Source organism: Cynocephalus volans, chromosome 8, assembly GCF_027409185.1.
Source record: "Cynocephalus volans isolate mCynVol1 chromosome 8, mCynVol1.pri, whole genome shotgun sequence".
Lineage (NCBI taxonomy): Eukaryota > Metazoa > Chordata > Mammalia > Dermoptera > Cynocephalidae > Cynocephalus > Cynocephalus volans.
The window spans coordinates 20071158-20356450 of record NC_084467.1 but is presented as its reverse complement, the minus strand read 5'-3'; the positions used below and the strand labels follow the sequence as shown (position 1 = coordinate 20356450).

General features: G+C 48.8%; 7 protein-coding genes and 2 pseudogenes across 12 annotated transcripts in view; 3 read left to right on the top strand and 6 right to left on the bottom strand.

The window, feature by feature from the left end:
• Positions 1–6674: 6674 nt before the first annotated feature.
• LOC134384086 (uncharacterized) lies at positions 6675–8853 on the bottom strand. Its single transcript, XM_063105723.1, has 2 exons — positions 8243–8853; positions 6675–7050 (listed from the first exon to the last, which is right to left on the bottom strand). The coding sequence occupies exons 1-2, from the start codon at positions 8851–8853 to the stop codon at positions 6675–6677; spliced, it is 987 nt and encodes a 328-aa protein (XP_062961793.1).
• Positions 8616–22583, top strand: PAQR7 (progestin and adipoQ receptor family member 7). Of its 2 annotated transcripts, XM_063106430.1 has the most exons (4): positions 8616–8649; positions 16388–16470; positions 19098–19187; positions 20500–22583. In XM_063106430.1, exons 3-4 carry the CDS (start codon positions 19101–19103, stop codon positions 21601–21603), a joined length of 1191 nt encoding a protein of 396 aa, XP_062962500.1. In that variant the 5' UTR covers positions 8616–8649; positions 16388–16470; positions 19098–19100; the 3' UTR covers positions 21604–22583. The 2 variants fall into 2 exon arrangements, with proteins under 2 accessions (XP_062962500.1, XP_062962502.1); XM_063106432.1 differs by lacking the exons at positions 8616–8649; positions 16388–16470 and having other exon boundaries at positions 19105–19187; positions 20535–22583.
• On the bottom strand, positions 12292–12633 carry LOC134383033 (small integral membrane protein 15-like; annotated as a pseudogene).
• A 1447-nt stretch (positions 22584–24030) lies between the features above and the next one.
• Positions 24031–40935, top strand: AUNIP (aurora kinase A and ninein interacting protein). Its single transcript, XM_063104934.1, has 3 exons — positions 24031–24105; positions 38473–38614; positions 40094–40935. The coding sequence occupies exons 1-3, from the start codon at positions 24031–24033 to the stop codon at positions 40933–40935; spliced, it is 1059 nt and encodes a 352-aa protein (XP_062961004.1).
• A 1117-nt stretch (positions 40936–42052) lies between these two features.
• On the bottom strand, positions 42053–53706 carry MTFR1L (mitochondrial fission regulator 1 like). 2 transcript variants are annotated; one of them, XM_063104936.1, is made up of 7 exons: positions 53628–53706; positions 50728–50862; positions 50115–50219; positions 47437–47546; positions 46991–47202; positions 45373–45694; positions 42053–43062 (listed from the first exon to the last, which is right to left on the bottom strand). In XM_063104936.1, the coding sequence occupies exons 2-7, from the start codon at positions 50740–50742 to the stop codon at positions 42957–42959; spliced, it is 870 nt and encodes a 289-aa protein (XP_062961006.1). In that variant the 5' UTR covers positions 50743–50862; positions 53628–53706; the 3' UTR covers positions 42053–42956. The 2 variants fall into 2 exon arrangements, with proteins under 2 accessions (XP_062961006.1, XP_062961005.1); XM_063104935.1 differs by lacking the exon at positions 53628–53706 and adding an exon at positions 53436–53609.
• A 3438-nt stretch (positions 53707–57144) lies between these two features.
• Positions 57145–72691, bottom strand: SELENON (selenoprotein N). The gene is made up of 12 exons (XM_063104744.1): positions 72506–72691; positions 71652–71769; positions 69008–69138; positions 66266–66475; positions 65896–66020; positions 65256–65393; positions 63513–63594; positions 62943–63131; positions 62413–62518; positions 61180–61292; positions 60984–61085; positions 57145–59469 (listed from the first exon to the last, which is right to left on the bottom strand). Exons 1-12 carry the CDS (start codon positions 72689–72691, stop codon positions 59299–59301), a joined length of 1671 nt encoding a protein of 556 aa, XP_062960814.1. The 3' UTR covers positions 57145–59298.
• A 16276-nt stretch (positions 72692–88967) lies between these two features.
• MAN1C1 (mannosidase alpha class 1C member 1) lies at positions 88968–230365 on the bottom strand. Its single transcript, XM_063104987.1, has 12 exons — positions 229826–230365; positions 169814–169910; positions 121782–121897; positions 119277–119357; positions 114128–114222; positions 108725–108842; positions 104984–105077; positions 99898–100013; positions 94021–94240; positions 91318–91490; positions 90642–90757; positions 88968–89641 (listed from the first exon to the last, which is right to left on the bottom strand). The coding sequence occupies exons 1-12, from the start codon at positions 230363–230365 to the stop codon at positions 89515–89517; spliced, it is 1893 nt and encodes a 630-aa protein (XP_062961057.1). The 3' UTR covers positions 88968–89514.
• On the top strand, positions 215343–216096 carry LOC134383683 (small ribosomal subunit protein eS6-like; annotated as a pseudogene).
• A 36841-nt stretch (positions 230366–267206) lies between the features above and the next one.
• The window catches only part of LDLRAP1 (low density lipoprotein receptor adaptor protein 1), a 23221-nt gene continuing 5134 nt past the window's right edge, over positions 267207–285293 (bottom strand). Inside the window, exons 2-10 of one of the 4 annotated variants that reach the window (XM_063105429.1) lie at positions 280807–280949; positions 279882–279994; positions 277671–277785; positions 272244–272316; positions 271815–271898; positions 271133–271275; positions 269684–269718; positions 269423–269526; positions 267989–268064 (exon numbers count right to left, since the gene is read on the bottom strand). In XM_063105429.1, the coding sequence (XP_062961499.1) occupies positions 269469–269526; positions 269684–269718; positions 271133–271275; positions 271815–271898; positions 272244–272316; positions 277671–277785; positions 279882–279994; positions 280807–280949 (764 nt within the window). In that variant the 3' untranslated portion in view covers positions 267989–268064; positions 269423–269468. Of the gene's footprint in view, positions 268065–269422; positions 269562–269683; positions 269719–271132; positions 271276–271814; positions 271899–272243; positions 272317–277670; positions 277786–279881; positions 279995–280806; positions 280950–285293 lie in introns of those variants that run through there. The other 3 variants (XM_063105427.1, XM_063105428.1, XM_063105430.1) reach the window with 3 other exon arrangements.

Below are 285293 nucleotides of genomic sequence, written 5' to 3'. Positions count from 1 at the left end.
CTGGGCTGCACTAGAGGGGCTGAGAGGAAATTTCCACGGCCATAATCCATGTCTGGCAGCGTGAGTGCAGTGGCCAGGGAGTCCAGGGAGGGGCCAGGACTGCTCACGAGCATCTGCACCCTCTGCCGAAACTCAGAGTGTAGTAGCATTGTTTACAGGTCTGCAAATCAGATCCTCCATCTGGGCTTATCTCACTTACACTAAGGGGTCCAGCATGCCCAGGCCTGGGGCCTCCTAGAACCCTGAGCCAGAAGGGTCTTTAGCCATCAACCAAGTCAATCTCCTCCTTTTCCGGATGTAGAAACTCAGGCCCAGAGAGAGGAAGCAGTTTTTCCAGTGTCACACAGAAAGTTAGTGACAGAGAGCAGACTCAAACTCACTGCACTGCCTGGGGTTTGGGCTCTCTTTTTTTTCTCTTCCATTAGCTTCCACTCTTCCCCTCTTTCCTCCCACTGTCCTCCAACTGATATCTTCCAAGTGCTTACTTTGGGCCAGCCCAATACCCTGAGGTTCCTGCCCTTGAACCTCAGGCTCCCCGAGGCTGTGTCATTGCCACCTCCTCCTATCAGACTTCCATAGCTGCCTGCCCTCATCCCCACCCCCCTGACCTTGTTGCAAACTTTGCTATACTTTTAAAAATCCCGATGCCCAAGTTACTCCCCATACCAATTAGATGCGAATGTCTGGGGGTAGAGGTGCAGCATCAGTATTTTTTAAAGATCTCTGGGTGGTTCCATTGGCCACAAAATTTGGGAACCTTTGTTTTAGCCTTGATTAATGGCACCTCCACCTGCTGTATCCCTTGGCCCCTGGGCTGCAGATGACCTGGTCATTTTTTTTTTCCTGCTTTACTTTCTGGACTCATGGGCCTGGGCCCCAGGACAGATGTCGCCTGAGCAATCCTATCTCCCTTCTGCTCCTGCCCTTTGCCCAGCCCTGGGTCTCCAATCTGCCTAAATTACCTCATCTGACCTGTTTACCATCACTAGGAACTTACTAAATATTTGCTGTTGATGATGGCCATGACCTTGAGATTGATGAACAGTCTGACCAAGAGGATCTTTGACATGGAAGAAAGAAGAGGGCTCTGGGGTCAGGCAGACTTGGATTCTAACACTAGCCAGTTCTATTTGCTGTGTCTGGGCCTCAGTTTACTCATTTATGAAGAGGGGAGCAGGGAATGAAAATGCCTATCTTGTAGTCTGCTGTAAGGATCAGAGATACTACCTAATATATAAGTAAAGGCCCAGCAGCTCACAGACCAGTTGCTGTGGGAGCAGACAGCTCTTGCCCTGATGGTGGGAATGGAGACTGTTTTTGTGGGTGGCAAGTGGAACCTTAAGAAGAAAGATGTCTGTGGGCCTTCTGAGAAGGACCTTGACCAAGGGGGTTGCCTCCCAGGGCAGGTGAATAGGGGGTGCAGAAGCCGAGGGGGTGGGTCATAGGGATCAGTCAGAGAGTGCCACCACCCTGCCTGGGAATGCAGGGCGAGGTCCCTGGCAGGGAGTTTTCTAGGAATCTACAGAAGCGCCTCACGGGGACAGAACCAGCTTTGGGTACTTGCCGTACCCAGAGGCAGCAATTCCCAATGACGACCACTCCAGACAAAGAAGACCTTTTTTTTTTTTTTTTTTTTTTTTTGTCGTTTTTTCGTGACCGGCACTCAGCCAGTGAGTGCACCGGTCAGTCCTATATAGGATCCGAACCCGCGGCGGGAGCGTCGCCGCGCTGCCAGCGCAGCACTCTACCAAGTGCGCCACAGGCTCGGCCCAAAGAAGACCTTTTCTACACTTATTTCTTCTTCTTCTATGGCTCCAGCCCCAGCATGGGGAGAGCAAGGTGGGGAAATAATGAGGGAGCTGATCACAACCTCCCTCTCCCACCAGTGATTCCAGAGAGAAGCAGGTGAATCTTCATACTGAATAGGAGACGAAGACTGTGATAGCAAACAGGACCGGACTTTGTAACACCTAGAAGATGAGACTGTGCTTGTACACCCAAGACAAAAAAGCTACAGGAGCATGTCAAACGGGCAGAAGGAGTCTCCAGAGGAGTTGAAGGGACTCTGGCAAGAAAGAATCAAGGGACCACCTGTGCCATGCTGAGTCCAGCTCATTCAATAACTGCTTCCTCTGATGTTTGCATTATGAAGCCAGTCTGATCTGGGCATTAATAGAATTGCTGCCAAATGCCTGTTTGGCCTTGGCAAGGCCTTTGTTTCTCTGGGCCTCAGTTTCTCTAGCTGCTAAATGCCTCTGTTCTCAAAGGGCCCTACCAAACTTTGCCAGTCTGTAAAAAGATCTGAGTGTCTCACTTCCAAGCAGGAAAACTGAATGTATCCTGAGATCAGAGCCTGAAACAAACTCTGGTAGGGGCCTTAGGAAGTCAAGTCTGAAACCAGGCAGCAAATGTTAAAAGTGATCTCCTCTGGGGCCGGCCCGTGGCTCACTCGGGAGAGTGCGGTGCCGATAACACCAAGGCCCCGGGTTCGGATCCCATATACGGATGGCTGGTTCGCTCACTGGCTGAGCGTGGTGCTGCCAACACCAAGTCAAGGGTTAAGATCCCCTTACCGGTCATCTTTTTAAAAAAAAAAAAAAAAAAGTGATCTCCTGTGTATAGTGAGGAAATAAAAATTTAAAAACTTGTTGTTTAAAGATGTTAATTCCAATGTTATTTTTTAACAGCTTTATTGAAGCATAATGCACACAATAAAATTCATCTCTTTTGGAAGTGTGCAACACAATGACTTTCAGTAAATTTACAGAATTCTGCAATTTTTACCACAATCTAATTTTAGGACATTCAACCATCCCATAGAGATACCTCATGCCATTCCCACCCCCAGCTCCAAGCAGCCACTATTTACTTTCTGTCTTACAGATTTTCTTTTTCCGGATATTTCACGTAAATGGAATCATACAATATGTGGGTTTTTTTGCATCTGAATTCTTTTCACTGAGCATAATATTTCTAAGGTTCATCCATGTTGCAGCATGTATCAGTACTTCATTCTTTTTTATGGCCAAACAATATTCTATTATATGTATATACCACATTTTATTTATCCATCCATCAATTGATGAATGTTTGGATTATTTCAACTTTGGGGATGTTATAAATAATGCTGTTACGGACATTTGTGTATAAGTCTTTTTGTAAATATATGTTCTCAATTCTCTTAGGTAGACTCCTAGAAGTGAAATTGCTGGGTTGTATGGTAACTCTATGTTTAACTTTTTCAGGAACAGAATTGTTTTAGTTATTTTGAGTTCTTTGCATTTTTTTATAAGTTTTAGGATCAGCTGGTCAATTTCTGTAAAAAAAAAGTCTGTTGGGAGTTTGATAGGGATTGAATTGAATATGTAAATCTATAGATATATTTTGTAGCTCTCATTGCACATGTATTATGCTACTTTTATTAGATTTATTTCTCAGTATTTTTTTTTTTTTTTTTTTTTTGGCAGTTGGCTGTTAAGGGGGTCCGAACCTGTGATCTTGGTGTTATAAGGCTGTGCTCTAATACTTCTTTTTGATATGATTATGTGCAATGTTATTTTATTTTATTTAATTTATTCCTTTATTTTTTAAAAAGATGACTGGTAAGGGGATCTTAACCCTTGATTTGGTGTTGTCAGCACCACGCTCTCCCAAGTGAGCTAACCAGACATCCCTATATAGGGATCCGAACCCATGGCCTTGGTGTTATCGGCACCACACTCTCCCAAGTGAGCCACGGGCTGGCCCATGTGCAATGTCATTTTAATATTGAAAGAAAAAGAGAGAGAAAGAAAAAATAAAGACATTTTGAATATGTAATATTTGGGAATTCATTGAGGAAATTATGGTCTGTTCTATTAGTGGGATATCCTGGAGCTATTAAAAGTGATTGTTATGTATTTCCTAAAGAAAGATCACTCTGACTATGTAGGACCATGGGGAATGTTGAAGGTAGGGACTACATCTACCTTTTTCCAGGACTGAACAGAGAGCATGATACAGACAAGATGCTCAGTGTGGTAGCCACAAGTGCTGGCTACCAAATATTTGCTTCTTCTGTCGCACTTCTCCACCCCTTGAAATTAGTTGTGGCATATGACTTGCTTTAACCAGTGAAACTCAAATGGATGTCATACATGTCACACCCCAGCAGAAATTTTAAGAGCCAGCAAGAAACTTGTCACACTCTTAACCTCCGCAGAGGCGGCTGGCGGCCCCTCAGGGCTGTTCTATCATTCTGGGCCCTGGAATGAGGATGACATGGAGTAGAGGCACAGCCAGTGAACATGTAGTGTGAATAGGGAACATAACCTGATTTAAGTCACTGAGTTATGAAAGATGTTTGTTACTGCAGCATAACTTAGCTCATCCTGACTAGTATGGGGGCAAATGTTTGTTGAAAAAATGAATGAAATGAAAGAGCAGAACATTAAATTCTCTGTCTTCTCTGATTAAAACTATGATTAAAGCTAAAAATGTCTGAATAGGGGCAGTAAACCTAAGGGAATGAGGAAATGAAAGCCAACTTTGGTGTTGGAGGAGGGGATTGTGGTAAGTTGCTTCTCTATTAAATGTATTTTAATGGATTAATTAAAATACATTTAATTAAATTTTAATCCAGCTTCATTCATAATAAGAGAAAGGTGAACTAAAAGGAAACTGAGATTTCATTTTCACCTAGCAGATTGGCAAAGATTGAAAGATTTGATACCACACTCAGCTGTCAAAGGAATTGAGCACTTTTATACATGGCTTAGGGGAGTGTGGTGATATCTATCAAAATCTCCTTTGACTCAATAATTCTGCTTCTACGACTTCATCCTTAAAAATATCCTTCATCTTAAAAATATCCTTCCAATTCATTCCAAGTGAAATGACATAGGCAAACAGTTGTTCATTGCAGCATTGTTTATAAGCAGACTGGAAACAATTTAAATGTCCGTAAATAGGAGATTGGTTAATTATGATCTGTAGACACAGTGGAGCCTATCCAGCCATAAACAGGAATGAGGAAGCGTTTATGTACATACAAGGGATGATCTCCAAGAATGTTAAGTGAAAAAGGAAGGTAGCAAACACTGTGAACGGCATGCTACCACATGTAGAAATAAAATACATGTGCATGTGGAGCTGGAGCATTGAAAAAGGTGGGACTCGTGTTGTGCCAAAGAAAACAGCTTTGTCTTTTGCCCCCCTGCCTGTTCAGATACTCCGTGGGCTGTTCTTCTGGTCCCTTGGTTGAAACCATGAGCAGTACCCACGACTTGACACACTCAGATTTTTTTTTTTTTTAAGTGTTTCAAATCATCTTAAGTCGTGAAACAACTTCATTTCAGTAGTTTGATAGAGTAATAATCACAACTTCAGACTATTCAGTCAAAGATTTCTGTCCCAGGGCCGGCCCGTGGCTCACTCGGGAGAGTGCGGTGCTGATAACACCAAGGCCATGGGTTGGGATCCTATATAGGGATGGCCGGTTGGCTCACTGGGTGAGCGTGGTGCTGACAACACCAAGTCAAGGGTTGAGATCCCCTTACCAGTCATCCTTTAAAAAAAAAAAAAAAAAAAAAAATTTCTCTCCCAGAGCTAGGCCTGCTCCAGGTGGGAAGACAGCTTCTTTCCTTCTCACCCTCCCCCGCTCCCTACCTTACTTCCATCTGCATTGAGCACCTACTGTGTGTCAGGAACTCTTTTGGCCCTGAGATTCAGCAGTGACCAGGCATGACTGACGACCTCTGGGGGGAAGAATCAGAGGGAGAGGGCAGGTCTGGGGTGCTGAGTGTCCTGCAGGAAGGTGAGGCTGGGAAGGGTTATTAGGGGGGTAACTGGAGAGTGGGGAGAAGGGATCAATACTAGTTTATATGGGTGGTCAGGGATAGCCTCTCTGATAAGGTGACATTTAAACAGAGATGTGAGGGAAGTGAGGAGGCCAGTCAACAGGCTTCACGGTCATGTGGCCTGTGTAGTCACACAGGGCCCTGTGCTTAGAAGGGTCCCCACTTGATTTTATGCTCTGTTGTTGCTATCTTGAAATTCTTAATTTTCGAACCAGGGCCTGAAATTTCATTTTGTACAGGGCCCCACAAATTATGGAGTCCTGTCTGGGACAAAGTGAGTTCTGAGCAGAAGGAAAATTGAGTGCAAAGGTCATGAGCTGGGCAGGTGTTGGCATCTATGAGTCTGGAGTAGGACAGGAGGCCACCTCTGGCTTTTTCTTTATTTCTGCCCTTTGCCTTCACCACTCCTCCCTGCTGTCCACTGTGGGTCTGGCTCCTCTAGCGCGGTGGGTAGGGAGAGGTTCCAGTCAGAAGTGTCTGACCCAGCTGGTGTGCTCTTGAGCAAGTGTTGATGCTCTCTGGGCTTGGCAGGGGTTTAAAGCCAACTCTTTTTCCTATTTGGCAGGGTTGTGGGTGGGGTGGGGTGGGGTAGGCGCTTTCCTGGAAGTCTTGGTCTGGTTTTTCCCAAAGCAGGGCCTAGGACAGAGACTTAGGTGCAAGCAGTTTGTTTGGGAGGTGGTCCTGGGACATAGAGTGAGACAGGAAGGAGGCAAAGCACTTGAGAAAGTGTTTTCCAGGTGGCTGCTTTAGGTGATGGAGCCTGGATTCCAGGAGCCTGACAGCATACAAAATGAATTGTCTTCCTTTGACAAGACTTGGGGCTTTCTCCATCAGCTCTCAGACACCACTGGACAAGGACTGTTCCCAGCATGTTAACTGCCTGCACCTCTGGTCTGCATCCAAACCAGCAGGCTGAGCAGCCCCCACAGCTTCAGAGAGCCCTGAGGCAGGAAAGTGGAGGGATGCACGCTGGGTGCTTGGGGTGGGGCTGGGGTCCACATCCGGGGCACTGTCCTCCACTGCTGAGGCTGAAATCTGAGGTGGACCCAGAACGTGTGACCTGGGCACTCTTGTGTCCACTGCCCTGGAGACAGTTGCTGCAGGGTCTCCCACCCGCAGACCCCCTTGTTGGGGGCAGATGCATTTCCACAGCCAGGGGCCTATGATGTCTCCTCCTGATCCCAGGACACCCCAGGACGCCTCCAGCTTCTTTCTGCTGAGGGGGGTTATCACAGTCATTTCAAAGGAATACAAGAGGCTCAAATGAGATACTATAAAAGTCCCTTGTCACCTGTCTGAGCCTCAGTTTCCCAATTTGTAAAATGGGTTAATTATAGTACATTCTTTATAGACTTGTCTGGACCAAAGGAGGAAGTCACAGCAACTGTTTAGCTCACCGCTCCACACACAGCAAGGGCTTAATAAACGGTAGCTTTAAAAATGAGCCCTGGGGCCGAGCCCGTGGCGCACTTGGTAGAGTGCTGCGCTGGGAGCGCGGTGACGCTCCCGCTGCGGGTTCGGATCCTATATAGGACTGACCGGTGCACTCACTGGCTGAGTGCCGGTCACGAAAAAACGACAAAAAAAAAAAAAAAAAAAAAAAAAAAAATGAGCCCTGGGGGGCCGGCCCGTGGCTCACTTGGGAGAGTGCAGTGCTGGGAGAGTGCGGTGCTGATAACACCGAGGCCACAGGTTCAGATCCCTATATAGGGATGGCCGGTTAGCTCACTTGGGGGAGCGTGGTGCTGACAACACGAAGTCAAGGGTTAAGATCCCCTTACCGGTCATCTTTAAAAAAAAACAAACAAACACGAGCCCTGCACAGAGCAGGTGTTCCACAAATGGAAGCTGAATCCAAGTTTTTAATTTTTATTGACTATGATAGAATATATTCCATTATGTAGACTATTTTCTCCACAACGTCCTTGTTTTCATTTCCTTTACCTTCTCTCTTTTAAATGAGGCTTTTCCCTGTACCTTCTCTCTTCTAAATGAGGCTTTTCATTGGCCGCCCCGTGGCGCACTCGGGAGAGTGCAGCGCTTGGGAGCGCAGCGGCGATCTCGCCGCGGGTTCAGATCCTATATAGTGATGGCCGGTGCGCTCACTGGCTGAGCGCGGTGCGGACGACACCAAGCCAAGGTTTGCGATCCCCTTACCGGTCACAAAAAAAAGACAAAAAAAAAAAAAAAAAAAAAGAGGCTTTTCTATGCTACTTTTCCTATCTACATGGGTAACGGAGATTTAACTGATTGGAGCTCCCCAAGCAGAGATATTAAGATGGGGAAGGTCGACCACAAGTAGCCTTGTGAGGGGTGGGCTGTGTGGCTTAAGTGAGAGCTTGGCTGGGCCGGGGCACTAGCTGAGAAACCAGTCCACCCTCCTGCTCCCACTGTCCCCCACTCACCCCAGGTCAGCTAGGCCCAGGAGCTGGAGCTGCTGGTTCCAGTCGTCCAGAAGTAGTGAAACCTCATCTGGAGCCTCCACCGCCCCACGGCTGAGCGGAGGAACCTGGGCCATCGCGTCTGCTCTCTGGGCCTCCGTTTCCCAAATGCACAGTGACCACAGGAAGTCCCACGACTCCGTCGTTGCTGGTGCGGGCGACCCCTCTCGCCTGCGCGTGCAACACGTGGATGTGGTGGGGAGAGCTGCTTGCGCAACGCTCAGGCGGGGGCGTGGGGCCCCGGGAGGCGGCGGCAGCCTGGGACACCCGCGGTGGCCGCCCGCCCTCCCCCGGCGCGGGGCGGGGCCTCTGCCCGGCCGCCCTTTATCTGCCGGGACGCGGAGGCCCTCCCAGCTCTGCTCGGGCCGCAGGTATGGGGCCGCGTGGAGCGGCGCCGGGAGTGCGCGGGAACGGGAAGGGGGCGCGGGGCGGGGGCGGGGCTGAGGAGGAAGGCAGACGGTGAGGATGGAGCGGCCGAAAGACGGCATGTCCTGTCTGTGGGGGAGCACAGCAAGCGGGAGCACCACGGGGAAGGGGAAGGCTAGAGACAGGGAGATGGTGGACCGGGAGCGCATCTGTCGGGGGCGGCTGGGAAGGCAGGCAGCTGCCCTGGAGGAGCAGAGGCAGAGAGCTCGCTGCTTCCTGGAGGAGGAATCTAGGTGATACTGTGGGCCAGAAGGGTGGTAGTGCCCAGAACTGAGGGCTGTGAGGGGGTCCCAGTTGGGGAACCTGGAACAGTGGGGATACTACTGCTGGAAGCGGAGAGGGGCTCTTGCTCCAAAGCCCCAAGCAGCCTAGGTCACTTGGAATGGAGAAACCTCCCCTGGTGTCAGGGGAACATGGGAGTTTCCCCCACTCAGCGAAGAAAAGGGACGAGAGGGCTGCACACCTCCCACAGCCCTTGCCTCGCCTGCAGGCATTGAGGACCCCAGAGGTTTCCCTGGGGCAGTCCCCAAAGGCCTGCAGGGCTAGGTCAGGCCAAGGCCTTGGAGTTTGAAGGATTATCACAACCTGCTGCATGTGGGTAACACAGCTCAGGGCCCATGTTTGAAGTCCTATGGGAGAGGGACTCAGCCTCCCTTCCTGGGGCTTGCACCACCTCTGGACCCTCTTGGTGAGAGGCTGCCCCTCTCCAGCATCAGGGCCCAGAGGGGCCCTTGCCAGTCAGCAGTGAGGCTCAGGTCCCTTTTCTGTGCCCTATGCTGGGTGACTGTGGCCAGCTCACCCAACCTCTCTAGGCCTGCTTTCCTCCTCCCAGATCCCCCTTCTCAGAGCAGTTGTGAATCTGAGCTCCATGGAAACATTTCTTTAAGACTTACTTATTTCATTCTGATCACATTTTTAGTACAAATGGAGGCCCAAAGTGCAGTTACAAAAAAACCAAAAATGGTTTCTGTTCAGTTTTGGAAGACATGGAAGGACTTTTTCTTTAAACACATTGGTCTGAGTTGGAGCATTGGTTTGCATCAAGGGAGGTGACCCAGGTGCTGAGAGATCCGGAGGCCAGCCAGGGATGAAAACTTTTTTGTATAACATGTGGCCACCCGCTGGGGTGCCTGGGAGTTGACCATGGTGGATAAAGGGAAGAGCAATGGTTCTGGAGTCAGATGTGCTGTGCCGTCCTGCCTCAGATTCAGAGAGTCGTGAGGGAGAGATGAAATGTGTATGAAAGTTCTTGGTAAACAGCAGGTCGCTATAAATTACTAATGTTGTGCCTAGTCTAATTATAGTTCAGTCTCTGCCATATTGTGTTGTCCTCATCAGGAAACTTCGAGAGGGTTTACCTCTGACAACTCCAATATTTATGCTTATTTTTATCTAATGAGATTAGACTTTGCTTTCTAGGGCCACATAAAGTTGTCTATAAGAGAATATGCTGAATAATCAGGGCCCAGAAAAGCAACAGTAAATATTTTGCAATCCAGGAAGGAGGAAAAAGAGAAAGTGAAATTATAACCAAATAATACTTATAATAGATGTTATTTAGTTAGGCTATAAGCTCCAAGAGGGCACAGGTGCATTAAGGTGCTATCCTCAAGTATTAATTTCGTGGGCTGTTAGTTCTATGAGGGCAGTGTTTTATTATTATTATTATTATTCGCTTTTAAAATTTTTTTGGTGGCTGGCCAGTATGGGGATCTGAACCCTTGACCTTGGTGTTGTAACACCAAGCTCTAATCAACTGAGATAACTGGCTACCTCAGGGCAATATTTTAAACTGCTCTGTTCACTGCCGAAGCTCCAGCGCATTGCACATAGTAGGCCTAAAATAAATATTGTTGGAATTTCTTTTTTTTTAAAGTACCAAACTTATTTCAATATCTAGTTTTATTTTTAAATTAGAGTTGGACAATTTTCTGTAACTGAAAATTCATTATCAGAGGTGCAGAAAACATTAATAAGCTATTAAGTACTGACAGTGAATAAAATTACTGGACCATGCATTTATAAAAGCCACGTTTAAAAGCAAAAAGTTCCAGTTATACTATTTGACTGAAAGAAACACCCTTTAGGGCCGGCCCGTGGCTCACTCGGGAGAGTGCGGTGCTGATAACACCAAGGCCCCGGGTTCGGATCCCATATAGGGATGGCCGGTTCGCTCACTGGCTGAGCGTGGTGCTGACAACACCAAGTCAAGGGTTAAGATCCCCTTACCGGTCATCTTTTTGAAAAAAAAAAAAAAGAAAGAAAAAAAAAGAAACACCCTTTAGATCTTTACTTCTAATTATGGCACATTCTCATTTTGACATAATTTATTCCTTTCACCCAAGTGCAACTATGCCAAATAAAATTATTCCAAACTTTAAGTCTTTCTTTACCACTTATGAAATATGACTTAACTGTTACTCTTTAAAAGTTCTTTAAAAGGGCTGGCCCATGACTCACTTGGGAGAGCGTGGTGCTGACAACACCAAGCCAAGGGTTAAGACTCCCTTACTGGTCATCTTTTAAAAAAAAAAAAAAAAAGTTCTTTAAAAGAAATTTGAAATTTTAATTTTCACTTTGAACTTGTTGGATCAAAAAGTATAGGACATCACTACCACATGAGTTAAAAAGAAGAATGGAATAAAAAGCAAAAGTGGTGTCTATATAACCAGCAAATTATGTGTTAAGACATTTTAAATATTTTACAGTTCTACATAGTAAGTGAATAAACTGGCTACTACAGGTACATATAAACCTGTACTACAAGGTACTACAGTGTTTGGTATTTTTACTGCAAGCTTTAAATAATAGTGTTACTATTTTCAACAAGTCACCTCTAAGAAAATGGCAGCTCATAAGTACAAAAGCTGTTACATCCAGTAGGTGGATATTCTAGTCAGGATAAGAGAATTCTTTATAAGATTAGGTTTCAAAAATGCAGAATGTCTTGATAATTACCACGGTCTCAAAGGTTAAAATCAGAAAAATGGAGAAAATAGAAGTACTCAATATTATTTTGCTTTGAGAAAGGCAGAAAAGATTCTATTCCAACAAATAAGCAATAACGATAAAAGAGGTATGATTAATATACTGTATCTCTCTTAAGCCAAAGCATACTTTTCACCTCAGAGAGGAAAATTCTGACTTTAACATTCTTAATTTCCTTTGTCCAGAACAGGATCCCATTTTAAACCTTTAGGTGAATACAGTTCATAATCTAAAGTCATTTTTCTCCACAGGATGTTTTCATTGCAATATGTAAGCTGCTAAATGGCAAATGACTAAATCAGTTATAAAAAAGAATTTGTACCTTTCTAAATGCTAATTTACAATAACTTCCTTTTTTTTTTTTTAAAAAAAAGATGACCGGTAAGGGGATCTCAACCCTTGGCTTGGTGGTGTCAGCACCACGCTCAGCTAGTGAGCAAACCGGCCATCCCTATATAGGATCCGAACCCGTGGCCTTGGTGTTATCAGCACTGCACTCTACCAAGTGAGCCACGGGCTGGCCTAATTTACAATAACTTTCAATAGATAACAAACTTCTATTCCCAAGCCTAAAAGTTACAGTATTCTTTCATATGGTCAGATTTCGTTTATGAAATAGTAATACTGTCATGAAATCCAAAGGAATCTTAGTGGGTTCTTTCAAAGCTGCATAATTTTCCAAATGAGTTTCCTCTGGTTGCAGAGCCCGTCCATTTTTTAAATCCTTGTTAGTCGTTTAGCTTTTGCAATATTTTCTTGACGTTTTTGTTTCTTCTTTTGCTCTTTTTCCCTGGCTTCAATCATCTTGGCTAATTTCCAGGACAGTACAGCACTTGCTAGGGACAGCGGAGTAAGGGTCAAAATAACTGTTGTAAGAAGCCACGTGGGTCCTTTGCAGCCCATTCCACAGCATACTCAGCCCAAGCCTTTGTTTCAAACATCTTTGGAACAGTCTGAGGAAAACTTATGCTTGAGCAGTGACCTCTAACTTTGCCCTGGGATTATTAGTGAGCCAGTCACAATTTCAGATGACCCTGGGTTGTGTGTCTTCATTAGTTCTGTCGGACACTTCTGAGAGAAGGTTTAGATTCCTCAGCGTGCTGCAGGCCCGTGGGGCCCCGTTCCCCCGGCCCCGCAGCCTTGCCCAGCGCGGGCTCCTGGTCTTGCCGCGGGCTGGGCGGGGCTCGCGGAATCCGGGGTCCGGGGATCCGGGTGGGCCCCGCCACACCGTGCGCCGCCCTCACCGCGGCCACCTCCGCTGCTCAGGGGGACAAAACCAAATCCTGTTGGAATTTCCCAGGGCCGCAAGGGCCCTTTGAAGTTACTAGTGAATTGACTTTTTTTTTTTTTAAGAAAATGTGATTTTATTAATATTATCTTTTACATTCTAGGATGTTGTTGTGGAGCAGTTGGGAGGGAGAGGGAGAGGGGAAAGGGGAAGGAAATGGGATGGAAGGAGGAGGAAGGAGCAGAACGGGCTTGGGGCCTGTGGCACCCCCTCATTCCACAGGGGGGAAGACCGGGGGCTTCCAGCGGTGGCTTGGTCATTGCCGGGCTGGGTGCAGATGTCAGGGGGTGTGGCTGAAGCCCTTGCCCCCACCGCCCCAGCTCGGGAGCCCGGGGCGCTTCCTGCGGCGGCTCTGTGGTCGCCGCTGGGCTGGCTGCGGCTGTGTGGGGGGCGCAGTGATCGAGGCCCAGGCCCCCCACCGCCCCGCTTTGGGAGAGCCTGGCGCGGTTTCGGCGGCGGCTCGGTGGTCGCTGCTGGGCTGGCTGTGCGAGCCAGGGGGCGTGGCCGAGGCCCCTCACTGCCCTGGCTTGGTGGTCGTCGCTGGGCCTGCTACGGGTGTGGCGGAGGGGGCCCGGCCAAGGCCTGAGGCCCCCGCACCACGCCGGCTGGGAGAGCCTGGGGCGGTTCCTGCCTGTGGCGGTTCCTGCCTGTGGCGGTCCCTGCCTGTGGCGGTCCCTGCCTGTGGCGGTCCCTGCCTGTGGCGGCTCCGCGGGTCCCTGCTGGTCCCTGCTGGTCAGGCTGCGCGTGGTCGGGGGCGTGGCCGAGGCCCTCGTCCCCCACCCTTGGGATTGGTTGTGGGTGTCGTGGTACATGGCTGAGGCCACCAACCCTACCCCCTTTCTGGCTTGGTAGCCCAGGGGACTTCCAGTCCTTCTAGCTGTTATGGGTGTTCTTTAGTGAAATGAGACCTTTACGAGTTAATACGAAACTGGTTGTGGGTACTGTTTCTTCTTTATTTCTGTGTTGGATTATTTGCTATTCCCACCACTTAAACTCTCTGGGCTGGAACTAATTTGTCCTTTGCTTAATTCTGAAATGGGGGAACTTCTTGGTGAACCAGTACTGAGCTCTGTGGTTGAGCTAAATTGCTACTTTGCTGCTGATTCCCTGGGAAAGGCTTTTTGTGCAGCTCAGGTTTTAATGGTTGACTTTATAGGTCCTTCTGGCTCTCGAGACCCAGTGCATTTGGGTTGTGTAGAAACTCTGGTCTGGGCCTGAGTCTTTTCATCAAATTGCACCCCATGCAATTGTATATTCCTGACCAGTCTCCTCTGAGTGGTCCTGCGCTGATTGGGGGGCAGATCAGCTGTCCTTGCTGTGCCCCAGTGTTCCCCTGCTGGGCCCATCTCCCCTTCTGCCCACGCTGCAGACTTCCCATGGGACGGCCGTGCGCTCTCACCAGCCTCTGAGTGGCTCCTTTTTTTCATTTGTTCTGGCTCTTCACTCCTATGTGGGTCCATGGGAACCCTATTAGTGGTCTTGCTAGCCTGAGGGCCACCATGGCCCTCTTCTCCCCTGCTGCCTCCATGCAACTTCATCTGAAGGGCACAGCTGCGGCTTTTGCCAGCTCCTTCTCTGTGCCCTCAGCAGTGCAGCCTGGACTTGGCCAGGGCTTGAAACGGCCAGAGCAGTTTTTTCTTTCTTTCATCGTGACTTCTCCCACCTACGTGCACTCCGTAGGTCTCTCCTCCTCTTCCCTCGAGCTCTAGTGGCCCCAGCTTGGCTGTCGTTGCTTTTTAATAGTTGTAAATTGTTTGATTTGTGAGAGAGAGTGACACTGGGGACCGTCTATTCTGCCATCTTGACCGGAAGCCTCACTCTTTTTTGACATTTGAAGAAACAGGGCCAAGTGGGGAAGGGACTTGTCCAAGGTCACACAAGGATTGAGGAGAAGCCAACAGGAATGGTGGAGCCAACAACTGCCGGAGCCAGCACCTAGCAGGCATGACTTTGTTTTGCTTTCACAAGAGCGCAAGAGGTAGTTATTTTTATCCTGTGATGATAACTGGGGAAACAAGCTCAGGCAAGTTAAGGGACTTTCACAAAGTCACACAGCTGGTAAGTTCCAGACCTGAAATCCCATAAAAGTGGCTTCTCTTGAACCAGTCTGCTGGAGGTGAGCGATGGACGCCCACCCTTGAGGCAGTGGCTCTCTCCAGTTCTCTAGGGTTGCTACTTGGGTAGCTTGTCTGCTCATTCCCCATGTGCCCCAGCCCCAGTGAGTGGTGTGGCTGGCATGTAGTAAGCCCTGAGTGAAATCTGTGGGATGGGGGTAGTCCAGGACTCTCCGTCTCCAAAGATCATTTTCTACTGCGTCCCCACTACCTGGTCTTCTATTTGGGGGTATTATGGGAACCTTTGCCAGTGTGTATCAGGTGGAGACCAGGAGGAACTAGGGGTGACAAGACTTGGTTGAAGAGAGAGTTAAAGAGGGGAAAAGGAGGCTGTGTATGGGGAAGGCTGGGAAGTGGGAGAGCAGGGGAGGGGAGGAAGGAGATGCTCAGACTAACAGAGGCATTCCCCCTGGAGCACTGAAGATCTCAATTGTGAGGATCAGCCAGCCCACAAAACTCCCATACTTCCTGCAGACATGTCCAGGCCAAGCCACGTGCATTCTGGATTACTCGCTAACACAGTTTACCCTCCTGTGCTTTCCTGCTCTTGGCCTATGAGCAAGTGCCAGTTTTCAGGGTTCTTTGAATCAACAGAGGTTACTCTGAATGGTCTTTGCTGAGAACAATTTAGTTATTAAATAAGATCAGTGTCCTCAGAAGTCCAAACTTCAGCCAAATTTCATCCTGGTCATTAAATTCACCATCAGAGAATAGATAAATGTTTAAGACAACACAGTTAACTTCCCAAGGCCCCCAAATCTAGTGGAACTAGCTATTGAGGGCTAAAAGAGGACTGAGTTTTTTAGATAGCCCCAGGCAAATCTCTCAGGCTGGGGATATTTAATGTTGCTTTTTTTTTAACCAATACTTTTTGGTTTTGTTTTAATGGCTGGCCAGTACAGGACCCTGGCTCAAACCCCGGACCATGGTGTTATCAGCACCATGCTCCAACCAACTGAGGTAACTGGCCAGCCCAGGATATTTCAAATACTACTACTATTAATAATAATAATAATACCAATCACTTATTGAGTCCCTAAACTGTGCTAAAACTTAGTTCTAATAAATTTAATCTTTGCAGCAATCTATGAGGTAGATAGTAATGTAATTCCCATGGAGCTAAGGATCAGAGAAGGTGAGTCACTTGCCTGAGGTCACACAGCTAGTATGTTATGGAATCAGGAATCAAACCTGGTTTGTCCAAATCTGACATCCATCTCCTTCATGAGCTTTTATAGTGTCCACTTTCTGCTTTACTTCTAACTTCCTTCCATTCTCATTTCCACTGAGTAGGAGACGGGAGTCAACCAAGTTTGGCTAACATCCATCAACCAGGCCCTGCCCAGCTCTGCCCTTGCTTTGCTGTGTGATCTTGGGTAAGTCAAACTTTTCAGCCAGCCCTCAGTTTCCTCATATGTCTCATGCAGAGGTTAATGGTGAACTTCTTTCTGCAATGGAGTCCTGGCTAGGAGGGGACACAGTTTAGCTTGGATTTCACAAATGGGAGTGGTGATGGGGAGAAGAGAGAGGTGTGGTATGTGGTCTTTAGCCCCACCCTCTGGTGACATCACACAAGATACCTCCAGTTCCTGGAAGCCACACCCCTAGGGACCCTCACCTGTGGAAGTACCACCCAGTGCTTGGCATCTGGCAGATATGCCCAGTCCCTCAGAAGTCATCAGCCTCCAGGCTTGAGAGAAACCCCCAGGTACCCAGTGCAATTTGAGAGGCATGGAGGGGGCCTGTGGAGGTGTCCCAGGCTGGGCTGGACTGCCTGGAACAGGCAGAGCCTGGCAGCCTGCTGGGCAGATTACTCAGACAATGCTCTGATGGTGCCCCCTGGATACCCACCATCATCCTTCTGGTTCAGGCTTGACCCCTGCCCCTGCTCCCTCCTTTCTCCTGGATTCAGGGTCCCTTTCCATGAAGTCCATCTCCATCCAGGAGATGGGAACTAATTTTGAAAATAGACCTATATAAATGGAATGGGGCCTCTGGCTAAGGTCTAAAGGAAATAGGGCAGCAGGATCTCTGTCATCCTAGTGTGTTGCCTTGGGGTTCTGTCTTTAGGGCTCACTGTGTCTGGGGGAGGAGGGGTTGTGAGCGAGCACTGTCCACCCACTGGAGGAGGTAGCTGTGAGTCAGGGCTTCACAGGTGCAGAGCAGGTGGGTAACTGGCAACTGAGGATGAGTTGCTAGAAGCCTAAGCAAATAATTGATAGGAAAGGAGCTGGCTGCCTGCTTTAGAGCAGTCTTTTCCAAAGTCATCGTGTGGGATGCAGACAGGTGTGACAGGAGGCAGGGCAGCTGTAGAGTGGCTAAGAGGGTCTGTGCTCTGCACTCAGAGAGCTGAGTCCAAATCCTGGCTCCACCACCTGGCTTCATAATGGCACTCTCTCTTTCTCTGTGACTTTGGGTAAGGAGCTGTTAACCTCTCTGAAATTCACTATCTGCAACAACAAAATGGACATAATAATACCTATCTCACAGGCAAGTTATGAGAATTGCAACAAGGCTGTAAAGAGGGAACATACAGTAAACATTTATTACTTCAGCTGGTTTTATAGTATGATTATTACTGGGAAAGAAGCCGTGGTCATGTAAGCTTGGCAAATGTAGGCTCAACAAAGCTAAGCAGACTTTTTTGCTGCAGGACTTCTAAGAGCCTTTAATGTGCTGTTATGCCTTGGGAAAGTTCCAAGAGTGGTATATGGAGCATAGAACTGGACTTGATAGATCACAGGGACTTAGGAACTAGGTGTCCACAGGGCACCATCGAGCTTTATCATGCCCTGGTCCTTGCCCCCATGGTGGGTTGGACAACTCTGGGCAAGGCCTTCCTGTCTCTGGGCTCTTAATATAAAAATATATTTCCTTAATATAAAATCAGGGAGCTGCACAAGATACTTTCAGAGGTCTTTTCTGGCCTCCTGAGGTTCCTAGTTGGGAAGACAAAGTTGTGGACAAGGGTGGAGGTCAGATTGTTGAGACTGAAACCCAGCCTGTTTTGAGGAGAGGAAGAAATCCAGCTCTGGCTCTCCAGCCAGCAAGGCAGGCCAGGGGGGTTCTTGTGCTTTGGATGGAAGTGGCTCATTTAATGAGTCCATCAGCAAGGTCTGCTTCCTAAGCCTCCCAGTGCCAGACTCTTTGGGGAACAGGAAGTAGAAGAGTCCTGTACTCCCCTGTGGTCGTAAGTAGCACCCCTTATTTAAGCCCTGCTTCCCCCCTGGACTAGAAAAGGCCAGGGACAAGAGCTAACTCCAGTATGCTAATGCAGGAGGAACTTAGACATGCAAGTCAGGTGGGGGGTGGAGGTAGTGGGGACTTGGGGGCTAGTCTTGATACTGCCTCTGCATAGCAAGTACCTGCATTTACTTGGACTTTGTGTGAGTTATTTGGGTGGTGTGGGGTGTGATCACTGTGGCACTGGTGGCAGAGAACATGGATGCCTTATCCTTTCCGAATTTCTTTGCCTCATACAGTGACTAGTGCAAAGGTAGTTGCAATAGGTATCTGATGAACGATGGACAGAAAACCTGGACTGAGTCCAGCAAGCTTGTTGGAGGGCATTTATTTGCTGGGGCAGAATCATCTGGCAGGTTTTTTAATATATAGTTGAGTTAATGAATAACACAATGAGTGGTGATGAGTCTGAGCTATGCAACTGGTGCCAGGCAAAACAGTATATAATTATGAAATGATTAATAGCACTTTCCACCATTTCTTGCAAAGGGCAGTTTAGGGTAGTGGTTAAGAGCACAGACTGAGTTCAGAGCATGCCTCTGCCACTTGCTGGCTAGGTGGGTGAGCAACGTACTTAACTTCTCTGTGCCTCAATTTCCTTATCTGGAAAATGGGAATAATGACACTATCTACCTCACAGTGTTGTTACGAAGTGTAAATGAGTTAATTACACATAAAGTGCTTAAAACAGTGCCTGGCACATAGCAAGTGATGTGTAAGCATTGGCTGTGATTTATTTTCCTTTCTGTAACCTCTACAGATCATGAAGTTCCTGAGGGCAGTGATCCAATTCTTTTCCACTTTGCTCTCCCTTGGATCCAGCACAGGGTCTGAGGCAAAGAAAGGCTCAGTAAGTGTTTGCTAAGTGAATGAATGAATGAATGTATTTTAAAGGCTAAATTGTATAACCCCTTATAGGTCAGGGGAAAATTGGGGGCGGGGTAAGGAGGTCCCCTAGAGGTGGTGGCTTGTACTGGCCTTGAAGGATTTCACTGCAGGGAAATGAAGTTGGCACAGGGTGTGACACTGGGGCTGGGGGGAAACGAGGATAGGAGCAGCCTATAAGAGCCTTGAACGCCAGGGTAAGAGGTTTGATTTATTAGGAATTAGCAACTATGGGTTGTGGAGGGAGGAACTTCAGAGTGGAGGTGTGGCTGAGAGAAAGGGCTGTTTTTATAGGATCAATTGTTAGCTGGGAACTTTCAGGAAAAAAGTGACTTTTTGAATTGGGCCTTGAAGGGTATGAAGTATTACCAGATACAGTTATGTTGTTCTTCCATTCAGCAAACATCGAGTGCCAGCTCCTTGCTAAGCACCAGGGTTTGCAAAATAAGATGAACTGCCTACCCTCAATGAGCTCACATTAATAATTGCAATGCCCACGAGAAGTGTTAAATGATCAAAGGATGGTCTGATGGTAGGTATTCAAGTAGAGGGGTCATCATAGCAGGTTCAGAGGGCCAGGGAAAGCATCACAGAGGAAGTGGGTTTTGAGGGATGAATAGGAGTTTACCAACTATGCAAGATGAGGAAAATCTCTCAGGCAGAGGGGACACCTTGTGCAAAGCTATAGACATGTGAAACAGCAGTCCCAAGGGTTCAGTGAGGCTGTGACTGGATTTGAAGTACACTGTGGTTGAACAATAGACTGAAGAAGATAGCAGGGACCAGATCATGTGGGATAATGGAGGGTCAGTGGGAAACCCTGGCCATTCCGAAGGCCACTTTGCCTCTATAAGTACAGGAAGCAGGTCTGTTAGAAAGGTCATTGTCACTACCAGGTGAACACTGCTGGTGGCACAAACAAAGGCTGAAAAAGCCTGTCCTCATATGTTCAGCATGGCCAGATCTGTACTTTAGGAGATAAAACAGCTGCAGCTACGCCGTGGAGCCAGACTGCAGAGGAAATGAATGAGGCAGGGAGCCCTATTAATGAATGCATTCCTCAAACATTCATTGAGCACCTACTATGGGTCAGGCACTGTTCTAGGTACTTGGGGTACATCAGGGAACAAAAGGATCTTTGCTCCCATGAGGTCAGAGCTGAGCTTTTCCTGGGATGACTCCTCTCTTCTTAAACCCAGTAAGGATAAAGGTGTGGGAGGGGGGAGTAAGACGTGGACATAAGGACCCCCCTGCCAACTGCTGCTGGAAGACACTAGGTCCCGGACTTTTCTTGCTCTGGCCTCTCTCCCAGTTCCCTGCTTAGGCCCACAGACATGGCCATGGCGGTGGCCCAGAAGCTCAGCCACTTCCTGCGCAGTCTGCAGCAGTTTGGCCAGGAGCCTCGGCCGTCTCTTCAGCTAGAGCCTGTGTTCACAGTGGACCGAGCTCAGGTGCCGCCCCTCTTCTGGAAGCCGTACATCTATGTGGGCTACCGGCCGCTGCATCAAACCTGGCGCTTCTACTTCCGCACACTGTTCCAGCAGCACAACGAGGCGGTGAACGTGTGGACCCACCTGCTGGCGGCGCTGGCATTGCTGCTGCGCCTGGCCGTTTTTGTGAGGACTGTGGACTTCTGGGGAGACCCACACGCCCTGCCCCTCTTCATCATTGTCCTTGCCTCCTTCACCTACCTCTCCTTCAGTGCCTTGGCTCACCTCCTGCAGGCCAAGTCCGAGTTCTGGCATTACAGCTTCTTCTTCTTGGACTATGTGGGTGTGGCTGTGTACCAGTTTGGCAGTGCCCTCGTGCATTTCTATTATGCCATTGAGCCTTCCTGGCACGCCCAGGTGCAAGGCATTTTCCTGCCCATGGCTGCCTTTCTCGCATGGCTTTCCTGCACTGGCTCCTGCTACAACAAATACACCCAAAATCTAGGCCTGCTGGGCCGCACCTGCCAGGAGGTGCCCTCGGCTCTGGCCTATGCGCTGGACATCAGCCCCGTGGTGCACCGCATCTTGGTGTCCTCTTACTCTGACGCGGATGACCCGGCTCTTCTCTACCACAAGTGCCAGGTGGTCTTCTTTCTGCTGGCTGCTGCTTTCTTCTCTACCTTCATGCCTGAGCGCTGGTTCCCTGGCAGGTGCCATGTCTTTGGGCAGGGCCACCAATTTTTCCACGTCTTCTTGGTGCTGTGCACGCTGGCTCAGGTGGAGGCTGTGGCACTGGACTATGAGGCCCGGCGGCCCATCTATGAACCTCTGCATACCCACTGGCCCCACAACTTCTCTGGCCTCTTCCTGTTCACTGTGGGTAGCAGTGTCCTCACTGCATTCCTTTTGAGCCAGCTGGTGCGGCGCAAACTCAACGAGAAGACCAAGTGAAGCAGGGTGGCAGCGGGGAGGGAGGGAGATATAGTGGGGGCACAAGGGTTTGGTCTTGGCTTGAGATGGGAACAAGGACTGGTAAAGTCATTTGTGTCTGGCCCGCGGTGACTCTGTGCACGCCCCAACTGCCAAGCGCAGCACTGGCCCATACTTGAATTTGGGGATTGGCCAGGAACTGCGGGAGTCCACTCCTGGGCCTGCCCCAGGTCCCTTCCCTGGGAGAGGGAAACAGATAAAGGTGTGAGTCACCCTGGCTTGCCCTTCCACTGGCCCTCACTAGGGGTGAGGCTGGGGTCAGCTGGGGTCAGGACACTGGTTTGGGGCTTTCAGATTGGGTGCCAGGTAAGATTTAGGCCAGAGTCAAATTTGAGCTGAGAGACAGGGAAGGCCTCAGCAACCCACCTCTACCCAGGTTTCATTGGTGGATGGGGAAGGGGCAGGCCCAAAGTGTGTGCAGGATCTTACTGTCCCTTGAACCCCAGCCTGGAATGCTGGAGCTGCAGAGAGCCCTCAAAGGTAGGAGATTGTGCCAGATGCAAATGGATCCCATCCAGTGCCCATCAGTCACCAACCCAGACAGTGAGCCCCAAATCTTCTAGCTATGGCCTCTGTGTCCCACACAGCCTGTTTCTAGCTTCTCCCCAGTTCCCTTGTTCATGATTCAGTTATCCATTCAGTGTTTTCTGGGTCTCTGCTCAGAGGCAGGCTACTAGTTGGGCCCCATGGATTAATGCAGGATGATAAAGGCTTTAAGAATTGTCAAGGAAAGCACCGAGGAGGGAATAATCAGTGCTGACCAGGACCCTCAGAGTTTTGGGATGGGAAGAATGAATAGGAGTTTGCAGGTGAAGAATAGGAAGGGTATTCCAGGCAGAGGGGAAAAAACTGCAAAGGTCCAGAAGTACTGAAGGAGGAGTTCAGTTGGGCTGGAGCTAGGGCTGGTCTGGACTCTGATATGTCCTGGATGGAATAAAATGACTGTGACAACAGCTGCCTCTCTGTTTTTTGTCTCCTATCCCACGGAGGGGGCCCTGCTCACAGTATTGGAGGAGGTTTTCCAGAGGAAGCTTGGGGACCCTGGGAGTGCACACAGGGTGGCGGAGAGCAGTTCTTGTTTTATCTTTGCCTGGGGATTGGGTTGGGACCTTATATACTACATATACTACTATATATGTGTGTATATATGAGTATATGTGTGTATACACACATGTATACTCTATATTTATATAAAATATATAATATATACATATATATGAAATATTTCTGGCGAGGGAGTAGGGGGCAGTTTTATTACTAAAGTTTTGGAAGTAGTTAAAAGAATGTTTAAAATATATAATCCCACCTTATAATTTGACAGAGATTTCATGTTTTGGATTTTCCTTCAGTCGGAGTGTTTTATATGTTAACTCTTATAATGTTGCTTTTTCCACAGTACACAAGCAATGTATGTACAATGAAAGAAAATCAGGAAGTAAAATAAGAAAAAAAACCAAATAAGAAATAACACTCCACTGCTACAATATGCTGGGGACCTTATGATATTAATATCATATGTAATATATATTAATAAATATTTTAATATATATTAAAATGTAACATATAAAAATGATGTAATAATAAACATATATTACGTCTATGGAGACTGTGATTAGGGATGGAAGAACTGGTGGGATGCCTGCATCTTTGCATTTCCTTGGGGCTTTCAGAATTTACAAACGTTACTACACTTGAGCCTTTTTAAAATCCAAGGTCACGGAGTAAACGATGACAAGGGGATTGAAAGCTAGTTCTTGACTCCACATTTTTACTTAACGTTTTAAAATCCTCTTCCATTAGTTTTCGTAGTTACGCTTAGCTTTTTTTTTTTTTTTTAATTATAAACGTAATTCACAAACTCGCGTGTTTGGTAACCATTTAGGGTAGTGCCGAGGATCCCAACTTTGGAGCCGGCGGACCTGAGCCTCGGCTCCGCCGCTTCCTTTCGGGATGAAACAAGGACAGCCCTGGGCCCCGGGGAAATTATGTCTACAGCGGGAAAGTGCAGTTCGGCAAAGAGAAAAGTCACATTGCTCACGTGTTTGAAAGAGTTCACACAGCAGTTTCCGGAATCCAACTCTTTTTTTTTTTCCTTTTCGGAACCCAACCCTTAAAAGAGAAGCTCGGAAAAGAGACGAACGCCTCGCTTAAGGGAAAAACGTCCCGCGCTCGCGAGGCCAGAGCAGCTGTTGTTAACTCGTCGGGAGGGGCTTGGCGAAAGGGGCGGGGTCGACCCGGGGGGCGGAGCCTGCGCCGGGGAGGCCGCGGCGTAGCTCCGCCCCCGGCGTTGGCGCGAGATCTGAATGTCGGCGGAGGCGGTTAGGACAGTTCCCTGAGGCGTCCGGAGCCCGGTTCCGGTGTCCTGTTCGCTCGGTCTCCTTAGCGGCCATGAGGAGAGGCCAGGACGAGGAGGCCTGCGGCGTGTGGCTGGACGCGGCAGCGCTGAAGAAGCAGAAAGTGCAGGTGGGACGTGGGGGGATGAGAGGGCCTGGAGGCGTAAGAAGTAGGCGTTTGGGGGGGACCTGGAGGTGTTGGAGGTGAATTCGGGGGACAGAGAAAGGAACAGCTTTGGGGATTCACAGACGAGAGGGATTGGGGCATGAAAAAGGTTGAAAAATGGAATTTGGGACGGGTGGGGAGAAAAGGGGCGGAAGGAACGGGTGGGCTGTGGAGGGATCTGGAGAGACTGGCGCGGCAAGGTTTCGAGCCATGGAGGATGGAACGTTTGCTCTGAGGAGTTTAATCGAGCAGACTCCTCAGGAGCTCAGAGTCCCCGGGGAGGCTACCAGTAGAGGCTGAAGTATTGGGAGGTGGGTGCATGCGCAAATTTGGGACGTTCTCGCCACGAGGGCCTGTTTCTACCAACTTGCCCGGTTGCAGGCCATCTACCCGCCCAGAACCAGTAACTTTAGGGGAAAAAATTGGAGACCGTGAGGGGAGCCGGCCTAACATTTATTGAGCATCCACTGGATGCCAGATACTGTATTAAATACTTATATGCATTAAATGTATTGTCACTCATATTGGGAATGAAGAAAGTGAGGTTGAGAAACTAAACCAGGAGGGGTTGGAAATGACACCCAGGTGTGTCACCTAAGCAAGATGCTCTTTAGTCATTATAGAGAAACAAAATTATGAGATAATAATTGTTCATGTTTATTGAGCATTTTATGTGGGTGCTAAGTATTTTAGATATGTTATCTTGTTTAGCACAACCCTGTATGGTAGATAGTATAACGACATACATTTACGTATGAAAAACTGAGGCAAAAATCAGACACTAACGGCAGGATTCTTAACCTGAAGTTGCTTACAGTCTTATGGGGAAGAAAAGAGATGTACAGAACAATACGTAATGTTTATTGAGTGCTTACTATGTGTCAGGTACTTTGCTGGGACTTTACATGACTTATCAATGGCAAGTACTCACCAGAATTCAGTGAAGTAGATTCTGTCATTATCTTGGTTTATAGATGAAAAAATTGAGGCTTAGATTGAGACATTTGCTCAAGAAAGCAGGGGTTTGATCTCAGTTCTCACTGCTGCAAAGGCCAGTGCTCTTAACCACTAAAAGGCAAAATATGATATGAACAGATAATTGGTCTCAAGGAAAATGTAATTTTGGAGGTTAGAAAGATTACCCATGATTTGGGATTATCAGGAAGATTTAACTGAAAAGGATGAAAAGGACTTGAGATTTGAAGGATGTGCTGGATTTGGATAGATTGGGCAGTAGTTTAAAGAGGAGGTGGTTAACCTAAGTTTCTAAACCCTGTATGAGAATCTTTTGTGTAGGTAGCTACAACCTGCTGAACAAAATCAACTGAGGACTTAAAATAAAAAACATGTTACAACTAAAGTCATTTTTTGAGACATGAAAATGATCATGTCTTTACAAAAACTGGTTTTTTATTTTTTGGGTTTTTTTTTACTTAATGTGACAAATGCCCTCACCCATCCAAGGCCAAAGGATGGACACGGAGACACGAGGTACAGTGAAGCAAGACTTTAATTATGGCCTTGCAAGGTTTGGGTGTCTGAAGGGCAGGCACACGGAAAAGGGCTGTAGCAAGTAATTTATTCCCTAGTGCCCAAGTCCCTGCCCACGCCTCCTCCATGCTGGTTGAGAGTACTACGGGGTGCACAGTCTTCCTGTAGGACGTCTAAGATTACTCCGATTTATTACCCCCTTGTAAGAAATTTCTTTGTCTGAGGGCTCAGGACAAGCCCACGAAAAACGCCTACTGAAACCCTGTGAAAGGGGAAACACTAGGGAATGAAGAGAACAATAAAGGGCTAGTAACTCATTACCATCTCAAGGACAACTTTATCCCTTTGAAGTAAACAATTAAGGGCTGCTAACTCATTACTGTCTCAAGGAGAACTTTATCTATTCAGCGACCCCCCAGGAATGGGCTGGACCAGTCAGACAGCTTTCGGGCTGGGCTTGAATTATTTCTGAAAATGAATCACTTAAATTATTTTCTCACACTTAAGAATGTTTTTTGAATAGGTAATACAGTCACACACATGGTACATTATTTAAATGTATGGAATATACAATGAAACATATCCCTAATATTCATAACCATCTTGCTCCATCTCAGGGGCCTCAAACTTTCTTGAGTGTCCTTCCAGAGATATTCTATGCATGTACAAGCAATTGCATCTCTTTTCTGTCTTGTAAATAGTAGCATATTATACATTACTCTGCAACTTGCTTTTTTCACTTACTGCATCTTATGATCATTTCCTTTGCATTCATAAAGAGCTACTTTATTCTTTTTAAAGATTGTATACTATTCCACTATATCGAGTAGTAACCATTATATGCAACAGTATTATTTCAGTCTGCCTGGGCTGCCAAAACAAAAATACCATAGGCTGGGTGGATTAAACAACAGAACACATTTTCTCATAGTTCTGAAGGCCGGATGTCTGAGATCGGGGTGCCAGCATGGTTTGGTTCTGGTGAGGGCTCTCTTCCTGGCATGCAGACAGCTGCCCTTTCATTGTGTGCTCACACAGCCTTTTATGGGGGTGCTTGCCTGTATGTGGAGAGAAAGAGAACAAGCTCTCAGGCATCTCTTATAAGGGCTCTAATCCCATCATGAGAGTCCCACCCTTATAACCTTATCTAATCCTAATTTACGTCCCAAAGGACTCATCTCTAAATACCATCACATGGGGGTTAGGGCTTCAACATATGAATTTGGAGGGAGGAGGAACACAATTCAGCCCATAGAAGTGTTGTCTCTAATTTTTGCTGTTAAAAACACTTCTGTTGAGAATTTCATACACACATCCTTTTTCACATGTACGAATGTATCTGTAGGATGAATTTCTAGAAGTGGGATCATTGGGGCAAAGAATGTTATATGTTTTTAAAATTATAACTTTGTTCAGTAAATATGAACTCTCCATTCTATTCAGTAGTTAGAACTTGGGTCACATTGGGAATTTGAAACACATTTTCTACCCTGCAGTTATTCCTGAGAGAGGCTCTAGCAACTTGTTTGTGTCAACCTCAGTATTTTGTGTTAATTAAGTTTGTTAAATCAGCAATTTAAAGTGATCTTACTTCCTTGGCAACCTTTTTGTTCTTTTCTAGTTTGTGAATTAGTATGCAAAAAGTATGGGTTTTATTGTATTACAGCACAGAATGGTAACTTTCCCCCCCAAATATCCAGGGAAAAGGCTAATTTATGGGTGGTAGGGTAGTATGTATATATTTATGAAAAATGATCAAACTGTGCAATGAGTCATTGAATTAGGAATAAGCATTTTTTACCGTTAAAATACATTCTTGAATGACATGGGATTGGTTGGAAACCTGCATATTGGTTTAATTTAGAAAGAGGAGAGAAATAGAAGAGATCTAGGAAGAGTGTAGGAGAGAGGGAATATTTCATAAGGAAGAGGAAAGTCAATATTTGTCTTTATGTCTGTAACTCTTACACCCCAAGTCATGTCTTTTTCCCTAATGGTGTTATGGTAAAACATTTGTCCTATTGATGTGGTGCATAGCAGGCATGGAATCCTCTCTCCAGGATCTTTGTACTCTTCCTCTGATTTCTAGAGGCCTGGACTTTATAACCACACTTACTAACACCATTTCCCTTTCTTGTTAATTTGTTCTCAAAGATACTTGTTAAAAACTTTGTTCCCTATTACCTGTTCCTCTGACTGTAAGACCCGTGCACCATGCACAAATCCCACACACCAGGATGGCTCACCTCACAAAGACCATAAGACAGAGACCGTTGCAATAAACATGAGGTTTTTAATCCAGCATGCTGGGGTCGCTCCGTTTTTCAGGACAGAAGCGGCCAAGAGCTTACAATACAAGCACCTTTTATAGTTTTTCCTGAACAGACCTTTATGACAGGATGAGTTGTTGGTTATCTGTGGCGCCTTTAGATTTATGGGTAGACTTTAGCAGGCTGGTACCCCGATAGATCTGTGATGCCTTTAGATTTACAGGTGGGCTTTAGCAGGCTGGTACCCCTGATAAGGAACGGCGCATTTCTCAATCGTTTATCTTCCCTGAGGCCTGCCAGGTGGCCTCTAGACAAGGAGCTGGTTAGTTCCTGGGACCGGCTGGTTCCTGGAATTTTAGTGTGTCTGGGTCTGCCTGACCTCTTAGAAGCTGCTTTACTTAAAATGCCTTTAGTTTTGTTTTCCCATTTTTAGCAAGCGTTTGCAGAAGCAAATTGCCCAGGTTAAAGTTATACTTTCCTCTTACATGACATTAAGACTTCCAGCCCAGAGCAGAATATTAAAAATCCCCTTTCACAAAATGTGGAAATCTGCCTCTTCCTAGAGTGGCTATCAAATAGGCACACAGTTGTTTTGAGTTTTAATGTCAGGATGTTACCAGACTCAGGTCCGGCTGCCCACCCCCTTGAAAAGGGAAGAAAAAAAACTCAGAAGTCAAACGGTTGGTGTTAGAAAAGCAGATGTATTCAGCTGAAGGAGATGGTAGGCTATCCCATCTCAAAGATTTACATTTACTGAGGGGTTTTTAAAGGAAGGCTTGAGGGAATGGAATGTGGGAAGTGAAAAGCAGGAGAGCAGGAGATGTGAGTTATGAGGGGTGAGGGGTCCATTTCTATGGGTCAGGTACTAGGTCTTGCCAAGGCCTCATCTGGTTTCTGTTCTCATTTTTGCTGTTATCTCAGGACCCTGAAAGATTTTGATTTGCACTGGTGTACTTGGCTGGTGCCCAAGGTCAGCTTCAGTCATTTGCCCTTGATCATTTCTCAAAACTCTACAAGTCTCAAAGAAAGAACTGTTAGCTTTGCAAAGTACTAATTAGCTTCTCAGCCTTGTTTTCCTACTTAGCTAGGGAGATAAGAAAGTCAGGGGATGGGAAGCAAGAGTGGAGAGAAAAAATTGTCCTTTTTAAAATCCTTACCCCCTCTGCAGCCCAGGCAGCTTTAGGTCTCAACATGGCTTCAGTCCTGCTCACTCCAACAAGAGGTGGATGGGCAGTAGCTAGTGGCCACTGTTTTAGAAAACATGCCTCTTCCCACTTGATCCCTACACAGAACTGTCTGCTGTTTTGGGGAGAATGGGGGGTGGTTTGTAGACTGGCTAGTAGACAATACAGGTCTATGTTTGGAGTGAGTTTTCTTCTTTCCTGGTCTGGCAGCCTTGGCCTCATTGCTTAGGCCTTGGTATGGAGGATACTGGATTTATTTTTATTTTCTTTGTTAAAGTAATAAACGTTTGTAAAAAAAAAATCAAATTATGTAAAATTGTGTTAAATGAAAAACAAAAGGCCTCATTGGTGGTAGCTAGCTATTAACAATTTGGTGTCCTTTGAGACATGTGCATATGTTACTGTCAACAGGCTCGGCTTGCCCTCTCGCACTACACAAATGACCCCAAGGTCCAAAAGTTGGTGCAAGGATTAGAAGTTTATTCAGATAACTGGCATCTGGGGGGTGACCAGGCTAAAATCATACTGCCTTCTGACGCTTGTTCTGGGGCTTATAAAGGGGAAGAGGTGGGAAGGTGAGGTAAGGGTTTTTGTCCTGCAGGCAAAGGGGGAGGCTAGATCTGCAGAGGGTCTGAGTAAGATGTCAAGGTCCCATGATGGACTGGGTGCTTTGGCATCATGGAGTCTGCAGTTGGTGAACTGGTCAGCTTCAAACCCTTGATGTTATCTCAGGGTTGGAGTCTTTACCTCCTAGGGAGAACTCAAAGACAATAACCTCAGTCAAGCACCACTGGAAAATGAAAATATGACTTGTACCTCTAACTAATGTGGATGCAATTTTCCTTTAAGCAAGGTGAGTTAATAATTAGCTAGGGTGCTTTGCCTTTCTCTTGGAATTCCTCTGTTTGCAATTGATTAGGAAAGGTAAGAAAAACAAGAAAACTTAGTTTCAATTCTTAATTTTAGGTGCACAACATCTAAAGTAATTCAGCGTAAGAGGGAGTAATGGGAGATAAACAGAAATAAACTTTTGAGAAGGACCCTTTTGGGGCATGATTTCATTTCCAGGCAGTTCAGCCATACTGGTCAGTTTCTCAATTACTCTGCTAACCACAAGGAATTGATGATTATCAATTCCTAAGTTAATGGCTAACTGAAATTTTCTGCTTGGTCTCAAGTTACCCCAAAGATGGCCATTCTCTGGCTAAGGTCCCTTTCACATATAAATATATTTGTATATATGTCCCCCCCCCCCATGCTACTTACCTTACACTACACATGATAGAGAGCTTTCCATGTGAGACATATAGGTTTTAGTATGGATTTTTTAAAAGGTTATTTTAATTTACATGCTTTTCAAATTTTGTATTTTAACTTTGCTGCCTCTATATTAAAACATTTAATTTTTGGTGGCTGGCCAGTATGGGGATCCAAACCCTTGACCTTGTTGCGATCATTACCACGCTCTAATGTGGTCATTACCATGCTCTAACCAGGTGAGCTAACTGGCCAGCCCTTAAAGTTTTTAACAATGATTAAAGAGGTAAAATGATTTAGTATGTGATTTGTATATTTGCTGCCTCTTAGTTGTGTTACATTTTAAATATCATTATAATTAATTTTTTTTAAATGTCTATTTCTGGGCTGGCCCTGTGGCTCACTAGGGAGAGTGTGGTGCTGATAACACCAAGGCCCCGGGTTCGGATACCATATAGGGATGGCCGGTTAGCTCACTGGGTGAGCGTGGTGCTGACAACACCAAGTCAAGAGTTAAGATCCCCTTACCAGTTCATGGAGTTTGGATGTGTTGTCCCCTCCAAAACTCATGTGGAAATTTGATCCCCAATGTGGCAGTGTTGGAAACTGATTGAGTCATGGGGGTGGATCCCTCATGAATGGATTAATGCTCTCCTTGGGGGAGGGGGGATTAATGAGTGAGTTCTCGCTCGATTAGTTCTGCGAGATCTCATTGCTTAAAAAGACCCTGGCACCTTTTCTCTCTCTCTTGCTTCTTTTTGCCATGTGATATGCTTGTACCCACCAGCTGCCTGATATTTTTCGGCCGTGAGTAGAAGCAGCCTGAGGCCCGTGCCAGATGCAGCTGTCCCAGAATCATAAGCCAAATAAACCTCTTTCCTTTATAAATTATCCAGTCTCAGGTATTTCTGTTATAGCAACACAAAACAGACTAAAACAGTGGCATTAGAGGTAGACAAAGCAAGGGTCAGATTTTGTTGGGAAGAAATGGGGGTGGAGTAGGAATTCTAGGGACAGTATGAATAGTGCCACATAGGCAGAAAACATGAGATGTTTGTAAAACAGGAAGTGAAAGTTAGGGAGTCCCCAAGACCACACTTACTTCTGACACCAGCTTTAAGTTTGGGGTCCCCAAAACCACTCTCAGGTTTAATAATTTGTTAGAAGGACTCAGAACTCTCTGAAAGCTCTTATACTCATGTTTACAGTTTATTACAGCAAAGAGATATAAATGAAAATCAGCCAATGGCAGGGGCACATAGGGCAGAGTTTAAGAGAATTCCAAGCACAAAGTTTCCATGTGGGCACTGCCAAGGCTTACCACCTATACCTTCCAGAGTGACAGATCAGCTTCTGCATGCACACAAAGGCAAGACCTGTGAGGCATGGCTTCCTCCATGTAGACTTCAAAGGATGTCATGGACAGCCTCAGTCCCAGGCAGAGACCTGCTGCAGGGACAGAGCCACCACATAGAGTTCCCACTAGGACAATTCCTAGTGGATCCATGGAAATGGGGCCACCCCCAAAACCACAAGGGCTACCAGCATGGTACTGTATCCTGAGAGTTACAGGCAAGAGACTTCAACCCAAGAGAGCTGGTATTAGTCCATTTCTGTTGATTATAACAAAATACTTGGAACTGGGTAATTTGTAAGAAAATGAAATTTATTGCTTACAGTTTCTGAGGCTGGGAAATCCAAAGTCCAAGGAACACATATGGGGTGGTGACAGTGACCCAGGAGTCTCACACTGCAAGATGGTGGGAGCAGAGAGACTAACTTCCTCCTTCACTTTCTTTTTAAAGTCCTCCAAACCACACCCACGATCACCATATTTTATCCATTCACTGTGGCTTGGTCCTACAATCTAATCACCTCTTTAAGACCCAACCTTTCAATTACCATAATAGGATTTCCCACCCTCAACAGTTACAGTGGGCATTTAAGCTTCGATAAGGTTGGAGGGACATCTAGTCTGTAGCAGAGCTGAAGTATAGACTGTGCCCAACAAAACAGGATGTGGCTGCCTGAGACCTTGGGGGCCTGACCCCCATGCCAGTGTGTCCAGGATTAGGGCCTGGAGTCAGGAGATTGTTCTTCAGCTTTAAGATGTAATGTTTTCCCTGTTGTGTTTTGAACTTACTTGGGATCATTACCCCATTTTTCTTGTCTATTTCTCCCTTTTAGAATGGGAATGTCTATCGTATACCTGTCCCACCATTGTATTTTGGAAATGTGTAACTTGTTTTGATTTCATAGGTTCACAGCCGAGGGAATTTGCCTGTAGGATGAATCATGCCATGAGTCTCACCTATATCTCATTTAGATGAAACTGGACTTTTGAGTTGATGCTGGAATGAGTTGAGATTGGGAATATTGGGATGGAATGAATATATTTTGTATCCGAGAAGGACACGAGTTTTGGGGGTCCAGGAGCAGAATGCTATGGTTTCAATGTCCCCTTCAAAATTTATGTTGAAATTAAGGTGCCATTGTGATAGTATTAAGAGGTGGAACCTTAAGAAGTGTTTGGATCATGAGGGCTCTGCCCTCATGAATGGATTAATGTCATTAACGTGGGAGTAGGTTCCTGGTAAAAGGATGAAGTTTGGCTTCCATCCTCCCCCTCTGTCTCACATGCTTGCTTCTTCCATAGGATAATGCAGCACTCGCCAGATGTTGGCACCATACTCTTGGATTTCCCAGCCTCCAGAACCATGAACCAAATAAATTCCTGTTCATTATAATAATTACCCAGTCTGTGATATTCTGTTAATAGCAGCAGAAAATCAACTAAGAGCCTGACCAGCTAAGAGATTACCGTCACAGTCTAGGGCTAGGAAAGATCCTGAACTAAGGTAGTGTGTTATTAGTTCTGTGGGTTTGAAGAGTTTTAAAGCAAGTTTGGAATGAATACTTTGTTACTGATTCAATAGAGCTGACTTACGTTGTAAGAGATGTTCAGCGATGTTAGAGAATCCTGACAGCTTTTCTTGGCTTAGACTCCTTAAACAGTCCTCCGTAGTTCATGCTTATTAGGTAACATCATCCTTTCAGCCTGACTTAATGAGGCATGACAGTGCTGACGAGAAAGGTTTTCATCCTAAGTGTCATCAAATTAATGCTGAGAGACTAAAGAGTAAGAGGAAACCTGGTCATGATTCTATTAATCAGCACCACACTCTCCTGATTCTATTAATGACTCTAGAGGTGGGAAGAAAATGAATATGGGCCCCCGGTAACTATAAAGAAAGAGGTAGCATGGCAAAAAGAATTAAATAGCACTTTCATGTTTTCAAGCTATGTCAGTGTGTGGAAAATGAGACTTTATACACAACTTCAAGTCCAGAATGACTTAGGAAAAGAGGAAGTTGGATCAAATTATGTATGAGACTTGAAGGCCATAATGAAATCACAGGAAAAGGGAATTATGGTTTGAAGCAAAACTTTAAGAAAAACTTGTAGATAAATTCTTAGAGAAGAAAAGGATAAAATGAGGGATAAACTGAATTCATTTTATTTTATTTTTTAAAAAGATGACTATTAAGGGGATCTTAACTCTTGACTTGGTGTTGTCAGCACCACGCTCACCCATTGAGCTAACTGGCGATCCCTATATGGGATCTGAACCCGTGGCCTTGGTGTTATCAGCATCACACTCTCCCGAGTGAGCCACGGGCCGGCCCCTAAACTGAATTTAAATGCTGCAGAAGCATGAGAACGTTTTCTAATTGTCAGAAGGGTTATGTATATGATCCCTGATTTGTTTTGATAATAGAGTTGTGGAGCATAAAAGGTCACGTTTTAGGGGGAACTTACAGCCACAGAAAGAAAAAAAGCATCACTTTGTGTAAGAACATATCACAGGGGATCCTTGTCATAACTACAGTAGCAGGGACAGTTTTTCGTTCCACCACCCTGAAAGAAGAAAACTTAATGTGACCATGAATGTGATATACCAAAGGACTAGATTCTTTGATTTGGAGGGAAATGTGTTCCTTGAAATTAGGTTCTCTCATGGCATTCTTATAGGGTAAGAATTGTTAATATCTAAGCTATGGCTTACTAAGGGGTTTGGTTCTTTAGATAGGCTTTTTTATACTGTGTAAAGTACCCACAGAAGCTGCTTTTATTGTGAGGTAGGGATAATCAGTTAAAGAACTTCGTATCTGCATCCCTCTCAGTTCTCACTTAGAGTCTTAACATTTTACTGAGATAAACATAGATCCCTGAAGCCACGGGTTTTCTAAGAGAGCTATAACTAGGACAGTATCACTTCTGACATCACTCTGACTTAAGGAAGGAACAACCTTCAGGTCCTGCTAAGTATAGCCAATTGGTAAAAAGGTTTTTTCCCAGATGTTTTGCTCATTGAGGTCTTACTGTTTTCTGATAGCCTATAGTTTTCTGTGAACCTTCTTTGTAGGACTTAGCATATTTGTAGTAATTTAACCATGTATAGTCTGTTTATTTCCTTTCTTAAGCTGTAAACTTTACCAGGGCAGAAACAGTCTGTTTTGTTCATCACTATATTCCTAGTATCTAGCATATAGGTCCTCAAATATTCGTTGGCATACTAACTGACATTATTTCACATATCTAGGAAGTAACTCCCATGAAATTTAGAGAACCATATTCCAACTCGGGCTTCTTTGTAACGTGGTGGCCGGCTTCTAAGAGTGAGCATCTCAAGAGAGAGTAAGGCAGAAGTGCATGGCATTTTTATGATCTAGTTTTGGAAACCACATAGTGTTACTTCTGTCACCTTTATTGGTCAAGGTAGTCACAGAGTTCTTCCCAAATTCAAGGTGAGGGAATATGGACTTGACCACCTGATGAGATGAGTGTCATGGTCACATTATAAAAACATGTGAAATGGTAGATCTTGTATTGGTTATCTTTGAAGAAGATAATCTGTTACAGTTGATTGCAGTTTTCATTAAATTTGGAAAATATTTTGGCTATTATTTCTTCAAATATATTTTGTTTTCCTCCACCTTGTTTTTTGAGGCTGTAATTATATGTATATATGATTGAAATATATATATGGTCTTCATCTTGTCTCCTGGCATACAACTCCTAAAATCCTTTAAATCTCCAAAGTGATGATGAGTGTCTTTTTGCATACTGACTTGACTGATGGCTGGCAGCCCCTAGGTAGCTTCAAGTGGGGGCTGATCACTGGAAAGATGAAGGCAGGATTAGAGGGTTGGAACTTTCAGCCCCACTCTCAACCTCTGGGGTGGGTGGAAGGGCTGAAGGTTGTTTTTCACCAATGGCCAATGAGTTAATCAATCATGCCTATATACTGAAGCCTCCATAAAAACCCAAAAGGACTGGGCTTGGGGAGCTTCCAGATAGCTGAACATGTAGAGGTTCCTGGAGAGAGGTGCCCTTGGGGCAAGCATGGAAGTTCCGCACCGCTTTCTCCATACCTTGCCCTGTGCATCTCTCTCTTCACCTGTATCCTTTTTAATATTCTTTATAATAAACTGGTAAGCATAAGTGTTTCCCTGAGTTCTGTGAGCCACTCTAGCATATTAATCGAACCCAAAGATGGGGTCATGGGAACACCAACTCAAAACCAGTCATTTAGAAGTTCTGAAGGCCTGGACTTGAACTGGTATCTGAAGCGGGGGCAGTTTTGTGGGCTGGGCCCTCAACCTCTGGGATCCAACGCTGTCTCCAGGTAGATAGTGTCAGACTTGAATTAGAGGACACTCAGTTGGTGTCCACTGCAGAATTGCTTGCTTGCTGGTGGGGAAAAACTCCCACACATTTGTTCACAAGTCTTCTGTGTTGATTGTTCCTGAGTGAGAGTATAAGAAAAACACTTTGGCTTGTTTATTCCTATATTCTCAGTGTGCTTTATATGCCACAGATTATTGAGACTTTATTCTTTCTCAGTTTTTTCTCTCTTTGCTTCATTTTGTATAGTTTGTGTTGCTATATCTTCAGGTTCATTGTTATTTTCTTCTGTAGTCTTTAATCTGTTGTTGAGCCTATCTAGTGAATTTTTCTTCTATTTCCTTAAGTTCATATTTTCCTTTAAATTCTTGAGCATATTTATAGTAACTATTTTAAGTTAACTATGACCTTGTCTGCTAATTCTGTTATCTCTGACATTTCTGGGTCTGTTTCTATTAACTGATACCCATTCACCCCAATTATAGATACACTATAATGTGGGTACTGTTTCTTAACACATTTAGTAATTTTTTATTGTATGCTAGGCATCATGAGTGCTACATTGTCGAATGTCTGGATTTTGTTTATAAAAGATATTGAACTTTGTTTTGGCAGGTAGTTACTTGCTGATCTGCCTGATACTTTTAAAAGCTTGCTTTTAAGATTTATTAAGGAGGGCTTTGGAGTAGTTTTTGCTGTACGGCTACTTTAGGTCTACTACTAAGGGGTGATTCTTCTGAGAGCTTTACTGAATGCCTCTGGTGTTCAAGGTTATCTCTTCTACTTCAGCTAGTGAAAATTCAGGGTTATCTCTTCTACTTCGGCTAGTGAGAACTCAGACGTCTCCCAGCCTTGTGTGAGCTTTGAAAATATATCAGCTTGCAATTCCAGCTTGCAGTTTCCTTGCCTGGCCTCCTGGGGTTTAACCTAATACATGTGCAACTTAGTATTCAGTAATGGACTGAAGGGGGATCTGTGCAGATTTCTGGAGGTCTTTCTCTTTACATCAAATTCCAGCCATCTCAGCTTCCCCAAATTCCAATCTCAATCTACTCAATTCATCAAGATCACAGTGCTAGGGGCCAGCCCGTGGCTCACTCGGGAGAGTGCAGTGCTGATAACACCAAGGCCATGGGTTTGGATCCTATATAGGGATGGCTGGTTAGCTTACTGGCTGAGCGTGGTGCTGACAACACCAAGCCAAGGATTAAAATCCCCTTACCGGTCTTTTTAAATTAAAAAAAAAAAAAAAAAAAAAAAAAAGATCGCAGTGTTCTGCTTGGTTATACATTTTGGTCTGGAAAGTGCTTCCAGGCTGTTTTTCTTCTCTCAGGGATCACAGTTCTGTACTGCCTGTTGTCTGCTGTTTAAAATCAATTTTTTCATGTATCTTTGATCGTTTTCTAGTTGTGTATGGTGAAAGTTCTGTGCTAGTACTCTTAACAAGTCATACTATGAATTTTACATCCAAGATTTCCTTGTTCTTTTAACCCCTTACAGAGCAACTTAGTTTCCAAATGTAAAAGTAAAATGAAGTCAACTTTGAGCTAGAATTGTTAATTTGGGTTTGAGTTTCAGAGTTACCTTCAACTTGTTGCATGAATATTGACAAATCTCATTCTTCTATGGCAGTCACAACCAAATTGAATTAAATATAATCCTATTCTCCCCACTTCTCAGGCATTCCTTAACAAGCAAATGGAAGTAAAAACAAATCACACTAAATAAGGACAATATTATATTTATAGCTAGTTGACAAAACTCACTTCCCAAATCTCTCATGCACATCTTCTAGTTCTGGTGCTGTTCCATTGCTCCTCCTCTTACTGGTAGCCAGCTGTGACTGAATGCCAGGAACTGTGTAAACCTTTTAAGTGAATTAATTTGCTAAATTTTCATAACTGCCCTGTGGGATAGGTATTATTGTCCCTATTCCACACAGGGGAACAAGACACAGAGATTAGCAATTTATAGAGTAACACAACTAACATATGCCAGTGGCAGAACTGGAATTGATTTGAACCCAAGCTGTGCGACTCTAAAGCCATGCTTTTAACCATTATGTAACTACTTGAAAACTATTGAAAATGCATCAACTATTCAGATATAGAATCATTAATTATCCTTAAATATAAAGGAGAGTGTATCATCTCTGGAATCCCTTCAACAAATCCTGTTTGTTTAGTCAGCCTGACTGATTTCCATGGGGAAGCAGAAAGATTGGGCTGTAGTTGTAATATGTGATTCCCAAGGGAAAAAAATCACTCCCAGGATGGGAGGAAATGATGGAAGATGGTGTCCAACACAAACTACCTAGAGACTAGGATATGAATGGAATCCAAAGGGTGCAGTATGGTTCCAAGAGGTTCACTGGTGTTTATTGAATCTCATCTAACAGTACTGTTAATAGGCTTTATTATTCTTTCTATTCTCTTTCTCAGACACATTTAATCAAACCAGGCACCAAAATGCTAACACATTTTCCTGGAGAGGGAAAGGCTAATATTTCTCTTACTCAAAGAAGTACTACACCTGCAGGTGCTCGGCAGACCAGCATTACTTCCTTCTTCACCTTGCAGCCAGGTATGGTCACCCATCTGGGAATACTTCATTATCGAGGGAGCAAAAAGGAGTGTGTTCATTTTTCCATGTTGGAACGTTTATGAGAAGTGGTGAAACTAGTGTATTGTGTTAAATTTAGCTGACCTATTGGAAAAGTTATAAAATAAATCATTGCTTTTTGAAAAGCAATATATACATGCTTCACAAACATACTTTTCCGGTTCTGTTCTGCTCAGTCTAATATTAAATATTTACATTTGCCGAAAGATCTGCGAGGAAAGGTGTACTTGGGAGTTTGGGGTGTATAGGAGAGTTGACCTGCCATTAGTTAGGTAAATATATTGGATTGGCCATAGTGAGTAATCTGTATAAGTTAATTGATATTCTGTATAAAGTTTCTCAAATTAACCAAAGGTTCATAGATACTTTTTTGTTACAAAGATGGCATAAAAGTTGGCTTATTTCTCTTCATCCTTTGGCAGTTCTTTCCTTGCATGTCCCTGTTCCACGTAGCAGCTGCCTCAGAGCAGGCTGGGACTTACAGAGCAGGGTTTCTTACCAGTAGCAGGCACTGGGAGGAATGCTCTAACTTGTGAAGTGATTCTCAGGATTGCTTTCCATAAACCTTCAAAATGCACTCTCCCTCCAAACAAAAACTTAAACACCCTTTGCTCCATGTAACAAGGGCAGATTTTTTTCAAAAACACTTTTCCCATTTACAAATTCTGGTATATTTTATAGTCTAGATTGAATTTTTAGACAAAGTTGAGAATTCTTACAAAATATAGTTTCTGCAGTATAATTCTTATTGGAGAAGGAAAGAGGAAATCAGCCATTTCTGCTCTGGTTGTAGTTAGATCTTGGTGTAATTTGGGAAGAGTGGGAATTCCATGTCATTCATCCTTATCTTGAGGCAGAACAGGATCCATTCCACACCTGATAAAATGGACAAGTTGGTTGACTTCACATCCTAAGTGTGTCTTCACTGTCTTTCTCATGAAAACTTTGGGGAGTGGGGAGCCTATGTTCTTCACACTGTCATCAGAAGGTTCCTCAGAGTTGGATGGTTAATATGATCTTTGTGACCTTACAAAACTAGTGTGTGTTTAGCATGTTTTTTTAAGGAGTATATATTTAGCCAGGATCACTAGTAGAAACCACATTTATAAAAAACAAAAGCAAAACCGATGACCTACAAACCCCACAAACGAAAATTCAGCTGGAAAACTCATACTGACTGTATGTCATATTTGACTTTAGTAGGTAGATCATGGGAAGCATCCATATATTTGAGTAGGGGAATATAAGATCTGTGTTTTAGAAAGATAATCAGGAGAGAATAGTGAGATTTAAAGCAGGAAGATCAGCTACAAAGTTAGGTGAAGAGTCTAAGTAAGACCCCTGCACTAGGTAGTAATAGTAGCTGATAAAAAGCAAGTTAAACGCTGCTCAGGGCAGTTTTTCCTACAGAATAATATTTGTTCACTCCTGTTTTACTAGGAAAGACAAATGGTGGTGAGCAGAGTGTTTCATCTCATATAGAAAGCAAGATCAACAAGTCCAAGAAAGATGCAACCCAGCTAGATCATTTGATCCACGGTTTGGAGGATAGTTGCATGGCACCCCCTGTAGCCACTTCAACCCCTGCAGACATCCAGGAAGATGGACTTTCTCCTCAGTCCCTCCAGACTTCTGACCACAACAAAATTGGAACTCCAGTTTTGACTGTGTTGTCCTTACTTCAGCCTCACACCCTAGTCTGTGCTGGAGAGAGTAAAGCCTCACTGGCATTTTCATTTACTCAGAACTTGGAAAATTCTTGTTTGCTGGACCAAAAAGAGGGAGAAAGGGATTCTCCCAGGAAAAGGGAATGGCTTCATGGATCTAAGAACCATCAGGGCATGGAGAGACACATCAAACCACCTGGGGGCAAATGCCGTCAGCCCTTAAAGAGGACTAAATTGGAAAGTAAAGTATCTGACAAAGAAAACAGGCAGGCTCCTGTCCTTCAAACTTACAGGGAATCCTGGAGTGGAGAAAACATAGAATCAGTAAAACAAAGCCCTTGTCCTTTTTCTGTTTTTTCCTGGGACAGTGAAAAGAATGACAAGGACTCCTGGAGTCAGCTTTTCACTGAAGACTCTCAGGGCCAGCGGGTCATTGCCCACAACACTAGAGCTCCTTTCCAAGATGTAACCAATGACTGGAATCTGGGATTAGGGAAGTTTCCTAACAGCCCTCAGGCTCAGTGCCAAGACAGTTCAATTCAGTTAAATCTGCAGCCTGATTTGCTCTTTACCCAAGACTCTGAAGGTAATCAAGTTATCAGGCACCAATTCTAAGGTTTTTATGAGGGTTTGGTTCTAAAAGTACCTTGTAATGGCGGAGATGTAGGAAAATGTCTTGTAGTTGGGGATGGGGAGGGAGTGCTTTTTTTTTAGGTGGGAAGGAGCCATGGGGTGAAGCTGTCATTATCGAGCATTTTCTTTGTGTAAATAAAGCAGGCAGTACCACTCATTGAGGGTGTGATTGGCATCATGCTTTTCCCTCATGAAGGAGGTGACTCGGAAATTCCCTGAATGAGTCTATGACTGAGCACGGAGGAGGCAGGGCAGGTACCTGTCCCTCCACTAAAGAGCCTGTTATTCAGCCTGCACAGAGCTATCTCTCTGCCCTTTTACATACCTGACTGGGACCTTGCTTCTTATGGAAGTGTGTTCTTTTAATCAATGGCTGTAATATTATCCTCTCAACTTAAGCTTAGGACCATTATTCCTGACATCTTTTTGAATGATTAAGACCAATCTCCTCAATCCAGGTATGTGGGGATGTGGGGACACAGAGAGGTAAAATGGTGGTAGTTTAAGTTTTTTGTTTTATTTTTGTGTACATTTTAAAAGTTATAAACTCCATGTTTAAATCTCTGTCCCTAAAAAAGCCTGAGCTATATAGTGATCCAGATATGACCATATTAACTCTTTCCACAAGGTGGTAGGGAATCCCTTTTATAAAACTATGGGTCTAAGCAAATGTTTACAATGCTGGCTCTGATGGTAATTAGAACACTACCAATTTCATTTTTGAAAAAGCAATATTTTAATAGTACATGCTTTGTCATTGCCCTGAGTCCTATATGAATTTGATCTAATATAACCTGTGTTCATTATCCATCAGGTGAAAGTTTCTCATGTTGCAGGTGTGGTACCTAAGAGGTTTAACCAACCTCTAGGGGGCAAACTTGCAAGTTGTAAGCTAGAACTGCTTTTAAGAGTTTAGGACAAAATCTCTACAGAGGGTTTTTGGGGGGTAGGGGTGGGGTTTCTCTTATAAGGGCAGGATGTTATAAAGAACGAGGGGAAGCCAAGAGCCTGTTTAAGAAAGTTCATATACCTTAAAGTTAACAGGAGTCATACCCCTGGGGGATACTGGGTGATCACAATCAGAGATGGACACAGTAAATGCAAGATCTCGCAATCCTTCCTTTAATGTCATGTAGTACTTCAACCCAAACACACACAGTATACATACCATAGAGAAAGGGACCTGAGGGCATGAGTCATGCATGGTGTGGTAGGTACAAACCCTGGCCCAACCCAAAGAAACATTCAAGGGTCTGGAAGAAGGATGGTATGCTCTTTCCCCTCGCCGTTTCCCTTTCCTACTGGGTTTAACCGAAAGTCCAAGGAAGAGGTTTTCCATCAGTGGAACTGATGAGGCCCCAGGGCCTTGGAGGGTAGATTTGGTTGTACAGTATTATAAAATGTGTTTAAGAAAAAAATAGCCCAGGCCTCCCAGCAGCAGCCCAAATGTCAGCTGGTCTGGCGGCCCAACCTCTACGTCTAGACAAGGGGAGAGGGTGATTGCTGAGCACTGGTGTAGGTTTATGATGGAGCAGCATAAGATTTACCCTGCCCTGTGAACATGTACATAAACATCTACAGCCCCCTCCCCTCAGCCCTGCTCTGCTGCAAGGAAGCTGCTGAGAGTGAGTGACAGCTGGGTACAAAGTGTCTGGTGAGACCAGTTATGGGGTCTAATGCAGTGAAGTAAGTCATTCATTTAGGACCTATTTTCACACAGAGGCAAGGAAAAACCAGAAACTTCTATCTCACCCTTTAAACTGAGATACTCCACCTTACACAATTATCTGTAACAAATGTCTCAGTTCAAATCACAGGCCTTAGCTTCTGCTAAGGCTTAAAGTACAAGAAACATATAATCTAGCTCTTCTCCTTCAGTGCAAGCTCTAGCTTTGTCAGCAAGACTGTTGCAGAAGATTTCTAATTGAGTCAGAAACATCTGCGGTGAGGAAGGCAGCTGTTGAAGGAATTCCAGGAGCATGAGACAGTTTGCAGAGCTGTCGTCAGTTTCCTTTTCTACTGATATCTTCCTCTTTCAGAGCAAATTTCCTCCTTAGGACCTCAGAGATAAGTACAGCAGGGTCCTCCTCCTTCAATAAACTCCGGTTCCTGGAGACACAGCAATATTTACTGAGTACTTACTCTGTCTTGTGCAGTGTTCTGTATCTTTGCATACATTATTTCACTAGATCCTCACAACACTCTTATGAGGTAGGTTCTATCACATTTTTACAGATGAGGAAACTGAAGCACAGTAAAGTTATACAGTTTGCCCAAAGTCACGAGTAACTGAGCAAGTAAGTGGTGAATCCAGAGTTCAAAACCAAACTAGCTGGTTCCAGATCTCATCTCTTAACTAGAATGCTTTACTCTTTCTTGAAATGCTATGAAATGTGGGCAAAATAAACAGTCACCATCTGCTAGAGTTGGCCTCTGGTGGCTAAGCTTTTGCTCCTACCTTCTGGCCCTGTATTTTCTTAGTAGCATTTCCCCAGAGGATCAGCAGGGAAAGTGACTGATGAGTCTTGGCTATTCTGACCTTTATTAGTTCTGGGGAAAATGTGTGTTGAGAGGGCTAGCCTGTGGCTCACTTGGGAGAGTGTGGTGCTGATAACACCAAAGCCATGGGTTCGGATTCCTATATAGGGATGGCCGGTTAGCTCTCTTGGGAGAGCGTGGTGCTGACAATACCAAGTCAAGGGTTAAGATCCCCTTACTGGTCATCTCTTAAAAAAAAAAAAAAAAAAAATGTGTGTTGAGGATTTCCTACTATCCTGTCTCCCCCTTAAGGGAGTTGAGAGATTTTTTTAAAATAAGAGATTCAGAGTTTTAGCAAAACATTCACATCATAAGGAACTCAAGGGGACAAAACCAACTCCAGATTAGGGTAGGCTCAAATTACCTGATACACCATACAAGAAAGTTCTAGATACCTGGAAAATAGTTTCTTAAAATTCTAGTGAACTTATATATACATACATACTAATGAAGGTGTTTTATGGTCATTAGGCTAGACATAAGGGCCAAGACTGATTATTAAACCTTGAAAGCAAAAACAAGGAACTGCCTTTGGTCTGTCACATTTCTGAACATTTGCTGACTGGAGTATTTTCCCATTCTCAGCCATTGACCCACCTCCTTCTAGTCCCAGGACACAAGTGGGAGGAGAGGCTTGTCAAGAAGAGTCTTTGGTCTAGTTCAGTCCAAGAGACAAGTAGAGAAAGTTTGAGAGTCAAACAATAAAACATTGTGACCAGAATAGAAAGCCTCAGGGCATACCAAAAGCAGCAGCAGCTGAATCTGGGAATGTGAGAGACCAAAGAACTGTGGGTGGGTGTGAATAAAGGCTAGGGTCAGAGAGGGAAGGTAAGAGTGACTTCCCTAAAGGGTCAACTGCCAGGAAGCAATGAGGGAGTTACTTAGCCTTGTCTGGTTTTCAGAGGGAAATGGGGCCCACAGGACAAAAAGGGATCCCTTGTACAGGTGAATAACTTTCCCTTTAGAAGGTAATTCATCAACTCAGGAGAAAGACCTTACCTCCTAGCTCCCAGAAGAGCTTTTTTATCTGCATTAATAAATACAGCTGCACAACCTGAGTGCTGGCATCAAGGTCTGGATGTCAAACTTAAATGCCCAGCAACCTGCATTTGAACAAGGTCCTCTGGTGAGTCCCATGCAGCTGCTCAGACCACACCTGGAGAAACACTGTGCAAGGTGGAGATTCACTCAGGCTGGAGCTCTAGGGTTTCTCTGTTAGATAAGTTTTTCAAGGTAGGTATTCCTCAAATTCCCTTACTCTTCATCAGGAAAACTCAGCTGAACTCCTTGAGGATTCTGCTTGTAGTAAGTTTAAGGTGTATTTTTGACAAATCTGAGCAATTCTGATGGGCAGCCAGGTTTAGGAAATACCTGTGAATCTCAGAAACCTTGTTCTCAAATCCCTGAATTTGCACGGTTGAACTGTATAATGGACCACTGTATTTTAAAGCAGAAACCCCCAACTTCATGAAATTGTCCTTCCACCAAAAAGTCTTACCAATTTGAGATACCAAAATTTGTGTCATGTAACCCTCCACTTTGAAGGGTAGGGCGTGAGGACAGTGTCACTAGGAAGGAGTGTTACTGTCACTAGAACTGGTGAAGCCACCTGGGGACAGAAGTTGGATTAGATAGGCCTTCTTGTAAAATCCCTACTAATCTAACATTTTGGTTGGGGTGACCTAACCCAACAGATGTAAACTATTGCTCTTCAAACTGGGGCCCCAGGCACTAGCAAGAGATAGTTAGCAAGCTTTGTGAATGACATAACATGTATGGCTACCACTGAGGACTTACTATGCATGTATGTTGTATTAGAACATTGGCCATGGGCAACTTAAAGAGTAAACAGATTACCAGAGCTCCTCATCAAATACTTACAGATCTTGACTCTGTTTCATACGGTGAAAATCCTTCAGGATACCCATCATGTCTGCAAAGCTGCTGGCCTTGGACAGAGAGACGCAGTCATCCTCTTCAGATGAGCTGCAGGTAGCTTTGTGTTCTGATTTGCAACATTCAGGGCTGGTGGAACAAAGCAGGGGGACTGACGGAAGCTCGGGGACCTCTACCTCAGTCTCCTCGGTGATGTCACTAATGACAAAGGAAGTTGTAGAGTGGAATGAGGATCCAAAACAAGGTAAGGGAGAAGAGACATTTGAACTTCCTGGAGATAAGAAATCTGGCGTTAATGAAGCCGAAGCTGAAAGAGAAAACAATAGGCATGGAGGACATTGGGGCTAGAATACAGTGGCAACATCTTCTCTCCATAGCACTGCCTACCAACTGTTCATTTCCTGGGATGACACCATGATATCCTGGGAGGGCCAGGGTGGTATCTGTAGCCAATGGAGGGTCCCTCTACTACCCTTTCCCACTCAGGTACTCAGGAAGATGTAGAAGCACTGGGCTCTTCCACTGTTCCAGGAAGGAAGAAAAACCCATCCCACAAAGGCCTTCCCTCCTAAAAGCTCCACAGTAGGCTATGGAGTGACAGTCCTGTCTTAGACAGAAGCAACAGTGACAGAGCCAAGGCCTGAATCTGAACTTTTCTCTAGCTGGGCTACTGCTTTTGACTATTCTCCTTTGAACCTTGCTATCTGTGAGCTAAAGAAGTGTTCTGAGCAAAACTAGAATGTTGACGGTGCACCTAGTTTCCCAAATTTTAGTGGAGAGAGTTTCCTCAATTTTTAAGTTTCTAAGAAACACTCTGATTTTTCATAAACACTTCTGCTTCTCTCTTGGATGACAAAAAGTAGTCAAGAAATGTAAATGGAAAATTTAAGTGTAATTCCTCCATAAAACTTCCATGAAAGGGAATTAAATACATGAAGATTTCAAAGAGAACATCATGATTTTCATGTGCTCTACCAACTGATAGGGTTTGGGAGCTATGACTTTGAGTCAATAAGGAATGAAAAAATGAGGACAGGAGGGATATGAGGATAAACCTGAGCATCTTGGAAGAGATCCACTTGTTGGTTATCCATGTCTTTGGTAAAGACAGGTCTCCCATCCATTTCCAGTGGTTCTGCCTTAACTGCAGACAGAAAGCTGGAGTGATGGAGAGGTGATATCAAGTAGAAAGGACAGGAAAGGGAAGACAGGTGTTTAAAGGGGCAGGAAAGGGAAGACAGGTGTTTAAAGGGAGATATGTCTCTTGGTGGTGGTGGTGGAAAATGCTCATTTCTCACACTGAAAAGGAAGCCACTGTGGAGGATATGATCTTAAAGAAATTTGGAAGAGGGCACTGGTTTTTGTGGCCAAGGCAGGGAATATACCTGGGTCACAGGTTAAGTGAAGATTTTGTTTGTAACCAAACCATTCAGCCCCAATCAGCTGGTAGAAACCATCCAAGGGGCACAACAGCCTCAGGACAACCCCAGAACACTGGGCCTAAGTCTCCCTGAACTACCATTTTCCTTACCCCTGCTCTGCCCGAAAGTTAGGGGAAAAGGGGCAGTCTGCTATTCTCTCGCCTTGGCTCAGGAGCTCCTACCTGCATCAGCTGCCACTATCTTTGCAATCTGGCTGCGTAAGTGGCTCAGCTCATCCTGCAGCTCAGTGGTACGGCTTAGGGCTGGCAGAGCTGGCTTCTTCAGGGCCAGGAGCCTCTCCTCAGTCCCACGTAGGTTGGGCACTGAGGCATTGCGCTGCATGACAATCAGAGGGCTGGGCTTCCAGGTGTGTCTCAGGGGGCGTGTATCGCTCCTGGACCAGGGAAAGACAAGTATGTCAGTCTGAGAGAGCCGGCCACTGCACCCCTTCTAAAAGTCCTTGCCTCCACTCCTATCAGAGTAACACAGTAAAGTTCTGTTCCCCTCTGAGCCCACGGATCTCATTCCTATTGCCCTCGACCTCTCACAAGTAACCTCCTTGATGCTTGCCACCTCTTCTGGGAGGGAGCTCCCCATACCCCAGCAGACTGGCTACTGCCTCAGTTACCTGACCCGGGCATATGTCTCCTCTTCATCTGCAGCAATCCAGGCGATGTCAGCCAGAGTAGGGACTGGGGGCACATCTCTCAAACATAGGTCAGAGATGTTGGGCAGGGTCTGTGGGGAAGCAAAATTCATCAACCAACATTTACTGACACCATGATGAGCCAACCAGAGACTGCAAAATATACAGGAGGGGCACCTAATCAGCACTGGGTATCAGGAAGGCTTCCTAGAGGAAGCAGAAGGTGGTTCCTGGTTGGAAACAGCTTGATAATGGGCTAGAAGCAAGAGAGTTTGTGGGATTACTCAGGCCAGTGGGACTGGCCTGAGTTACTTTTTTTTTTTTTTTTTGGTGACCGGTAAGGGGATTGCAACCCTTGGCTTGGTGTCGCCAGCATCGCGCTCAGCCAGTGAGCGCACCGGCCATCCCTATATAGGATCCGAACCCGCGGCCAGAGTGCCGCTGCGCTCCCAGCGCCGCACTCTCCCGAGTGAGCCACGGGGTCAGCCCCTGAGTTACTTTTTAATAGAGATGACCACTGTCTAAAACTATCTTGCCCTCTGATTCAGGTGGCAAGGTCATCAGCAACCTGTTACATCAACAGGGTAGTTCTCTTTGCTAGCTCTTTATAACAACTTTATGGCTAAATTGGAACCTACATTGTTACAACAATGTTGTTTTAGGCAAATCTGATAATTTGAATATTTAGATTTAAATAAAAAGAAATGACTAATTATACAAAAGAAACCATAGTGGGATTTCTTAAAATAGCCCCTCAACCCAAATGAACAAAAACCAAGAAATAGAGATGCTGAGTAAATGACACTATGTTAAGTTAAAAATTAGGAGGATTCAATGATATGTTGACTGATTACAGCAAAGTAAAAAGTATGCATCTAGAAAAAGGTAGAAAGGAACTACACTAACATTAATAGTTATTGTGTCATGACTGTGTGATTATAGGTAATTTATTTTCCTTCTTTACTTTCCATAATTACATATTTTTATATGGTTCAATTTAAAAATAAATCAGTAAGATTCCCTTAAGTAATATTTAAGGTAATTTAATTTACAATAGAAACCCAGGGATAATTAATAATACACACACCTACACAAGTTAAATTCAAACGTTTCTGCTACAAATTGGTATGTGGATCAGGTGTTTGATAGTTCCTGCTTTTAAATAGGGAACCTGGGGACTCAGGAATAAAGTGACACTCCAAGGTCACACAGAGGAAGACTTTGACTGACCCAGAAGTTACTGCTAAGATGGGCCATTTAGGGAAAGCCTCCATTTGCTTTCTTGGATTAGTTCTGAATGCTCCTTTGCTCTTGGCAATTAAATGAGTACTTATAAAGTACTTAGCACAGTGCCTAACACATAGATGTATTCAGTAAATTTTAGCTAGTATTACTAATACTACTCACACATAGTCCTGCTCTGTAGGAGCCTGTGTCCAGCAGCATCTGGCCTAAAGACTGGAGAGGGTATAAACAAGTGTGGGGCTACCTCTGTGGAGTCAGTCATACTCCTTAGCTGTCTTTTCCTTTGTTTCTGATGCTTCTGAGGCAGCTAGGACCACATCCTGCCCGTGCCCTTTAGGCAATTCTGGATAGCTGGCAATCTGGGTCATGGGACAGCTACCCCCCAACGCCCAACTTCCAACCCCATTCCTGACTCTAATACCAACCCTGGCACTACTTCTAACTCCAGGTCCAGTTCCTACACAGACTTTACAGATTAGCTTCATTCCTTTTTCTACCTGGACCCACATCCTTTCAAGAATATATTTCTGTCTCTTCTGTGTAAACATAAGTAAGTATTTTCTTTTATGTCCCAGCTCCCCAAATACACATACTTTAACCATCTAGCCTGGAGCTGATGTTTAACCATTAGTTCCTAGAGGGAGGCAGCTGGGACTAATAAATGCTACTTAGCCTTCCACTGCAGAAAGGGATCTCAGAATCTGTGCTGCAGAATGGATGCTAAGGGCTTCCTAGACACAGAGGTAAGGATGAAGTAGCCCAGTAAGAGAACCCAGATTTAGCCAGAAAGAGAAAGATGAGGAATTAACAGCCTTAGAGAAACACTAAAAACAGTGGCTAATGGGCTGGCTGGGTAACTCAGTTGGTTAGAACACAGTGTTGATAACACCAAGGTCTAAAGTTCGGATCCCTGTATGGGCCAGTTGCCCCTCCCTCTCCCAAAAACAGTGGCTAAGTGGCCAAGTCTTATGGCTCATGAAGAAAAGCGGAGTCCAACTCAGGAGTCACACACAGCACTCTGTCCCACGTAGGGACCTGCCAAGTTGCAGGCAAACACCTCACAGCATATATATAACTAGTCTGGAGATCTGGTTCACCAAGGGCCTTTGGCCTGCTCTGTTAAACTGGATTGCTAGAGCACAATGAAATCTGAGTCACTAAGCAGAGGCACCAAAGATGCAAGATTATTAGTTTGTAAGCAAACTGCAAGTCTCACTGTTGAGGTCACAGGTTGGTGTGCTATCAGGAAGGTACAGTGACCAGAATCCATTATAAGCACTTAAATATTTCTCAACAAAATGAAAACGTGACCAGGCAAGCAACTTGCCCTGGCAATGCCAAGGGGTCTGGGGCATGGAAACCATACTTTCATAGTCTCTGAGCCTTTACTGTCTTTGCCCTTTCCACATACTCACCTCAAAGGATGCCCGGGGACATGGCTTCAGGGGTAAATTGGTCCCAATTCTTCTCACTACACTTCGTGCAGCCCCATGTGGCTTGCTTTGCCAGATTGGGATAGTCTAAAGCAAAGAGAAAGACAGCCACAACCTCAGAGACATGAGTCCATCTATTGCCCCTGTCCTCTCTTCTCTAGAAGGGAGACTGAATTCCCCAATCCTAGGGACAGGGCACTCTCTGGGGTTAAGTCTCAATTATGAGACAGGGCAGGTTCCCCAGTCACCAGCCTTCACCTTGGCCAGCCACCCAAGAGGACACCTGCTACTGCTAAGGCAGTCAATGTTGGGAGGGCCCAGTGAAGGGATGAGGAGAATTAGCTGGATGTAGGGATCCCCTGGGCTTTCCTCCCCTTTCTCTGCACAGAAAGGCAGAAACACATCAGCTCCTGAAGTGCCCTAGACCACAGTTGGTTCTTCCTGGGGATCAGGGGTTGAAGGGTGACCTTACTCCAATTCTAGGCCTCCAGGGAGGAAGGAAGAATTAACTGCAGTCTCAGAGCCTCATACAGCACTTCAGCAGGCCCAGTGCTCACCTTCCCCACCATACCCCTGCCCTGGGAATGTGCCTTACCACATTAGCTTCCATTCCTGAAATTTCAACCAGCTCCTGCACTTGAAAGACAAGGCAGCCACAAGGCAGCTCGGGGAGGCAGAAGGCGTGACTCCTTCATATCAGGCCATCTTGGGGAACACCAGATTTCCCTTCCTGTGAAACAACCCCCACAGTAGGGACTCAGTGGCCACCAAACAAGACCCACAAAACCGGGCCCTGCAGAGCCATGACTAACACTAAGCCTTCTCTGATGTTTCAGCAGGGAAGAAAACCAGCCCAAGAGGCTGCCCTCACCTAACACTGGCTTCTTCAAATCCAGACCCATAGAGATTCTGTTCCAGACTGGCTGGGTGAGGCTGGTCAACCTGGGGAGCCTTCCTGGGCCCTAAAGTTTCCTGAGGCAAAACTTCTAAAGATGTAAATAGAATCCTTTGGTGGCTACAAAGCTCATGGGAGAGCCAAACTGTAGGTAAAGTTGAAGCTCAGCATTCATTCTTGAAGGAGATATAAAAGCACAGCATTATGCCACCCAGGCTAGCACTCCTGGGCCCCTGCAAGGGGGAAGAGTTAAGAGAAAACAGAACAGCCAGATCATGCCAATCTGTCTACTGGGCTACAGGGAAGAGTCAAATTTTTTTTTAATCTTGGCTCATTCACCTACTGGCTTTGTAGCCTTAGGCAAGTCATTTAATCTTTTTTTAAAGTGGCTTTAATGAACTGTTAAAACATGACACAGATGGGTGGAGTCACTCCTGACTGTACTCTTCACAGCTGCCCTTGCATGGTGAGTAGACGCAGTCAAGGAGCTCATTCATTCCCTTGTTCATCAAATACCAACAATACCCATTTGTGCCAGGCCCTGTGCTGGGCACCGTAGAGAGTACGGAAGGAGTAACAACACAGTCATACTCTCAAAGAACCCAGTCCAACAGAGAGATAGGACCTGAATATATAATTCTAGCAGAAGTTGAATATCACTACTTAAGAGAGGCACACTAGGCAGGTGGCCAGCTGAGTTCAGCCCCAAAGCCCAGTGGTGAGTCCAGAACGGGTAGAAAGGGAAGAAAAACAGCAGCAGGAGCACATGTCCAGCACAGGGATATGTAAAGAGGAACAGAGTATGATAAGGCTGCAAACAGACTGGAGATCAAGTCATGAGGGCTGGGAATGCCTGGGTGAGAAGTCACTGGGGAGCCCCAGACAGGCTCTGGACAGGAGAGAGACTGGACTGACAAAGCAGCTCTTTCTAGAGACTTCCCCTGGAGGGTCTCTCTTCCACCCTTGGGAGAGCAGGTGTTACTTTCTGATACACATGGGGAAAGGAAGCTGGAGAGGGGAAAGGACTCGTCTGAGGTCACTCAGTGGTCATGCCAGTAAAGTCTGGTCCAGGTCCTGCTGCCTCCCACATGGGCTCCATCTTCTCACCTCAGTTCAAGCCTTTTATCAAAGTCCCTCTGTGTGTCAGGTTCTGTGTGGAATGTCAGTGCCTGCCACAAGTTCCATGTATCAGTGCTTCTCTATTTCTCACTTTAGTCATTACAGCCACTTCCTCTCCAGCCTTATCTCTACACACTCAGTTTAGCTTAACCCTCACACAAGAGCCAGCCAGAGGATTCTTTCTGAAACACATTGCTAACCATATCGCTCATATGTTTAAAACTGGCTTGCTAAGGTGCCTCGTTAGCGCAGTAGGTAGCGCTCAGTCTCATAAAACTGGCTTGCTAGAGCCAACAGGAAAAAAACCTAGATTCCTCAGCATGGCTTGCAGGGCTCTCCACAATCAGGCCCAACCTCATCTTTTTCTGACCTCTGTAGCCACACTAACTGCAGACAAGACCTGTGTCGGCCCCTGCACACTTCACAGCCACCTCCTGCTGACCCCCCCTGCCCTCTGCCCTCCAGCCACACTGCCTTCTTTCAGCCTCCGACACACCACCTCTGAGCCACGCTACTGCCTCTACTGCACCCCCTTCACCAAGCTCATTCTTAATGTCTCTTCAGAGCTCAGCTCAGGCATCCCCTCCGTCCCTGCTCACCCCACAGCACGCCGCCTTTCTTTCGAGTCCTCCCACTACAGCAACGAGATAACTCTGGAATCTGCGGTGTGCAGGGAGGGCCGGGACTTACGCAGCGCACAGCGCGGAGTCCGCCTAGGACTTATGAAGCACTTAAACGTTTGTTGAATTAAGATACGAACGGAGAACAGTAACTGAGTTTGAACCCCCACCAAGTGTCACTGGCTAGAGGAAGGATCTTCCCCCAGTTCGCTGGCAACACTGGTTGGTTCTTACCACCTCCGCGCTCCCACGGCCCTTACGAGGCTGCTGTCACGATGTGCATACGCGCCTCTGCACCCCTGCGCCGGCGCCCCTCGGAGGCCGCCGCGCTCCGTGAAACTTTGCCGAGCGAGCGCACCGGCCATCGGGGACCGGGGCGAACAGTCTCCCCGCGAGGGCCCCAGGCAGCTGCGCCGGGGGGGCAGCCGCAGCAGGGCCCTTGCCCGGGACGCGCTTCGCCTCCCCCGCACCAGCCGACCCGACCCGGGCCAAGGTCGCCCAAGTCCTCGCCGCCTGCCCAGCGGCCCTTGGACTCCCATGGCCACGGAGCGATGCGGCTCCGGGCGGCCCGGCCCGCCGAGGAACGCGGCCGAAACGAGAGGCCTCTAGTCTGGATCGACAACCGTGTGCTGGGTGACTGGGACTAGCAACTACCCCGCGGGGACTCACTTTTCCCCGCTGCCAAGTGCGGCGGAAAACAGCGGCTCCCGCGAGAGCTCGCGCGGGAGCAGGAGCCGCAGAGCCAGCACAGCGCCAGTGACCGAGGCCCCGTCTACGGCCGGCCCCGAAGGTTGCGCTCCCGCCTCCCGAGCTGCCTTCAGACCTTTCCCACCTTAGACCCAGGCACCGGGACTCACTCACCTCACGGCCCCTCCCACCACAGCGGGCCGCCCAACCTCTAGCCCTCACTTCCGCCAACCCGCCCCCCGGAAGCGATTCTTCGCAGCTGCGCACCGAGGCGCGCCCCTCGGGAGGCGGGCTCACCTCAGGGGCGGGGCGAGCGCGGCCTCTGGGTGGGCGGGGCGGCGGGGCGGAGGACACGCCCCAAGGGGGGTCTGCCCACCGGGTAAGGTTGGCTGTGCTTGGAGATCCCCGAGACCTGATTCGTAGCGTCCTCACCGTGGTCTCTGCTTTCTTGTCTCCACGTTTAGTCCTATCTGACTTCCTGACTTCTGGAAGCCGAAGTCTGACTGCATCGTGCCTCGCCTCCAAAATATGCGCTCTGTTGTCTGCACCCGTACTGTAAACTTCGGAATTCTCACCCTGGCGTTCAAGCCTCCAGATCTGGCGCTTACCTTACCTCATCTTGCCCTGGTCCCCCTCACTGTTCATGCCTGCCCTGCAAGGCCCTCTGAAGTCTCTCTCTCCAGCAAGAATGGACAGAATGGGCCCCTTTCTCCTCTGACTCCTGCTCTCCAGCGCTTTGTAGCTTTCTATTCTCTCTCTCTCTCTCTAGCTTTCTATTCTTCTCTCTCTCTCTCTCTCTCTCTCTCACACACACACACACACACACACACACACACACACACACACACACACACACACACACGGTATATTCAGTGAGTTTGTTGATTAGATGGGTAGATTCATGGGCAAGACCCCAGAGGCACTGGGAGACCCACTTAACTTCCAGGCTCATTTACCCACTCCCTCTTTGTGCTCAAACTCTCACCGACTGTCCTAATCTCCATGGCACCTAGTTCCCGCGTTACATTTCCTCCTTTGCCCTCAGCACAGGGCTGTGCCTGGCTTGCAGGGCTGCAGTTCTTGATCCCAGAGCCTTTAATCCTTACCTGCCAGGGACAGGGCTGGCTTCGTGGGTGAACAGGCCTTGCAGCCACATGAGGCCCCATGCCCTGAAGAACCCTGTACTTGGCTAATGCTCTTCTGTTGCTCTCTTGAAATTACAATTTTCTAAAAAGGGGCCCTGCATTTTCACTTTGTACTGGGCCCCACAAATTATGTAGCTGGTCCTGGCCAGAGATACCAGAGCTCGCCCACCCAGAACCCTACTATATATATATTTTTAATTTATTTATTATCTTATTTACATTCTATGATGTTGTTGTGAAGCAGTTGGGAGGGGGGAGAGAGAAAAGGGGAAGGAAATAGGATGGAAGGAGGAAGGAGAAGGGGTGGGATTGAGGCCTGTGCTCCCCCCATTCCCACAGGAGAGACCAGGGGGCTTCCAGCAGTGGCTCAGTCATTGCCAGGCTGGGTGCAGATGTCAGGGGTGTGTGGCTGAAGTCCTAGCCTCCCACCACCCCAACTCAGGAGCCCGGGGCACTTGGGGCACTTGTGGCAGCTTATAGTCTTCGCTGGGCTGGTTGCATGTTGAGAGCCTGGGGCACTTCCTGCTGCAGCTGGGTGGTCCTTGCTAGGCTAGTTGTGTGTTGGTGGGTGTGAGGGGGAGTGGGGGGTGCAGGGGGTGGCTGAGGCCCTCAGTCCCCCATGGCCCCAGCCCAGGAGAGCTGGGGCACTTCCTGCAGAGGCTCAGTGGTCATCACTGGGTCTGGCCAAGGCCTGAGGCCCCCACCCTCAGGACTGGTTGTGGGTGTCAGGGGGCATGGCTGAGGCCCCTAGCCCTCTCCCCTCTCTGGCTTGGTAGCCCAGGGGACTTCGGTCCTTCTAGGTGTTATAGGTGTTCTTTGGTGATGTGAGACCTTTACTAGTTAACATCAAACTTTGTCTATAGTTATGAGTATTTTGTTTTTTCTTTCAGTTCTGTGTTGGGTTATTTGCTGTTCCCACCACTTAAACTCTGCACTGGAACTAATTTGTTGTCCTTTTCTTACTTCTAAAATGGGAGAACTTTCTGTGGGGACCAGCACTTGAGCTCTGCGGTTGAGCTAAATTGCTGCTTTGCTGCTAATTCCCTGGGAAAGGCTTTTTGTGCATCTCAGGTTTTAATGGCTGACTTTATAGGTACTTCCAGCTCTTGTAAGATCTGGTGCACCTGAGTTGTGTAGAAACTCTGGTCTGGGCCTGAGTCTTTTCATCAAACTGCACCCCATGCAATTCTATTTTCCTGACCAGTCTCCTCTGAGTGGTCCTATGCTGATTGGGGGGTAGATCAGTTGTCCTTGCTGTGTCCCAGTGTTTCCCCAGTGGGCCCGTCTCCCCCACCACCCATGCTCCAAACACTTCCCGTGGGACAGGCCATGCGCTGGTCCCTTGCAATAACTCACCAGCCTCTGAGTAGCTCCTTTTTTCAGTTGTTGTGGCTCTTCACTCCTATGTGGGTCCACAGGAACCTTATTAGAGGTCTTGCTGGCCTGGGGGACACCAACGCCCTCTTCTCCCCTGCCACCTCCAAGCAACTCCATCCGAAGGGCACAGCTGTGGCTTTTTGCCAGCTCCTGCTCCGTGCGCTCTGCAGCTCCAGCCTGGAAGCAGCTGGGAGTTGAAATGGTTGGAGCGGTTCTTTCTTTCTCTCATTGTGGCTTCTCCCACCATCATGCACTCCGTAGGTCTCTCCTGCTCTTCCCCTCAGCTCTAGCAGCCCCAGCTTAACTGTTATTGCTTTCTAATAAGTTGTAAATTGGTTGATTTGTAGGAGAGTAATACTGGGGACCATCTGTCATCTTGATCAGAACCCTACCATATTTCAAATAATGAAGGTTGAGTTCCAGGTCTAGCCCTATTTCCAGGATGGCAAATTGTTGCTTTAATCACTACTTCCTCTCCTAGGCCATAGCAGATCATGCAAATACACCCTAGCTGTCCTTGCTGGGTGTTGATGCTGTTTTGGTGTCTGGTGTCCCATCCCAATCACCTTGCAGGAAGGAGAATGGAGCCCCCTAACCTGGGAATTTACTCCACCTCCTGAAACAATGACTGACTGATGCAAGGTTCAAAAGGCTGGTTCGATTCCTCAGTGTGGCTTATGGCCCAGAGCCCTTCCCCTGTGGTTCAGGCCCAGGCCAGGCTGACACTCTGTCCCTGCTCAGCATTTTTCCTCTATGTCTCCTGCTTCGCTCCTTCTTTTACAGGTTTTTCTTGAAGTGCACTTCCTCAAAAAAATCACCTTTCCTGGAAATTTACCCTGAGGAAAAATTTTTAAAAATGAAAGTCACCTAATGCCTGTCTGAGGGTCTAAGACAAGGGTTGAACTTCAGGATCTTTCTCAACACAGAGCACCAGATTCTCAAAATAGTAAGGTCTACCACTTGGTCTATTACAAGCTTATTTTAAGTCACTCAAACCCTCTGGTGACAGATAAAATAGTCCCTGAAGGCATTCCAGTTCAGAGCTGCCCCAGCCACACTCCCTTGCCCCCCTGCCAAGCCAATCCCAACAGGGGAGGGAGTCAGACCACAGGACAGAAATGACCAACATCCTGCTCAAAGGAAAAGCACTTAGAACCATGCTAGTCTCTCTCATTTTATTATAGGACATGTTGGGGACAGGGGAGGGAAGTGGCAGAGGGGTAACAAGAGGGCAGCTGGGAGGTCAGGCAGAGGCATCAGATATTCTGAAAGCCCAAGCAATCAACCCCTTACCTGGGGCCAGGATTGCTCGATGTGGAGTTGGCCCTCTCAGAGCAGTAGAAAGGAAGAACCTGCTGGGGAGGGGAGGCCCAGGGGATGGGCAAGGCTACCCACACCTGACAAGATGGTGGCAGCACTGAGATAGGCTCAGGTGCCCTCCCTCCCTGTAAGAGGCATGGAAGCACTGCCTCCCAGAGAGACACAGAGAACCTGGCTGAGCTCACTGGCTCATGCCACATCTGGTCTGGAGTTCAGAGGGGAATGAGACATTCTGCTCTGAAAGGCTTTCATTTCCACCTCGGGGAAGACAGGCAGGGGAGAGAGACAGGAGTGCAGTTCTAAACAAAACACCCCAGATCAAGACGCAGGCTCTGCAGTCACATGTGGGTTTGCATCCCAACTCTACCACTCCAGTGATCCTAGGCAAGTCACTCCCCTTCCCTGAGACTCAAGTTTCTTCATCTGCAAAATGGGAACAATTACATCCATTTGTTCCATTGTGAGATAAGAAGATACATGTCATCTTAGAAAAGTGCCTCAGAGAGGGCTCTTGGTAGCTGGCTGCTGTTACCACACCTGATACAAACCTGGGAGTGAGACTGGCTCATGAGGAAGGCAGAGAGCTCAGCGATGGGGCCTGGGAGTGTGTGTGAGGAAATGCCTCCTTCCTCTGCCAGGTTGAAGAGGCAACCCCTGGTGAGGCGAGGGCACAAGGGAGAGAATTGAGGGCAGGGGTGGGGTGGGGACAGGCCTACTTCTAGGCCTTGATGAAAGAAAGTCCAAGGGCGCCTCATGGGCCGAGTGGGGGACAGGATGGATGTTCTGAGGACAGTTTTTAAAAAGCTGGAAGAGGGGAAGGAAGAGAAGAGTGTTGCTTCCCATACATGCAACTGCAAAGACATCAAGCTGGACCCTTGTAGGATTTCAGATCCAGCCATCATGGGGCTGCTGCTGGGGGAAGCCACTGTCTCTTTCTTTCTCCTCAGCACTGGGGTTATAAAAAAATACCTACAAACCATGAGAAAGTTCCCATAAAAACACTTTTCTGAATGTATAAAAAAAGAGACTGGCCATAGTCAGTGGCTCAGGACATGGACCAAAGCCCCTAGAGAGGCCAAGGAGAGTCAGAGGCCACCCAGTGGTGGATGAGGTGGTCTGGGGTACCCAGGGTGGCAGAACAGTGCCAGCTCTGGTGGAGGCTGTGTTCTTTGGCCAGGCTATACTATGGAGTCGAGGTCTGAAGGGCAGGTGGTGTTATGGGGTCACTGGCTCCCTGTGCTGGGCTAGGCAGTGGACGTGCCTTGGCCCCGGACCTCAGGTACCCCCTTGCTAAAGATAGAAGCCCCAGACAGCTGGCCCCCAGCAAGTCCTGAGACAGGTTCCAGGGACTTATCCTTAGGTCAGTTGAGTGGTCTGAGGAACTGGGGTTTGGGGGGCAGCAGAGGGTACAGTATGATTTCCACTTCTGAAGGAGGGTTCTGCCCAGAGGCTCCCGAAGGCTATCTCCAGCTGCGACTGTCCAGCTGGGGACATCAGGTACAGGAGGGCAGCCTGGGGTATGGCCAGAAAGAAGGCTCCAGATGGACAGGAGTGCTGCCTTGGCAGCCTGGCCCCCAGGGTGGGGACTCCTTAATGTTTCCTTTCAGGAAGGGGGTGAAAGCAAGGAGGGGGGTGGCCTCGTCTTCCTGGCCCACTCCTCCCTATTCTTTACCCCACCAGGGCCTGGACTGTGTGACTGGGTGGGTAAGGTTCAGGCAGATCACCCTAGGCCCTGTTCTGGGGGGTCCCAAGCAGCTTCTGGAGCCAGGTGGGCAGGGAAGGGCTGATGGTGGCAGATGGAGCTAGAGGTTCATCCACCCAGGCAGCCCAGGCACCCCCTTGTCTACCCACCATCACTGAGGCAAAGCTAGGGTGGCCATCTTCAGTTGACCTTGGACCCCGCAAGGCAGGCTGGAGCGGGGTGGGGTGGGGGTGTCTGAAGTCTGCAGTCTGAGATGGGCCGAGGACCTCTCTGGCTCTGGGGCGTGAGAGGCCTGGGCACACTAGGGCTGGAGGAGGGGCAGCCCACGCCGGAGTCCCTCCTTCAGGAACTGCATGTAGGTGGCCGTGGATGGGTCTTCAAACGTGGACGAGAAGCTGAAGATGTTGTTCTCGACATCCTCGGGCTTCAAGGAGGTGATGTCCAGGAAGTAGTTGGCGTTGATGTGGTGGACCTGGGGGAAGGGCCGGGTGAGGGCAGCGGGGCGAGGGGCCCCAGGCTCGGTGAGCCCTGCCTGCCTGCTCATGCTGTCTTGGGCGAGGCGGCCACAGCCAGGCCGGGCAGCCAGCAGCCGCTCTGCCCTCCTGCCTCTGCTCACACAGTGCCTCTGACCACAGCTGCCCTCCCCGTCTGCTAGGGGAGAACCCAGCGCCTTCAACACCACCTTTTCCACTAGCTCTCTGCCCGCCACCCCCCAAAATGGCCTCCTTTCCTGTTCCCGTGACCCCTGCACTCCATACTCGCTTCTATCAAAATGCCCCCACACCCGAGGGGCCTGTCTCCCATCTGCCTCTCACCCCAGCTAGTGAGCTTGCTAAGGGCAGGGCTGTGTCTTTCTCTGTGTGCAAAGAGCCAGGCACAGAGTAGGCACCCAGTAAGTGAACAAACCAGCAAACGATGGGCACACAAACACCAACAGACTAGTGAAAGTACGCGTGCCAGATGGAGTTCCCCAAGCACAGTCCTGTTTGCTCATCTCCCTGACCCCAGGGCCCTGGCCTGGCTCGGCCATGGTGGGAAACAGTGATGTGTGGGAGCTGCGTGGCTCTCCCCCAGGCCTCTCCTCCCCTTGATCTCTGGCACCTCGGAGCTGCTCTCATCACCCTGAGCCTGGGACAGCAGAAGCCTCCTGCCTGGTGCCCTCTCCTCTCCACCAAGCCGTTACTGGGTGCCTCTTCTACCAGCCCCAGCTCCTGCTCCTGGCTCGCCCCTGCCCCAAGATCCTGAGGAAGCCAACCACCCTCCTACAGCCCCGAATCCCACTCTAACCCCATCCCTTGGGACTTAAAGGATAAGGGGTGTCTTCAAGCAGAAGAGCTGGAGATTCTGAGGCTCGCAGGCAGGCTAGCTTCAAAACCAGCTGCACTCCTTAATTGTCTGCAACTTTTGCCAAGTCTCTGAACCTTTCTAGTCTCACCTTCCTTGTTTGTGAAATGGGCATTCGTGATCATCTGTCTCCCAAAGCCCTTGTGAGGGCCTGATGAGAGGATGTGGGGAGTGTGGGGTAAGGGGCCCTCAGGGAGAGGGAGGGTCTTGAACCTGGGATCAGGCCAGGGCCCTCCCATGGTCCTCTCTGTATGTCACAAGTCCTGGTTCCTCCTTCCCCTTCCATCCCAAGGCTGGCTATGATGGTGAGCCTTTCCTTCCAGGCCATGTTTCTGTTCCCTGAACCTTGTCTGTTTCACTCAGGACATGATGACTTTGCCACAAGACTTTGCTCACTGTTGCATAGTCCCCAAATTGCTGGTGAGGTCCCCCTTCTCACAGGAGTGTCCCCACCCCTGCATCAGAATTCCAATTTTATAGATAGGTTTAACTGAGGCTCGGACTGTTAAGAGATGAGCTCAAGTCTTTGCAGCCAGGAGGTGGGAGAGCCAGACCCGAAGCCTGGTGGGGCCTGCACGTCTGTGCCCCTGCTTGCTGCTCCCTCAGCCTGGCCCAGTGGGTCTGGATGGTGCGGGCGCCTACCACGGTGCCATTGGGCAGGCAGATCATCATCTCCACAGGGAAGCTGTACTTCTCTAGGTGCAGGCCAGCCAGCTTCTTGTGGGACAGGTTCTCCTGGTTGTTCTGTGGGGACAGGCGGGCATGGTCCATATACCTTGGTCTCCAGCATTGTCCCAGGGACTCCCCTGGGGCTGTTTCTGCCCATCCACCTGCTCACCTGCAGGTCCTCCAGTTCCTTTACCAGGGACCAGGTGCTGATGAAGCTCTCGTTGAGGAGAGTGAGAATGGGCGAACTTTCCAGGACAGTCTCCCGGAGAGTTCGCCCTGAACCTGTTCAGAGAGAGGCCAAGGCCAGAGAGTGAGGCACCCCCATGTCTTACTGGGGTTTTCAATCAGCAATAATCTTGCTTTGGGTTTTACAGCCCTCAGGGGCTGTAGAATGGTCCCTGCACCCAGGTGAAATTACAGATTCAAAGAACCTGCCACAGAGTAGGTGCTGAATAAACGGTAAGTGAAATCAACATCAATACCAAACTGGCATCGTGGGCTGAGATTTGGGGTGGGGTTCTACTCGGCCCAGGGACTTGGAGAGAGTGACGGCTTCTTACATTCACAGAACTCTCTGTGCCCCAGGCAGGGCCTATGCACAGACCATTCCTCTCCTAGAACCCTCTTCTTACTGCCATTTGACAAATGCCTACTCATCCTTCAGATTCTCAGCTGACATGTCACTTTCTCTAAGAAGGCTTCCTTGACCCCCAGTTACACACGCTCACGCCTCTCTGGACCTTGCCCTGTATAACACCCCCCACGTTGCACGTACTCAGCGTCCGCCTTCTCTATACTGTGTGCCCCCTGAGGGCAGGGGCCCTGTTGGCTCCCCCACGGCTGGATGCCAGCACTTGACCTACCGCCTGGCACAGTAAGTGCCCAGAATGTCTGTTGATCGACTGGATGAAAGTGGAGGTTTTTTTACTCATCTCTGTGCCCACTGCTGGACACCTAAAGAACTTTGTATCCAGCAGGTCTTCAGTAAATTTTCTGAATTCATGCCCAGCCTCTAGCTCTATCCTCTTTCACTTGTATGTGATGCTTTACAGAGCACAAGGTACTCTCACATCCATTTTCACAACTCTGGGTGGTGTGTTGTACCCTTGTCACCACTGAGAACACTGAGGCTCAGGGAGGGGAAGTCACTTGGTCTAGGTCACCAAGTGAACATGGCTGAGTTTGAACCCAGCCTGCCAGGTCCTTTCTTCTGCACCTGGAAGCTTCCTCTGGGTTCAGCACAGAACCCCCCCATGTCCTCACCCCATGCCCCTGCCCAGGGTGGTCCTCAAGTCCCTCATGGCTCCAACAGGAGAGTCCCATTGGCCTCAGAGCTCCTGTACCCTACAAGACATGAACTTGCCCCCCACTTTGCCCTCAGAACAAGTCGGGCCTCCCTCACCTCAGCAGGACTGGTCATCCAGGGCCCCCCACAGCAGGATCGAGTGCACCAGCTTGTTCTCAGCCTTAGCTCGCTCGAAGGCCTCGGTGAATGGGAGGTAGGTGACCTGGGGCCAAGCCGAGACAGAGCAAAGCTACATGTGCAGCCAGGGCCCCATCCAGAGGCTGTGTGCAGTGTATGTCCGTGTATGTACGTGTGAGTTGGTGTGGGATGTGTGTGTACATATGTGGTGTGGATGTGAATTTGTGTTGTGTGTAGGTAGGTGAGCACGTGTGTGTGTGTGTGTGTGTGTGTACATACGTGGGGGGTGTGTGCGAACGGGGTGCTGCTGCTGACCAGGGGATGCCTCCTCCAAGTTCTGAACGGCAAATGGGAGGCTGCCGTGGGCACAGTGGGCCCCGCAGGGATACAGCCACAGCAGCAAGCCCTGTGCGTGGGCCTGTGCCTGTGCCGCCTGCTGCTGCCAGCCCCCTGCCCCTAGCCCCTGCCTATGGAGCCTGACCCTGGCCTTCACTCCTGCCCAGCCTCACCTTCTTGAAGGGGTACATGGCTACCTCCAGGTGCCGAGCCGCCTCCTCCCAGCTCAGCTCCTGCTGCCACTTGATCTCCTCAAACACAAACTGGAGGGGCTCCCCCGAGGGCAGGCGGCTGTCGATCACGTTGCCGTCCTCATCCAGGATCACGGAGGGCACTGAGGGGCCTGTGGCTTCCAGCTCCATCTGGGCCAGAGGTCAGCAGTGAGGGATGTCTCAGAGATGGGCAAGAATCCTCAAGGGGCCCTGAGAGTTCCTTAAGGATACTCCATTCATTACAGAGGTGGGGAGAGAAGGCCCAGGGAAGGGCAGGGCCTTGATCAGGGATAAGCAGTGAGTCCAGGACAGAGCAGCCAGGGCTCTTTCCTCTGCATGATGCTGTCACCGGGCACTGTGTGTAGGAACAGGTGGTTTGGGTATGGTTGGCCTCAGCATGCCAGGAGCTCTGTCCTTCACGCTGGGCTGTCCTGAGGCTCCTACCTAGCTGGGATCTCCCTGGCAGCCAGGATGAGAGGCCTGGTGGCAGGGCCCTGTGGTGGAACCCCACCTCCCTACATGTGTGCTCACCTGGGGTATGTAGCCGATGTCCACCTCCATGTTGCTGCTCTCACTGGCCCCATACAGCCACTCCATGTCCACGTTCAGAGACCTGGGGTTGGCCAGGATGGAGCAGCAGTATCATCAAAGCCCATGAGCCATATGTCAGACTTTATCTCACTGCATGCACACAACTGTCCCCATTTTTACAGATGAGGACACTGAGGCTTGGCGAGGTGAACCCACGGTTTCAGAGCTGCGGGGATTCTGACTGCAGAGCCTGGGCCCTCTCCTCTCCCCATGATGCCTCTTCATATGGTACTACAACCACACCTCCCTCCACCAGCCCAGCCCCTCGCAGTTCACAAGGGATTTTCACAGCCTCATCTCCTGCACTGCCCATGATCCTCCGAGGCGGAGAGACGGTCATTGCCTCGCCATGGGACACAGAGTGGGGCAGGAGTCATCCCTCTCCAGCCTCCAGCAGACAGACAGCAGGGAGTCTGGCCTGATTGGTGCGATCTGCAGATCTGCCGCATGGGGGAGCCCCAGGACTGACAACCAGCCACCTGGGGCGGTGAAGCAGGGTGGGTGATGGCTGCCCTCACAGGGGTCAGCAGCCCCTGTGGCCTGGTCCTCAGATACACACCCAGGAACAGTTGGACCCAAGGTTGGTCATATGCCCCTCTCCTTCTGTCTCATCCGGGCCAGGACCCCCTCAACAACCCAGGACTGGAGGCAGATGTGTGGGCTGCCAGCCTCCCCAACAGCCATGGCTGAGCCCAGGAAGGCAGGTACTCCTTGCCAAGGGGAGGGGGAGGAGCGGAGCCAGTCCTTCCACCTCACTTCCCTTTGGCCCGGATCGTCCCTGCCTTGCCCTCTCCGAGGAGGGAGAGAAACCACTCCCACTTCTAGAAACATCTTTCTCTTCCCAGGCTATCCCAACCATTCCCTTGCTCCTGCCCTGTGGGTGAAATAGCCAGGAGTCAGTCTCCCATCTCACAGATAAGGAAACTGGGGACTGGAGAGAGCCAGAGCCTTGCCACGGCCACACAGCCCAATGGTGCTATGGCCAAGACTATGGGCCTCCTGGCTCCCAGCCCAGGGTTTGTCCCTGTACAGGAGTCATTCAGGCCCGCTAAGCAGTCACTTGCTATCAAGGAGGAATCTGGGAAAACTTGAATCTGGACCTCCTGGGCCCCCTGCTCCATTGAGAGGTGGCTGACCCTGAGCAGGTGAGGCAGGAGGGCAGGTGGCTGGCACAGAGCTGTCCCAGAAGGCCCACCAAGGCTGTGGCAGTGGAGGGCCTGCCCTCTGGCTTTGGCAAGTGCTGTTCCTTCTGCCTGGCCAAACCCTCTCCACTTAAACATCACTTCCTCTGGGAAGCCTTCCTGGACCCTGGTCAGCTGAGTCCCTGCTGGCCTTGCCCTTGGAATTAGAGGTCTGTCTGGGTCTGTCAGCAGTATGAGGGTGAGAGGCCCCAGCTTCAGGGAAGGTCTGCTGGCTGCTGCACTGGGTCCCAGGCACAGAGGTGGAGAGCTAGGCCCCCCGAGTGCCTGGGAGATGCTGTAGGATGACGGGATGCTCCCCGCAGCCCTCCTCATGCTGCCTCCTCCCAGGTGAGCTGCGAGCCCTCCCAAGAGGTGGCTCTGGGGAGCAAAGGAAGGGGCACAGGCTGAGTGGGCCTCTGGGCCCCCTGCTTCTAAGCCCCTAGAGCTGGGGGAAGGGACACTGGTAGCAGTGTGCCAAAGCTGGGCCAGGATCAGCTCCCACCTGTGGTTGGGGACGAAGAGCCGGAAGTCACGGATGTGGGTGGCGTCTTTGGAGAGGATGATGTGGCCAGTGAACTGGCCAGGGCAGAACCAAAAGGGGAAGTCGGGTGGCTCGCTGAGCTGGAACTCGGCGTGGATCCTGTGGGGACGGGATCTGCTCAGCCTGAGCCCCCCTTCTCCCCCAAAGCCTGGGAACCCCAGGCCAGACTTCTGTGCGGGGCAGAGGGCTGGGCAGGGGAGGGCAGACGGTGTGTGGGCCAGCGAGAAGGTACAAGGTCTCCAAATACTGCCACACTTCAGGGCCCAGTTCACATGCCACCTTCCCAGAAGCTTTGCCTTGACCCTCCCCCGAGCTCCACCGCCTCTCCAGGGCGTGTGTGATCCGGTATCCCTGCCCACCCTGTGTGGACGAGCATCACAGCTACCAGCCCCGTGCTAAGCAAGTTCCACAGTGTTTCTCACTGAGTCCTTGTGTGCCCTGTAAGGAAGTCATCACCACCCTGATCTACAGATGAGGAAACTGAGGCACAGACAGCCAAAGCTGCTTGCCAGAGACCACAGGGTGGGAGGTGGTGCAGCTGGGTGCTGTATCCTTCCGTGCTGCCCTGGAGTCCCAAGCCTGGGCTGCGAGGACCACTCACCGGAACATCACCGTGTAGTAGAAGTCGCTGATGGCGGTCAGGCAGGCCACAGCCCCCTGAGGGGCAAAGCGGGTCTTTACGAAAGGCCGAGGGTGGAACATGCTCAGGAGCCGGTGGATGATGACCTGGGGAGATGAGAGTAGAGACCCCGGGCTGACTGGCTGGGCCCTGCTGGGCCTGGATCTGCTGGGTGAGGGTCAGCCCTGACCTGAAGGCCCAGGGGCTCTGGGGGGAGGGTGATATGTCCAGAGGGAGGCAGGAGAGCAGGTGAGGCAGGCCTGGCACTGGGGTCCAGGTGCAGATGGGGAGGGGGCCACGCCTGCGTTGGGCTCAGGGGAGGGGTCCCAGGTATCACCAGGGCTGCTCTCACCTCCTTGCCCTTGGGTGGCGGTGGGTAGAAGCGGTTGTTGGACAAATAGCCGGTGAAGACGCTCAGCTCACTAGGGATGATCCACCAGGGCTCACCCAGCTCCTGGCCTTGAGGGGGAAGGAAGGGCTGGAAGTGGCGGGCGGCAAACACCGCATGTGGAGAGGCTGCAGCTGTCCAGTTGCGGAGGCCGGACAAGGTGAGGCGGGAGACCTGGGACAGGGGAAGGCAGAGCTCTAGGGCACTGAGAACCATGACTGGTAGTCCCCTCTCCCATGTGTGCGTGGAGGTCTCCCTCGAGCCCTGAGCCAGCCCACAGGCTGAGGGAGCAGAGGGAGCCCATGAGCTCCTGCCCCAGTGCCCCACAAGCTTGGCACTGTCCTGCCAGAGAGAGGCTCACCTTCCCTTCCCTAGCCCCCAGCCTGAGAAGCCCACGTGCCCCCACCAGGTGCAGCCCGCTCAAGGGCAGGAAAGCAGAGGCAGCTGGAGGGGCCACCCAGGACTGGAATGGGGTGCTGCCGGTAGAGCTCTGTGCCTCACATGGTCCTGTCTCCATCCTTTGAATAAGCCAGCAGACCAACCCCAGGTGCCACCGCCCCACCCTGAGCTTCCTCGCCCATTCCACCAGCCTTACTTTCCCGTTCCCTAATCCCCTAAGTCTCCTCTTAGGGGCTAATGTCCCACTGACAGGTCAGGGTTTGAGTCTGGAGCTAAGATGGATGAAGGGGGTGAGTAACAATCTTTGGGGGGAAATCTCTAGGGTCAAGAGTGGGATGAGACCACCCCCAGAGAGGGCCCTGCCTCAAGTGCAGCCTGCCCACACTGGCTGGGCACCCTGGGCAAAGGCATGCCCTAAACTCATTGCCTCATCAGTGACGGTGTCGCCTCTGTCTGATGAGCCCACAGGCAGGGGAGGAGGGTCAGAGAGAGAGGGCTGTCTACACACCGGCCCGGAGCTCAGAGTGGGACCCTGGAGCATGCGGGGGCCCCTTGTAAAAGATCCACCTTTCGTAGCTCCTCCCTGCCCTTGTGGGGTACAGACAGGAGTGTCCCCCTGAAGCATCAGCCACCATGACCGTGAGTGCCCAGTACCCCTCAGGGGAGCTCAGCCAGCAAGGAGCTGCCCCCACCTTTGATGAGCAGCAGCTTCCCTCTCCCTTCCTCACCTCCATGGTGGCAGCAGCCCAGATGCAGTAGGAGGCAGGAGGTGGAGGAGAGAGGTGCAGGGAGCTCCCACCAAGAGGGATTTGACAGGCAGGTTGTCACAGCAGGGCTGGCTGTGCTGCTCACAGGCTGGCCACCCCCTGCAGGGGAGCTGCCTCTGCTAGGGAGGGCCAGGGCTGGGGTGCTGCTCCTGACCCGTCTCCCCTGTGAGTGCAGGTGTGTCCCAGCCCCACCCCCATTCTCACTGCCCAGCAGGGGACTCATCTGCTCAGACTGGCCCATCACAGCCAAACCCATCTTCATCTCAGATCTTTCTCTGGAAGCTCAAACCTGAGTTTCCAACCATTTACTGGACTCTCGCCCAGCACCTCCATTTTAACATGTCCAAACTAACCTCATTCTCTCCTGACAGACACACTCCCTTCCTACAGTCCCCATCTGGGCCAGTGGCCACTACACACTTGGTCACCAGCCAGAAGCCTGAGTCACTCTGACCCCCCTTCCCTTAGCAGCCACGCCTTGGCCTTCCCTTCCTTCCCGGCATCCCCCGGGCTCCCTGACCCTCCGTCACCAGTGCCTCCCCAGCCCACCTCCTCTCCCTTGGAAACCAGTCTTCTTGCCTCCCCATGCTGCCCATGCCCCGGCCCTCAGCGGCCAGCCTCGAAAGCACCCATCTGATGAGGGCGCTCTGCTACTTAAAAATCTGCTACGGCATTTTGCTGCTGCAGGATAAAGGCCACAGTCAGGCACAAAGGCCCTTGGTGGTCAGGCAACTTCCCCAGCCCCACTGACTGGGCTGCCCCTGCGTGTCATGTACCCTGCATCCAGCCACACCAGCAATCTGGCCTTGGGTGACTGGCCTGGCACTTTCTGCTTTCAGGCCTTTGATCAAGCTGAAGTGGCATTTTGGTTAAGAAGTAAAGGCGGAGTAGGTGTGGGCTGGGCAAAGAGAAAAGTTGTTCCTGGCAGAGGGAACAGCAAACGAGAAGGCTCATAGTCGGCAGAAAGCTGGCAAAGATAGCATTTGACTACCTCCCATCTCCTCCTCAGGAACCCTCCCCGCACCACAGCCCCCTGCCAGGGGCTGAAGCTCAGGTCTAGCTCATCAGAGTCCAGTGGAGTACCTGTCAGGTGCCAGGCACCGTGCTAGAGGCCTGGGCGGAAGACAGACGTGCAGAAAGTAACACTCCTACCTGAGCAGCTGCTTAACAGGGTCTCTGCTGCACTCGCTGCTTCCTCCAACCAGAACCCTCCTCCTGCTGTGGTTGGGCACCCGGCTGAGGCCTCCTCATCCCTCAGTCTCTATCACTCCCTCCAGAAAGCCAACCCAGATTCCCCCATCTGGGTAGAGGCTTACACTTATCTCTCCTGCTCCCTTACCAGGCTGTGTGCCTGGACAGCAGGGATAGCACCACACCCACTTGGACCCCCAGGGCCTGGCACAGTGGGCGGCGCAGAGAGCAGCTGATAGAGGAAGGAAGGATGAGCAGAGAGCACTGACCCGTCCTCAGGAGGCGAGTGCATGCAGATGACCTGCCCTTTGCAGGGCCACCCATGGGGCCATCCCTACCCCCGACTCACTCCTAGGAACCCGTCTTTGCTCTTGGTCATGGTCTCTGGGAGCAGAGGCTGGAATCGGGCTTCTATGGTGAGCGTCTCCTCGCTGGGGTCGGGGGGTAGCTCTTCCTCATAGCTGGCCGCAGGTGTTGACCCTATGAGACAGAGATGGCTGGAGAGACTCTGGCCTTGGGCTGCAGGGACTCATTTCTCTCAGGAAGCTCACACCAGCAGTGATTAAGGGAGCCAGGCTTGGAGCCAGGGGTAACAGTTAACAATCACCAAAGTAACAACCAATGCGAATTACATTTTAGTTTCACAATAGCCCTGGAGGCAGATAACATTATTACCAATTCCGTTTAACGATTGAGAAAGTGGAGGCTAAGAGAGGTGAGGTCACTTCCCCAAGGTCACACAGCTAGGTAGTGGGGGAGTCCGGATTCAAATCCAAGCTTGTTTTACCCTAAACCCACGATCAACCATGCCCCTCTTCTGGAGCTTCAGGGACCGAGAGCGACTGAGTCAGGGAATCAGAGTAATGAATGAAAGCAAGAAACCGAATCAGGCTGTCTTTGGTGCCACAGAAAGAGCACTGGTTAGGGAGAGCGTAGACGTGCCTCGCACTGCTTTTCTGGGCGGCCCGTTTCACGTCTGTGTAAGGAGGGGCTGGATGGGCAATGGCTGAACTTGACTTCTCAGATCTCTTCCTGCTCAGAGACCTACCAAGTCTTTTGAGCGTGGAGGGAGTCATTATGAAGGTTTACCTATAATGGAATAAAGCAGGGGTGGGTCTTGTCCTGTCTGCTCTCCCAGGGCAGGCTCGTGGCACAGAGTCTATGCCTGGCATTTGTGGGCTGCCTGGCTGGCAGGCTGAATGTGTGCATTAGAAGCTGTTCTCAGCCAGGAGTCATCAGAATCACCCAAACCAGATGGCCTTTAAGCTGCAGATGCCCAGAACCCACCTCAGACCTACCAAGCAGAATCTTATGAGGCTAGAATCAGGAAACTGCTCTTTTAATTAGCACTCCCCAGCCACTCCTGATACCAGTCCTGTTCTAAAGATCACTGTTATTTCTGCATTTGTAAGTCAAAGCAGCAAAACTCTACAAAACACCGCTCTGGAGACCTCAGAGGAAGGGAGGAATAGGAATAAGAGTTATTAGTGCACCTGCTCATTCATTTATTTTACTGGTATCATAGATAATTATTAATAATTGTGCTCAGCATTTGATAGCCCTTTGGTTTTTTAATAAAAAGTTTTAGTTCCTGACTTATAAATAACACTCGCTCATTATAAACAATTTGTAATTTTTTAAGGTATAAAGCAGAACATTAAATATACTTGTAACTCTATTAACTAGGGAGAACTGTTCACCTCTATTTCCTGCTTGAATTTGATTTTTTTCCCCTTTGATTTCCCAAAACTTAGTCCATTTTTTCACACACAGCCTAGAGGTAATGGAGGGATTCTTTTCTCCTGATGGAGAAAAAGATTTATGTGAAAACAATTAAAAGTGCCCCCGAGTCCAGCAAGCTTTGCTAACATGTCATTATGAGGGAACTCCCACTCTCAGACCATAAAAAAGGACAAGGAGGTGGAGTGTATGCAAAATAAGAGGTAAAAGCAAAGCCACAAGGGGATGACCATTTATCTGCGCATCTGCTTTCATGACAGAACCGCCTGCCACCAAGAGACACTGATACACATGGGCTCCAGCAAATTAGCATTTTTCATCTCATCTTCTTCCTCTAGCAGTGACCACAAGTCACCAGGCCAGCAAGTGGCCAACATACCCAAGCCATCCCTGAAAATCACAAAGCCCATGACAGTGCTTTGGTGCTTCGGCACCCGAGAGCACCCACCATCTCTTTCTTGCTTTTCCCATCTATTGACTGACTTATACCACGCAATGTGGGAAACATTTAGGTGCCTAAGATCATGAGTTCGAGAAATGTCACAAGAAGTTGGAGGGAATAAAAAAAAAAAGTTGTTGGGAAATAGACACGCAAGTTGGGGGGAGGGGTAAAGCATTTTACAATTCATTAGAACGTTTCAGCCCCTCATCCTTATTTAAAAAAAAAAAAAAAAAAATCACTGATTACAGCCGGGCAAACGTGGATAGCAGCAATGGGATAGGAATCTGATCTGACAGCACCTAAACAGAGTTTCAGATTCAGAGATAATAGTAAAGGCTCCTGCCTATTGAATGTCTCCTGCGGGTTGGTCATTTTGCACGCATTTTCTCTAATCCTCAAACCCTGAAGCCAGGTGGCCCAGTTCTAACCCTGGCTCTTCACCTTTCTAGCTTGGGCGAGTTAGCGAACGTGCCTGTTCCTTCATCTCCCAGACTATAAGCATCAGGATCATGGTAGTGTCCATCTCACAGGGCTCTTGTGAGGTTTAAAGAAGAGGACCCACGTGAAGTGCTGAAAGTGGTGTCTGGCACCAGGGAGGTGGGGAAGGAAGGTTAATTATTACTGACAAACATGAGAAAACCAGGCTCAGGGGGTGCAGAAGCAGCTCACTGGCTCGAAAGTGTCAGAGCTGGGAGGACCCCAGAGCCACTGAAACCCACAATCTTCCCTTCACTCCAGGCTGCCGCCCCCACTCAGTGCAGACACAGAAGACAAGACACCCTTGTCCCCAGTCCCCTGCCTCTCCTGGTACCTGTCAGTTTCTCAGCAATGGGTTTGAACTCCTCGGGGCTGATGTACATATCCCGGTTAGTGTCCAAGGAGGAAAAGAGAAAGAGGCCTTCTGTCCCCAGGGCCTTCAGCGCTGATTCCTACTTGGGAGGAGGGGGCTGGGTTGAGCATCTACCAGTCCCTGCACAGGCAGCTGCTTCTGATGGAGCACTCCCAATCCATCCGTCCAGATGTCACTCTGAACTGCCCCAGAGCCCCCAGGCCCCCTTCCAGTCTCTCCTGGTCTCTCCTTCACTCTGTGCCTTCACTCACTGCCCACTCTCTAAGTCCCCCCTCCCAGTAGGTCCCCATTTCGGTCTTCCCCAGTCCCCCTTCTCTCTGGCCCTGGCCTGCTCACCCTGTTCCTACAGCCGCTGCCTTCTCCTGTCTCGCCTTCCCACTGTTCCAGCGCTCCCCAGTCCCCCTTCCAGATCCTGCTGGTCCCATTCACTTTATGTCTTCACCTGCTGTCCACTGTCCAAGTCGCCCCTTTGACTGTCCCCCTCCAGTCTGTCCCAGCCCCTGCCTCACACTGGGCCAGCCCTTTCACCTGCTCCCCATCAATCCTTCCAAGTCTGCCCGGCCCCTGGGACCCCCTTCCCCCTCCCTTCGATGCTCCCTCCACGGCTCGCAGACCCCCTCCTGCCCACCTTCTGTCCCCGTGCCCTCACCCTAACTCGTCCCTCCCGGTTCCCCGCACTCCGTCCGTCTCCCTCCAAGCCGATGCTCGGACCTTCCATCCCCCACCCGGGGCCCACCCCGGCCCACCCCGGAGCCCGGTCCCCGCGATCCCCGTCGCGCCGGCCCTCGCCCGCCGTCCCGCTCGGCCCGGCCGACCTGCCGCGCGGCCGCCTGGGCCTCGGCGTGGCGGGCGCAGGCGCGGGCGGCGGCGGCGGCAGCGGCGGCGGCCAGCAGGGCTCCGAGCAGCGCCAGGGCGCGGAGGCGGCGGCGCGGCGGCTCGGGCGGCGGCGCGGCGGGACCGGGGCTGGGCGGCCCGCGCTGGCCCGGCCGGGCCCGGCCCATAGCGGCGGCTCGGCGGCTGCAGCGGGCGGCCGGCCCCGGACGAATAACGGGCCGGCGCGGGCGGGGCGGGGAGTGGGAGGGTCGGGGCCTGGGTGGGCGGGGCCGGCGCGGGCGGGGCGGGGAGTGGGAGGGGAGGGGCCTGGGTGGGCGGGGCCGGCGGGGCGGGGCGGCCGCGGGGACCCGGTCCGGGGGCGAGCGGCGTGGGTACCGCGGTGAGTCTGGCGCCGAGCGCGGGGCTTGTACGCGGTGGGCTCCGGTAGGTGCCGAACGCACCCATACAGTCCGCGGAGGAATGCGGGCCCCGCCGCCCCCACCACCCCCGGCCCCTTCCTGCTTCGGTGACTTGTCACTGCGCTGCGACTTCCCAACCCTAAACCAGGCCTCTGCCGCCCTTCTTGCCTGGCCGGGCCCAGAGAGCAATTCCAAGCTGGGGACGGGGACGAAGAAGGGGCGGGGGCTGGGGAGACTCCCGCACATCCTGCAGCTCTGCTGGTGGAAGGGTCCTCCGTGGGCCACCAAGGCCCCTGTCCACCTCTGTTGGCAGGTGTGGGGGAGGCCAGAGGAGGGCACAGCCTGTCCTCCAGCAGCTGGTGGGCAGCCCACCCTCCATCCTATCCCACCTGTTTACTGCAGTTTCTTCAGTCATCTAGAACAAGAAAAATTAAGAAGAATGTCCAGCCCTATCCGTTTCATGGTGCAGTTGCAGGGACACCTCTGCAGATTCACCCGTTATGGGGGGAGCTACCTTGTTCCAGGTGCAGGTGGTTCAGCCCGCAACCTTCACATGTCTGAGCCCAAATTTCTTCATCTACAAGGAGGAGTCACAAGAGGCCCTCCCTCTGCGGGCTGCCAAACTACATGGGCCAGGGAGGCTGCAGCCCCTTGGTGGGTGTGCTGAGGCCAGAAGGCTTTACCAGACACCCTCTCCTCTGCTAGCCTGGCATGGCCACAGGTTTGATTTTTCTGAAGATGAGCACTTGCAGGCTTGAAGGAGGGTCTTGGCGTGTGAGGAAATACTTTCATGTCCGTCAGTCCCCAGGAGCTCTGGTTCCTGCCGGGGCTCTCTTCCATTAGCTCAAGGCCCCCAGGGGCCCTGGAGGATGGCACTATCCCAGGAGAGGGCAGCAGCTGCCAGAGCCTCTGGACAAGAACTCTGAGCCCGGGGGAGTGAGCGTGCCTGCCCTTGGATGTCACTACCAAGCCCCAGTCTTGTGCACCTGTCAGGGCTGGGAAGCTAGAGGGGACTAATGGCCACTGTGCACCAACTGTGTGCTGGACTCGGAGTTGGGTGGTTTCAACGTTAGGTCATTTTGTTATCAAGCCACCTAGTGAGATAGGGATTGTTGCCTCATTTTTAAATGAAGGAGCCTGAGCTCTGGCACCCAAGACTATCTGAGTCCAAATCTCTTGCCCTCCTGCCTCTCGGGACTGCCAGGGATGGCGCAGTCCATTGAGTGGGGAGCAGAGGGTTCGCCTCTACTGCTGATACTGTCCTTCTTTGGTAACCAGTCATGACAATGCCATGTGGGCAGGACCCTGTCTTCCCAGCCACGCAGGGCCTGGCACATGGTGTCCACAGTGCCTGTTGGACAAATGACTCCCAGGGACCTTCCAGGGTTGTGGGCCCCACCCAGCCCTTGCTCTGTGCTCTGGTCCCATGTCCTCAGAGGGACTTACTGTGGGCCTGACATCTGGTGTTGGCTTCTGGAGGCTTCCAACTGTGCCACTTCCAACTCATTATTGCTAATGTGTGGGGACACTCTGCATATGACAGATGCTATTAGCGAACCAAATTTTGTTCTACCACGAAGCAAAACTAACAGAGCATAAAGCAGGTTAGGAGGGGAAGATTGATGAGCCAAGGCCCCTGGAAAATAAACGGGGGATGTTTTCTTTGCCATATTACTCGTATTTATTACACTTGCTTTTCATTAAAGACCCAGAAACCCCACTGGTCTCTACTGCCCAGTGCTGAAGAGATGTGCTGCCGGGGCTTGCAGGGTGTGTGTGTCTCTCAAAGCTCAGGAGGGCACAGAGCAGGGGTGGGTTTATGAAACTTGGCTCAGGTCAGTGAGCCTCTGGGAAAAGGATCAATCTTGGGTCCAGCTCTGGGGAGACATCTGCTCTGGGCACTGGCAGGGGAGCAGGGCTAGGGTGGGTACCCTTCCCAGGAAGGCTTTTCTCCAAACTAAGATCCTGGGCAGGGCAAGGCCTTGAGGGATGCGCCAGTGGGGCAGTTCTGGCCAGGGGCAGCCCTGCAGGATTGCTTTGGCACCTTGTTTCTGGCCCGCCAGTGGGCAAGGGTGATATTTGGGAACTAGCAGCAAATGGATACCACAAGGTAAGTGGCATGTTGCCCATGTCCTTGAGGATCTCACAGTTTTGTGGAGAAATCATTCATTCATTCATTCATTCATTCATTCACAAATATTTATGGAGGATCTACTATGCTCTCTTCTGAGAATAAGGGGTCCATCAGAGAACAAAATGGAGTCTCTGCTCTTCTAGACAAGTCAATGATATGATGACTCCCTCTCTTGGCATAAGTGCTCTGAGAGAAGGATGTGGGCAGAGAAGAGTCCCCTGTCACTTCTCAGAAGTGGCTTCACAAAACCGAGGTCTAGCCAGGCCTTGAGTTGACCAGTCACATCACCCAGGGAAGAGCATTCCAGAGGTTGGGAACAGCAGAGGCAAAGGCCCAGCTGCAGGAGGCTTAATGGAGTCTCCGTGGCATTGCAAGGACCTTGCCCTGTGGATTCAATATGAAAATATGGAGTCATCAGAAGAGAGGGACATTCAGCCATCGAGGCACCCTTCACGCTGCTGAGGGAGGGTCCTTCTCCTTCATAAACACTCCAGGCCACCCATCCACCGCGTGAAGAGGAGGGAAGGCCTGACCTGGCCACAGCCACGTTAAGCAGGGGCGGTGTCACTGCCTCGAACCCTGGCCTGTTTCTCTCTAGTGCCCCCCTTCACACACACACACGCACGCACGCACGCACGCACGCACGCCTGTGTGCCCTGTAGTAGCATCCTCTCTTCTGCTTCCTGTCTCACCCGGAAGGGGGTGAACTCACCAGGAAGGGCCTTCCTCCTGCAGGGGGTGCTACTGCTCTCCAGGGAGTGAGATCAAATTAGGGTTTGCCACTCCAGCTGTACCAGGGACAGTAAGCCAGGGAAAGGGCCATTTGACTGTGTGTTTTGTGTTTCTCCTCTATCATCTGGCACCCTGAAGAGGAAGGTGATTTTCTCCAAACCCAACCCCTAACATCTTGGCAGCCAGTAATAGGACCAGCATTTGAGAGCAAAGGGTCACTTGGGGAAACTGAGGCTTCTGGTGCTACTGCAGGCGTAGCTTAAGCATGCCCGGACCATGTGGGCCTCTCAACAAACTAAGTCCCTACTATGCGCCAGGAACTATGCCAGGCCCTGGGAACACAAGGGTCAAGAAGACAGACAAGGTACTTGCTCTCTTGGAGTTGAATATCCTACTAGGAGGTGGGAGGTGAAAAACACACCAACAAGATGATTTCAGATAATGGACACGTGGAGGAGTAAGACAGGGAGCTGTGGTACAGAGTGTCACAGGCGGGGTGGGCCCCCGCAGCTGGGGGGTGACACTGACGCTGCAGCCGGAATGGCAAGCAGCAGCCGGCTGTGTGGAGAACGCAGGAGGGAGCGTCCCAGGCAGACAGAAGTGGCAATAGCAGTGGTCTCCCGCAGCGGAAACCAGCTTGGTGTGTCCAAGAAACACGAAGAAGGCAAAGTGGGTGATGGGAAGAGTCACAGCGGAAAAACTTGGTAACAGAGACAAGACATCAAGAATCTTGCAGCCCATGGCAACAAGTTTTATTCTAGACATGATGTGAAACCATGACAGGGTTTTAAGCAGGGGAGTGACAATGTGTAACTGTATTAGTCTGTTTCTGTTGCTTATAACATAAGTACCTGAAACCAAGTGATTTATAAAGAAAACAAAATTTTAGGGCTGGCCTGTGGCTCACTCGGGAGAGCGTGGTGCTGACAACACCAAGTCAAGGGTTAAGATCCCCTTACCGGTCATCTTTAAAAAAACCCAAAAAACCAACCAAAACCCAAAATTTATCGCTTTCAGTTTTGGAGGCTGAGAAATCTGACATCCAGGGAACACATCTGGTGAGGGTCTCCTTTGGTGGTGGCTTTACAGCAACACAGGGGTCTCACGTGGGAGAAAATAACGGAGCAGAGAGAGAGACCCTCACGTGCTCTCTTTTTAAAGTCCTCAGAACCACGCCCCTGACCAGCGTGATTAATCCATTCACTGTGGCTTGATCCTACAATCTAATCACCTCCTCAAGGCTCCACCTTTCAATTACCATAAGAGAATTTCCCACCCTCAACAGATATAGTGGGGATTAAGCTTCTACTATATGGACTTTGGGGGACACAATTCAATCTATCCACAGCAATTTTTTTTTTTTTTTTTTTTTTTTTGCTGGCTGGTACAGGGATCGAACACGAGACCTTGGCGTTACCAGCCCCATGCTCTAACAAACTGAGCTAAATGGCCAGTGTGTGACTTGTTTTTAAACAGACCTTTCTAATAGCCAAAAAGCAGAAACAACTCAAATTTCTACTGGTGAATGGATAAATAAAATATGGTACAGTCATGGGTCACTTAATGACAGGATGGGGATACATTCTGAGATATGTGTCCTTAGGCGATTTCGTCATTGTGGGAACACCACAGAGTGTACCTACACAAACCTAGATGGTGTAGCCTACTACACACCTGGGCTTTGTGGTATAGCCCATGGCTCCTAGGCTATGCACCTGTACAGCATGTGCTGTACTGAATACCGTAGGCAGTTGTAACACACGGTATTTGTGTATCTAAACATAACCAAACATAGACAAGATAATGTGTTTACTACGATGTCGCTATGCAATAGGAATTTTTCAGCTCCATTATAGTCTTATGGGACCATCATTGTGGTGCATGTGGTCCTTATGCGGCATGTGACTGTATATCCATATAATAGATATTATTTGACAATAGAAAGGAACGACACATGGATTCCTGCTACAGCATGGATAAACCTTGAAAGCGTTATGCCGAGTGGAAGAAGTCACACACAAAGACCACAGATTATATGATTCCATTTCTATGAAATGTCCAGAAGAGGCAAATCCATAGTGATAGAAAATAGATTAGTGGTTGCCTGGGGCTGCAGTGGGAGAGTGGAGTGGAGGGTGGGAAGTGACTGCTAACGGGTACGAGTCTTCTTTCTGGGGTGATAAAAGGTTCTAAAATTAGATTATGATGATAGTTGCACAACTCGGTGAATATACTAAGACACGGATTGTATACTTTAAATGGGTGGATTTCATGGCATATAAATGACATCCCAATGAAGCTATTTTATAGGTTTTTTTTTTTTTTCCATTGGTTTGGCTGGCAGCTGGCCAGTACAAGGATTCCAGCTCTTGACGCTGGTGTTACAACACTGTGCTGTCACTAACTGAGTTAACTGGCCAGCTTTGCTTTGTTTCGTTTTTTTTTTTTTTTAAAGATGACCGGTAAGGGGATCTTAACCCTTAACTTGGTGTTGTCAGCACCACGCTCTCCCGAGTGAGCCACAGGCCGGCCCTTTGTTTCGTTTTTAAAGACCTTTTTGGTTTCTGGGTAGAGAATAGACTTAGAGGAGTAAGAGAGGAAGGAGGGAGACGGAGGCTGGTGCAGTTTTGCAGGCAGAAGACAGGGACCCGGGTGCGGGCGGGCGTTGATGAGCTTGAGAGGTTGGAAGTGGAGGATTGCTGGTGGCGGGCATCGGCGCTGGGCTTGAGCTTGGTAGAGGCTGCAGCACGGTATCCAGGAGGCAGCTGTATGTACGTAGATCTGGAGCTACGCACTATAGGGAAGGCAGGGCATGGGTTTGGAAGTTGCCAGCCTATAAATGACATTTAAAGCCACAGGATTCAATGAGATCATCAAAGGAGAGAGAAGAGAAGGAGCCTTTGGCCTGTGTGGGCACAGATGCTGTGTGACTTGGAAGGTTGAGTGGCTTTGGCTGGACTCACAGGCATGGGCTGGGGCTGTGATTAGCCAAAAAGTGGATTAATTTGAGGGGTCAAGACAAGCTCAGCTTGGTTCTCGTGCTATCTAGGCAGGGAGAGAGATTTGCTTCCTGGGGTCAGGAAAGGCCACTGAGACTCTGCCCAAATGGTCAGCTTTATTCCAAGCATCATGTGTGCAGAGGCCTCAGGTTATTTAGCCTGGCTGCCCACTGTTCTCAGGGGGTCCTTGAAGGAGACCAATGCCTGGGGCCAGCCCCCAATTGGTTGGGGGGAAGAAGGGGCATTTTTACAAGCTCCCCAGTGTGATTCTGATGCTCAGCTAGGATGGAGAAAATGCAAAGATAGCCAAGTCCCACATGAGCTACAGAAAATGAGCTTGACATCTGGGGACCTTCAAATAGTTAGTGTCGGGCACAGGCAGATGATGCTGGATCAACTACCCCAAATCCTGCTCCTCCTGTATTGTCTGTTTTGACCTGTGTCCAGGACCAAGGAGAGAACAGGGTTATGGTGATCAATCATCCTGGTTTGCTCAGGACTGACTGGGTTCCTAGGATGTGGGATACTCAGTACTAAAATAGGGAAAGTCAAAACCAGGATGAGCTGGTCACCCAAACAAGGGAGGGACATGGCTCAGACTGCATCTGAGATGCTTTATTTCATAAACTCTGATCTTAGTTTTAACCACAAACAGGTAATAAAAGAGGGCTTTATAATGACCACACAAAAAGGCATGAGCACCCTTATCACATAGGAGATAAACTGTTACAAGTTGTATCTTATAAAGTGAGACAGAGAAAACTCAGTGGAATTATTATAATCCAAAGACTAAGTAGGGAATTTAAAAGTTTGTGCCTGCAATTAGCTGATGGTAACAGAGGTCCACATAGGGCTTGCTCTGGGGATGGCAGACATTGACTGGAAGAAGCGTGGGGGAGCTTTCTGAATGCTGGAATGTTCTCAATTTTGATTGGGGAGGTGGTTATATGGGTGTGTACATAGGTAAGCATTCCTCGAGCTGGACATTTAAGATCAGTGTTCTTTACACAGTACTGCATCTACATTATATTTCAATCAAAATGTTTTTTTAAAAGGTTCACTTTAAAACTCAAGGAGAAACAGAACTGGTTTAAAACATTGGAGCCATAGAAAAATAAAAGTAGAATGAAGGAAGACATGCTGATTGAACCGGATGAACAGAAGGGTCAAAGGAAAGCTTTTGGGTGTCCTTGAAGTCTTCCAGGCTCCTCAAAACCTGATGAGCACAAAAGCCAATTGGGTCCGCACTGGAGGCACACGCGGCAGAGGGCACTCCTGGGACACAGGATCAGAAGCTTCTGAATGGTTCTCCACTGAGACCAATGTGAGGGGAAAAAGAATTCATGTCTCTGCACTCAGAAGTGAGAGGAAACGTTTCAAAATGTGACGTAGGTCATCTCATGCCCCTGCTTTAAGCCCTTCCTAGCTTCTTAGTGATCTCAGATTAAAATTACTCTGTTTTAGTCAGTTTTGTGTTGTGTAACAGAATGCCACAGACTGGGTTTTATAAAGAACAGAAATTTATTTGTTACAGTTCTGGAGGTTGGGAAGTCCAAGGTCGAGGGTCACATCTTGTGTGGGTGGACAGTTGTGCTGTGTCATCCCACAGTGGAAGGCAGAAGGGCCAGAGAGCCAGGGAGCCAGGGAGGGTCAAACTCGCTTTTACAACCTGCTCTGGCAATGACGATGTTAATGCATTCATGAGCCACCTTTTAATACTGTCACAGTGGCAATTAAATCTCAACATGAGTTGGGGGGGACATTCAAACCATAGCAAACTCTTACCCTAGCCCACCAGACACTGCAGGATGGAGCCCCTTTTGCCCACCTTGTCCTGCCCACAGAGCAGCCTCTCCCACCTGTGGGCTGCTGTCCCATTCCTCAGGGACACCAATCCTTTCCTTCCTCTGAGCCTTTGCACTCACCGTTCCTTCTGCCTGGAACACTCTTCCCACAGACTGTCACAAACGTCAGCTCCCCAGGGGCCATCTCTGGCCTCCCCATCTCCAGTGTCCACCTCAGGCACCCTCTTCTGGCCCCCGTCTGTGGCCTCCCCAGCACGCGCCTCCATCTCGCGGATGTGTCTGCATGTCTGTGCCTGGCCTCCCACACTGCCACTAGCCTGGAAGCCCTGTGTGGGTAGAAACCTTGCCTGTCTCATTTGTGGCTGCAGTGTTCACATCTTGCCCACTGTCTGGCTGAGAGGAGATGGTGAATGTTACTTGCTGAATTACAAAGGTGAGAGGATTCCAGAACAGTGGCCAGGCAGCAGCAATGAGCCCTATAACCCACCCTCAGGAACTCGCTGGATGGAGAAATGCAGAGAGAAAAGCGACGGACAGTCTGGTGAGGAATGGACCTGTTACAAAAGTGGTGTCCCCTGTCATAAGAGGGGTAGAGGTGTGGGGACCCAGACAGAGCCCACCCTTCAATCAGCACCAGGATGCTAGGAACTGGGTGCAAAGAGGACCTAGACATTAACAATATGTGGACTGGGCGCCTGGATGAGAAGGTGGCCCATGCAGCTCCGAAGACCAGGGAAAGCCACAGTTGAAATTTTCTAAATTGTGCAAGAAGGTGGAAGCAGCCCCAAGGCCTCTCTCTGAGAAGATGCAGAGCGCGGGAGAAGTGGCCTCCTGGATGCTCCCACCAGCCCGTGGAGTGGCTGGGGCCACATCCTCTACCCTCTCTGCCCTGTACTGTCTGCCCCTGCTCTGGTCCCAGTGATACCAGGCACAGGTCCAGTTGCCTCCCCCCTTCCAAAAGCAAACCACTTAAAAGTCAAATGGGGGTGGAGTAGGAAGTCAGCTTTTATTCAAGAATGCCAGTAACCCAAGGAGAGATGTTAGGCTAACCCACCTCTCCAGTAAACCTGACGGAGAATGACCCAGACTAAAGCCATCTCAAAGACTCAAATTTATTAGGGGGGTTTTAAAGAGGGGGCTGAGGGAATGGAGTATGAGAAATGAAAAGCAGGAGGAAGGGGGACTTGAGCCATGGGACTCCGTGCAAGTAGCCAGGTGCGAGGTCTCTCCAAGGCTCCACCTGGTTACTATTCCTGTCCTGGCCATTATCTCAGTCCTGCTGGAGGGGTGGGATCAGCATAGCTTTACTGACGTCTTCCTTGGTTTCCCAGGGAAGTATGTGCAAGTCTGTAGCTCCAGGCTTTCATGTAAGTAATGTCGTCTTCCCCATAAACAAGGTTCAAAATATCAAATAACCACGGGAAAAGAGGGAACTCACAGAACTACATGCCAAGAAAAAAAACTGTCCTTTTAAAATCTTTTGGAGCCCATGCAGTTTCAGGCCCCAACATGGCTCACACCAACACCTGGACAGTGAGACATCATGGGTTTGGGTCATCCATGCTCTGGAAGTGTCATTTTGCTGGGATAACTGCCAGAAAGAATGGAGTTTGCTTGTATTTTCTAACCTTGGGCTGATTTGGGGATTCTTCATGTCCTATTGAGTCAGACTCCAGAAAAGCAGAATGTTCCAGAAACTTGGGGTCAGGTTAATTCAACAGTGGAGGAGGTCAAAGGGCCACAGCAGTGATGTAGGAGATGCCCAGGAGGCAGCTGGGGGTGCAGGAACCCCGACATGTGAGGGGCCCCTGGCTGAGATGGAACAGAATCAAAATTGGAGAAGGAAGAGTTTGGACGTCAGTTTCTTTGGACTTCAGTTTTCATAGTGAAGGAGATTTTGTGAATTAAAAAAATTGGGGGTGGAAGGAGGATTCGGTGATTGGAAAGGTGGGGCAGTTTTCTTCTCTTTGGTCCACTGCAGAACGTCTGATGAGCCACCCAGGAATACGGAGGTGGAATAAGATGGGATAGGTAGGCATAGGCCCCGCAAGGGGTCTCTCTGGTGTGCAGGTGGCTTTGGAGATGATCTGGGGCATCAGTCTCCACACTTCAGCTGCATCAGAATCACCTGCTGGCCTTGCCAAAAACACAGCCTGCTGGGCTCCCCCAGAGCTGCTGGCTCAGCAGGGCTCACGTGGGACCCGAGAATTTGCATTTCTAACAAGCTCCCATGTGCTGCTGGGGCTGCAGGTTCCACACTCTGAGAACCACTTACCTAATGATCACCCAGCTCTGAATCATCTTGTGGGCCAAAGCAGAGCCTGCCACCCCAGGTCTCAGGGGAACGCCCAAGGAGTGGTGACTGGCTAGAAAAGGACCTCCTGAGAGTCAGGACAGGATGGTCTGGACTTGCTGCTGGTCCCTCGAGGAGACAGCCACAGCCTGGATGACTGAAAGGCTGGTCAGGAAATCCAAAAGCTTAGAGAGGAAAGTTGAGTTGTGAGTGTGTAGGTGTGTAAGTGTGTACATTTGTGTGTATGTGCTTGAGTAAGCGTGTACGAGTGTATGTCTATGTGAGTGTTTGCATGAGCATGTATACATGTGACCTCTTTTCCTCTACGCTGCATCTCAGCCCCTGGACTGGGAACTTGCCCACTTGGAGAGTGACACCCAGGTCTGGCCTTTCTCCCCACTCTCTCCATGGATGAGGAGAGACTCATGTGATTGGTGAACCAGGTGAGTCCTGACACTCCCATCCCATTAGTCAGGGGTGGGGTCACTGCATTGACAAGAGGGCCACTTGGCCGGAAATCTTGCACTCCATCTTTCTGGGATCTTCCTCTCTGTTAGTAGGAAGAACTCCCCTTCCTTAGCCCCACAGTTTCTGGAATCTACTGTCAGCTCACGGACCAGCACAGCCCTCAGAGACCCTGCAATAAAACTGGTAATCCATTCTCAGCTCGCTATGATTTAGAGGGAGGCTGGGTGGGTGATTAACCCCCAGATCTCCAGCACATTTACTGGTATTTCTGTCTATAACATGTTGGGGACACAAAGGTGAGAAGACAAGTTTCCTGTCATTTAGGAGCCCTCAGTCTATGGGTCTGTCCCAAGTAGGGTAAGAGCCCAGGAGGAAGGCGTTCGTAAGCCTGTGTCAAGGGAGGGGCAGGAAGGAGTCAGAGAGGGCTTCCTGGAGGAGGTGACATTGCGGGCAGCCTGGAGGAGTGCAGAGGAGCTAAGTAGGCATCCCTGGGGGTGGAGTCCTGGCAGGAGGCACAGCATGTGGAAAGGCATGGAAGTGTGTGTGAGAGGACATGGGGTGTTTCCAGCTTGGTTTCTAAAGGAAAGAATCTCTGGGATATTTGTGTGTTTTTCCAGGCTGGGTTTTACCATTCCTCAGAGCACTGAAGGCCTCTGGGAGACACATCTCAGTTATCATTGTTTTCACTTAGACAAGGGGCGGGGGGCAAATTTACTGTCCAGACTGGGGCACTTTTGAGAATGAAGGGGCCAGTATTAATTATTATGTTAGAACAACAGGTTAAAAACTGAACTGTCATGAGCAAATGTCATGAGTGGGTTGAGGGTCACCCTTGAATTGGGGTCATTTTCATGAGGGTGGGGTAGAGGAAGGGTGTGGGAATGGCAGGGAGGCCACGATGGGCCTCTGTGGAGGCCGCCTAGAGAGCAGGAACAGCGTTTGACCTGAGCAGGCCTCTTTGGGCCTCAGTTTACTCCTCTGTAAATGGGGATGCCATCTTTCCCTGTCCTTCCAAAGTTGTAGGAAGAATTTATCAGGGACTATGAAGAGGAAAAATGCATTTGACCTCAACATCTCCCAAAGCAGAGGTGCCTCCTTGCCAGGTTCCTGGGCAAGCTCTCAGCATCTTCCTTCAGCCCTTGGCCCCTGCCCAAGCATCCCCCACACCCAGGCCAGCCCCTGGAAGCCCTGGAACCGTCAACAAATCTTCATCCCAATTTCCCAATTTCCCAATTTCCGTAGATTTAGGGCTAGCGGCAAAATGCTTGCTCAATGCGAAAAGCAGAAAATGTTCAGATTTATTGCTTTGAGAGTTTGGTCTGTCTCCTGGGCCTGGTTGATGCAGTTTCCTTCAAGTTTCTGAACATTTTGTTTAAAAAGAAGAATTTTTGACAGCAGTGTTTTGCCTCGCATTTACGCAAGGTTTTATAGTTTACAAAGAGGTTCACATAATAACAATAACAATCATCGCTACTATGTATTTAGCTCCTACACTGGGGGGTTCAGTTAAACCTTGGAAACACTCTCCCTTTCCATGGATGGAGAAGTAGAGGCTCAGAGAGGTTAAGGGGCTTGCCCAAGGCCACACAGCCTGGGGAAAGGGCAGGGCAGAGCTGCACACAGGGCCACCTGGTTTCCAAAGCTGTGCTCATCCCCTGGTGCCACTCTGCCTCTGACCTTCAACCTGGCCTAACGCATGCCCATCTGCAGATAAGCAGTGAGTGAGAAAAAACCAAAACAAACCCGGAGGCTGTTGTAGAAAACAGTCAGAGGCTGAAATGAGTATAAAAATAAACAGGTATGTTCAAGAGAATCCTTGAGTCCCCCAGCAATATGTTTTGTGCTAAGATTATTTTTGTCATGATATAGGAGCCGGAAGGTCTGGTGGGGCATGAGCCGGGCACTCACTTTCTAAGTTCGCATTCTGTGCTGTCTGGTATGGCAGCCAGGAACCACATATGGCTGTTTAAATTTAATTAAAATGAAATGAAATGAAAAATTTAGTTTCTCAGTTGCACTAGCTACATTTTAAGTGCTCAGTATCTACATGCGGCTACCCTATTGGACAGCATGGACGTAGAATGTTTTCCTCATTGCAGAAAGTTCTGTGGACAGCATTGCTCTAAGCTACTGGCAGCCTGCTCCTGTCTGATCCTACCCTCCTAGAGGAGGGGAGCTGTGGATGCAGGTGATAGGCACACCTGTTTTGAGACAGGTCCCTCTGCAGCCAAGGTGCCTATAGATGTCATCCCAACCTCTGAACCCCTCTACTCCACTCTGGAGCGGTTATAGCTCTGGGGATACAAATAAAGGCAGAAACCAAAGGAGTGGCCCCTAACTGAGGCCTTGCCACTCAAAGTGTACTCCAAGGACCGGCAGCATTAGCGTCTCCTGGGAGCTTGTTAGAAAAGCAGAATCTCGGACTCTACGCCAGACCTACTGAATATGAACCAGCATTTTAACAAGATCCCAAGGTGATGCCTGTGCACATTCAAGTTTGAGAAGCTCTGACTTAAGAGACAGCCTGAGTGGGATCAAAATACTGCTCCAAATATAGGAAACCAAACATATTTTCAGATACAAAAGGTAGCATCACCGCCCCCTCCCCCCCTGCAGTGTGTGATTAAGCGTTAGTCACAGAGGGCTGAGCATCTCTGTGCCACATCAGCAATGAACATATTTCCAAGGACAGATCCCCCTGGACGGCAGCTGGGGCAGCTGGCCCATTCTCCGTCTCTAGCAGCCTCTCAAACCACCATGGGGTGACCTCCCTGAAGCAAGAGGAACAGAACCAAGAATCACAGCTTGATCTTAGGGATGCTGCCTTTAAATCAGTTTCCATTTCTGCTTTTCTTCCCAATGCGTTTGGCCAGTCTGGACAAAAGGACTGTGTCCCGCAACCCCTTCCCACAGGTCTGATGCTCGGCAGGCCTCCATACCTGGGGCCAGGTGTTAATGAAGCTTTCTGGGAAGGAACCAGCACTCACTCTGTCCATGAAGAAAACAGTGCAAAAGGTGGTCCCATCCTCAGTGTGGGCAAAGACAAGGCTTAAAACGAACCTGGCAGCGGCACGCTGAACCCCGGTTGGGGAAAGAGAGGGCTGCTTCAGGGGAAGGTTCGGGTGCGTGGATTCTGTGCTTGCTAAGCTCTCTGTTACCTTCAGCGAAGATGACTCACCCCCTAATTCCTCTCTCCCCTCAGCCTACCTTGGGTCTTACTTATTTTTATCCCTGGAATGGAGTTAAATTGCCAAAAGGATATTTCTCTACTTGCAAGAGCCCTCCTGGAGGATAAATTTTAAAATATTCATTTTTACAATTCGCTCCCAGCGATAAAGCGGAGGACAGGAATTTGGGGAGAGGATGGGGGACAGAGACATGGGCCCAGCGGGGGAGCCTCTGGGGCCTTGGGGAACTGCAAAGTGGCTTTGAGTCAGAGAGACATCCTCGGAGTCGATTCCAAGGAAAGAATTGGACAAGGATGAAAAGAGGGATGGTTAAGGATGCTCTTAAGTCTCTTTATAACACTGAAAAAAATCAAACTGTAAACAGGCCTGCTCTTCCTGCCTATCCAGCACGCAGGGCCTTTATTTTGGTAACAAACCTCATTTGTTTCTCCAGGGAGCAGCAACTGTTGCCTATTGCATGAGGTCTTGGTGGGTCTGTCAGTCAAGATGCCCAGTCCTGCCCTTGATTGGGGGCGGGCACGTGACCCAGGCCAGGCCAAATGGAAAGGAGACCCAGCAGGATCTGGAAACATTGGGATTCAGCCATCCTGACGACAGTGCCACGGGAGGAAGCTCCCTGGTTCCTGCAAGATCCCCGGCCAAATCCTCTCTCTAGTCCTTCTTGTTTGGCTGTTCACTATTTCCCGATATTATATGAGCCACTCCATGAAATTTCAATAAATTCCTTTTTTTCTTAATTAGATAGAGTTGATTTCTGTTATTTGTAACAAGATCCCAAATAGACACAAACCCAAATGCCCAGATCAGCAAAGTATGATACAGCACACAATGGAGTACTATGCAGCCAGGTACAGCGATGAGATAAACGTGTATTTTTTGACATGGAAAAGGTTCACAATATACAGTTAGTGCAAAAGCAGATTATAAGAAAACAGTATGTATAGTATGATACCATATTTGCAAAATATATATTTGATATAGTCATAGAAAAAGTCTGGAAGAAAATCATTCTGCAATGTAGGCTGGTGAATTATTTTCTGTTTATCTTTATTTTCTAATCTTTCCACAATGTTTGTGTAGTGAGTTTTCCTGGTTTGCTCTTTCTTTTTTTAAGTGTGCACAGGTGGGTCGTTGGAGCCACGCCTTCTTGATGCTTATGAAGAGTGCAGTGACTTGCTGGATTCAGGCAGAGGCTTATTTACTACATGTCAGGACTTCTGCTACAGGGGCCACTCAGTGACAGCTCTGCTCTAGGAGATTCTGGAGGTGTCCAAGTCTACAGAACAAGGGGCAAGTACGTCCTGTACCCCCAGGGCACCAGCAGCATCTCCTTATTCTGATGGCAACCTTGTGAGGTGGAGACAAGAGTTCAGAGGTGAGGTGATCTGCCTAGGCTCACACAGCAGGGATTTAAAGCCAGGTCACCTGGCCCAGAGCCCCAGGAGTGACTAAAGTTTATGAATAGAGCCAAAATGAAGTTATGAGCACAGGAGAGGTTCAGGCTTATCCTGTGACTTCAGATGTGTAGACGAGCTGCAAATGTGCTGGGGGTGAGGGAGGAAATGCTGTCACTTCAGCGTCGGGACCTGAACTCTTTGCTCTGCGAGGGCCTCAGCATTTCAGGCCCTCTGCCAGGGGAGGCAGGCGGTGGGCAGTGGGGGGTAGGGGATGGAAAGGGGGCACGGATTCATGGGATATCGTCCCTCTGCTGGATACTCTTCCCACTTTTCTAGGTCCCGGCTTGAAGGTCACCTGCCTAGAGAAGCCCTCTGACCCTCTAGGATAGGCCCTGGCCATTACAACCTGAGCCCCGTTCACCTCCTTGGTGGCATCTCCTACAACTTGTGGTCATTTCACTTCTCTGTCAGTTTCCTTTATGATGTGTCTCCCCCGACTGCAGGGCTGATGACTGTCTTGCTGTGGGCCGTGTCCCTGGCCTCCAGGGCAATGGTGGGTCCACTGCAAGCACTCACCAGGGATCTGCTGAATGATGGGGCAGAGGAACGCAGGACTGGGCTGGCTGGGAAACTGCATGGATGAGACTCACCTCTGCTGTTTACCAGCTGTGTGACTTCAGGCAAGTTGCTGCTCCTCCCTGGCCTCTTCCAAGCCTCCACCTGAGTATAAATATCCCACTCCATCTAAAAGATTGGCCTCACACTTCCTGAATAGATTAGGACCAATTTGAGGGAAGGTAATAGAAGTTGGAGTCATTTACTAAATTATACCTTAACTCAACTGCTGGTTGGCTATTCTTTCTGAGGATAACAGGGCAATGGTTTTCCCAGGAGTCACTGACATACAATGAGCCCAGTCATACTTTTTATTCAATAAACTCTTTTATTCTGGTTCACAGGTTTTTCCATTACCATAATGAAAATAGCACTAGTGATTCGTAACACTTAGGCTCAAATCAAAGGGAACCCCTCTTCAAACGATAAGGTAAATGGCACATAGTTGAACACAGAGTAAATGTTGGGCAAAAGGCTTTTAAAATATAGATAACGGGTTCAAGATTCTGTGTGTGTGCAAACACTTGAAGGTTTTGTTTATCAGGATGACACCGTTTTAAAAAGCACATGGTTTTGAAACTATATTTAAAATTGTGATAAAACTAATCTGTAGAGAAAAGGCAAAATCAAGCAAAAACAACCAAAAACCAAAACAAAGTGAATTGAATACACGGGGCTGATACACAAAACTTCAGTCCTTGGCCCTGGAATGGCAAGGTAGTGGGTTTCATAGAAATTCTCGTAGAAAGGAATGTCTGGACCGGGTGTTTCCATGGCCCTTGTCTGACATCGTTGCATCTCCAAGTCCTGTCTCCTCACAGAGGAAAAATGGCTTGTCCGACACATCTGCCTGGAGTCTGACTGGGACAGGGCCTACGTTCCCAATTCCTTTGAGAACAGTCCCAAATCCCGAAAAGGCAAGGCATCCCTGTGGCAGCCCTGGAGCAGTGGGGCGACAGGGTCATTGTCTGCCCCAGGCCCTGCTGGAGCTGTCCGAGTGGTTCACTGGGAGCGGGTGGGCCTCGGTGTTGAACACCCAGTCTTCCAGGGACAGCAAGTCATCTTCAGAGAACAGAAGATAGAGGTACCTGTGTCCCAGGCAGGGCAGGGAAGTAAGACACAGCCTGTCAATGCCCCGGGAAGGGTGGGTCACTGGGAGTGAGCCTCTGTGATGGACCTGTGGCTATGGTCAAGGAGGACTGGGACCCCAAAACTTCTTGGAGAGCTTAGACCCAGGGAAGGATGCTGTGGATGCCGAGGAAAGCAATGAGCTTTGGGGTCAGAGGGACCTGGTTTAATTCTGGCTCTGCCTCCACCCCCACGCTATGGGGGCGCACACCCGGCCAGCTCTACCTGCCTGGCCCCATGTGAATCCCACTAGGACCTGTCATAGCCTAGGTTCTCCTTCTTTGCAGGGCGGCCTGAGTGCTGCACCAGTCCAGACTCCTATGTGCTCTGACCCCCTGCCATGGAGACTTCTCAGCCCCTCCCACTGCACACTCAACTACGCATTTAGGCACTAAAATGAACAGAGTTGTGACTCCAGAACTCCAGCCTCCAGGTCATAGGGATTTTTTTTTACTGGAAAGAACTGACCATTCTAACTATCCTGAAGGGTTAAAGCACCAGAGGCCTGCTTTAGGGGACAGCAAGGAAGTGGGGCAGCCAAATTCCACCCCAAGTAAGCGAGGGAACGGGACAGCAGCAGCACCGCAGAGGCCAAGGAGCGAAAGTCACCAACAGTGGCCGATATTGACAACATCACCGTTATTATGATTCCCATTTTACGGATGGGGACATAGTTTCTGACAACTTAAGTAACCTGGGGAGACAGGTTAAAGAACTTAAGTAACCTGAAATATCACACAGTTAACACTTAGGGGGGTTGGATTCCAGGCCAGTCTCCCACCCCTGGGTGTAACCCTCTGGATTCCAAGCCCTCCATCCCTCTTGGTCCTGTCCTGTGACAGCAGACCCTGACTCTTGGTGAGGGGAAGAACCGCCGACCCCCACTCCCTACCCTCATCCGCCATCCCTAGGAAAAGCTCACACTGCCCTCTGGAAAGAACAGTGACCAAGCCAACTCACTTGAGTGTCTCTGCTAGAAAGAAACTCTGCTGCTTGTTATCGTGGTTGGGAATGCTACTGTACACGTCTTGGATCCCAGAGAAACCGGCTTCCGTCCGACAGTATTTCTCTAAGGCCTGAAAAAAGGCAGCCAGCCTTAGCATGGGGAGAGGAGAGCCCCCCGCCCCAAGACTTGCACCTGTCCAGACGGCCAGAGCTTGCACCCAGACAGGCCCCCAATCGCTCAGCTGAGGACCCCTGGCATTTGTGGGAACAGAAGACCAAGTTATTTTTTCAGGGTCAGTCACCCTGTGTCCGGACTAGAGGGGCCACGCTCCCTCTGCCCACCTGGCAGCCAGTTCCTGTTTGAGGAGAACGTAAAGTGATCTGTCCAGGCGCCGGGGTCAGGAAAGCGTCTGCTGAGATAGCAGTGGCCACACTGTGCTCCAGGCAGCGGCCCAGGCCCCAAAGGTCACGGACACTCAGAATCCTCTTCACAAGTTTCAGAAATGCCGTGTCTCAGGGCAGCTTCCCCCCAGGTGGGGACTCTTGCCTCTGCAACCACTGGCTTGAGCCTTTGCACCTTGAACCTCAGCCAGAGGTCAACCTGGCTTGACCTTCCTCTCTGCGCCTGAGCTAGGACTGTGGATTCTCAGGGACACGGCCACCCGGCTGCCCACCCCCAGAGCCCACTCACCATCACCACTTCCCAGCCCCACTCCCTGTAGATGGGGTCGTGGGTCTGCCGCCACAGGTACATGTAACTCTCCACCACCTCGGGCCGCAGGATATAGTAGCTCTCGCTCAGCTGGGTGGCCACCGCCTCTCGGCCAGAGTTAAACCAGAAGGCCTCGGGCCCCAGTTTGGTATCTGTGGAAATGGCCAACCAGAGGGCCTGGGTTAGACCTTCCACATCTTGCTTCTCAGGACCCAGCTGCCCAGGAGAGATTTCAGCTGCCTGGAAGCCCTCTGCCAGCGGGATGGTTAGTGATGCGCTGCTACAGGGTGGGCCCTGCTGGCGCTGCCTCGTAAGGCCCAGGAAGATGCACAGATCCCCTCTTAGCCTAGGCTGGCCAAAGCAAGACCCTTGGGGCCTCAAGAATCTGTGGTTTTGGACTCTGAGAATCCAAATGAGCTACTCAGCAGTCTGGGAAAGGCAAAGATTTGGGCAGTGTTCCCCAACGGTGTATTTTGAGACGTTAGCTCTCCAAGATGTTAACCAGAACTCAGCCAAGAGTTTTCAGTTTAAACATTTGGGGAATAGTGGATTAAGCAAAGTTAAATAGTCTCATGTTCACAAGACTTATCAGATCCTTCAGTATGCTAATGTGCAACGATGCTTCTCCACAGACCCCCTTTCTCAGGGAACTGCTTTTAACACATCCCAGACACAGCCTTCCAGAGCTGACATTTGGGAAGCTGCTGAGGTGGAGCTAAAGGGAAGACTTGCCCAGGAATATACCTGCTCAGATACAGGGAGCTGGAAAGGTCTGGGTTCTGTTGTTGTCATTGTTTTGTTTGCTTTTGGGCCATTTGCTGCCATTCTTGTTTTCTGCATGACCACAGTTATAACCACCACTGCAGCCACCATTTATGATTTTAAGGGCTATACTGGGTGCTTTACATACATTTTTTTCAATCCTAAAATTTTTTATTTTTGCTAAGGTAGATACTATTATCCCTTTCTCACATATGTGGAAACTGAGGATCAGAGAGGCTAAGTAATTTGTCCAAGGTAACACAGCAAGTCGTGGCTGACCTGGGATGTGACCCTGAATCTGTCTGATGCCCTTTCCCCAGGCTAAGCTCGCTCTCCCTCTCTTTCCCTCCTGAGTCTAACTCTCTAGGTCCAAAATTTAGGGAATGTGGGTCAGATCCTCCTCCCTTGAATGCCTGCACATCCTGCCCAGGTTAGCTGAGTGACCAGCTCTGCTCCTAATATCTGCCCTTCCCCTGCCATGAGGGTTCAGAACCCTGAGAGGCTTTCCCTTGAGAGACAGGGTTGGAGCTTTGGGGAACATCCTGCTTGTCCATGGAGGGCTTCACGGAAGAAGCATTAGCTAGACCCTGGCCCCTCATCTCTCCCAATGGTGTGGCGGCGCCTGGCCACTGGCAGTCATTTGGCCAAGTTGCTAATGGGGTGAGGGCACGAGCGACGGTGGCGGCCATCCGCAGGATGAGTGGGGCTGGCGGAACAACATGCTCTATTGAGCGCTGTCGTTTATGGCCTCGGCTGGTTGTCCCAGACAAACAAGGGGCTTTTTATTATTCCTGAGATTTCCTATTTGTTTATGGCCCTGGCAGAGCGAGCTCTTTGAAGAGAATGGAAGAGCCGTTGTAATGACCCATTGCGAGCCTCTGACTTACTGGAAGAGCCCCAGGAGCACGGGATTCAGCGGGGCCACCAACGGACCCGGGCTCCGGCTGGCGGCGCCGCCCAAGTGCTCACTCTGGGAGGCCTGTGCTGTCCTTCCCGTTGAACCCATGAGAAAACAGGCCACTGGCTGGCAGTGGCAGAGCAGCACTGAGCCAGGGGAATTTTACTGCAACTCTTGGGCCCTCTCTCTAATCAAGACTGGGATAGCAACTCACAGCAGGGGCATCTCCGGGGACCACGGGGGGCTGGGGATTTTCTGAAGGGTGTTTAGAGGCAGCGTGGGGGTGGAACCGGGAATCAGAAGTGGGGGTGGGGAGAAGTTTGGGGGTTCCAGGCCCGGTTCAGCTGCTCATGCGCAGCGCAGCATGACTGTGGCCAAGTCACCGCCCTCCTGTCGCAGTTTCCCTGTGTGTAAAACAAGGAGCTGGGCACGTGCTCTCCACCGTGACTTCTGACAATTCTGTGGTGAGTGCTGGATGGGATGACCAAGAAGCTCTTGAGCTTTCTGCTGGTCTTGGGTCAGAGAGGGTGGCTAAACAAGAGGCACCAGGAGGTTGTGAGACCCCCTGTAGGCAGGGATGCTGGGGGGAAAGGCAGTGGGACATTTGAGGGTAGGGGACTCAGGGTAAGGGAATTTGCTAGGCTCAGGAAGCCAACGTTTCTGCCTCAGGGACTAGAGGACCCTCTGCCCTGTGATCCTCTCATGGAACCTTGGCCAAGTCATCTCTGAGCCTCAGTTTCCTCATCTGTGTTGTGAGGTTCAGTGATGATGGTGGGTGTCAAGTGCTGCGTAGCACCTGGCACACACGAAGTGCTCTGTACATCGCCACTATTTCCCCTTTGGTTTAGGGTGCAATCTCAGTGCCTGAAGAGCACATCCCTCACTCACATTCTCCATAACTTCCATGGGGAGGCTTCCCTAAGACCATGTGCCCTTCACTTGCTGCCACTCTGCTGGTCTTTCAGTTCTTCCTGGTGTCTAGCCTCAGTCTCTGCTGCTGCCCCTTCCCCTTGCAGGGTTACCTGAGCGGGCGTATGACTCGTGGCACGTCTTGGTGATCTGGGCTGCGAGCTCCCGGTAGTGGGCCCTCTTTTCTTCCTCGGCGTCCTCAGCACCGAGGGCGATCATGCCCCCGGAGAAACAGGCCAGGTGCCCCATCTTGTGGTCCAGAATCCCCCCTCGCCACTCGGCAATGTAGGTCAGCCCCCCCGGAGAGACATTCAGCAAGTAGGTCTCTATTGCCTGGGAGCAAGGTGGGAGTTGGGCAGGGGGAAGGGGCATGGGAGGGCACAGAGAAGGGAGAGGAAAGGATGGAAAATTGAGCATTTTGGAGACGGCAGCGAGTGCAGGTCTGCCGAGCCCCGTCCCAGGCACAAGAGGCCTGCTGATCCCTGATGAATGCGGTCCCCGACCGGCCAGACCTGAGCCTCTGAGCCTGCAGGGAGGCGCGCATGCGAGGCAGCTCCCCAGGGCAGGTCTCTTGCAAAGCCTTTTACCTCGTCTATGTTTGAAAAAACATTTAAGAAATCTTTTAAGATGGTTATCATCTCCATCATATCCTGTTAGGTCGTCTTAACCCGAAGCCCAGTTGGCCTGTGTATGGACTTCAGGGGTCCAGAGTGCCCCTAAAATTGTACGCAGTCTTTCTGTAGGATGTGCATATTTATGGGAAGAGGGTCCCTCTATTTCGCTAGAATCTCAAAAAGGACTCACAGAAAACTAAGAACTGCTTTGTACAGGTACTTTATCACATGCTTCCTCATTTAATGCCCACAACAAGCTGGGCACATGGACTGTAGTACCCTATACAGAGGATGGAGAGGCTTGTCCTTGTCACCAGCCACACCAGGACTGAGACTGGGACACCCAGATGCCCAGAACTCTGCTCCTTCCACTCCCCGATGGCCACTCCCTTTTGGTGGGAAGGGACTCCAGAGGGAGGTGACGCTGTGGTAGATTCTGGAATGTTGGGGGTGTGTAGATGTTGGGCCACCATGCCCCCTGCCCCCACAAGCTGTCAGTCCCAGGAGACCAAGACCGAGAGAGCCCAAAGAGACCAAGATTGGGAGACCGAGGCGATGGAGGAAGCTGCCCACATAGCTGCAAAGCCAGACTCGATGGGCCAGTGGGTCCTGGTCCACGGCTGGGACCTCTGGAGCCCTTGCCAGGCATCTGCCTTCACCCTTGCCCCTCCAATCTATCTCCAGGGCGATCTCTGAACTCTGCAAATAACGAATTGGATCATGTCATGTCCCTGTTTAGAACGTTCAGTGGTTCCCAAGTGTCCCTAGAAGAAAGTGTTCCTCCAAGACACCATAATCTGGACTCTGAGGTTTAACCTGATGCTACAGACATGGCTCCTAGGTGCAGACTCCTTGAGTCCAAATCCCACCAGTTCCAAGCAGTGTGACACTGGGCAGGTTATAAGTTCTGTCTGTGCTTCGGTTTCCTTGTGTGTAAAATGGGGACAAGAGCGTTAAGTCCCATATAGGGTTGTGAGAACTAAATGAACTATGTCTACCGAGCTCGGCACATTTCCCGGCACAGCAAGGGTCCCCAATAAATGTTGGCTACTATGATTCCTCTCCAGTCTGTCCCCTACTCTCCCTCCTCATGCCCCACTCCAGCCACAGTGGCCTCTTTTCACTCATGTACCTCTCCCCCCAGAGAATATTTTGTGAGCCATTGAGTGTTTCCTTGGTGCCAGCGCTGTGCTAGGTACTGGGGACACAACTATGTGGCAGATGGGTCTGGACCCTGCCTTGGGGAGCTCAGCCATTAGTACGGAGACCTCCCAACTAAATCAAATTCACGCAACAGTTAGAATTTGCGATCAGCATTTTGAATAAAACAAACTGAAGGGAGGAGATAAAAACAACTGAGAGGTGCCCTACTTTGCAGAATGAGGTCAGAGAAGGTCTCTCTGTGCAGGGACAGTCACGAAGGCTGCATTGTCCTCCTGCTTCAGGGCTTTGCTACTGCTCCTCCTCCCCGCACGCTCCACCCCTGAATTTGCTAGTTCTGACTCGGCCTTGGGGCCTCTAGAATGCCACTTTCTTGGAGAGGATGCTCCAATTTAAACCAGCACTGCCACCCCTGTTACTCTATCAATCCCTGGCACTTTTCTTCCCATTGCTATTCCCACCTGGTATATGTTTCTGTTGAATATTCTGTCTCTTTCCCAGAAATCTGTGTGCAGCGTGACAGCACAAGCCACCACTAGTATTCTCCAGCCGGTGCCTAGTGGATGGAAGAAGCTCAAATGATATTCACTCCTTGATCGGTTTTTTTTCTTTGCCCTCTCCTGTCAGGGTCCACGGCTGGTGGGCTGGCTGCAGGACCCTTGCTGAGTGGCAGATGGGGAAGCGCTGATTATGTGACAAGCTCGGGCACCTGCTCGGCATGCAGGCAGAACTAAGGAGACCTGCAGAACTTCCTGGATGCCAGGCTGGGTCTGCTCTGGGCCTAGCCCAGGCTCCTGGGCAGAGTTGGGTCCTCTACAGCTGCTCTGCAGGGCTAAGCATGTGGTGCAGAGGAGGACTGTCATGGCCGGTTCAGGGCCCAGAAACCTGGTTCACAGTTACCAGTTGTCAACATTTTGGAGAGCACACAGACATCTGGGGGAGATCCCAGGATGCCACACACTGGAGCTGGAAATCTGCACCTTCCAGACCGTCTCCCGTAGGTTATTTCCATTATGGGTTAGCCCCAAGCTAAGTAATTGTAGTAAAGAGGAAATTACAGACCAGTATCTTTTTGAAGATACAATCGAGACAAGCAGATGCCAAGATTAAAAGCAAGCCTTTCTAAAACCCTGCACAGAACACAAGACAGCACAGACTGGTGACTGGCTGGTAAAGGACTTACATCACAGTAAGACATGTGCAAAGAGCTGAGTAGGGGGTCAGAGACCTGGGTTTGAATCTCAGCTCTGCAACTGAAGAGTTGGGTGATTTGGGGGAACTTATTTCACTTCTTGGAAGACCACCTTGCTCACCTGTTAAACAGAAATAATAACTTCTGGATTAGTGGTGGGGACTAAAGGAGAGAGTCCTCGAAGACTCTGGCTCCGTGCCCGGTGCTGACTGTCCCCCTCTTGCCTCCTGCGGGAACCCCATCTGAACATTCCGGGGAGGTGTGCCAGGCGAGCCAGGCTCCTCTGTGATTGGCAGCTGGTAAGCAGAGGCAGGAGCACTGCATTTGGAGTCAGTCAAACCTGTGTTTACACAGCTGACACTTGTTGCTGTGTGACCTTGGGCCACTCTGAGCCACAGTTTCATCATCTGTAAGATGGGGGCTAAATAAGACAAGGTCTCTTGAGTGCCTGCCAGAGGAGGCTGTGGTGACCGAAGCTCTCCTTGTTCTTCTTGTTGCCCAACCCCCATAACACTCAGGGGTGCGCCCACCCTGACCTGTCTGCATCTCCCCCATCCACCCCATCTGGACATTTGTCTAACCTGGTGGCTTCCAACCCTGGTGGCTTCCAACCCTGGCTGCACATCTGAATCACCATGGGAGCTGTAAAATGCTCTCACCCAGGCCCCCTGCCCAGAGGTTCTAATGTAATTGGTCACGGGTGCAGCCGGGATATTGGGATTTTTACAACTTTCCAGGTGATTTTAACATGCAGACAAGGTTGAGAACCACCAGAGCATTCTTCAAAGTCCCAAACTTGCCAGAGGCTCAGCCTTTATGCAGGGTCAGAGTCACTCTCACTTGGGAGATCAAATACAGGGAGCAAAGCTGAGTTCTCTCCAGTTCAATCAAGTGCTCCCAGTTTGCTTAAATAATTCACGGCCATTTCTTCCCTTGAAGCCTCAACTATGGTGTGCCCTGAGGGCAGGGAACCAGGCAGCTTGTTAACTTTATGTTACTCTGTGAGGAAAGGTAGGAAGGGCTTCTCCTTGTAGCAAGGCCTGACGACCAGCGGAACACATTCTCTGACAGGGGACTCTGGTCCAAGTTCAGCCAAAGCCAGGGGTGGACAGGGCTGAAACTCAGACTGAGCTGGGACTGGAGTCCCAGCAGATGCTTCATGAGTGAGGTCTTGGTGCCAAGGTGCTGGGCAGGGAAAACTAATTGCAGAGCCCACTGTTTAAAGGGCCCATGGCTCTAGAGGCCTGTTTTGATGTGCATCTTTTAAGCACTCCCATTCCTGGCCAGATTCATGTGATCAGAGGGTAATTAGAGATCACCCGCACCCATCCATCCACCCATTGATCCATCCACCCACCCATCCATCCATCTACCCATCCATCTATCCACTTGTCCATCCTTCTACCCACCCATGCATCGACCCACCCTCCCAACTATCTACCCACCTATCTATCCATACATCCATCCATCCTTCCACCCACCCATCTATCTATCCACCCATTCACCCAACTCTCCATCCATATTTTTCTCCATCCTTTCCGCATTCATTCATTTGTTCTCAACATGGTTATTGTGTCACTACTATGTGCCGGGCACCGTTTTAGGAGCAAGGCATACAGGGTAAATGAGTAGACAAAATCCCTGATTACAGATAACTCGCACTCTATTTGGGAAGACAGACAATAAACAAGTAAACAAATACATGTACATGATAATTTTAGATAGTAATAAAGGTGAAGAAGAGAATACACCTGGAGTATGTGACAAAGAGGCTGGGAAAGGTAATTCCAGGGCACTTGAGTTGAGAGTAGGCCAATAAGTGGGACCCAGCCATTTGAATGATATTCCAGCTGTAGGCCACAGCAAGTGCAAAGGTCCTGAGGTGGGAATAAGTCTAGTGTGTCTGAGGAAGAGCAGGAAGGCGAATGCCTGGAGCAGAGACAGCAAGGGTGAAAGAGTTAGGATATGAAGTCAGGGTGACCAGTGTGATCAGCATGGTCCAGGTCACGTGGGACCCCGTGCACAGAAGAGAGGAATCTGGTTTATTCCAGGTTCTAAGGAAAGCCAGTGAGAAGGGGGACATGCATTTCTAGCTCTTCTGGCTGCTGTGCGGAGAACTGTCTGGAGGGCAGAGGGGAAGCAGGGAGTCCAGTTTAGAGGAATAAGGCAGGAGAGTTCAGGTCAAGGTGGTGGCAGAATGGATTCAACTTGCTCAACTTACTTTATGGGGAAACTGGAGGCCAAGGCCTGCCCAGTGCCTTTTTGTTAGTTGGGCTCAAGGTATCTGTTGATGGGCTGTGGATTTCCTAACCCTCTTCCCAACATCTCGGGCTGACTCCCCCCTCTGCCCTAAAATCCCCCCCTCTTTGGAGGGACTCATCTCAGCCTACCATCCCTCATTCATTCCACACCTGAGGACTGCTGCCAATTCTGTGCTGTGTGGCCTTGGTCAAGTGTCTTCCCTTCTCTGGGCCTTGGTTTCCATCCACATAAAAGGAAGGAGCAAGACTGGATGCTCCACTGAAGGACGGCTCTCCCAGCCTGAACATGCTAATTATGTCATCTCCAGTTTGGCAGGAAGATGGCTGAGGGTTTCACATTGGCAGCCTCCCTTGGAGGCCGCAGCCCACAGTCTGGCTGCATTCTGGGCTCTGATACGTCAACTGAACCACGGACACTATGGGAGTGGTGGATTTTTGAACCATGGTTTCTGAATCAGACTGTCACTTCCTATGAGACCTTGGACAAATGACTTAACCTCCCTGAGCGTGGGTTTCACATCTGTAAAACGAGGGTGCTAACACAGTCCCAATTTCAGGACATTCGGGAGAAGTCATGCAACAGGGGTGTAAAGTGGCTGGCTGGGAGGGGACTGTGTTGTCATTCTCCTCGCCAGCTTGTAACAGGGCAGACAGGAGCAAGCTCTGCTGCTCTGGTGCCTCCCGGCCCCAGCGCACGGGGACCTCAGCAAGAGCTGGTGGCTAAAGACCGACTGCCTATGAAGCATCCCTTGCTTGTCTTACCTCCAAGGCTTCGTAGTACATATTTTTAGCCTCCATATCTGTCTTGGCTGACATCAACCAGGATTTGATCAAATATTCATAAAAACTGTCGCCGAGTCCTCCAACTGAGACGTGGTCTGTGAGGGGAAAGAGGACAAGAATGTTATCACCATCTGCCGCCAGCTGCTGGCGGGACCAAAGGGCATGGCTCGCGCCCCACCGCAGCGGCCCCAGTGCTGTGTGCGGGTGGGGAGCGGGCATCTAATCGGTAGCCGCTGAGGCCCGACTGGGGGCTGGGAGGAAGATACCGCCTGCGGCTCAGAGGAAACCGGGGGCCGTCTTGAGCACAAGTGCAGAGGCTCAACCACGTGTATAAATCATCTCACTTTAGAGGCTGAGGACAGCAGGGCCTCTGGTTATTAACTGCAAATGAGTTGCATTTCTTTAAAAAGATAATTTGGTGGCAAGGAGTTCAGAGATTTTTATTACCCAGTGACAAACATGGTAATTAATTCTGGGCAGCTTCATAAAGGCCACGGAAAAGAGGAATAAAAGCCTTAATTTAGTTGGTCAGACCCTCCAGTACAAAACCACTCTAGCAAAACTGAGTTTAAATTTTGCAAACTGGGATAAATGGAGTTCAAAGGAGTGGGGGAGGGAAGAATCGCGTTTGAAGACCCTCTCTCTGCCCTGGGGGTATCTGCCTGGCGGACAGTGGACCAGCCAAGGCCTCCCGGAGTTGCCAAGGAGCAGGGCCTCTCCGGTAGTGGCTGAATGGAGGGTCTCTCTACCCAGGGCTGTCCCAGGAGAAAGATGGGTTCCCGAGGAACACCTATCAGCAGAAGCAAGACAGAAAATGCTTCACTTGCATGCTTTGAAAATAAACGATGGGGAAACGTAAAGGTGTTTAATAGGCTTAACAAAGAACAAACTTTAGTTCTCTGTTCTGATTCCCTTAAGCAGAGAGACAGACAGAGGAAGGTAAATGGGGGTGGGGGAAGGGGCAGGGTGTTTTCAACTGCTCTGGAGAAGGAGGGGGAGAAAGAGGAGGGAGGGAGAGCGGGTGGGGGAAGAGAGAGGAAGTACATCAACAGCTACCATTCATCGGGTGTCTTCCGTGGGCTAGCAGCTTTACTGTATTAATTATAACTTTATCTTCCCAAGAACCCGGCAAGATGAGCACTATTGACCCCATTTCCCCGATGGGAACACTGAGAATGAGCCTAAATAGCCTTCCCAAGGCCACATGCTGGTGAACAGCAGAGCCCTCGCTACCTGCAGCTGTGCACAATCAACCAGAGAGTGAAACCAAAACAAGTGTGAGGAGAGAGGGACCAGAGGACAAAGGTACCGGTGGGAACCAGGCAAGGGGGTTGAGAGGAGCCCAAACACACAGTAAACCGGCCCTTTGGGTCCCCTACAGTCCCTATCCATCAGTAAGTCCTGGCCTAGAAAGGGATCAGGGATGGACAAGGGCTTGCAAAAAAACTAAAACAGACAAGATAAAGGGTGAGTTTCGGTGGGGAGTTGAGAGGGGTTCGTGTGGGCTGGACTTGGCTAAGGTGACAAGGGGAGAAAGAACCAGCTCAGTGTCCCGCCCCCCATCATCCCCGGGTGGAGGGCACAGCCTGAGTAAACACAGAGGGGCCGGCCGGGGAGCTGAGGGTGCGTCCCGGCAGCAGGTCTGTGCAGAGGGGCGGGGGGAGCCTGGAAGGCAGACTGGGTTGGCTTCTGCTTAAAGCCCTTGACACCTCTCCACCGCCCAGGAGCGGGGGCCCTGTCACCTCCAGATCATCTCCTGCCCTGCCTCCTCTCATGATTTTCTCCGCCACCCAGACATCTGTAGCTCCCAGCCTTTTCCATGCAACCTCTCACAGGTGCCTTGGCTGGGGCTGACCCTGGGCCTGCAATGCCCTTTCCCACCCTGCCTGGCTGCTGCGTCCTTGTCTGCTTTGCCTCAGTTCGGGCGTCCCCTCCTCAGAAAGGCTTTCCTCGGTGCCCTGTGGGGTGGCTGCGGGATTGAGTGAATAGGGCACGTGCTCGTGTGGGAAGCGATCGGTGGTGCTCTCACCAGCGCGGGCACCTCGCTGCCGGGTGCTTCTAGTATTGCACTATACATGTCTGTCTGTGGCTCTGTTGCCCTCGCTAGACTGTGGGCTCTTTGTGGGGAGAGACTGTGCATGATTCATTCTCTGTGCCCAGCACCTACATGGCACAGAGATGCCCAGTGAGATCTGAACAAATAAGGAGGAGGCAGGTTTGGGCTGTGCTGGAGGGGCCTCAAATGCCAAGCCAAGGAGCCTGGCCTGCATCATAAGATTGCAGTGTGTGTGTGACAGGTCCAGGGCTTCCACTGGCAGGGACATGCAGCAGAAGGTTCCATGGTGTTTGAGACATGACTCCTCCTGGGGATATGTGCAGAGCCTCTCGGGGGGACTTGACCAAAGTGGACAATTTCATGAGGAGGTCCCACTGCTCTATAGCTAGTGTGTGAGCATGTGTGTCCCCCATCACTGCGTGGTGCGCCAGGAGAAGCACAGGAGGGGGGAATTAGGAGATGTGGATCTGCATTAGCTTAGGGCAGTCATTACCCATTCTGGGCCTCAGTCTCCCCGTCAGCAAAATTTGAGAAGGGGAATACTAGTCAGTGTCCATGAGTCCTATAGCAGCAACAGGCTCTGCCAGGTCCTGCCTGTGTCAACACTGTCATCACACCAGGCAGCAGGAAGCTGAGCCACAGCCTGAGAATCGGCTGGCATGAAGCTGGAGGAGCTGGAGGCTGGTGGTGGTGGCAGCTCACTCCTGTACCCACTGGGGAGCTGCAGACCTGCCACACCCCTCCCACTGAAGGAGGTGTGGGATTCAGGCAGCAGACAAGAGGACAGATTATGCAGGGACTGAGCTGAGGGGCTGGTGACCCCTCCTTGGCAGCTCTCTGAGCTGTAAGTGGGTTGGTCTCAGGGTCGTTTCATCTTTGCCTGGAGCCATCAGGAGCCTGGTGGATTTATCCTGGGTGTGAGGTCTTAGTGGCAGGGGAGGGTCATAGGCCTCCCCTGTTACCCTGAAGCTCAGCTTCAAGGAGGAGCAGGAAGCAGGCAAATGCAGAGGCCTGGAAAATTGGAATGCAGCCCTAATTCTTCCTTTGCCTCTCTAAGCTGCAATTTCTGTGGCTGCAAATGGGCTAAACAGTCCCTGCCTGTCCTGCCTACAGGCTTTTTCTGAGGATTCAAGGAGAGAAAATAATGTGAGTGCACTCAGCTTATGCAGATGGCAATGTTATCATCTGCTGAAAAAATATACACGCACCCCACAAAGCCAACAAAAAACACAGGAAACCTGAGATGACCCAGGCTCTGGGAAGAGGAAGGCAGGAGCCCAGATGAGCAGGGCTTATAACCTTCCCTCTGCTCTTTAGCAGGCTATGGATTCATATTTTATTAACATGAAACAATTTCCCATATGTGACCAACTTTGCTCAGTTCTGCACTCCCGGCACAGCCTGAAAAGAAAATTATGCTCCTCAGCAGAGGCTCCCGTCTGCCAGGGTAATTGTTTAGCTGGGAAGCTGCACCCCTCTCACCTCTTTTTATGGGTTTTGCTGCATTGTCCTGGAGCAGCTAAGGCCAGCAGAGTAGTTTATCTCCTTACCCAGTCAGGCCTTGCAATTAAAAGCAGCAACAGCTATCGAACTGTCCCTTCCTGTGGCTATAATCTGCAATTCAAGCCTTCATTTTCTCCCTGCACTTTTGGGTTTGGTAGTGTGTTTTGGTTAAAAAAAACTCTGCATTTCTGTAAGTGGTTTTTGCAGGAAGCCACTTGGGGTGAGGTCATCACTAGGGAAGATTCCTGGGTTGAGTTTTCCGGGCCTCGTGGACCTGCAGATGGTTGAGGTGCGAGTTGGAAGGAAAGGCTGCTGTTTCTCCACAGTATCCTTGCTGCCGGCTGGCCCTCTGTGCCCTGCCTGTGTCATTCCCATTTGGAACGACCCAGACCATCTTTGAAGACTGAACTGAAATCTGTTTCTTGCAGCCTTTGACCATTACTCCTATGCCCCTACTTGACACACAAAGAAGGTATCTCACCTTCTCCTACTTTGCAGGACAGGAAACCAAGGCTTAAAGAGATAAAGTGAAGAAGTCCCCCAAGCCATGAAGTAATTAGACTCATGCCTTGCTTTGCCCCTGAGCCCTGGCCTCGATGACTGGGGTTGGAGGCAGGAAAAGGGAGGCTTTGGGCAAAAGCAGTGGAGGTGGGGACTCTGGGCAGCCTTGGGAGGCCCTAGAGGCAGTGGCCATGGAACCTGCTGCCACCAATTCCTGCTGACCATGACGACATGACCAGTGCTTGGTCAAGAGGTACAAAGCTGGAGCCTGGGCCTGCTTCTCCCAGAGCTGGGCTTCTCCACAGGGCTGCACATGCCAGGGGCCTGGGAGACTTGTCAACACTCTCACTGAAGTGTCCCCTAAATCCCATTCTGTTCCAGTGGGTGGGGCTGGGGGCTTGTGAATGATGCTCTGTGGGTAACCGACAACTGTGTGGTTGAGAAACAAATCTAAACAGAGACCAGCTGAAAATCCTGGGACTGATTCTCATAGGTTTAAGATACAGGGGTCAATTAATGACTTTTATATTGATGTATCGTTAGGTCCTGCTTAGGCATTTAAAAAAAAATTAAAGTTGAAAGCGAGAGCCAGATCAAAGGGGCTGGGAAAGGGTGCATGGCCTCTCTGGGAGCCACTTCCAGAGTAGACAACACTACCTGGGATGCTCCTGCGAGTCTGGGGGATAATGAACGAGGCTTCAGCAGGTAATACAAGAGACGAAGGCTGTGGCACTACTGGAAGGCTGTAGGAGCCAGCGTGGGGAGATGCCCAGAGCAAGCTTTAATGAGCGGGAGCCTTCACACCCAACACAACAGCAACTGACAATAAGGGCAAAATCCCTAAGGTGCCTGGGGAGGCGGGTGGTCTTCAGGAGCAAATGCCTCATGGGGTACAAGGCTCCGATAAACACATCACTCCATATCTGGCCCAGGTGCCTACTGGGGGCCCCCAGAGACCTGGGCAGGAATCAGCTGAACGAGGGGCAGCGGCATCTCTATACTCACGTTGTACCCAGTTCCCGCTCACGGGGCTGAGAAAGTTGGGGTACAGGCCAAAGGGCTTGTCGATCTTCCTGAGGACTTTGCGGATGTTCCTGACCTGCAAAGAGATGGACACTGGGTGCACCTTCACTCTCCTGAAGAAGCCAGCCGACTCCCAGCCCAATGAGGAAGCACAGAGGAAACTACTCCAGCGAGGCAGGAAGGGAAGGCGGGCAGTGAACGGCAGGCTCCAGCCCGGAGTGTGTGAGACGGCCTTGCCCTGTGCCCTCGTGCGGGGCCTGACCCACCACCTCTCCACTGGCCGCTCTGCCTGGTTGCAGTCAGTCTTGCTCCAGGCCCAGTGCCTGCCAGAGCCCCACCCCCACCCCCACCCCATCCCCACCACATGCTGCTTTTGGGATGGCTACTTTTTTTTTTTTAGGGGGTGGTTCTTATAAGTGACAGTAGCTTATTTGTAAGCGTTAAGTAAAATTGCCTTTTTAATAGGCCAAAAATGGTCAAAGCCAGTAATCCCACCAATGGGTGTATATCCAAAAGAAATGAAATCAGTATGTTGAAGAGACATCTGCACCCCCATGTTCACTGCAGCATTATTTACATTATTCAGATCAACCTAAGTGTCCATCAGTGAATGAATGGACAAAGAAAATGTAGTATATATGTACAATGGAATACTATTCAGCCCTAAAAAAGGAGGAAATCCTATCATTAGTGATAACATGGATTAACTTGGGGGACATTATGCTAAGTGAAATAAGCCAGGCACAGAAAGACAGATACCACATGATCTCACTTATATGTGGAATCTAGAAAAGTCAAACTTACAGAAGCAGAGAGTAGAATGGTGCTTTCCAGGGGTTAAGAGGAAGGAGTTGGGGAGATGTTGGTCAAAGGACACAAAGTTTCAGTTAGACAGGAGCAGGAAGTTCAAGAGATCCACTGTATAAGCACGGGGACTATATTTAACGACAACAACGTATGGAAAATCTCTGAACTAGATTTTAAGTGTTCTCACCACATAAAAAGTATGTCAGGTAATCAAAAAAAAAAAAAATGGGAGTCAAATATTGGTAATTTCAGATGGTTCAATCTAGCGATATGTTATTTTATCTGATACTTTAGGAATTATTTCAGAGGACAGGCCTGGGCTCCTGAATAGCCCCATGCTCTAATAGGCATCTCAGAGCATTAATAATAATAAATAATAACGAAAGCAACAACAACAGTAACCCCTATTACCATTTCTCAATTCCTTTGAGCCAGACCTCAGGGAGGTTCGGTGACTCGCCGATGGCCACTGGTGCTAAGTGGCAGAGCCAGGACATGAGTCAGGTCTGTTGGGCCACACGGACCTGAATACTCCCTACCCTGCTCAGAGCAGCTCTTGGTCTAAAAGTAGTGGAGATGCCCCCACTGGAGCCAGAAGAGGCTGGATTTGCAACCTTTGGGGCTACAAAGGGCGAGAAGCGAATTCAGGAGGGCTTTACCTGCAAGCAGCTGCTCCCGGCAGTACGTGCAATCCTACCCAGTGTAGGATCCTCTGGGACACAAAGGCCCTCAGGGACCACGCTGTCTCATGCTAAAAGATTTCTCTACAAGGCGAGCAGCCTTTGCTGTCACACCTTCCTTTCCAGGGGAAAGCACTTGGCTCTGCACATTGGATTTCATATCCACATATGCTAACGGAGTCCATTACAGGGGACAGGAATGTGTTTGTACCTGAGTTATCCTCAGCCATCCTGGGGGTGAGCAGGGAGGCAGGCTAAATGGGCTCTCCCAGGGGGCATGGACACTTCCAGAATTTGGGCCAATTTGTTGACTGCCAATAATAGTCTCTGTGGGAGGCACAATTGGGGGATGAAAATAGCTGGCATATGTATATGTGGAGAGAGACAGAGACAGATAGTGGACTCCAAAGAAATAGCCTGCAGCCTGCTGCACTAATCTGGTCTGGAAAGAGCCAGAAAGTCCTGGGCTCAAATACTAGCTTTATCACTTACCAGCTGATGGCCCAAAGCAAGCTATTTAACCTTTTTTTTTTTTTATCTGACCGGTAAGGGGGTAATAACCCTTGGCTTGGTGTCGTTTGCACAACGCTCAGCCAGTGAGCGCACCGGCCACTCATATAGGATCCGAACCCGCATACTCGGCGCTACCAGCGCCACACTCTCCCAAGTGAGCCACGGGGCCAGCCCACTATTTAACCTTTCTGAGTCTTAGTTTCCCCCTCTGTAAAATGGGGATATGAGGAAGACCCACCTCACAGAGTCGCTGGGCAGATTAGAGCTATTGTGATGATTCCAGACTAACCAGGGCTAGAGTGAGCTCCTTGTCCCACTCCATCCTGAGCTGGTCAGAACCTTCCTAGAGGAGTTTGGCTCAAGAGCAATGGAAGTGGAAGGCTTGGGGGAAGGCCTAGAGGTCGAAAAGGATCAGAAAATAAGAGCTATGGGGAAGTGGGATTAAATCGTTCCTTGAGCTTTCAAGGTGAAGTGTCACAGGGAGGCAGAGACCCTCTCAGTATGAGGAAAATGTTGCTGAAGGCAGGACTGACAGTAGGATGCACTGTTCACGGGTGGTAATGAGCTCCATGTCAGAAGAAGTGATCAAGAGAGGCTGAGAAGCTCTACTTGAACTTCTCAAGGACATTCAGGGGAACACACATCGAGGAAGCAGTGGTCCCAAACTTGGTGACAAAAAGCACATGGGTATGTATTAAGAATGCAGACTTCTGGGCCTAGGATGATGCCCAGAAATGTTTAGTTCTAGCTGTGCCACATGATGCTCTCAGGCTAGGGGCTACCAGGTAGAGGTGTGACTCTATCATGTCCCAGCTCCCCTGCCAGTTTAAGAGGCTGGCTTTCCAGTGGGGAGCGAAGGCTTTGGATGTGGGGGCATCCAAAAGTTTCTCCCAGGAGAGCTCTGGAGGGGAGGGCTTCCTTTTCCCTAGACAGGACTCGGGAGGGCTGGAGCCTGAGCGCCTCGTGAGGGCAGTGTGTGCACACTTCCCTTCTCCGGATTTAGGGTCAGACCTGTAGAGACACATCCAGACAGTGGGGACTGCCCAGGGCTGGGGCATTAAGGATGGGCCCCTCCTGGAGGGCTTCCCAGAGGCCAGGTACAGGTAGCTGTCAGGACTGGACAACGGCCTGCATGCTACCTCTCAGCACCCTAAGTGTCCTTAGACCGCCCGGGCACAATGAGAAGGAATGGTCCTGGGCATCTGCTGTAGAGTGGAATGGCTCTAACAGCCTGCTGGTGGCATGAGCTGAATAGGCATCTGGAAGTAAGAGGCATGCAGATCTCACGTGGAAAGTGAAATGTCCCTGGAAAGGAGACTTTTGCACCAGGTGGCCATTTCCTGCTGGTGTGAGGTTGTGCCTAGATCTCAGCTGCGCTTTCTCCAGATTTCATGTGTGGTTGCTGCTGAGCTGACATGTACCAGTGGAAACTTCCTCTCTGGCAGAGCTTTGTCTCTGGCCTCTGGAATCCTGATGGCTCCAGCACTCACCTGCCCTGCTGCCTGGCGTCAGGGCACAGTTAGTTCTTCCACAAATTACTATTTGCTCTATTAGCGGTAGCTCAGGAGCTCCTGGGTTCCCCACCTTCCTTCCTGCTGATTTGTGAGGGAGGAGCCACTCGCCCATCGCCACTGAAACCCTGGAACAGCTGAATGCTCATCCCTCTGCTCTCTGTGGGGAGAAGAGAGGGGCTGTTTTGGGAGGAGACAGGGAGGAGACTTACCTTTTCTGCAAAGACCTGGTTGCCAGAAAGCTCGGTGAGGTGTAAGAATTCCAAGTGCAGGGACCCAAACTCCGCCAGGATGCTGCTGCTGCCTGCAGTGGCCCAGCCCCAGCTCCCACTGCAAAGACAGGAGCAGCCATCATCACCCCTGCTGGCCACGCTGGCTCCTCTGCTAAGAGTAATAGCAGCTGCTCAGTGGGGGCACGTGCTCTATGCCAGGCACTGTGCTAGGAGCTTTGGCCATGCAACCTCAGCTAGTCCTCCCTGGCCCTACTTCCTGATGAGGACACTGAGGTCGGTGAGGTGCAGTGACTTGCTGAAGGTCATTTGACCCCAGGCCTGTCTAACTTGCAATACTGCTTGTATTTATCATCAAGTAGCCCCTGTAAGACTTGGGGGATCAAGACCTGGCACACAAGGTATGCTAAATTTACAGGTGACATCGATAATGCTGTCAGGGGCCACAAAGACCCCACAGAACACTCTATGGCCGTCCTCTGGCTGAAGGCACCTGTTGGCCACAATCGGTGGCTCTGCATGTGGAGGATAAATAGTATTGTGGTTTGGGTCCAAACAGGGGAGGCAAAATGCAAGGACCCACTCCCACCCCATCCTTTTCCTCTCCCCACAGTGCTGGTGATACCAAGGACAGAAGGCCCCAGCCTGGAATTTATGGAAACTACACCTGACGGGGAGTCAGCTCTGGTATGATCGCACACCTGGAGTTGCGGGACCCTGGCAATGCCTGGGGTTAGGATTGAAGAAAGGGCTCTTGTAGCAAAGATTTCCTCACCAGTTACCCAGAGACTGCTCATGAACACCACAGAAAAAGTCAAATTAGGCATTTCCAGCATAGCTCTGCAACCTCACCAGAAAAGGCTCTTAGATAACCACTTCCAGGTTCTGGATGCTTCCAACGAGGAAGAGTGCAGAGGCAAGACCTCAGTTAATTCGCACATCTGCTTTTACGGATGAGGAAAACAAGGCACAGGACAGTGACACCACCTGCCTGAGATCATACAGTAAGCGGAGCAGCTGGGACCCAAAGCTGGCCCTGACGCCTGTGTAACCACCTTGCGGCCTTGCCTCTTTTGATCATGTAATAGTAAACAAGGACCCTGCCTTTGCAGAAGCTTTTGCTGAAAATCTCCCTGGGATCTCCCTGGAGCCAGAAGGTGCAGGTTTAAGTGTTTGTTAGCTGAAGACCTTGGGCCAACCATTTAATCCTTGTGCGCCTTAGTATCTGCATCTGTAAAACAGGGTAAGGATAATACATCCCTTCTCCATTCCTAGGGATTTTGTGGGGATTAAGAGAGGAGGGTGCAGAATGGGGCTAGTCTGGGGCCAGCTGCTTCCACTCCCTGTGCCTCGGTTTCTTCATATGTATTATGATTATCTTTCCTGTGGGACATTTAGGGAGACAGGGTCTCTGCAGGGAAGTTATGGGCCCAGGGGGTGGGAACAGAGCAGGGTGACCTCTTCCCATATGTAGGGGCTCCGAGGTGCAGTTAGTGTGGGACAGGGTGAGGGGGCCACCCAGAGGCCCCTCTGCTTCCTTGCTGGTGGTAGCTCTGGCTTTCCTGGAACTGTCCCTCTATCTCCAGGGATAGGACTTGGGAAGGCAGGTGTGGGGGTGGGGATGTCACTGTATGCCACCCGAGGGGCACTGCTTTTTCTGGGGCTCCTCTAAAACTACCTTTCTCCTCTCCTCATCTTGGGTCTAGATGTGGCTTCTGAGAAAGCAGGGAAGCTTACCAGCCTCCCAGCTTCTGGAAGCAGATGGAGGACTTTGAAATCTTCTTTGCGGTCAGGTGACCTCAACAAATATAGAGAAAGCCACTGGCCCCTTCATCCTGTCTCCACTTCTATGGGCGTTTCCCTGATTTGGGGTGGGGAACGGATGGGTTGCACAGGAGGGAAAAATTGACTCCTAGATAATAATAAACAAAACAGCTTTCATTTATTGAGCTGCTACAGTAAGCCAGGTACCGTGGCAAGCTGTTTGCATGACTTCATTTAAAGCCCACAGGTACAGCCACAATGTATATCGACAAAAAAAAAAAAAAAAAAAAAAGCCCACAGGTAAAGCATCATTCATCCCAAATGCAAAGGAGGAGACTGAGGCTCATGGAGAAAAGTGAGATGTTCAGGACTGGAGCCAGTAGGTGGTGGAGGCAGAGTTAGAATTGAGGTCTGCGGGGCTGCAGCAGTTCCCTGAGGGGGTCTCCCACCTTAAGACAGCACCACACTCACCCAGAGGGAGAGGGTGTTGCCCTCTTGTCCCCTCTGTCCTTCCTCCCTCAGGCCCAGTGAGACCTCTCTCTCCAGCTTGTGATCTTAGTAAGAGCCCTGGATACCCACAGAGGGTTTCCTGAATAATTGATGCTTTCCACCCTGGCAGGGAAGTTCAAGGCAAAAAAAAAAAAAAAAAAAAAAAAAAAAAGCCACCAGCCACCCAGCTGTCTTTTGTTCTCATTTCCTCCACATGGGCCTCTCCTTCCTCTCTCCTGTCCCCACACGCTTCCCCTCCCCAGTGGGCTTCCTGTGGTGGAGACGCCTGGCAGACAGGCAGACAAGCAGAGCCTGCCCTGGGTGGAGGTGGGCAGGTGCTGGGAGCCTTGCCCCTCTCCTGCCTGGCTTCAAACCCGGCTCTCCTGGGTCCCAGCCAGCTGCCCTCAGGCAGGCTGGTTCACTTCCCTAGACCTCAGTTTTCTCGTCTGTTAAATAACGGTGTCCACGCTTCAAAGAATTACTGTGAGGTGTAAGTTATGCATGTAATTATTGTCATTTTAATCATCACGTAATTATGCATGTGTAAATTATGTGCTGTTTGTTACTGTTATTAAGTTAAATGTGTCAGGTGCCTAACATGTGCCTGGTGGCTTTGGTATCTCATTTTATCTTTACATCCAACCTCAGAGGTAGATACCATGATCTTTATTTCATAGGTGAGGATACTCAGGATCAGAGAGGGGAAGACACTTTTCCAAGGTCACACAGTAAGTTGGAGAACTGGTAGAGCTGAATCTAAATCCATATCTAGTTCCTAGGTCAATTGTGCCTCAAATGCATCCGTTCTGGTAGCATCCCAGAGACCAGGAGGTCCCCTGATCAGCCCTATGAGTCGATGGGCCAATGGGAAGCTCTGCCCTCCTCTCCCCTCCCCTCCGCACCTTTTAAGTGCAAGTGGGCCTGCAGCCTTGCCTGGGCAGGAGGGGCTGCTCCACAGTGTCCCCCACCCCCACCCCGGCTGAAGCTTCTCTGTGTGTGCCTGTGTGTGTAGTCATGTGTATGGTGTGATCGTTAGCTCAAAGCCAGACAGACCTGGATTCTAATCCTAACTTTGCTTTGCTGCTGCGTGACCTCAGATAAGTTTCCTCACCTCTCTGAGCCTGCTTCTTTATTGGTAAAATGGAGTTTCTGAGGTTGCTGTGAAGTTGAAAAGAGAGAATCTATGTCATGTGCTCATATGCTCAATAGATGTCAGCAATTATGAAGAAGTATATATTTGTGTGTGGCTGGAGCATGTATGTGAAAACATATTTGTGTGTGAATGAGTACGGATGCAAGAGCACCTACGACAGAGGCAAGCGTGTCTGAGCCTTTACGATTTGCATGGGTGGCCACAGAGTGTGTGTGTGTACATGAAGCTGTGTGGGACAGAGCAAGTGAGACTCAGCTGCAGAGGTTCTTGGCCTGGCCACTGCCACTCTCCCAGATCATCCAGTAGTCCCTGCAAGTCACAGGTCACACTAGCCCTGCCTCTGCCTCCCAGGCCTGCCTGTGCAGACATGCCCCCACCAGGGAGGAAGAGCCAATCATGTTCTTGGGGACCCTTCCCCTCGGGTGCTCCCCACTGCAGTGTTGGGGCAGGGCCTGGCCACTTAGCCCTTCCTCTCAGAGATACCCATGGCAGGCCTTGCTGGGAGAGGAGAAGCCATGGTGGTCCAGCTCACACCAGCAGGCCCTCTCCGGAGAGCAAACTCAGTGCCACATGGCACGTACACATCCCTGACACTCTGTCTGGTGGAACAGGAAGGAGTTTTTCACAACAAACTCTCTAACCCAGAAAATGAAAGGGAGCTATTGCCAGGAAATATCCATATACACACACATGTACCTGGCACCAACAGCATGCACAGCACACAAACAGCCTAAAAATAAATACGCTTCCTTAATCAGAAATGTCAGGATCTGTGTCAGATCAGGTCTGTGCCCTGAGGGACAAAGGTAAAGCAGACAGCCAAGGCTGTGGCACAAAGGGGAGGGATGGCCCCAGTGAGGTCCTATCTCAGAGCCTGGCAGAGGGAGCCAGAAGGACAGTGTGTTTGTGTTTGGGCTGCATGACAGCGGGCCATGTCTCTCCAGGATCAGTGTTTGTGGGAAAGGAATATGAGCAGAGATCCAAGTGTCCAGCTCTGGGAAGTCAATCCAGCCATGGAGAACAGGATTCCATCATCCCTGAGGGCTCTTCCCTGGCCTGTGGTGAGATTTCTGTGAGATCACATACCAGAAGCTTATCTCGACTAGAGAACAGTCAATGAAGATGCTGAACCTGCCATGTCCTCTCTCCTCTTTGCAAGGCAGAGAAGGGTGGTGAAGCTGTTGGCACTTACATAAAGGGTGTGACCTCCACAGGACAGAGAGGGTGCTTTGGGTACTCTAACCAGAGCCCAGGGCCCCTGCCTCACCTTCCCAGGCAGCTGGCTGATGCTCCTGTTGGGCTGAGAGCCCTGAGATGAGAAATCACTGCAGGGGATGGAATGGGGAAGTCCACTGTGACAGAAACATGACCGCCTTCCTCCCAGGCTTGGGTTGTCAGGGCCTCAAGGATGGCCTAACTCTCCCCAGGGTCTGCTCCACACAGCACAGGGACAGGGTGTAGGACTCCTGTCCAGAGGAGAGCCAGCGTCCTGAGACCTTTAGCAGCTTTGGGCCCCTCCTCAGGGGAGAGAGTATGACGTGCTTACCAGCCTCTGAACCTAGCTTGGGAGGGAGGGTGTTAGAGGCCCACATGGATGGCCCTAAATTGAGACGGTACTTGCTAGAAGGATGTTGACAGAGGAGCAGATGACCCTCCCACTCCAGGAAGATTGGGCCTGTGTGGCCCTAATCTTGACAACCAGGCTTGGTGACAAACACCTGTCCAGAAGAGCCCTGGCTAGGGCTCATTTTTGCGAGCCACCAAATTGCTGTGATGCCTGAGGTAGGTATCATCCTCTCCCCATGCCTCAGTTTCCACATCTGTCAGTGAGTGGGTTTAACAAAGGTCATGCCAAGGGCCCCATTCCTGCTTGTCTGCCTAACTGCCCTGGAGCCTCCTTACCAGGCCCCCACCAAGCCAGGACACGCACACAGGCATGGGCACAGCCCAGGCCACATGGGGGGAACGAGGCATCCTACCTTTTGAAGTTCACAACACCCTTTGGGATTCCAGTGGGGGTATTGAAGGCTGGCAGGAGTTTTTCTCCAAGCTTGATGGCCTTTATTCGGAACACCTGTAAGGAAGGGTCAAAGGGTTTTGTGAATCCAGGCTGGGTAGGGTGCAGTGGCTTCAAGAGGTCACTGTAGGCAGGCTAAGTCTGCAGACGTTGTGGGGCCCAGAGTGGAGATAGCACTGCCTCGGGCTCTGCAGCCAGAGACCTGGGCAGGAGCCTGGGTCCTTGGTCACTGGCCATGTGGCCTTAGGTGAGGTACTTCTCTCTGAGCCTCCATTTCTTTTTCCATAAAATGAGGATAATATTGCAGAGGGTGTTGGGAAGATGAAAATTAGATAACTGTTGTAAGGCATTTACCACAGTGTCAGGACCATGACGAAGGCTCAGCCTATAATTGTGATTAGATGACAACTGGGAAGATGAAAGAAAAAGCAGTCAGAGTTGGGGTGGAGGGAGGTCACCTCCAAGTTCAGGTAAGATCTGGCTGAGATGGGCGGGTCACCCGCGGTCAGTGCCGCCACCGTGGGACCAGGATGTTACAGGCTGACGGCATGGGTGGCGAGCAGTAGCATTTGTTTTTTTTTGTTTTTTTTTTAAAAGATGACTGGTAAGGGGATCTTAACCCTTGACTTGGTGTTGTCAACACCACGCTGAGCCAGTGAGCTGACCAGCCATCCCTATATAGTATCCGAACCCGCGGCCTTGGTGTTATCAGCACCACACTCTCCCGAGTGAGCCACGGGCTGGCCCTGAGCAGTAGCATTTGGACAGAATGTATAGAGCACTGGACTGGCAGCCAAGACCCCACTCTCCCCTTGCAGATTCCAGAACCCACTACCTCTTTCTGGGCTAGTTTCCTGTGTGTAAACAGCCTTTCTCCCTTTGACATTATGATTCTGCCCACAGATCCCACTTTGCAGCTGGGGAATAAAGGAGAGGGGGCTTATCCTAAACCACCACATGATAGCAGGGGAGCCATTAGGAGGTCCCAGGCCTCAGGGCCCCTCAAACTGCTCTCCTGAGATGCCTGACTAATCCAAAATACCTGTGACCTTCTGACTCAGCAGCTTCCCTCCTAAGAATTTATTCTAAAGAAATAAAGAATCAAAGATGTTGTAAAGATGTATTCCAGCATTGTTTAGAACAGTGGGGGAAAAGATGAAAATACTGTAAATATGAACAGGGAGTGGTTAAATTACGGCTTATCCATGCAGTGGAATGCCATGTCACCACTAGAATGTTGTAGAAGGATATTTAATATTGAATAAAGGGCTTATAATCCATTAAGAGAAAAACATTTCAAAATGTTTGCATGATGAAAGGAAGGAAATACACCAAAATATTAATAATGGTCTTCTCAGAGGGGTAAGCGTATGGACGATTTTTATTATTATTTTCTTCTTTTGGCTTATCTCTATTTTCTGGGCAATTTTTATAATAAAAACAAGCCTACAATAAATGTTATTTTTAAAAGGTGGACGCAAGCCCTTAAGTACCTGCTCCTGGTAGGGATCATGCATGTCTTCACTTCTGGAGCTTGAGGGTGACCCAGTTTGCTAACCCCCATGGTTGCTGCAAAGCAAAGCCTTCTTGAGACCCCCTCCCCCCACAACAATTAATAGCTGCTCAAACTGGCCAGTTAGCTCAGTTGGTGGTTAGAGTGTGGTGCTGATAACACCGAGGTCTAGGGTTCAATCCCTGTACTGGCCAGCCACCAAAATTAAATTAAATTAAAAAACTGCTGAGGCAGCTGCTTAGGGAAGGCAGTGGGGGAGGGACTTCAGAACGCTTTACACTGGAATGTGGATTTGAGGCCTCCGAGTGGGGTGGTCCTCTTAGGGAGGAAGGGAGGGAGGAGCTGTGCTGGGGCTGCAGCGGTGGGCCACAGAAGATGGGAAGGTCCAGTGCCAGGCAGTGGGGCCTGAAAGTGGGTGCAGGGACCAGCCACATCAGAATCCTTTGGCGAGCTGGTCTAAAATCAGTTTCCGAAGCTTCGCATAACCCCAGACCACAGGATCTGCTCTCTGGGGGATGCAAGTCTCAGCCACGTTTGGAAGCCATCGGTTTAGCAACAATGAAGGGCTCTCAAGGCCCTTGGTCTCACTTGAGGCTCCTGAAATTTTCATTTGACCCTGGGGAGGCTGAACATAGAGGCACAAAGTAGGCTGTGCATGGAGAATCCACAAACCCACTAGAACCTGAACCCAGAGGCTGAGGCTCCAGGCAGCTGTCCACTGCCCTCAGCCCTGAGGATGCTGAGCTAACTCTTCTTAACTGGTCCTCTCTGCCAGCAAACCATGCCCCCTCTTTGGAAGGCCCCAGAGAAGGCTCTGCTGTTGGCTGGCTCTGCAGGTGTCAGCTGTCCCAGGGAGGGTACTGGGTGAGTGTGTGGACAGCAGTACCACTGGCGACAGAAGGACACCGCTCCTCCTGCCCACCCTGGAAGTGAGTAGGTGTGCCAGGTGACTTATCTATGTGACCTTCAATCCTTGCAACAGCCTTGTGGGGAAGGTGCTGACTCACTTTGCAGATGAGAAAACAGTCTCAGAGAAGTGACTTGCCCAAGGTTGTGGAGCTATAAAGAAAGTAGCTCTTTTCCAGGACAGCAAACTGCCTCTCCAACACAGGGATATGGTCTCAGTTCCAGAAAGGAGTAATAGAAACAGGCAGGAATTATTTTCTGTGGGGTGGAAAGGGAGCTGGGCTGGGGGTCAGAGCCCAGGCTCAGATTCTCCCACCAGGCAGCTGTGTGACCTTGGTTGAGCCACATATTGTCTCTGAGCATCTGTTTCCTCATCTGCTCTACGGAATGGTGGCATGGGCCTTGGCTGGTTTTTGTGGAAATCAAATGAGAGTATGTATATTAGTGAGTATGCTTCATAAACTGTGAAGCGCTGTTCCAACATCACCTGGTACAGCTGTGGCTGTGCTTGTTATTTTTGTGGGAGTCGGGTCTGGGCAGGGATAGCCTACCCAGCAGGGGATTCTCCTCCTGCAGCTTCCATCTGATGCAAAGAAAGGCCTCCCCCAGGAAGAGGTGGAGGGGCTCTTCCAACAATCATTTCACAGACACTTGTGGGAAATTTGAAGCATGGGAAGTCCCTCCCACTCAACAGGCACCAACTGTGTGTGGGCTCGATGACTGGGAGAGGAGGGAGGCCTCAGTCCAGTAGGACTGACCCCTGGTGACAAGCAGTGACTACCCAGGCACACAACAGAAAGGCCACAGGGTCAGGAGTCAGGCCCAACACAGCCCTCCGAGACTGTGTGACCCTGAGCAAGTTACTTCTTCTAAGTCTCAGTTTCCTCATCTGCCAATTTGTGCTCACAACACCTGATGGGGCCGTCTGGGGCTCCAGTAGCCCGTGCAAGTCAGGCACACGGCTCAGTGCCTGGTGTGGGGAGGTGTGGGGGCTGGAGGGCGAGCTGCATTGATGGACTCAGGAGCCTGCCAGCCCAGGGGCTCTGGCCACTTGGCCTCTCCCTGGGCCTTTTGAGCTGTTTCTGAAGTCCCAGAGACTCCTGTCCACAACCAAATGTCTGGTCTGCACCTGGGAAAGTCAAGCTGATGGTCCCTTCTAGGGAGTTGAGTTCTCAAAGCAAGTTCTCAGGACCAGAGATGCCCTCAGAGAAGGGAGGGCAGGGGAAGTAATAGGTGTGAGGAGCCGCCAGCTCCTTCTTGAACTGCTGCCTCCAAACCCACCCATTGAGCCCCTCCCTACATCCCTCTTCCCCCACCTCCCTGCATCCCATCGCCACCAACCACCACCAGGATGGGAAGCCAGGCCAAGGCCATGAACACAGATGCCTTTTTTTCTGCTCCTCTTGTCATTTTCCTGTCCTGGGGCTTTCTAATGAAATTCAGGCTTTGGGTGACTCAAAACCGAGGTCTCCCATCTACAATTATTTGGGGACAAAGTGGTACAAGCAGTAATCTCTGCTGAGGAGATTACGGTTGACAGAGAGGCTCAAAGCGACCAAGAGGGAAAGCACACGCCTGCTGCCTGTAAGCCCCGACCTCAGCCCTGCTGCCTTGACAGTGGAAGGGAGGCAGGAGCGACCTTCCTTCCAGCACGGTGGAGGGGAAGAGTGATTTTCCGCGGCTTCCTGCCTCACCTCAGGGCTCCTCAGTGGCGGAGGGCAGGCATCATTATTGTCTCTGGATGGACAGAGCAGGGGGTGTGCAGGAAAGGAAAGGGCTGGGGTGAGGGGTCCAGCCCCAGAGTAGCGGCCACCAGATACTGGAGCTGTGCTTTTACGGGAGCTCGCTAGGAGAGGATGAAGGAGCCTCCCATTTCTCTAGAGCTCTGTGGTTTTCAAAATTCTCTCGCATAGAGAGGGTGGGCTTTGAAGCTGTCAGCCCTGGGATCTAACACTTTCCCTCCTATCCCATTTCACAGGAGATCTTTGATCCAAGGAGTATCAGGACCATCCCATGTTGGGGAAGAAAGTGAGGCCCAGGTATGGGAGAAAGGACTTGCCCGAGGCCACCAGCAGGTGAGTGTGGAGTGGGAATGAGGCCCAGGTTTTCTGACTGTGCACAGGCCTCCTCCTGGAAGCCAGCGCAGCTCACCTGGGAACAAGGCCTCCCACTTACAACATACGCCCAGCAGAGGCTGCCCCATCTCCCCTACTGACCTCTTGAGACCTGGAGCGGGTGTCTGGCTGGTGGTTGGCCCAAGAGGGGAGGGCAAGAGGTGGCTGTGGAGTAGGATGAGGCTGGGGGACCCAGAGGTAGAAATGGTGAAAGGTCCTGGCTTTCTCAACCCTGAAAACCAGCGCCTGTGAAAACCAGCCAGCGATACGCTGGGTGCCTGCAGGCTATGAGTGGACTGTGAGCGGGCGCAGCTGTCGCCCTCACAGAACGTGCCACTCACTGAGGGAACCGGTTGGGCTCACCTGGGCAGCAGAACTGAGGCATCTCAGAGAAAAGGAGGGTGGGTCTTCAGGTGGCACCTGGAAAATGGATCTCAAGAAGGGTCACAGGTGGCCTCAGGCAAATCCCCTGCCCCTTGAATTCCTGTTTTCCCATTGGTGGTGAGGGGGTAGGACTGGATGGTCTCCAAAGCCCTTTCCAGCCCACACAGTGCAGGGGTCTCAGAGGGCCGGCTCACCTCTTCTCCCGTCAGGTAGAAGGCTGAGAGCAGACCTCCGATGAAGCGGATATTCACCTCAAACAAGGATGCTTCTCCACTCTGAGGGACAGAAAGAAGGAGGGGGGATAGTGGGGACGCCTGTGAGATGTCTGCATGCATCCTGAGACAGGTCACACGGGCCACAGTCCCCACCCTCCCCCCACCTGTGCCTGGCTCCAGGGCCTCCCCAGCGGGCCAGGGCCAGGCAGCGCTCGCTCGGTGGTGGTGTTCATAGCACAAGTAGAGAGGGATCCACACCTGCCTGGCGGGCGCTACTGCACATTTACAGCTTTCCAAATAAACACTGGGCTTGGCTTCCTTCCCCAGCCCTTGCCCGAGGCCACTGGAGCACAGTTATGCCTGGCTGCCCTCCAAGAGCTCAAGAGCCTGCATGGGGAGCTGCTGGCTGAAGCTTAGTCTGAGGGGAGGCAAATCCTCCTCCCCTTTCCAGAGCCCCACGGCTTAGCAGGAGGACAGTGAGCCCCTTCTCTGGGGTGACAGAGCAAGCGGAAGGTTCTGGGAGAAGGCTGTGGGGCGGGCAGGGCAGGGCCAGGGCTGACGGGAGGTACCAGGCAGGTGCTTGTGTGACCAGCAGTGTCTCTGGCCCCCAGCTCTGGAGCCTGCAGGACCCAACCACACTTGCCTTGATTTTACCATTTTCTATCTAAAGTTGGGACTGCAAACCAGGGGTGTTGAGGCATCACGCCAAGGACCAGATCTGAGTTGAAATCCCACCTGAACCACTTCCTTGGTTCTGGCACTTCAGGCAAGATATTTAGCCTCTTCCTGCCTGAGTCTCTTCACCTGCAGGATGGGGCTGATGACATCCACCATGCAAGGGGGGCCTGAGACATGGTGGCACAGGGGAGATGCATGCCAGAGCCAGTGTGGCCTTCACAGGGGTCCTGCTATGACCACCCTTGCCCCAGAGGCTCCCCTTGGCCTGTGTTTGGCATCATGGTTTTTATGACTGATAACAACAATGTTCATCTGTTGATCTGGAAAAACTTTTCCATCGACCAAGCACTGGCAAAGCCGCTCTCCCTTTTAGCCTCACGGTGGTCAGTGAGGTCAGCGTGGTAGGGGTTGTCATGTCCATTTTTCAAATGAGAAAGCCAAGGTTCAAAAAGGTGGAGTGTCCCCACCTTGCTGTCTTCTGGGGACACTCCCTAAGCTGCACCAGCCCGCTTGAGCATTCCCAGGCACTGCGGGCAGCTGCCTGATGCCCATCGTCTATCCGGAGGGGCCACTGTCTGCACAGGAGACAAGTGGGCCCAGAAGAGACTCCTTCTCCTGCCTCCAGTTCAATCGAGGAGGTAAAGGGAGGATTCTCAACTGCCTTGCCTCGCACATAACACACCTCAAAATAATCATAGTAGTTATGATGATGATGACACCACTTTACATCTACATCAGACTTTGCAGTGTCATAAAATGCCTTTTACAACCGTCCACTGTATTTAATCCTCACACAGACCTATAAATTAGGCATTGTTGTTATTGCTATTGCTGTTGTTGTCATTCCCATCTTACAGTTGAGGAAACTGAGGCTTTTCCATGGGTTGTATACCAGCCAGGACCAGAGGGGCCTCCACCGGCCAGGGAGGCCCTCCTGCAGTGCTGCCTGCCGGGCTCCCCAGTTCCCCTCTCTGCCCAGCTCTGTGCTGGCAAACTGGACTCTCAAAGAGGCAGAGACCTCACTTCTGCCAGGGGTCCCCGTCCCACTCACATGAGGGTCTGGCACATGGAACCCTGCAGCATGTCTAGACATGACCCCCTCCTCCCCTCCCTCTGTCTGTTTCTCACTCTCCAATCCAGGTAAACGGCCTCTCTTGTGCTGAGCTGAGACATCCTGGACTGATCTACTGCTTCAGTCTGGGCTGAGAGATCAATGGGGATGGGGTCTTGTGGTCAAGGCTTTTGTGCCATCCAGACACATCACTGTCCCCTCCCCAAGCCCCTCGTCCCTGACAGGGATGCCTGCAAGGCTGGAAATGAAGAGGGTCCAGGCCTGGTTATGGGCCCCTACCTGGATCCTCCCAGCCCCCATCTCAGGAGGGCAGTGCACGGGGGCTCAGGGCCAGAGCAGCCCTGAGCAGGTGAGCCACGTCCCCCTTCACAAAGCCACCTCCCCCGTGTTGCTGCTGCTGCTTTGTGTGGTTGATTCAGCCCTGGAAGGACTGTCCTGGGTGAGCAACGTGCCCAAGATGAGCGATGACTGATCTCACAGAGAGGGAAGTGACAGTCGTGGCTGTCTTTCTCCTAGGGGAGAATGCCAGCCTGGAGGTGACGCTCCACCTCAAGGTTGGTCTTAAGGGAGGGGACTTGCCATGAAGTGCATTATAGCTCTGATTCTGGGACTGCTCTGCTGTGCAGCCTTGGGTGAGACCCTTGACATCTCTGGGTCTCAGAGATCTCAGGGTGGAGCTGGCTGCTGACCTCTTCGGCCCCTTCTGCCCTAACACCCCGAGGTCTCTGACTCACCACATTCAGGTGGAAGCTCTCCTCGACCCAGGCCTTGGCCTCCTGGAACTCTTCCTTCAGCTCCATGAGGTAGAGGGTGTCAAGGGAATCAATGATTGTGGCCCCGTTGAGGCCTCCTGCGGGCACAGAGAATCGGAGGTGTGACCGGGGTCATTCTTATCCTTTCCATCCCCAACTAAACAAGCCACCATGACCCAGGACCCCCTAAATGCCTGGGCAGGCTTCGAGGCAAAGGCTGGCCCCAGCACGATCCTGAGAGACTCCAGTGCCACCAGTGAAGGCATGGCCGGGATCCAGCATCCTCCCCATGCGCTGATTCTTCCTTAGGGTGGCAAAGAGCAGGGGTGCCAGGGGAGACAGAGTTCCCAGGCTGAGCCCCTTCCCAAACCTAGGTTCACTCTTCTATTGGTCAGCAAGTCAACCTCTCAGGGCCTGTCGGGCATCTACCACTGTTCTCTGACTTGGCATAAAAAATCTTAACAGATGTGCGAGTCCTGTGACTTTAATTCCACTCTATTTTATTCTAAGAGAAAAAATGAAGGTGTTCACAAATACCTATCCAGGAAGATACTTATTGCAGTACTGTGTATAATGGAGAAAAGTTGGGAAAAATACTCCACATCCAACAATAGAGGATTAGTCATATAAATTGTGGCTCAAACATAAAATAGGATACTATGTAGCCATCCACAGAGGTGAGGTAGAGCTGTGTTTATTTAGAGTCATCAAAGGCAGCAGCAATTTCCCTTTAGGAACCACAGTGTGGCCCTAAGAGGATCAATGATTCCTTCAGCATCCCCTGTGCAGAGGTGGAAAGCACTGAGAGCCACAGGCCATGCCTTCTCCCAGCGGAGACTCTAGAGCACGCTAATAGGCACTGAGCCCCACTTGAGGCTGGGGTGCAGGCCTTGCGGGCACCTCCTGCATTGAGTTCGCGCTTAATCTCCTTAATCAGTGTTTCCCTAGCTGCTCACTTGTGTTGACTCTGCAGGCAGAGAATCTTCCTGAAACTCAAACACTTAACCACCTCTCTAGGCCAGGCAAGGTCTGACAAAGGGCATGGCCTGGAAAAAAACTGGGGAGAGGGAGAGAGAGGTAGAGACAAGTTGGGAGAAAGATAAGGCTGGAGGTTAAAGAATCCCTTACCAGAAGGGAGGGTTGGCAGTGGAGGGAGGGAAAGGCTGGGGAACCAAGTGGCCTCCCAACCTGATACTGTGTCCTGGGATGGCTTTGGTATTTGGGTTGAAGTGAATTTCCAGAATGTCAGCCTCTCCCACGCTTAAGGATTGGTGAATCCTGAAGCCAAATGTAGTTGATCCTTCCCTGATTTATCCCAGCTGCACCCCCTGTAGGTGTCAGGGCTGCACAAGGTTCCTGGGACTGTCTTTATCCTCTCGAGGTGCTTGGGTGAGGAGACACTGATGAGCCACAGATGCGCTGAGCTCCACAGAGACATGCCTAGGACACAGGGTGCTGGCCTGGTGTCCACACTCCTGTTGTGTTGCAAGGCCTCAAACCTGATGTTTTAAGGCCTTGGTGGGATTTTGGGGATCCTGCTGCCCTATCCCTTCATTTCACAGGTGAGGACTCCAGAGAGGGAATGGGACACACCTGAGTTTAAGACCAAGGGAAGACCGGCCCAGCCCTGGGCCAGGTGTAATGTGTTTTCCATGGTACCACATGGACTCTCACCTCCCTGTGAAAACAGTTTTGGATCTGATTGCTATGGCTTGAAGAGAGGCCCGAACTGTGCATTCTTCAAGGCCAGGGGAGAGGCGGCCCACAGTATCTGATTTCTGAATCCTACCCTGGTCTGCCTGGTGTTTTCACCCTACGGGCCCTCTGTCCTCTGGGCCAGGCTGGGAGGGCAGCCAAGGGATCCTTGTGACCAGCTCTGTCCCGTGACATCTCTGGAGATGCTTGATGCTGCCAGATGAGAAAGCAGCCACTAAGTGATTTGTTGGCAAGGTCCTGCCCCTGCTCCGGGCTCCCACCCCACCCCCTCCTAGCACACCATTGAGCTGAGCTTCAGCAAGGCACTTACTGGAGAGAGAGCCTTTCATTCAGGTCAGAGGTTACTCAGTGCCAGGCTGGGCAGGAGAGAAGGCCCTATCCCCAACTTAATCCTATTTGCTCCTGTGGCTACCCTGGGGCAGCTCCCCAGGGGAAAAGTCTCACGCCCAGTTCAGTAAACAGGCCCATGATTTATATGCAAAGAGCAGCTTTCCTGTGGCTGCGGCTGGGGCAGGTTCCAGGTTGGTCCCCTCTCCCAGTTCCAGCTCTGAACCCTTGCTGTTCACAAAATATACCCCACCCCACCATCTTCCTACCAGGCCAGGAGGCGTGAGGTATGTTGGAAAGAACACAGGCTCAGGAATCAGACAGCCCTGGGTTCAAACCCAGCATGGGCCAGCAATGCATCTGCTCTAAACCCCAAAGTTCTCATCTGTAAAATGAGGTTAAGCCCACTGGACTGGGGCACTTGGGAGCTACTGTAGGTTCCCAAGCCAGGACAAATACATCATATACATACCTGGCATAAATACATCTGATAAATACATCTGAACATGCTCAGCACAGGCTAAGTGCCTGATAAATCAGTTCGCTATTCTTATTTCTGGTGTGCCTTAGCTCACCTTGAAACAGTGGCCTGTCCAGGGAATGAGGAAGGGTGATGAAGTGTGGGAGACCCTCTTGGGCCTTCCCTTTGGGAGGGCAGGGGATGCTCCCACCCTACTGTTCTGACCTTTGGCTACTGAATAAAGCCTTTTCAAGGCAACTTCACATAGAGCTTAAGAGGCTGGCTCCGTTACATAATGGCTGTGTGCCAGGGCAAGTCATTTTAGCTCCCTGAGCCCCATTTCCCTCATCTGTAAAATGGGGATGACAGTAGGACCAACCTCATAAGGCTGCTGGGAGGGTTAAATAGGGCAGTGGATGGAAAGGATTTAGTGTGATGTTGGGTACATCTGACCTTAACACAATAAACAGAAATGTGGCCCTCCTTGGTCCTGACTGGTCCTGGGCAGCCCGCTCCACAAAGTCTTTGGGGGATCCCACTTGTGTCTGCTGTTAAGGCCATCACTACCCCCAACCTGGGTGTGCACCTGCCTCCAAAAGAGTCTTCCTACCTCAAGGACTCCTTCCCTTCACCTCCTGTACACTGTTGTGTAACCTGTCTTCCTAAAACCAGATCCAATTGTGTCTCTCTCCCCAGCTCAGGAACCTGCAATAGCTCCCTAGTACCCATGCAAAAAGGCACACATGCTTCTGCCTCCACAACTTTGCATGTGTGGTCTCCTCTGCCAAGAAAGCTTTTCTGTGCATCTTGGCATGTTCAAAGCCTATACATTCTTTAAGGTCCACCTCTCAGTGACAGCCTCTCTGATTCCACTAGCTAACTTCCTCCTGCTCTGAGAATGCCAACAGCACATTCTTGGGCCTCTGGCTTGGGCACCCACTACTCCCTCCCTGCACTGTGGCATTCTGTCTTACCCTCTAACTAGACTGTGAGCTCCTTGAGGTCAAGGGTTCCCACTGCCTCTATTGTACCGTCTTCCCACCAAACTTTCAGTCTTATCTTCAAGCAGCCCGAGGCCAGAGCCCCCGAACCCAAAAGGGCCACATGCCTTTCCTTGAGCCTCCACATACACCCCTACTTTTCTGACTTTTCTACAAACTCTGCTAGGAATTGCCTTCCCCATTCCACCTCCTCCTGTGGAAATTTACAGCCCACCTCAATGGCTTGTTGCCCATGGAGCCTTCTGATTTCCACCCCATGGTCTGTATGAAACCTCAGCCTCCTCTGATGTCCAACTGAGATGCTTCCCCCTTTGAAAAGTCTCTCCCAGCCCCCGTGTCCACACTGCAGGTCCCTCCTTTGTGTACCTCCACCTTCAATACAAATGTTCCCCCATTCTTATCACTTTCCTTGTCCCTGTCCCTCCATAACAGCAGGGACTCTAGTGTGCATCAGTCTTCCCAGTGCTCAAGAAACAGCTGCCTGCGGAAGTGGGAAGGTGGAGGCAGAAACCCAGGCTGGGCCGTGGTGGCTGTGCGCACTACTCTGCTTGGTCTCATGGCTGGCTCTGAACTGCATCTCAGCCATCAGGGTGCCTTCTTCCCCCTGCTTCTCCTCCTAACTCTGGGGTGGCTTCTTCTCTGTCTCCTTTGAGGTCCCTCCCAATCTCCTGACTTCTAAAGACTGGGGTGCTCTAGGGCTCTGTCTTTGAGCCTCTTTTCTGTCCTCCCTCATTCCCTTAGTGATACCATCTGGTTTCAAACCTTTAAAACCCACCTACATGCTGATGACTCCCAGATTTAAATTTCCAGCCTGGACCTTGTCCTCAAACCCCAGCCTCACATATCCAGCTCCCTACTCACATTTCCACCTGTAACTCACTTGTCTGTAAGCAAATTCTGTTCTTCCCTCCACACCTGTTCCTCCCACAGTTCTCCCCATCTTGGTTAATGCCAACTCCCTCCTCCCAAGATGTGTGGCCCCAAAGCCTTGACTCTGCGGTCTCTCACCCACCATCCAGTCCTGTGGCAAATCCTGGTGGCTCTGCCTTTGCAAGGTCTCCAGGCCCCGCCCTCTCCTCACCTCCTCCATGCTACCATCTTGGCCCAGCCACCTGCTCTCTCTTGCCTTCATTCCAAGAGCTTCCTAACTGTCCCCTCAGCTTCTACCCTTGCCCTCCCCCCATCTAAACTCAACATGGCAGCCAGGGGGACTTTTTAAAGATGCAAGTCATATTGTGCCACTCCTTTGCTCAAAGCCTTCCCGTGGCTCCCATCTGACTCAGAGTTAAAAAGCCGATGTCCTTAAAATCACTGGCAAGACTCCATGTTCCTTGAGCCCTCCAAGCCTGCCCCCTCCTCAGGCCCTGGCTATTGTGGATCATTCTGCTGAAACAGCAGCCCCTAATTGCTATTCCCTTATCCTTTTAAATTCTCCCCATAGCCTTTATCACCAGGGGCACGGATCTGCTCACCTACCTGTTCACTGTCTTCTGGTGGAGTGTTAGTTCCTGGAGAGGACAAATGTGCTCACTGTGTCCTGTATAGCCTAGAACAATGTCCAGCCCATCACAGGTGCCCATTAGTACTTGAGAATAAAAGGTCCCCTCCCCCTGGGTGGGGAGGGCTTCAAGAGGGGCTGTGGCTCGTTCACAACTCTCAGTGCCTGGCTATAGTCTGACACCCAGAAGTGTTAAGGGTAAATGTCAGGTTGAACAAACCAAGCCCACTGCATGGGCATCTGCAGTGACCACGCTCAGGACAAGGTTAACTTCTACTACAGGAGCTAATGCCAATAGAAAAAGAAGACCCTCTCCCCAGGCTGTGGCCAGATTGGTCAGGGTGACTAAATGAGCTCAAAACATTGCCCTGCACAAAAGCTTTTGTGAAAAGTGTGTCAGACTCTACAAAGGAACAAACCCTCAGCTCCTGTAATCTTCTGCCCCAGAGGCTGCCTAGCCAGGACCCCCCCGCCCTCCTGGTTCATGGCTTGTACCACTCTACTGACTCTGCCGTATTAACGATGATGAGGTTTTTATGTGTTATTATATTAGCAAAGAGAAATGGGTCAGGCTGGCAACACAAGCTCTGAGAAGAACATTTAGAAGGAAAAAAAATCACCCAAGGCATAGCCTATTACCACAATATCCCCAGAGTCACACACTAATAGTTGCATTTAATTTAACAATATAATCCACAGAGATTTTTCTTAATCTGTAAGGGAACAACACAGATGTTCTCCTCAGCTTCCCAAGAAACCCATGTGGCTGGGTCACAGACCATATTTTCCAAAGATGCCTGTCATGGTACATCCCACACAAGAAGGAAGCTCTTCTTGTGACATGGACACCCCTGCCGTGGCTCCTTCCCTTGAACCTGGGCAGACCATTGTGATGAACTGGACCAGTAGAATAAAGCAGAGGAATAATGTGCTATTTTCTAGGCCAACACCTTTAAGAAACTGGCAGCTTTCACTTCCTGCCTCTCGGAATGCTGGTTCTCCAAACAGCCACCATACCATGAGGAAGCCCAAGACAGCCCCCAAGGGCAAAACATACAGAGAAAGCATGTGTCAGTTTTCTGACAGTCCCATCTGAGGTTCCAGCCAATAGCCAGCATCAATTCCAGACATGTGAACGAAAAAGCTTCCACATGATTCCAGCCCCCAGCTGTCGAGCCAGCCTTAGCCTCCACACCTTCCCAGCTGAGGGCCCGTATGTCATGGTATAGACACAAGCTGTCCCTGTTGTGCTGTTCCTGAATTCCTGACCCACTAAATCTGTGAGCATAATAAAATAATTGTTTTAAGCCACTAAGGTTTGGAGCACAGTAATTAGTTATGCAGCAATAGCAACTGGAATGTTCTGCCACATGGGTTTCTAGAAAGACTAATTAAAGTGACATCTCCACTACCCCAAAGCATATTACTTAAAATCATGTAATCTTGTATGGCGAGGTCTTCTGGCTGCATAAAACCCTTTTAGGGATTGGGACTTCTCCATTTCTTTCTGGTCTGGTTTTTTGTGTTTTTTAAATTTTTTTCTTCCACAAGGCTATTTTCCTTGAGTTTTCCCATGATGGCTATTTCCTGGGTCACATACAATTGTGCTCAGAGGCTAAGCATTTCCAGGCAAAGGTTTCTTGGAGCCTCTAGAAGGAAAGATATGTTTTAGGAACTATTCCTGGAACCCAGCAGAATAGAATGCTCTCACTAGAGACTGATTAATAGCACATGATCAGATCTAATCTGTCACTGTCCTGTTTAAAAACCCTCAATTCCGGGCCGACCCCGTGGCTCACTTGGGTGAGTGCGGCGCTGGGAGCGCAGCGGCGCTGGGAGCGCCAAGGCCGTGGGTTCGAATCCTATATAGGGATGGCCGGTGCGCTCACTGGCTGAGTGCGGTGCGGACGACACCAAGCCAAGGGTTGCGATCCCCTTACTGGTCACAAAAACAAACAAACAAAAATAAAAAATAAAAAAATAAAAAAACCCTCAATTCCCTGTGTTCTCCAAGTTCAAAATTGTGGCCACAGCATGCAGAGCCCGTGGTCCAGGCTCTGGCAGCCTCTCCAGCCTCACCTTTCTCCTGCTCTTTGCATGTGAGGCTCTGCACCATGTCAAATCCCTCACATCTCCCCCAGTCCCAGGGGAGTGTGCTGACGCAGTTCCCTGTGTCTGGGACATCTTCCTTTTCAGAGTTGGCTTGCTAAATACCTGTTCATCTTTGGCTTCAGCTCACACATTACGCCTTCTCTCAAGACGCTTCTGAGCCACCATGCAGACCTAATCACTCCTTCCCTGTGTACCTGACCTACTCTACTGTGTGTAATGTTGTCACAGTGCTGCTTGCACTATATCATGATATTTTGCTTGCTTACACACCTGTGAGTCCCAGGGGGAAGTCACTGGGTCTAACTATTTCCAGTGGCCTCAGCATCCATCCCCAAGGCAGACACAAAGAAGGTGGGAACAAGAGGCTGTTGAATGAATGAACGACTAATGGAAACACTGAAGGCACCTTCTTGGGAATCTCTAAACACTCTACAAGGCCTCTTGGCCTCTGAGAAGAGACCCCCATACAGCAGTGGTCAGCTATCAAGGAATCCCTGATGGAGGGACAGCATGGGGAGCTGCAGGCATCAGGGCCTAGAGAAACTAACAGATTCCTCCACCCTTCCTAAGTGGATGCCATGCTCTGCAGCCATAGCTGCCTGGTGTCTGCCACGGCCGACTGTTGGATGAGGTTTACTGCCACAAATGGCCATGCACAGGTCATTGCAGCAGTCTGCTTCACATGGCTCCTTACTGGAAAACAGGGTGTATTTGTAAAGTGCTAATGTTTTATTTGTTTGTTTTTAGATTGGACACCAGTGTTTAAAAACTCTCTCAGACAGTGCTATAGAGCAAGCTCTGAACGGCTTTCATCTCAAAACATCTCTGAGAGGAGAAAAGGGCAGATGGAGAAATGGGAGCCCAGGATGCAGTCATGTCTCCAAGGTCACAGAGCAGCTCAGGGCAGAGCTGTAACCAGAATCCACCTTCCAGACTATGTGACTTTGTAGGACTCCTGCAAGGCAGCTTTGGTAGGCGAAAGAGCATGGGCTTTGAAGCCAAACAGACCCTGGTTCTAATCCCTGCCTTGTCCCTTTCTAGCTGTGTGATCTTGGGCAAATGACTTGACCTCTATGGGCCTCAGTAAAATAAGACCATGAGATCTCCCTTTTAGAGTGTGGTGTGGCGAGTTCAGATGAAAGTGTACAAAGAACTCCCATGTACCACCCAGAACACGCAGGCACTCAACACAAGAGAATATGACACACCCAGCACACAGTAGGTGCTCAACACATGCGGCTGTTATCATAACACTCAGTTCCAGCAGAGAAGGCCACACTTGGGCTTGGCAAAGCTAGGAGCTCTGGCGGATACTTGGCCCAGCAGGGAAGGATGGTACTGCCTTCAAGCCAGGCAGGCAGGAAGCGTGAGCCCTGAGGAAGACAGGACTGAGCTGGGCAGGACTGCGGCATTTTATCAACCCGGTACGACTACAGCACCGCTCTTGCCTCAACAGAGATAAGAACAAAAACCAGAGCCCTTGGCCGCTCATTTCAGCGGACATCAAGGTCCAGCTGCTGCTCCAGTCAGCTCCTGAGGACAGAACCCGAGTCCCTTCTGGCCTCTACCAGCCTGGGTAAACTAGATGACCATTCAGTGGATCTTTGCTCCCTTCCTCCAGCTCTTTGGGGGCGGGGGGGGTAAACATCCCTGCCCCATCAATAATGGGCATTTCCATGTAACTTGCTTCGGCTTCATGGTGGGTAGGGAATTAAACTCTGCCCTTGACTTTATGCTTGGCCATTAGACTTGCCAGTGGGTTTAGGGGACATGCCTTGAGCAGAGATTTGAAACATGCTTGCACGGTTGGGCTTGCTCTTCTACTCCCATTCTTCATCATGAGAAGAACAAGTCTCACGTAGCCACTGGTCCAGGAAGGATGAGAGGTACATGGAGCAGACTTGGACCTAGTTGAGCACAGCCTAGATAATCCAACTCCAGCTTATCTGTAGCCACAACAAACACTCACTGTTGCCTGCCACTTTCTGTGGAATAATTTGTTACACAGCATTATTATATAAATAGCTAACTGACACAATGGCCTTATAGCCCTCTCTCTTTTTTTTTCTTTTTGGCAGTATGGGGATCTAACCCTTGACCTTGGTGTTACAACACAGTGCTCTAATGAACTGAGCTAACTGACCAGCACTAAAGCCCTATTTCTTAATGGTCTTTTCAGGATCTTCATACTCTAGTTCGACTACTGACTGCACGTGGCCCACTCTTTCTAGCCTTCAGCCTTTTACTCAAGCTGTTCTCTCTGCTTGGAATACCCTCCTCTAACCCCAGTGTCTTTTTAAGTTCTAGATAAAATATGACTTCTGTGAAGACATTCCTGATTCCCCCACATAGAACAGATGTTTCCCCCACTGAACTCTTTTATCAAAGGTATCGTTTTTCAACTTCTATTACAGTAATGGAAACTCTCATCCTTCTTAGACCAGCCGCTTTTTGAGGCTTGTTGTTCTCACGGTGGAAGGCGGGAGTACAAGAGCAAGCCCAACCGTGCAAGCACGTTTCAAATCTCTGCCCAAGTCATGCCCACTAATCCCATTGGCAAGTAGTTATCCTTTTCCCAAGGCAGTAAGTGTCTTCAGGGCTGGATCCAAGCCTGGTTAATCTAAGCTGGCATAGGTGCTATAGATTGAGGGTGTCATTGGGATCTGTGGAGTGAAGGATTGTACTCCCCACCCCACCAGCACCTCTGCGTGAGGAGGCCTCCCTGACAGCCTCACCAGAGGCAATTCCTATGTAGTGCAAAGTGCTGGGAGCCAGAGACTAACTCCACAATGCTCCGAGATCCTGGTGCAGGGTGGACACTCCAGAAAATGTTTGCCTGTGGAATGTGGAATTCTCCTGAATGTCAACCACCCACCCCTTCCTCATCAAAGTAGCACTGACCAACACTTGCTTTGTCCCAGGTACTGTGCTGTCTGTTTCACACACATCTTTTTTAACCTTGTGACAACACTTTTTTAACCTTGTGACAACTCTTTTTTACTGTCCCTCTTTTACAGACAAAGATTGAGGCTTAGGGCTGGCCAGTTAGCTCAGTTGGCTAGAGCACGGTGTTATAACGCCAAGGTCAAGGGTTCAGATCCCTATACCAGCCAGCCACCCCCCCCCCAAAAAAGATTGACGCTTACAGAAATTAAGTCTCTAACACAAGGTTCATTCATTCACCCCAAATATATATTTTTAGGTGCTTGGGATGTGCCTGGCCCTGGAGCACAGCTGTGAAGAGAAGTATCCTGGTTCCACCTTCACAGAGCTTGCTGTTTGGTGGGGGAGAAAGATACCAAGTAGCACAGTAGTCCCCCCTTACCTGCAGTTTTGCTTTCTGCAGTTTTAGCTACCCATGGTCAAATGAGGTCTGAAAATATTAAAGAGAAAATTCCAGAAATAACCAATTCATAAGTTTTTAAATTGTGTGCCATTCTAAGCAGCATGATGAAATCTCGCACTGTCCCTCTCTGTCCCACCTGGAATGTGAACCATCCCTTTGTACAGCGTATCCACACTGTAGATGCTCCCTGCACATTAAGTCACTTAGTAGCCCTCTCGGTTACCACATGGACTATTGTGGTATCGCGTGCTTGTGTTCCAGTAACCCTTATTTTACTTAATAATGGCCCCAAGAGGGCCAGCCCGTGGCTCACTCGGTAGAGTGCGGTGCTGATAACACCAAGGCCACAGGTTCGGATCCTATATAGGGATGGCCGGTTTGCTCACTGGCTGAGCGTGGTGCTGACAACACCAAGCCAAGGGTTGAGATCCCCTTACCGGTCATCTTTAAAAAAAAATAATAATAATAATGGCCCCAAGACACAAAAGTAGTGATGCTGGCACTACAGATATGCCAAAGAGAAGCCACAAAGTGCTTCTTTTAAGTGAAAAGGTGAAAGTTCTCAACAAGGAAAGAAAAAAATTGTACGCTGTGGTTTCTAAGATCTATGGTTAGAACAAATTTTCTACCTCTGAAATTATAAGAAGGAAAAAGAAATTCTTGCTGGTTTTGCTTTGTTAAGATGGAAAAGGCATTACATTTGTGGTAGAAGACACAACCAGAAATATGTTCCAATTGATGGCAGTCGGGCTCAGTACTTTCCGAGGCTTCAGGCATCCACTGGGGTCTTGGAGCGTGTCCTCAGCAGACAAGAAGGAACTACTGTACTCAACAGACGACATCTGGTTACAGACGACAGGAAAAGAGAGTGGCTAAGAAGGAGGCTTGACAGAGGAGGAGGAGCTGTGGCCAGGAAGGGCAGCATTCGACTGGAAGCCTGAAGGATGCACAGGAGGAAGGGGTCGGGAAGAGGGCATGGCAGACAGAATGCACAGCACACAGACAAGCCGGAGGTGGGGACATCTTGACATGTTCATGGAGCAGAAAGGAGGTCATGTGCAGCAAGAAAGAGGGAAAGTGGCAGGCCACAAGGGTGTGGGGGATCAGGGAAGGGGGGTCTGTGGCTTATGGACCAGACCTGACTGGCTGCTGTGTGAAGAATGTCCGGGAGGTGGACCATGCGGAGCAATTTGGGGACACCCGAGCTATCCATCTTGGTTTGGTGAATGCCCACTACTCATTCATGGATGGGGCAGAGGAAGGCAGGAGCAACTGGGCCTGTGCTCTGAGACCCCTTGAATGCAGCTGGAGATGCTCCCCAGCTGGGGGGGCAGCTGTTTACCAGTCCAGGAACAAGGAGGATTTAATCAGACCACAGGGCATCGTTAGCCAGTTGCCTCCCCCCCGCCCACTGGGGAGCCTCAGCTGCCTCTAACAGCACCAGGGGCTCCCGGCCCATGGGCGCAGGGTCACAATGCCACCTTGGGTATACATTGTGGCCACACAGAGCTATGAATTGACTGTGGTGATCAGGGCCTGTGGACCAGAGCCAGGAGGCACAGATGCATGGCTCTGATAACAAGAAGAATGATGACTATTGGAAAGAGGAAAACAAGGAAATCAAAGAGGCCCCATTCACCCTGAAAAAGATAAAGAGATGGCAGAGGCAGTGCGGGGAGAGCCTGGTACAGAGCCAGACCTGGGGAGGGTCCTTCCAGTCACCAGGATGACTGAGCTGTAGGGAACAGGTCAGCAGAAAGGGCCAGGCCCTGGAGCACAAAAGACCCAAGTTAGGATCCACCACTTACTAGCTGCCTTAGTTTCCTCATCTGTAAAATGTGAGCAATAGTACCTCCACGCTGCAAACCATCCTAAAGGCTAAAGACCACACAAACGCAGGATGCAGCAGCTGCCCCACGCGGCAGCAAACTGATGATGAGGGTGCAATTCCTGCCCCTGTTTTACAGATGAGGGAACTGAGGCCTATGGAATCATGTAGATTTCCCAAGGCTGATTGATGGGGGGCCAGGACTCAACTTGGGCCATCTGTCTCGATGGCTCTGAGCTTCACTGCTACGCTGTCCTGCTCCTGTGCAACTTCAGGAACTGGGCTCAGTTCAGAGGGTATGAGGGGGTCCCAGGGAGGTTCCCGTAGCCTCAAGATCCCCAAGCCATATCCTCGGGGTCCTGTGTCAGAGCCTGACCCTACCTCACACCTGTGGACTGCAGCAACGCCTCTCCTGTAGTGGGTACTGCCAGTGTGAGAGGATCTGGGCACCTCTCACTGAAGGGCCTGGAAACCTTCTGCAGGTGCCTCACCATAATGCAAAGATCCACCTGGCACTGCCACCTCCACAAAGCCTCCCAAGACCACCCTTGGCAGGGTGACAATCCTCCCTGTGCCGTTTTGGGTCCCATTGCTGATCGCCTGGCCCAGGTTGACTCACAGGAGGGTAGATGTTGTTCTTTTTCTCCAACAGGTAGGAGCTCTGGAAGGCAGAGACCCTGCCATATTCATCTGTAGAGCCATCAATGAGCCTACCTAGCATGAGGCCGGTTGCATTGTAGGTTCTAAGTAGACATGTACTGAATTAACCAGAGAGAACTGAGGATTAACCAGAGAGAACAGAGCAAGCATGACCAGAGGCTGGACCAAGTGGCTCTTCCTCCACCAGGCCCATGACAGACCTACCTGACTCCCTCCCAGCATCCACTGAAGAGGAGGAGACCAGTCCACTCCCCTCTGCAAACCAGGGACCTTCCTTGTCTTCGGTCCATGGGCCCCTTCCAGAATCTAATAGAAGCCACCCTACTCCCTCCCCTTTACTGGAAAGATATTTGCACACATTTCACATGGAAAGTAACTCAGGCTTCCCATTGTCAGACTTGCCTGTATTGACCACTTAACTGAGAGGGGGTGGCAGGGGCCTGGGACAGATTTCCTACACAGGACAGGGTAAGGTAGTAACTTTGGAATCAGGTAGACTTAAAATCAAATCTTACCTGATCGATTACTAGCTGTGTGACCTCTGGTCAGCTACTTCACCCTGTGAGCCTCAACATTCTCCTCTGTGAAATGGGGACCATGCACACTACTGAAACAAATGCTGCTCATAGGTACCCCATGAGGTTTGTTTTTTTAAATGTAAATGGGCTGCAGGGGGTGCCTGTGAGTCGTCCTTCATTTGATTTTTTAGAGGCAACAGTGATAGAGGGAAAAGCACAAGTTTCTAGTCAAAACATTTGGGCCTTGGCTCTATGGCTTACCAGCTGTGTGACAACCATCAAGTGACTTAACCTCTCTGAGCCAATAGGGATTCTGCATGCGTCAAAAGGGACCAATAATGCTCCCCTTGAAGATGTGCGTGGAGGAGGTGAAGTGTGCTTGACTCCCTGAACAGAGGTGTGGAGAAAGGGGAGCAGGAGGGGGAAGGGTCTGTAGGGAGAGCCGCCTCCCCACTCGCCCCCGCCCACCCCCTCACAGCCTACCCAAGGCTTATCGCCTCCACAACAGCCCTGAGCATGCTTCCTGGGTGAGAACTGCCTTTGCTTTAGATCTAGGGGCCAAAACAATTCAGAAATGCAGTAAACGTGCCATGGCCCAGAAAACAGCTCTCTCCACTTTGGAGAAAACACACAGTTCAATTTCCTAAAGATCGAACCCCAGAAGTGTTTTAAGGCTTTCCTGGAGAGAGCAGTTCTCGGAACTCGGGAGGCCCCACCCTCGTGCAACTGAACAATTAAAGCCCTGCGTATTTGTCATTCTCAGCAAATGCTTGCGAGGATGACTGAGAAAACTAAAAAAATCTGATTTTGGTGGCACAGCTTTCAGAACTATATGGTAATCCATTTTTGTCAATCCACGGAAGGCACAGCTCAAATCATTAAAAAGCCATCGTATTTAATCATGCATGGAGAAGGCCGGTCTGTGCCTCTCAGATCATTTTCAAATGGTTTTAGGGTAACTTTCAAAAACTGACAGGCAAGCAGGGAAGGGATTACTACAGACAATAATCTGAGGAATTTCTGGTTTTGGTCCTCAGAGAGCGAGGGATTTATTTGAGAGAAAATCACCACCCAGACCTTGGCCTTGGCAGTGGTGGGGACAATGGTGAGGGAGATTCCGGGATGAATCGGGACTGACCTCTGCCTTTGGGGAGCCTGCAGCTGCTTTCTCAAACAGACAGTAAACAAATTCACAGCAAACTATTAAGTAAACTAATTATTATGACGCATTGTGATGGGTGCCAATAATAGGTGGAAGTTTACACAGTGCTTAAGGTTGGGAGACCTGGGTTTGGAATCTGACTTTGCCACTCACTAGTCATGTAATCACACACAAGTTCCTGTATCTTTAGAGATGTGGGTTCCTCATCTTTAAAATGGGATACCTGCTTCATAGGCTTGCGAGGTAAATGAGTTAATTCCTATAAAGCCTTTATCACAGTGCCTGCTACGAAGCAAGCTCTTAATAAATGCTGGCTGAGCAGCTACCTCTACTGAGGAAGCCGCAGAGATGACCTTTGATTTGGGTCAGGAAGGACGAGCAGGAGTCTGCAGGGTGGAGAGTGGGAGGAAAGACTTTCCAGGCACAGGGCCTAGCACGTGCAAAGGCCTCGAGGTGAAAAATTGGTCAGGGAAGCACAGGGTAGGTGGGGAGGCTCAGCAGGAACCCTCCTGGGAAGGACCGAGAATTCAGGCCAAGGGGCTTGGACTCAGTGGCAATGGCCATGGAAAGCCTGGATGTGTATCAGGAGGGTCGGGCCTGGGACAGTGTAGTGGATCCAGGCTCCTCGCAGAGTTCAGAACCACGTCCTTGGGCACTTGTTGACTTCTAGGTGACCATCCCACACCCATAATTCTCATCCAGGGTCCCCAGCCCTTGTGTACCCAATAGATGTCATGTTTGTGTCAGAGCTGCTGTGGGGACACTGCTGCCCAGGAAGGAACTGTATTTCCCAACCCCCTCTGCATCTGGTTGCATAGGGGGTGGGGGGAGGGGAGTACATGACCAAGTTCTGGCCAATGGATTGTGGGCATAAGACATCTACTCCACTTTGAGGCCTGGTCCATAAAAACCACCTGTGGGATCCTCCAAGGCCAAGGTGCCCTGGGAGTCACAGTCTGAAGTTGTCTGAAGTTGACAGCCTCCATCACCCCGGGTCTCTGAATGACTGTGAGGAACAGAGTCCACCCTCATCCCCTCATCGATTTGACTTTACATAAGCAAGAAATCAACGTCTGTTGTCTCAATCCACTGAGCTCTCTGGGTTCCTCTGTTACAGCAGCTAGAATTACCTTAAATAAATATCCCCCCAAACAGAATGATGTTGAGCACCTCACTTCACCTCTCTAAGCCTCAGTTTCTCTCATACAGATTGTCATGAGATATGAGACATGCTTTGCAAGCAGGGAAGAAACTACAGAGATGCCATTAGTCTCTGGGGTTACTGGCTTTGGTCACTCTGAGAGCCTGAGGTTGCTGGAGAAGGGACTTTGTACAGTCCCTGCTGAGGTGAGGGTGGGGTGCAGCCAAGGGCTTGGAGAAGTTCTAGGCAAGGGGCAAGAACCCCCTAGCAGGTCCCGACCCAGACTGCAGACTTTGCTCCAGCCTTAGTCCTGCCCCTCAGCAGAGATGCTCCCCAGACAGCTGAGCCCCCCAGAGGGAGGAGGCTGGGGCCTGGCTTCCATCTGCTGGCAGCTCCCTGGGGAAGGAGTTGGCCCAGCCTCCCTCTGATAACTTGTTCCAACATCTCACAACTCATTAGCAGGAAACTGCAATCCCTGCCAGGAAGATGCACGCCTGATTTTTCAGATATGTCAGGTAGACACTGTTATCAAAACCTCGTCATGTCTATGCACAGCCCCCACGTACTCCTCCCTGGTGTCCGCTGCCAGGCTCAGGGCTCAGTGCGCACGCTGCCTCTGGAGGTTTGGGATACACGGTTGGGCATTCTGCTGGGCCATCTGGCTGGGAGCAGTGGCTCAGGATGGAAGCCCACGTGGGTGACGAGGCTCAGCCTGTACCCACTCCTGAGCATGCCACATCCCAGCCCAGGACTGGTGCTGAACCCTGAAGAGAGACAAGAGGAAGGCCTGAGCCACGTGGGATGGGATGGGCTGCCCCTGGCCATTGGCAACTTTCACCGGACCCTGGTCATTCTGTGTCCTTTTGCTGAGGAGGTTTCCTTTGCCCCAGCTTGGGAGAAGGGGCAGAGATTGCTCCACCCCCAACCTCTGGAGCCTGGAGTCAAGAGTGAGGCCACCTCATCCTGCACATATGGCCTGTTGTCCTGTTCTCCAGCAGAACTGGTGCAGACACTGACCTCTACCACCTCCCCTACTGTCTCAGCCCTTCCTACTATCCCACTAATGGGCTCTAGCTGGGAGCAAATATGGAGTTCTCAAATCACTTTTCAGAGCAAAACTAACAATGCCGTGGACACAAAGCTTCTATTTCCAAAATCTTTCACACACAACAATTAACCTGCTTGTTCCTTACACTGGCCTTGAGGGGTGCCATTATCCTTATTTTTCAGAGGAGGAAACTGAGGCTCATGGAGATTAAATGACTAGTGGCCAGGGCCACCCAGCTAGTCTACTAGGTGGTAATTTGAGCTGGATCTAGCAGCCTCCATAACAATCATGGTCATTTGCTTAATACATCTTACATGCCAAGGACTAAACTGAGAATTTTATTCTTAATCCTCATAACAACTATAGCACAGGTGGTGGTATTATCTCCATTTCCAGATGACAAAACTGAGGCTCAGAGAGGTTAAGCAACTTGTCCATGGTTGCACAGCAAAGAAGCAGGAACCATGACCTGAATGCCTACAGTGTTGGTGCTCTCTCGTTACACCAGACACCTCACAGGTAAGAAGAGTCCCACCTCGGGGAGGCAGAGAAAGAGGCTTCAAGATCCTACCAAGCAAAAAAACAGGGTATAAAATTGCACACATCCTGGTCATTGCCCCAGTAAAAACTGTGTACATGGATCAGATGGGGTGGGGTCTGGTAGACAAGTGGGTGTGTGTCTCACAATGATGCGGGGCCTGGCAACTCCTGTTAGCTCATGCTCACCCCTTGGCTGAATTCTTCCTTGTAAGGGAAGATGGCTAGGGGTTCGGGTGAATAGGAACCAGGTTGGCGCAGGTGTGGTGGCTCAACCTTTCCTTGGCCCTGGAGGCAGGGGGTCCTCCCTCCCTCTCCCCATTTGTAGGAGCCACCTGGCTAGGTAACCTTTCCACCCCACAACATTCCAGACAGGCTTCAATCTCAGGCAGAGATCCAAGCAAACCAGAGACCACTACTCTGAACACTTAACAGCTTCAGGAAAAGTGAAGACTTGCAGGAGAGGGGCTTGAAGCAGCAGCTGCAATCCAAGCTCTGCTAAAGCTTCCCATGTCTGCAATCCCCCAGAGGCCAAGGCCAAGGCACTGGTATGCAATTGCCTTCTAAAAGGCCCTTTGTGAGCTAGCCCCTGCCCAGCTGGCCAGTTCATTACCCACCCTTTGTTTCACGCGACAGTCACACTCAATGCAACATGCCACGCCACCAGGCCTTTGCCCAGGCTGTACCTTCTGTCCAGAATGCCCTCCTCCCGCTGCCCTCCTATTCCTCAGTTCTAATGTGCACACCAGCTGTTCTTCAGTGCCCCAAATCTCCCCACCCCCACCTTTTGGATGTTTCAGAGTCTCCCTCAAAAGTCATACGTCTTAAACTTCCATTCAAACAAACACTTTAGGAGAATCCTTAATAACTCCATCTAGAGGGCAAAGTGCGGTGGAGAGGGAGGATCAGGATGGGGAGAGAGGGGCTGGAAAGTGAGGTGGGATTGCCCATGACACACTGCACACTTCCTTCTGGGAGGCCTTAGGACAGCTGACGCGGGCCCCCGTAGCCTTGCTTTCGTGGGCCCCTGTGACCGCTTACACCACCACGCCCTTGCATGTGCTGTGCCCTCCACCTGGAATGCCCTTCTGCTCTTCTCTGCCTGGAAGACTCCAGCTCATCCTTTCAGGCCCAACTCAATGTCACCTGCTCGGGGAAAATTCCAGAGGCAGAGTCAGCGGCTCCTTCCTCTGTATTCCCACATCACTTTGACCTTATAATTATGTGTGGATCCTTCCATCCAGATGAGAACTCTCTGGGGCCAAGGGACAATTCACCTTTGCATCTCAAGCATCCATCCCAGAGCTGGCCTAGAAATGCTTCAGAATGAATGAGCCACCTTTTGCTATGATCCTAGGAGACCTATTTTCCCACCTCCTGCTGGGCCTTCCCTCTCCAGCCACAAGAGGAGCAAACAGAGCTCTTTGTCTTCACACCACGTTGGTATTGACCAGACTTGGGTTTTAATGATGCTTTGACAAAAGGCAGCTCCCATGTTCATTTTCCTTGGCTAATTACATTTCCCAATTGAAACACTTATCTCTGGGCTAGTGTTAAAGACATAATCAGTTTCCAGAATGGATTCAAAAGAGGTGAGAAGCAAGAAAATAATTAAGCCAACTTCTGATTGAATCAAATAATTAAGCAGATTAAATTGGTTGCCTGTGATCTACAGCCCCAGTCTAGGCCTGGGGAGTGTATTGCTCTATCAGAGAGATTATTTCTGATTGTTTTAGAGATGGGCAGCATGTTTTCCGAGTAATTAAGTAAAGGAGTGACTCTTTCATCTGAATGGAAATCAAGGTGGCAGGACCCTAGGCTCCTCGATTAGGCAAAATATTCTAGGTTTAGCAGAAGCAAAACTGAGGGTGGGGTGGGGGAAGGGTCCGCTCTTTTCCAGAGAAGGTTGCATCAATGGTCCCAATTCCTTACCCCATCCTGCATCCATGCCCTTTGCCACTGAGTAGGGTGTCTCTGCCTGTACTTACTCTGGGCTCATCCATGTGGATAACTTTAGCCAATGAGAGCAAACGTGATGTAAGCAGAGGCTTGAAAACACACTTGCATGTTTCCACTTGCTTTCCTGCCCCTTTGCTGCTGTCTCCATGAGAACATACCTGGGCTAGAGGTGAAAAGCAGAGACATGTGGAACAGAGCTGAGTTGCCGCAGTTGTCCCAGCCAAGGGTCTCCTAGGTCAGCTGACAGTCAGCTGCCCCCAAACATAAAGGTGAACTCAGTGAACGTCCACAGAGTCACTTAGCCGTCTCAGGCTGGATCAGCTGAACCCTGTAGGCTCCCAGGCCACCTAAACACTTTCTGCTGCATGCCAGAGAGGTTTGTGCTTGTTTGTTATGTGGCACTATTATGGCAATAGATAACTGATGCAGTATCCCTCTGTCTGGTTTGGCCTTTTCTCTAGCCCCAGTCTCTAGAAGGTACCCTCGATTCTCAGCCCAAGCAATGGAGAGTCATACACCCTAAAGTAGAACTGAAAATAAAGAGATAGGAAATAAAAGAGAAATAAGAAAATTAGAGGCCAGCTCAGGAAGTCTCACATACAAACTGTAAGAATTCCAGGAATGTAAACCTTGGGTTAGGCAATGGTTGTTTTTAGATATGATATCAAAAGCACAAGCAACAAGAGAAAAAAACCACATAAATTGCACTACATCGAGTTAAAAACTTTTATGCTGAAAACTATACCATCAAGAAAGTGAAAAGACAACCCACAGAATGGAAGAAAATATTTGCAAATCATATATCCCTTAAAGGACTGGTATCCAGAATATATAAAGAACTCTTACAACTCAACAATAAAAAGATAAATTACCCAATTAAAATATGGGCAAAGGATTTGAATATATATTTGAATATACATTTTTCCAAATAAAATATACAAATGGTCAATAAGCACATGAAATACAAATCAAAAACACTATAACACTTCACACTCACTAGAGTGGCTATAATAAAAAAGACAGTGTTAGCGAGGATGTGCAGAAACTGCAACCCTCATACATTACTGATTGAAATTTAAAATGTTGCAACCTCTTTAGAAAACAATTTGGCAGTTCCTTAAAAAGTCCATCACAGAGGTCCCATATGACCCAGTAGTTCCACTCATACACATATATCCAAGAGAAATAAAAACATATGTTCACATAAAAGATTGTACACAATGTTCACAGCAGCACTGTTCATAGCAGCCAAAAAGTCAAAACAATCCAAAAGTCTATAAACTGATGAATGGACAAATAAAATGTGGTAAATCCACAGTGAAACGAAAATAAATGAAATACTGATGCATCCTACAACACAGATGAGCCTTGAAAAAGTTATGCTCAGTGAACGAAGCCAGGCCCAAGACCACAGACTGTATGGTTTCATTTTTATGAAACATCCAAAAAAGGCAAAGGTATAGAGAGAGACACCGCCTAAGGCAGGAAGTGGGAATGGTGAGTGAGTGTAAGCGGGCACATGGCTTCTTTTTAGGTTGATAGAAATGTTCTCAGATTAGATAGTGATGATGTTTTAAAAACTCGGTAAATATGCTAAAATTCATTGAAGAGTACACTTAAAATGGGTGACTTTTATGGTATGTAAATTGTATGTCAATAAAACTACTGAAGAAAACAAGAGAGAGGTAAAAAGATCCCCAGAGACAACAGCTGTGCAGCAGCCTAGGGGTCAAGTACCCGGCACGGAGCAGGTCAGAAGCTCCGAGAGAGAGAATTCTTCAGGAGGAGGAAACTTGACATCACGCCTCGTGTATGTGCACACACCGAGAGGAGACTTACACAAGAAGGCAGCAGGTGCAGATAAGGAGTGATACACATGCCACAAACCAAGCAGCAGACAAATAGGACAATTATTAACTCTGGAGAAAAAGAAACAGTTACGTAGGAAAGAGAAGGAAATCATACTATATGAGGGTCGGCCACGAAGAGTGTAAAGGCCAGAATGATGTAAAACACCGAATAACCAATATTTTAATATAACTGTAAAAGAAAAAAATGGGAAATGGAATGTGTGTGTGTATGTGTGTAAACAAAGCTACAGTGAGACAGCAATACACATCCACTAGAACAGCTTACCAAAAAAAAAAAAAACCAACAAAAAAAACCCCAACAACAACACTAATTATACCAAGTGCTGGTGAGGATGCGGAGCAATGGGAACTCTGAAATACTTCTGATGAGGATGGAAAGCGGTACACCCACTTTGAAAAAGGCAGTTTGGCAGTTTCTTACAAAGTTAAACATACACAACATACAACTCAACATTTCCACTCCTGGGTATATGCGTAAGAGAAATGAAAGGGTACATCCACATAAAAACTTGTGCATGAATGTTCAAAGCAGCTTGTAATAGCCCCCAAATAGAAACAACTCCAAAGTACACCAACCGGTGAATAGAAAAAGCAAACTGTAGTCTATCCACACAATGAAATACTACTCAGCAATAAAAAGAGCAACTGCTGACACGCACAGCATGGATGAACCTCCAACACATTATGGAGTAAAAGAATCAAACACAAAAAGAGTACAACCCTGTAAGATTCTAAGAAGCTCTAGAAGGTTCAAACTAATTCAGAGTGACAGAAGGCAGATTGGTGATTGCCTGGGACAGAAGTTGGGGAGGGATTGACTGCGAAGGGGCATGAAGGAAATTTCAGAGGTAAAAATGTTCTGTATCTTGATTTTGGTGGTGTTGAAATGCAATTTTCCAAAATGAATTGAATTGTACATTATTTTAAGTACATTTTATTATACTGAATTATATCTCAATATAGTTGATTTGAAAGTTAAAAAAGGATGGAGATATTGATTCCAACTGGGGTTAAAACCAAGGCGGCCTCATGGAGGAGGCAGAGTGTAAGCTTGGTCTTTAAAAATAAATTTGAGAGACATACAGAAGAAAGGACAGAGATCTGTTAAGCAGAGCAGACAGCGTGAGCGTGGCCAAGTGAGCTAGTTGCTCTGTAAAATTCATCCTCTCTTGATTTCTACGGAAGCAGAAGCCACAGCTTTAGCTGAGCTCATGGCTGTGAGAATACAGACTACACACCCCCTACTCCCTTACAGCTAGGTGTAGGCATGTGACCACGGTCTGGCCAACGGGATGTCAGTGGAAGTGGTGTGTTCAACTTTTGGAAACTGTGTTTAAAGGGAAGGGATGCTCTCCTCCCTTCTTCTTTGTTTCCTGCTGTCTGGAATGTGGACACGATGACTGGAGCCAGAGCAGCCATCATGGACCACAAGGTAGAAGCCAGTGCTGAGAATGAACAGTGGAATCTAAGCCTCCAGTGATGGTGGAGTCACTACTTCAGTCTTAGACTGACGACCTGGACTTGTAAGTGAGAGAGAATAAACTTCTATTTTGTTTAAGTCTCTGCTATTTTGGGTTTTCAGTTAGTTCCAGCAGAATCCAATCGTAACTACTAAGATGAGCCAAGGCAGGCAGAGAGGTGAAGTGCTAACATCCCGACTGCCTCGGGCTCTCCGGGACACCACCATCGTTATCCTGCTCCTACGCTGCCTGAGGGCAAGGCTCCGGTTTCCTCACCTTTCTGTTTTCAGGGCTTGGCACACAGCAGGTGCTCGGTTAAAACATCCAGTTGGCTGGAAGACTGTAGCACGGTGCAAGCCCTGGCACAGGACAGACTAGATGCTCTCTGAGGGCGGAGCCAGGACCCTGCTTTCACCACAGTAACTCTTGTACCTAGCTCCTGTTGTGAGTGCTCAGGTATTTGTTGAAGGAAGGAAAGAAAGGCTGATGTAGCAGAAATCTAGGGTTTCATAGCCCAGCATCCACCCGTCTTTTCTGTAGTTAACAGGTCCCTGAATCACCTTCTGTACCTTCCCCTCTTCCCCAACTCTTAGTCCATGTTCTGCTTGAGGTAGGACTGTCCAGACCCCCAGCAGTAGTGATGACCATGTGGTCTAGGGCTCGCCTTTATCCCTCTGGACATTAGAATTAGGTAGGAACAGACAGAGCCAGAGGACCAATTAAAGCTGATCAGAGCTACCATTGGGACTCAAATCGAAACAATCGAGAAAGCAGCACTAGTTGAAAACTAGAAAACACTCTTTTGCACTAGACACAAGTTGAGTAGATGGAGGCTCAACTTGCTGTAGCAATTTGCTCACATGAAGGAAGGACGAACCTGAGAATGAAGCCGACCCAGAGAAAACAGACCACAGAGACAAAGAAACTGAGTCTTGATCTTCATTTGAGCCCTGGCTCAAGCTGTGCCTGAAGTCTATAATCCTAACGACTTTCAATCAAGCAATCTAGAAAATTCCATTTGGACTTGACCCAAATGGGCTTGGGTCTTCTGTCTCTCACAATTCAGGGAATGCAAACTAACACAGCTAACCTTGAGGGTCAATGTCACCCATAAAATATGTTATTTTAGGTGTAGTGTTAGCACCTAACACAGGTGGGAACCAGGGCACCACCAGGTTGTGGCATTAACTCCACTTCCTTTTGAGTGTAGCTGACTGAGAATTCAAACAAAGCTTCACTGATTCTACCTGGTATGTGACATTGTAAACCAATCTCATATTATCAGCATTGCAAAAATACCGCTATAAAAACACAGGAGTCTAAAATGTTAATCTGAAAATTAGTGGACATTTATCTTTCTTTGGATCGGTATAATTTCCTCCCATTTTTTTTATCTGCTTTCTGAGCCACCTCATTTATCTAAGCTTTCAAAAGCTCATGCAAAACACATAATGCACTTCAGCTACAAAAATCAATGCTTGAGGATGCGTTTTTGCCAGGATTGCTATAGAAATTCTACTGCTTCTCAGAGGCCTTACTGCAAAATTTTTATTCATAAATAAGAGCCAGAATAGTTTTACTTAGGAACAAAGCTTTTCCCTAGTTATCAAATCAAGGACATGTAATTAAAAATATATATTCTTTTCTATTTTTGAAGGGAAAGAAATTTATATTAGTTTGGGCTTCAAACCTCTAACCTCCCCCAACCACCCAAGACAACTGACTGACTTTAATTAAAGACCGTTTATCCTGGGAATGGATCACTTGCTGCAATTTGTACGAAGAGACACATTTGCAGACAAATGGATTGCAGTCCTTAGATTTTGCCCAAAATGACAAAAGCAGCCATTATGTTCCCTCATCACTTCCTTACTCTGAAGAACTCTATTAAGAGAATAATTTGAACTGACTCTCTGCTACTCTGCATTTTAAAGTGTGATCTATTTCAATGCCACCAACGTTTTTCCCCTTTTAAAAATGAGTGGTATTTAAGGAAAAATGCCAGCTGGGTGTCTATTTGAGGAGGGGCTGCGGGAAAAACAGAGGTTGATTTAACTCTCTGAAGCTCCAGTTGCTTGTAAATGCACGAGTAACCTGTAGCCTCGGTTTGCAGCAGCAAATAGCGATGGAGACAGTCCCAGAGTACAGGAAGGGACATCATCAAATTCACATGCTGGCTCTGGACACCTTGTTCTACTTTTCCATTTCCTGGCTGCCAAAGGGGTTGGGATAATACTTACCTGGCAGGGGAGATACCATGATCACAAAGGGGTTGGGATAGGGCTAACACCAGAGCCACGGAGTTTAAATGTGACTGCTGGGCCTTAAGTCTTCCTGATTCATATGTCATCTGAAAACAGGCCCAGTTTGGAAGACCAAACTGTAAAGAGGCCTCAGGTGTTGCATTAAAACAAGCCCCAGGAACACCCTCTCCACAGCCCCACGATCACTTGTGCAGGCTGCCTTATAACAATTCATGTCCGTGTATCCTAAAGGACTGAGCAGGAGCTAGTGTACCTCCTCGGGCTCAGCTCAGGACCTGGCACACGGTGGTGCTCAATAAATACAGAACAAGTGACTGAGTAAAAACATGCCCTTTAGTTCTGTCCATGTGATCAAATGGAGCTGAGCTTACCACCAACACTGACCGGGTACCTGGTCAGTTTATCCCAAATCCAAGAAAGGCAAGTCTAGTCACAGCCTGAGAAGAATGGGAATTCAACTTATTTCTCCCACACTGACCTGTGAGATGTTTGATTTTCAAGTTGTTAGAGTAGGAAGGAATCTGAGTATGATAGTGCAGGAAAGGTAAAGGAAAATGGTCAGGGCCCCTCAGATGTTCGGAATCTTGCCAAGCATTTGATGTAAATATGCACGTGTGCCCAGGTGTTCCTGCGTTATTGTTTAATGTAATTGCGCATGTGCACCCAGGTATCTTGGGCTATGGACTTAAGTATAAAGGAAGAGTGTCTCTGATCCACAGGGGGCCACCTTCCCCATCATGTCCCCAAGGGGCCACAGGGAGGCCACTACTGCTGCTGGAGGCTGTTGCTGCCAGGGCCTCTGGGAGGCCACTACCGCCGCCGCTGCTGCTGCTGAGGACTGAGCTCATGTCATCTGCCAATGGCTCCCAAGATCTTTCCCAATTACCTACCATGGACCTGCGTGTGAGGGGTCTGATGACCCAGTCTCTGAAATGGGTTTGAAGGGTTTGAGCCCTGGCCCTGACAATACAAATAGAAACTTAGTATAACTAAAATAATGAAACATTTTGGCTTTAGTGTAGCTATTACCTCAACCCAACAACTGGCATAGTCATAGCTTTACAAGTAGATTGCAAAAATGTTTCTGATTCTCCACCCCTCCCTGTATCTATGACTTTGGCTCCAAGACTTAGCTGCTGCTCCCATCAAGAGATGGAGTTTGTCCCCTCACCCCTCATGTCTAGGCTAAGGAAGTGACAGTGTGCCAATGCTGAGCATAGGTCTTAAGGGGCTTCCACCTGTTCTTCTGGACCCTGTCTCTGCCATGAGAAGAAGTCAGGGTCCATATGGAGCACAGCAGAGTCATCCAGCCAAGGCTATCCTAGGCCAACTGGATGCAGGAGACCTGCAGGCTGACCACAGACAAGTGCATGAGCCCAGCCAAGATCCAGGACTCGTGAGAAATAATCTGCTTTTTGTTTTAAGCCAGTAATTTTTCCTGTGTTTTGTTACACAGCGAGAGCTAACTGACAGGTTGAGTTTGGCATTCCAAACAAGTGAGGAGAGGAGAGACCTCCCTAAAACTATACCTGCCAGTGAGAGGAACCCAAGTATGGAATCACCCACCCAGGCCCCTTCCAACTACTGAGCACTGATCTTTCTTCAAGAATCCATTTTATTCCCTCATCATCACTAAGTTATCAGGCCTCAGGTTCTGAACAAAGGGCAGGAGCAAGTACATGAAGGTCACTGAGCAGCCATAAAGAGATAAAGTATATCTCATTATGTCCCAACTTGCTACTGCCGAGATTCTAGAATCATGCTTCTAGAAAGCCATTGGGTTCTCACAAATTGCAGCCATGCATTGACATGAAAATCAAACCACAGTGGTCTTTTCCCAACTTGTAAAAAATTATGGAAATCAATAGGAGTTTTAATATTAATAGTAATCTATAAAGAGCACTTAGAACAGCATTTGGCACACAGTAAATGTTCAATAAATGTTAGCTATTATTAAGTTCTCTCACAGATTTTTCTTAAACCTTTGGTGCCTGTTATCATTTGTCAGCCAGCACATGAATGAATAACGGTCACAGCTAACATTTACTGAGCACCTGTGTGGGCCAGGCCTTTTACACACATCATCACAGTTAATCTTCACAACACTTCTTTGAGGCACCAAGCCCATATTACAGATAAGGAAACTGAGGCTCAGTAAGATCAATCTGCCCAAGGTTAATAAAGCTGGCAAGCAGCAGAGCAGGCTTGTCACCTGTTGGGAAAATATAGGAAAAATGGTCAGGGCCCCTCAGAGGTTCAGAATCTTGCCAAGCATTTGATGTAAACGGGCATATGCGCTCAGGTGTTCCTTGGTTATTGTCTAGTGTAATTGCACATGTGCACCCCTGGGTTATGGACTTAAGTATAAGGATGAGTGGCTCTGATCCATGGCGCCTCCCATCCCTGGGATGCCTCCCGTGGGGGCATAGGGAGATCACTACTGCTGCTGGAGACTGCTGCTGCTAGTGCCCCCGGGACGCTCTGCAAGACTATGCCACTGCTGGACCTGTAACCTACCGGACTTGTAAGCCGCTGCTGCTGAGGAAGCTGAGGCCTGAGCTCATGTCATCTACCAACAGCTCCTGGAATCTTTCCCAATTACCTAGCATGGACCTGCGTGTGAGGGGTCTGGGCACCCAGTCTGTACAATGGGTTTGGAAGGTCTGAGCCCTAGCTCTTACAATATAAATGGAACCTTAGTATAACTAAAATAATAACTAAAATAATTAAACATTTTGGCTTTAGTTATGATTTTCCTTACTTTACACAGCCCCGGCTGTCTGACCCATGCCTGTGGGGAAACAGACCATAATTATTCATCTCTGTTTTCTCTGATACTTAGCCTAGAGTGAGGACTGAAAGGGCAGAATGAGGAAGTAAATACATTTCAAGGTGTTCAACAAAGAATGCAGTGTTCCCTTCTACCAGAAAGGCTAAAATTAAAAAGACTGATACGATCAAGTACCAGTGGGGATGTGGAGCAACAGGAACTCTCACATACTCCCCCACCCACACCACCCCAAGCCCTTGTGCTTGAGAGGACATTTTCTATAACCAAGAGGGTGCAGAAGCAACCTAGTCGTGTCTGATTAACATAGTGAAGAGGGCTTACAGGGCCTTGATGCAGAGCATGGGCTTTGGAGCTGAACTCTAGAAACATCTACCTCCAGGAACACTGGTTTGCTCCAGCGCTGTCACCTTCCACAGGACTCATTCACTGTTCCGCAGGCATTTATTAAGAATCTACTATATGCCAGCACTGAGGGCATTGGAGCTGCTATTATGATTGCAAAATAAGTAGGTGACCCTGTTAGACTTTTCTAAACTCAGCCAGCTTGCTTGGTCTTTGGTCACCTCCTCCACAGGCTGTACAGTATCCCCCAGAGTCCCTTCTCCTTGAGTAGGAAATGACACAATCCAAAGCACTGAAAACTGCCACCCATGCCTGCCTTTCATTTCTCAAGTAGGAAAACCTGTTCCCTTCCTGATGCTCTTCCACCCCCTCCAGCCCTCCCTTGCTTAGTGCCCTGGGGTTCCTTTCAGTCCAGTAGGTTGTGGATTCCTGCATGGCAGTGGACATCAGCTATGATTCATCCAGGCAGATCTGTGGTTCCCACGGCTCCTGGGGCTGGGCTCAGGAAAATGCAGTACCAACATCTCAGCTGGAGCTGAATGAATAAGAAATTTGCCAGGGACTTTCTCAGATACTTTCCCAGACAGCAGCCCTTTGGTTCTGACTTGGGATTGAACTTTCCACAGCCTCAGGTACTAAGATTATATAAGCAGTTGTCCAGTGTTTTATATTTTAAAAAGTACTTTCATATGAGTCTTCTTGTTTAATCCTTTTAATCTTAACCTTTTGAGGCTGGCCAGAGTTAGGAATTAGTCTCCACATTGACAGATGAGGGAACTGAAGTCATTATAGATGAGGTAAATTACTTGCATGTGAACACACAGACCTGCCTGACTCAATCCAGTGCTCTTTCCGTATATCTCGTCTCGTCTCATAAATGCAGTGGGGGTGGGGAGCAGAGCGATGGTGGGATTAGTACCACAGCAGGAGTCATTTAACCCTCATCACAATCAGGTGAGATGGTACCACACCCCCTTCTATGGATGAAGCAGCAGATCCAGGGACTTGCTCAACACAATAACAGTAATGAATGGCTAAGTATAATTCAAACCCAGGTTTTGAATCTCCATGGCAGCAGGAAGAGACCTACTTTCTAGAGACAATCAGAGCTTATTAGGGTCCCAGTGTGGTGAGTGACAACAAGTGAGCAGGACACAGCAGTGCCTGACTTGGGCACTGGCTCCTGAAAGCAGCTCTCAGACAGGAGGCTAGAGCTGTTCTGAGACTGGGCCGCACTGGGGAATGACAGCCTCTCAATGCAGCCACCTTGAAAGGAATGAGTCACTCACATTATTCTAGGAGGTCTGGTTTTTAGAAAACATGTCAGTTTTGAGGTCAGATAACATGAGACTGTCAGTGTGGTAGGATGAAGGGCTGGCCTGGAGCTATGGCTCCAGCTCATTTTGTTATCTCAGGCCATGCTCTTGGATCCTGTCCAAAAATAGTTATTTCATCTACAGATCTTCACTGTCACCTCCCCCGTGTTTAGGGGCTGTGAGTTGCTGTTGCTGGCACTGGGAAACAGGGAGAATCCAACTGAAGTACGTAGCGTAGCTGTCACCAGTTCCTGAGACACCTTTTTCAGCAACCACATTCTGGCCCACTCCAGCATGCAGAACCTGCACACTTCACAGAGAAATGAACAGACAGCTGCTCAATAGCCACTTTAAGACCTCTGACAGGGTCCATCCCTGTCACCCCCAGAGAGGAAAGGGAAACCCCCAGGGCAGTTCCCTACACAATGGCTGAACAGGGGCTGAAGGCCTCCTTTCTACTCCCAGTACTTGCTTCCCACACCTGCATTTTAACTGTTTGCAGCTGTCTTCCCCGAGAGGTAACGAGAAACATAGGGGCAGGGCCCAGGTCTGGTTTGTCTCTGAAATTTCCAGTGCCTAATCCAATACTTGGAACTCTGTAGGAGTTCAAGAATGGCTCGCTGAATGAACAAATGAATGAATAAATGACAAGTCCTGTTTAATGACTGCTTCGCTGTACCAGGAACCAGCAGGGGGTGGTGGTGGTGATAGGAGGAAGAGACGTTGTTCAAGATTATAGCAAAGTTCGGGGCAGCGAGAACAGAAGCTGACCTTCCCAGTCTCAAAGCCTGTAGTAGCTTTTCCCAGTTGATCTACACCCTTTAAAAGCCCTCAAATGCATTTTCTCCTCCAGATCAAGTTACTTCAGAGTCAAACCAAGTTTTTGGTTAAGTAAAAAGACTGTGAGCAGATTATCTATTGATTGCTATCTTCCCTGGGGTTTTTCGGATAAAGCCCCCCTACCTGGGCTCTGCATGGAGCACTGATGGGCCAAGTGGCAGCCTGATGGGAGGTACAGGGGCCAGTGCTTTGAATGGCCTGATTTTAGTGCTTTGGAAATCTCTGCCTTGTGTGAATGGCTTTATATGTTGGCATTTCCGCTCCCTGGGCTTTAAAAGAATGAGAAATCTGTGGCTGATCACATATTCAGCAACCAAGTGCACTTATTCGAAGACCTAAATTGCAGAAATAACTCGCGTGATTAGTTGAATGAATGTGAGTCTGGATCATCAAGCTCAATCTATGGATAAATCAGGAAGAGATAACTGGGTTGGGTGGAGGGCAGGCCCTCCCTGTTCCATTTCTTCTGCTGGGCTAAGACATTCTCTGCAAGGCAGCCAAGGTGAGAATCCTAGAGCTGCATAGAGATGCTTATTCTGCTTATGTCCTGGGACCAGTTACACCCTGTTCCCCAGCTCCATGGCTGAGGCAGCTGGCCTTCTGGTCATCATCCCCAAAGGCCAGAGCCACTGACAAAGAGCCAGGCCCAGTGAAGGTCATGGGAAGAGGACCCTGGTCTCACCACTGAGCCACAAGCCTGTTTTAGTGCTCACAGGTAAGTCCCTGCAAAACAGGTGGCCTCTTTCAGGGCTCTGGCCTGGATTTGCCCAGTCTAAGGGCATTTTCTCCAAGCAAATCTCCCACAGCCCCTGTCTGGATTCTGCTTCTCAGCACACTTGTCTTCCCAGTGCACCCCCTGCTGAGGGCTCAGACCCTCAAGCTGCCTTGAGCAGGCCCAACTCTCTCCAGAGTGGCCTGCAAGGACTCCCCCCAGCCATAGCCCAGTCCCTGCAAGGAACCTGGTCTAGGAAGAGCACAGACTCCACCAGCAGAAGTGCTCACTCAGCCCCTGCTGTGGCTCAGCTCCAGATGACACACCCACAACTCCCCTAAAGCGGATCTTCAGTGGCTCCATCTTCCCTGGCTGCATCTTCCTGGCTCTGGTCAGTTCTCCAGAAGGCACCGCCCAGATGACAGACTGAGAAGCCAGGAAGGGCTCCTAGATGCACATCTAGGTCATGTGGGAAAATGCTCTGCAGTCCTTCAGGCATGACGCAAACACTGCCAATTAGTCCGTTCCTGTTCCTGTTATGCAACTGCGAGTGTGAGGGGACTGTGGGAGACCAGGCCTCAGGCTACCAGTCACAGAGTAAAAAGCTGGAGGAGAGGAAGGAGGGAACAGGCACCCTTATAACATGAAGTCAGAGGCTGAATAGACCTAACCTTTTGTATCAGAAGTTTCTGGGGTCAAAGATCTTGGGTTCCAATCCTGGCTCTGCAATTTGTCAGCTGTGTGACCCCAGCCAAGGTACCTAACCGCTTTGTGACTCAGTTTCCTCATCTATAAAATGCAGATATTTCTGTACAGAATCATTTGTAGGAGTTAATATATTTAAAGCACTTAGCAGAGTGGCATGTGGTAAATACTTGAAAATGTTAGCTAGTTTTGTTCTAAAAAGTTATGCTAAGAAAACATTAGGACAAGTATATAAAGATTAGTGAACTGAATTAGGAAATTTATGTCACCATTGCTCAGAATGGCAAAAAATCAGAAATAAGCTAAATGTCCAGTAAAAACAGTATGATAGAATAGATAACAATAGTCTGTTCATACAACAGAATACTATATAGCCACTGAATATGACAATACAGGTGTTTAGTGTCTAACAGCCTGAAAAGATGACCACAAAATACAAATAAATGAAAAAGCAGATCACAAGATGGTATGTATCATATGATTCTATTTACGTAAAAATACATATTTATAGCTCTTCATTTGCACGGGGACACATCTGGAGAGAGACATGGTGGTGGGACTTCAGGAGTTTTTCTTTCTGGTTCTTAGGTGTAATTTCTAATTTCTCTACAATGGGCATGTATTATGTTTCTCATTTTTTTAAAAAAGGGAAAAAAGATGGAGTAATTTTCAGGATAGAAAAGGATTTCCACACTCAGACAATTCTCGCATGGATAAATGGATTTGTTCAAACTTCACCAGTCTCCAACTGAGAAGCGTAAAGAACAGCAGCCCTAAGAAGAAAATATCACATGCGTAAACGTTTTCTGTCTGAGGAGAGTAGCTCAAAGTGAAAGTGTCTGCAACCGTCCTTCTGCATCCTTCTCTAACATCCCATCCTGCGGGAAACCAACCTTGAAGATCAGCAACACGCCGGGTCTGAATCTGCCTTCTTCTAGATAACGCTAAATCAGAGTATCAGGGTGACAATGAATTTTTATTTTACCTTGCAAAGAGACCCTTTCTGCTGAGATGAGAAAATCTGGGGCACAAATCAGCTCTCTGGAAGGAGGTGAGACATGCTAACGGGATCAGCTGGAGGTCGGAGAAAGCGGCAGCATCTAAACATTCTCGGTGTCATAGCTCTGACAGCTGTGTTGAAGCAGACAAGATGCTCACCCAGCATCTTCAGACACGTGCCAAACTGCAGCGGTTAAATGTGTAAGCCATAATAAATATCGGGAGTCTTTAGCAGGCGCGTCCCCAGTGGCAGTGCCACACTGCCACGGCCCGCTGGGACATGGCACCTGCTTCCCTCCTCTCCTCGCATCAGGTGCCTCACAGCCCCACTGTCCCGAGATCGGGTCTCAGGACAGTTGGCCCTGGGGGCCTTCAGGAAGCACTCTTCTACTGCACTCTGTTCTTCAAGAAGAGAAACACAAATCCAGCTGACCTCACAAAGGCAACAGCAGGACTGGAGGCAGAGATGATGGATGGACAGAGAGAGGCTGTCCTGCCACCCAGCCTCGGGGGAGATGAAGGGAGTGAGCCCCAAACACCAGGGAACCAATTCCCTGGCCGGTGGCTATCACTCAGGGAGGATGAGCAGAGACAGGGTGAAGGGTCAGGGGTCAGGGGCCAGGCCAGTGTGGCAGGCAGCATCTGCTGGCGGGCTGAGCCATGGGCTGAGCTTGGGCCGGGCAAGGTGGAAGAAAGACCCAAGGAGATGGGCCGTTTGTGATAATAAAGCTCCTTCAAAGCTTTTCTTATCCAAGGCATCCAAAATCCTCTCAGTGACTATGCAAGAAGTGGGGGCTGACATCCATCCATGGCCCCCAGCCCCTTCTCTGCCACACTTCAGAAACAGTGAGAAGTTACACGGAGACCATCTGGCGCTACCTGAGGGAGGATTAGCCCCCAAGTGCCATGTGGCTGGAGTGCACCTCCTTTTCACAGCACTCTGCCTGCCACTTGCAAATGTTCACCTGCTGAGTAAAAACCCTAGACATGCTGGGTGTACTCAGATCACACGGCTGCTCTCCAAGCCACCACTGCCTTCCTGCTGAACTGGTGGCCTGCCACACCCAATAATGCAGGAGCCCTACCCAGGCGTCAGTCTCAGCACCCACAGTGGGGCAGTGGCTTACCCTTACCAAAGCACTGCCTGGGCTACTGTGGATGTGGGAGGGGGACTGACCACTTCAGTATCCTAACTAGGTTCTGTTAACTAGTTTCTAACCTGGCTTGTGCATCAGAACCATCAGCGGAGATTCTGTTTTTAATGCAGATCCCTGGGCCAGCTCCAGAGCCACTGAACTAGAATTTCTGGGGATGCAATCTGGAAGTCCATGTTGCAAAAGCCCTGCAGGTCGTTCTGATGCTTTCCTCTGGTTAAGAGGCACAAACTTGTCCAAACTGCTCATTTCATAGATAGCGAGACTCAGTCCCAGGGAGCAGTGGGGAAGTGAGTTGTCCAGAGTCACATGGGCAGTCACTGGCACAGCAAGGATGGGACCCAACTGTCCTGCTTCCCTGGGCAGCTTTGACAATATAAATGATGAAGATGGTGATAATGGCAGCAGCTACTGTCCACTGGTCCTATTCTAAGCCCTTCACAACATATTAACTAATCGATTTTCACAATCACCCTAAGAGGTAGGTACTATAATTCCTAGTTTTCCAGGAGAGGAAACTGAGGTACAGAAAGGTTAATTCACTTGCTCAAGGTCACACAGCTAGAAAATGGTGAGCCAGCACACTGGTGCAAAAGCCTGTGCTCCTAACCAGTTTGCTTAACTGCCTCAAATGACAGGATCCTCCCTTGAGGGTTTTGTTTCCTCCCCAGTCACTGGGTTGAGCTGTAGACTCTGGGATGTTTCTGGGGGGTGGTCCCTAAAGAGCTGCCCAGCTTTGCTCCCTGGAGGAGGAAGGAGATCCACAGCCCTGACCCTCGGAGCTGGAGGGAGCCCGGAGAGTATATCTCTCCATTGGCTGCGGGACCTGCTTTTTTACTTACATGTGGATCTGGGCAAGTCTCACATTCTGGAACTCGAGGCCCTTCGGGTGAGGCCACTCTGCCAGTGGGAACATGGACCTTACTGTTTGCTTTGGACAGAACAGGAGAAGTAGCTTTTCCTAGTCCATCTCTGTGCCCAAACTCTTCTCCTGCAGCCTCGTAGTGACACCCTCTTGGACTGTAGGGAGTGTCATGTGATAATTCCTTCTGGGGTGTTTGGGATTTTATACTCTCTGGTTTGGGGAAGATACTATTTTGGTTTTACTTTTAAAGCCTAACTCAGGGAAGAGGGACACAAGGGACCAGGGCAAGCAGTGTCAACAGAAGCACGTTGCGGCCTCCTTTGAATCAGTAGCACACACACACAGACCCTGCTCTGCCATTTGCTGTTATCTCTGGGTAATTCAAAATTGGGTCCTGAGGCCATCAGGTGCTGCATAAGGCAGGTTGGATGGGAGTTCCTAGCCCTTGGGCAGTTGACAGTCCCTGAGGCTAAGAAAACAGGGTGCACGAGCTTTGGAGGAAGACAAGCCTGGGGGTGAACTGCCGCACTGCTCTGTCCCACTGTGCAGGCTTGGGCAAGCCACCTCTCCTTTCAGAGTCTGTTTCCTCATCATAATGACACTTACCTCAACGAGTTACTGTAAGGAATAAGTGAAACTCATGAGAAGGTGCTGGCACTCACAGGTAGGCACCTGTGATAGGCCCTTCCCTCCCGACACTAACAGAGACAGAGACCTTGAGTTGTATGTTTACTTGCCAGCTTTCACGACAAGGAGAAGGAACGGGATCCCAAGGAGTCTAAGCAGGTGCAGGCATTCAGGCCCCTCACCTGGTAAGGAAGACAAGGACCCAGAACAGGGCTGCATTATGACTTCCCTGGGACCTGACAATGTTGCCTTCATGGGCCCCTTCCTCCATAAAAAAATACTTAAAATTACTTTTATAATTGTACTGGTATAAAGATGGATATAATCCAGGCTGGACTCATTATTATATTTGCTTATTTCTTCTGTTAAAATAAATTAAAATTAAAACATTATTGTGGGCTCTAGGCACCATGCCAAATGGAGAATTAGCCCTGTGCAGGGCCGTCTGGGGCAGACCCTGGCTGGAGCCAGATCCCCAAAGAAGCCTCTTCCCTCCAAGCTTGCACCACCCCCACCCCCAAACCCCTCTGTCTGCAGCACCAACACTACCCGGCATGGCCTCCTACACTTGGCCTGTGCCGTCCCCCACCTTTAACAGATTTCACTGAGGTCTGTCAAAATCTACCACCAGAGGGCCAAGCCCGCGGCGCACTAGGGAGAGTGCGGTGCTGGGAGTGCAGCGACGCTCCCGCCGCAGGTTCGGATCCTGTATTGGAATGGCCCGTGCACTCACTGGTTGAGTACCGGTCACGAAAAAGACAAAAAAAAAAAAAAAAAAAAAAAAAAATCTACCACCAGAGCAACTCTGGCACCCAAGAATCTGCCCCTTCCAGACATCTCCATTCAAATGCCACCATCTCTGTGACTCCCCAGCAGTGAAATGTGGGGAGCTTGATGAGAATGCTCAGCACATCTCAGGAACGCAATGAGTACCTCTCCTTGGATGCATTCTCTCTCGCAGACATGGTCCCTAGGCCCACCTGCTGAGTGGCAGTACAGGTGACGTCATGTATCTTATCCTGATGAGCCCACTGGGTCTTGCTCATCTTACACCCTCTTTCCCACTCCACACCCAGCCCCAAGTCTGGACCATAGGAGGAACTCAGTACGAAGTTGCTAAATAAAATGAAGACTTAAGAAATAACTCAAATGTTCCACGTCCCACACACTGTCAGTTACTCTTTGCAAAACAATATCCAGATGCATTTCTGGGCAACTGCTATTTCAGGAAGAGTGTTCTTTGGGAGCCACGCCCTGCCTGCTGGACGCAAGAAGTGGGCAGAGGGCCTCCGCCACCGCCACTCCCTCCGACCCCGTTCCAGTCCTCTGTGTGACCACTGGAGGGATTAGACAACAGCAATTATCCCCACATGGTCCATTCCCAGGATTCAAAGTTATTGGGGGAGAAAATGCAATTGTGCTTCATACACTCATTAAAAAAAAAAACAAAAAAACACAAAAAACAAGGGCAGTGGATTTCAAACCGTCTTTCAGACTTGATGAAAAGAAAAACAAACTTGAGTATTAGCACCAAATTGTGCTGACAACACACTTCCGGGTGTTTTTGTCTTCCTCCAAAATCTCTTTTCAGAATTTCCAACAATTCCTTTTGATCCCTGTATGGTTCTCATGCTGCCCATATCTGCTTGGGAGAGCAGCGATCTGTGGTGCATGGAAACCAATCTGCCTGCCTCTGAGGCCCCGAGCAACAGGGGGAAGTAGCGCCCTGACTGCCACCTTCCAGAGAAGAGGCTGCAGCTGGGTCCCCTCTCCCTGGGAGGCCACCGCAACCTGTGAAGCACCTCCAGCTCAATCACTGACCCTACTACTGCCCACTTGGCTGCACCAGCCAGGGTGACACACACCCAAGAATGGCCCAATCACCTACTATTTTAAAACCTCAAAGTAACCCAAGAGACCATATGCCAGATGCCCACACTGCAGGGTGGGGAAACTGGAGCTCAGAGAGGCAGCAGCTGTGCCTTGGTCACAGAGCAGATTGGTGGTTGGAAAGCAATTAGAGACCAGGTCCCCCGGCTCTTGGGGTCTGGGGTAGGGAGGAAATACTGGGAGCTGTAGTCGTGGGACCCCATTTATATGCCAGCACTGCCCACAGGTGGTATCTTACCACACCCCACCCACTCCATCCACCCTGGACATCTTTTAGATCCCAAGGGGCCAGGGTCTTGCTCCGTCTCCCTTCTAGGCCTTTGCATGTGTGTTTCTGTGCTGTGACTCCTCTCATGCTTCTTCATTCACACTGTTGATCTCAGCATAGAGGTCATCTTCCTCAGGAAACCCATCTTTCCAAGCATGAGTTGAGAAGCCTTTGCTGTGCGCTTGTACCTCATAGTGCTCATACTGCCTTAATTCAAGCTACGAGTTTGTGCATCTATCTCCTCACTAGCCAAGGAGGTCCATGGGGTGTCTGTCTAGCTCCCTGCTGTTTGCCTTGTGCCTAGAACCATGTCTGGCACACCACAGACACTGAACAATCATTGACAGATGAAGGAATGGTCTCTTGTGATCCCAACATCAATCCTATGGGAGGGTGTCATCATCCCCATTCTACAGGAGAGAAAGCTGAGGCCCAGAAAAGAAACATAACCTCTGTCCAGTGAGTAGAGACAGGATTTGGAGAACCCAAGTCTCTTGACTCCCAGGTCAACACTTTTTCCATGAATACCTCTTTCCTGGCAGTCACCCAACTGGAGAAGTTCTACGTCATGCTGTCTGAAGCCTGTCATGTCCCAGCTGGGGTGGACTGAGAAGTAGAGAGGCCACCCCGTGGCACTGGGGAGACAGTGTGGGGAGGGGGTGGTGAAGGAAGACTTTTCTGACTGCTCCTTCTGTGGCAAGGAGCACTGGAGGCAGCCAGTGTGGGAGTTAAGGCAGGAAGAGCAGGGCCACTCCCCAGACCAGGGCTGCGCAGGCAGTACAGGGCAGCTCCAGGGAGCACAGGCCTGGGAAGCAGGGGTAGTGAATGTTGGGGGCTTGATGAAGGAGGCAGCATTCTGCAGGCAAGTTAAGCACACTGACAATAGCAAGCACTGGCAAGGATAAGGGAGCAACTAGAACTCACATGCATAGCTGGTGGGACTACCAACTTGGGAAAACTGGCAGCATACAACTAAAGCTTAACATACCATCATAAAGTATGACCCGGCGATTCAAATGCTGGGTATATCCCAACATAAATGACTGCCTGTTCCCACCAAAACACATGTACAGAAGTGTTCATAACTTAAACACTCATGGTGGGAATGTGAAACGGTGCGGCTGCTATGGAAAAGTCTTGCAGTTTCTCAAAAGGTTACACAGAGAGTTACCATATGACCCAGCAATTCTACTGCAAGGCATATACCTAAGAGACATGAAGACCCATGTCTACACAAAAACTTATGCATGAATGTTCATAGCAGCACTATTCATAACAGCCAAAAAAAAAAAGAGAAAAAAAAAAGGTAGAAACAATCCAAATGTCTATCAACTGCTGAATGGATAAATAAAATGTGGTATATCCATACAAGGGAATATTATTTAGCAATAAAGAGGAATGAAGTACTGACACATGCTACAACATGGAGGAACTTTGAAACATCATGCTCAGTAAAAGAAGCCCATCGCAAAAGATCATATATCATATGATACCGTTTACATGAAGGGTTCAGAATAGGCAAATCTATGCAGAGGCAGAAAGTAGATTAGTGGTTGCCTAGGGCTGGAGTGGGGGGAGCGTTTGGGAGGATCACGGAGAATGGAGAGTAACTGCTAATAGATACAGTTTATTTTGGGAATAATGCAAATGTTCTAAAATTGATTGTGATGATAGTTGCAAAACTCTGAATATACTAAAAATCGCTAAAAATTGTGAACAAACCCCCCGCCCCAAAGTGTTTATAGCAGTTTTCTTCATAATTCCCAAGTACTGGAAACAAAAATGTCCGGTAACAGTAGAATAGTTAGATAAACTTGAAAAAGAATGATATAATGATGTGTGAAAAAACAAACTCTAAGAGTACACACAGTACGATATGAAATTTTACAGCAGACAAAACTAACCCATGGTGACAGAAGTCAGAACAGTGGCAACCCACGGGGGGCTACTGACTAGGAGGAGCCTGTGGGAACGAACCTTCCAGGGTCCTGGAAACACACTCTATCTTGACCTGAGTGGTGGTCACACAAGTGTATCCATATGTAAAATTCACTTGGCTGTGCTCTTAAGATTTGTGCACTTTACTGTATGTATGTTACAAATTACACCTCAGCTTTTAAAAAGTAATTTTAAAAAGAAAAGAAGTAGAGGTTTAAGTTAGAAGACCAGGGTTCAAGTCCTGACCGTCGACCCTTAGGTGAGTCCCGGCCCCTCTCAGCACCTGCTTCCTCATCTCAGGCATTGGACCAGATGGCTGCAAAGAATCCAGCTGGCTCTGACAGTCTGAGATTCTGCGAACCACGTACCTATTTGTCACAAAGTTTGCTGGGAAATTTGGCAAGTGCTTGCCATCAATGCAGAGAAGAAAAGGGGGCTGGTTGCAGTAGGCTCAGCCTTGTTTCCAAGGAAGGGAAGGTCTTTGGAAAGTGGGCGGAACACGTTGCCATAGGAGGGAATGTCAATTTCAATATGAATCATCTTATACATCCCCAGCAACTCACTCTGGGAATAGATACCCTGACTCATTCCTCTCCTGACAGGAACAAGACTTGTTGCTAAAATTTCAGATTCCAAGAGAACCGGCAATGGCCCAAATACCCTCTTAGAAATAAAAAAAAAAAAAAAAAAAAAAAAGAATCAACTTAGTAACCAACCAGGAATCCCAGAACCCTGGGCAAGGAGGACAGTGGGGCCCTGAATGCAAATCCTTTGTGCTGCTGAAAACACGAGGCCCAAAGGCAGACCCAGCTCACAAGGCCGCTGGCGCCAGAGCTGGGACACGGACCCCAGCCTCCTGACCTCGAGTTTTCTTTTTACAACAATCTGCTACTATATTTTCTAGAGAGATAAATTATGCCCTGTGCTGGTGGGAAGACTTTTAAAGAAAAAGAGAATGGGCAAGACGCATCTTAATTAGAAACTGCTTGGGGGAAAAAAATCTTTGAAGGAGGAGGGTGCAGAGTGTCACACCACAAATGGCCAGTCCTACAGGCTAACGTAGAGCTCTCTGAGTGCTCTGCTTTGACAATCATCCAGTGGGACCCAAGGGACAACTGGTTATCAGAAAGTGGCCAAGGAATTGCAGATGTGTCATTTAAAGCCACAGGGAGACCACCATGGGGCCGCAGCATCTGTCTAGCAACCGCAGGCTCTGCCTGTCCTTCAGCATGGGGGTTGATATTTTCATCCAATTACTCTCCTTGTGCCTTTAGGCCCGGTTGCCAGTAACGAGTGCTTCTAATCCATTTCCTCCGTGCTTTTACAGCCTCTGGCCTCCGGATGGAGCATTCGGGGCTCCCAAAACATGTGACTGCTGGGAAGGTCGCTGGCTGCCCTGAAGCCTGAGCCATTCCATCCAAGGGACTGCAACCTCACCACGTGCTAGGCTGATGACAGCTCTTTCTCAAAACAAACTCAAAGCCTGGGTCAGGAATGTGCACCACAGCCTGCCAGAATCAGTGAGCAACATAGTCTGACAGATTTTCCAGGAACTATAGATTTTTTTTTTCCCAGAAAAAAAAAACAAACCACTTCAAAATACGGAACTCATAAAGTAGATATGGTATTTTCAGCCAGACAAGTCAAAATGCTCTGTTACCCAACCAAAGGGAGGGAGAAAAAGGCACTGGGAAGGATGTGTGTATGTTCAGGGAAGAAAAAAATCTAATGTTTGGTACGACTTACTGTGTGCCACACCCCCTTCCCCCATTTCACAGGTGAGTAAACTGAGGTTCAGAGAAGTTTGTGACTTGCCCCATTCCACTCAGCTGGCAATTGCTGGGCGGGGGGGATTTGAACCAGGCATATCTCTGAAGTCAAAGCTACTACCTCCCAGAAACAAAATCAGGGTAGGCAACATGGAGATCCATGGAAAACTGGGGAAGCAAGTGGTTTTCATAAACTATCTGGTAAAGTGTGCAATTTCTAAGGCAGCCACACTGCTGAAGTAACTCTTACCCCCACAAAAAGACCCAGTAAAGGGCCGGCCCGTGGCTCACTCGGTAGAGTGCGGTGCTGATAACACCAAGGCCACAGGTTCGGATCCTATATAGGGATGGCCGGTTTGCTCACTGGCTGAGCATGGTGCTGACAACACCAAGCCAAGGGTTGAGATCCCCTTACCGGTCATCTTTTTTAAAAAAAAAAAAAAAAAAAAAAAAAGACCCAGTAAAACGTGTATGTGTGTGTGTGTGTGTGTGCGTGTGCGTGTGTGCGTGTGCACGGGTATGTAGGAGAGTTTGCAGTGAACAGTTTGCAGAAGTCACTATGAAGTCACACGCCAAAAAGCAATTGTAAAAATGACATCTCGAGGCCTGGATTTATTCCCTCTTCAACATCATATTTGCTCTGTTTACAAGGCAAAGATGATTTTTCTCTCTGCCAAGGCTGAACATTCCCAGCCTGTGATCTGAAAATCATGCTATGTTCATTTTGTCTAAACTCACCCAAGACCATAAATCATCCCTTGAAATGGGGATTCGGTTGTCAGTTCTATCGGGGATTCATGAGGCAGAGGTGGAATCCCATTTGGGGCTCTCATGGTCATCCTGGGGCCAGCTCGGAGCAGGGGGATATTGCATTTGCCCATGCAAGCACCTCCACAGAGAGTCTGAGGCTCAGATCTGCTGACTAAGCAGGACTGCTACTTTTACTGGGTCTGTTTGCTGATTCTAAGTGCACTTTGTGACAGGAGGTAAAGGCAGCTGAAGGCGCTGAGAGATACAGAGAGCACAGCAAGATCCAGTCCCTGCCCAGCCAAATCCAGGACCAAGGGCAGCAGGGAAGAACAGGGCAGGCAGAGACTGCTTTAGGCAATTCATTCATTCCACAATATTTATCAAGAGCCTACTATGTGCCAGGCACTGTTTCTTTCCTTGGATTATAATTATTCTCATTATTATTTTTTAACAAATATAATAATGATAGCAGCCTACATTTAATGAATGCATGTGGGCAGGTACGGCACCAGGTGTTTTACAAACACCAACTTATTTAATCCTTACAACTGCTGAGTGAAGTAGGTATTTTCCCCATTGTACAGATGGAGAAACTGAGGTGCACAGGGGCTAATTACTTGCCCAAGATCACATGACTAGTAAGTGGCACAGCCAGGATTAAAACTCAGGCTGGTCTGGTTCTCAAATCCATGCTCCTCTCAGTTTATCATGCTGGTGTCCAAAGACATTATCTGCAAGTGGGTGTTTTTAGGTTATTGGGCAGGGATAAAAGATCTTCTGATGGTGGAAGAAAAGTGGGAAATCTGAATCTTTTGTCTGATCCCTGAATACTCAAGTTCATGTCCAATAAATAATGATGCCTAGAGATGGGTGGCTGCAGAGCCTAGCCATGAAGCACACATCTTCCCTGGCTTTCAATGGTCGCAGTGGAGCTGAAGATGCAACACACCAGCCCTGAGACCATCCCTCTGCCCCTCCACCTCTCAGCTCTATGGCCACTGCACATGGTCACTAGGGGAGAGAACAGCATGGTAGTTTATGGCTTGGGTTTTGGAGTCCAACAGACCTGGGATTAAGTCACTGCAAGTCCTGCACCTTGCTAAGTCTCAGTTACCTCATCTGTGAAATGGGGATAAGGTAATTTATATCTTAAAAGGGATGTGAGATGGATTCAGGAGAATGCAGCTACAGTGCCTGGAGTGATGCATGTGCAGGGAGTGGGTGGGCTCTTGGCCCTGAAATCATATACCTCCTAAAAGACAATTTGCTCCTGTTAAAACTCTGAGAATTCCTAGTTCCTAGTCATGACCTGGCCATGAGGGCAGGCCTGTGTTTCAGCAATCTGGCCTTGGACAATTTGGCTAATCTCAGAGTGGGCAGTGCAAAGAGCAATGGGCTGGGACTCAGGCCACCAGCACTCAAGTCCCAGTCCTACAGTTAACATGCTGTAACTACCTCATGCAAGTCCCTTCCCCTCTCTGAGCCTCAGTTTCTCCAACTCTAAAATGAGGGGGTTGGACTCATCAATGATGATATCCCAAGACTCTGTGCCCTGTAGCAACTTCTCCCACTGCCAAGGGAGGATGAAGTTCTCACGATTGGTCTGACTTGTTGGAAAGATGAAAGTTCATTAAGGACTTTCAAGGTTGGTCCCTGGACACCAAGTGCCCGTCCGGAAACCCTCATGTTGGCAGGAGGCTGATTTATTCCAAGGCCTTAAACCCTGACCTTCCCCTGCCTCTTTCCTGTTAAAAATTCAGGTGTAAGCTGCTTAATGAAGAAGTGGGAGGTACAATGCCTACCAAAGGGCTGCCCACCCAAGATTTCTGCCACGGTCATTTGAGGGCTGGTGGAACAGGGCAGGAGGAATCAGGGCTGGGGAAGCCCTGCAGCACTCACGTGGGTTCCTGGATCCAGGGGACATGGCATGCCCCAGGCAAGATGAGAGCAGCACACACTATTCTGAGATCCTTGCCTCATCCTCATAGCAGCTGACGCTTGAGGAATGCTTGCTATGCACCACGCGTGAGGATAAACTTCACATGCATTAACTCATTTTGTTCTCAAAACAATCCTGGGAATCTTGTCTCCACTTTATAGATGGGGAAACAGAGGCTCAGAGAGGTTAAGAAACTTGCTCAAGGTCACACAGCTAGTAAGTGGCAGAGCAGCATGCAAATCCAAGCCATCTAGTCCCTGAGACCGTGCTCTTCAACTGGTTTAATGTTCCCCCAAGTGCTAGCAGCAGGTATCAAGGTGTGCCCCTCTTTACAGGTGTGGAAGCCGGCCTCAGTGCACTGAGCCACTTGTTTCACTGCCCCATGGCTGCTGCTTTATGGCTGGTTCCCTTACTTCCCCCTCCTTCACTCCCCAATGCATTCTTCAAACTGAAAACTTGCCTCTGTGACTTAATAGCTATAAGAGCACCCCTGATCAAGGGCCTCTCCGTGCCTGGTAGTATGGAGCTAGGCCCTTTGCATGTCTCCTCTCTAATTGTCACCACAGGACCAGGAGGTAGGGATACCCCCCCCCCCACACTCTGCAGCCTGAGGCCACACAGCTGCTAAGTGGCAATACAGAGGCTCCACCCAGGCCCAGCTGGATGCTATCCCATATGGCCACCTCTCAGGAGAGGGGAAAGAGGTAGATATCTCTCTTGGCCTGAGCCACAAGGCAAGGAGCAGGCTGTGTCCTCTTTGCTAGTGGCCATTGGGGTCTTAGGAGTGTTTTCTGACAAGGCCTGCTGAACTGGATGTGGATAAAAAGGAAGCCACTTTGACACAATTGCTCAGGACACAAAAACTGGCATGAGACACGCCTCACTCAGAGGTCATGTCCTCAACCTGAGAACAGATTCCGGGAGGGGCATGTGGTCAGTCAGGAGGGGGATTTGATTTGCTGAAGCACCGCCCAGGGAGACCAGGCATAGGTATCAGAGCACCCTCGCTGAGGCTCCTGTAAATCTTGGCAGAGCGAGGCACCAGCGTGAACTCACCACCCTCCCCACATACAGCCCCGTGGACCCCGCAGCCCCATGATGAGGCTGCAGAGGCCCAGGTCCATACTGACCTCTAGGATGTGGGGGCACTGCTCAGGGGCTCCCTGTACATCAACTCAGCCAGGTGGGCAGGGTGGGTACTGCCTGCCATCTGACCCTGCCTAAGGTGCCTTGTGTCTGCAGAGCTCAGCCTACAGCAAGGTCAGTGATGATGGCAGTGGCCAGAGTCCAGGAATGAGGCAACCTAGCAGTACCCCAGTCCAGAGAAAGAAGTGGTAGTGTGACCAGCTGCTTAATTCAGGCCAGCGCATCTCCTTCTAGCTTGGGGAACAGTCTAGCTTCAAAGCCCCTCATGGCCCCACCCCAACTACAACCTTCCCAGGTTTCTTGAATGCCCTCAGCCCTCCTCCTCTGGGTGTGTTTTCATAAGCCTCTGTATCTAAGACTCATTAGTGGTAACAACAATCAAAGCCAGCACTATTAACTATGGGTCAGGTGGGCCCTGGGTTGCGGGATTGGAAAAAGTCATCCTCAGAGAAAACTGACTTGCCCAAAGTCACACAATCAGGAAGTAATAACATCTGAATTTGAACCCAGCTCAGCTGGGCTCCAGAAACAGAAGCTCAAGCCAGTGAGGACTGTTCATGTCATGGCCTGTGATCACCTCTACTTGTTCCTCTCTCTGAGAGTACTAGACACACCCCAGAGAGGCCCAGGGAAGGGTTGCCAGTGAATGTCCTGGCAGAACTGGTGGAGCTTTCTCTGTGCCACTCACTCCTGTATCCTCAGCAAGCACTGGCCAAGCATCTGTTGAGTGTTAAGTAAATCTAGACCTGGCTCTCCCTGCCCAGTGCCTGGGTCCCTGTGCACCCTCCTTTCCCAGGAGCTGGCCACCCACTGGGGCTCATCCCCTGGCTGTGGAGGGAAGGCTCTGTCTCACTGCCAGGAGTACTGCAGCTCCCTGCCAAGGCTGCTCCTGGGAGACAGACAACTCAGGAGACCCAAACCCACCATGTGCTCCCTGGGGCAACTGCGAACCTCAATTGTTACAACAAAAATCATAAATCACTTCTATATATGTGCACATTCACACAGTCTTTCATTTATATCCTTGTAGCAGCACCAATATAAAGGATGAACGAACAGGGGCCCAGAGAGGTTAAGTAACTTGGACTTGGCCACACAGCTGAGGACAAAGTGAGGACTTGCATCCAGGTCTTCTGACTCCAGGTCCAGGTTCTTTCTACCATTCCAGGCAGCCCACGTTCCACCAGGCTCAGTTATTGGAACAGGACTGGAGGGTTGAGATTTAATCCCAGGTCCTAAGGAATTTTACAAAATGGGACTTGGTTTAGCCCATTCCCTCCCAGAAGTGTTTTCTGTGATGGTCTGAGCAATAGCTATGCCCATGCTGTGAAGTTTCAGAAATCAGCAGTCTCTCCCACCTCCTACCCTGACCACCAATTCCCTGAATATTTGCAAACTACTTAGAGAGAAGGAGAAGGGAAGCTTTCTTGATCACATCCCTGTTTACACTACTAGCAAAAACTCCAACAACATTGATGAGATCCCCACCAGCAATCTTTCCCCAGGGCTGATGTGGGAGTGTTGGAGAAGGTCTGTGTTCTAGGCAGGTAAATTCGCCAGCCACCTAAACTAGAATCTAGAGATTTCATATTTGAGGTTAAAGAAGCATCTCTCTTCCCCACTTTGAGTCAGGAATTCCCCTTTAGGAATCTATCCTGAGACAAAATTTTATGCACAAAGATGATAATTCCTGAGTTATTTTTAATAGCAAAAAATTGGAAACAACCTTTGTCCAACATTAGCGGGATGGTTAAATGAATTATGGCTCATCCATTTCAATTTAATGTTGAAATCATTATGAACATTCTTTATGAAAAATTTAAATGACTTAGGGAACACTTATGATGTAACATTAAGCTAAAAAAAAAAAAAGGAAAGACATAAAATTGAATATAAAGGGGAAAAAAGCATACAGAAGAAAAGAAAAGATCTGGCAGAAGTTATTTTTTTGCCTGCTTTACACTTTCTGGATATTTTACCTTTCCCCCTACATTCCTAGGATAATCAGAAGAATAAATAAGCTACTCAAATCCACACCCCCCACAAGGGGAGTGAGTTGTCTGAACAGCCAGAAAGGTTATGACGCTGACTGGTCAGGAGGAGGAAGGTAGGTCCCTGTCACCTTCTGCACAGCACAAATGCTTTTGACAGAGGCATGCATGTGGGGGCATCCCTTGTAATTTGCCTTTAAGATTTTCCTGGGAATTTCTATCTCAGACTTGGTTCTTTCGTTCCTGACTTCAGGAGCCTGCTTCTCTAAGGGGATACAGGCCATGAATTCCCCTCTCCAGTCCCACACAGCTTCTGTCTCCAGCATCTTCTCATGTGAAATGCCGGCAGCAAGGGGAGCTGATAACTTGGATGGGTGTTACTTCTGAAATCTGAGGCCATGCCAACAATAAGGCACCTTGCAGTCTCTCTCAGATGCAGAGAGAGGCTCTCAAAGCTCTAGGTTAGGAGAATCCTGTGACTGGGAGAAATCAAAGATGGCAGCAAGTGAGACTGTAGATACAATGTGACAAGTTGTGGAGAAGCGGCAGCAGCATGCCACCACCCCTACCATGTGGCTGTCCTATCCGTCTTCCAAGTAGTGCATGGGGGACCCCCACCCCCATGGCTCTGTAGGCAGCACGGGTACCCAGCCTCATCAGATAAGTATTCGGTTTCTCTATGAAAACCCCCAAGACCATTTTACAGCCACTCTGAAGTGGATTTAAACTCAGTCCTCTGTGTCTTTCAGGTCTCCAAACCTCCATGGAAACAGATCTCCATCCCTCTCCATCCATACTCACATTTCCAAGTCCTTCCACTCTAAAAAAAAAAAAAAGATAACTACACACAAAGAAGTCTGTAAGGTCAGAGAGAAGCATGGAGTCTCTCCCAGATCTAGGCAGGCTCAAAAGCACCAACAGCCCAGAAGCAACACACACTTGGAAGCCCCCAAGTCTGGCGAAATAGGAATGCACTAAGGAGGTGAAAAGCCAAAAATGAAATTCCATTCGGCCACCAGGGGGCAGTGGTTTCCCCAGCGTCAAAGTGGTTTAAATCAACTCACCAAACATGTTACCCTCATAGCCGTCTTTTGTCAGTGGACGGAGCTCGTTTTTCCCCATTGCATAACGCTTGTAGCTCTGCCAGGCAAACTGCATCATCTGCAAGAAAAAGTGGAATACAGAGAACCTCAATGTGATGAGACACCCGGCTTTGCCCTTTGCAAAAGGATTTTAAACCACACTGAAAAAATAATCTTCCAAAATTTCCAAATTGAAGAGGGCAACTTTCTCTCACCATAATTTTATTTGTCCAGTTACAGCCACCTGAAAGAGCATTCTCCTCAGACAACTCCACGTGTCCAGGGTCTACCCACAGATTCCTTAGAGAAGACACAAAAAGCACTAACTAAATTCTAGTCATCCTTTAGTGCTAAGGTGAAAAGCCACCTCTTCCATGAAGCCTTCCCTGTTTTGCTCTGGCCTAAGGTAAATCCTCTGAAGGGAAGAAAGCTAACTCTCACTGAGTGAGTGAGTGCCTGTTATAATCTAATAGAACAACCCCCTGAGCTAGGTATTGTTAACTCCATTTTATAAACAAGGACACAGGTCAAAGACATGAAGTAACTTGCCCAAGCTTACCCAGTGAGTCGCAGAGAGTGCTGGGTATTGAACCCATGCCCTCTACCCCCAAAACCTTGCTTCTATCCTTTAAACTCACTGCACGAGTCTCTTTGAACTATTTTGTCCTACCCTGGATGTCCCAGGCCCTAGCACCCCAGCTGGTCACTGTTATTTGTTTTTACCCTGGCTCTGGACCATAAGTTCAAGGCCAGAAACTACACTTGCCTTGCTTCGGTTTCCCCCACAGCACCCAGCACAGGGCTTGGCACGCACAGGCATTGATGAGTATGGTGGACTTTGTCATCCTGTGTGCATGAGTTCTTACTATGTCAAGGCAAGGAGCATCACGCCAGCAGCTTGCTCCTGAAGCTACACTTAGACCCAGAGGCTGAGGGGGATGTGAGGTGACAGCCCCCCCCTCCACTCCCTTGGACCCCAAGGTCTCCCTCATTTGCCTTTACGACCCTTTTGCCTTTGCACGGCAGGCTGCAGAAGGGGCACAGCACAGCAGAGCTCTGGGGTGACCAGTGAAGGCACAGCTGAGGGACAGGTGAGTGGGGAAGCAGCCCCGGGCAGCAGGAAGAACTGCTTCCAGACCAGAGAGGCCTGGGTTCTAATCCCACGTCTGCAGCTTCCTCTGTGACTTTGGCATGAAACTAGTGTCTCTGAGTCTCAGTAGCCTTGTCTGAGGCCTGCTTTAACAAGGCATCATAAGGCCTGCTGTGCCACACTCCTGGAAGGTTTGAAAGAATGTAGTGGAAGTGCCACTTCTGACAACAAGTGATTGACAGACACTAGTTCTCCTCCCCCCTTGGCCTTCAAAACACCTGGCTGGTTCTCCAAGCCTCATCCATTCACCCCTCCTTCCACCCAGTCTATTAGTTCTTAAATGTTAACTTGCATCAGAGTCACTGAGCAACTTGCTAAACCCCTCGGTGTTGGGCCCCCCTCCTTGAGTTTTTGATTCAGTAGGTCTGGGAGTAGGGGCCAAGAATTTGCCTTTCTAACAAGTTCCACATGCTGCTGCTGGTCCATGGGCTACATATGTGAACCACTGATCTATTATATTTATTTCTATTGCTCACCCAATTCCAGACACTGTCCTGCATCTGTTTGCTTTCTCCTGCCATCTCCTGGTCTGTGTTTCCTTCCTCAGCACCCCTCTTTCTAGAACATTCCACCTGCATTCTCCATGCTTGGCACTCCCAGTGCCCAGACTTAGAAAGCACAACAGGACAATGACCACCACTGCGCTCGCTGCTGTGGCCCAAAAGCACAGACCAGGAGGGCACACCTGGTCAGTTTATGGCCCAGACTCTGTGTGAATGGTTGAATAATCTAGTACCACCTCCTCATTTCACAGATGGTCAAACTGAGGCTCAGAGATGAAAAGTGGTCAGGGCAGCACAGCCAGACAGGCTGGAATCTAGCTCTCTCATCTCCCAGGGCAGCAGACCCCACCTGCATGCTTGCCTGACATGTGGCTTCCCTGCAACACACATGCAAATGTCATGACAACATGTGCCAAGCGCTTGGCATGGGTTTGAGTCCCAGTTCCATTCCTCTGTTACTTTCTATTTATCTTGAATTGGCAATAATGAAAAATAATTGCCAGGTGATGGAGTTTGGATGTGTCGTCCCCTCCAAAACTCATGTGGAAATTTGATCTCCAATGTGGCAGTGTTGGAAACTGATTGAGTCATGGGGGTGGATCCCTCATGAATGGATTAATGCTCTCCCTGGGGGCGGGGGGATTAATGAGTGAGTTCTCGCTCTATTAGTTCCCACAAGAGCTTGTTGTTTATAGGACCCTGGCACCTCCTCTCTCTCCCTCTCTCCTTCTCTCTCCCTCTCTCCCTCTCTCTCCCTCTCTCTCTCCCTCTCTCTCCCTCTCTCTCCCTCTCTCTCTCTCTCTCTCTCTCTCGCTTCCTCTCTCACCATGTGATCTGCTTGTACCCGCTGGCTGCCTGCCACTTTCCGCCATGAGTAGAAGCAGCCTGCGGCCTGTGCCAGATGCAGCTGTCCCAGAATCATAAGCCAAATAAACCTCTTTGCCTTATAAATTACCCAGTCTCAGGTATTTCTGTTATAGCAACACAAAACGGACTAAAACACCAGGTCTGAGCACTTGAGGGAGACTGGCCTCTTCCCTTGGTCTCTCTTATCTGGGGGCTCCCTCTATGAAGTCAGTGTAAGGGGAGGGAGTGCAGGTGACTAGATGGGAGAGCAGCAGCAGGCTGTTAAAACATAAATGACAGCAGAAAAGAAGGAGCAGAGGTCTGGAGGGGGACTGCACCCTATCCTGAAGACTCCCCCTGCTTAGAGAGGAATGGGTGTTCAGGAGTAATTACAAGTATCACAAGTATCTACATGGTCTCAAAGGAGCTGTCACTGCAGGGATGTTTGGAACGTGGTCCGTTCTCACAGTCATCCACATCACCGAGGCGAAGGATGGATTCAGAATGCAATCAGAGCTGCCTTTACATGCAGACCCTCAGACACACACGTGCCTCCCAGCTCAGGTCACAGGTGGCTCAGCTGAGGTGCTGAATGAGCAGAGGATGGGGAAAGCCCCAGCCAGGTGGTCCTATCTCTCTTCTCTCTGTCATCTGTCACCTAAGCAAGCCAGGTGTCCAGGTGTCACCAGGTGTCCTGTCCTGTGTACAGGCCGCAGTTTGGGCTGCAGCCATGCTGGGAACACTTCTGGCCCCTACCCTTTTCCTCCCTGCCAACTGCACATCTTCCTTCAGGTCCTAGTCAAGCCCAAGTCAGGCGCCTAAATCAGACCCCCACCCCACATTCCTGATGCACAGTCCCTGCACTAAAACGTCTATACCTGAAGCTATTTGATCAGTATCCCCTCATTCACTGCTGCACGCTCCACAATTCATCCAGGGACTGGAACATAGAAGGTGCTCATTAAATATTTGCTGAATGAATGTAAGAACAAACAAAAAAATGGGCTCTGGAGCTTAACACATGGCTGGGAGACTTGCCATGGACCACACACATCACAGGTAAGATACATAACAGGCAAATGGGCCAGAGAGGAAGGGCTGCTGAGCAACAGAGGTACTCAGAAGGGGACATGCATGTGTCTTGAGGGAGGCTGCATAGGTACACAAGTGTTCTGATGGACAGGTAGGACTGCGAGGGGCACAAGAAGAGGAGGATCCACAGAAAGGCTAATATCTTCACTCTGGAACTTGATAATGCTGTGGGTGATAACTGGACCTAGCTTTAGAGATGCACAGACCCTGACTTCATGTTTAGGCAGTGTAAGACCTTAAAGGTCATCTAGGCCAGCTCCTGCCCCATAGGGGTTCCTTAATAGAGTATCAAGTAGTCTCTCTTTAACATCCCCAGTGACAGGATGCTCCCTACCCTACCAGGCAGCCCATTCAACTGTGGAGTTTCACAAAGTTCTTTCTTAATCAGCCCAAATCTGTTTTCTTCTTTGGGCCATAGGGAAGAGAGCTCACCCCACCTCCATACTTCAGGCCTTCAGCCTTGGGCAGCCAACTCTCAAGCTGCTGGGGACTGCCTGCCGGCCAGATGAACAGCCAGCTCCTTCAACACTTCCCTTCACAACAGAGCTCTAAGTCCCTGCACACATCCACGGTGTCCTCTGAAAACAGCAGACCTGCACAACACAACATTCTTCCAGGGGTGCTCCAAGACTTTGCCACCCATTTGTGTGGTCAGCTATTCTTTTGGTAATAAACAGAAACCAAAGTGCAAACTCACCCTGGTTATATCTGGACCAGAACCTGTAGGTGTGGACTTGCCATTTGTCCCTAATAACTTCTATCTTGTTGAACTCTGCCTACCATACCATGCTGTCAGGATCTTTCTGGAACCGGATCTTATCGTGCATCATGTGTGAGTCTGCCTGCTTTGGGTAATCTGCAAACTTGATGGGATTGCCATCTGTGTCTCCTGAGTTGTGGACATAAAAATTGCCAGGCTGAGGACAGAGTCAGGGAAACAGCAGCAGTGGCCCCTGTCCCGGACACGGCACTGCTCTCGTGAGTGCCACCCATCAGCAAATGAAGAATCTGCCAAGCCATCAGTACAACCCCCATTTCCCCATTTTTGTACATGAAGATATTGTGAAACATGGGCTGAAATATAAAAGCACTCTGCCCTAGGATAGCTAGTACAGAAAATAGAAAAAAAAAATTTTTTTTAAGGAAAATAAGGGGTTATATTGGCATGATTGTTCTTAGAGAACCCATTTTGCCTCCTACAAATCATTTTTTGTTCTAAATGCTTGCAAATCACTAACTTAAAAACCTATTAGTCCCACTAAGATGGCTATACTCAAAAAAATGGACAATAAAAAGTGTTGGCCAGGATGCGCAGAAATTGGAACCTTCATAAATGGCTGGTGGGAATGAAAATGGTACAGCCACTTTGGAAAAAAGTTTGGCAAAATAAGTTAAATATGGAGTTACCATATGACTTAGTAATTCCAATCCTGGGTATCTACTTGTGCAGAAGAGTAAACACAGCAGGTGTGAGACTTCTATCCTTAGGAAGACCTGCTTATAAGGTTGGCCCTTGGCTGGCATCTGGGAACTTGGATTTCCCAAGCACTGCCACCATTCTCTACTTGATGAGGGTGGTTTACTGAACCTAGAACACTTGTACAACAACGTTGTTTATGCTGAACACCTGCTTTCCTTTGGGAGTCTGGAAGTTTGGTACGTGCTAAGCAGAGAGTACCTATGTGACCAGCCCCCCCAATAAAAACCCTGGACACTGAGTCTCTAAAGAGCTCCCTGGTAGACAACACCTCAAACACTGTCACAATTCAATGCTGGAGGAATTAAGTGCATCCTTTGTGACTTCACTGGAGGAGGACTCTTAGGAAGCTTGTACCTGGTTTCCTCTGGACTTCTCCCCATGTACTTTTCCCTTTGTTAATTTTGCTTTGTATCCTTTCACTGTAATAAATCACCACCATTAGCAAGACTATGCACTGAGTACTGTGAGTCCTCCTAACGAATCAGTGAACTTAGGGGTGGTCTTGGGAACCCCGACAAATACCCAAGAAAAATAAAAACATATGTCTACACAAACACTTGTAACACAAATGTTCACAGCAGCACTATATGTAATAGCCAAAAAATGGAAACAACCAACACGTCCATTGACTGACGAATGGATAGACAAAATGTGGTATATCCATACAATGGATTTATTCAGCCATAAAAAGGAATGATGTACTCATACATGCTACAAAATGGATGAAACCTGAAACACTACCTAGTGCATGACTCTGTTTATATGAAATGTCCAGAATAAGAAAATCCACAGACAGAAAGTAGATTAGTGGTTGCCAGGGGCCGAGGGAAGGAAGAAATGGGTATGGAGTGTTTTTAGGGTGATAAAAATGTTCTAAAAATGATTGTGAAGATGACTGTATAACTCTGTGAATATACTAAAAACCACTGAATTCTATACTTCTCGAAGGTGAATTTTATGGTATGTGAATTATATCTCAAAAAATTATTAATTTATATATTTAAAAAAAAACTATTAGTGGGAACAACTAGATATCATATGCCATTTGATATGACACAATGAAAAGGACACAACAGATTAAAAAGCAATGACAGCCGAGCTGTGGCCACTAGAGCTCAGGGTAAGAGGAGAGACCTATGGAGTGCATGAAGGCAGGAAAAGCCACGAAGAGAGAAAGAAAGGACTGCTCCAACTGTTTTGAGCCCCAACCACTTCAAGCCTGGCCCTGGTGAGCACATGGAGCAGGAGCTGGCAAAAGCCGCAGCTGTACCCTTCGTATGAAGTTACTTGGAGGCAGCAGTGAAGAAGAGGGCCTTGGTGGCCCCCAGGCCGGCAAGACCACTAACAGGGTTACTGCAGACCCACATAGAAGCGAGGGGCCACAGAAAACTGAAAAAAGGAGCCATTCAGAGGCCAGTGAGTCATTGCAAGGGACCAGAGCATGGCCTGTCCCATGGGAAGTGTCTGGAGTGTGGGCAGTGGGGGAGATGGGCCCACCGGGGGACCGTTGGGGCACAGCATGGACAGCTGATCTGCCCTCCAATCATCATAGACCCACTCAGTGGAGACTGGTCAGGAATATAGAACTGCAGGGGGTGCAGTTCACTGAAAAGACAGGCCCAGATCAGAATTTCCACACAACCCATGTATATGGGTCCTCACAAGACCCAAAAGTGCTTACAAGGTCAACAATTAAAACCTGAGCTGCACAAAAAGCCTTCCCCAGAGAATCAGCAGCAAAGCAGCAATTTAGCTCAACCACAGGACTCAAGGGCTGGTCCCCACAGAAGTCCCCCCATTTTAGAAGTAACCAAAAGACAACCAATTAGTTCCAGTGCAGAGTTTAGTGATGGAGGTAGCTAATAATCCAACACAGAACTTACAGTAAAACTAAAAACCCCACAGATCAGAGACAAAGTTCTGATGTTAACCAGTAAATGTTTAACATCACCAAAGAACACCTATAAAATCTAGAAGGACTGGAAGCCCCCTAGGCTCCCGAGCCAGGGTGGGAGGGCCAAGGGCCTCAGCCACACACCCCAATGTCCACATCCAGCCCAGCTATGACCACTGAGTCGTGGCTGGAAGTGCTCCGGACTCCCAAGCCGGGGTGGGGGTGCTGAGGGCCTCAGCCATGCACCCCCATGTCTGTGTCCAGCACAGCGATGACCACAGAGACACTGCCAGAAGCACCCCGGGCTCCCAGGGGGCTGAGGGCCTCAGCCACGCTCCCCCAAAGTCCACATCCAGCCCAGCCATGACCAAGCTACTGCCAGAAGCCCCCTGGGCTCCCCTGCTGGAATGAGAGGGGTGCCACGGGCCTTGACCACGCCCCTCCTTCCTCCTCCTCCCACTCTATCCCCCTCCCCTTTCCCCCTCCCACTCCCCCCAACTGCTCACAACATCTTAGAATGTAAAAAAAATAATAAATCAATTAAAAAATAATAATTGTTCCTGAGGGTGAAAAGTAATACATACCTCTAGTAGAAACTTATATTTCACAAAGAGATGAGAATTAAAAAAATAACAGTCCTACCACCTGAGCTAACCTCCGCTTACATTCTTTTGTGTCTCCCTTCTTTGTAGATTGTTTGCACAACAGAAAACACACTTTATGATTTGTAAAATATTCCTTTCCCCTACTTAGAATTATTTTGACAAATCATTAAACATTCTTCATATGCATCAATTTGAATCAAGGTACAATATTCCATTTTATTAATATGCCATAATTAATGTAATAAAAATCCACCATCGTTGGAAAACAAAAAGGAGGAAACAACACTACTTCAGTGATTTTCCTGCCAAAAAATTCATAACCTGAACCGAATCATGAGGAAACATCTGACGAACCCAAACTGAGGTACACCTACAGCGTCTCTTCAAAAACATCAAGGTCATGAAAGAAAAGGAAAGATGAGGAACTCCCACACTGGGAACTTGGATTTCATGAATGTTCCCCCGTCTTCTAATTGATAAGTGTGGTTTACTGAACCTAGACTGTTTATACAAACAATGTGGCTTACGCTGAACACCTGCTTTCCTTTGGGAGTCTGGAATTCTCCCTGCAGTGACTAAAGAGACATGAACTAAATGCAGTATGAAATCTTGAATTGAATCCTAGAGCAGAAACAACAACAATTATTGCTTTAAAGAAGATTATTGAGACAACTGACAATCCGAATGGGGTACAGGGATCAGACAGTAGTATCATGTCAATTTTCAGACTGTAAGGGTTGTACTTTGGTTATGTAAAAAAGTGTCACCATCTTTTTGGAAATACACATGAAGTATTTAGAAGTAACTGTTTGCAACTTACTCTGAAATGGTAAAATGTTACAATCTGGGTGAAGGTAAATGTGAGATCTTTGTTAGATTTTTGCAATTCTTCTACAAGTCTAAAATTATTTAGAAAACAGCAACATATTTAGGGAATTTTGCTAGAGGTTGATGTCATTTTCACCCCAATTTATACATACAGAATTCTGGTTGTTTTTTTTTCCCCCTCACTTTTTATAAATTGTAACAAAACGTGCCTACTGCCATTCTCCCTGCAGTTCCTCTGACCCCACAGTTCCTCAAGGCCTGGCCGGGTCTTCATGTCCACCTCACAAGCCCGTCCCCCCACTCTGGCCAGAAGATGGAACTTAGCAAACAAATTAAGAACTAGCAATTTTGGTTTCTCTTTTCATAATTATATCACTATGTTCAAACGAGGTGTCTATCCTTATTCTGTTCTTCCTATTCCAGAAAACGTTAAAAGGCCCCTTCATGGTTCTAAGCATTTTCCAGAAGTCTCAGCTCAATTCGGGGTTCAGCCCCTCAGGTCCTCTTTGCCCATTTTTGGGTCACTCCTTTCTCTTGAGCTCAGTTCTGTGCCCCCTACTTATCTCCTCTGCATATATCCTTTCAGATAATTTTTAAAATAAGGTTGACATCTATCTCAATGTAGCAAAGGTTTACCCGCTCGCTGAAGAAAATCAGACAGAAGGAAAACGGTCACCCCTCCCTCAACATGAACCTCCACTCCCATTTCAATGTCTTCCTTTCCAGTCTTTTTCCACCCACACATCTTTGTTTCTTCCCATGATTATGATATAAACATTTCCATTTCATTACAAAGGCTTTGTAAACGTTACTTTTAATAGCTATATAACAGCCTAGCAAGTAGATTCATCATGATTTACTTAATCTTTCTCCTTTATAATTAGACATCTTGATGATTTCTAGTTCAGGGGTATTGTAAATAATGCTACAGTGAACATCTTTGTGCACAAAATATTTCAAATAATTCCCTTAGACCAGAGTCTCTAAGAAATTGCTAGGAAAAAAATTAAAAGTTATTAATATGTGTGTGCCCTTTTAAAAGGTTATAGTCAGACAGCTTGTTTTGCCCACTACTGTGCAAAACTTGATGAATAGGAAAGTGTATAACAATTTTGTGACAATATGGTAAAGAAGTTCCCTTGGAGAGAGAAAAATAACAATCATTGCTACATTTGTGTGGCTCTTGCATACTTTAACTCAGATTTTTTTCCCATTTAGAAATAATTACACAAGGACTAAATAAAGTATGAGACGTAAAGTAATAACCAGATATTAAAAATTGTGTTTTCAAATGTTTAGTGATAGGCAAAAACGCTTATTATATAACATTAAGTGGAAAAGTAGAATACCAAATTATAGTATGAAACTCACTGGTCTGTCTATGTAAGAGTGTTTTAAAAAAAAAGACTGGGAGGAAATACACCAAAATGTTGACTGTGGTTATGTATGATAGTGAGAAGTTTAGTGATGTTTACTTTTTTTTCTTCTTATTGACCTATATTTTCTGAATTTTTTAATTTTCCACAATGAATATCTAGAAGCATTTGTAATGTAAAAAATAAAGGTTGTTAAAATGAAAAACAAAAAGAAAAAATGGTACGGTGCTACCCTTACGTCAAAGGGAGTGCTTGAGTGGTTGGCCCTGGGATGGACGGGATGAGCTGGGTTCTGATATAAAGAGGAAGGTCTGTACAGCAGGGAGGCAGAGAGAAGGTCATGCTGCAGGAAAAGCAACATAAATGGAAGCGCAGATCCAGAATTCCAGAGTCGGTAGAATGTCAGGGCCAGAGACACCATCCATTCCCAAAGTCATATTTTACAATAACTATGTGAGACACAGAGAATGGAAGAGACCTGCCACAGCCAGGACACAGAAGTTGATAGCATTGGGAGGATTGTGTCCCCAAGAAAATGGGCCCAGACAGGGAAGCAGCTGACTGGGGCAACCTAAGCTACAGCAAGAGATACATAGGACAGACTCAATAACAAGACTGTAAGAATCGAGAGACATGAGACCTAAATACCATGAGCAATTGTACTTCTGCCCCCACTAGGTTCTAGAAATACACAACAGGCAATCATCGTTTGTGCGTGTGTCCATGCTAGAGATAAGAGCAGCTCTAGGTGGTCCCTGGAAGCCCCTCCCTTCCAGCAATCTGTGATTTTAAGATTCAAAGAACACGTAAGAACAGACCATAGAGCTGTCCCTTCACTCAAGTCCTGCAAAGGCAGAAAACAAAGCTCCAATGATAGACAGGCAGAGCAAGTGGAGCTGAATCTGGAGACACCTCTTCAGCTCTTTCTCAAAAGGTGTTCTCATCTCCCTGAAAAATTAAGATGACAGGAAATCTTAAAATGAAAAATATTTACTAGTTTGAGGCAGACGTTACTATTTTGTTTAAGACTCTCTTTCTACCTGTCTCAGAGCTCAAGAATTCTTTCCTGCAGAAAAGCAATGAGAATCCTCTGTGTCATCCAGGCACAGATGCCCACCCAGCTGAGGAGCCCCCAGAACAATGGAACCAAGACAGAAAGGATGTACTTGAGGAGGGGAGGAAATGGGGGTGCTGGCAGAACTCCTTGAGAGTAGAAAACAGAAAGTTTGCATTGGAAAGGTCTTTGGGAGGCAGTTGGGGAGGAAGGGGGTAAGCACGGAAATAGTGAGACCTATCCCCCCCCTTTAAAAATAAACACACACACACACACACACACACACACACACACACACACACACACACACACACACACACGTATGGCACTGACCCAGAACCACAGTTGCTCTGTCTCAAAGCTGCCAAGAGGGAAATGGATTTTCCCAGTCATTAAAGACAAACACTCACACCATGACGCACAGCCTTACTGACATCTCCCAGCAGTGACACCTGGCCTCATTTGCAGGGGCCAAGTGGGAAAGGATTTGGTTTCTAATGATCCTGGGATCTAATGACTACACAGAGAGATTAGAAAATTGGGGGTTTTTTCCCCCCACTTTCAGCATGGCCCAAGGAAACAGCTGACAGCTTGGTACCTGAAAAACATTCACATAAGATTTCTTCATCCACCCCCCTCCATCAGTGCCACACAAAATGATCTGATTGCTGATTGCTGATGAGGCACCTGCGAATACACATGGCCCCTGGTCTATCGGACAGAAGCGGGACACAGGCAGAGTTTTGTTGCACTGCGCTGGAGAGGGTGTGGAGTAGTGGAGGTGCTGCCTCCAGCCCTCTCACTTCTGGACTTGCATGAGCTATTGAAAGGGAATGTAGGAAATGAAAATGTGAAATGATTCCTGACCTGTCTGAGGTCCAGACAGCTCTCCCACATCCTGCCCGTGGGATTCAGATTTGAGCATCTCAGAAATCTTACCCCGTCTATAGCTGTTCTACAGCACCATGGTTGAGAGTGTGGGCCCTGGAGGCTGACAGAGCCCTGCTGCTCAAAGTGTGATCCAGGGACCAGCAGCTGGGTGTGCCCAGGGAGCCTGCTGGAAATGCAGCATCTCAAGCCCCACACCTGACCTGCTGAATCAGAATCAGAGTATTAACAAGATGATTCAAATGCACACTAAAGTTTGAGAGGCTGCTATAGGGCTCTGCTACCAGCTGGCTGTGTGGCCTTGAGCAAATGACTTACCCTCTCTGAGTCAGTTTCTTCATGTGTAAAAGGACAGGAATATTTCATCCTTATAATAACTGAGAGTAAATAAGATAACATATGTAAAGGGTTTAGCACAGTGGCTAGTACATAATATGCACTCAATAAAAAGCAGCATACAATGCCTGCTATACTCTTAATTTACCCATCGAGTATCGTTCCATTCCCTTCTCTTTGCACCCTCCTAACCCAAACTTCTCACATCTCTCCATGGGACTCCTGCAGCAGCCTCCTAACTAGCCAGGTATTCTCTGGCCTCCTACACTGTTCTCCACACTGTAGCCAGAGGGATTATTTGAAATGCAAATTTATTCATGTCTCTGCTCAACTCCTCCCACACACTTAAACACTTCCACGGGGTATAGAGATCAAACTCTTTTATGTGGCCCATCAAGTCCTGCAGAGTCCCACCCCCTCATGCCTCCAGTCAGCTTGTCTTCCCCATCTCTGCCCCAGCCACTCGAGCTTTCTTTCCTCAGTTCCTCAAAGCACCATGCCTCCCCCTGCCACAGGGCCTTTGCATATGATGCTCCCCCTCCTCAGACCACTCCTTCCTCCTCTCTTTGCCTGGTGAATTCCACTCATCTCTTAGCTTAGTTGCCACTTCCTAGAGAAGCCTTTCCTGGCCTCTGGATCAGGTTGAATCCCCCTATCACACAGGATTATTGAAGTCAAAATTTTACATTAATCATGTGATTGATTAATTCGTATTTACCTCCACAAGAACAGAGGCTCCATGAGGCTCTGTTGGCTCCATTGCTCATTATTGCTCCCCGGCACCTAGCAGAGTAGTTGGCACATTCGGGCCCTCCACAAACATATGTTGACTAAATGTCTAAGGATGGGGACAGTACAGGGGAAGCCTACTTGGGCTGCTCATGTCATGTGGACCATGGAGAAAGGGGGATGCCTGAGACAGAAACACCCACGTGTTTATGTGTTAATGCTCAGTGGCTTTATTTGATTCAACAAGGACTTACCAAAGGCCCAGGGAATAGCTCCCACTGTGAGGTCACAAGGAACAGCAAGGATAGGCAAGACACTTTCCTAGTGAGGTACCTGATGACCTTGGTGCAAAGACTGCAGACAAAAGCAGCTGGATGCGGAAGGTCCCACGACCGAGGAGCAAACCTGAGCCCCCCACTGCATTTAAACCACTGCATGTAAATGGTCCCTCCCACTCCTCTATGCTACGCATACCAGGTGTCAGGTGGGGGCAGGGAGACAGGGTGTGGGGACAAAGATGAGTGGGAAGACCTGGGCTCACCTGCAAGTGAAATTCCAACAGGAAATTGCTCAACAAGGCTTGTTTGAAGAAACGTGGTATAAAACCCGCCCACGTGCACTTATCGGTTATCTCCACCATTTCCAAAGTGCTTTGCCTTCCTCGTTTGACCCTATGATCACCTGTGAGTCAGGCAAGGTGGGGGTCATCCCCCCGCCATTTTACAGAAAAAGGAACTGCACTTCTACATGCAGACACTTAAAGAATGTACCATGTGCCGAGCGCCCTGGGAAGTGCTTCCGTGTACATTCGCACGCGCAGTTTTCACCACAATCTGGGAGGCCATCTGGAGGAGGAGGTAAGCATGACAATTAAAAGCCTGGCTTTGGGGCCAAGCCCGTGGCGCACTTGGTAGAGTGCTGCGCTGGGAGCGCGGCGACGCTCCCGCCGCGGGTTCGGATCCTATATAAGACTGACCAGTGCACTCACTGGCTGAGTGCCGGTCACGGAAAAAATAAATAAATAAAAAAAAATAAAACGGCAGTAGTAATATTTAAAAAAAAAAAAAAAAGCCTGGCTTTGGATCCCAGCTCTACTCAGTTGTGTGTCCTTGGGCAAGATACTTAACCTCTGTGTCTCAATTTTGTCATCTGTTTAAAAACAATGATCTGTTATATTACACTTATCCGGTGTTTTCCATGAGGCATCAGTGCTTACCTATATATTAACTCATTTAGTCGTCACACTAATCTTATGAGATTAGTATATCACAACTCTCATTCTCAGATGAGGAAACTGAGGCACTCACCCAAGTGTCATGGCAAGTAAGTGGCAGAGGCGGGATATTAACCCAGGCAGTCTGTGCTCGTGGCCACAATACTCTGCTGCCTCTCATGGAATGGAGCAATTACTATACCTGCCTCAAACAGGTGCTATAAGGATTCATTACAACGCAAGGCACTCAGTACAGAGCCTGGCCCACAGCAAACTCCTGCGAAGTGTTACCAGGTGCTACTGCCTGCCCTGGGTTTCACACGCATCCTCCCTACCTCAGGAACAGCACCACCATCCTGCTGGTGGTTCCGAGCCCTTGCAAGTCTCGTTTTCTCCACACTCCATGTCCATTTGCCAGCAAGTCTCAACTGACCCTCCCAGCTCTGCTCTTGCCCACCCTCCCCTCTCCATATAGCCACCAGAGCAAGCCTTGGAAAATGCAAACCATTAAATGGCATTCCTGTTCAGAGCCTCCAAGAGCCCCCATGGCACCCCACCTCAAATACTTGCCTCTCTGACCTCTCTCTGTGCCCCTCCTCACCACACTCAGCCATAGGGGCCTTCGCATGTCGCCTCAACCACACATGGCCCCTTCCCACCCCACGTCCTAATCCCCAGAACCTGTGACTACTTTAGGTTATAGGATAAAATGGAATTAAGGTTGCCAATCAGCTGGCCTTGAGAGGGGGAGATTAGCCTAATTATCCAGGTGGGCCCAATGTAATCATAAGGGTCCTTATAAGAGAGAGAGGGAGGCAGGAGAGTCAGAGTCAAGTTGATGAGATGTGAGAAAGGCTCTCCCAGTCAGCGCCGGCTTTGAAGGTGGAGGAAATGATTATGAGCCAAGTAATGCAGCAGCCTCAAGAAGGGATTCTCCCTGGGATGGTTAATTTCAGGTGACCACTTGCCTGGATTAAGGGACACCCAGGGAGCCGGTAAAGCATTATTTTGGGGTATGTCTGTGAGGTTGTTTCCAGAAGAGACTGGCATTTGAATCAGTGGACTGAGTAAGGAAGACCCCACCCACCCAGAGTGTTCAGGCACCATCCAATTGGCTGAGGGCCTGGACAGAACAAAAAGGCAGAGGAAAAGTGAATTCTCTCTCTTCTCAAGCTGGGACACCTTCTTCTCCTGCCCTTGGACGTCAGAACTCCAAGTTCTCTAGCCTCTGGACTCTGGGACTTGAACCAGTGGCCCCCCAGTTTCTCAGGCCTTTGGCCTCAGACTGAATTATGCTCTCGGCTCCCCTGGGTCTCATGGCCTTCAGATTTCCTTGGTTCTCCAGCTTGCAGACGGCCTACCCTGGGACGTCTCAGCCTCTATAATCACACGAGCCAATTCCCCTAATAAATCCCCTCTCATCTATCTCCCTCCCTCCTATTGGTTCTATTTTTCTGGAGAATCCTGACTAATACACTCCCCTAGAGCCTCCAGAAAGGAATGTAGCTGGCCAACACTTTGAGTTTTTAGCCCAGTGGGACCCATTTCAGAATTCTGACTTTCAGAATTGTAAGAGAATAAATCTGTGTTTTAAGTCAGAGTCTTTGTGATTTGTTACTGTAGCAAGAGGAACCTAATACACCACCTCAGGACCTTTGCACTTGCCAGTGAATGAGTGAATGAACACATCAACCTACCAAATCTCCAATGCCCCTTCCACTCCACCACAGTACTTGTCTGCATAAGGAATCTGATATTCTGAAGCATGGTCATGTCTGTCTCCCTTTTTCTTGAGTGCTGTGACCTATTTTCCTCTGCATCCTAAACCCCAGCACAGAGCCTGGCCAAGCAGAGAAAGTCAACACAGCACATTAGTGCTGTGCGTCACCTAGCAGTGGGCCTCTACTGAGCATTTACAGGGTGCTGAGCACAAGGCTAGGCCCTCACAAGCATTTAGTCCTACGCCAACCCTGCAAGGTGGGTTACCATTGTTCTATTTTACAAGATGAAGTGGTTGAGTCCTGGAGGGTTAGGTAATTTACCCAAGGACACAGAGCAAACAGTGGCAGAGCCAGGCAATGGATGCGAGAGAACTTGGAGCCTGCGCTCTCAACCATGACGCAAATTGCTTTTTACCCAATGACCCTCAGAGGTAAGATTAGGGTCTCCTTTTCCAACATTTGGTGCTATGCAACTGGCAGGTGGCAGAGCCAGTGTTTGAAGCCGGGGTCTGGCTGATCCAAAAGGCTGTGTCCCTTCCATCTCACCAGGCTGCTCCACTGTCTAATGAATGGGCCAGCAAAGCATCAGCCTCACAGCTCTGGACAGCATGTGGCACACATAATCAAACAAAGACTGGCTGCTGTTCAGTGCCTGGGCCAAGTGGCCCATCCAGATATCTGCTTTTCTTTAAAAACAGAAACGTCGAAATTCCCACTCCCCAAAGTCTTAGTCTGCTCAAAAAAGAAAAAAAAAAAAAAAAAAAAAAAAAAAGGACAAACTGCTTTAAAGCTGCCCCAGCAGAACCTGGCACCTCTGGAAATGTGAAAGAGGCAGAACCATTTTTTTTGCCCAAACTTTAAGAATTTAAGCAAGGAAAAAAACACGTTTAAATGAAAACAAGGAAACTACCAAAGCGAGCGTAGAGAGCAGCGATCTCTGCGTGCTGGGCCTCCCTCCCCGGGAAGTAATGTTATTGATCTGGAACTTAGCCTTGGTAACCACTATCTGAAGATTGCTTAGGGGCATCGCTACAGTGGCAAGAGGGCCTAGGTGACCTGTTCCAGAGCCTGGGGGGTTACAGGAAGGCCCTGAGCCAAAGATAGGAACAAAGGCCCCAGGGGGGCAGGTGTGCTGTTTTCTAATCAGTGTTGCCATCTCTGGAGAAACCAGCTCTGGGACTAGAACCCGTGAGGAATCCACGTTATAAGCACAGGGAACTGTCTACATTTGCTGCTGGTTCTCCTTGCAGCCAAAAGAGGATCAGCAGGATCCTACTCATAGAGACCATTCCTGGTCTCAGGAAGAAGGCCTGAGAACCACTGCACATTCAGGAGCAGTGAAGGGCTCTGTTTCTTGTCCAGTAAAATTATTTCAATCAAGGCTTAGACAATAAGCCAGTATTTACTGAGAACCTACATGTACCAGCCCCTGTGCCAGATGTGATCATATACATTATCTTATTTAATCTTCCATTGCTACTCTGGGAACCAGATATTACACCCATTTTATACATAAGGATACTGAGGTTCAGTAAGTAGTGCAAGTGTACATAGCAAATAAGTAGAAGGCTTGGATTCAAACCCAGGTCTGTCTGATTCCAACCTCTGCCTCCCAACTGCTCTTTTCTCAGCCTCCCCCTACCTGACATTCACTCGGAAAATATTTACTGAGCATCTACTATGTACTCCATGTTCTGGTCCATATAGCAGCAAATAAGACAACAAGGTCCCTTCCTTCATGGCTTGTACATCCTAGAGTAGGGAGACAGACAGTAACATGCAGGAGAATTTGAATGGTCATAAGCACTATGAAGAAAAATCCAAGCAACATTAGAGGTGGGGATGGCCAAGGAAGGCCTCCAAGATGATAGTTGAGTTGAGACCTTAATTAATATCTGAAAAAAATGCTGTTCTTAATTTCCATTTATAGTGTGAGAAATGCATTTGATTTTTCTCTTTGTTCCTCCTAGGCCTCCATCAGCAGAGATTCCAGAGTATATATTTTCTCTTTTTTTTTTTGGCTAGAAAAGCTTGAAAAACCCACTGATAAGGTTACCCGTTCACAACAGGAGAGAGAATTCCAAAGCAGTAAACAGACCAGTTCAGCCTTACAAATACCATATAAAATGACTCAGGTCCCGGAGTCATTCATCCTAAGAAGCCAAGTAGCTGCCACCCCATAAGCACTCCTTGCGTTTGCATTAATCAGACAGCTCAATACAGGTTTTCTCTTCATTTTTCTAGGTCTGTGATGATGGATGATGTGTGGTAGCACTTCTGGATTCATAAAAAGGGCTTGGTGGTGTTTTCTCACTCCTACAAGACTGAATTTCATGGGACACTTAAGATATTTCCTTTGACAGGGCTGAGCTGAAGCGCTGTGTTCTTGAAAGGATTATTGCGGCCGTATTATGAAAGATAACCTAATCACGCGGGAGAGAGTAAGACATCAAGCAATTTGGTTTCAAACCCCTGAAATAGAATACCAAAGAACAATTAACTACGAAAATCAAAAGGCTCTAATCATGATGAACTAATGGGACAGACTAGGAGAGAGAAAGAAAACTCAGGATCTTCAAGTTTCACTGATGCTTTTTTGAATTGCGTAAATGATCAGAATCAAAGCTCACGCAGGCCGTCAGCTTGCTTGATTTTTAGTTGGCTTGATTTTTAGCTTTCTCCTCCCACCTCCCTCAAATCCACACATCCCACTCCCCAGAAACTGAACACACCTTCTCCAGCTCTGCTGCTGACTCCTAATTGGACCAGGGTTTTCTCTTTCCTAAGCTGCCTCCAGATCTGGGGCTTCCTGCTGGGGCCTGTAAACCTGCTGCAGGAAACAGCAGCTCCTGCCAAGTGGGCAAAACAGACCGTTTCACCAAAGGGAGACAAATGAATTGATGGCCCATGGCAGGTGATTTGACAAAACCTTCACAAAATTCCTCTGCCCTGTACTTGCTTTTGAGGTACAACTATGGGTGGCGGCGGCTCACTGGGGCCTTTTCATGAGTCTCAGAACAGGCCCTTTCAGACACTCCCTGTAAAAGAAAGGCCTTGGTGGGACTTCTGTCACTGACAGCCATGTATTCTGTATAAAGGGAGAAACCATCATGTTTTCTCAATTCTGAGCACACTGGCTGAAAAAAAACCATTGCATAAAATGATGTCAGTTCAGCTGACAGTTGTGGGGGTTGGGGTGAGGGTGGGGGTCTTCTCCAGCTGCTGTTAATAAAATAACACCAAGTCCGCCTTCTCTAAGGAGGGTAGCTTCTATTCAACCCGCTGACCTGAAAGGCTGCACTTTTTGCCTTTCTTTTCTGAGCAAGAGGAAGAAATCCCTCTCACTTTCACTATGGACTTGGTGTTCCATTTATGAACCTGAAAAAGATGTAACTGTTCGTAACCGTTCGCTCTCAGATTTCACTCCAGACCTAGTTGGGCCACTTAAAAGGAATAACACAATGAGCTTCATTAGCTGGAATTCAACAGCCCCCCTCCTGGATGAGAAGTCACTAAGTGAGAAAGGGGGTCAGGGATGGAAATGAAGCAAAAAGATGAGAATTTCAAATGCAAAAATGTTTCCTGAGTGGTTAGCTATGGCTATTTAAACCATTAAAAGTTTAAACCCTCTTGAGGTCAGGGGAAGAACCAGAGGAAAATTAGAGGCACATTTCTTCTCTTCCAATGAACCCAGCAATTTCAAAATGCAAAGCATCTCTAAACAGCTATTTGATTAGGGTTTTTTTTTCCTTCTTTCCAACTAGGCTATGATAATTAGCAAATGCCTGGGAGATGAGATTTAAATATGCCAATCAGTCCATCTCAAGAGCTTAGCATGAACAATGTGGAATGTAATTATCTTTAAGCGATAACCACTTCTGTGGGGTTACAGCCATGACTCCAGATTTGAAACCAGTAGATGACCTCTCCCCATGGCTGGAGTGGCTGCCTTTCCACTTTAAAAAGAAAAGCAATGCCAAGTACAATCTGAAAATTCCTCCAGTAGGACCTTTAAAGAGAATGCTTTTGAGTACTTCCGGTGATAACTCTGCCACCATTTCTTCACTAATGGGGCATTTTCAAAATCAGCAGGATGATGGAGATAGCCTGACTCCACAGAGGTGCAAGCAGACTCTGCCTGCAATATCTAATGCCCTATTTTCTCCATCAGCAACCATTTCTTAGCTGGGAAATCATCAAAAACCTAGATTCACAACTTCCTTTGTTCTCAAGGGTGTGTAAAATGAGTCCTGCATGATGTCTGCAATGGGACACAATGATACCAGAAGAGGTGAACAGAATGCAACTGTTTATAAGCATTTTTGTGTCTTGCTACTGGGGAAGAACCACTTTTTAGTGGTAAAGAACCACTGTGACTAAAATTAAGTTTTTTTTGAAGACTTAGGCTGTTATCATGCCAGGTCCATTTTTACCCTGCAGGCTGGGCTCTCTCTCCCAATTCTTAAAACAGCTTTTTATAATATTGTGATGGTAAAATGACTAAGAGAGAGGAAGTTTTCACTTCTTTGGCCTGTAACTACAGAAACATGAGTGTCTTGGACACAAAGGGATGTTACCAGGCAACATTGATAATCCATTCCATAGTAATAGCTTCTATAATTAAAGATGACTGAAAATACAATGGATCCCAACACAAATGGGAATAGGGAAAAATGGAGAGACAGGGCCATCTCTCTGCCTCTTTGTTAGCAACTATCTAACATGCACCTCCCTGGGAATGGAGAGGTCTGTAATTAACCACCTGTCAGGGTCGATGGCCATAACTCTAATCAGGCCAGGACTTTCTTGACTAAATTCTCGCAAGTGATAATTAAAGCCGCCAGCCTTGCTTGTGAGGTCTGCTTACAACTGAGCAGTACACACATTCATTGGCATGTCTAACGGTGACGGTGACGAATTCTCCAAGTAGCGCTGGCTGGTGCCTGGGCTGCCAGCACATCTGTTCATGAGATAAGTATCTCCTTATGTGAGTGCCTTGAGTCACAGCCCCTGCCCCATGAGTCTTCACCTTTTCTTTTAATCGAACAACATTGTGCAATTTCAGCTCCATCTATCAGGCGCTTCCATTGTCTGCTGATAGCGTTTATAGAATCCTATTCCCCAGTCTATAGCTAGGGCCAAGAAATCCTCTGCCATTCTTGTACGTCTAAGAACATTTCAGAGGCACTATAAATTGAACTTGAACTGCATCCACCATTGGCTGCTGAGCTGTAAAAGTGCCAGAAAGGGTATTAATTCATAATTAGACGTTGGCTAGACAAATTTCCTGCCAATGGTACCTTTGCTGACCACTATCACATGGGAGAATGTTCATTGCAGGAGTACATGGAAAGAGAGCTCTCCTGGGAGGAAATGTTTTGCAAAATCTTTCCTTGACAACTGTTTTCCAAGCAAATTCTAATACTGTAGGTTTCCACCCTGCCCCCCATGGTTTTGAACTATTCTGGTGTCTAAAAATCAACATCATCAAATGCCCTAATGTAAAAAACAAGGATAAAAATAGAAGAAAAAAATTAAGCTTCCAGAGTTGAAAATTTTAAAAGCCAAGGATTTGCCACCTTTTGGGGGGGAGGTGGGGGATGGGGTGGGGGCAGTAATGATCAGAAGGTGGGCAGCATCAAAGGTGGTGTCAGGGCTCAGTCATCCAACACAGGTGGTCATGGAGAATATGGAGTACAGACAAGCTGCCAGGCTAGGCCCCTCTACCCAGAGCTGGAGGATTGAACTAGTCTCTACAGGGAGTGCAATCTAGTCCTTGATCATCCCTTCTGGGAGTTTAAAGAAGCTCCAAGAACAACCCAGTCAGATGTAGGAAGGACAACATTATGTGCCTTTAAAATCACCAATCCTTGATTTTCCGAGACAGGCCCAATTTCAAATTTTCTGCCTCATTATCAGACAACATGTCAGACACCATATTCTACGTTTTTATTTGGTAAATTATCTTATGGACTTGGTGGGCCTCCTGCGTGTGGGCAGAACCACCCTCCCAGGGCCGGGACAGACCAGCAGTATTGATGTCGGAGGTAGGTGTTGGGAAAATATAGGAAAATGGTCAGGGCCCCTCAGATGTTCAGAATCTTGCCGAGCATTTGATGTAAATATGCATGTGCACCCAGGTGTCCCTTGGTTATTGTCTAATGTAATTGCTCGTGTGCATCCAAGTGTCCTGGGTTATGGACTTAAGTATAAAGGATGAGTAGCTCTGATCCACAGTGCCCCTGGCCCTGGAATGCCCCCGAGGGGTCTACAGGGAGGCCACTACTGCTGCTGGAGGCTGCTGTAAACTGCTGCTGCTGCTGCTAAGGACTGAGCTTGTGTCGTCTGCCAATGGCTCCTGGGACCTTTCCCAATTACCTAGCTTGTGGACCTGCTTGTGAGGGGTCTGGTGACCCAGCCTGGCATGTGACGGGTCTGGTGACCAGTCTGCACAATGGGTTTGAAGGGTCTGAGCCCTAGCCCTGACAATACAAATGGTAACTTAGTATAACTAAAATAACAAAACGTTTTGGCTTTAGTTATGAATGGCTTTAATAATCGTAGCTATTAGTGTAAGCTGACAATTGGCATAGTCCTGTAGCTTTACAGTAGGGTCCGGGGGGCCCAATAGTCGGCCTCAATCCACCCAGTCCTCTTACCAGGTTCTTGACTCTGCCACAGGAAAGAATTCAAGAGCAGAGTCACAGTAGAAAGTGAGAACAAGTTTAATATAATAGATAAGAAATACAGGTTCCATGGAGAGAGTGTGGCATGCTCCAGAGACTGAGCAGGGCCCACACCAGGTCTAACACAAAAGCAAGAAATACATACTTAAAGTACAGTACAAAGTGCAGGCTGGCTCAAGAGAGTGAGCAGCTGCTTGCTGAAAGTAAGCTAGGTACAAAGTAAAGTATACACACCTCAGCCAGCTAAGCGTCCAGGTTACCTCCAGGAAAATGAGCGACAACCCCGCCCTCAGCTGGGATTTGGTTTTTATAGTTTTTCCATCTAGTGAATATTCAGTTAAGGTGGTGGTTCTCAGTTGTATGCACTAGAATGTTCCACACTGTCTATTGAGCATGCCCAGCCACTGGATTGTATAAGCCAGCCCCCTGTTGTCTCATTTTCCCCAGTTGGTATTAAAATAGGTCTAATTGGCAATAGTAACTTTTCTCCAGGGGAGAGCTCAGAGGAGGGGGCCTGAGACCTCAGGAAGTGGCTGGAAACCCAGAGTCATGTCCTGAAACCTGAGCCCAGGGAAACTGAGCACATCCCGTATAAGTGAGTACTACCATTCTTTGCTCAGGCTGATTGTTCTCCCCCAATGAACTTCAATGGAATTACTAGCTCAGCTCTATATAAGTCATGGCAAATCAGGACACTTCTTTTATATACTTATCTACCCATTCGTCCTTCTATTCATCCAGCCCATATTATACATGAAGAACTGCCTGTCTGCCAAGAACCGTGCTAGGTACTGGGGCTACAGAGGAACAGGATGCGTGCCTGCTGTGGGGATCACATTTTTTAAAGCAGGGTTCTTGATTTGGAGTTTATGGTTGGGCTTCAGGGAGCCTATGTGAATCATAAAATCTACCATGCAAATTGCTGTGTTCTGTATTAGGGATCTACCCATAGAGAAGGGGTAAAAAAAAAAAAAGCTATGCAATGGAGGTGATGTCTGGGCTGGATGCAAAGGAGTCTGGCTTCACCTACCAAATGTAAAATAATGAAGACCTCATCCTTCCAGCTCAAGCCTCTTCCTCCAGGATGCTCCTGAGGCCTCTCACCCACACTGATCTCCTTCCTTCATACTCATTCCTCCCTTCATTTGCTTATTCAACAAGTTTTTCCTGAGTATCTCCTCATGCTGGGCCCTATGAACAAGACAGACATGGGTCTTGTCCTCCTGGAGCTGACATTCTTGTGAGAGAGACAGACATCAATCAAACGCGCACACAGGTATATAACTACAAACTGAGGGGGAAGGACTGAAAAGAGGGGAATGGGTACCTGGGGGTGGGGAGGGGAGGAGGACTCCAGAGAGATGGGGAAGGCTTCTGGAGCATTCTGACCTCTGTGCTCACTGGCCAGCAATCTGGATTATAAACTGCCCCACAAATTGAGAATTCCTCAAGGGGAGAGACTGCGCATCATTTGGTTTTACAGCTTATAGGGCTTGGAGCACCTGGTGCTGGGTGGGCACTTGTATTTGCTGAACAAACAGATGAGTGAATGAGCAGGCCATCCTGTGATATTTCTTATATTAAATACCTTAAACTCCTTTCAGGTGCAGAAGTCTCATCTTAGATCTCCTTCAACCCCACACACCGCAGAGAACTAACAAATCCTTAGATTGGGAGGAGGCATCCGATTTTCACAAACTCTAAGGAAACTGTGGTTTTGCTTCTTTCTTCCTGGCTTTCTCCCACAAAGCTACTTCGATATTCAATCCCGAGCCTTCATTTCAAGTTCCTAGCCGTTCACACAAGACTCTGCTCAGACCCTGCCCCATGCCGAGGCTTGTCCCCTTGATTGTAAGGTTGAAAGATGTGACCACAATGGAGGCAGAGCTGACCCTCGGTGGGGGGAGATGAAGCCACAGAAGGGGGCATTTGTGCATCCAAGAAGAGAGGGAAGTGTTTGAAAATGCTTACTATGGAGTCCGCGTAGGTATCTTGTTTATCATTACTCTCCCTCCACTAGAACAGAATTTGTATTTGTATCTGTTTTGGTCATTGCTTTGTCTCTGGTGTCTGGCACACAGTCCATACTCAATACTTACTGGTTAAATGAATGAGTCAGTGAATGAGAGGGAACTCAGGCAAGACAGTCGAAGGAAACAGCCAGAAGCAAAGACACAGAGGTGGTAAAACACACGGGACACACAGCAGGCTGCACCCAGTGCTGTGCTGTTTAACAACCGGCCCTCAGTGTAGTTCTAACATGAACATTGGTGGATATTTGTATTTACCTTAGCAAGTAAGAAAAAACTGAAATAACAAAAACATACCAGAGTTTCATTTGTTTGTCAACAATGTGAGCAACTTCTTTGCTGAATCGGATGGTAATTTTTGAATACTGGAAAAATGTTTTTTCAATTTCTTGTGCCATTTACGATGACATATTTTTAAGTTTAATCTGAATTATTAACATTTTCTCCATCACTTTTCTAAAGCTAGACAATGATCAAAACAATAAATCAAATCTTGATGGTGTTTGCCAATTTCTGTGGTGTAAATATTCCCACTACGGCTGATTTCAAGCTACCAGCATGATATCACTGAACACAGTATTGGTGCATGCAGTGGCAATAGATGTATATAGATAAATAATCAAATGTAGTAAAATAATTAGGGAGGGATGAGTGTTGAGTATTTGCTATCCATGTTTTTAATATAATTTATTTAATTGTAAGTTTATGTAATTAGTTTTAAATTAATGGCTGTTTTTTATCCAACAAAATCTTACATCATACAGTATTTATTTTTTAATTAATAGAGCTTCAGTGACAAGGTTGGTAGATATTTCAAGCCTTTTCTGTCTTTTACACAATGGTGCTCTATCCTATTCTTTTTTCTTTTCAAGGAAGCATCTGAATACTTGCATTTGCATTGTCTTATCCAAAGGCATCCACATCTAACTGTGTTTTTTTTTTTTAACACACGATTAAAATATTTTCCTGTTAAAGCATTCTGAAAATGTTTTTCTTCAACTGCAATGGTTTCTACACACTTGTGGCAAATGGACTATGAATGTCAGATATATGTCAATTATAGGAAAGGTAAAGATAGTAGATTAAAGCTCTTAGGAAAGCTTTCAACTGTGCAAACTATGGACTTATTACATGATTTAACAGTATTTGTGGGCCCTTCTTATACAGTGATTCATTCTTTTATTTGTATAGTAGCTTTGTGAAATAATGTTGCTGTGAATTGAGATACTGTAATCAATAAAATGCTTTTAACCAGAAAAATTAATTAATTAATTAATTAATTAATAGCTGTTTTTAAAAATCTGCTCACAAAATTTCTGAAAATTTAACAACTGGCTCTCAAGAGTCAGCTCTAGCACATGACTAGGTGCATCCAACAGGTGGACCAAGACTTGCCTTGGATACCAGCAAAGCAGGATCATAGGAGATTCAACTTCAATGGACTCACTCAGGACTATCAGAAAATGTAGAAAGAAGCTATGCCAATGTTTGTAAAACATGTAACTTTTGTAGTTTAAAAAAAAGAAAAAAGATTTCTTTGGAATTATATTTTGGGCTTCATAATCTCCCTTGGATTCAGGTTTCAAAAAGTCATGCCCCAGCCCCACCCCTGGCCTGCTCAGTTTCTGCGGGGGAGGGCATGCCTCTGGAGGCTTGAGAAAGATGTAGCCAGTACTGCGCCTTTCATTTAGTGAAGCACATAATGTGGAAAACTGTGGCCTGTGGGACAAACCAGAAGCTCCCCACAGGTCAGCCAGATGAGAGGTTATTTCTAGGTCTGTGGCCAGAGTAGGGGGACAGAGCCAGGGGTGCTACAATGTAGAACCATGAGCTATGCTGACCCCAGGGGGCATGGGGAGATGGCACTGAAGACAAGCCATCTAGAACAAAACAGCCCTGACTTTGAAGGCTGCCTAGGGTGCTGGCTCAGCAACAAGACAAACCAATCCCCAATCCGCCTCACATCCCAGTCCCAGCTGGGTGCAGTTAAATTAGGGAACATCCAAGGCGAGCTGGTGCCTTCGCAGCTCAAGTTCTTCAATCCAGTGCTGCAACAGACCCTCAGCCCTGCAATGGCCTCGGGCTCTTCCTAATGTTTCTCTCCCGGGTAGCAGGCTCAGGCACTAGGTAGGGGCATGCCAGGAGGAGCCCCTTGGGGCCAGCGCTATGGATCACACTGCTGGCCAGGGCTGAAAAATGCAGGCTGCCGATAACACAAGAAAGCAGCAGAGCTCCCTCAGCCTCTTCACTGTGTGTATAGATTTAAAGTTTGATGGGATGTGCAGAGACTGAGGGTGGCCTGGGGAAACGGGAGGTTCCAGGATGGGGAGGGGCTCAGCGGACCTAGGGGGAAAGCAGGGAATGGCTGAATGAGTCTTGGTTATCCCAGGCCATAGCCCAGAGCCCATCCCAAACAACAGTCAGCCTGGAATTTAGGAGACACACCCAAACACCAGCATGGTAGGGGTGGGGGGTAGAGGTGGAGGGGTGGCACGAAAAACGGAGAGAGCATTACTCAGGACTCAAAAGCCCCGCTCACATTGCTGTTTGCTATACCGTCTTGAACAAGCACACATCCCCCAGCTCATTTTCCTCATCTGGAAAGCAGGCAACTTTTGAGGACTATTTTAAAGATCAAAGGAGAGAATGAAAAGGGCTGTATAAAACATAATGTGCTGAGGACTTCTGATCAAGATGGAAGAATAGATGGTCCCCAGCATCACCCTCTCCCACAATCAACCAATTTACAACTATTAAAAAGTAATGACTGCCAAGCTGGGGCTGCTAGAGCTCAGGGGAAGAGGAGGAGAGAACTACAGAGTTCATGCAGGCAGGAGAAACCCCGATGAGAGAAAGAAAGGACTGCTCCAACCGTTTTGAGCCCCAACCATTTCAAGGCTGGCCTTGATGAGCACACAGAGCAGGAGCTGGCAAAAACCACAGCTGTGCCCTTCATATGAAGTTGCTTGGAAACTGCAGGGGAAAAGAGGGCCTTGGTGGCCCCCAGGCCAGCAAGACCACTAACTGGGTTCCTGTGGACCCACATAGGAGCAAGGGGCCACAGACAACTGAAAAAAAGCAGCCACTCAGAGGCCAGTGAGTCATCACAAGGGACCAGTGCATGGCCCGCCCCATGGGAAGTGTCTGGAGTGAAGGAGGGTGGGGGAGACGGGCCCACCAGGAGACCGTTGGGGCACAGCATGGACAGCTGATTTGCCCTTCAATCAGCACAGGACCACTCAGTGGAGACTCGTCAGCAATATGGAACTGCAGGGGGTGCAGTTTGCTAAAAAGGGCCTTAGCCATGCTCCCCCTGACGTCTGCATCTAGCCCAGAGACAACCATCAGGGTGCCGCCAGAAGTATCCTGGTCCCCGAGCCGGGGTGGTAGGGGTCCTAGAGCTTCAGCCATGCCCCCCCCAACATTTGCATCCAGCCCGGCAACGACCACCAACCTGCTGCCAGAAGCCCCCTGGGCCCCACTGATGGAATGAGAGGGGTGCCATGCCCCTTGACCATGCCCCACCTTCTCTCCTTTCTCCTCCTCCCACCCTATTTCCCTCCCCTTTCCCTTCTCCCCCTCCCCCCAACTGCTCCAAAACAACATTTTAGAATGTAAGAAATAATAATAATAAATTAATTAATTAAAAAGGAAAAAAAAGAGGCAATGGGCTGAGCAAGTGAGAGGAACCTCAGGGAAGAGAGAGATTAGGACATAAGTTTGGATGAACAGCCGGGCTGGCTCCCTACTTGGCTCATTCCAGTCCTTGGACCACTCCCCTTCACCGCATAAAGCCTCGAGCCCCGTCCCCACTCATGCCTGCCCTAGGGTCTCTAGTTTGTGCATCTTGTGTTCAAGTGCAGCATGGGATGACAAGAGTCCCACTCTAGATTTGTGTTCTGGCTCTGCCACTCTCTGGCTGTATAACTCTGGGCATATTGCTTAACATCTCCAGCCTTGGCTTCCTCCACTGTAAAACAGGAGACCCATCCCTGTCTCCTAGAACCACTGTGAAGAGAAATAGCCTATGGGAAAGGCCAGGCCCTCCCTGGCACACTGGTCACTGAGTGTTGGCTTTGGGTTACTAACATCTGCTAGGCCACCCAGAGTGAGACTAGGTACTCCCAGAGTGCAGGGAATGGGGTCTCATCCTTAGACCGTTCAAGGCCTGGGGGATGGGTAAGTGGGCAAGGAGACCAGGGTTGGGCACAACAGGGGCCTGGTTATGAATACTCCACTCCTTAAGAGGGTGGGCCTTGAAAGTGGGCAGCTGTCCCGCTGCTGGGTCAGGCTCTGTGTATGTTCATTTACTTCCTTTTGTCTAGAGGCAGGCCACAGCCTAGAGCTCACTTCCCCAGGACTGCGCTGCAGGGCAGGCGACTTGCTGTGCAAGAGCCACGTGGGTGCCTCACTGTAGTGGTAGTTGGTGACAGCTTACCGAGGCCAAAGCCCCGGTGGGTAACAGGGTGTGACATGAGGTTGCTGCACTCCTGGGTCCTGCCTTCTTTTTTTCTATGGCTCCTTCTGTATCAATCTCTTTTTCGTGTGTTTGTCAAAGGGCAGCCCCAAACCCCCAAATGGGACATAAATAGAACTGAACTACAACAAGCTACTATATTCTCAGCACAGGGAGTACAAGGCCCTTAGTCTTAAAGTGACAGATGAGTTGGCAATTATTTCTTGCTAAAGAATAATGAAGAACATAAATTGCTTCTGTGTATGGGTGATTCATCAGAAGGGAAACACCCCTGGCTGACAAAGGAAGGCACCACCACGCCAAGCCCCAGGGTCTTGCTTCATGACTTGGTTCCTATACTTCAAGCACCCCATCCACCTGTCCCCAGCCAGGCTGGTCTGGTAAGCTTTGCTCCTCCTTCTCCCCAACCTCTGGAAAGAGGCACTAAGAGAGGCATGTGTGGAGGGCGGTTTGTTCAATCTGAATGTTCATTTACTCCTAGAAAAGGGTTTTGGGGATGCAGAATTGTGCAGCTGGGTACTGGTAAGCATGGCGGTGACAGGCTCTTGCTTAGAAGGTTGAAGGCCCTGAGATCCATTGTCTATCTGGACCCCAGGCTCAAGACCTTTCCTCTGCCTGGTTAAGACCCAGGTTGGCCTATCTTTCAATCTGCCCCCTGACTCCTCTCTGACCAGCAAACCAAAACAGATAGTAAGATGCCAGTTTGGGTATCACCAAACAAATGTCTTCTTTAATTTTCTATTTCTAACAGTACTTTCAAATGAACCACTACAATTAAGCAGGCATAAGCACAGCTTGATGTACAGCAGAGAAACACACGCAGAATAAACTGCAGGAGGCAGAGAGAGACCCCAGAAGGAATTTAACACAAAGTATTTCGGCTGACACTTTGGGGAAGTACTCCTGAAACTGGCAAACAGTAGCTCTGGCGAAGGTGCCAAATGTACCTGTAGCCATATTATTAAATGATGTCTTTTACAAAGACATGATAATCCCAACCTGAGACCCATGTTGGCGGCTTTGGACTGTCAAATCCATTGGGAGGCCTCTAAAAAGAGGACGCAGCTCCTAAGGACCCCCCATCCAGAGCCTGGACTTACTCTCCCACCTGCAGCCCCGGGGGAGCTATTCCAAACTGTCAGGCTCAAAGACAAGATTTTCTTCTTTAAATCAAACTGCAACGGGAGAGGTTCTGGGGCAAAAGTGAATTTCTTGACATTGTCCTATTAACCCCTGGAACAAATCTCTGAGGGAAAATTGGCATGTTCCAGAGGGTTTTAAAAAGTAAGAGGTTTCATCCAACAGACTTGAAGTCAGTACCCCTGATCAGAGGCTGACAATAGAGAGAAACCAGGAGTTGAAGAAGGATGTAGGAGAAAGAGCTGCCTTCTAACTGGCCACACTCTGCCCCACGCATCGATCATCTTCTGTCCCCAAGGGCGGGAGGAGAGATCCAGAGAACAGTTTTCCATTTGTATTTGTCAAACTCGGCTCACTCTCTTGAAGCAAGAAAAAGAAATTTAAACTATAAGTGTCTAAAAGTTCCCTGTAACTAAACCAGTCATTTGGTATTTTGAGAGCATCTGAGAATAGTAATTATAGAGGCTTGGAGAGAGGGTCATTTGTTTGGCTTGCCCACACCTTCCAGAAGGGGCAATTTTAACCCAGGAAGAGCAGTATTTGACAGCAGGTTCCACAGCATCCACCCAGGAGCTGAGCAAAAGGCAGCAGGAAGGGGACCTGGAGATGCAGTTTTGTCCCCACATTTTGTAGATTGAACTCAGACCTGGAGAAGTTAAATGGACTTGCCCAAGATCACAAAGTAAATTAATTCTTTAATCCATCATCTTTGGGGATGAAGAAGGTTGGAGCCCTCAATCAGAGATATGTTCTAAGTTTTGTTTTTGTTTTAAAATAGCCCCGCTCACAATATGGTTTGTTTCAAACCAATAAGGCCTTGCTTTGTTTGAAGCCACTTCAATTATCAGAGGACAGCATGTGTTCCAGTGAACTCCACAGCACTTTAGAATCACGGAAAATTTACAGCCTAAACGTGAGCAGATTACGTTCCACAGCATCTGCCATAAAGTCAGCCTTCCCAATGCGGCCACACACAGATTAAAGTCAAAGCTTGCTAAGCATAAAGAAAGGCCAATTATTTGGAGAAGAGAAAAGCTGCTTCGGCAATGGCTGAGTCCTGGGACCTGGGAGCTGAAGGGTGAGCAGCCACTCAGCCCGTGGGACAGTTTCCTCAACTAGGAGCCTGGATTTAGTTCACCAGTGGCAACTCAACAGTCCCCCCAAAATAAAAGTCAGAATTGCCTTCCTCTTCCAATGCCTTACCCACTGGAAGGAGTGAGATGCCTAATGAATCAGTATAACAGCCAGGGGTCCCCTAAGACAACAGTCTCTACACAGGACTTCAAGTCTTTGATAGATCTTCGTCTGGAAAGACAACCCCTAGTATTGCTGTGTATAAGAAATGAAAACTAAGGCTCAGAGGGGCTAATGAATTTGTCCTTAGCTACACAGCACATCAGTAAGAGATAGATGACTGAGTTCCTGGGCTGTGGGACAGGAGGGATGAAGGACTCAGGCTGATCTATCTGGTGATGCTGCTCCTACAACCCTGGAAGTCCCCAAACTCGTCTCACTGCCCAGCCGGGAATAGATCAGGGTTTCTCAGCCTTGGCTCTATTGACATTTTGGGCTGAATAATTCTTTGTTTTGGGGGGCTGTCTCATGCATTGTCTGACATTTAGCAGCATCCCTGGCCTCTACCCACTAGATGCCAACAGCATCCCTAGTTGTGACATCCAAAAATGTCTCCAGACATTGACAAATGTCTCTGGGCGGAGCGGGGGATGGGGGGGCAGAATGACCCCAGTTGAGAGCCACTGGAATGGATGGATGGCAAGTTTCAGAGAGTGCAGCCCCTCCCTTCTCTATTTCCAAACACGACTTACCCCCAACCCCTAGGAAGTTGCTGGGCCACTCAGCCAATTTCCTGCAGAGCCAGACTTTGGGGAAGCTGAGGCGAAGCAGCAGCAGCCTAGTTCTGGGGAAAGTAGCTTCCACAAGGCCCCTCAGCCCAGGACACTGACACCTGCTGGGTCCAAGCAGGTTCAGGATAATCAGGGAATTTGTGCAGCTCCCCACCTGAGAAGCCAGAGGACCTGATCTAGGGTGGGGTGATAAGACACCTAGTTAGGAGAAATTTGAGTTAGGGGCACACAGGTAGTCACATCACAACACAAAAAGATGGTTTCCTATAAGGGCCCCTTGGAGAGCTGGGCTATGACCAGCAGCACTGGGAAATGGTCAGAGGTCCCAACAGAGAAGTAACAATAGAAGCTAAAATTTATTAAACACCCACTATGGGCCAGGCACTCTGCTAATCACTTTATGTATACTCCAACCATGAGGATGGTCGCATTGTCACCCATTGTGCAGAAGAGGATGTTGAGGCAGCAGTTAAATAACCTTTGCTCAAGGCCCACCTTTTATCTCATCTGTTGGTGGGAGGGCACTCAAATTCTGCTTCAGGAGGAAGAAGCCTCATGACAGTGCCAAGACCCACTGAGGCAGGAGAAAAGATGGCATGGTTTGAGGCAGGCAGAAGGCTCTGGTCTATGCTAAACAGCCATGTGCCGACTGCTGCCAGCAACTCAGCCCCATGCCTGAGTGGGTGCTGGGGGCCTTCCAGCCAGTGGGGCGGGAACGGCTGATGCCAGCTGGAACAGAACTTGAGAACACATTAGCAGTCTCTCACTTCCCAGGAGAGTGCAACTCCGCTGCACTGAGCAGACTTCTCTGGCAGCAAGTTGCACTTGTGAGAGTCTCAGTGTCACTTAGAGGAGCTATTTGTTTCTCAACAGCAGCCAGGAAGGCAGCAGCCATCCTGTGCAGGAGTGCCTCCTACTGCCTTGATCACTGGTCAGGGAGGCCTCAAACCCTGACACACAGGTCAAAGGTCCCTCAGCTTAGACCCCGGGAAAAGAGTGTCTACAGGTGTCCTCAGGAAGTGCCTAGAGGTCTTCAGGTCAGCTGGTCAGACTTTTAGGAGTCTGTGAAGGGGCCAATCAGAAAGATAAGGCATCTGGCTTTGAGTGGCCACTGCTGGAACAGGCTCTCTGGGTTCCCAAGCTACTCAGCAATCCCTGCTCAGGCCAGTCTTGGGCCCCAGCAGGTAGGCAGCAGGGCCTTTCTTCTCCCTTCACGAGCAAACACTATGTGAATGTGGGACCACGTAGTTATTAACATGCCTTGATGGAGCAGGACTTGGCTGCTTTTCTAAATCCTACAACCCATCAGTCTGAGGAAATGCCTGAAATAAGCCTGATATCACCACCAAAGCACAGATTTTCCCTATGGGGAGCATCTTATTTCTTTCTGACATTTGATCTCAGGTCATGGCTAAGGTGAGGATTATAACACCCTCTAACAGGTCAAAAGGATCCATTTGTGTTCAAGAATAAACACATTAATTCTGAGCACTCGCTCAGTACTAGGGCAGAGGAGCACACATCATCAGTTTCTCCCTGTAAAGAGTATCTTTAAGAAAAGGGTTTTTGCCTTGGGTCATGGCCCCTCAGACAAAGGGAGGGTTAGACACTTCCTTGAAGAGTCTTGGTCCACAGGCTGGGCTACACTTTCCCACCTGCTGGGAGGGCTGCTCACCAATGACAAGGACAAGATGGGGACAGGAATCTATCCAACTCATACCACTTGCGGCCAACAAGCAGCCCAGGTCAGCTATCCCACACAGCGAGAATGAGGCAGTGAGCTTAGAGAAAGGCTCAAATGACTGCTGAAGAGCCAAGCAAGCTCCAGGCTCAGTCCTGGAAGAACCAAGAACACTCCTGCCTCTCAAACCAGGCAGAAGTCTCCAGGCAGCTGCCCATTTCCCCTCTGGACAGAAGAAAGGAGGGAGAAAATTTCCAACTGGTGCTCCAAAATCCAGCAGTAGCTATCTCCTGGCTCTTGGCATCCGTTGATTGCTAGAACACCTATCTGCTCAGTTTGCCGGTGGGCCCCATGCAGGATCTCCACCCAGGAATCTCTCTGGCACCAAGCTCATCTTCTCCCTTTCTCCTAAGCCAAGCCACTCCAGTTCTCCTTGGAGGGCTCCTTATTTACTGAACGAACATGTAAAAAAATAAGTTTAAAAATCAGCTCGGATAAGAACAATAAAGCTTCCCTTTAGCCTTTGCCATTAAAACTGATTTGAAATAGGAGAGCCAGATTTTCCAGGTGAGAATTACAGGGTTTGTGGATTAGGGAGACAACCAAGTCTCTTTCATTTTCCTTCTATTAGGACTAAATCGATATTTACCTGCACAAGCCAAGAGCAAAAAGAGGCAGCTAGCTCTCCTAATAGCTGTTTATACATCCAAGTTTGATAGACTTATCGGAGTCTAAAACGGCAGAAAGAGAGAATTCAGAATATATGTCAAAGGTAAGTTCTACATTGTCTCAAATAGAGTTTAAAACCCCTTGTCCCTTGCTGGAAGGGAGATTTGGTTAGGACACAGAGAGGCCACAGAGTCAAGCAGGGAAAGCCTGTCCTGCTCTCTCTGGGGGAAGGTCATGAGCTCCCTAAAATAAGCTGGGAACAACCTCAGAAGCAACAACTACATGGAAGTAGTCTGGAGCGGTGGCCACCTGCAGAGGCTGATGCGTCTCCTAGAGGCCTCAGCACGGCAAGCACCAGGCACTGATTTGATAACAAAAGGCTCTGAACTCCTACAGGGTTGCTGGTGGGAACCCCTCAGCTCTTGGTCAAACTTATACACGTTAAATAAGGTCAAAGCCCAGGCATAAGCCAGGTGCCTCCTCATCAATCCCTTGAAGGCAGAAAAAATATACGTTGGGTAAAAAACAATGTTGAGGACCTGATTTATAAAAGCAAGGACACTGTCTTGTGGCAGAAAACAACCTGCCTCGTGCCCATGGTAAATGAAGACCCACAGGACCCACTGGGGATGCAGATCTGTGTACATGGGAGTGTCCAGCATTTAGATCCCTGCTTTAAGAATCAGAAGCTGGTTCTGTCCTTCCACTTTGGCAATTCAGCCAGGCCAGTGACTGAAGATCTTCGTGGGAGCCAGCATAGTCACGGATAAGATGGAGCATCCTGGAGGTGTCAATATTAAAAGCAACAAGTTTGGAATAGCTCGGCCTCTGTAGCTCACCCTGTGACATGAGGCAGGAACAAGCTGCTTCTGTCAGGTGCAGGGCAGCTGGAGAAAGGCAGCAAGCAGGCTCTCAGAACCCCAGGAGCCAAGAAGTACCCTCAAGAGGCACTGAGTCTAACCTTCTGGGACCCTCCAGCCCAGAAGCCACACATGTGTTCAATACCAGAAACACATGTGATGGAACTGGCCTCCGAAGCCCTGAGACCATCTCTTAAAGACCTATCAACTTGAACTTCAGAACCATTAAGAACAGCCACCCAGCCCCCAAAAGAAGGGGAGGCTGGTGGTGCCACCCAATGACCTAGTCAAAGGACCAGCCAATATAGACCAAGGGACCTCTCAGAAGTTTCTGGCAAAGTCCAGAAATACAAGGACTTCTCTGCCCGCAGTCAAGAAAGCCTAGAGGGCCCGTAAAGACAGAGTGAGGGTGGAATTCAGCCCAAGGCTCAGCCAGGAAGACAAAAGGCATCAACCAGACTTAAGTTTCGGGGTCCTCCTCCACCTTTCTCCACACTCTGTGGATTGACACCACTACTAGGGAAATACTGGGATTTCTGACGTTCAAATGTGCCTTAGCATTGGCATGCTCTATACGCCATCATATCATGCATTTGCCACAAAGACGAAAACTGAAGCTCACAGTCTCTGATGGAAGATGCAAAACATCTTCAGAAGACCTACTCAGCCTGCACTTTCTGCAAAGGAATGGTGCCAAGAGTTCTTCTGAGTCTCGAGTGTTCATGAATGGCAAGTGCTAGACAGTCCAGGAAGGTACACTTTCTGAGCTTCTAGGTGAAAACTCAAACCAAGAAGCCCTGGGGCCTTCCTGGTATGTGCCTGGCATAAAGTTTAAGAACAATACTTGCGAAATTCCTAAGGAAATGCGAGACTGAGTCTCGCACACTGATTTGGCGTCTACTGTTAAGTCACTGACAGGAAGTAGGAGACAGGTATCAGGGAAGAATGACAGTTTGGGGATTAGTGTGATGACAATTAGCCAAGTTCTGCTCTGCTTCTCTTTACAAAGAAAACTTCCCTTCTCTTTGCTCTTGGAATGCCAAGTTAGAAGACAGACATTTCCATGGCAACCATATACACATTTAGTGATGTGTCACTAAATTTGTGTGTGCACAAAGGCACATTAGGAGATTTTTTTGAATGCGGCAAGAGAAATAGATTTTCATAATTGAATGTTGCCCTCAAGTAGAGTTTACCATTTGCTGAAAGCTGGGGCTGCAGCAGAGGATGCTATCTGTGCCTTAACAGAATCGAGGCTCGACTTGAAAATCTTAACAGACTTCAGGGGAGGGCTTGTCTCTTGGGAAGGCTGCTGCCCAGAAAGGGACATGGACGGATGGGGGCAGAGCCAAGGGCTAAGATGGCCTCGGCAGAGCCAGGGAAAACAGATCCATCTCATGTTTGTCCAGAGCCTGGGGAGAGAGGAAGCTCCCTGTGTGAGAATCAGATAGGATCCTGATCCTTCCCCAGCTTCTTAGCACCTCGTGAACCTAAGACTATCATTTGTTCTAACACAGAGAGCGGAAAACATCAGCACCAGTATCAGACAGCTTCCCCAAGAAGTGGAGCACAACAAAAAGAATGCTGAATCTAGAGCCAGAAGTCCCAGATGTGTGTCCTACTTCTGTCTCTTCCTAATTGTGGATCTGTAAACTGGGAATATGCTTCCTGATTACCAGAAGCTTCAGGAAGGCAGTGAATGTAGAACCATCACTATTAGACTGTAACACTGCTAAACTCTAACGCTGTTTATAAGGTAGCATGACATGGGCCATGTGCCCCAAGGGAGACCTCTGTCAGATGCAAGATGGGCTCTCAGAGCTCAGGTACAGGACAGGTACCCACCTGACGCTGCTGGTGTCAAGTGGGGCTTCTGCGGGTTCATGGTGGCCTGACTCCAGGTCTCCCAGCAAGGGGTGAGAAAACAGCCCTGCAGCACCACCCCAGCCTGAGGCTCTGATGTCAACCTTTCTGGCCCTGCCTGGCCCCCACACCTATCCTAGGTCCTCAGCCAGCCAGTCAGCAGCCAGAAGGTCTGGGGAATCACATCCCATATATATTTAACTCACACATATTGGAGTCCACCTCTCTGCTACCCCTCCCCTAATCTCTTTATTTACCCTATTACTCTATTCTTACTCAAACTAGACCATGGCTTCTACTGCCCTGAGGAAAGAGAAGCCATAGCAGAAAAGCAAACAGGAGCAGCTAAATCTTGGTTTTTGGCCAGGGCCCTGGCAATGGGAGATTTTCAAGGGTAGTTTTGACCATATAGGATTTCACCTCACATGCTCGATTCAGAACCGAACCCCAGTAGGAAACGATCAGTTGCCTCAGCCTCAGGGGAGGGGTACTGCTTCAGGTTAAGACATGGCACCTCCATACCAGAGCCCTGTCAAGTATGCCCAACCCCCATCACAGCGCTCCTCTCCCCTCCCCACATCAGCCTAATCTGTGGGCTGGGCTTGGACCCACCTCCTCCTCCTGACTTGTGACCTGTCTTCCCTGGGCAAGCCCACACTGCTGCCATCCCAGGCTCAGGGTCAAGCACCTCACACCCACAGCACCACCTGGATCGGCCCTCCCAACCCTCCACACAGCCTTTCCTCAACCAAGTCACCGTCTTCCCATCACATACCCACACTGGAGAGGGCTCAGCCACACCTGAGGGCTGGGCATGGCTGCCCAGGTGCTCTGCAGACCCCACCTGAGTTTCCCAGGCCCTGCACACACCCCCGCCCACTCCTTATGCCACTGGTCCCAGCTACCTAACACTGAGGCTCCCTCCAGATAACTTATGGTTTATGCCAGAAGGGGTGGCACACTAGGCTTCAAAAGTCACCACCTTCCCTCACACACTGCGGATGACAATGTAAGATGTGCGGCCACTGTGAAAAACTGGAAGTTCCTCAATAAGTTAAATAGAGCCACCATAGTACACACAATGCCACTTGCAAGTATATACCTTGAAAATACACGTCCACCCAAAAACATATACACGAATGTTCACAGCAATGTTATCCATAATAGCCCAAAGGTGGAAATAACCCAAATGTCCACCAACAGATGAATGGACTAAGTGTGGTATATCTGCACAATGGGATGTTACTCAAGACACAAAAAGAAATGGAACTCTGACACATGCTGCAACATGGATGAACCTTGAAAATGTCATAAGGACACATATTGTATGACTCCATTTATATAAAATATCCAGAATAGAAAAATCCATAGAGACAGAAAGCAGATTAGTGGTTGCCAGGGGCTGGGATGAGATGGGAGCATAGGGAGATACTGCCTAACAGGTACAGGTTTTCCACTTGGGGTGATGAAAAAGTTCTAGAACCAGACAGTGGTGATAGTCACTTTACCTTGTGAATGTATTTAATGCCACCGAATCGTACATTTCACAATGGTTGAAATGATATAATTTATGTTATGTGTGTTTTACCACAACTAAAAAAAAAAAGCCACCACCTCATGCAGTGGTCTATGCAGTTCGTTAGTACTACCAGAAACCTCTGCTAACTTTGCTAACACGACACCTTGGAGCCTGCAAAGCCCAGGACTGTGGGGAGGGAGTGTTGGCTCTGAGAGGCCAGGTCCGGTCTGGCAGGGAGGCCGCACCGCAAATGTATGTGGGGTCAGGAGGGCAGATGCTTTTCACCTTAGTCGGTGAGACAGCTACAGGTTCCTCTGCTGGCCCAAACCCTGTGAGGACAGGTGTGGACGAAGGAGGAAGAAGAGGAGGAACTCACTTAAGCTCTCCGCACCTCTCTGAGGAGGCTGTGCAACCCCACACCAGCTGAGGCCTAGGGGAGAAGACCCTACGCGCTTCTCAGCCCTGCAGCAGTAAAGTGGAATTGACTAGCACTGGCCCCCTCTCACCTGCTACCCCAGGGGACTGGCAGACCTTAACATTCAGACCTCAAGATGCCCAAACCACTAAAGAAAAAGGCAGAATTGGGCAAGACAAAAAGCCAAGACAACTCAGTAGTCACAAGACAGGGACGGCTTTTGTACCAGAGTGGTCACGATTTCCTCAGACGTACACAGCTCAGCTGAGGAGCCTGTTTTCAAAGCGAGGTTGGGGCCAGGAAACAGGGCAGCTTCCTCAGTAGGGGTCAGGGCTCAGATGAGAGCAGAGAATCTGGAAGGGTGGCCAGAGTGAGATGGCAGTTTCAGCAGGGACTTTGCCAAATGACCCTCCCTGGAACGGTCAAGGGCTTGGGTTCAAGAGAATACTACCATTCAAGAGGAGGATTCTGGCCACAAGCTGAGAGGAACGTGGTGCTATATATTTGGCTGCTGCTGCTTGTGGTCACTGGGTAAAAACAAAATACATCTTCACCACTCAATTTCTTCCTTCCCTCAACAGCGATGAAGATTAAACTATGCCTTCTCCCAACACACGCAGCCTCCTCTTTCCTGATGAGGGAACTGGCCTACAAATCTTCAGTGTGTGGCCAGGCCAGAGATGCGCACATTTCCAGAAAGAAGGCTGAGGTACGGCTCTGAGCCTTCTGCTGGGATAGGGAGCAAGCTCCCATGGCCAGGCTCACTCAGCAATGGGCCAGGATGAGAGTCGCATGGCCATCTTCAGGTCGGCTCTTGGGCTCTCGGGGGGAAGTCAGAAAGCAGATAGCTCAGAGCACCCCGCTCCTCTTCACAGAGGTCCAATGGTGAGTCCTGATACACCATCAGAAAATGAAGGGAAGAAACAGACTTTCTAATCCTTGATGCCAACAAGAAATGAATGCTCAGGAATCTGTGGCCAGTGAAGACAGTCCTCTGTAAACAGGGAAAGAGGTGAGGAGAAGAAACTGAGGGCAGGCCCCCCAGGAGGCTGGGAGATGGTGGCAGGCTCAGTGGCCAGCCAGGTGTGGCAGGATTGCTTAGGAAGAGGAAAAAGGAGGCTGGACGTAGCTCTCTTGGTCCCTCTGCTACTCGACTCTACCTTTTCCCCCAATTTTTGGTTCTTCCCAAAGGCTCTGACCCTCTGCCTTTCAGTCCGGGTTTTTCTTGAATGGCTTTGTGCTCAAAGCTTCAACCCCTGACATGCCATACGATGACTTCTAAATCTGTATCACCAGCACCCCAACCAGTCCCAAAGCCGTGTTTCCAACCACCCGTTAAATATGTCCACCTAGATTTCACAGCATTTCATTTTTATCATGTCTAGAAGTAAACTCATCTCCCTCTCCCAGGATTTCTCGCTGTCCCCCATACCCTGATGTTACCAACTGCCCGAGGTAGACCTTGATCATTCCAAACTTCACCTCCCACCTCCACACTCGCAACCCCAACCAAGATTCAGCACATGGTGCTTTTTGCTATTCCACAAGCCTGTGACCTATAGTATTGTACATTTTTGCCTGAAATGCCACCCTTTCCCTCAAACCCATAGCTTACATCATCTTACCCAGCCCTATGTTCATACCTTTACTTGGCACCTCCATGGTGTTTGAATTGTGTATACATCTGACCTTTGCATCTTCAGCATGTGGGGCACTGCCTGACACACAGTAAGAACAGAGTAAGTTCTCTGAAAGAGTTGAACTGGAACAAAACAGATAAGCAGCAGGTAGTTAATATTCCTCCTGCTGCATATCAGTTCAACTACATTATTTCATAACGTCTGGATTGGACCTGTTTGACAACTAGATTTCCAACAGGAATCAGTTCTACAAATTCTAGCAGCCACGTGAAGGCAGTTTTTAGGACAACAATGATGGCGGGGAAATAAACAGCAGCTAACAGGAGGTAGGACTAAGGATTGCATGGAGACAAAACAAGGTGACGAAGGAACAGGAGGTCTAGCTCAGAAAGCCCCCAGCCCCTCTCCAACCTAAGAATGACATCCATCTGGGAGAACTGGCAACGGCGGACCCATGCAGAAATGCCTCAGCATCTAATTAAACATTTTAGACTCCACTGCACACGAGAAGGAAACCTACATCCTCCGTGGAACCCTGACAAATGAGTCATTTCCAATCAATCTATCACCATAGCATCTGGGTATCTCAGGAAGATGAAAATAAGACCGGCACATAAATGAAAACCAATATATAAACAATTGTCTCCCCACACGGGCCTCCAAGAAACCACAGCAACAGCCATCTGCCAAGCTCTGTCCTCGGCCCTGCTTCCTGCAGCCAGTGGCCTCTGAGTAAGCACAACAGTCTAATGTAAGATTTAACAACAGAAGGAAATCTCTTCTCTGAAGTGTGACTCTCCATTAATGCTCCTAGGCTAAATGTCCATCCCTTGAAGCTGTAATGAGATAAGTTTGGGACAAATAGGACGTGTTTTATGTGCCACATCAGCAACAGAATTTGCTAGAAATAGTTGGGACTGATTGAAGAAAGACTACAATTTGGCAAAGGTTGAGAATTCACAGGTTTCTTGCATAGAAACAGACCTCTCTAGAGGACCATCACTAAGCCCTGGAGAGGACACTCACCCTAATCTACAGCATATTCTCACTTCCTGTAGCTTCCACTGGATAGATTTGATCTGATCAACCCAGGTCAGCAATTCTCAAGCTAAGTCACAACCAGCACCTGGCCTGGCGGTGATGATATAAAATAGCAGAGCACTGCTGCAGGGAGCTTGATCCCCTGGGACAGGGTTCAGCTCTTTCACTTCTTCAATATCTCGTTTCTCCTGAACATCAACCAGTTACTCGATTTTACAGATAACGACCTGCCCTGCTGCCCTCAGGATCTCTGCACGGCACAGACAGCAATGAGAAGGCTGCTCTGCTAACCGGAAAGCAGAAGAGGCAGCCACAGAAGGGAGGGCAATGGCCTGTTGTGAAATCTACTGAACAAGCAAATATTTTCATTTCAGCTGTTTATGTCTTGCCTGTTTCCTGCAAAGATTCATTTATGCAGCTAAGCAATGTTCCCTACCTTTATGCATCTGTATAAGGCAAGTAGTGATTCAGGTACATGACAATGCTACACAAGACTCCTTAAAGCCAGAGGCTTGTCTTTGCCTTCCTTTCAGCTCATTGTGTCTAACTGAGACTCAATAAATAGTTGGTGTTTTTAGTATTTTTCTTAAAGTTTAAGTAAGTGCATCACTTCTCTTGATCATGTGAACAGTGCGTGCTCTTAACTCTGGAAAACTGTTTTAACTAAGTCTTTTCCAGCTTTTTTCTTACCTAGTCCTGGTGTAAGACTTAATAAAAATGGAAAATGTCCAACCTCTCTCATAAGTTGGTAAAAGAGAACTATAGCCAGAAAGGCAATATAGTCGAGGCTATGATAAAACTACCATAGGTTAATTCTATAGCCTGGCTGCACATCAGAGCCACCTAGGAAGTTTTAAAAAACCCAGTGCTCAGGCTGCACCCCGTACAAGTTATATCTGCATCTCTGATTTAATTGGAGAAGAAGGGCATCAGTATTTACTAAAATTTCCAGGTGGTTCCCGACTGCAATAAAGATTAGAATCCTAGTTATTTTGAATACCTATCAAGACCGTGACAATTTCTACTTTATTCCATCTCAGAGTGAAAACTCTTCCTCTATATTATCATTCTTCACCCTTCAGATGATGTACTAGAAAGAACATCAACCTTACAGTCAGGAGAGAAGATTTAAGTCAGTGCATCACAACTTAACCTGGTGGGACCTGGAGCTGGTCAATTCCCTTTTCAGGGTCTTCATTCTCTTGGCTATTAAACAGGATTACAGTCCATGCCCTATATGCCACAAAGCTGCTGGGCGGATCAGCTAAGCTCTTAATGGGATGCGCCGGCTCCACTAAGAATACCACACACACAGGGAATTTTTGACCTGAGCTTTCCAGGAAGGGGTGGCACCATCCCAGTCCAGCACCCGCTCCCCTTCAAAGCAGACTCCCTGGGGATTCTTACATTTAAAAGACATGGGTGGTGCAGAGTCAGAAATCCTTTTCCCAACATGCAAGTAGACTTTGAATTCCAGAGCTGATAAACTGGAATCCTGCTCCCACTGGCACTTTACTAAGAGAGCAGAGAGTCTCATTATGCTATAATCTAATCCAGTGCCTAATCACAGGAAACGTCTAATGTTTGTTTCCCTCAGCTGCATTTGGATTGACGCGACTCTGGCACCATTCTTAGCTACTCAAGGATCAATAATCAGACTTAGACCTCCTAACACAATTACAGGGAGGCTACTACACAATACCACCTCTGAGAGCACATCAGTGTAAGGGCTCTGCCCTTTATGTGATTACAAACCCAAGAAGGCCTGTATCTGAAACTGCTGGAGAAGTCTCTAGACCAAGCTGCTATTTTTCTGCCAAAATAGGAACGTTTCTCTATCAAGGTTTCCTTATACTCTGAGGTAGCAAAATTGATTATATTTTATAGGATATTCTCTAAATGGACCAGTTCTGAAAAGAAGACAATAAAGTCTTCTTTTCCCATTGATTCTTATAATTGAAAACCAAGACTACTCCAGAGCACTGTAAGGTATGTGACAGATGTGGAGAATGGTTTCTGGGAGAGTTGGAAAGGAGGAAGATTTGCTGATTTGGGTCAAGAACACAAGTGCAGAAAAACAAAAAAGGTGCCAGAATATCTTCCCAAGAAATTGGCAATTACTTGGCAAAGTTTTGCTTTAACCTCTGAAAAGCTCATTCCAAGGGTGGGATGTGGGAGAGGGATCTCAAATGAGACTTACAGCTTTTATTCAACACCCTCACCCATCCCAAACGAGACAACATTAAAGGCAGCCTTTGCAATGAGATACGACATTTACTTTGTATTGAACTTTCCTGAATGAGGGGAGACAAGAGGTCAGATCTCACAGAATACCCCTGGAAATTCCCTCAGCCACGTATATTTAGCTTCCCTCCGATCAGTAATTCAGCAATTTGGCTTAGGTGAATAATTCTTTTTTTATCTTTTAATGTAGGGACTTAACAAACCAAGTTTTAAAAAGTAGTCATTAGGCTTAAGGTAAAGAGCCTAGAGAAAATAATTGATAGGTTATAAATTCCTGAAAGGAATATCACACTAATGGAGGCTGCTGGAACATTACAAATACCAACAAACATTTCTTTTAACATCTAAAAGCATATGAGCAAAAAACTCGCAAACAATTTAGGATGATAACAACCAGAAATTAGGAGTCCTTTTGAGAAATGTTATCTCTCTGCAGGTCATAATTTCAACACAAAATTATATTTCACTCATCCAATCCAATTACAAAAAAAAAAAAAAAAACTTTGAATATCTAAACTATGGTAAGATCTGTACATTAAAGTTCATACATTTGATTCAGGAGTCTTTAGAGATCTATTCAAAGTCTGCTTATTTGTACATTACATATAATGCTAAAAGCTAAATTAAATGGTTTCTTAGCCAACTGCAGGTTAGAAAATAAAATAGAAAGAGTAGAGAATAAAGCAGCCAGAGGCAGGTATCCTGACTATAAGAAGTGAGAGCTCATAGCCTAGCAAAAAGAGGGGAGAAAAACAGTTTCAAATCAGATGAAAATAGAATCTCAAAAAAGTGCACCCACAATGTTTGGCACAGAATTTTTTTTAAAAGGCTAGGCACATTAAGAAGGAGGAATATGTGACCCATAACCAGGAGGTTAAACAGTCTATTGAGAGACCAAGTGATTATGAAAATGTTGGAAATATCAAACAGAGGTTCTTTTATTTAAAGCTATTATAATATGCTTTAGGATTCAAAGGAAAATATGGAAACAATGAGTGAACAGATGGGCAATCTCAGAGAAACAAAAACTACAAAAAAGGTCCAAATGGAAATTCTAGAAGTGAAAATTACCTGAAATAAAAAATTCACTGGGTGGGCTTAATAACAGACTGTACACTACAAAAGCAAAGTTCAGTGAACTTGAAGATAGCTTAATATAAATTATCTACAGTAAAGCACAGAGAGAAAGACTGAAAAGAAAATGAACAGAGACTCAGTGATTTTTAGCACAATATCAAGCAGTCTAACTTATATGTCTCCTAAAAGAAAAGGAGGTAGATTGGGTGAAAAAAAATATTTAAAGAAATATGGGCCAAAGTTTTTCCAAAGTGATGAAAAAATATCAACCCACAGACAAAATAAACTCAATAAACCCCAAGAAGGATAAACAAAGACAACCACACCTAAGCACAGCAGAGTCAAGTTACTGAAACCAAAGATAAACAAGAAATCTTAATAGCATCCAAAGGGAGGGTAAAGACATTTCCTGCAGGGGAACACCCTCTAACTTCTCATCAGAAACAACACAAACTACAAGACAATGGGATGACATCTTTGGTGTAAAGAAAAAAAAAGTCAACCTAAAATTCTATATCCAGCAAAAATATCCTTTAAAATGAGAGCAAGCTCTTTTTTGTGGTGCCTCAGAGGCATCAGCTACCTCAAGATGAAGCTGAATATCTCCTCCCAGCCACTGGCTGCCAGAACTCATTGAAGTGGACGATGAACGCAAGCTTCGTACTTTTTATGAGAAGCGTATGGCCACAGAGGTTGCTGCTGATGCTCTGGGTGGAGAATGGAAGAGTCACGTGGTCCGGATCAGTGGTGGGAACGACAAACAAGGTTTCCCCATGAAGCAGGGTGTCCTGACCCACGGCCGTGTCCTCCTGCTACTGAGTAAGGGGCACTCCTGTTATAAACCAAGAAGACCTGGAGAAAGGAAGGACAGATCTGTTCAGGGTTGCATTGTGGATGCCAATCTGAGCGTTCTCAACTTGGTTATTGTAAAAAAGGAGAGAAGACTATTCCTGGACTGACTGATACCACAATGCCTCATCGCCTGGGGCCTAAAAGAGCTAGCGGAATCTGCAAACTTTTCAATCTCTCTAAAGAAGATGATGTCTGCCAATATGTTGTAAGAAAGCCCTTAAACAAAGAAGGTAAGAAACCTAGGATTGAAGCACCCAAGCACCAAGCACCAGCGTCTTGTTGCTCCACGTGTCCTGCAACACAAACACCGGCATATTGCTCTGAAGAAACAGTGCACTAAGAAAAATAAGGAAGACGCCGCAGAATATGCTAAACTTTTGGCCAAGTGAATGAAGGAGGTCAAGGAAAAACTCCGGGAACAGATTGCCAAGAGACGTAGGCTGACCTCTCTGAGAGCTTCTACTTCTAAGTATGAGTCCCGTCAAAAATAAGATTTTAAAGAGTACCAAATAAATAAGATCAGACCTCAAAATAAACAAATAAACAAACAAACAAACAAACAAATAAATAAATAAATAGGGCAAAACAGAGACATTTTCAGATAAATAAAATCTGCAAGAATTTGTCACTAGAAGACCTACACTACAAAAAATGTTAAGAAGAGTTTTTCAGGCTGAATACCATATAGAAACATATGGGGGTACTTCAAAAAGTTTTTGAAAAAACAGGATTAAAAGATCATACAAATCTTTTCATGAACTTTTTGAAGACCCTTTCTACAAAGAAGGGTCTGTTTAAAGCAAAAAGAATATGAATGTACTATTGGGTTTATGACACGTGTAGAAGCAAAACATGATGACAACAGAATGCACAGTGGGAAGGGTAAATGGAAGTACACTGTTATAAGGGCTTAGGTTACATGTGAAATGATATAGTATTTCAAGGTAGATTGCAATAGGGATGAAAATTCTAATTATTAAAACAGCCACTTAAAATACATATGTACACACACACACACACACAGATGGTCCCCAACTTACAATAGTTTGACTTAACTATATTTCAACTTTACAATAGTGTGAAAGTGATACACATTCAGTACCATATTCAATAAATCAAGTGAGATATTCAACACTTTATTATGAAATAGACTTTGTGTCAGACGATTTTGCCCGACTGTAACGTAAGTAGGCTGAGCACATTTAAGTTGGACTAGGCTAAGCTATGATACTTAGTAGGCTGGGTGTGTATATGATTGTACTTCAAAAATTTCATAGAAAAATGGAATTGAAAGATAATAGGAATCTTTCCATGAACTTTTTGGGTTTTCCTGTTTTTAAAATTTATTTTTTAATAGCATATTCATTGTTACAAATCACACTTATTCGTTTTTTGGGGTTTTTTTCTTAAAAGATGACTGGTAAGGGGATCTTAACCCTTGACTTTGTGGTGTCAGCACCATGCTCTCCCAAGCGAGCTAACCGGTCATCCCTATATAGGATCCGAACCTGTGGCCTTGGTGTTGTCAGCACCACACTCTCCCGAGTGAGCCACAGGCCGGCCCTCACACTTATTCTTTATGTCCCTTATCCAGTCCCCCCTCCCTTTTTTCCCCCTCCACCTTGCCCCTACCATTCCCCCCTCTAATAATCATAGATTTGTTTTCTTCATCTGATAGATAAACTGTTTCTCTGTTGGTTGTTGCCTAGATGATCTGTCCAGAACTGAGACAGGTATGATCATGTCCTCCCCTATTATCATACAACAGATGCTTCTTCTATCACTCTGGAGTGTGCTTTGTGGAGAGAGGTGGCCTCTTCTTTGTGTGTGTGTGTGTGTGTGTGTGTCCACTAGTGCCTCTGCTTATGTCAATGCAGTTGAGAGTCTGGTGTGCCATCTGCATGATGGCTGTGACTGCTACTACAGAGACTAGCCGCTTTTGTGGCCCACATGGCAATTGCAGTGACTATGGTGGGCTATCCATGTGGAAATTGTGTTTTTGGTGTGCTCTTTACCTGGTTGTGGCTGGGTTCAGCTTCCCCCAGCTCTGTGCCTCAGAACCCCGCTTTGGCCCTGGGGCGGTGGCAGCAGCCTGCCTCATTGTAGCTGGGTTCAGCTTTCCTGACTCCATGCCTTAGGACCCTGGTGGGGCTCTGGAATGGTGGCGGCAGCTTGCCTTGTTGCAGTTGGGTTTGGCTTCCCCCGGCTTCATGCGTCAGAACCTGGCAGGGCCCCAGGGTGGCAGTGGCAGATTGCCTAGCTGTGGCTGGGTTCGACTTCCCCCAGCTCCATGCCTCATTTTGAGATTTTGTTGTGGAGCAGCTGGGGGAGTAGTGGGAAAGGTGAAGAGAGAAGAAAATAGGGTAGGAAGAGGAGGAAGGAGGGGGGACATGATGAAAGCCTGTAGCACCCCCCCCCCATTCTGACAGGGAAGACCAAGGGGCTTCCAGCGGTGGCTCCATCATTGCTGGGCTGGATGCAATTGTCAGGGGGTGTGGTAGAAGCTCTTGGCCCCCCACTGCCCTGGCTCGGGTGCCTGGGTCACTTCCTGTGGCAGCTTGGTGGTTACTGGGCTGGTTGCAGATATTGGGGGGCGTGGCTAAGGCAGTTGGCCCCCCCATCACCCCAGCTCAGGGGCCCAGGGCGCTTCCTATGGCAGCTTGGTGGTCATCAGTGGGCTGGCTGTGGATGTTGGGGGTGTGTGGCTAAGGCCCTCGGCTCTCTCAGTTCCCTGGCTTGGGAGCCCAGGGGGCTTCCAGTCCTTGTAGGTTTTATAGGTGTTCTTTGGTGGTGGTAGACCTTTACTAGTTAATATCAAACTTTGTCTCTGATCTGTGGGTATTTTGTTTTTTCTTTCAGTTCTGTGTGGGATTATTCACTATTCCTATCACTTAAACTCTGCACTTGAACTAATTTGTCGTCCTTTGCTTACTTCTAAAATGGAGAAACTTCCTGTGGGGACAGCACTTGAGCCCTGTAATTGAGCTAAGCTAAATTGTTTCACTGCTGCTGATTCCTTAGGGAAGGCTTTTTGTGTAGCTCAGGTTTTAACTGTTGACCTTGTATGTACTTCTCGGTCTTGTAAGGTCTGGTGCACCTAGATTGTGTGGAAACTCTGGTCTGCCTGGGCCTGAGATTTTCAGCAAACTGCACCCCCTGCAGTTCTATATTCCTGACCAGTCTCCACTGAGTGGTCCTGTGCTGATTGTGGGGCAGATCAGCTGTCCTTGCTGTGCCCCAATTGTTCCCCTGGTGGGCCCCTCTCCCTCACCGTCCACATTCCAAACACTTCCTATGGGACAGGCCATGTGCCGGTCCCCTGCAATGACTTGCCAGCGTCTGAGTGGCTCCTTTTTTCTGTTGTCTGTGACGCCTCACTCCTATGTTGGTCCATGGGAGCCCTGTTAGTGGTTTTGCTGGCCTGGGGGTCACCAAGGCCTTCTTATCCCCTGCCACCCCCAAGCAACTTCATATGAAGGGCACAGTAGTGGCTTTTGCCAGCTATTGCTCCATGTGCTCAACAGCTCCAGACGTGAAGTGGCCAGGGCTTGAAATGGTGGGAGCAATCTTTTCTTTCTCTCATTGTGGCTTCTCCTGTGTTCACGAACTCCATTGGTCTCCTCTTCTCTTCCCATGAGCTCTAGCAGCCCCAGCTTGGCTGTTGTTGCTTTTTAATAGTTGTATGTTGGTTGATTTGTGGGAGAGAATGATGCTGGGGACCATCTATTCTACCATCTTGACCAGAAGCTCACCATGAGCTTTCTGAAGTACTCTCACATGTGTGTCTGTGTTTGCATGTGTGTGTGTGTGTCTAGAAAATGGATGAGATAAAATAAAATCTTAAATAATCAATTAATCGAGAAGAAGTCATGATAGGAAAAAAAAGAAACAAAGGATACATGAGACTAATAAAAAATATTGCTACATGATAGATTTGAATCCAACTACATAAATATTACATTAAATGTAAATGGAATAAACACTAATTAAAAGGCACAGATTGTCACACTGGAATAAAAAAAGCAAATCCCAATTATGTGCTTTTACAAGACACTATAAATACACAAACATAGATGTGTTTTAAAAATAAATAAAAGGATGGGAAAATTTATACCGTACAAAAATAAATCATATGAAAGCCAAAGAAGCTATATTAATCAGGTAAAATACACTTCAAAGAGTATTATCAGAAATGAGGAAATACATTTATAATGTTAAAAGGGTTAATTCACTAAAAAGATACAACAATATAAATGTGTATATATCTAATAACAGAAATATAAAATATATAAAGCAAAAACTGGCAGAACTAGAGGGAATAGTGGAACAAATATACAATTATAGTTGAAGGTCAATGCTCTCCTCTCAATAAAGGATTAAAGAAGTAAACAAAAAAATCAGTAAAGATATAGAGTTTTGAACAACACTATCAACCTTACCTAAGTGACATTTACAGAACATTATACCCAACAACCATACAATACACATTCCTTAAGTGCACATGGAATATTTGCCAATATAGACCATATGCTGAGCCATAAAACAGGTTTTATGTTTGTTGAAACCAGAGTAAGTTCTTTGAACACAGGGAATTAAATTAGAAATCAATAATAAAAGTGTACCTAGAAAATAAAATCCAAAATCAATTACATGAAATTCTACCTTTAAGAAGCTAAAAAAAGAGAGTGAAGTAAGCCCAAAATAAGCAAGAGGAAGGAAATAAAGAGTGAAATCAATAAAAATTTTAAGTGGATTTTTTTTTTTAAAGATGACCAGTAAGGGGATCTTAACCCTTGACTTGGTGTTGTCAGTGCCATGCTCTCCCAAGTGACCTAACTGGCCATCCCTATATAGGGATTCGAACCTGTGGTCTTGGTGTTATCAGCACCACACTCTCCCAAGTGAGCCTCGGGCCAGCCCTAAATGTATATTTTTAAAAAGACAAAGTTGGTTCTTAGAAAAGATCAGTAAAATTGATAACTACTAGCTAAACTATTTTTAGAAAGGAAAAGGAGAAAGCAGTTGCCAATATCAGGAATGAAAGAAGGAATACCACTACAGATCCCACAAACATTACAATAAAAAGGAGAATCTTAGGAATAATTTTATTCCAATAAATTATACAACCTGGATGATATAGACAAATTCCTTCACAGACAAATTGAAAAAAAGATAAGAAAAATAAATTCTGAATAGCCCTATATCTGCTATATAATTAAATTAATAATTTAAAACTTCCCACCACCTTCACCCCCCCAAAAAAACTTCTAGGCCTCTTATCAGGCTTTACTGGAAAATTCTATAAAACATTTAAGAAGGAGATAATATTAGTGTCACATAAACTCTTTTCAGAAAATAGGGAGAACATTTTCCAATTCATTTTATGAAGTCAACATAATGCTGATACCTATAATCAAAGGCTTTACAAAAAAACTATAGATCAATATCCCTGTTAAACATAGATGCAAAACTCCTTAACAAAATATCAGAAAATCAAATGCAAGTTTGGCTTAACATTCTTTTTAAATCAATATGATTCACCATATTAACAAAATTAAAGAGGAAAACCATGTCATCAATTCCATATGATGCAGAAAAAGGATTTGACAAAATTCAATCCCATTCCTAACAAAAACTCTCAATAAAATAGAAATAGAAGGGAACTTCAGGCCGGCCCGTGGCTCACTCGGTAGAGTGCGGTGCTGATAACACCAAGGCCACGGGTTCGGATCCTATATAGGGATGGCCGGTTTGCTCACTGGCTGAGCATGGTGCTGACAACACCAGGCCAAGGGTTGAGATCCCCTTACCGGTCATCTTTTAAAAAAAAAAAAAAAGAAAGAAATAGAAGGGAACTTCTACAACCTGATAAAAGGCATCTACCAAAAACCTACGTCTAACATCATAGTTAATGATGAAAAGCTAAGTGCTTTTCCCTTGCGATCAAGAACAAGGCAAAGACGTCAGTTCTCACCACTTCTATTTAACATTGAACTGGAAGTCCTAACCAGCACCATGAAGAAAAAACAAATAAATAAAAGCATATAAATTAGAAAGAAAGAAGTAAAACTATTTGACTCAAAGACAACATGATTGTATATATAACAGACCCTAAGGAATCTACCAAAAAAAAAAAAAAAAAAAGAATAAATGAGTTCAATAAGTTCACATGATACAAAGTCAATATACAAAAAAACTATAGCATTTCTAGTTACTAGCAGCAAACAATTGGAAAATAAAAATTTGAAGACTACCACTTACAACAGCATTAAAAATTGTAAAATAGATATATAGTTATTAAAGGCATTCAAACCCTCAACATTGAAAACTACAAAACATTGTTAAGATAAATAAAAGAAAATCTAAATAAATGGAGAGAGATACCACATTCACGGATTGAAAGACCCAATATTACTAAGATAATAATTCTCCCCAATTTGATCTCCAGATTCAAGACATATCCAATCAAAATCCCAGCAGGATTTTTCATAGAAACTGACAAGCTTGTTCTCAAATGTATACAGAAATACAAAGGACCTGTAATGGCCAAGCAATTTTGAAGAAGAAGTTCAAAGATTGAGGAATCACACTACCTGTTTTCAAGGCTTACTCTAAAGCTACAGCATTATGATAGTATGATTTTGACAAAGGCATCAAAGCAATTCAACAGGAAAAGGAAAATTTTTTCAACAAACAGTGTTAAATAACTGAACAACTAAATGAAAAATAAACTTCAACCCCTACCTCACATCATATACAAAAATTAATTTGAATGAGAGACCTAAATGTAAAAACTAAAATAGTGGAGCTTCTGGAATTAAAAGATTATCTTCATGACCTTGGAGTAGGCAAAGATATTTTTTTAAGTAGTTACAGAAAGCACTAACCATAAAAGAAAACATTGATACATTGAACTACATAATAATTTAAACCTTCTACTCTTTGAATGACACCATTAAGAAAATAAAAACACAAACTACAGACTGGGAGCAAATATTTATAATATATATATATATAGCAAAAGACTTGTTTCCAGAACATGTAAAGAATTCCTAAAATTAGATCATAAACAGCTCCATATTTAAAGTATAAAATAGGGCAAAAGGTTTGAACACTTATAAGAGACAGGTAGAAATAGCAAATGAATACATGAAAAGATGTTTAATACCAACAGTTAACAGGAAACAAAAAATTAAAACCACAATAAAATATCACTACACATTATATAGAACAGCTAAACCTAAAAAGGTTGACAATAACAAGAGTTGTTGAGGATGTAGAACTTTTATACATTGCTGGTGGAGCATAAAATGGTCTGACTACCTGCAGAAGGTGTTTCTGGTTTCTTAGAAAGTCAAACATATATCTACTCGATAAGCCAATAATTCTGCTCTTAAATAGTCACACAAAAGAAATAAAAACATATGCCTGCACAAAGACTTGTACATAAAATGTTCATAGCAGCTTTATTCATAATAGCCAAACACTGGAAACAACCGAAAAGTCCAATAATAGGTGAACAGATAACAAATTGTGGTATAGTCATACAATGGAATACATCTCAACAATAAAAAAGGATGAATAAAAAGGAATGAAGTACTGATACTAACTGCATGGATGAATTTCAAAAACATTATCCTCAGTGAAAGAAGCCTTATACCATAGGACATATACTGTACTATTCCATTTATTTAATCTCTGCTGATAGAAATCAAGACAGTAATTGGGGGTGGAAGGGAGGTGGATGATGGATTGACTGGGAAGGAGGAGCAGAACTTTCTGAGGTGATGGAAATGTTCCATATTTTGATAGGGGTGTGGTTCTGCATGTTTTAAAATTTAGCAAACTGTATATTTAAGATTTGTGCATCTCACTATATGAAAATTATACTTAAATAAATAGTACCTACATCACAAGGCTGTGAAAAAAACAAGACCAGAACACAAAGAACAGGCATTCAGAGGCAGTCTTAGCGATATGACTAATCAGCCCCTACAGGACGTTGCTGTATTGCACAGTGGATTTTATGGTAACCACCAAGTCAACAACAATGACTTGTGTTTAGTATGATGCTTAAGAAGATGGCAGCGGTGGAAGAGGGGAGGAGAAAAATCTACTATTTTGCCACTGAAAATGGTTGCTATTTAGTAAAAGCTATTTTCCTAGAAGGCTCACCTATAGAACAACTGACTCCCAGAAGATGCCAGATAAAAGCACCATTACTGCTCATCAATCAATATGCCAAAGTTTCTTCTATAAAAGTTACAACAAAAGGTAATGCACTAAAACAGATGAACAACTGCCCCGGTTTCAGCCTTTATTTAAAGAAGATTCAGAGTTAAGAGACATACTCAGACCTCCTGTGAGCAAGAGCTCTTTGATCACCTGCCTGCTGGGTGTGGGGAGCTCTCAACCCAAATCTCAGAAAGCAGCCTTCTTGGGAGAGAAAACACCAGGAACTGGGCCACCACACCGAGGCCACAGCCTGTAGCTGTGGTCTCTGTGGCTTCTGTTCTTTTTATGGGTGGAGACACCAAAGCGGGTCCAATTTACAACAATCACAGCTGCATTAACTCTGCATTTAAGAGAACCAAAACTATGCCATCTAAACTACTGACTAGCCCCCAGAGTGAAGGAGTGAAGGAGGAAGAAGGAAGGGGACTAAGGTCCTCAAGTCCTCAGAATTCTTTGAGGAGTCTCCAATTTGTTTTTTTTTTACCATCATCTGCCACGGAAATACAGAGCTAAGAAAATCTGTTATTTCTTTTCCCCCAAATTATGTAAACACTTGTACATAAAGCCCTTGGCCCAGAGGTAATGGGAAATCAAGAATCAGAGCTTAGGTTTGAATGAGCCTGGCTTTCTGCACTGCAGGTGCAGAGAACTGGAATAATAATAACCCTTGGTTCATGACACTCATCTCTGCTCCATGCACAGCCCCTATTTTTAAGTAATGTAATAAATATACCCATGAATTCACCTGAGGCAACTACTCTCCTGAATTCTATGTCTATCATTCCCTTACTAAGGCTTTCCTGATTTGGCCAATGAAAACAGGCAGAGAGAGAGGGGGGGGACTTCCTAAAGCTCTCAACACCTCCCCTAACACAGACTCAATGTAGGATGCAGAGAGGTGCCATCCCCAAGCCAGAGCCAGTACCCACAAGGGTGGGTGTCCACCTACATTATCAAGCAGCTTCCCTGCATGGGACTTTACAATCTGCAAGTCTGACTTATTTTTTTCAATAAGAAAAAAGATGTAAGTCCCTTTGAGCAAAATATGCCTCATACATATCACAATATTTATTTTTGGTGGAGTAATGGATCAGTCCTCCGGGAAAGCTAGAGAAAAGGCGTTTCTTGAACTCGATGTAAATCACTCACTCTGAAAACCACAGGGGAATCTATATTCTTACCCCCCACCCCCAGGTATACTGTGAAATAAGCACCTGACTTTTGAAAGTCACCATTCTTCTTGTTTCTAGCCCTAACACTAAATACAGAGTTAAGAATGTTAAGCCTGAGAAGCAATTACCTCCAGAATGCCTAACTCCCCCAAATGATGGTGCAACTCAAAAAGAAGAGACCCAACCAACCCACAGGTGTTACGATGAACACCTGGGCAAGGACAAGTTCTAAGCTTTACCCTAATCGCAGCACTCAGTTCTAAGGAAGGAGGAGGTGGGGTGTGGCTGGGCTTAGGATGTAAGGGTCTCCCAAGAGAACTGCCCAGCTATTACAGGCTGCTCTCCATCTATGTTAAACATATGGTAGAGAAGGACAAGAGGGAAACTGAAGAAACTATAGGACACGGGAGGGAAAAAAAGGATCTTCAATGGATTTGCAACTCAAACAGAGCTCTTCCAAGGAAAGCTATTTAAATCTCAGCTATTCCTAATATTAATTATCCTGAACATCTCACAGGCTCAGATTCACATGCTACAAAGAACACAAAGGCTTTTAATTTTCCTACCTGTCCCTGGCACCAGGGACAATAAATCAGATATACAGAGACACCACACATGACTAACGAACCAGCCCATTAATGGGGAGCAAAGATCATTTGCCAAGATGAGTTATACAGACACCATCACATACATAACCAGCTAAGTCCTGGAGGCTTAACACAGCACGCACAGAGCGCAAGAGCCAGGGCACTACCTGCCATGTCACAGGCGATCCAGGGCAACTCAAGGCATCCTCACACGCCTGCTATCCAGGCATGAAAGACTTTACTCACTCCCTTCAAGTTAAACTTGCACTCAGAAAACTACTGCAAATTCTAAAAGGCTGCTCAGGTCACTGAGCTACTAAGCCCTCAAACCTGTCTGTAGCTCCTACTCTGAGCTCCTTACAATTCCAGGTACCCTCAGGGAGAAGACCCAGCCTCTGCCACCAGCAACCTTAACTGTTATTAGTTTATAGATCTTTAATGTAGCCATTCACTCAAGTATCTGAGCTCCAACTAAATGCCAGACCCTATTCTAGGAGTTTGGGCAGACCCATAAACAAAGAGTAAACAGGTGAGAGTAGGGGAGAAAGGAGAATCCCTAAATGCCAGCCTCTTGATTTTATCATGAAGACTGTGGCCCAGTGATGAACAGGAATTTACCCCCACAGTCAGAGCTGATGGAGCAGCTAGGATATGAACACAGGACTTAGCAGGGTTAGCAGGACTGTTGCATACGGCAGTGCATAAGAGTACTGGGCCAAGGAGACAGCAAAGGTGGTGAAATTCAACCCACGTCCCTCTCATCCAGCCCTGCACTCAGAGTGGGGCTGCATCTACCCAGAGGAAGAGGCAGGCCCCTTCTAGTAGTTGTCCCCAAAGCACCATATGAGCTAGGGGCAGCCCCAACTTCAGTACTATGCCTCACTGCCTCAGACGGCCTGATTCCCTTTAACAAAAAGCCCCCATCACTGGAAGGGACAACTGAGGTTCCCCAGATCAGCAACCAAGCATCATCATAGGACCCACGACAGTCTGAATTCTTTCACTGGGATGTAACCCTGACAATCTGTACATTCCCAACTCTTGTCATGTGTGAGAACAGTCTGTTCAAACCTGAATCCATAAGAAACCCCCCTATGGACAAAGTCCCCCGTTTCCTATATTATCCTCAGATCTGAAAGGGAAGACTGCTAACGAGCCTTCATCCCTTTACATTCCAGCCAGCACCTTTACTCTTCATAATCCCAAGCCGAGGATCTGTCACTGATCAATCCCATCTCCAAAATTCAGTATGGGTAATAGGAATAATGAACTTAATCAACTGTATGAATATCTGCTCTTTGCTAGGTGCTATGGACACGATAGTGAACCTCACCGCCATCTACACCATCATATCATTGTTCCTGACTTTGTGGAACTAAGATACGTTGAAAACAGAGCTGGAAAGCCGAGCTGCTCAGGAGTACCTGACCAGATTGGCAGTCCACGTGGTGGCCAGGGCTGGAAGCAAAGAATGTCCACGACCAACCTATTCTCCTCTCCCTCACCCCATTTTACAGGAAGGTCCAGGAAGGAGAGGAGGTGGTTTGCCCAAAGTCAGACAGTTGACAGTTGAGCTGAGACTCCAACCCATGTTCTCTGAGTCTCCTCTTTCCCCCACATTGCTTTCTCCAAGGTTCCAAAATTGGGAAGTGAGGAAAAATAGTTGCTTCTAGTGACAGAGTGTTTTCTGAAGCATGTACAAGTATGTCCAGAATGCTTCAACCCATCTTATCAGCACAGCCCTCATGTTCATGTCCATCTTCCAAGCTAGACTGTTCATAAATATATTTTGTTGATCTAGAGCCTGGGTGTCCAGTTTTCACTCACTCTCATTTCTTTCTCAATATTTACTTTCACTTTAAAAACCTCATGTTAGAAGAACAGGGCCTTTTTTATCTGATGTTACTCCCCTTCTGCAACTTGAGTCTAATCAATCCGTGTCTGGAAATAAACAAACCAGAGAAGAGAGCAACAGCCCCTTTTGTGAAAACAGACACTTTCCTAAAATGATCTACCTCTGAGCACAGCACAGAGAGAAATTTAAATGAGAAGGAAATAAAGACACCCACTGGGAACAGTCATATGCATTCCTCATCAGGTGGGACAGCAGAGATGGTAACTCTGTCTTACCAACTAAACCAAAAACCCTTGCCCCACATTGTTCAGACTGTATAAGAGGAGGTCAAACTCAAGAAACCTTAAAAGACAATAGGCTTCAAAACAATATTGTATATAAACCAGCCCCCTCCATTCTGAGGAGCTTAAGGTCTTCAAGATAGTAAGAGAGGGCTCGTTGAACATCAACTACAGGTTTATGCAAACATGCCTCCAGCTATCACCAGATGCCACATAGAAAGATCCAGACATCTGGCAACCAATGTGGACCTCCTCCCATCGTTTTATTTTACACCCACCTGCAAAGCACAGAGTCCTCACACCTCTTAGCACTCCACCCCCTCAGCCCTTGCAGCAAGTCATCACCCCCCACTTCTGCTAGCAAAATAAGTTGTCTTTACATAGAAAGCGAGAACCAAGTTCCCTACTAGCCAGAGCACCCTTCCTGCCATGGCTTCCAACCCCAGGCTCTCAGAATGCAGAAAGCACCTCTTCCAAGAACAGTAATTAATTCTTAATCCTTCAGGGCAACCTTATGAAAATCTGACGGCAACTCTGGACACTCCATGAAAAACTGCACACATGCAATTCATATGTAATTTCACCAGAGGTTACTGCCCTCCTAGGAGGTCCATAAGGGCAGAAAGAACTAATGTGCTCACAGGAAGCTTTGGGAAAGGGAGCTGCTGGTGGTCCAGGTGAGTATTCAACAACAAAGTTCCTTAACAGAAAAAGGAAAAATGAATGCCCCTTACTTGGCTAACGCAAGTTCCAGCCTTCAATTAACCTCTGAGATTTCAACAAGAATTTGGAAACAGTGCGTGGCAGCATGCACGCGCGCACACGCACACACAAACCAAGGACTCAGCTTCTCTGTGGTCTCCTATCTTAACTTTACAAAATGTCCTGTGATTGCTAGTTCAGATAGAATAGCATAGAATGGCTGAGTAATAGCAGAGATAAGTGGGAGAGAGGTGGGCACTGGGAGGAAGGGCAGTTCAGACAAGGAGATGCGGACAGCCAAGCTCTCCACTGGCTGAGTAGGTCTTGGCAGGACAGGTTCTGACCTTTGCTGCCTGCTCTCCCTGGAAATCAGGGCAGCCCTGTGGACTCCTTTGCAGCAAACCAAGAAGTCCAGATAGACCAGCTCTTTCTTTCAGGGTTTGTAGGGAGGGGACAGCATCCTCTCATTTCTAGGGAGGAGACCCTGGCCCACGGCTTGCCCACAGCCCCCTCGTGGCCTGGGGGTGTCACTGCAGGCCCCTCTGCATTGATGGGCATAAACCTCATGTAGGCAGCTCTAACCGTGGTCCAGCAGAATGTTTAGGCACCAGTGGCAACTTGGCAACCGCCTTCAAGTCATGGCGAGGCTGCGTTTGCTTTTGACTTCTTAAACTAAAACTCAGACTTAAAGTGATGCTTCTAAACCCCTCCCTGGTACGATCCCTACAGGGAAGCAGTCCAAGACCTGCCTCATGAAGGCAGTAACCTCAGAGCTTCTGTAACATTACCACCGCCTTATTGATCATTCCTTCCTGTATCGCATGCAATTATGTACAATTGTTCCAAAGCTCAATAGAAACAGTCAGCAGGAATGCACATCCTCTGGTCTGTAGGTTGATGACTAGATGACAAAATATTTGCAGGACACCAAATACCCTCCAAATCTTGGGTTTCTAGGTAGCAGGTCCTACAGGGGTTTGGGACTTAAAGACACACAGTGCAAAAGAATGTGGCCAGTGGCTCCGTGTCTATAAATGCAAACAGAGGCTGCCCACTAAGGAACCTGAACTGCACTCTAGCAACTCCACAAAGGGAAGGAGTGGAGCCCACCTGGGCTGGGGACTGGACAGGAAAGACCCGGGTCTGGGTGGGGAGCAGTTGGTCCAGGGGTTCAGCTGCCATCCTTCACGGGTGGGGAAGATTAACTGCACCCAGTGGTGGGAAAGTGTGCAGGGAGTAGAGAAGGTGTAAAGTTTGGGAAGAAAGAAGAGGACGCAGAGTATGTCTGAAGGGCCTAGACTGGGCACCAGGAGTGACTGGTGCCAGGGGAAACGCATGGGAGCGTAAGAGGGTCTTTCCTTTGAGAAGGGAGGAGGGACAGTCCTTACCTCCTTGACTTTCTCCCGCTGGGCTCGCACTCGGCTCTGGGACGCCTTACTCTCATCGGCCCTGGTCCCCAGGACTGGGTGGCGGAGGCGGCTGCGGAACGCGTTGAAGTCAAAGCTGGACGGGGCGCTCTCCTCCCCGGGCCTGAGGGCCGCGATGCCATTGCCCCGGGCCACGGTGGCCTCTTCCCGGGGCCCCGTGGGGCGGGTGCGCCGCAGCCACCCTTTCCTGCGTCGGGGATTGGCCCGGCTGCTGGGGTCGTCCTCGCCCGGGGCCGGCACAGCGGGGGCCGGGTTGGGAGGCGGTTCCTGATCGCGGGCCGGGGGATGGCCGGCGATTTCGGCCACCACCTCCAGGCCGGGCTGCTGGGTCCGGGCGGTCAGGAAGAGGCGCTTGAGGCGAGAAGAGTGGGGCAGCAGGAAGAGGGCCCCGAAGCACAGGGTGACGAGGCCCGAGAGGAAGAGAAGGAAGAGGAACTTCTGCGGCAGCCGCAGCCCCCACGGAGAGGCCGGGACGAAGCCGGGCACTTTCCTCATGAGCATCGTGGCCTGGCAAGGGGCTGGGGGCTGTCAGCTTCGTCCGGGACCCCTGAAGCCCTCGGAGCCCAAGCACGTGTCCACAGGGGGCTCGGTGAGCGGAGGGCGTCCAGGGGCGCCGCCCGGGCCGGGGGTCCCCGGGCAGGGCTGCCAACCCTGAGAGTTTCACAGCTTCGGGGACTGTCCCGAAGTTCAAGGAGTTTGGAGCGAGTCCTCCCGCGCTGAGGCGGGGGCTCAGCGGCCTCGGCGGGGCCCGGGCGAGCCGGGCGGCACAGCTCCGGGCCCGGGCCCGCAACGTCCGGCCGCTCGCCGCAGCCTGCCTCGGGCCGCCGCGCAGCCCCTCCCCGCAGCCGCCGGGGCCCGCGCCTTCCCGCGCTGCGGCTGCCGCCGGGGCCGTCACATGCCGTCCGCGGCTCCCAGGCTGTCGGCGCCGAGGGACGCCCGCAGGCCGGGCCGGGCGGCGTCCTCGTCCCCTGCGCCGAGCCGCCTTCAGCCCCTCGCCGTCCTCCCGCGCTTGTCGGTGACCAAAGTTTCAGCCTCAGAAGCAGTTTCCAGAGGGGGCCGGCTCGGGGGGCGAGGCGGCGGTGCGCTGGCGTGTCAGCGCCGCTCCGAGAGCGCGCACCCCCGGCCGGGTCGCGACCGCGCCGTGGCTCGGCTATCGGGACACGTCCACAACTTTGCTTCGCCGCGGAGCGGGCGCCGGGAAGCGGGGAGAGGCCAGGGAGCGGGAGCAGGCACTTCCGAGCCTGCGGGGACAGGGGGCTTCCCAGGCCCCCGGGAACGGAGAAATGCCCGGGCCCGGGTCCGAAGCCGGGCGCCGTCCGCGCCGAGCCGCGGCTGGGTGGCTGCAGCTGCGCCCAGGAGCACGGGCTCCCGCCCCGCCAACTCGGTAGGGCTTGGGGTTCCCGCTGGGATCACCTGTTCCCGGCCCCCGCCGGCTCCGCGGAGCGCGCAGCGCGGGCTGCGCCTCCCCCGCTGCAGCTGGCGTCCTCGCAGCGGCCGCTCCAGACGGGCCGCCGCCGCCGCCGCAGGCTGAGCCGCCGCCGCCGCTGCCGAGCCTGCGCCCCACACGCGCGCACACCGCCCGGACGCCGCCGCCGCCGCTCACTCGGGCTTTCACTGCGACAGCGCCCGCGGCCCCGCCTCCCGCCGGGGACACGCCCTCAGGCCACGCCCACCGGCGCGCGCCCCGCGGTCCGGCCACCCGCCCCCCACCCCCCGCGGCGCGGCAGCCAGGCTGATGGCCTCGCGTCGGGGGGTAGCGGGTGCCGGGGGTGAGCGAGGGTGGGGCGAGGAGACGGGACTCCGAGCCACGCCCCCCGCTCAGAGGGCCAGGGCCGCGCACACTCCCCCATCCCACCGCCACCAATGGTCCAGCTGCGCGGGGTTGGCGAGGGCGGGGTGGAGAGCGGAGCGAGGTCATTGGCTGCCTCGGAGGGATCCCCGTTGGGCCACACTCGCCCATTGGTTACTGCCCAGTGTTCGCTGGACCCGGAGCGACGGAGACCACCCCCGCCGACCCCCCGCCCGCGCTGCTCGGGTTGTTGGTTCCCGGGAGGGGGCAGGAGACGGCTAGTTCGGAGGGGTCTGCCTGTCGTTGGGTGACATCTCTCACCCCTCAGTGCCAGCCCGGGATTGTTAGGGAGCTGGAGGCCCGCGCCCTGGGGACTAACCAGAGGTTCTCGGAGCTTCCGCTCAAGCCTCGGTGGCACGGCTGTGGCAGGCTGTGAGGAGGGGTGGCTGGAGCCAAACCAGAGAGCTGTGGCCGCGGTTGGGTCGGGCTAACGCAGTGTTTCCACTGGGCCCCGCAGACCACTGCTCTGCCTTCCTTTTCCCACAACCCCAAACGGCGCCAAGGCCCCTGGGTGGGGCAGGGAGAGATACCAACCACAGCCGTGACACGCAAGGAAAGAGAGCGCCCTGGGCATGTGCCAGAAGACCACACACATCATGTGACATACATATACCTGGATGCCTACGTGTGTTTATGTGCATAAGTGTGCTTCTATGCGTAGATACATAGGCACACAGAGACTGCATGTCAGTGTGTACTTGCACGCAAATGCACAATTTAGGTATGGACTCCCCAGTGATTATACCAAAGTATACACAGACATATATACTTATCAGTCTAGGTATTGACTTCTGTGCACACATACCCACAGACGTAGACAACAGATACCTCCCAAATGCACATGTACACACTGGCAGGCATATACACGTGTTACCAGGCCCTTAAACCTTCCTCCTTGGACCTAGTCTGTGTTTTCCCTTCCCGTTAAGCCTAACCCAGGGCAAAGCAACATTGTGCTGTGTGGGTCTTTCATGCAAAACACTTTATAAAGACAAATAACAGCAGAGGGAGAGACAAATTAAGAGGTGTAATAGGCAAGAGGGAAAATATCTGCTTTCAGCTGCAATTTAAAATGAAATGCAGCATTGACGAGACAGAAAATACTGCAGGGAGGCCTTTCCCGACAGAAGAAGCAGCCCAGGCAGGCTCTCACCTCGTAAATCTTGCTTCTTCCCTGAGGCTTGCTGCGGATGGGCGGCTGGGACTCAAACATCCTTCTAACTCTGGCCAGGCCGCTGACAGCAGACCCACCCTTGATATTTAAATACCCCCATCACGAAAATTTCTTTCAGCCAAAAATAAAAGACAAAAGACTGCTGTGGGTAACAGATGAAAATATTTTGGTCCCTGGAGATTAATAATCCCTCCCAACGCCACAAATACACCCAGCTTAAACGTAAAATTCTAATTCAGATGTTTCAGTGTCTCATGAGTTTGGATGGCATGAGTCAGTTCCCCGGAGCCAACCGTGAACATCAGAGATAAGCATGTGACTCACTTGGATGCAGGAGCCCAGACACCTAGCTGGCTTCTCCCACATCTCCAACACCCAAGCATCTGCTCAGTGGGTCCCACCTCAGGAAAGGACAGGCTTCTCTTTGGAGAACCAGGCAGGGACTCAGCATTTTTTGGAGGTATCTTCCTCATTGTTCTGCACTGGGCGTGAAGGAGAATCACTGTTCAGTCCCCTGTGAAGGTGGGATCTAGGAGAAGGGGGGGAAAGCAGAGCTGAGCCTCAAAAGGAAATGCCTTTTAGAACTGGATGCTCATTGTGATGGGACACTCAGCCGGTCTCTGGTGTGCTCTGTGAGTCAGGGTAGAAAGTGGGGCCACAGCAGGACTTACACGCATTTCATACTCAGGCTGCAAGAGCCAAAACCCACAGTGGGCAACTCCATTTCGAACAGATGTAATGTCAGTGATTACACCAAGATGGCAATCCCATGACCTTTACAATCTCCCTGGCAAGCTCTCTGAAGATCCCCTGAATGTCCCTTCGCCCCACACCTCTAGCCTCCATAGACCTCACAGGTACTGCGGCTCTTCTCCCACTAGGCCTTTACTATTGATGTGCTGTCCCACAGCAGACACTGAGTTCCTCACCATGGCTTGCTCACTTCTCTCACTGCCCAAGGTCTTAGCCATGATGCCTTGCACATGGGCACTGTGTTTGTTGAGTAAACGAATGAGTAAGTAAGTGAATGCCCATTTAACAGATGTGGAAACTGAGGCTCAGGGAAGGGAACAAGAGTGAACTAACATTTTCTATGTGCCAAGTACATATTGCCTCATTTACTTTTCAGAACAATCTTATGTGGGAGATACTATTAATAGTACCATTTTACAGATAAGAATACTAAGGCTTAGAGAGATTTGGGGTAAGTTAATAAGTATCTGTATAAGTCAGAGTTCACCAGAAAAATATAACCAATAAGATATATATAAAGAAAAAGAGGTATATTATGAAGGATTGGCTTACATGATTATGGAGGTTGAGAAATTCCACAATCTGCCATCTGCAAGCCGGAGGCCTAGGAAAGCCAGAGGTGTAGCTCCAGTCCAAGACTGAAGGCCTAAGAGCCAGGAGTGCCGGTATCCGAGGGCAGAAGATGGATGGCCCAGCTCAAGAAGAGAGTGTGAATTTGCCCTTCCTCTGCCTTCTTGTTTTCTTTGGGCTGTCAACAGATTGGATTATACCCACCTACATTGGTGAGGGTGGATCCTCTATTCAATCTAGCGATACAAATGCTAATCTCTCCCAGAAATGCCCTCACAGGCACACCCAGAAACAATGCTTTACCAACTATCTGAGCATCCCAGTCAAGTTGACACATAAAATTAACCATCACAGTCTCTTTCTCAGTTTAATTCAGAAATTCAGGTGGGACTGGGAACAACAGTGAATAGCCATTTCTAAAACTCTATTTATTCTGTCAACAAAGATTTATTCAAATTAGATGCTAGGTTTTGCACTAGTCTTGAGCTGGACACAAAGATGAACAAAGCATGGTCCCTGTTAGTATTGATTCATTCATTCAGTAAAGAACTATTTATTGAACACCTGCTATGTGCCAGGTACAGGGTGGCTGGGGATACAGCCCTGAATCAGGCAGATGTGAAGCCTACCTTCAGGAAATTCTCATATGGAAGGCAACACAGACCAATTCAGCCCGTCAGGAAGGGAACCACCAGTCACCAGGCACTGTGCTAGTGCTTTACTCACATCCTTTCCAACCTTCACAACTCTGAGATAGACAGCTCTTGAGAGTCCCACTGAACGGATGGGGAAACTGAGGCTCAGAGATGTGACATGACTTGTCCAAAGTCACACAGGGAATAATGTGCAAATATGAGAGAACACCAGGCCCATCTAATCCCAGAATCTATACTCTTTCTGTTAAGAATATTAATAACTACTAAGATTAATGGGACACATGCTATGTGGCATGTCCTTTTAAAAGCATGTTATAGAGACTAACTTTTTTGATCCTTACAACCACCCCATGAGACAGGTACTATTATTATCAACATTTTACAGAAGAGGAAACTAAAGCACAGAGATGTTAAGGAACTTACTCCATGTCACAGAGCTGGGAAGTGGCAGGGAGGTGATTTGAGCCCAGACGGCTAGAGTCTGGAGCCCTCTGTGTCTTTCAGAGTCTACTGTTCTCCATCTTGTAAGGCTGTGAGAGCAGGTGCTGTAGGAGGTCATAGCAGGTAAGGAGCACTGGCCTCAGGCAAGATCTTCACAGGCTTATTGGGAGGATTAAATGAGCTCATTCGGTCATTCAACAAGCATGTCTAAAGCACGTGCTGCGTTTCAGGCAATATACCGGGCTTTAGGGATACAATGGTGAGCAAAAACAGACACATTGCTCCCACCATGGAGCTTCCAGTCTCATGGGGAAGACGAATTTAAACAAATAACTTTCAAATAAGTGTGTGAGCTGAGATAAGAGCAAAGAAGGAGAAACATTGCTATAAGAACAGGAGGGAATGAAGTGGCCACCTTTCAGAGGATATCACAATAGTCTGTGTTGGCTTGAACTGGGGAAGTGGGAGATGGACAAGACCGCAGGATCTAAGTCATATTTAGAAGCCAGAATTGATAGGACCGGGCGATGGCTTGAAATTGGGCAGTGATGTAGAGGGAGGCCTCTGCAATGACTGCAGGTCTCTAACCTGCCAGGGGGAAGGCGCTGTGCTTGTCAAGATGGCAGCAGTGAAGGGCCAGCCCGTAGCTCACTTGGAGGAGTGTGGTGCTGATAACACCAAATCAAGGGTTAAGATCCCCTTACCAGTCATCTTTAAAAAAAAAAAAAAAAAAAAGATGGCAGCAGTGAGCCAAGCTATGAGGGACTCCCCGTCTTCTCTGCCATGAGGAGGCACTGGGCACTTGGTGCAGAATCTGAACTCAAATGGTCATTAGTCTCATTTAGAATCGAACACCAGAGATAAAGCCAAGCTCAAGCCAAGAGGTAATCATCAGGCAGCGTCCTTATTTGCCACCAGACAAATTTGGCCCGGGGCAGAAGAGACACTGATGACTGCGGTGGACCTGCCCCCCATGTTGAGATCACTCCAGGTTGGTCCCCAGATAAAAGGCCCTGCAGCGGTCCTGGGCTCACCTCCATGGAGCTGCGGGACCCAGTCAATACCTCACTGTGCCATGGAGGCTGATTTCATGGTCACAGAGCCTGGAACACCTGTCCTTAGATTCTTAAAAGAAGAGCATGAAAGTTTCCTTTCAACTCTTCTTGCCTGAATCCCTGGCTGTGCAGTGCAAGTGGCCCAGTTGCTCTGCCCGGCCTTTGCCATGAGTCCCAGCATGGGGGGCTTAGTGGTTACAGCAGGGGTGCTCAACTGGGGGCAACTTTCCCCTCAGGGAACATTCGGCAATGTCTGGAGATAATTCTGGTTGTCACAACTGGGGTAGGAGTGCTACTGACATCTGGTGGGTTGAGGTCAGGGATGCTACTAAATATTCTACAATGCACAGCACACCCCCCACAACAAAGAATTATCCGGCCCCTAATACTGACAGTGCAAAGGGTGAGAAACCCTGGCTTAGAGCCAAGGCTTCAAAGTCAGACAGGCCTGGGTTTGAACCCTGGCTTTGGCACGCATTGGCTGGTTGATCTTGGACAGCTAATCTGACCTTTCCGAGCCTTGGTGTCTCCATCTATTGAATGGGGTTAATAGTAATACATACCTCAGAAAGATGATGTGAGAATTAAATGAGATAACTGAGTATAAGGAGCTTGGATCAAACGGTACACTCATCCTTCAAGTGAGCAGGGGCTGGGCTGGACTTACTCTTCATCTACCCCCAAAGCTATGTCCTCAGTATGCCGGAGAAGGGAGAGCAGAGAGATAAGATAAGGACCCTGGAGTCAGAGTGATTGTATTGAGTCCAGACTCAGTTGCCTACCAGCAGTGAGACCTGGGGCAAATTGCTCACCTCTTAAAGCCTCAGTGTCCTCATCTGTGAAATGGAGACAAGCATAGTACCCACCACATAGGGAGAATGAAAGGAGCTAATTTTTGTAAATATCTTAGCACACTATCTGGCACTAGTGAGTACTCAATAACTGTGAACCCATGCTACAAAAGACCAAAAGCATCATTGTTGCCCTCATTTTTCTAACACCAAGCAAGATAGCAATCCTAACTAAAATCTTGTAACTCAAAGTTTCCAGAGAAGCTCCAACTTTAAATACTCTGTCCATGGTCCCTGTGAGAATTCCCATTTGTCAGACTGTACACAGTGATTTTTGTTTCAGAAGACATGGTCCTCACCTGGCTGATAATAATAGATAATCGGCCGTTTATGCAGTCCTATTGGGCTAAGCACTGCTCTGGGAAGCCCCTCCTCTCCAGATCATACAGCCCAGTGGTGAGGTGCTGCAGAGGTGCTGTTTAAGGATCAGAGCATGTAAGTCACTTGCAGTCAGAGGCAAAGCAGACGCTGATTCTCAGTACTGGAGAATCCCAGTTGAGGCCACTTCCACAAGCAGAGGAAGGCATCAAGGGTCTTCTCATTGTCATGGTCCTGGGTTATGTTTACCTCACTGCCATTGTGAAGACAAAATGAAATAATCCATGTTAATGTTTTAGCAGAGTGCCAGGCATATAGCAGGAACTAAATGTTAGCTATTATTATTTATGGTACTGGCACTTTCTAAAGGGCATGTAAAATAAATATCTTTCAATCTCATAAAAATACATTTCCAAAAGCTTACGTCAAGACCAATAAAGCTAGAAGTAAATTAGTATCTTTAAAATGCAACCCTGACATGATTTAGTCACCTGGTTCTACTTGCTAATATGAAGGAGTTTTTGTTTGTGTGTGTTTGTTTTCTTAATGTCCATGAGTTGAGTCTCCAGATTCTATGCAAGGTCTCAAACTATCTGCCCCTCTAGGGCTAGGAGGGTAAGAAGGATCCAAAGCTTCAGGCAGGTGTTGCTGTGTGAAGACCACCTCAAAACTTCTCTCTTATGCCATTCAAGTTTTTTTCTAGAACCAGATCAATAAGACAGAGTGGCAGAAGAGCACTGTGGTTATGGCTTTGAGTCTGCATTTGAATCCAAATCCTGCCTCTTCGTGGCTATATAACCTTACGCAAGTTACCTCATCTGTTCAAGCCTCGGTTTCCTTGGCTATAAAATAGCAATGACAATGGTACCAAACTCAGTATATATTAAATGCTATTATATGTTAAAACTCAGTATACGTTAAAAGAAGAAAAGCAAGTTTAAGATTAGAGGTTAATAAATGAAAGAGAAGAAATATTGGAATTCGAAGAGGGAATTCCATCAGTTATCTTACTTGATCCCAATCCCACCTCTGCCACAGACCTCTCTGAAGCCAGTTTCTTCTCCTGTTAAGGGGACCCATAATACCCTAAATGAGACAACCAACAGGCAAGCATTTTGTTAGTGATAAATAAAGAAGACATTTCACACATTTAAAAATGCTTCCTGATAGATTTTAAAATTCAAAAATTGTAATTCACCATATTTTCCATTTTATTCCATTCTACTTCTATTTTTCTATACTATGTATTTTAAAGAAATAAAAAAAGCTGAACCAAGTTAGTCATTTGCCCTGTTCACCAAATATTTCTGGATGTCCACTTTTCCAGCACAAAGTAGGATTGCCCCACCCCCGTCATTTGACTAGTTCTGGCCAATGAGCTGTGAGCAGAAATGACAGGCAGCACTTCTAGGCCAGAACATTTAATTGCTGATGCCTACCCTCCAGAGCTATGGCTTTCCCACTAGCAAGGTGACTGGCAGTGACTGAGATGGCAGCCAGGGACCTGTGTGACTATGATTGGCTGCATCGGTGTGGAGCTTAAATGAAGGATTCAAGTGCTATGTCAAGCCACTGAAATTTTTGAGTTTTTGAGCCACTGTGTTTTAATGTAAAAAGTTTTTAAAGGGGAAATTAATTTTAATAATATTTTATTTAATCTAGTATATTCAAAATATTATCATTTCAATCCTTATTTTAAAAATCATTGAGATAGGTTACATTCTTTCTTACATACCAAGTCTTCATAAACCAGTGTGTATTTTACATTTACAGCCCATCTCAGTGCAAACTAGTGACATATCAAGTGCCCCATACACCCCACGTGGGTAGTGGCCACTGGACTGGACAGCACAGCCATAATGGCTAATGACCCTCAGTTTGAAATACACTGTCATAAGGCGTCCTGAATAAATAAATCCTTATCCTTGTCTAAAGGATCTTTAGAAAAGGAAATCCAGTGTCTCATAAGACAGGCTATGGCTAGATGTTGGATCTATTTTTCCTTGTTTAGTCTGCAATGGGAGAACTTCCCTTACTGCATTATAGCCGGCTGCTATTTCCCTCCCTTTGGCTAATCCACTCACCCCCTAGTCTCCCTCAAAGACAAAATAAAAAACAATTAGGCCGAGGGGCCGGCCCATGGCTCACTTGGGAGAGTGTGGTGCTGATAACACCAAGGCCACGGGTCACTTGGGACAGCGTGGTGCTGACAACACCAAGTCAAGGGTTAAGATCCCCTTACCGGTCATCTTTTTAAAAACAACAACAACAAAAACAATTAGGCTTGTCAAGAGGCCCAGGTTGAAAGTAAAGAGAAAACTGTGGCTATTTAAAATGTTCTCAGTATCCACAGTTTTCCAGCAGTAGAGATTCACTAAATCGCAGGTTGGGGTGGGGTTGGGGGAGCAGCTGATGCACGTTTTTCTCCACAGGATATGAATGGTAGACTGCAAGATCATAAGGGACGGGGGCAGAGGTGGGGGATCGGATAAAACTGAGGCACTAGAGCTTGATCTCATACCCCGGGGTAGATAGAATTCCTTTTGACTTTGGATGTCGGCTTGGGATCTCTATGTCAAAGATCAAAGGTGGCAGGCAAATGTTAATTACCTTTTTTTTTAAAAGTTTTTTGTTAATTATATTTTGTCACTTGTTGAGTGTGCTTTTTTGTTTTCTCCAATTTTCAAAAAATTGTGGTAAAATACACATAAAGTTGACTGTCTTAACCATTTTCAAGTGTACAGTTTGGTGTTATTTACATTCATAATGTTGTGCAAGCATCACCACCACCCATCTCGAGAACTTTTTCATCTTTTTTTTTTTTTTTTTAAAAAGATGACCGGTAAGGGGATCTTAACCCTTGACTTGGTGTTGTCAGCACCACGCTCACCCAGTGAGCAAACCGGCCATCCCTATATGGGATCCGAACCCGTGGCCTTGGTGTTATCAGCACCACACTCTCCCGAGTGAGCCACAGGCCGGCCCGAACTTTTTCATCTTGTAAAACTGAAACTGTACCCATTAAACTTCCCATACCTCTCTCCCCACAGCCCCTGGTAACCACCATTCTAGTTTTTGTTTCTATAAATTTGACTGTTCTACGTATTTCATGTAAGTGGAACCAGACAGTATCAGTATTTGTCTTTTTGTGACTGGCTTATGTCACTTAGCATAATGCCCTCAAGGTTTATCCATGTTGCATAGTATGTGACAGAATTTCCTTCCTTTATAAGGCTGTATAATACTCCATTGTATGCGCATCCCACATTTTGCTTACCCATTCATCGATTGACACTTGGGTTGCTTGCACATTTTAGCTATTGTAATAATGCTGCTATGAACGTGGTGTACAAATGTGGATTCTTTTTTTAATTAATTTGTTATTGTATGGGTGTGTGTTGTTGTTAGAACGGGATTATACTGCATTTACTGCTTAGGAATTCAGCTTCTTCAATTTACCAATATGTCAGGAGCATTTTGCCATGAAGTTACATGTTCTACCTCATCATTCTAACAGCCACGTAGTATTTTAAAAATGGATATGCCATAATTTATTTACCCAATCCACTATTGCTAGACATTTGGGTCGTTTCCAATTGTTCGTTATGTTTGACAAATAGTTGATCACTCTCATGATGCCTCGGGGGCGCTGACAGGATGCACAATCAGAGGACACATTCAGGGGGAGAGCAGAGTCGTCACCCCAAGGTGTCCTTCTGGCACCTGGAATTTTACCACAAAAGACACCAACTTCTGTTTAGTGAGGAGGGCACAGCCTTCTCTGAGCACTCCAAGGAGAGCTGTGCACAGTTGTGAAAAGGCTGTGGAGAGAGGGGACCACGGGAGGTACCAGGTCCTGCCACTCACTAGCTCTTCTGACAGCCTCTCTGACTCTGTTTCCTTATTTGGAAAATGAAGATAATAATACAGGCCCCTTGGTATTGTTTACTGTTTTAAATTGACCTAAATATGTATGGTGTACAACATGATGTTTTGACTATGGATACATAGTAGAATGGCTAAATCAAGCTAATTAACATATGCATTACCTTACATACTTACCATTTTTTGTGGTGACAACACTTCACATCTACTCTCTCGGTTTTCAAGTATTCAGTGCATTGTTGTTACCTACAGTCACCAAGTGGTACAATGGACCTCTTGAACTTATTCCTGCTATCTAACTAAAACTTTGTACCATCTGACCAACATCTCCCCATGCCCTCACTCCGACTCCCAACCCCTGGTAACCACCACTCGACTCTCTGCTGCTCTGAGCTCATCTTTTTTAGATTCCACATACAAGTGAGATCATGCGGTGTTTGTCTTTCTGGGCCTGGCTTATTTCACTTAACATAACGTCCCCTGGGTCCATCCATGCTGTTGCTAATGACAAGATTTTCATCTTTTTAAAGGCTGAATCATATTCTGTTGTACATATATACCACATTTTCTTTATCCATTCATCCGTTGATGGGCACTTAGATTGATTCCATGTCTTGGCTACTGTGAATACTGCTGCAGTGAACACGGGAGTGCAGATGTCTCTGACATACTGATTTCATCTCCTTTGGCTACATACCCAGTAGTGGGATTGCTGCATCACGTGGTAGTTTAATTTTTCATTTTTTGAGGTATCTCCATATTGTTTTTCATAATGGCTGTCCTAATTTACATTCCCACAACAGTGTACCAGTGTCCCTACTTCATCACATCATCACCAACACTTATCTTCTCTCTTTTTGATAACAGCCATTCTAACAGGTGTGAGGTGATATCTCATTGTGGTTTTAACTCACATTTCCCTGAAGGTTAGTGATTCTGAGCATTTTTACATCTTTTTTTGAGAAATGTCTAATCAGGTCCTTGGCCCACTTTTTACTTGGGTCATTCGTTTTCTTGCTGTTGAGTTGTTTGAGTTCCTTATATATTTTGGGTATTAACCCCTTATCAGATGTATGGTTTGCAAATATTTTCTCCCATTCTATAGACTGTCTCTTCACCCTGCTGATTGTTCTCCTTGCTGTGCAGAAGCTTTTTAGTTTGATGTAACCCATTTGCCTATTTTGGTTTGAAGCTCGTATCCAAAAAATCATTGCCCAGACCAATGTTATGGAGCTTCCCCCTATGTTTTATTCTAGTAGTTTTACAGTTTCAGGTCTTACATTTGTCTTTAATCCATTTTGATTTGAATTTGGTGTGAGCTAAGTGTCCAATTTCATTCTTCTGCATATGGATATCCAGTTTTCCCATTACCATTTATTGAAGAGACTGTCCTTCCCCCATTGTGTGTTCTTGGCCCCTTGGTATTATTGTGAAAGATAAATTAGACCGACTATGAATACTGGTTAAATAAGACAGATTGAGCATACACATATAGTTCTGCTCCCTCCTGATGCTCCACTCACATGAAGGCAAAAGGGCTTGCTTTTAAAGGCATAAAAACACAAGGATAATTAGCACAGAAGAGGACATAACATTAACAAAATTTGGAAGGCAGAAAAGCAGATTGGTGACTGTAACTTAGTGGAACCAAGAACCTGGAACTGTAAACTGCCAATGTGGAAAGCTGGAAGTAACCTGATTTATGCTGCAGAATTCCCAAAAGGCTCAGTGATGATCTATAGAGACCAGGGTGAGGAGGAACTGAAAGCAGGAGGGTGGTTCCCTTCTTCTCTTGCTTGCCTTTCCCTGCACCCAGTCACAGCTTCTGGATGGAAAATGCAGGTCAATGTCTGAGGGGCAGGCGTGAGAGTGACAGGCACTCTGAGGGGTCCCAGGGGTCTGGGGCAGGGGAAGCAAAGGTGATTTCCTAACTATCCAAAAAGAAACAAGCCTCCAAAGATCAAAGGATTGTAGTTATAATGGTGGAAACCTAGGCAACGGGACCAACCTATTGAACAAGGCAGTGCTGCTCAAATCTGACCTGGAGATGGTCAGCCTTCCCTCATAGGTACTGTCAGCTGTGCTATGGGGGAAATGGAGGAAAGGTATTCCTGCATCTGTTTGTCCATCCAGAGTCAGATGCCTTTTAACAGAGGCAAATACTCCCACAGGACAAAGGTCAAGTCATTTCAGGGTTGGGTCCTTGGCACCTAGGGTTGCCAGATTTAGCAAACAAAAATAATAGACAGAAAATCCAGTTAAATTTGAATTTCAAAAAAGCAACAAATAATTCATTTTTACTATAAGTTTGCTCCATGTGATAATTAGGGTCATGCATATACTACCAGATTCCTTATTATTTATCTAAAATTCAAATTTAACAAGACTTCCTGTATTTTACCTGACAGCTCTACCTGCCCCTAATTGACTATGCCACACACAGGGTCTGACACATAGTAGGTGCTTATTGAAGGAGGGATTTATTTCAGCTTTGAACTGGAATTAAATCAAAATTTTACATTTCACTGGGTTAGAGTAAACTTTGTAGTTACTGCAGGTGAGTTTTAATTACAAAAATGAAATGGCCTACTTTGACCAAAAGGGACCAGAAAGTCAATGGATCTATCTAAATTCTCATCAGGAATCAAGGAAGGGAAATGTGCCCATAAAGGGCACATTAAAGAGCAAGTTTGCAGGCAGGGGAGAAAAATATGGCCATTTGCTCCTTGTACCCCATCAACTCCAGCCTATTCAATTCATTCATTCAACAAATAATTCTTGATTACCTGTTGTGTATCAGGAGCTGTTCAATAAACCAGTGGAATTACTATTCTCATTCGTCTTATTGTCCCTATTTGATTGAAGAGGAAAACTGAAGTCCAGAGAGTGAGGTGACTTGCCCAAGGTAACACAGGAGGTAGATGGTGGATCTGGGGTTAACACCCAGTACATCTGAGAGCTGAGCCCTTGCTCCTTTCACTGTGTGACTCTGTAGAGTAGTGGAGCACAGAGAGTAGAAGGAACTAGCCGGGTAGAGCTCACACAGAGAACCTGCAGTCCCTCAGCCATCACCCAGTATCATCATTTTATCTCCTAAACAGCTCTGATTCATCTACTTTGCTCCCCCTTACCTATCACCCTCCCAGCCCAAGCTACTCTCAGCTCTTGCCCAAACAACAGCAAGGATCTCCAGGGTGGTCCATCTCCCCGGCTCCTCTCAGTCTGTTCTCCACGCAGCCAGCAGAATGACCCAGATGAAAGGTAAATGCATTCATGGCTCCTTTCTACCTAAAGCCTTTCCACAGCTTTCCACTGCTCTGAGGACAACCACATAAAGCCGCCCTGCAAATAGACAAGGCTGATGTTTCAGCATGTGTCTGTGAGCCCAAAAAACTTTGAGAATGACAGGAGGTGCAGGTGGAAGATCCAGGACAACGTCAGACGCTGAGGAGCTTGGACCCAGCTCCGAGAGAACATCGGTAGGCTGAGTTTCAAATACAGCTGGGCTAGACGAGTCAGTCCAAAGAGCCCCCACACTGTTGCCCTCCACTCAGGGAGCCGAGAGCCACGTGCACTGTGTACCGGGGAGGAAAGCATCTTCTGTCTCTTGCAAGCGGAATTATCAATTTCAGAGGCAAACCCCACAATCACAGTGAATACAGTACTCTCAGTAATTCTCATAATTTTAACAGCAGATTTTCATAAGGCAAGGAGACAGCTCTTAAGGAGAGGGAGCCATTGTAAAGAGGGACTTGGGGTATAATTGTTGTACCTGCCTGCCTTCCCTCAGAAGCCAGGGCCCAGTGAAGGGAGCCCAGGAACCCAGAGGATCACACTTGATTTAAAAAATAATACCGTAATATCTCCTAAGCTCATAAACACCAAATGGCGTCATTTGCCCTCCCTAAGCTACATCCGGGAATTCCTGGGATAGGAGAATAGCGTTCCTTCTTCCCTGGCACCATAACTCAGGTCCCTCTAAAGCTATCAAATGCTCGACAAGGTAAAATGACAAGAGCAGGAAACCTGGGTTAGTGACCAAGCTCTGCTGCTTATCTGCTATGTGACCTTGGGCAAGAACCTTCTCCCTGAACCTGCTGCCTTGTTCATAAAATGAGGGCAGTGACTGAGAACAAATGTTTTAAATTTTTTTCTTAGCAGCAAAACCCTTTGTTCAAAAAATCTTACAAACTCCTGTCCTCTGGTTGAATAGGATGTAGGGACTCAGAGACTAGACTGCTCCCAACCCCCACCCCTGTGAGGCCCATCTCCTTGAGTGGAAAACTACTGAAGGAGATGATGTCTGAGGATGCTTCGAGTCCTGCCATTTAGGAAGTCCATGAGTAGTTGCAGGAACTGGAGGAATTAGCTTGGGAAAGAAAAGTTTCCCAATACTGCTACTGGCTCACCCTGTGACCTTGCTTGAGTACTTTGCCCACTCTGGATCTCAATTTTCCCATTTAGAAATGGAAAGCTTTGGACTTGGTGGTTGCTGCTGTCCCTTTCAGCTTTGACAATCTAGGCCTCTGCCTTAATAAGGTTATGGGAAAATAAGACCCATGGCGGGGAGGAGTATATGGGGGGTGGAGTGGGAAAGGGTCAGGGACAGAAAGAATAAGGTGATTTTCAGAGATTCCATTCAGATTCAACCCAAGAGGCAACTCAGGGAGGACTGAGGCTTGTGAGAAGCAATGAGATCCCAGATTGGAAATCAATTAAAGAGGTGATGGCCATGGTTTCTCTTTCAGAAAGAATAGGAGAACTAAGGGTCGAGACACTAAATGTGTGATTGTAATGCATGGGATGGATGGACAGATGAATGGCAGGTTGGATGGATGGATGGATGGATGGACGGACAGATAGGTAGATGGGGGAAAGGATGGGAAATATTCAGGAGAATAGTTGGGTAGAGAGAGTGGGTATATATATTTGGCAGGTGGGAAAATGCTCAGGTAAGTGGCAGGCAGGTGAGTGGGTGGGTAAGGAAATGGACTTGTGGATGGGCGGGCAGATAAGCAGAAAGTGGGTGGGCATATGGGCAGGCAGGTGGATGCCCAGGTGGGTGGGTGGGTGGGTGGGCGAGCAGATGGGTAGGTTTTACCACGTAAGGATAGGGAGGGAATAAAACCTGAGTGGTTGGCTTGTTTGGTTTTCTTAGCCATCTATCTACCCCGTTTCCTTTTCTATATCCTATTCCCATTCAGTCAAAGATACCCGAAAAGTTTACAGTGAGTTTCGCAGTGTGTGGAAATTGTACCACTGGTGTGCATAAAATTATTTTGTGCAGTTGCTGAAATAATCATAGAAGGAACCCAGACACAGCTTGAAGTAACACTGAATCACTAGCAAGAAAGATTTTTCCCTTCTGAATCTTCTTTCAATCTTTCTGATGCTTACGTCAAAGAGAAAGTTCCATCTGGTGCGACCGTGTCTCTAACACCTCACTAACGCTTGTTAAGCTCCCTTTTTAGCAAGAGAGTGTAGGCTTTGGAATCAGAACCGTGGATGGGATATGGAATATAACGTCACTTTGCTTTCCTTAGAGTCAGTTTTTCTGTTACTTTGCATATATAACAAATTAGAGTAGTATTGCAGAGTGTTTGCTTTTTAAATGAATATCTTTAAGTAAAGTGATCCACTGAAGAGTAAAATATTAAGTGAATAGTATTTATCACTGGAACAAGAGATGCGGATATGGCAAACTTCCTCAAAATTGTGTTTAGAAAACACCATTATGCAGATATATGATCTGGTCATGTCACTTCCAGGCTTAACTGCCATTCTGGATTCTTCATGAGCCCACCCTGCCCTGCCCACCCTCCCAGTCTCTTCACTGTCCCTCCACTGATCCAGACACCTGAACCTTCTTTACATTCTACTGACTTTCCAGGCTCTCTCCTGCCTTCAGACTTTTGCACCTGGACCTCCCTCTGTCCAGAACTCCCTGCTCCTCCCTCTTTACCTGGAGAACTACTATTTGGCCCTCAGATCTTGGTTCAGATGTGGCCTCATCCAGGAAGTCTTCCCTTCCCCTCCCCACAGCAGGGTTGAAAGCCTTTGCTGGCTGCTCCCGAGTACCCTATGTGCCTGCACCACAGAAACTGCCCGGTGAGCTGCCTGCATCGCCCATGCAGGGGGAGCTGGTGGAGGACAGGCACTGTGTCTGTTCACCCCTCATTCATTTGGCACAATTTTACTGAGGGCCTGCTTAAGTGCCAGGCACTGTTCTAAGTGCTGGAGATACAGCAGGAAACAAGACAAATTTATTTACTTGTTTATTTTTCAAAAAGAATAAATAATAATGTATTTATTTTTCCAACTTCTCCTCTAGAATGAAAAGGGAATCAGACAAAATAAATTAAATAAAAATACATTAATAGATCTGCAACATACCCAGCGCCACTTTAGACAAGCCCAAGTACAAAACGGTGCCACCCACCTCCCCCCCTCCCGTCCCCCCTTCCCTCTAGGAGAAGCCTCCTGACTTAAACAGAAACCCCTTTTGCTTCAGCAAGGACACAGTTCTCCACCCCTATCTACATTAGCATAATGACCCTCCTTGATGGTATCAACCAGGCCTTAGTGCACTATATAGGCTCTGCCACCCCCACACCTGGTGCTGTCCCCTTTTTAGGACAGCCCGGGGCTGCCTGCTACTTTGAGCACAGCCCAGCAGATTTTCTTCCTTTAATAAAGCTTGAACGGTACCCGGCACCTCGGCTCACTTTCTTTCATACATATACAGTATATTATATATACAGTTTCAGCTTGTAATAAGCCCTTTCAAGAAATCAAAACAGGGTTAGGAGATTTAAAAAAAAAAAAAAAAGAGGGCAGTGATGGTGACAGAGGCAGGTATTTTAGACTAGAATCAGAAAAAGTGACATTTGTACAGAAACCTGAAGGAAGTGAGGGGAAGAGGGACAACAGGGACAGTGAGAGTGAAGACCCTGAGGTGCAAACCAGTTTGGCATGTTAAAGGAACACCTAGGGGCTGGCCGGTGAGCTCAGCTGGTTAGAGCGTGGTGCTGGTAACACCAAGGTCCAGGGTTTGAACTCTATACTGGCCAGCCATTAAAAAAAAAAAAAAAATGAACATCTAAGGGGCCAACATAACTGGAGCAGGTTGACCTTCCAGGAACCAGCAACAAGCCTAGGGCTGCAGCCCCATCTGGGGTCCCGGGAGGAGGCTCCCCTAGACCTGAGAATGTGCTCTGAGCAAACACAAAGAGAGGATGCCTTCTTTGCCTGCATGACAGCCTGCTCTGAGCCCGGCCTGAGGGATGGCCAACATTTGCAGAGATACTTCCTGTTAGCATTTACCTTGGCTGATGTTTGTTAATCGGCTCTATTAATAGACTTTTTTTTTTTTTTTTTGCCTTTCCTAAGGAATAACTTCTGGAAGAAGCATTCCTCCCCAATTATCCCCTGCCTTGCAAAATGCTTCAGGTTTGTAAATTGCTCTTTCATCCTTATCTCTTAATCTATTCATTTATTTATCCAGAGCCCACATACAATTATTGAACAGGGAACAGGACAGACTCAGCCCCTGCCCAGATGAAACATACATTTTTGATGAGAGACAAATCTAGAGGACCCTGGAGGTTCGTTTTCTTCCTGCCTTTGGTAGCTGAGCAGAAAGTTGGCTCCGCTGGACTAGGCCAGTCTGTGGGGAACAGCTGATGTCAGCTTTGGCGGATATCGGTGTTTTCACGTGTCCAGATTCTTCGGCCTCTTCCAGGTTCTTCAGCCGCAGCCCTGAGCCTCAGTGTATTGGTCAGGATTCTCCAGAGAAACAGAACAAATAGGATATATAGAGATAAATATAAAAGAAGGTTTATTATGAGAATTGGCCCACACAATTATGGAGGCCGAGAAGTCCCACGACCTGCCATCTGCAAGCCACAGACCCAGGAAAGACTGTGGGGTCAGCCAGTCCAAATATGAAGGCCCAAGAAAAAGGAGCTCTGATGTTGGAGGCAGGAGAAGGTGGATGGCCCAGCTCAAATGGAGAGAGAATTCATCCTTCTTCCACCATTTGTTCTATTCGGGCTCCCAACAGATTGGATGCTGCCCACCACCACTGGCGAGGGTGGATCTTCTTTACTGAGTCTACTGATTCAAATGCTAATCTCTGCTGGAAATACCTTCACGGACACACCCAAAATAATGATGGGTCTACTAGCTATCTGGGTATCCCTTAGCCCAGTGAAGGTGACACCTAAAATGAACATCACATTCGTCAGGCATACTCCCCAGTGGTGCTTGCCCCCAGCCCTCAATATATTTTTGTTATTTAGAGAAACTACATATTCCCTCCTCCCTATTAGTCAACAGTGTGGAGAAGGTCCTTTCTCCTGGAGATTGTAGTGTGTTTGGCTCGCTGGCCGAGGCAGGCCTCCTTCTGCTGGAACACTGGCCATGGTGAGGACACTTGCTGAGGATTAGGAGAGGTGGGGGGACTGTGGACACTCCAGTATTTCTCTGCCTCTAAGTTCTTCCCTGATGGGGGTCTATCTACACCATGTGGTGCTAGTGCTGTGTATCTGACCCCCCTGGCATGATGACACTAGTGGAAATAGACAAGGAACAAGTAATTTCCCTAAATAATTATGATTGATTATTACAAAGGAGATGACCAGTGCCATGAGAGTAACTTAGGAGTTGGCCTAGGGATGTCATGGGCTGGGTTCTCTGGAGGCAGAATCTGAGATGGAGGTCGGCGTGCAGGCATATCCTGAAATCAATCCCTGGGGGAGGGAGGAGCAGGAAGCCATGTGTGTGTGGGGTGGCGTGGAGCTGTAATACCGGCCCACTGTCAGCCTCAGCTGCCCCTTGGGGGAGCTCTGGAGATGGAGCAGCCCTTCAGAGTTGTCCTAAGTTGATGGAAGATGGTTGGGTCTTTGATGAAGGGGGCTGGGTAAAGGCTGTCTGCCGGCAGTGCTCCCAGACCTGGCACCAAGTCCCTCACAGAGGGGAGACGTGGTGATACATCTTGTGTCTACCATGAGGAGCGTCATGGAGGAAGGGACACTTCATTTTGGGGATGCAGGGGTGGGCAAAGAAAGAAGAATGGTCCAGGCAAGGGGACAGCATGTGGAAGACCTAAAGGCAGGATGAGAAACAGCTCTCTCCAGGAGCAACATGACCCAGGAGGAAAGCAGGGTGGGTCCATTTCAAGACGAGGAAACAGAACCTCGGTGAGGCCGCTCGACTTGTCCAAAGCAAGGTTACCAATAAGTGGTGGACCTGGATGTGAACCGCAGCTCTGAACTCTGAATCTGGAGTCCTGCCACCATATGCCACTCGCAGTTTGGTTCCCAGTCCTTGGTCACTTCTTTCTCTTCTCTGGTCTGGCCATTTCCATTCTCCACTTTCCCTCTCCCTGCTTTTGTGCAGTTTCCACAACGCTGCCCAGTGAAACACTACATTCCTTAATAGTTCAGCACAAATCCTGCCATCGGAAGGGATCCTGGGCTCCCATTTGGGTCAGGTTTGAGGTCAAGGATTGATCTGTTTTTTGGAAATTAGAGGTTAGGCTGTGGTCACAGTCACAATTCAGCCAGGGACTGAGGTCAGGGCTGAAATTAAAGGTGAATCATGACAGAATTGCTGATAGAGGTTTAGCTGGGGGCTAGGTTTAGAGTTTGGTCTCTAGTAGGGGCTCAGTCTGGAACCGGGACCAGGGCTTAGCCTGGAACGGGTGTCAAAGAACAGTCTAGAACAAATCAGGGCTCAGTTTCAGAGCAAGTTCAGGACTCAGCCTAGAATCAGTATCAGGGCTCAGTTTGGGACTATGATCAGGGCTAAGCATATAGCTGGGGTCAAAGCTCAGTCTAGGGCCAGGTTTGGGTCTCAGCCCAGAACCAGAGTCAGGGTTCAGCTCAGCCCCAGGCTCAGGGATGTGAATGTGCATCTGAGAGTAGACTGAGGAGTGTCAGGGCTCCCAGCTGCTCGGGCCTGGAGTGTGAGCTGTGCCCAGAGTGGGGATGAGGCAGGAGAAACCCAGCGAGGACAGGGACATAACCCCACTCTCAGTCCCAGCAGAGGCTCCGCCCCTGCTGCAATGCTGTGCTCCAGAACCTCTAATTCACTCCCTTCCTCTGACCCAAAACACACACACAGTGTGTGGGAAACAGGGATCTGGGTATGGGGCCTTGGGGAATGCTGCGGCACCGCTGGAGGCTGGGATCAGCTGGGACTGGTCTGTACAGGTCATATGGGACCCCAGAGAAGCCGGAGTCAGCTCCCAGGCAGGCCCAGAGATGGGTGTGGGGAGGGCGAGGTGGCACAGGCTGCAACTCTCCCAGCCAGCCAGCCTGTAATGAGAGCCCAAGGCACCATCTTCAGGAGTCCAGGCCTCTGCGAAAACCATTGCCCACCATTCATCCCCAGGGACTGGCACTGCCCAGACCCCTGGAAAGACGACAGCCAGGTGCAGGGCAAAGGGTCCTAGGCTGGAGGGCAGGGGCCTGGGTGCCACTGCTTTGCTTCCCTTCTCTGGACCATCTATAAAATGAGAGTAAAATAAATCAAGAAGGGTGGGTATTTGACAAATGAGGAAACTGACAATCAGAGAAGGAAGAGTTTGACCCAGGGTCACTGAACCCAGTGATGGGCAGTGTGGGGACTAGAAACCAGGCCTACTGACACCAAAGTCCTCACTTGCCAATCAGGCCTCCTTTGTCTCAGAGGCTGACCTGTCCACACCCCACCCCCATGCAGGCTCCCAGGAGAAGGCAGTAGAAGAGAAGAAGGGGTCGGTGGGGGGCAGAACACACACCCCTTTGGGGTCTGCTAGGATTGTGGAGCACAGAAGAGTTGAATAGGACTAGAGGTCAGGCCTGTCCTGGAGCTCCAGCTCTGGGCCCAGGTTTAAATCTCAGCTTCCCTGCACACTTGCTGTGTGATCTCAGGAGTCACCTCACCTCTCTGAGCAAGATGCAAACCTCCATCTGCAAAAGAGGGGTAATCAGAGTCACTTCCTCATTTGTGATTAGCAGATAAGAAGTGTGTACAGGGTAAATGATCTGTAAATAGCGGTGCTGCTGCCACCACTGCTGCTGTTGCCACCGCAAGCCCAGCCTTGTCACTCACCGCCCTCTTCTCTGTCCCACTGCCCCCCCACACCAACCTTTCCATCTCCCCAATGTGCCACACCCCTTCCTGCTTCAGGGCCTCAGAACATGCTGTTTTCTCAGCCTGGTCTGCCCTACAAAAGTCACTTCCTCGGGGCACCCCCACACGAGCTCTGAACATTCTCTACACTTCCCTCTGTAGCACTTGTCAGGACTGCAACGGGAGGCTGGGATTATATGTGTAACAGGATATTAGGAGGAACTTTTCCATTCACCCCAAAATTGTCAACTGGGGTGCAGAGCTGGGTTGAAGAATTGGTGAACACCCCAAATTCTGAAGAGAGGGCACAACAGCTGGGGACAGATGCTCCCTCTAAGGCTTGCTGAGAGAGCGAGAATGAGCCTCCCACCCCTCCACTTCCAGAAGATTGGGGAGGGGAGGGGGATTCCTCTGGGATGTGAAGCTTCAGTTTCACATGGAAGCTGTGGATTTTCTCTCCCCTTCCCCCCAGAAGCCCCTCCCAACCGAGCCCAGTGGGAGAGACACCAAGAAAAATCACGTTATTATGGAGGTGAGAAAGTCTCTGCTGGGAGGCTAAGCTGGCATCTCCCTCCTGGGGACATTTGTTGGTGGGGCAGACTTGTTCTGCCCCCCGGGGCCCATCCGAACAGGGGAGGATAGAAGTGGAGAGAAATGGCAATGGGGCAGCCTGGGTGCCTGCCACTTGCTGAGGGTCCACAGAGATCACAGAAAAGAGCTGAACTTGTACCATCTTCTGGTACTCACCCAAGAAGGCACCCACCATCTCATCACACAAGGTGCCCCAGCAACAGGAACCATGGGTGCAGACTGCTGTAGGCAGGAGCAGGGGTGGAGGGGTGGGAAGGATGGACAAGGTTACCAGGAGGCCAGATATCCATGTCAGGGAAATGCACAGATTGAGGCTCCTACAAGAGAGCAAACACGTGCCTGGAAGACAGCCAGCATTCAGATGCCTGCCACACTGAGGGCATTGGCAGCTGATGGGATTAACCCACAGAGAGGAGCTCAGCCATGGGTGGATAAGCAAGGAGATGTGATGTGTCAAGACCCTATTTTCTCAGCCCCTACACCAGAGAAGCTGGGCTTTAAAAATGGAGGGAGGAATGAAGCACAGACACATACTACGTATAACACAACGAGCTTTGAAAACATGATGCTAAGTGAAAGAAGCCAGTCACAAAATGCCACACCATTTATGATTCATTGATATGACATGTCCAAAATAGGCAAATGCATAGGGACAGAGAACTAACTAGTGGATTCCTAAGGCAGGGCCCATGGTGGAGGATGGGATAGGGGTGGGACAACTACAAAGGGTGTAACATACTTGTAAGGGGAATACCAGAAAGAGAAGACAAAGAGAAAGGAACAGAAGCAACACTTGAAACAATAACAACTGAGAATTTTCCCCAGATTAATGTCAGACACCAAACCACAGATCCAGAAAGATCAGAAAACACTGAGCAGGATAAATGCCAAAAACAAGACAAACAAAACCAAAAAACCAAAAAACTACACCTAGGCATATCATTTTCAAACTGCAGAAAATCAAAGGTAAAGAAAAAAAATCCCAAAAGAAGCCAGAGGGAAAAAACACCTTACTTATAAAGGATCAGAGATAATTACATCCAACTTCTCAGAAACCAAGCAAGCAAGAACAGAGCAGAGTGAAATATTTAAAGTATATATAGAAAAAAGAAAAAAACCCACTAACCTAAAATTATGTACCCTGGGAAATTATCCTCCAAAGTGAAAGAGAAAGATTTTCTCAGACAAACAAAAATTGAGGGAATTTCTTGCCAGTAGTCCTGCCTTGCAAGAAATGTTAAGAGGTCTTTAGGGGCCAGCCCCATGGCTCACTCGGAGAGTGCAGCTCTGGTAGCGCTGAGGCCGCAGGTTCGGATCCTATATAGGGATGGCCGGTGCGTGCCAAGGGTCATGATCCCCTTACTGGTCAAAAAAAAAAAAAAAAAAAAAAAAAGTCTTTAGGATCTACGTAAAGAAAGAAAAGCACATCAGAGAAGAAAAAAGTGAAGGTAAAATAAAACATTTTTTTTTTTCTAATGGATAGGGGATTTCTTTTTGGGGTGATAAAATTGTCCTAAAACTGATTGTAATGCTGTGAACTAGAAACCATTGAATTGTACACTTTAAATGAATGAATTGTATGATATGTGAATTATATCCTAATAAAGCTGTTATTTAAAAATGGACGGGGATTCAGTTTGGGATGATAAAAAAGTTCTGGGGATGGAAAGTGGTGATAGTTGTACAACACTGTAAATGTACTTAATGCCCCTCAACTGCACACTTAAAAATGGTTACAATGGTAAAAGTTATGTATATGCTACCATAATTTTTAAAAATACATTTTAAAATAGAGGGGAAGTATCCCAGAACCCGACCATGCACCCCCAAATATTGGAGTCAGAAGACCAAGGAGGTGGAGCTGACCCGTGGCTCACTCGGGAGAGTGTGATGCTGATAACACCAAGGCCATGGGTTCGGATCCCATATAGGGATGGCCGGTTAGCTCACTGGGTGAGCGTGGTGCTGACAACACCAAGTCGAGGGTTAAGGTCCCCTTACCGGTCACAAAAAAGAAAAAAGAAAAAAGAAAATAAATTAATTAATTAAATAAATAAAATAAATAAAAAAAAGAAGACCAAGGAGGCACAGCTTTAGTTAATGTCTGATGAAGACTGAAGAGCCTCCCCTACTTGACAGAGAAGGAAACTGAGGCCCAGGAGGTCATGGCACCGCCCAGGGCCACACAATGAGGCAAAGGCAGAGGCTGGACTAGAACCCAGATTTCCATGTCCCACGGCCCAGGCCTGTTCTAGGTGAGGCTGGAGTTCAGTGACAGCCCCTCCCCGAGCTGTGCACATCTGTCAGCCTCAGTGGGATGGGGCAATCGCCCAGAAACCCGGCCAAGGACTCAAACGTCCAGGACAGAACAATAGGAGATGCTTCTGAGGGGTAGAGTTGGCAGGCTAGCCCAAAGCCTGGGCCCCGCAGGGCTGTCCTCTCCTGCCTGGCTCTGGGAGCTGCATTCCTCAGGTCACACCTCATCCTGTCACCCCAAATCTTCCCAGCCAGCAGTGCTGGGCTGCTGTCCAAGTCAGTTACTCCCTGGGGGATGAACTCAGCAGGTTCCTCCCTTCCCTGGGTCTCAGTTTCCCCTTTGGTATAATCAGGTTCCATCCAGCTCTGCTAGTCCCATTCAAATCTGCATGGCTATTGCCAACACTGACACCTTGGAACATTCAACCCTGCCTTTGGGTGCCACTAGTCTGAGGGGAGAGACGACCCCGCCCTCAGAATCCTCAGACCAAGTGGGAGACACAGCCCTGCACACAGGAGCTCCTGACATGCTAGAGAAGATGCAGCTCTGCCTTTAGGAGCCTCCAGTCTAAGGAGGGAGACCACCCAGATTTAGGAACTCCTAGTCTGATGGGGAAGACTTGCTACCAGCAGGGGTCCCCTGTGTCAATGCTTGGGCTTTGGTTGGCTTCTCTTTTTCAGATACCCGCTCCTCTTCCCAGCTGTGGCAGGAGGAGCACATACTGCTCTGTTTGTCAGAACTCAGCATCTCTTCTAGTTTACACAGCAGTCGGCCCCACCTCAAGCTGTGGCCACGGCCAGTGGCCTGACGAGCTGCCCATGCACTGAGGCCTGACAGAAAGCACGTGCTCCTGACACACTACCTGCTTTTGGTGAGATGCTCTCTGGCCCGGCTGCAGCTGCTACAGTTCCTGAGATGGTGCCCCCTTGGTCCAAGACCTGCCACAGACAGGCCAACAGCAGCATCACCTAGAATTAGGGAGTACTCAGACTGGACAGGCTCTTCCTGTCTCTGCTGAGGCCCAAAGACCAAGGTTGGCCTAAATTTAGGGCAACCCCTCCGGAAGCTTGGCTCTGAGCTGTCTGGCGTCCATGGTGTCCAGCCAGGTTCTCACAGTACCCTCAAAGTCTGGGGTTATTACTGATGAAGAAAGGCAGAGCCTGGTTCCCCATCTATAAAATGGGGTTGATAAAAGTAACACCTCTCAAAAGATAATTGTGAAGATTAAATTCTAACAATGACGTCAAAACGTTAGCGCAGTGTCTAGCCAAGGTATTTGCAGGTTTGTTTCTGCTTTTTTTCCTTCCTGCGCATCATTCAAACCCCCTTTTTTATTTAGGGACAGGGAGACAGCTCTGTTCTTCCAGCTCAGAAGCAGACATTTGCCCCAGTCAGCTAGGAGCAGGCCTGTCACCTGACTCGATCAACCAGGAGCCTGTCCCGAATCGAGGGAATACAAGGGTGCTGCAGAGATAGGACAGTCAAGATCATTCGTGGGGGGCAGTGCCAAAGCCAGGACGTCTGGTGATGGTGGCCCAGGCCACAGCAGCAGCAGCAGACGTTTCCTGTAGGGGCGTCTCACCTGTGTCCTGGGCCACCAGCCTCCCTCCGCATGTGCCCTCGCTCCAAGCCCCCTTCTCCAATCGATTCTCTGAGCTCCTTGGTGTCCTTCCAATAAATTCCCGTTCTGCTTAAATTAGTGAGAGTCAATTTCCACAGATTTTATCCAAGAAACTTGACTGGTTAGAAATTGGTTGGAGGGGGTGGGTTTCAGACAACATTCCCTCAGGGAACTGGTGGAAATGATTATCTGGGCTGGTCGGGACTGAAGGTAGAGAAAATCCAGTTAGTATCCAGGGATGAGAATCTAGCAGCCTGCGGTATGTTGTGGTGAAACAACTAATTAAATTGAAGTAATTAATTAAATTATGGCCTGTGACTGTCTGGAAGAAGTGCCATCGAAGGTGGAGATTTGAGGGCTGGGTCCACACGGCACTAGGTGCATGATTTCAGAGAGGGGGTGTGTTTCTGTGACACTGGACGATTAAAAGAAAAAGAATAACAAGCTTAAATCCCTACATTTTTGGCTCAAGGTACAGACAGGAGCCTAGGAACTTCCCATAACTGGACTGAAAATTCTCTTATCTTCTACTGCAGCGGGATTAAGTTTGTGGAAAACCGAATGCAAAGGCTGATCCTTTGCATCACTGAATTGCACTGGTGGTTGAGCTCACAGCTTCCTCTTCCACAGCCTGCTGTGTAAATGCGAACAATTCCTCAAGGCTGGACCTGGGTCCTCTTCTCTTCCTGCCCTGCAGCCCTGTGGCATATGGGATGCACGTGGCTGCAAGTAACAGAGAACTGTGCCAGTGGAGGCCCAGAGGCAGCAGCTCCTGGCCTGTGTAGATCCGCTGTCAGTGTGCTCTTCTCTCCAGCTCTGCCATCTGTGGGGTGGGCTTTATCCACCGGGGTGCTGGAGCCAGCTCATATTGGCTTGAGAGGACTGATTGTGTGTGTCCTAACTCTGAGATCAGTGATGTCATGTTGGTAGCTTGAAATTAGCCATGGTGGGCATATTTACACTAGGAAATCAGTAAACACTACAAATTCAAGTTTTATTTTGTTTTAATTGGAGAGGTGCTCTATCAGCACACCGCCAGCTTCATCCGAGATCCAGCTTCCTAAAGGGGTAACATGGGCCACCTGCTTCTTTGTTTTTGTGCCTAGGAGAGGGAGAGAGAGAGAGAAACTCTCTCCCCTGAACTTGGAGCCAAGTCCTGTCCCCTAGCCTCACAGAAAACCAGCCCCAGGATGGCATGACCTGACTGGCTGCATCTCCCTGGGATCCCCTCTGGAGCTGGGGTGTGGGGCTGGCTTCCTTTGCAGGGCGAGGGCTCTGTTGGGGTCAGATCTCTGAATAAAAATGGGGTTCTTCAGGGAGTGAGGAAAGAGAAAATGGGGGGATGGGTGGCACCCGTCCCACCACACTCTTCTGGGTGGCTCACCCACATCTGTGGCTTCACTGTTAGAGCAACGTCCCCAGCCCAGATTCCTCTCTGAGCTCGACGTGTATAACTGCCCACCTACTGGACATGTCCACTTGGATGATGATGACAATACCATAATAGCTAATGCACATAGCACTGCCCACGTGCCAGGTACTGCTCCAAGGGCTTTACATGGACTGGCTCAGCTAGTCCACACAAGAGCCTATGGTGGGGGGGGGTTCCATTATGGCCCCCATTTACAGATGAGAAAAACGAGGCTCCGAGGGGTGGTGTAACTTCTCAAGACAACATGCCAGGGTCACTAGTGGTGGAGCCAGGACCTGAGCCTGGCTCAGTCTCTGCTCTGAGCCTCCACCCCGTCTCCTCCCCGCTCCACACCTGCCTGAAGCCCTTCCCCACCTTGCCTAACTCCAACTCTACATTCTGGTCTCACCACAGGCCTCCCTGCTCTAAGCCTTTCCAACCCCAGGCCAGGTTCAAGCCCCATCTCTGGCTGGCACAGTGGTTCCACCTCCCACACTGGGTGCTGTCACTGTCTGGTTTCTCGTCTGTTCCCCCGCATGAACACTGAATCCCTCGAGGGAAAGAAACGAATGTTACTCATCTCCATGTACCCAGAGCCCTTGCTAGGACCTGGCACACGGGGGCATCTGGTAAAGAACAGGTGGGTGAAAGCCCAGCCCCAGGCCCTCCATCCAGCCAGGTCCCTGGGCTCTGGCAGTCCCAGCATGTGCAGATCCTTTGTCCAACTTTCCAGGCCATTGTCTGGCAGTCCCTCCACCACTCCACCTCCCCAGCTGGGTCTACTTCACACTCTCAGCACGGATCTCCTTACCTCCGCTCCTCAGCATCCTTCCTGCTTTACTCTTTTATTAAGATTCTAATTAAATAATTCTAATTAAATGTAATGAGCTGAATCGACAAACTTACTGCGACAAAGCAGCATTCAAGACAGGCTCTCTCTTGGTCTTTCTCAGGCAGTGGAAGTGGGATGACAGAGACCTTTGCAGACTAGGATGACACCGCAGGCCTTGGCCAGACTGGCATACTTTTGGGGACATCACCATGGGAGAGAACCACTGGCTGGATACCCATGCCCAACTGAGGTCTCTCCCCCGCCTCGCTGCCCCTTGTTCCCTGCTTAGGTAGAAGTTCCCCTGCTCTCAGAGACAGGGAGCACCAGACTGGACCACACTGTCAGCCTCTCTTTGGTCTGTGCCTCAGGCCAGTCACAGTGTCCCTGCTTGATGGCATCATATTGCCTCCTCCACACCAGGAGGGGCAGGCCAAGGCTGCAGATGTGGGTTTGCTAACCACATGGGCGTCTGTCTCAGCCCTCCATCCCTGCTCTCTGAAGAGGAAAAAAGACCTGGACTGCAGTCTGTCCTCTGCCTTTCTGTGTGGCCTCAGTCAGGTTCTATCCCCAATCTGGGCCCCACTTCAGTTTCCAACAAATGACAGGGCCCCCAGGTTTAGGAATCTGACCCTGACTTAGGGCTGGCAGGGCCCAGACATCATACAGTTTTCCTTACTGGGTGGTAAGAACCCTGGTGTAGCCTGGTGACCTGGCAGGGAGGGTCTCTGGGTTCAAAGCACTGCATTTGGGGACCAGCGGCTTAGAGTCCTCCCTACTTCAGCTGTCAGAGGCCCCCAGGTAGCAAGCCCTCAGCTGAAGCCCCTAAGAAGCAGGTGCCAAGCCTGCTGTGTCCCAGGGCCATCTGTTTAGATTCACTATAAAAACTGGAGCTGAACTCTGTGGAATGTCAAGCAAGCAAGGGCCCCAGACAGTGACAAGGACAAAATCAAAGACACCCCCACTGCTGTCCCTACAACAAGCAGGTAGCCACAGATGCGCACAAGGAAACACACATGCGTGCTCTCCCCCGACTCATGCACGCATGTTCACGTTCAGGCACACACGCCTGTGGCACACACAGAGCCACGGAGCCAACACACGCTCACTCACACACCCAGGGAAATACACAACATGCCCCGAGATACTCACTGCATCCCAGCTTTGTGCATGGCTGGCAGGGACTGGGAGCCACCAGACCTGCACATCACACAAGAGTGCACAAGCCCTGACACATGGATTTGGGACCACCACCAAACCCAGGCGCCTGGCTGTGCACACGTCATTTTCCTCGACTAGCACAGACACCCCAATCAAAGACAGAGGGCAAGGAAATACCAGTTCCCTTTCAACCCTCCACCTGTCCTTTTCATGCCCACAGGCTGCTTTCTCTTGGGCTCACTCCTGAATGACTGTGTAACCCCCTAGAGGTCTCTGCATTGACTCTGGCCATACAGGCTGTGTGTCCTCATGTCCCCACCCCCCACCCCGCACAGAGCCCTCCAATAACTCGTCTTACACAGAAGCAGATCCAAACCTTCCCACGGCCTTGTGGTCCCACCTGTGCCTGCTCTCACCCCATTTCCCCGTCCCCTCCTGCCTCCCACCTCTCCCCCACCAGGCTCCCTGGGCTCCTCCTGCTCTCCACACATTCCAGACTTCTGCCTGACTCAGGGTTTTTGCACAAGTTATTTCCTGGGTCAAGTGCTCTTTCTCTGGAAGCCTTCCAATACCTCCCTACTTCCTCCAAAGGCCCCTGACCACCCCAGCAGCACTGCCCCGCTGGGCCACTCTCTGTCCCTCCCCCTTTCTTCCTTCATAGAGCTCACAGCACACATCTTATTTATACACATCTGGAGGGAGGGTATTCTTCCCCCGTCAGCAGAATGTCAACTCCACGAGGATGGGGAATTTTGCAGTTTTGTTTGCTGCCATGGTCCAAGCACCAAGAAGCCAGCCTGGCATATGGTGGGTGCTCGATCAATGGGTGTTGGGTGAATGACTGGACCCCCAGCCTGCCTGAGACAGCATCCAGGGGTAGGCCCCGGCTCAGGTGCAGACAGACTGGGGTACAGTCCTGGTTTTGTCAATTCATCTCTCTTGAGTCTTGGATCTCACACGGCTGCCATGAGGATTAAATGGCAGATAATGTGTGTGCACTCTCAGCATGGAACCCGACACATGGCAGGTGTGGCGGGGAGGTTTTCTCTGGGCTAACCACCCCAGTTTCTTTCACCCTCCCCACTCCCCAGGAGCATCAGGGCAAGAGGGGTGCTAGATGGTCCTCTGCGTCTGGGCCCCATTCCCTTCCCGCCCATGTACCCTCCTGCATCTCAGATGCCTGCAAACCTCTTCCCACCTCCCTTTGCCAGGCGGCTTCCAACCAGCTTCTGCCAATGAGACGTGATCCCATGAGAACTGCAGCAGCAGCAGGCAGCTGAGATCACAGGTAGCAGTTCCCACAGCTCCGACCGTCTTGGATTCCCTGAGCCCTTGCAAGGACCTCTTTCACACTCCACCCCTTCCAGTGGTTGTGAGAGCTTATTCTCTTTGTTAAATACCTTCCTACTTGAAAGAGCTAAAGTGGAACGTCTTCCTGACTAGACAATGAAGTTTGTAGTTTCTCCTGAGGGCACAATGTGGGGGTGGGAGGAGCCAGAGTGTGCACCTGGGTGGCATCAGGGTGGAAGCTGGTAGGGCACGACTGGTCTCTCTGTCTCCCTGGGTGGGCCTCACCCCTTAGGAGAGATAGACCTTCCCCACCCTCCTGTCCTGCTCCTGCCCCCCTGCCCCCCTCCCGCAGAACAGCCCTCGACAGCAATGAAACAGTGATAGCCACAGTGTAAGGTGTTCTCAGCACTTTGAAAGAATGAATTCATTTAACTCATTTTCCCCTAAAAACATCCCTGTTTGGACAATACTGTTATCCCATTTTACAGATGAGGAAACTGAGACCCAGGCTATGAAGTTAACTTAAACAGCTAATGAGTGGCACGACTGGGATTCAAACCCAGCCCAGTCTGCTGGGCTCCAGTGGCGGTGCTTGTGATCACAGGTCTGCACATGCTCTGCCAGTGTCCGTGCCAGCAGCTGGAGCTGCAGCTGAGACCTCGGGGCGCTTGAGGAGGGACAGTGAAGAGACGGGAGATGAGCTGATGCTCATTATGTGCTTGAGAATTCACCATGGGCCTCTCTCCAGCCTCTTACTGTAATCATTTCCACTTCCCTACAAGCCCGCAGACCTCCTGAGAGCATGGAAACGACTTCTCTCTCCCCTCCACGAGGTGGACACACGACTGGACATGGGGTCTGTAGAAAATATGGCTCAAATCCCAGCTCTGCCTCTCAACTGCCCATGCATCCCAGGAAAGTCCTGTGCCCTCTCCGGGCTTCAGTTCCCAACTGTAAGCAAGGTGGGTGGGCTGGAGGACCATCAGAGCTCTTCCAGCACTAACATTCTAGAATCTCCCGTTGAAGACATTTTGAACACCAATATACTCAGTCAGGGCAGACGGGTGGACCAGACAACATGTTTTACCAAACCAGGCTGGACTGGGCACACCATGGGCTGTGTTGACAGGGACCCACAGCACCTGAGCCCAAAGTACACAGGGGAGTTTGTCATACCACGGGTGTGACAGCCTGTGAGGGGGCCCATCAGGTGCAGAAGCTCCAGCACCACCTGCTGACCCAGGGCTGCCCCTTCTCTTATGGGAAGCGGGGCTGGTTCTGACCCTTTTGAAGAGCTGACTCACCACTGATGGTCACTCTCTGCCAGGTGCTGTGCTGGGCACTGGGGCCTCAGGGAGCCCCCAGGCTAGGGAAGGCGGTCTCCAACCTTTCTATTCATGCTTCAAGGCCCAGCTGGAACACTCCCCTCTTCCAGGAGCCACCCTGGCTTCCCCAGCCACCATTCCTCAGCTCTGACTCAAGTCAGCTCTGACTTCCGATGACTCGCTGGTGTGCTGCTAACCCACCCCATGCCTAGCCCAAAGGGCACTTTGACCCACAGCCCCTGGACTGTGAAGACAAGGCAGCTGTGCCTCAGCCATCCTGAGACATGCCTTGCTGGGGCTCAGCAGGTGCAGAAATGTTGCCTGGTAACAAGGACATATGACACAGCCCACATCTGTCCTGGCTGGAAGCAAAGGCACCACCCTGATCCAGCGCTCTGTGCTAAAGTTACTCTGTGCTTACTCAGAATCCCCTAAGCAAGCAAGGTCATCCATCATGGTCTCCAAATGTTCCAGGTGACCTGCAGAGAGGCAGGGCCAGCCCAGGACAGTGGAGAACACACAGGCTCTGAATCCCAGGTCTCCCCCTTACCAGCTGTGTGAGGCTGGCAGCTCATATAACCTCCGTGAACCTCAGTGTCATCGTCTCTAAAATGGGCCAATACCCATTAACACTGTCACTGTGCAGCAGCTTTTACTTGTGTAGATGCTGCCAGTGTTCCAGAGATGTTTTCACTTTCTTCCACCCTCTCTGGGGCTGCCATTCACCACCGCTCCCAGAGGAAGCTGTCCATTTTCAAGACACCAGAGCTCACTCTGGACCCCATGGGCAGGCTGTGTTCCTGGGGGACAGCATGGGGACCCAATGTGATGAGACATGGCTCTGTCGAGTGCTAAACTGGGCAAGTCCAGAGGAGCGGCCCCAAAGGGCAGCCACCTGGGAAGAGGTGGGAGGGATTGGTTCTGGCCAGTCTATGAAGTAGACCCCTGCCCTGCCACTCTGCCTGTGGAGACACTGCTGGCCGGTAGTTCCCGGTGTAGTCCATGGTAGAGGCTGACCATTGCTGGGGCTGCCGGCAAGGCAGAGCAGGGCTGGGCAGCTCAGCTTGGGTCTGCTCTCTGCCCGGCCAGGTGGGATACAGGGCAGTGGAAGTATACTCAAGCTCTGGAGTCACGCAGACCAGAGTTCGAATCCCAGATCCACCTCTTACAGGATGTGAGACTTTGGTCAACTGTTTATTCTCCCTGACCCTAAGTTGCCCCATCTCGAAAAGGGGACTAGAACCACCCACCTGTAGCATGGTTGAGGACTAATATCACCAATATCAGGTGTAAAGGACCCAACAGTGCCAAGGGTCACTTCCTAATACACAAACAGGCCACCTATTCCGATGCCTACATGGGGAGTGGTGGAGGGAGGGAGGCCCCAAACCAGCATCCTGGACATGGAATCTGCCCAGATTCCCTATCCAGGCTTGTCAGAAAGTCCTCGGAGAGATTTAATTGGGATGGTACCTCCTCCTGGGAGAGAAGACCCTGACGTCTGCCCAGTGAAGCTGAAGGTCACATCACATCTGAAAGGCGACTTTGTTCTTCCCGGCCTCATCTGTTATGCATGAAAGAGCACACGGCGGGTGCTCAGGATTCATAATTTGAGACATCTGGAGACTAAAGACACTGGCCAAATTTAAACCGAAAGATGAACTTGTTGGGTGTCTTTTCAGATTACAGGGGAAAGAAGCAAGCAGAGTTTCTTACCACCTACTCAGAATTCACAGGGAGTCTGCCTAACAGCTGACATCAGAGGGCTCGACCCTCAGGTTCTGGACATTTTAACTATCACCATTTGAAAAGGACGAAGAGACAAATGCCCAAGGACACACCCACAAGCCACAGCTGAGGGGCAGAGGCCTGGGACAGTGGCTGAAGGAACCTGAAGAGAGCAGCCTTTCTGTGCAGGTCACTGTGCAGACTGACAGGTCATCCCGGGCCACACAACCACAGACTGAGCTCCGGGGAGGCCAGGACGTAGTGGAGCAAGGGTCACACAGGTCTGAATCTGGGCTGTGGCCCTGCCCAGCACTCAAAGCATGACTTCCTTCCCCTCCATGCCCTCGTGCCCCCAGCAGGAAAGGGAACTAATAGTATGTGGACTCAACACAACCATTACAATGAGATGAAGCTGCAAGCTCAGCGCAGCCCTCAGCACACAGTAAGAGCTCAGTTAACACTAGCTGCTATTCTCAATTCTACTTTGGCTCTCTTAAATGTATTTGGTTCAAATTGCCCTTTGCTCTGAGATAACCTCTGAGATGTCTGAGTGATAATGGTCACCTCTGAGTCTCACAAAACTCAGGGAGGCAGAAAGGGAGGAGACTGTTGTACCCTTTCACAGATGGGGAAACCGAGGCTCAAGGATAGAGGTGACTGACCCAGTGTCACAGCCCCCAAGAGGCAGAGCCAAAGCTAGACCTTGGGTCTCCTAAGGTCACTAAAACGCATGCCACTGTCCCCCATCACACTGAAGCCACACATGGAGTTCACCTGGGCACTGCCTGGCCTGCCATTCCCAGCACTGAGCCCCAGGCCCAGTTCATGTTCAGCACAGTAAGGCTGTCGAGTGAGTAAATGTTATGGATCCACTGAAGAATGTGATGGGAATGACCAACCCCAGGGAGGTTACAAACAAAACCATATCCACATTTCGGGGGCTTCGTGGACCCTGGCCAGGACCCCCTGACCTCGGCTTTCAGAGACTCTTCAGTGCTGACCCACTGCATCAGTGGTGTGGCCTCGACGCGTCATCCAGAGACAACCTCATCACACACACACCCACTGGCTGGGTGAAAAGGAGGCCCCACTGGGCCTTCAGCCAAGGACCCTGGTGCCATTATCCCCCACTCTTGGGCCAGTGGTTACTGCGGCAGGAGCTGCTGGACACTGCCCTCCCACCTGTCATGTACAGTACTGTCCCAGCCACCAGGTCACTCCATCTAAGTTCCATGTGTATTTTAAAAAGAGAACATTTATTTGTTTTTCTCCTCTTTAGAACTTTGACAGCATCACGAAGTAAAGCACAGACTCATCTGCAGACACAGGGGAAGCACACCCGCTTGTCACAAGAGACCGAGGCAAGAGCTGCAGTGTGACCTGCACAAACAGCTGTCTTTCTCGGGACCCTGGCCCCTGTGCCAAGGATGGTCCGTGCCCCATCTCATCCTTGCTGCCTGATGACAGATGCAGAGGTTGATACCTAGTGGGAGGTAGGAGAGGGGCTGCAGGAGCTGGGGCAGGGAAAGGAAATTATCCTCATATTGTGACAAAGACCCTATAGACCCCATCCGCCTCTCCCCCAGGCACTTCTGTCTAATGTGTTCTAACCAAATGCTTGGTGAGATAAGTGGAGTCTAAGAAACGGTGTGTGTTTTTCCTGGGGTTGGCAGAACCTGATCCTTCAAGCCAGGTCACTGGAGGCACCTCAGGATGGAAAAGATGCCCGCAGCTGCGCCAGGTTTTGGGATGCTGGTAGCCCCGTGGGGGTAAAAGGAGAGGAAGAAAAGAGAGATTCTGAAGTCAGATTGCTGCTGGTATGCCTCAACCCAGGGTCGCAGCGTCAGGAAAGAGAACAGCATGATGCTTACAGAGTTTGATTTTGTTTCGCCCTCTGAATTAGCAGACTTCAAACACTCGCATTTTCACGGAAATCAACAGCGAGACAGCTAACAGGGCACGCAGGCTTCCGCCAGCTCTGTGTGGAAAGGCACCAGATGGCTTGTTATGAAACACATTTTGGTCAAAAAATAGCTGGGGTTTTTTGGTTTCTGGGAGGACAACAAAGCTAGATAAAAAGGAGGCGTGAGTTGTGAGAGGTGGGGGTAGAGAAAGCTGCTTTGGCAGCAGATCTGGACTCCACCCCTTCCACGCTTGTGGCCTTGGTTTCCTCATCTGTAAAATGGCTGTACAACATTTCTAAATGAATCTAGGTATTAAGTTTCACACACCATCTCAGGAAGTATGGGGAAGTAGGGCTCTGAGATGCTTGCACACATAGACACACAGACAAAGCAGAAGAGTAGGCACCACCTCGTCTGCAGGAGCGGGGAGGCAGGGATAGGGACTGATGGAGGGCAGTCACTCAGAGATGATCCCCACTGCCACAGTCAGACTCTGGGAGTCATGGACAGCCAGTTACACTGGTTCCAAGCACTGATGGGGACCATTCACAGGACTTTGGGCCCCTTCTCATGGAGGAAGGGCAGAAAGAAAGCTCTATTTAATGCAGCACCATGGGCAAGCCCCCGGGGGCCACACTTGCTGTGCGTGCTTTAAAGTGCCAAGCTGAGTGTTGTCTTTGGTCGGGGCTGCCCCTCTGTCTCTGAGAGCCCTGGGGTCCAGGGCTCAAGCCTGGGCCTGCTGGGCCCTGCGGAAGGTAGGCTGGAAGACACAGTCCTCTCCTGAGGCTGCAGGTGCCCAACTGTACTCAAAAGATGCTGGGAATCCGACTGCTTTCAGTAAGAAGCAGAGTTAACTCCAGGGAAATCCTGGTCCTTAGAAAGAGAGAAGGAACAAGAAATGCTTTGGTGACTGTCCTGACACCCACAGCCGGAGCAGAGCTTGTGTGGGAAGAGAGAGCAGGCGGCCGGTTACAGCACTGCATACTATGCAGCAGGAGACGTGCCTGACGCAAAACCGGCTCCCGAGCATAAACCAGGAGTCACTGAATAAATATTCAAGGCATCTTTCAGTTCTTAGAGAAAGAGCAGGGTTAAAAAAAAACAACTCTCTCTTTCCCCCTGCTTGACTGGCTGCAACTTTGATCTGCAGGCTGGCAGTGCTGCAGGTGGGAAGAGGTGGTTGGTGGGTCCTGGAGCTGGCTCCCCTGCTGCAGGTCGCTTTGGTCTGTCACGTGTCAGGGCCGGTTGTGTCCTGCCGCCCCGGGCCCTCAGAAGCTGAAGAGATCATCCTGCTCGGTGCCGCTGCTGTCAGGTTTGTCCCAGTCACTAGGTGAGAGGCACTGAGCATAATGGATGTCCTGTGCTGTCAGCCCAGTGTCCAGGACTTGAGGGTTCGTCCGCGACTGGGCAAGCCTGGAAGGCAGAGCTGTGTGAGCTGAGCATTGGGGCCAGGGGTTGGTGGGGGCCTGAGAAGCCAGTCCAGGCTGGCCAGCACCAGGGTCAGAAGCGGGAAAATGGAGGGACACAGGGCCAAGGAAGTTCCAGATGCCAGGAGAGGTGGAGCCTCTGACCAGAGAGCCTCCCCTCGAGGGTCACAAGGGCCAGAAAAGCGTGGGGCAGGCAGTAGGCATTCCCACCCCCCAAGAGAGAGGCAGAATGCCCACACAATGCCATGGCTGTCAGGGAATTCCAGGGCAATGGGTGGCAACGGGGGCGAGCCGTGGCAAGGAAACTGGTCCAACCATGAGAAGACGATTTGGCCGTAACTGAGTTCAATACTGCACTGTTCAAAAAGCAAATTTAAAAAGGGAGACAACCTAAATGTCCAAAAGAATAGGGGAGCATGAAGTAAATTACAGCCCATGTCCTCAAGAGTATGTTAGGCAGTCAATGAACGACGTGTTTCTGGGAGTTTTTAACAGCCTGGAGAAATGCTTCCGGCACACTGATGTTAAGTGAAAAACCAGGATCCCAAAATGCATACATGAGGAGCTGATCAATGCAAAATAATGTACATGTATAGGATTAGCATAAATTAAGCCCAAAAATCTGGGCTGTGGGATTATGAGATGGTGTTATTTTCTGCTTAATGCTTTGCTGATTTTCAAAATTGTTAATAAAGGGTACATGATACTTGAATAATCTGGAAAAGCAAATGGAAGATCTTCTAAACAAGGAGGTTGTAGACAGCCACTGAAGCAGGGAAGGTGGTAAAAAGAACATCTCTGCCTCGAGGAAGGGACTGTGCATGCACCCCTGCTGCGGGCTGGGCCAAGGAATTTCCAGCAGGCTCTGGCAGGAGGGGCCAAGAGGGCAAAAGACCCTGCCTCCGCTCCCACCCAACAAGCAAAGCCCCTGCTGTGGGAGGGCTGTAGGGGCTGCTGAGGGCCCCTGAGGGAGAAGGGGAGGCCTGACTGACCAGAGCCCAGTGCTTTGGGCTGCCCAGCCCTCTCTCAGCCACAGCCTTCGTGGTGGCATGTCCCCAGGCTATGGTAGCCATGGCTACAGGGATGGCCCCTGGGAAAATGAGAAAATGCCACCACCCTCAGGCTTTACCAAAATATCTCCTCACTGTGCCTGGCATTCCTCCTCTATGGAACACTCTGGGGGCTTAATTAAGCACTGCCTTCTCCCTGCCTCTTTTCATAAATGCAAAACCTCTGCAGGGAACAAAGCCTGCAAAAAAGCCAATTTTTGAGGGCTACACCAGGTGGAGGAGGAGGAAATAAGCTCGAGCTGCATGCAGTGTGTTTAGTTCAGCTCAGACTCACCACAGCAGCCACCAGGAAGGGTTTTTGACTCCACAGTAAGCGCTTTCTAACAGATCTGGCCAACCCTGGCAGGGGCTCCTTCCCCAGATGATGAGCTCCTGTCTCTGGAGGTATTCAAGTAGCAGGATGGGGATCCTCACTGTGGAGGTCAGTGGCTTATGTTCTCTGACATGGCACAAGGCCCCAGGAGGAAAGGACAGGCAGGACGGGCCCACACATGCTAGGCCCCCATCTGCAGCACAAGGAACCCAGCTAACCTACCTGGAAAATGCTTCATCCAGGCCGTCGTCCAGCTCCTTGGGAAAACAAAGCAGGAGATGAGAACTCTGTTGGGGGAGCCCATGCCCACAGCTGGGGCCTGTCCCGGCCCTGGGTAAGCGACAGGCTCAGAACACAGTACAGGGGAATGCCTGGAGCAACAGGCACAGGCAGGCCCCCACCTGACTGCCGCCACCAGCATTTCAGCCCACAGACCCAAAGCTAGGGCTTTATGGCAGGAGAAAGGGCATATCACGGGGCGTCTGGAAACCTGGGCAGGTTCCATTCCCTGCTCTGCCACCACCTGCCTGTGAGACCTGAGGCAAGTCACTGCTCCTCTTTGAGACTCAGCTTTTCCTTCTGTAAAATGAGGGTGTGGATCCTGATGACTTCTAGGTCTTTCAAATTCCAAAAGGAAGAGGGTGGGGAAGGAGGTTTTCTTGCCTTCATCCACTTCCAAAAGCCAAGCCAAAATTCCAAGCTTATGAGGAATACTGATGGCGGGAATCCCATAGCCTCAGAAGGCAAACGCTGGGCGAGGTCCCTCCATGGCCTCCCGGTGAGGATGGGCAAGTGACAAGCATGGTTTCCAGACAGCAGAGAACAGGCTCGAGGGACACCCGGGTAGTCCCCAATAGCCAAATGGACTTGACATTTTTTCAAGTCCCTCAATGTTCCAGATTTTTAAAAATTAAAGAGATATGACAAAAAGAGTTAACATCAGATCCTGCAATGGATCCTGGACCAGAAAAAGGACACTGGAGAGACAAATGGAGGAATGTGAGTAAGTGCTATAGGTTATCTAAAGTGTTGTGTCAGTGTCAGTTTCCTGATTTTGATCTCTGTGATGTGGTTATGCAAGATGGCAACATTTGGGGAATCTGTCTGAAGGGTGAACAGCAATTCTTTGTACTATTTCTGTAACAAAGTCTGAAATTATTTCCAAACGAAAAATTAAAATTAAAGAAAAGTTCAGGTTTCTCTGGGACATTCTGTGGGCAGGGAGAGGTCATCGCCTTCATTGAGGGGATGAAAAAACTGAGACACAGAGAGGTCAGGGGCCAGGGTGACAACTGCCTGAGTCTCTGGCTCCTCATTCAGACGGCTGACGGGGGAGGGGTGTTGGGAACAAACTGCCATACCAAGAACAAGGGGGCCTTTGGCTGGTTCTGTGGTGGGCAGAGCCATGGATGCCCAGGCAAGAGGCCGGGCATTGTGAGGAGACAGCTGTGCTGAGAGCCAAGCCTGTTGGGGATGCAGTCCTGGGTTCAAAGGGGACATTGTTTACCTCTATACTAGGCCTGTGCACTGCTGGGCTGGGTCTGGTCCTCCCAGTGGCCCACAAGTCACAGGTGCCAGGGCTTGGGCCCTAGAGCAGCCTCAGGCTTGTCCAGAGATCAGGCCAAGGCCCACTGAATCCTGTGGGAGTCCCTAGGCCACATGACCACTCACCCAGACAACACCGCTGCTGCTCAAGGTTTGCGGCCGTGGTGCCTCGTCCGTGTTAGTGGTGTTGGCACTGACCGTAGACAGTGGGGCTTTGGCCGTCTCTTCCAAGTCCAGCAGGTTCCCAGTGGCGACCACTGTGAGGGGATCTGGTCAGTATGTTAATGAGAAAAAAGTCTCTTCTTCCCCCAGCCCCATCTCCTGACCCCCTCCTGGAGCTTCTTCGGCTGTCCTAGTCCCAACTACCTTCTCAGATGCTGCCTTAGCCAGACCCATCACCCGGATCACCCAGAGCCCCACTGTGCACCTCCCTCCCAGTAGCTGGACAGCTGCCCACAGTGGGAGAACCCATTCCCCACCAATGAATTAGACTGAAACTTTTATATTCACAATAGCTAAGTTTTTTAAGAGATCACAAAACACGATGTAAAGTGTATAGAGATATATACATATATTTATATGTTTGCACAGAAACATATCTAGAAGAACAAGCACCAAGTAATTTTTTTCCCTTTATCCACATTTTCTAATTTATCTATAATGAACATATATTATTTAACAAGAAAAATTAAAAAAAAAAAAAAAAAAAAAAAGAATTTGCTACAGCCCAGGAGGGAGTGGGCCCCTGGAGAAGGACAGACCCAATGCCGGGCAGGCAAACCTGGCCCCTCCCCTGCCCCAGACTCACGGCTCTTCAGGGAGGGGGTGCTGTCGCAGCATGGCCCCAGGATGTCTCCTCCCTCTTGGCTGGCTTTCTCCCTCTTCTCTTTCTCTGTGAAAAAGTCAGAACCTCAGACCTCAGCACTCTGTCCCCAGCAAGCCCTGGGCAGGGGTAGGCTGTGGCCAGTCTCAGGGAGCAGTTTTAGGTCTCCCTAAAACTCTAGCTGGGTGTAAAGAAATCTTGCAGATGTTGTTTAATCCTCACAAGCACCCTGGGGCAGGGAGATGGCTGTTGCCGTTTTTTCAGATGGGGAAACTGAGACTCAGAGAGATGAAGAAACCTATTCAAATTACAAGCCAGGTAGTGGGTGAGGCTGGCAGTCAGTCCAGGTGTGACTCCAGGGCCTTTATGTCTCCCCATCCCCATCCCCCTACAATGCTGATGAGTAAGACTCACCTTCCTTGGACACCTGCCAAAACTCAAAGGCGACTTTGAAGGCCTGGGCTACGGTGAGGGTGACAGCTTGTGCCTGCAAAACAGGAAGTGGGGTCAGGGAGGGGTACAGTGTCAGCCAGGGAAGAGCAAGTCTGATCTGCAGGGCCGGGGACTCGAGGCCGGGCCCCTGGCTCCCTCCCTGCAGCTTCTCTGGGCTCCATCTCAGGCTCTGGGATGCCTGATGGCGGGGAGCAGGTAACCAAAGCTGCCCGTGTGTAAGGAGGCCACACCCGAGCAGAGGCAGGTGGGGCCCATCCTCGCTACCTCCAGTCCATCCTCATTCTAGCATCCCCCTTTCAATGGCTGTTTACCTCCACTCTTTTCCTTCCCCTTTGGGCCTCCCTGAATTCAGTGAGCTGTGAGGCTTACTTCCTCTGGGAAGCCTTCCCTAATGAATTACCTGAGGTCTTCACACACCAGCTTAGCCCTTGGAATTGGGGAACAAAAAGCCAGAGGTGGAAGGGCCAGCCCCTGCCTGAATGAGCCACAGTGGCGGTGGTTAGACTCTGTTTAGGTCTATGCAGAGTGGCTTGTAACTGGATCCCAGAAAGGGAGTAGGAGGCTTATAAATTTCCTGGCAGGAGCAAGATGTCAATGAGTACCTGGGGACCAAAACCATTCAGTGCCATATCCCACCTATAAGGAGGGGCTACACCTTGGCCCTTCATGCCTGGGGAACTCCCACCCACCCCTTCTAACTCAACTCAAATGTCATCACCTCTCTCCTATCAACAGCACTGCACTCTTCCAACCCCACCTCCCTCCCTCTAGCATCACGCATACAAAAATGTCACTAGCTTACATGCCTATGTGTTCCCCATCTGTGTGCTCCCTAAAAGCAAGAATAAGCTTAAACACCCCTGCCCCCACCCCCACCCCAAGAACAGGCCAAAGCTCCCAGGGGTGGCAACAATGCTGGCTAACCTGTGTTTCTCTAAGGGGCAGGTTTCTGAGGCCTCGCTCCAGCCAGGAGCTACCCCCAGCCCCTATTCATCTCAACACCTTCCTGTCATTGCAGTTCAGGTCACTTCAGCTCAGCTTTTAGGAGTGGAAGTACCAAAGCTTATAGCTATAGCCAAAAACATCTGGCTTCTTTCTGAAAACCCTGTCTGAGAAAAGAAAGCACCAGCATCTTTCAAGTACACAGTAAGTTTAGCCTCAGCCCCACTCTCTCCCCTCTGCCAGACAACTCAATTTAATTGAGAAATGAATCTGTGGCCACTGACTTTAAAACTCTTTTTAAAAAAATTTTTTAAATCTCTAAACAAGCTGACTGATCTGTGCCAATTAAACTTCACGAAGTATAAAATCTCATTTGAATGTCTCCGTCATTTACATTTTTGATGGAAGTACAGGCGCTTTATGGCAAAACTTAAATATGGTAATTAAGTATGAAACTCTTCACAGCTGTTTACAATTTAAGCTGTCACATCTGAATCAAGTTTAATAGATCCAGTTACCACTGAGAATTGCCCATGAACTAAAAATATGGGCTAATTACCAGCCAAGTCAGATCACTATGCACCCAATAAGGGCGGGTCACCCAATGCGGGAGGGACATGGAAACACCATTATTTTTGCCTGCAGAAAATCTGGGGACACAAGCTTATTCTGTTTTTGTATAAATCTGCTTGTTCATTTGCATACATTCCCACTCTTTTGCCCTGAAGTCCTAAGCTGTAAGTTAAACCAAATATAACTCAAGATTTGGACATGTACAGGTGGCTGCAAGACTAGGCTGGGCAGGGACCAAAGGGGGTGGGCCCTGCTTCCTGGGATGGCTGCAGGAATCTGGGCACCAGCATTAGATGGAGGGACCGCTTGGGCCTGCCTGCCAGCAGCCTTCCTCCCTGCATTCCTCAGACTGGTGCCTATCCCCCTCTGAGAGTCTCTGACCTGTTGGCCGGTCCTATTACCCTGACTGGGTTCTACCTCGCCCACTCTGTCGTGTTCCTGCCTTGTTCCCAGTAACTGAGCTGGTAAGCACTCAAAGGGGGCCAGGTACTCAGACGAAGTCAGGCCATGTGCCTTCTAGCAGCCTTGCTGCCCCAGGAGTATAAATCATTTCATAGAAGTGCCCACGAATGCCAACAGCCACAGCGGGGAGAACAGCCCTGTCCCATACTGCTGGGTAGAACTGGGGGTGTCTCTTTGCTTACTACCAGTTGAGGCTGAGCACCTGCTCCACAACCCTGAGGTTGTCCACCTTCACTTGAGAGCCCAGAGGCCGAAGTGCTCGCTGACACCTCCTGGTGGGGCAGATGGAAACCGTTCTTTATAGTACAGGAGCAAGGAAGGGAGGCCTTAGTGGTTATGCTGCTCCAGAGCTGAACTGTTGGGTGACCCAGAAAGGAACCCCTTCTCCAAGCTTCTTGCTCATTCAGGCAACCCAGCAAGGAAGAGTGGGAGTATGGAGACCCTGAGCAATGGCCCCATCAGCATCCCAGCCCAAGGCCCCCAGGCTGGCTCCAACAGGCCACCCACTCCATGTGCTAGTAATACCTGAGTCACCTGAGTCCTCGACAGCCAGGGCAGCACTTCGTTCTGCACCTCTGTGCTTCTGCATGGGTTAATTCCCGTGCTGGCATGCACTCACCTCTCACCACTCCTCCCTCCCCTTTCTCTCAACCTGGCAAACTCCTCCTCACTACTCATCCTTCAAAGCCCAATTCGAAATGTCTCTGTTTCTGGGAAGTCTTACTGACCTCCAGTGAGATTTCACAACCTCCACCCTAGGACCAAGCCCCCTGTATTTGTTACTATAGCCAGGCTCTTCCATGGCCAATGTCTTTGGTCCCCAGTGCCCAACACAGGACTTGGGAGTCCCCAATGCACCAAACATCTGTGCAGGAAGCTGCCAGCAGGTGGGTTACAGAAACTGGGGCATCCAGTTTCTCTTCTGCCTCTCCCAAGCAAACGTCCACTAAGACCCAAGAATCTCAGGATTTTCAGACATAGCCAGGCTGCGAGGCCATCAGCACACTGCCAGCCTGGGTGGTGCATTTACACTGCACTGGGCTGGGCTGTCTCTTGGAGATGGCTCCCCAGGGCCCCATGAAGTGGGGAGGCCCAGTGGCAAAGGGTGGAGGAGAAGGATCAGCCACGATCCAGCCAGGCAGCCCTGACCATAGATAAGAAGGTGCTAAGAAAAAATGAAGAGCGGCAGTGTCTAGCAGGAGCCCTTCCCTCTGCCCCATCAGGGCTCTGCTATCAGTGGCCCAGCAGTGACCCGGCTCTGTTTTCCTCAGAACAGATCTCTTGGCCTAGGGCAGGCTGATTTCATTTGATCCTGTCTGAAGTCCACTGCCCCTGGGCCAGGCCTCCCTTTGAACTGCTGGGCAAGCACCCTCTTTCTCTTATTCCCAGACCCCCATCCCAGCGGAAGCCCCTGCATCTCAGAACACCCCTGCCCCCAAGGCCCACGTTCTGTAGCAATGGCTGTGGGCCAGCTGTCCTGCCCAGCGCTTGTTCTGATCAATGGGGATGAAAAGACGATGGGGACATAACGAGCTTGTATTTTTAAGTCTGTGTGGCCTCATAAGAGACAAAGCCAAGAGCTACTATCTGTGAAAAAGAGGCTGTCAAGGGAGAAGCCAAGGCAGCTCAGAGCCCTAGGGCATCACAAAACCCTGGGTGAGCGGCTGGTGGTGACACTGAGTCTGCAGGAAAAAAACAAGGTGTAAAAAAAAAAAAACACCCAAAAATACCCCTGGAGCTTTTCAGAACAATCCTGGAGGTCATTGAGACGACTTCCTCATTCTGCTGATGGGCAAGCAGCCAAGAGAAGGACAGGGTCTTATCCAAGATCACACAGTACATCAGCCAGGATCAGACCCCTAGCCTGCCTCCTCCCACAGAACCCCTCCATGACACCTGCGTAGACTGAACCATGCCCCCAGACAAAGAGGGCCACACCCTAATCCCTGGAACCTGCGCATGTGACCTTACATAGCAAAGGGGCTTTGCAGATGTGATTCAGTTAAGGATTTTAGGATGGGGAGATTATCCTGGATTACCTAGTGGGTCCAAATATCATCGCAAGGGGCCTTGAGAGGGAGCAGGAGAGTCAGAGCCAGAAACAGCAACATGAGGAAGGAAGCAAGAAGGAGAATGGAAGACGCTGCGCTGCTGGCTCTGAAGAGAGGGCCACAGCCAGGAACCAAGGAGTGCAGGTGGTCTCCAGGAGGCAGAAAAACAAGGAAATGGATTCTCCCCTGGAGCCTCCAGAAGAAACACAACCTTGCTGACCTATTTTAGATTTCTGACCTCCAGAATTGTAGGGGAATCTATGTGTGTTGTTTAAACCACTAAACTTGTAGTTATCTGTTACAGCAGCAATAGGAAACTTAGACAATACCTAAAGTGTGCCCTGATGAGTAGCAGGAAGCTTGGGGCCACAGAGACTATGTGATGTCCTTGATGTGTCCTTTGTTGATGGGGGAGGGGAGAGGATCTTGTGTCCTTGGCTCCAAGCACCCTAGGGCATGGGGACAGGGGCTCTGAGCTGTCAACAGACATTAAACAGATGCCAACACTCAATCAATAGATGTCAGGAACCTCCTATAGGGAGGATGCTCAGATCCCGGGCACCTCAGAAACAAACGATTCACTGCCAAAGGTTGACCCACTCAAGCTCCTTGCTCCAAAACTCAAGACAAATTCCCAGAGACCACCAAGGTTCCCAGTCATCCCAGCTAGAGGTGGCCAAGGGGTGGTCTGGAAATGGGACAAGAAGCTCTTGGCTCCTCAGTCATGCAGGGAGAGAAGGAATGTGGGTTTAAAGCCTCACTCTGCCCCTGGCTGGCTATGTTATCTTCAGCAAGACAGTTGGCCTCTGGAAGTCCGTTTCCCCATTAAAAAAAAACAAAAACAAAAACAAAAAAACTAAATGTAGTAACAGTTCCCACCTCACAGAGTTCTTGTGAGGATTAAACGAGAAAATACCTTAAAGTCTAGCTCTAGAATGGGCATGGACTAGGGACCAAAAAATGGCCACTTTCCTCCCTGCTCTGGCCATGGCAAATACAGTCCTCTGAGGGCTCTCGACTCTGCCTTCCACACCAGGCCCCTCTGACCTCCCATCTCCAAGGACTGATCCTTACAAGGCCTGCACCCCTCAGACCATACTAATGACAGTAAACCCAAAAAAATCTCAAGCCCAACAAATCATGTTACAGAGAGAAAGGGGCCAAGGGGACACAGGCTAGTCTCTGCCACAGCCATCAGCACCCACTTGGAGTTTTCAGAGATTTCACACTTTTTTTTAAGTGATTGTCCCCTTCGGATCCTGCCTCCTGCACCAGACAGATGCCAACACTAAATCAGGCCCCCAAGAGCAGGGCTGCCAAAGCAAGGCTAGAGCTCACCCCAGCCCACCCTCCCACTGACCATCTTCCGCTTGCTGCAGAGGAAGGCATGGCACTCAAGGTTCTCACTGTGCTGGCTCTGGGCGATGTATGCAAACACCTTGTCGTGCATCTTGTCTGCTGTACAGTATGAGATCCTGAAAGGCAAGTGGGAAGTGTCACCAGACCTGGCACAGGGGCCTGACCACATCTGGGATGCGCCATATGGCATCTCCTCCAAGCGAGTCTGCTATTTCCACTCCACCAGAGCGAGACTCTGGAGATCTAGCCTTGGCCATGAGGCCTGGCATCCTGTGCCACCTATGGGGGAGGGACCCAGGGCTGGAAGTCCTGGGGGTAAAGACCAGTGGAAGGGCACTTTCCCTCTATTTCCTTCCCACCCCACAATGAGCTGCATCCCAAGTAGTAATGGCTGAGCCCCTACTGCATACCAGGCAATGTGCCAAGAGCTTGTAGATATCACTTCATTTAATTCTCAGAGCTACTCTATGAGATGGGTTGTATTACTCTCCCCACTTTTCAGATAAGAAAACTGAGGCTAAAGGTCTGAGACCACAGAGCTAGTGGCAGAGCTGGGACCTAAACTCACCTGTGGGATCCCAGAGGTTGTAATCACTGTCATGCTGCCTCTTAAGGGCTTGTGCTGACTGGATGAAAGCAGAAGCAGGACACTGCCGTGCTCCCTGATGCCCTTCACCTGGCCTCCCCTTGCCTGTCCTACCCTCTGATCCATGCCCCTGCCCAAGGATCTGGGACCATTAGCAAGTTCTGGAGCTGTGGCCAGGGGTGGAAGAGCTGGGAATGGGGTGGGGATGTGTAAAGATGACCGAACAAAGAGCCCCAATGGGTTTGGGAAGAGAGACACAGCAGCTCTCTCTGCATGGAACACCATCCACAACTGTGGTTCCGCTGAGCCCTCCATCTTCCCATCCTCTCTCACTTGTCTGATCCCTCCGTGCTGCCTCCAAACATCCTCAGAATCTCAATCAGGACAGTAGCTAGCAGCCCACAAGTGAGATAGGAGCTCAGCGGACTCACTCCCTCACCCGTGTGGACCCAGCTTCAATCACAGGGATTGACACCACTTAAAAATCCCAGGTGAGCAGAGGGAGGGGGTGCCAGGTCCCTGGCTGCCTCTCCTCCATCCCAGGGGTCCAGCCTCCTGCCCTAAATGCCACTGGGTCCTTGGTATCAATCAACTAGATCCTGCTATTCGTCAAGCCCCAGGAAGGTGCTACCTCCCCAGGGAGGCCATTCCATATTTTCCCAGGCAGACCCCTCTTTCTCTGCCCTCTAGGGAAACACTATCCTCTATTTCCTATTTCCTCTCCTCCATTCCCTACTAGACTAAAAGCTCCTTGAGGGCAGGGGCTGGGTCAGATTCCTCTTCTAGCACAGACCTCGGTAGAGCAGGACTTGGAAAATGCTGGTTAAAAGAAGGCGGGTAAAATCAGGAAGATGAAAGGAAGACAGCAGCCAGAAACTGTGAACCATCCCCCCACTACCACCACATCTACCCACCCCGACTACTGGCTTGTGTTCCAGCTGCCAAAGCCACCTGCTTGGAGACAAAGCAAGAGGATGGAGGGATGCCTGGCAGATGGGAGCCTGCTGGACAGAACTTCAGCCTGGGTGTCCTGGTACCAGTTCAGCCACTACCTCATCCTGCAGCCTCCTTAGGTAATTCCCTCTCTAGGCCTCAGCTTCCCCATTTGTAAAATGGATCTGGGCTGTCCCCTTCTAGTCTTGAAATCCTACCACTGACCAGCCAAGAGGGAGGTGGGAGTAGCCCGCGGCCCCAAAGTCTCCCTGGCACCAGCAGGCCCACTAACGCTCTGGCCTCAGACCTTGCCTGAGGCCTCCCTGGGATGCCTGGCCAGATGCCCAGAGCTGAGCTGTGGTGTTCACAGCAGAAGGAAAAGGCAGCATGCTGGGGGAGTGTGAGTGGGGAGGGGGTTCTAGGCCTTATCAGGCCTCAGCTGCCCACTACAACTGGTGATAATGACAGCAGCAACTGCCACTTAACTGAGCACTCACTGTGAGCCAGGCGCTGTGCACTTAGCATTTCCTAACAGCATTGCAGGTCAGGATCCGCTCCCACCCCCATTTTACAGATGAGGAAACTGAGGCTCCAAGGTCATCTAGGTTGGAAGTGGTAGAGCCTAGATTCAGACAGGACACTCCACCTACCATCCCAAGTGACAGAGTTAGCCAGCCCCCATGCTGAGCATACCTGTAAATGGACACATTCTCAATGAGCTGATTGGTGAGGTTGTCGGTCAGGATAATTCCCCGTGGCGACACCTTGAGAGTCACCTTCTGCAGCTTCTTCCCGCTGGCCTTAGCCTTGGGGACAGACATGGGTCAGAGGAGCCTGTCTGCATCACTTGAGGCCCACCCTTGAGGGCTACACCTGATGGCTCCAAGGATCCAGTGCAGGGCCTCAGCTCAAGCGACTAGCAGGTGCTGGGGGAAAGACAACTCAGCCAGCACCCTCTTGTAATGAAAACAGGAACAACTGCTGCTCACTGAGCACTTACTGCTTGCCACGCACTGGACCTCAAGTTATCCGCAAAGTCAGGAGGACGGACTCTCATTCTCCTTCTCCCCAGGAGGAAATGGACTCAGAGAGGGTAAGGGACTTGCCTACGAACACACAGCTAGGAGGGACCAGAGACTCTGAGCATTGAATTGAATATCACAACCAACAGGATGACTCCCAAGGACTCTGTTCCACCTACTGCACCTGCCAGGGCCTGAGATGAAGGATAAAAGGCCACCAAGGGAGGGGAATTTAAAGGGCTCTGCTTACTTGGAGCTGGGGGGGAGGGCAATCTGGATTCTGATGGGCTACCCTGTCTGTCAGGTCACTGGGCAAGTGGAGAAGTGACAGCAACATTTCTACCCTCCTTGCCACAAAGTGACCAACGCCTAGGCAGGGAGCTGCGTTGGTGGGGAGGCTGGATGAGGCTGTGGCCACAATGACTGGGGAGGAGGACACTGACCTTGACCCCGCAAGTCCAACGGCTCCCCTCTACCAAAGTCACTAAGCTGAATGCAAGGAGACTCGGGGTAACAGGCTGGGGACAAGGGGCATCCCAGGAGAAGCTGGCCCTTGGCTCATGGCTACTCCACCCCCTCGTGACTGGGGCACTCACTGTAGCCACAATCCTCTTGACGGCGGCGGCCGACAGCTCCTCGCCCTTGGGCTGTTCCACCAGTGTCATGCCCAGGTACTTGAGGTTGAAGAGCATCCCCTCGAGCAGCGTCTCCCGAGTGTCCGTCCAGTTCTCAGGCAGTTCTGGGCAGGGCAGGACAGGTCCTCAGACCCTGCTGGGCAGGGCCACCACGAGCAACACCTCTCACCAGCCCCCAACTCCTAGGAAAACCCAGCAAGGGGCATCGGGGTCCTCCCCCCACCATTATTTTTACTTTTAATAAAGGGCTAATATTTTCCAGTACATACCAAGCACTGTGGTATTAAGCTTTACATACAGTTTTCATTAATCCTCATGGGAACCTAAGAGGTGGGCACTTTCATCATACCCACCTACAAACAAAGATACGGAGGCCCAGTGAGGCTAAATCACATAACAAAGTCCACAGAGCCAGTATGTACAAGAGCCAGGATTTGAGCTGTATTTTCAAGTCCAGAGCCCAACTCTAACCTCAACACTAGCACTTGCTGAGGGTAAACCATACCATTTTCCACCAAATCTTTAGTGCAATCCTGTGAGGCAGGAATTATCCCCATTTTATGGAGTAGGAAACTGAGGCTCAGAGAGGTGAGCCATGAGACAAAAGCCAAACAGTGAGTACAGGGTTGGAGTCAGATGAAAACCTGGGTGGTTCCCAGAGCCCCAGCCTGCACTTCTTTCCTCCATGTGCACATCCAAGGTGACCAACAGGTTCGGGGGAGTGGGCCAGGAAAGAGACAGTAGCCCAGGGAGAGTGGGCCTGGAGTAAGGGGCAGTGTGGAAAGAGGGAGGTGATGTCTGAGATGATGTCATGTCAATCTGGCAGACCTGGGTTCGAATCCTGACTCTGCTTCCCACCCTGTGTGGTCTCAGGGAAGTCGCTTCTCCTTTTTGAGACTAACAGTGCTCGACTCTCTGGGCTGCAGCATGGCACAGAGCAGGGTACACGGGAAGGGTCCTCTGCAAACTCTGACCATGACTGATGTCAGGAAGGTTGGAAAATGAGGGGAGGAGCCTGGCTTACTGTGTGGGGAAACAGACCAGGAGGGAGAGTTGGAAAGAGGCTCCCACCCCACCCTACCCACGTAGGAGAGGGCAGAGCTACATGAGGGGAAGTGCAGGCCTCACTGAGGGTGCACCCATCCCCTGGGCTCCTCTGTGGGAGTTGAGGCCCGGGGGCACCACACCACTCAGCTGGGAAGCACTGAGGCTGGAACAGGAAGGAAGGCCTCCAGGGACCCTTCCAAGCCCCCATCACTAGGATGAGTGAACACCCCACGCTCTGCTTGTTAGGACCCTCTGCCTGTCCCTTATAATCCCCGCACACATGCTGTACTTGCAGGACGTAGTCATTAGGATTGCACCCATTTCACAGATGAAAAACTGCTCTTCAGTCTCTCTTATGATCTTGTTAAGGGTAGAGCAGGATCCAGACAGGAACCAGCTTCCATCAGCCACCAGAGAGGTGGACAGCGCCAGCTACCCTAGACCATCCCCTGTGAGGGGACTGGGAAAAGCCCTGTGCCCTCCCTGTCTCCTCCTGGGGCCTTCTGTACTGGCTCTGATGGAAAAGCCACAGGAAGAAAATTTAGCACTAGTTCCAGGGCAGCTGAAGCCTTGGCAGGGCTGCAGGCTCCCCCTACAAGGCTCAACCTGGCTCTGGGGTTCCTACACCATCAGGAATGGAAACTTGGGCTCAGATGGCAACACCAGGTCCATTACCCAGTCTGGAGCTCTGCTGCCCTTCCTATCTCCTGGCTTAGAGCCCTAGGCCTCCAGGGGCTCTTTCTCCTTCCTCCACAACCAAAGGAGCCTTATATACCCATATTTCTCTGGATTTGCCTTAAGCAAGCCACTGTCCCTATTTGAGACTGTTTCCTCACCTGAAAGAAGAGTGTGTGAGTGTGTGTGTGTGTGTGTGTGTGTGTGTGTGTGTGAGAGAGAGAGAGAGAGAGAGAGTGTGTGTGAGAGTGAGTGTGTGTGTGTGTGTGTGTGTGTGTGTGTGTTGAGGGTCAGGGAGGGTCAAACAGCAACTTACAGATATACCCAGTTCCCCCCACCCCTTGAGATCCAGGTAAGCAGGGACTTACTGATTAGTCGTCCAGAACCTGGCATGCAACTGGCACTCAATATATGCTGAGTGAAGGAATGACCTGGGCAAGCCCACCTCCAGCTCTGGCCTCTGACCCATTGACTTCCAGCTCTTATCCCTGGGCCTCCACCCCAACATGGGGCCAGTACCCCACTGAGATGATTCCAAAGCCCAAAGTGACCCCATCCTCCGTCCCATCAACCACAAGCCTATTCCATTTAATCCTCTAAAAAGAATCAAAGTCCCTGAGGTGTCCCAGTCCTATGTTGAGTGATGGGGCCCTGTAGCAACTCAGACATAGGCCCTGATCTCAAGAAACCAAGAATAACAACACCATCATCAAGGTAAATCAGAGCCAATCAATCATGTAACAAAGATACCACGATAATAAAGCAGTAGCTATCTCCATGACTTCTAACACTCACAGTGACCTTGCAAGTAGGCATTCTTTCATTCCCATTTTACAGATGAGAAAACTGAGGCTCAAAGGACTGCCTCAAAAGCTCAAGCTGCTGACCATTAGACAACACTACCTTCTACCTTACCATGAGGTAAACTACCTTAATTCTAGCAAGAGGTTCCTGGAACTAGAAGTATTTCCTCCCACCTGGAATTAGGTATTCCTAATACTAAAGGCTTCCCCTCAGCAGGCCGAAATACTCAGACCACCACTTTTAACCTGAGACTCACCAAAGCAAGGATGGCAAAATGCTGCCACGCCTATCGCCTGTGTCCTTGGCAGACATTGCTAATTGATTGCCACTCTATTTCCCCGATTGTTTTTTAACACAGGCCCCAGGCAGACATTACCAATCTATTAAGGGTGGACATGTTCATCTCATTATCCATTCCTGCTCTAGGGCAAACACTCTTCCTCCCCCCACTTCTCATGTCCCCATTCTCCCATTTCCTTCAGCTCAGCCCCTTCCTGGACCCTTTCCAAAGCCACTTCCGCTCCCTGCATTCCAAAGGGCCAAAGCTTTCCAAGGTCACTGGTGATCTCTTTGTTGTCAAAACTTTCCCGAGTCCTCCTTGACCTCTGAAATGTTTGGCATTTTTCTGCATTCCTCCTTTCCTGGCCTGACCATTCTCCTAATCTACCACTTCCTTGTAGACTGACTGCCACTCATCAGCCTCAGAGACCCTCTGCCCAGATCCCTCACTTGATAGATGATGCAACTGAAGGACAGAGAGGGATGGGACCTGTGCAAGGTCACACAGCAAGTCAGACAAACACCCCCACCCCCCAGTCTACCAGTCCACTATAGGCAATTCCCACAGTGACTGTTGGGAGAGTTTTCCCCAGTCTCCTCTCCTACAATATCCCTACACACACACACACACCCCACCCCACTCCCTCAAGAAGCTCTGACCAAGCTTCTTCCCCATAATGTAACATTTACTTTCCAACTTCTGTGCCTTTGCTCTAGTAGTTCTCTCTATTCGAAACAACTTTCTTCCCTTTGCTTGATCAAAACCCCACATAGCCAGCCTCTTCCAGGAAGCTTTCTCTGAGGCAGTATAGCCTAGTGGTTAAGAGCAAAGGCTTTAATCCTAGAATCCCAGTTCTGATGCTTCATGTCTGAGTGACCGTGAGTGAGCTAATTATGTGCCCTGAGCCTCAGTTTTCTCATCTATAAAATGGGGAAACAACAGTCCCTGGCTCATGGGGTTGTTTTGACCCTCGGATTTGACGATAAAATAAAACGCACTTAGCAGAGGGCCAGGCCCATGGTGGGTGCTCCATATGCCTTCTGATGGGCGTCATCCCTCCTGTCCATGGGTGGCTTGTGCCCTTCTCGAGTGTGCATCTCCTTCTTTTCCTCACTCAGCTGCATCACCCACTGCTAAGCGGCTGCCTACACCTACACCCCCTGGGTTTTTCCCTTGAAGGACCTGCCGTTCACACTTGCCTCCCTAGGACCTGGAATGGAGAAGGTGCACTCCTGCCCAATGCTGCTGTCCAGTCTCATCCTACTTCTCCCTTGTCCCCCCATCTCTGTCACCTGGTCCTCCCAGGCCCAGCCTAGACACTCTTTTCCTCTGGGAGCCCTGTCTCCTTTCTTGAACTTCTATGCATGTGACTCATCTCTTCCCTGAGGTGTATGGTTTCTGGTATCCACACCCTCCCCACAGAAAACAGCACCTGGGAGCACTCAATAAAGACAGACATGCCTGCCGTGCTCACCAGCCAGCCACCTCAAATAGGATGCAGCAGGGCTGCATGCCAGCCCAGCTGATGGCTGGAGGCCACAAGCTGCTTCAGGAGGAGCTCCCAGACGCCCCCAGAGAAATACAGGCCTGAGTCCACAGCCCTGTTCCGGTCCCAGTTATTTTTGGCCCTGTGGTGGGTAAT

Coding starts and splice junctions, on each gene's coding strand:
- LOC134384086 (XM_063105723.1), bottom strand. CDS start 8,853: ATGCGCTCCCGGTCCACCATCTCCCTGTCTCTAGCCTTCCCCTTCCCC. Junction 7,051..8,242: donor CTGGGCCTAGCTGACCTGGG/GTGAGTGGGGGA, acceptor CCCCCTCAGCAG/AAAGAAGCTGGAGGCGTCCT.
- PAQR7 (XM_063106430.1), top strand. CDS start 19,101: ATGAAGTTCCTGAGGGCAGTGATCCAATTCTTTTCCACTTTGCTCTCC. Junction 19,188..20,499: donor CTGAGGCAAAGAAAGGCTCA/GTAAGTGTTTGC, acceptor GGAAGACACTAG/GTCCCGGACTTTTCTTGCTC.
- AUNIP (XM_063104934.1), top strand. CDS start 24,031: ATGAGGAGAGGCCAGGACGAGGAGGCCTGCGGCGTGTGGCTGGACGCG. Junction 24,106..38,472: donor TGAAGAAGCAGAAAGTGCAG/GTGGGACGTGGG, acceptor TCTCTTTCTCAG/ACACATTTAATCAAACCAGG. Junction 38,615..40,093: donor CTTCTTCACCTTGCAGCCAG/GTATGGTCACCC, acceptor CTGTTTTACTAG/GAAAGACAAATGGTGGTGAG.
- MTFR1L (XM_063104936.1), bottom strand. Junction 47,547..50,114: donor GTCCCCGGGCATCCTTTGAG/GTGAGTATGTGG, acceptor GCTTCCCCACAG/ACCCTGCCCAACATCTCTGA. Junction 43,063..45,372: donor ATGAAACAGAGTCAAGATCT/GTAAGTATTTGA, acceptor CTGTGTCTCCAG/GAACCGGAGTTTATTGAAGG.
- MAN1C1 (XM_063104987.1), bottom strand. CDS start 230,365: ATGCTCATGAGGAAAGTGCCCGGCTTCGTCCCGGCCTCTCCGTGGGGG. Junction 114,223..119,276: donor TCTACCTGACGGGAGAAGAG/GTGAGCCGGCCC, acceptor CCTTCCTTACAG/GTGTTCCGAATAAAGGCCAT. Junction 89,642..90,641: donor TTTCTAGCAGAGACACTCAA/GTGAGTTGGCTT, acceptor CCTGGGACACAG/GTACCTCTATCTTCTGTTCT.